This window comes from Anas acuta, chromosome 5, assembly GCF_963932015.1.
Source record: "Anas acuta chromosome 5, bAnaAcu1.1, whole genome shotgun sequence".
Lineage (NCBI taxonomy): Eukaryota > Metazoa > Chordata > Aves > Anseriformes > Anatidae > Anas > Anas acuta.
Window position 1 is genome coordinate 36848049 of NC_088983.1, and position 247153 is coordinate 37095201.

Consider the following 247153-nt stretch of genomic DNA (forward strand, 5'->3'; position numbering starts at 1 on the left):
TGCCACCAGCCTTCATCCCGTGTGCCATGCGCAGTCACGCACAGCACACCATTCATCCTTTGTTACTGACTTCTGACCCCAAGGGCACTTTCCATTTCTTGTCCACTTTCTCTGCTTTAGAAGCAGCAAACACAGGCAGCAGTGGGGCCGGCGCTGCCTTTCTTTCTGTCATGTACTACTGAGTAACAGCAAAGGGCTGGGGGAGCGAGTGCCAGGGGATCTGCCAAGCCCCTGCCCGTGAAGCAGGAACCTCTTCTGCACCAGAGAGAAACAGCCTGGAGGTATTCTGCAGCTCCTGGACAAAATTAACTCTTACCTTGGCCTTAGCAGGAGGTGCTGTGAAAAAAAAAAAAAAGTAGGTAAGAGAACCAGCAGGCTTCATGTTTGGTGTACATTAAACCATCTTTTTAATGCGTCTCCAAAGGGGTGAACTGCGAAAGTCACCAGAGGGAGGAGAAGTTCCCAGATGGGATGACTGCTAGGGAGCTCACAGGGTCGGGGCTGGCAGGCTCCTCTGCAGGGCCACTGGCTTCAGTGAGGTGGCAAGCACATCGCCACAGGGGGCTGAGGGCACGCCTTGGTGCTAATGGGCATCCACCGGCTTTGGGTAAGCAACCAGATTTCTGCTCTAGATTTCACATATCCTGCCTCTAATGCTATACACATTTTAAAGTGCAGAGGCTCAACATAGTAAATAAGGTGGAAGCAGGTAGCAAGGGTGAAAGCGTTTTATGTACAGTCCTTTTGGAGGTGATGCTCAGCATGTACAGCAACGCAGTGAAGCGCAGCAAGTACCCTGGCAGTAAATGTGTGTCACGGCGATTTGTCTCAACTCCTGCAGAGGCAATTTAACGTCATTTCAGTAATGGGGTGTCAAGAACACGCAGGAATTCATTCTAGCATCCGCATAACTTTTATTTATTTATTTATTGCTGTCAATATGCAGGGTAAAGGAAGACCCGCTGTGGCCGCCTCCTGAGTACAATAATTGTGTAAATTCTGATGTTGTGGCATTTGATGGTAATAGACCAAAGGGGCTGCATTCACAAGCCACTGGGTGATTTTCCTAACTGCCTGGGCTGCAGATGCATTCTTTGGCTGTACTCGTCTGTACTTTCCAGCACCACACAACAAAGACCTTGTAACTGGAAAATAGCCAGATATGATGTTAGGGCAGTGCAAAGGGAAAAAACAGCTCTGGACTGGTAATGAATGAATTTGGTGGCCAGAAGCACAGCCTGGGGCTGGCCTGTGTCACAGCCCACACAGTGCAGGCTATCAGCCCCTTGGTGTCACTTGGCACAGAGGGCATGTGTGATAACCAGGGGAACTGGTGAACATCACAGCCCTGAGAAGCCCAGTAAACCTGCACTTCAGATTCCCAAGCCCCTCTACTGCTAGATTCATCACCTTTGTATCTTTTATGGCTTTGTTTCCTGATTTTTATCACAGGGATAAGTGCTTGTCACAGGCTTTGTAAGCACTAAGCAGTGCACAGATAATTACTAGCCAGCTACTTGCAAAAAGGAGTACTGGGAGAGGCTGTAAGGTTTGCACAGCAAAGCCATCCCTCTTTTGTAACACACAAGATAACCACCTGCAGGCCAAATCCTCTGCTGTAATAACCTTGTGGTGAGCACTTGGGAACACACAGAGGCCAACCAGAAGCCCACCTCTGAACAAGCTGCCCCCAGCGCCTCTCCCATTCCAACCTTGACTTGCTGGAGGCCCAGGCTGAACCAAGATAGCCCAGGCTGCAACTAAGAGAACTGGTAGAGAGCAGTGCAAAGTCCTGGGTACAGACCATTCACTGCAGCCCACACACAGGTGGATTTTCCCACAGCTGCACTGCCCTGACATCCTGCTGCTGACAGCGTTTAAGTTGCAAAGTGGTGGCAGGTTTCGTTGCTGGACAGTCCTCATCCACCTGTCCTGAAGCTCGTTTTCCAGAGGTGATGAGGAAACCACCAGAGCTGGGTCAGAGACTCCTACACATCGAACTTGCCTGTAGATAGCACCTTCTGTATATAGCTGTGCTCCTCCTCCCAGCAGTGACACTGCCAGCTGTTCCAGTGCAAAAAAGTGCAAAGGTGGCCCCAGGATGTTGTAACCACAGCCAGCACAGCATTACCCTCCCTCCAGCTTGCAGCAATGCTGCCGAGTTACCTATAGGATCTACTTTGCACGTGATTCTTCTTGGAGCCAAATCCACAGCATCCCCAGGTTGCCTTCACCTTGCACTGCTACCGCTTGCTTGAGATGTTGCTGCATCAGGAGCTTGCCCCGTGGCTGATATTACAGCCTGTGCCTGGGAGGCTGGGGCTGCTGCAGTCTTCAAGAAGTGTGCCATGAAGCATGCCCCATGGAAGTGCTGATGAGCAGGGTGCTCAGCGAACCAGTTCCTAGCAGAGATCAGGCAAAACAGGGCAAGCTCTGCCGGCTTGGGTGGCTGCTCCAGCTGGACCACGGGCTAACGACGGGTTTCTCAGAAGCACTCGTGTCGGGCAGGCAGACTAGGCAGGAAAGAAAAGAGGCACTTCCTAAGCTAAGGTCGGTGGTCACTGTCACATGGTATCTTGGCAAAACGTAAGCAGCTGAAGCTAAGAGATGTGATCTGCAGTGGTCAGCAGGGAAGGTCTGCCAGGCTACGGGGAGCATCCAAAGTAAAGCAAAGCCACTAACTGAGGGAATTGCCTACACACAACTTCGCCTCACCTTCCTCACCAAAGGACATATCTCCCTTCTGACCCTAGTGCCTGATGGCTTAGCTTTTGCAGAGCTGAATGGCAAGTTGAGATCAGAAGTCCCCTCCCAGCAAGAGTCACTTTTCATTCCCTGAAGCTGAATCTTTTTGTGACCTCATGATTTGGTAGAGAGTCTCGCGGAAGTGGTGGTGCTGGCTCAGTCTTTTGGCTGCCTCCTTCAGCTCCTCAATGTTTTCAGCTTCTGCATGCGAGAACATGAAGGACTGGGACTGCTTCACTGAAACAAGAGCAGCACAGAAAGGTCAGCACGCTCAGCCAGGGACACAAACCCAAGTTTCAACAGAGCACACAAGCTTCTACTATCTGAAGCAGATAGTAGAAGCTATCTACTTCTGCAGGACATGGAGGAAAAAGTTGCCCGATACCTACAGTCATTCCATGAAGTGCTGGTTCTCCGGCGGTGAAGGCGGCAGCTCTTTATGCGGCGAGTGGCAGCCTTGTGGATGTACACTGAGTTCTTCATGATCACAGGCATCTTGGCCTCCAGCTCAGCGTTGCGGATGCACTCTTCAAAGAACCCTGAGGAGAGGACACTTCTGTGAGCAATGAATGACACTGCAAGCAAAGAACCAGTCAAGAGGAACTGCACCTGCTGACAGACTGAGCCAAGTGATGATGTTCAACACTTCCCCAGATCTTCACAGACAAAAATCTATGAAGCTCCAGAACATCATCAAGTTCGGAACAACAGAAATCTCCAGTGCCATAACTCAAATTAGAGAAAGAACGGCAGCCATCCATTCCCCCTTAATCCTTTCCACAGCTTTCTAATCCTTTCCATTTAACTGCTGGAAGGCAGTTTACTCTCCATGATATTAAGATTAAATTTATCAGCTGTCTCAAAACAGAGAGCTCTGAAGCCTGGCTGGTTGCATTTTCCTTGAAGAAATTCTAAAGCCAGAGAAGCCTATCTGGGGAAACAGAGGAGTAAGAAACACTGTCATGCACACCCAGGTGTGCCGTGCGTGGCCAGGGATTTCTTAATAGCACATGCACACATTACGGGCTCTGTGCAAAGCCCCACATCCACTAAACTCAGACAATGCTTTCCTGTCCGTAGCAGTTGCTTTTCCTGCCCAGGTTCATTTCCTTTTTCATTTCCTTTTTCCTGCCCAGGTTCATTTCCTATGGCCTTCTCATGGTCTAATCATTCTCTGCAATTCCTCTCTTGCTGCCCTCATAGATTCCTGCCTGTATAAAAAAGCTAGTCATCTTGCTGTTCGCAGGGCTCAAATGCTAATGCTCCCCAGCTCTGCTGTCAAAGGGCAGCAGAGAGCTGCAGCAATCACCTGCAAGGACTGAGCAATCTGCGCTGGGACTGGTACTAGAGAAAACATTGCTCTTTTGAAGAAAAGAGCTTCCAAACTTCAGAAATGTGTGCCAGGAGACATTCAGTGCCAGAGGTTACTCGCGGTTGCCCTGTGCAGGTAGCTCAGCTCTGATTGAAAGCTGAGCTCAACACAGCTATTTTAGCTCTGTATTCTTGCCATGGCTCCTCACTGCTGGCATGAAGTTCAAAATCAAGTCCTTTGCCTCAGTTTAGGAATCTGATGGAGAAACTACTGAATAATGTTTTATATATACATATAGTGCTCAGAATGCCACAAGACTTTTTGATTTTTTCCCTCCTGGCCCAATACATCCACATTTCACTACAATGAAGCCTTAACTGTACAGACACAGCATCTCTATAATGGCTTCCCCCTGCACTACACTTGAGGATGGAAAACAAGGAAGACTTCTCCCAGATTAAGCTGTTGATATCAATTCCCAAACATGGCTCAAGCCAGATTCCAGGCCAGCACCCCATCTTAAAAAAGCAAACAGACAGGGATAGGCTGCAGGGAACCTGAGGCTTACACCTCACCCGTGGGTTGCAGTTGTCTCAGCACAGCAACGCTGGGCTGATACAGTGATTCAGCTCTGACTCAGGATCCAAAGTTTGCCTGCTTGCTGACCTACCAGCACATTGCTACAGCAGCCGTGGTGCTCCTTACACTACTGATGTTCCAGGAAAGAGGGCCGAGAAAAGAGACTGGGGAACCAGTCTCCCATAAACTCCCAACTCCCATAAACTCAGGCCAAGTCAGTCTTTCCAGCTCTGCCACAACTTCCCTGTTTGACCTTTTGGAAAGCATTTACTCCTCTCTCTGCCACTAGGTTTCTCTTCTACCACACAGGGAAGGCTGGAATAATTTTTCACTGCTTTGAGGATGAAGCACCAAGTGTCTGCATAGCACATTTTGACTCCTCCAAAGGGAGGGGGAGTTGAGGTACAAAGAGCCAGGAGAGAGCACCAGGTGCAGCCTTGCTAATTTGGGAACCTCTTTTTGAGTCTGGAAAGATGGGTACAAATATTTCCTCTCTGGGAGCTTGCTCATCGGTACAGAAGATGCATGATTGACTTACTTCTCAAATGGCTGACATCTGCTTTCATCTTCTCCTCTTTCTCCTTGTTGCGATCCAGAGAATTTAAACCTTGCTCCAAGCGCTGCAATGCTTCCTCAGCTTCCCTCAGTCTCTTCTCCAGATCCATGCGCATCTTCACCTCAGCCTGAGGAAGATGAAGAGAACAAGAACTCCTGAAAACAGCTTGTGTATCTCTCCCTGAAACTCACAAGGCTTGCAAGGGACATGAAGCAGATGAAAATTTAAAAAAAAAAAAAAAAAAAAGTAAATGAAACAAATAGAAATAACATAAGACAAAATAATTGTTCCTCGTGTCTTCAGATAATCTGAATTTGAAGTCCAGATTATTTTAGGAATTCTCCCTTACTCTGAATTTTCTTTTCACATCTGCATTCTCATTGTATGAACCATGTGGAATCAGAGATGGCATTTCAGCACATGAATTCATACCTATGCAAGTAGCTGAAGCTGAGCAAGAACAGGAGGCCACCTTTTCATCTGAGATGAACTTGAGATAAAGGCAGTCAATTCCCAAAATGGGGTGGGTAGTTCTTAGTTTCAGAAAGAAAATACAATAAAAATTAGAAATAAAGGATAATATGAGTAGTAGTTTAGCAACTGAGAATAACTCACACAGCTTAGGTCAACTCAGCTTTAGTTTGGCCAAGTGGGATGCTAAAGGATAAGAAAATCTTAGAGGTGCAGGGAAAAGATGAGATGGGGGATGATCTGAAAAGAAGGTGCGAGACCTGGATACGTGACAGACACGGGTGGTACCTTGAGGTCCCTCTCTGTCTGCTGCTTTTCCGCGGTCAGCTCTGAGAGTGAGTTCTGCAGCGCCTGTGACTGGGAAGAGTAAAACTCCCTCTCCTCCTCCAGGGCTCGGGACCTCTCCTCGTTCTCCTTCATCCTGGTGTATGGCAAAAAGAAGATCACCATCCCCACCCCTGCACAACTCACAGAGAGGAAGGGGCTCAATGCCATGGTGAGGCACATTTAACTACCTGGCTACCCTGAGCAAAGAGGCACTAAAGGGAGCATTATCTGCCTTTCTCTTCAATGACACAGGCCTGGCTGGAGAAGTAGTCAGTTCTTGAACTGTGGGATCCATCCTCAAACTGCCCTCAAAGAGGTCCACGAGCACGAAATACTTCTAATGGACAACTGCATGAACACTGAACAGATTCATAAGTCTCAGTCCTGATGTGAAAGGTGCAGTCCCAATGGCAGCAAGGAGTTCAGTGGCCCTTCCTCACTCTGCCCATCCTCTCTGAAGCATTCACAACCTGAACTCCTGACGTGGGAACTAGACGGGCTTCCAGCCTTGTTCTGTGCTGGCAGCTACAAAGTAAGTCAGCAGATAGCCACGTCATTTGGCACCACAAATCCTGACCAAGGCAGAAATGTCCTCTTCCCTTTACTGCTGCCAGAAGTTGAAATTATGAAGTCTCTCACCTGTCTGCTGGTCTCAGGGTCAATATGGGAAGAGTTTTGAAGTGATCCTAGTTTAAAGCCTGGAAATATTAACCATACTCTTTATGATCGCCTCCCATGTGCCATGAAGAAAAACTACTTCTTTTCCCACAACACCTTTCCCACTGGAAGGCTTCTTGTTCCACCTCCCTGTCTCCATGCTCTGACCCCACTTCACCTCTTCTCTGCCAGGAGTTTCTCCTCCAGAAGCTGTTGCATCTTCTCTTCGATCTGTCGCAGGCTGCAGTGCAGTCCCCAGCTGGGGCTTTGCTCCTTGTTAGGGCTGGTTGGAGGTGGGAACTGGTTTTCGTTTTCTTCCATCATCTCCAGCATTTGCTGCTTTTCCAGGGAGAGCTCCTTGAAGAAGGACAGAAACTATGAGCATCAGTCAACTCTAATATTTCTGCCCCTTTTCCTGCCTGGCACCTTACTGAGTTCCTCCACACTTACATTCACATCCCTCATTCAAATTAAAACCAGAGCAAAAAATCTGTTGTTTTTTTTTCCCCCTTAAATCTGTTTTCACCATAGCCTTTGCTATGCAAGTGGGAGAGAACCTGGAGGCACCTGGAGTAGAAATGCTCCTTCCCTAACTTTCCAGATCTTTTTTCCTACCCTTATGGAGCTGCTGTTCAAAAATCAGAAAGCTCCCACAGAAGATTATAGCCTTGTTGGCCAGAAGGGCTCTGGGAGTCTCTAGTCCAGCCTCCTGATCAGAGCAGGCCTGTTAACACAGCAAGATTTGGTCAGCTGTGGCTTTGTATGGATGAATCTCAAAAAAATTCCAGAACAGAGATCCCTCAACTTCTCCCATTGCCTGTTTGGTAGAAAATCTCTCCCAGTGTTCAACTCGAGCTTCCCAAGCTACATGTTATGGTTATTGCCCTGCATCACTTCATCTGGCACTGCTGAGAAAGGTTTGTCTCTGCAGGGCTCCTCATCACTTCCAGTCATTTCTGAAGAGGATTTTGTCCCTCATATCATCTACTGAATGAATTGGTTCATCTGCACGGGGCTTAACTCTGACACTAGCAGATGTTGGATTCATTCCACGGACAGCACTGCTGTCAGTCCTGGTCAGTTCTCGAGGGCTGTTCCCATAACGCTGCCATTCAGCGCGGAGAAGCGGTCACTCACCTCTAGGGTTTTCTGTAAGGACTCTGTCAGGCTTCGCAACTCTTTCTTTTCTTCCTCCACTCCTTTAAGGGAGCGGGCTGTGAGCTCTAGCTCCCTAAAGAAGCAGAAATGGTGACAGCTATTGCAGGGGAACACCAGCCCTGCACACTCGGACTGTGCAGGCTGTGGACTTCTAACACAGGACCTGCTACTGGTGGCTGGTATGGGCACTGTGAGTCAGGAATTTCAGACAGGAGTGTGCCTGACCTGAAAGCATCACACCTTGAACACACCAGAGGCATCCAGGGACCTGGCTGTGCCTCCTGATGGTTAAAAGAGAGCAGTGGCAAAAAATGCGCTTTTCAACACTCAGAGAAAACCACTTGGATCTTCCCTTTTCTAAACACATTTGTTACTACTACTTTGTGTAGTGTAACTCTCAGAAAGACAAAATTATTCTTGAATAATTTATTATTCAAAAATTATTCTTAGTGAGACAACTTCAACCTCCACCCAGTGTCATCCAGCTGAGCATGAAAAACCAGACTGAGATGTCTGCAGCCTGCATGGCTGGCGAGAATACGAGTTGTATCAGGTGCTGAAATCCTCCAGCACCTGTCACTTGCCATACTGCCCCAGCTAACCTGAGGACTGCTGATGTCCCAGCTTCTTGGAAATGATGTTGCTGGAGGCCTGAGCAACAAACAAAATTAAGCTGTAAACTACTGGTCACATAGCTGATAGCAAATGCAAGTACTCAGATCTCAGCCATCCCTGTTGTGGTCAATAGTGCATTTACCTCTTTTGTACACAGACAAAATCAGTGGCTTTTATTTATGTGTGGCCTCATTCACAGTCACACTAGTGCTTCTACTGAGGGAGTCGGTGTCCTTTCCCTGCCCTTTCCAGTTTGCTCCCTTACCGCTTGATCTGCTCCTGCTCCAGCCGCAGCTCCCGTACCACCTCTTCAAACTGCTGCTTCTCCGCTTCCAGAACCTGGTTCAGGCGTTCCAGTTCCTAGACCAAAAGAGGAGACAGGAGTGTACTCTGCCAGCACTCTTAAAAGTCAGGAGCTGGTTCCCTGTTAACAAAGCCTGTCACTTTTCACGTGCACTATGCAGAGCCATCAGGTGTCTGATTTCAGCACACTTTTGTCCAGGGGCATTTAGAAGGAACTAGAGGTTGGTTGACCTGAGCATGCTGCCTGCGAAGATCGGCTCTGCTCCATGCATACAAAAGGTCCAAAGCCTCCTAGGAAAGGTGGGCTCTACAAACACATAGCCTTTCTTTCCAGGCACCCACATGTGCAGGCACAAAGCCTGGAGAGGAATACGTCAGGATGGTACTTGTACCAGCTCAAACATGGCACTTGTACCAGCTCAACCTCGTTTTCCATTCCCATTGGGACAGGAAAAACACAGACTGCACAGTTACAGCTTTGCAGTTTGGTCAGCCTGTCACTTTGGACTAATAGAGCACTGCTTAAAGATTTCTAATTACCTCAAACTAGCCACATAGGGTGAAACAGTTTCTTCTAGGAGAAGCTGTCATACCAAGACCTACCAGGGGCATTTACCAGCCTTCTCTCCATCTGCAGAAGAGGAGATGGGGACAAAGCACAGCAAGGATCCATCTCCTGCCTTAGCTGCTAGGCAGATCTCCTGCCGCAGGCCCACACAGGTCACAAAACAACACTGGTGCCAGATAAAACTCATAAGACTCTTGATCCGTGACACGCACGTGACTCTTGCACCACATGCAGAGACATGGTTCAAACTGCTTTCCCAACATATTGCTCTGAAGCCTCCAGGCTCACAGCAGGTCAGACCACTGCAGTCCTGTGAGCTACGTAGTCCTCCATCACAACAAAGTCCTTCACGCTAACCTGGCCCCATCTGCTCCTTGTGGGCCATGAAGATACCAAGAATGGCTTTGTAAGGACAGGGATTTGTTCCAGAGTCCTTGGACAAGAACATTTCCCTCCCTGTGGCTGCAGGTAGTGCAGCAGGTTACCTCGCCAGATAGGGATGTCTCCTTGTAAAGGCAGAAATAGCTTAGCACTGGAGAAATGTCCAAGCCAAGTGTCCTTTAGCTCTACAGAAATGTAGGCAGGAAAAACATAGGCCTGAGAAGTCTAGGTCAGCATTGCTGTCTTTTGCCAAAGAGGGGCCACAGTTGTTCTGGATTAATTGGAGAAGAGAACACATGGCAGTTTGTAAGACTGCAATATGGTGATCTATGTCCTTGAGAGCCATATAAGAGGAAAATATATTTGCAAATCAACTTCACAATAACTTTATGATGGTGGTATAAAAACTAGTATAGATTTGGTGTAAATACATGAATGAACTGTGTTTATTAGATTAAACAAAAAGGTTAGGAATAGCTTGAAAAACAATAATAAGCTTGATCAATTAAGGTATAAAAGACTGGTGCCCTGGTCTTTCTCTAGAGCAATGTTTGTTATTCTCCCCATCTCTTTTGAGTCCAAAGAACAAACCTGATTGCTTTTTGTTGCTCCTTCTTTCTCACAATGGCATCCCTACACTAGAACAATGTCAGGTCTGTTTTCTGACTCTGTAGACAGACAAGTCGATTGCCACAGTCTTCTTGAATCCAGCAAAGAGCAAGCATTCAATTTGCCTGGAGACACCAGCAGGTGAGGCGTGCAGCAAACATGCTGTGTGGAAACAGCGTGGGACTGGGGATCAGGGACACTGCTCCAGGGCTGATCCCGTGGCACAGCCCTTATTTCTCTTTTCACACACAGTGCCCAGGGAATGGCAGGAAAATTTTGGCCCTACTGCCTCCCTGTCTGGACTCTGGTGTGCCCTCAAACCAGCAGCAAACCTCCCAGCCCTGCCCCATGGAAGCAGAAGGGAATTGGTTTGACACTCACCTCTTTCTGCTCCCTCTGCAGACACAGCTCCTCTGTTTCTTCCATCAGCTTATCTGCAAAAACACACACACACAAAGGCCAAACACAGAGAAAAGCAATTTATATCCCGGGGATGTTTATAAGCATGAAGCACTGACGGGAGCTTGTAAGCGCAGCGCTCCCTATTGCTCCATGCATATCTGTCTGAGAGGCTCCAAAGGCTGAGATGACACTAATGGGATGCTCGGTAATTTCCCTCCTGCCAAATAACTTAAACTAAGCAATCATATTAATGTGTGATCCATCTAAGGGTTCCTCCCAAGTGCATTAACAAACTAACCTTCACCACCCTCTAGCTGAGCTAGGAAAACATCCTCAGCTCTGCTTCACACATAAGGGAGCGGAGGCACAGAAGGGATAAGTGGGCACGCAGGGTCACTCACAGCACGGCAGCAGGCTGTTCTCCCCATATGTCTCAGTGCCCTGCCCTTGCCCTCCCAGCACGTTGCCCTCTCCTTTAACCCCTCTAGGTTAAACTGGGAGAAGAGGTCTCACAGCCTCCCCCAAGTCTAGAGGGGCCTCCAAGGCATCCTGCAAATAAATTCTGCTGAATGCACGGCAGGCTGCTGCCCATACAAACCAACCTCTCATCATACTAAACCTCACTAGATTTACTAGATCTTACTTTACTAAATTCAGTGAGAGAAAAACTTTGCCCTGAAGTCAAAGGCCTATGGGGTACACGATGAAATGTGTGAAGTAGACAGGCACATGGGTGGTTTACCTTGGATAAGGAAGGTATTTGGGTTTGTTATTAAGTTGTGAGGTAAAAAGCACTGTGGTCTGTTAGAGTTACAGTATGCTTTGAACCAATAGGAAAAAAAAAATATTCTGGTGAAGTTTAAGCTGTCCTAACCATGTTTATGTGCAATGTTAAATAGAGACAAAAGTATAATCAATTGTTCTGTGATATGAGTGTAAGGGGAGTTAAGTCAACAGAAAACAGCACTGATGTTTTATTCTGGTGATCCTAACTCATGTGAATCAATCTACGTAGATGTTAGATGGCTTGAGACTAAAAAGATGTGTTAAATAACAATCCTTTAGAGCTATTCCCCGCAGTGACGTCTTAAAGCCTCTTGTTCATCATGTTCCCATTACACAGGCTTTGAGTAGAGGCTTGCTTGTTTTTAGAACTGACTTTGGGTTTAGTCATAAAGATTGATAGCTGGGTTTTGTTGTTAGGTTTCTTTGTTTTGTTTTACCATACGGACATAAATATCTAGGATAGCTTTGTGTGCGATTGTGAAGAAGGATTATCTTAATATATTTAAACAAAACTAACTGCAAATAGATTATAGTTGCAGAGCCTGGAGAAATCAGTCCTCTGGGAAACCTGGATCCCAGCTGGGCGAGGAGGGGAGATGGAAGGTAACCCCATGGGGACGCAGGAAATTCCCCAGAGCAGGGATGAAGGGCAGTGTTTCTGTTCTCCAAAGATCCTTGAGCTGGTGCCAGTAGCAGCACCTGACCTCAAAACTTAACTACAGGATGGACACAGATCACTGACGATGAGGTTAATGAGGCAGAAACGTCATCAGTTAAATAGGAATAAATATAGAATTGCTGTCAAAAGAAAGTAACCAACTGTGAAAATTCACCAGCTGAGGATAATCTTGTCAAGGACCAAAAAAACACAGTGAAATATGTATCTTACATTCCAAGTAACTCTGGTTTGCCACAGAGTGCTTTTTCCTCTGTTCCTCCATCACCTCCTCTTTTATCATACTGTGATCCTCTTCAGCCTTAAGCAATTTTTTCTGCTCTAGTGTTTGCAAAACAACATTTTAACAAAAGTTTCTAACTTTCCACCTGTCTCTCCAGGTCCTCCTCTCAGCACTCCCTATTATCTCTGTGATCAATGTGTAAGGTGTGGAGCCACAGGGCAGAAAGGCTATTGCACCTCTCTTGAGGAACGCTCCACTTAACTTAGGAGGCATCTGGGGTAAAGAGGCTGCTGCCCCTTGGCTCTTGCTCTAAGCAATATGGGGAGTGACGGCTGCACCTCTCAGGGCAGTCAGAGCACCCAAGGTATTGCTATCCAGAGGTTGGTTTCTGAGTAGGGAATTGGACTACGTAACTTCCAGAGGTTTCTTCTAGCCAATTGGCTATTTTGGGTTTTACAGCATTTAGAGGCAAGAGTTTCCTACCTAAATATTCCTGTTTCTCCTTGGCCAGCTGCAGTCCCTGGGCCTCCAGGCTCTCGATCATGGCTTCTCCCAGCTGGGCATTCTTCCAGGTACTAGAGAGAGCAGACAAAGCAGACAGTAAAAGAGAGCTAAGGGTCCCACAGAGAGAGGCAAAGGGCTCAGCCTAGCAATCTACCAAGGAATTTAAGCACAATCTCTCAGTGGGGATCGTGATTCTCTAAACTTTTCTCTGCAAGTGACTTGGAGAACTTTTCCTGATGTTCAGTAAAAGGAAGTTTACAGGAGCTGTATATCAATACCACACAGCTACTCAATTGTTTCTCCAGTGCTTTGGAGATTTCTATATTAAACCTAGTCCTGAGCACCCTCCAGACCAACCCAGCACATGCACAGCCTCCAGCTGCAATAGGATGTACCTGGAACGCACTAAATGAATCCTAACTTCTCATAGACCAGTGGCATTGTCTTCTGCTTTTCCAATATTTTGCTGGTTTAGCTACTTTTCCACTTCAAACATCAACTACTTATTGTCCCCTTCCCACAGCCTTGTATCCTCAGCCTTTCTGGTATCCATCCTGGAACCAATCAATCCCTCCTCCACTCAGTTTGTACACCACTAGAATTCGGTGCCTGGCCCTACACTGAGGTAAGTGCCTCTCCCCATGAAAGCACTGAGGAACCAGAGATAAAAAAGGCAGATGAGAAACTGGCAAGTACAGAGAGTTCAAGGCAGCAGGCATGTTCGAAGAGTACCTTGCATTATTGCAGCACTACTGGCCAGAGGATCTCAAGGTCTCTTGAAAACGTTATGAAACTAAGCTGCATAAAAGGCCTGTGGAGCAGATGCCCATTAGGGACTGATTTGATGGACAGAGTGGGCTTCAATACCTAGACTAAGTAACGAAGGACACTGACGTACAAATCAAAACAGAACCAGGGTTTGCTGTTCACTTCTATCCACGTTCCATTAGCAAACAGCACCTACGTACATAAAATACATGAAATGCATACGTAAAATCAATTCCAATCTATTTATATAGGTGCACATACAGGAACAGCAACTGCTGCCCAGAAGTTTTGTCATCTTTGTTAAATCATAAGGGAGCCTATGAATATTAAATACCTGTAAGCTTTCCTGCATCAGGCCTCTTTGTGAGCCATTGGAGACTGTAGCCTTTTGGAAACTGTAAGTTGGCAACTTCTTACAAAACAATTTCAAGGCAGCCTGTACTTCGTCTCTTGCAAAAGCCAAATACATTAAACACACATTACCCCAGGGACCAGGCAACTCACACTACGAGCAACCCAGACACTACCTTGTGCTCTTTGCAGGCAGCTGGGTTTCTTTTCAGCTAACGAGCATCTAGGATATTTCCAAAGTGCAGAGGAAATTAGAATGCTAATTAAAAAGGTGATGTTTTGCCCACAGGTAGACATCTTCAACCTGAGTGAGAATATGTGGGTGTGAATGTGTGTTTTTCTACTAATGTGCTCTGATGTAGGAAGAATCTGATCCCAGAGAAGCCAACAGCAAACAACTCAAGCAGGGGAGGTAGAGTTTATCATATAATTACATGGAGGGTTTTAAAATGGCTGCAGCTTTTAAGGGGTCTATTCATTAGATTCGTTTTTTCAGCGTTCCCTCCCCAGCCTGACACATTTCCCTGTCTGTAGCTCAAAGGTAGCAACACCCACTGCAGTGTAACTTGCCAGATGTAGCCATAGCACTGCAGTATTTAGGCTTTTATTCCTTTTATCTGCTGGAACCAGTGCCTGAGTGCAACCACACCTGTAGTGCTACACAGATGCTCACTATGGCTGAGGGAGGAACAAACTAGTGCTTTGTTATTTTGTTCTTCTTACCACATGAGCTGTTGTTAGTAAAAGCCACGTTGCTTGAAGTGCTGGAAAGCACAGCATCAGAAAGGCTGATGCTCATTTTGCAGATGGGTGTCCATATTCCAGTCCTTTTGAGGTGGGGACACCTCTGCACCTTTGCCGGCATTTTACCTTTCCTGGGAGCATCCACAACCTGCTTCTGGAGGCACTTAGTACTTTGTGGTCCACAGGGTACATGGACCATGCTCCCTCTACACAACACCCCTGGCTGGTTCATCATCTGTATATGGGGGTGAGGAAACAGGGGACACAAAGTATGGCCCCACAGGGAGACAGACTATCTGAAGGCAGAGCTGCCTCAGTAGATGGTGTGAGGGTCAAGAGCGTAGTTTGGCTTAGAGCAACAGAGATAGGGAAGGGACCTTTGCTTAGGAGACAATAGGTAACAAGTAGGAAATGGCATCATGAGGGATTTCACACACATCTAGTCAGCAGTAGAGGTACCTGAGTCTGAGTTGGCTCCTACCCTGAAGTAGCCGCAAATATCTTCCAGAAAATGAGGGAGAAACAGGACAATCCCATTTTTATCTCCTCTTTTTTTTTTTTTTTTTTTTTTGTCAATCACAAAGCAAAATGATTTCAGCAGCACATCACGTGCTCACATGTGGTACGGCAACGGTTAGCACATTGCTCAGAATAAGCTCTTGATCTTATCCTCAGCTGGCCACATCCCAGCTCACGCCTTTCTCCACACAAAAGAGCTGGTGATTTCTTTCCCATTGCCCACCAAGTCTCCTGGTAGGCTGTGCAGGGACTGCCACCATGGGCTTTTGTACTCCCACATTGGTGCTTTTTACACACTAACATAAATTGTGCAATCACTGTTTGCTGCCACAAAAAAGGCCATCATTGGCACTAACCAAGCAGCACAGGGGCTGCATCACCATCTTTCTCCACTGCAGGTTGCAGAAGCAGAGAGGGGAAGCCACCACCCTGTTGCCTGTATTAAACTCCAGTGCTGGAATATTGGGGCAAGGTCCACAGAGGAGGGTGGCTCTAAAACGAGCAGCTGGGCAGGGCTTGTTTGTGAGAGCCCAGATACATCCCTTCCCTCCCTCATGCACTTTGGAGGTGAATTTGGCCCCCAAATTACTGCCTATCTGAATGGTAGGCTCTGCCCTACAAGTTTCTTGCTCTGCAAGTTTCTACCCACCCGGGGAAATTCACATCCCTTTTTAAGCACTGCCTCTTCCTGCACCTGCTGAGACTCAGAGCTTCTGCTAAGCCCCAGGTCCCACATCTCTGAGACCAGGGAGAGGGACAGCAGGTGCCAGGTGACAGCCCAGGTTTGTTAGCCAAGCATCACCACACTGCACGCCAACACAGGAAGCTTTCTGTCAGTTTTACGGTGTTGGTATGTTAGGAAAGGATGGAGCCAGGAGGCAAGTGAGGGTCTTGCTGGTCTTGGGGAGCTTCTCTGCCTCCCCACAGTCCTTCTTGTCAAGCTTTTTCCTCTTTATCCCTTATATGTCTACAGAGCAGATCAAAGAGAAGAAGGAACAGAAAGCAGCTTACACTTTTCCAGACTCCTGCAGCATCTCCAGCCACTGAGCCTGCTCAAACTCTGACTCGGCTGCTAGAATAATGTTACCCTGGAAGAGGGAAGGGGAGGGGAAAGAAACCCAGATTAGAGAGGCTGGTGCCTTACACCCAGGGCACGAGCTGCACACAGCTATGGCAGGAGGAGGCTCACACCTCTGCGGGAGGCATCACACCGGAGCAAACATGGCCCAGGCCTACCACACATCCGTGCTTGGAAAGAGATGCACACAGCAAGAGTTCGTAGAAAGAATAAAGGGATGGGGGGGGGGATAAGGGGAAATGAGCTCTTGGGCTCCCAGATTTCCATATACTTGTTGTCTAGTATACTATAATACCTGCTGTCAAAAGGAGGAAATTTCCTTGTTGGTTGTCAAAGCAGGGGCAGTAGCAAAGCCTCAAGGGGACTTTATATGCTAAGCCACCCTCTCTCCCAGGATAGTTTGGCCAGAGAGGGTACACAGACATTGGCAGAGTAGGAAATCCAGCTCTGCTTATGAGCAATAAGTGTTTTGGGGTTTTGTTTTCCTTGAGAAAGAAAAAAAAAATCTACTTACGTGGAAGTCTTCATGAGAGATCTTTATGGCGTAAGGCATGCTGGGCTCTTCTTTGGGTTCCACGATGCAGCCCCCTAGGGGTATGACACCCTGGGGATGAACCAGAGCACTCCAGTCAGTCAGTAAAGTCAAGTATCACCATTAATAATGAATTAGGAACTGAACCACCACCCATGGTCACTTGCGGGCCCCTGCCCTGCCTTGGACATCCTGGCAGGGTGATACACACAGCTCTTGAAAAGCAGAGGGACTCCCACCACCACCACCAGGAGACCTCCAAGTGGTATCTGAAAGGACATAAACATGCATTCAGCTTGGAGGGGAGGTTGCTGGCTAAAGCACAGAGGTGGGGAGATGTTTTATCAAGGAGAAGGTGATCTCTTGACAGGGGCAGATGCTGTGGAGTGGTAAGGTAGCACAGAAAGGTTGTGCATCCATTACCCTCATCCATAGGTCAATGCCCCAGACTGACACAACTCTCACTTCTTTTTGGAGGCTTCCCCAGATCTGTAAGCTTGTGCCTTACCTGTACTTAACTTGATAGGCTAATGAAAAAGAGAAGCTAGGAACAGAGTAAACCTCTTTCCCTTGCAACCACCGCTCACCTTGGGGTGGATATTGAAGTATTTATTGCTTTCAAAGTTCTTCTTCTCACTCTCAGCATAGTAGAGCAGGAAACTCTCCTTAATGATGAAGAACCTGTAAGAGGGAAAAGAAACAAAACTCTGCTAGAACAGAGCTTTTGGTTCACAGCACAAGGAAATGACCACCTATAGCTGCTTTCTGAGCAGAGAAGTTGACCAGTCCCACCCAACCTTCATGCGGGGTGCCTCAATTTCCATCCAAAGGCAAGTGCCAGTGCTTTACAGTAAGCGCTAAGTTCCAGTGCCTTGTGCTTCCACACCGCGCACGCTGGTGTTGAAAACAAACTATGGCATCATTTACTGGCAGGGGAATGGGACAGCAGTCTGCATCCAAGACAGGATCCCAGCCAAAGTGTTTTGATGTCTTGACCTGTGTGTATTCTGTCTAGCCTACATGGTGGCTTCAACCTCTTGGAAGAGAGCTGCTCCTTTCTTTTAAAGGCTCTCACGTGGGCTAAAAGCAACTAAAAGCTTGTTTTTGCAATCAGCTCCCTGCTGCCCTTTGTCCTCTTATTGTCCCTTGCCAGCATAAGCCAAGAGGGAAGTGTTCCCACTGTAACACTGAGTCATATGGCAGGGAGAGCCACAGGGGAGCATCCTCAAGCGACTCTCAAGGCAATGCGTTCGTCATGAGAGCACTCAGAAGCAGAAATAAATTTTAGAGATATTTTTAAGCAGAGCTGTTGGCAAAGTCTCCTGACACTGGCCTTTGTAAATAGAAAGGAAATTGAATTTTCTTCTCATATGCACCACATTAAGATGTGCCTTGTTGTGCCTTAGGTATGTTCTGACAAGCACTGCACGGTAGCCACAAAACATCACAGCACCTGTAAACCAAGCCTCTAATTTACTGGAGCATGTCCTAAAATTGTAATTAAAGGAGTTCTGCTTTTAGCCTAGTTGGATGTTCAAAATGCCCCTAGGAGAGTGCCTCTTAGAAAACTGATGTTGCGTTTACCCTGCAGGCAGTGGCACAGGGAAGAGAGATCTGACTTCAGTTCAGCCTAAATACCTGCAGCACTCAAACATGCTGAAGAGCAGCTGGAAGGATGGAGACTGGTTTAGTAGGGAGCTTTCAAACGAGTAAATGACGAAGAAAATGTTTTGCACTGTTCTGTAGAAGGACCTGCAGCAAGCTCCGGCTGTGGGCCTGCTTCAAAATGTTTAAGCGTGGCCGTCATTGAACACACTGAGCACATTTACACCCAGGTATGTTCACAATGCACAAAAAACAGCAGAAATTCAGATGCCCTGAGTTTTTTTTCCTTCTCCTTGCCCACTCATTTGTATCCATTTGTGTTGACAGGGGAGGTGGGAAGGAGCAGCCAGCTTGCTGCCTCAGCAGGACACTCTCTTCTCGCCTGATGCTCCAGGAACATCACGGTTGACTGCCTGAACTCACTTCTTGTTCCCAACCACAGCCTTGCAAAACCTCTCTGGACAGCACAGCGTGACAGTGCAAAAAAAAAAACACTCTTCTGTGCTGAGCTTAGTTAGTTAGTAGAGGACCAAAAGGGTGCCCGTGCCCCGTGCAGCCAGCCCAGCAAGGTCCCTGAGGAGGAACCAGTACCACTCACCCTAGTACTGCATCTCTAGCCAGCACCACAGAACAGTTCTCTTGTGACAGCAGGCAGGGACATCATCAGAGAAGCATCCCAGAGGAGGGGGGCAAGCAGCTCGCACAGCTCTGAGACCCAGGCAAACACAGGCCATTTGGCAGATCTGGCACTAGGAGACATGCCTGATGGAGTGGATTCACCCAGGCTCCACCTCTGTGTGAAACAAGGATTGGTATTTTCTGGTATTTTTGCATTAACAGAAAAAGAAGCCGTGACTCCTGCATCAGGATCAGAGATGGATCATACTTTTTTGGATTCTCAGTGTTCCCGATAATCCCCGTATTACAGGTTATGCTCCAGTGGAAAAACAAACCAAAACAAAAACAAGAGCAAAGCCCAGCACTGATCTCCCAGAATTGATGTGCCTCTGGCGGATTGATGAACTTTCAGATCCCTGACCTCATGGATGCAGAGAATCCATGGGGATTTGGAATGAAAACAGACTAAATAAGAGTTTTAAAAATACATTAAATAACAGGGGGAAAAAGGCAAATAAGGAAGAACACTGTAAATCTGGTTAGCTGGTGGGCTGCTGTGTTTGCTTATATTCTCTTTTCTATCCTTACCAAAAAGGCAACACCTAAAAACTCGAGACCACCGCTTCAGCTTTGACTTTCAGGACAAGCTCTCTGTACAAAGATGCAGGGGTAATTGCTAACTGGGAGAAGGGAAGTTGCAGGACTCCAGAGGCAGATGGCTGCAGCAGCACCCAGGTGAGCAGGAAGACCAAAGATGACCGAGGGGGAATGGGAGAGACACCCCAAGGAGTGTGCCTGCGGGGCTGGGGATGCTGGGCACATGTCTGAATTGGGCACAGGTGTGACAAGGAAAGAAGGGGGAGTGGAAAGAAGAGGGAAAACACCGAAATGGCTGTGTAATTAAACCAGGATGGGGGAGAGACAGCAACAAGCAGTGACTTGGTGTGAAGGCAGAGATGAGGTCTGCCAGGATTAGGCCTGCCAGACCCATATGGCAGGCAGAGATACTGATCTCTGGAGATAGAGCACTGTCTTTGTATCGCAGAGGGCTAACGAGATTAATTAGCTAATCTTTGAGAAAGTTTTTGAAGTGACAGTGGCCCAAGCTAAGTACTTACATTACCACACTGCAGCAAGCTGGCCACGGGTCTCTGGGCACCAGCCCAGGAGCACACGCAGCAGATCCCAGCCCCATTCCCTCTCCCTCGGGACAGATTGAGAAAACTACAGGAAAAGGACACAAGTGCTGTGTTTCCCTCCTTCCAGCAGCAGCCTGGCACCTCCAGTGGGTATCAGCACATCTCAGAGGAATCAGCACACTTTGCCTTTTGTTCTGTACTCTTTTCAGTTCCTTGTGTTCCTCCTTGCTGTGGACGGCCACTCGGCAGGGACACACCTCGGGCTTTCATTCTGGACTCCACTGATGCTGCTGCCCATACAACGTGTGTACCAGGGAACAGCCTGAACTGTGTGCTCTTGGTTGGAAGGAAAAGTGAGTGCAGCTTTATGGGAAGAGGAGGAAAGAGAATACAGCTTTCTGAAGCCAGAGAGCACTACTCTGAGAGATAGGATGCTGCTAATGAAATCTCCGAATCAGGGATTTCAATCACTAAGTCACCACGCTCTGGACACTGTGCCTGTTTTTTTCCTTCTGATTTTTTTTTATCCATTCAGTCTCCACCCTTCCTTTAAACAATTTGTTTTCTTCTCAGCATCTCCTGCAGCACTGTTGCTACAGCCAAATGAATGGGATCGAGCCAGTAAACATAGTGCAGCTCTTAAAAGCCACACGGAGTGAGTTGCATGACTGATGGCCTGACGTGATCGATCCTCCTGCTTTATCTCCCTTCACTTGGAAAGGCTTTCCTCAGGACAGGGACTACTACCTCTTTCTAGTGCAAAATTATTTCACAGCAATGGTACAACCTGTAAATACTAAATAGATAAAGTGAGACAAAATAGATAAAATCCAATATTTCAGGACAAAATCTGCATTCCTCAGAGATCAGATCCCCATCTGTATCTAGCAGTAGTTTGTTTTCTTCTTAATTTAACCAGAAAGGGAAACATCTCTTCTTCTTCTCATAGAATAAAGCACTTAAGCAGCTGTGCCTTGCTGGGTGCATGGGGTGCGAAATGGATGAATTGCTCCTCATCCCCACCCCATATTGGCTGATGGACAATGACACACAAGACTTTTGAGTTTAGAGCGAACCAGTTCTGTGCCAAGAACTCTCTCTGCTTTCAGAGGAATTTCAGCAAACACTCAGAGCTTGTGGCACGGCACACCCCCAGACACGCTGTGCCAGAAGCTCTGGGTTCCTCATGCAGGACCAGCACCCTGCAGCCCGCACCCAGCTGCATCCATCCACGGTCTGCCAGGGCCCAGGAGCCACCCCGCTGGGTCTGATGGGGCAAAAGCCAGGCTGCAGAAGAGCCCGATGTGCTGGGGCTCCCCCAGGCAAACCTGTGCCTTCTCTGGCCCCTCCGACCCCGAGGCAGGAGGGCACCATCACACTGCTCCATGTGCTCCCCCTGCCCTGTGCCCATGTCTCCACGCTCTCTGCTGCCAGGATCAGCCCATCCTTGGACCAGCTCTCCCTGCCCTCATCACTCCTCCAGTCCCTCAGGCTTTTTGCTGTGAAAGCCACTCCTTACCTTGAGTCATCTCCCATTTACCAAACACCTTCCTGTCCCTGCTCCCCCAGGACCCCCAGTGGCCATGCTTGCAGCCAGCCTTCCACACTGCCCCACGCCTGCCTCCCCACATCCTCCCTCCCGCCATCACTAAAATATTTACAACTTGCTGAAGATGGGGATGACTTCTAGGAATAGAACAGCACTAAATAAATAATGACAGAGAGAGAGCAGAGCTGGGCCATTTGCCTGTAAGAAATTTTGATTAGGAAGAAAACCTTTTAAGAATGTGTCCTCCATAGCAAATTACCTTTCCCCTATGTTATTTTGCCCGTTTCTCAGCAGCACAGTCATGTCAGCTTCCAGACACCATTCATTTAAATAGCAGTGCTTGTGAGCTGAGCAGGGAACACCGACACAAATTCTGTCCTTGGTGAAAACAGGCCATGCTTTCAGGAGAAAGAGCACAGCATAAAACCTGCACGAGTCCCAGATAGCCACAAGCACAAAAGCACTACTAAAGTACGCTTTGATTCCTTGTGTCGACACTTCAGCAAAAGGCTGTGCTGCTTTTCAGCCCCAGGGGTAGCTCGGGCTTCCTGGGCCGCCTTTTGTTAGCAACTCATTTCTGCCTTTTCCCAGGGGAAAAGGGGGAAAAAAGGAAAACAGCATTACTTTGTGTTTCTGGCACAGTTTCCTCTGCTGATATCTACCAGAGGAGGTAGTACTACCAAGCTACCGAAGGAGGGCTGGTACTATTATCCTCCTTCTAAAGTTCATGACAACAGCTCCTGGGTCACAAAATCTCTCTCTGACAGCAGCAGGGTGAAAACACAAGTTTCTCAGCTGCTGGCCATGAAACTGAGTGGCTTGCCAGTGACACCTAACAGCAGTGACATGAGTCTGCCTCCCAACAATGCCAGAGGGCTTAATCCCTTGGGTCATGTACCCCCAGTGAGCAACGAGAGCGAGCCATGCCATGTTCCTGTGCTCATACCTGTACGTGACCAGCCCTACCTCATCATTTGACAGCTGCTCTCCCGAGAGGCCCAGTGCTTCACGTACAGAAGTTGTGCCAGCTTTGCACCTCAGGCTGACCCACCACTTCGGCGCAATAGGTTGTACTTCTGCCCTTGGCAGTGTGCTAGCAAACCTTTCAGACCCCTTTCAGGATGCCCCGTGGGCAGACAGAGGAGAGCACACTGGGGTCTGTGAGGCAGGCACAAGACAGCAGGGAAGCTCTGCCAAAGCTTCACCCCTCGTCCCTGCCTGGCTGGCTGCACTTGAAGAGTCTGAGCACAGAGCCAACTCAGCCCAGCACCCCTTGGCTCTGTATTTCACCCCAGTACCCCACAGCTTACCTCCTGGACCACTTGGCTGACTGCCTCCCGAAGGGTCTCTTCCAGAGCACGCCGTATAGCTGCACTTTGGTGCTGATGTCCAGGGCATCCGAATCTGCCTGGTCCATGGACGGAGAAGGGGACACGGAGCTGGATTTTGAAGCAAACATCGCAGATGGGTTTGGTTCCAACTCCCCCCTCTGCTTGGCAGCTCCGGGAAGCCGATTAAATGCGGCGAACCAGAAGGATGCAGCCAGCCACGCCGGGCGGCAGGCGGAGAGACTGGGCTACGGTCTGAATCAATACCGTGGCTGCTCAGCACTCAGTCAGTAATTCGCCCTGATGCACAGATGATGAGAGTCTCCTCATTGCGTATGGCTTCCCGATGCATTAAAGGCAGAGCACAACCCAGCCCAAAGAGAAAAAAAAAAAAGGAGCAAAGAAAGCCTGAGATCAGGAATACAGGAGGCAGACAGCTCACCAGACAGAAAGCAATACCATAAGCCAAAGGACCTCTGCACCAAAGGCAGCCTGGAAGGTTATTTCACTTGACATTGCAGCTCCCCAGGCAGGAACCAGGGCAAGGCGTTTTGCTGTCAGGCATCCCTTACTCTGACGCACACCCCAAAATCTCACGCTTGGAGGCAGCTGCTTCTCATTTGTCCTGCAAAAAAGGGGAGCAGAGCAGGAGCCAGCGAGCTCAATCAGCTTCTCTCTGCCCTGGGGAGGATTTTTCTGTGCCAGGCTGGCACAGCCCACCCTGGGACATTGACGTGGCTGCTGGGTCTGTGCTGGGCAGCATCCAGGCTGCGTGCCTGCCTCATCCTTAAAGGGCTGCTCCTGCTGGGAGGCTGGGGATCAGAGAGCTGCCTCCCCCTGCATTTTGGGGTCTGCATATGGCAGGCACAGCTCCTGCCCTGCCTCTTGGGTTCCAGCTGCTCCTTGGCCACAGCAAAGGTGCAGGAATACGGCACAGGACTCAGGTGAGCCTCCACTCATCTCTCAGTCAGCACTCACACAACGAGATTTTGGTTCTGCTTCCTAGACACCTCGCTTTGGGGTCTCATGTAATCAGTACAGATGCATACATGCTGTGAGACAACCCCTCCCATTTGGCCTGTACCATCCCATTGGTACTGACGTTGATTGCCAATACACCAGCAGTGCTGTTGTTCAGAAGCAGCACCCCGCAGCCCTACTGTTTAGGACCAGGGGACGTGCCACATCACAGCAGTGGACAGGGGCCTGCTCAGCTTTGCCTGGAGAGCGTGTGAAGCCTCTGAAGCTGAGGAAACAGCCTGCCTGCTGGTCACAGGCTGCAGCTGGTGTGGGAGAAGTTACAGAAGCAGGTCCCTGATAAATGTCACTATCAACAGCCTGATGAGAGTCAGCAACCCCAGTGCTTTGTTACTTACCCTGGCTTTTTGGACCATACAGCATGTGTCGGGTAGCATCACAGCTCAAAGTGGCATTGAGGGGCAGGGTGGAGAGCAGGGGGCAGCAGCATTTACTGCCTCATCTCACCTGAGCACCTCGCTGTGTCACAGGGAAGCAGCATTAGTGCTGTAGTGACCATCCCACCCACTGCACTAAAAAGAAAATACTCCTTGTAACCAGAGCTTCAGGAGAGAGGAAAGTTTCCCTGGAATTATATCGCACAAATTTAATAATAATAATAATAATAATAATAATAATAATAATAATAATAATAATAATAATAATAATAATAACAACAATAAAGTATCCTGGGCCCAGCAGCACTGCCTTAACTTATAAGCGCACAGGGAAAAGCCAGAGAGCCCCTGCATAAAGATGTCTCTGCCCCTGGACACCAGCACCGACACAATGATTTATAGCAGTGACCTGGAGCGAGGAAAAGCAGGCCTTCCTTCCTTTTATTTTAGAGATTAAGAGAGAAAGGATGGCTGTGGCTCACAGTGCTGGAAACGCAGGTATTGTCTGCTCTGAGGCCTCCAGGCCAAGCGAGGCACAGGGCAGTCACAGCATGCTCATCACAGGAGGCAGCTCCAGGGGAGGGGAAAAGCAACTTGCTTACATCAAGTCTCCAAAAGAGCTAAAACCAGGCAGGAACTAGCAATGCTAGGGCAGGAATTAGCAGCAGGGTGAATTCTGTAACCACTGATGCCCGGGACAAAGCAATTTGTAAAAACAGTGGCACACAACATCTCCAGGGTGCGTGTGCTAATCCAGTTACATCAGGGGCCTGCTTGAGGGAAAACGCAGGAAAGCAACCCAACAGGTTGCAAGTAAGGCAAGCAACTTCTCTCTCACAAACAGAAGGTAAGGGCCCAAGGGCCAGCCTACAGGTTCCTTGGCATTGCTTCTGCCAGGTGCCAAACTTACTTCCACCAGCCAGGAATTAGAGATCAAAAGAACAGCCTCATAAAACCTGGTAGGGGAAAAAAAGGACCCACCACAGGGCAAGCAGGGGGAGCCAGGTCCTGCAGAAGTGTCCTCTCCAAATCGCAGGAGACAAAGGTCCTTCAGGAAGCACAACCGAACAACCTTGTTTCTGATATAAGATCTTGGTGAAAAATAACAGCCCCAAAACACACAGACAATTATATGATTAGTTTGGGTTTAACCTGGGGGCTCATTTATAAGGGCAGAGGAGGGAAACCCAAGCATACTGGGCCTCAGCAGGATAATCATTGAACAAGTGCAAAAATCAAAGCATGGTCACGGCCTGCACTGGAGGTAAGGGAAGACCCCAGGCCCACAGGTCCCTTCAGCACTGTTGTCGCCACAGATTCCCTGGCCCGAAGCGATGCAGAAGAGGACTTGAGGGACGATCGCAGGTAGAGCTAACCCACAGCCTGACAGGAGACTGGAAGCACTTCACTTGTTTAAGTGAGAGCTGAGGGGAAAAATTGACTGCTCTCAAGTTTCAAGAGCTCTTTCCCCTCTTAACATATTAGCGGAGGTCGATGCTTGCAATAAAGCAAGTGAGCGAGCTGGAGTTGGCCCTGAACAAGCGAGTGGATGTGTACCCACCACGGGCGGGGGGCTGAGGTGCTCGAGCACACGACGAGAGTGGCAGAGGTGGAAAGCCATCACTGGGCTGGATGCTACAAGCACAGCAGCCTGAGGCGGCCGTGCCTTCCTGGGGTACGGATTAGGCCTACTCTCTTTCTCCAAAACATTTGTTGCACAGTAATAACTTAAAGACTTTCGATGGATGTTATACTCTCGATGGCTCCGAGGGAAAACACAGCTGCATGGCCTGTGGAGAAAGCACTGGAGCTTTGCTCAGAAAGCCTTCCTGTGAAGAGACAGGTTGTACTGACAAGCAAATTATTTCCCTGCTGCTGTCCCTGGGTTTCCTACACATCAAGCCAATACAATTTTGCTTAAACTACTCAGAGGCAAGCAGCAGTGTGAGCTCACAGGGAAGCAATGCTCCATAGCCACAGGCCACCCTCTGGCTAGCGGTGCCCCTCTCAGTTTAAGGAAGAACATGCTGGATAACCCAAGCCGGGGCAGAGCCTTGCAGTTTTTGAAAGTAAGAAGTTATTTCTTTATGTCCCGGGCAGCCTTGCATCAGCGCTTTACAAAGAACAGAGCACACCAGTTCTCAGGTTGAGGCTAGGAAAATGAGATTTGGGTGAAGCTGCTGCAGTCAGAAGGGTTCGGCTCTGGCTCTCCGGTTTGGATTCGTTTTCCCTCTCACAGCTTTTTTTTTGGCTGTTTCCACCCAGAGGCCCATTAGCAGTTATGAGAGGTATTAGCAGGCATCTGGAGCAATGAGGAGACAAAATAAATAAATAAATAAATAATAAGTCCAGCTCAAGTTTCATTTCTGATGTAACATTCCTGCAAAGGTAAAATGCCACATTTACCTACCAACATGATGCTCCAGCTCCCCAGATACACAGCTGTGCGCAGGGGCAGCTTTAAACACAGCAGAAGCAACCAGCACCAATCCATCTCTTTCACATGATCCACTGATAGATTTTCTTTTGCACATGATTAAATTTTTAACGTCAGATGGGAACTCGGAGCTGTCCTGCAGAGCTCAAAGCAAATGGACATTAAGGCAAAGAGCCTTTGTAGATTTATAACCCCATCTGACGTGGTCCCACAGTCTCAGTAGAGTGGTCCAGACAAAGCCCTCCATGAGCCCCTGCCATTCAAACCCTCCCAGATCCATTTTCAGTGACCCCTGAGTCATATTAATCAAATCATTAGCTGGGGAGGTAAGCACCACTTGAGGAGGCTTACAGGAAGACAGAAAATAAGATGTCAATTTACTGTTTATTGAAGAGCGAAGGGGGTTGATAGCCAGCAGCTCGTCCAACAGCTTTGTGAATGGCAAGCATGCACAGCCTGGCTTTTTTGGGGGTTATTTGCTCAGGGACTGACACCAAAGTTCATGACCCTTTCTCTCACCATCTAAAAGGAGACTGCTTTGTTGTTGTTCATTTGTTTTTGTTTTAATCCTACTGAAAGATCTCTCCTGGGAGAAAACTCATTTGCTCTGGTGTTTAGTAAATGAAATGTTTCTGCTAAGCGGACGTTCCCAGGGCCCTTGGAATAACGCATCGGAGCAGTAAGGTGCCTCCGAAAAAGCTCCTTCTAGAGGACAGCCCAGAGTCTTCTTGAAACATTCACGTGGCCTGTATGAACAGAAAATGCTTAGCACTGAACCAGTTAAGAGAGCTTCCAACCCACACCTGGTTCAACATCAGTCGAAAAAAAAAAAAACAAAAACACACACACACACAAAAAGCTCCTGATTAAGAGCATTGAACCCAGTAGCAGGGGTAGGAAGTTAGAGAGAAAATGTCTGAGGAGGTTACACAGCTCAGCAGCAATTGCTTGGTGGGCTCTCCAGGCAACTTTCTGCATAGGAAACATACAAGTCATGCTAAGGACTGCACACAGCATTCATACACATGCCACAGCAGTAGCACAGGCTACTGAAACACACAAATTTTAAGATTTCCATGCCCCTTGCTGCCCGTGGTACCCAGACACTCAGAGACAAGGCAGGTATGTGGGGCAGCTGTCCTGGGGACAGCATTTCGAAGGGGCAATTGCTTATTCGGTCCTGTTAATCTTGAGCACAGAAAAGCACTGTGTTTGTGATGTGAGCACTGAGGCAGGGCTCTGCACACCTGGGCTCAGTTCCCAGCCCTGGCAGGATCTCCCTGCCTCAAGCACATAACCTCATTTCTCTCACAGCCCCTCACCTGCGACACTGGTACCAACTCCCAGACCATCACAAGCACACACACACGCAGTAGCTTGGATCCAGTGGTGCAGGGCTACTTTCTACGAGGTGTTTTTCAACTGCAAGAAAATTAGAAATTGATTGCAGTCCCTTTACTTCCACCCACGTTGTAGTGTCTGGTCCAGAAGACCATTAACATCCACAGACTCCAACACAAACTGTGATCATGTATCATAAGCAATCACTGCAGACACAGGACGGGCACACAGATACAGAAGCAATTTTCCCCTAATAATTTCACCCTGGATTTCAGATTACCTAAATGCTGTATATGGTTTGGTGTCAGTCATAATGCAGCTTACTTTTCATTAGCTCTACATGTTTTCTGATTGAGGCATTTTTCTTGATCGAAAATCCACTGTAATGGCTTGTTAATCTCCAGACATTTTAGACAAGAGAAAAATTGCCATGGTAAGAAGGGTGAACGCTCCGCAATGCTGCCTGGAGGGACATTTGGATGAGGTTTGCACATATCAGTAGAAAAATGGTTTAATTTGTAAGCTGGAACAATAGATGACAGCTCATCTTCTTGCTGCAGTGCTCATCCCTAATGAGTCTGATAAAAATGCTTATGAAAAAACATTTTTTTCCCCTCAATGATGGAGCACTCTACAGTCATCATCGGGATGCCTGCAACACCACTGTTCCTCCATATTTAAGCGTTCGGGGTCTCTTGTAACATAAACACCCCTAAAACACTTCCTCCTTCCCCACAGCTCCACAAGGAGGGACACCAGACCGCTGCAGTTAAGTCTCCAAATAGCCAGAAAACATTTTTATTAAAATACGTTAAAAGTATGCTAATATACTGAGTAATGTTTCAGCATTAAAACTGAGCTTTATTTGCAGAAAAAAAAAAAAAAAAAAAAAAAAGCCTATTTGATTAAGTGCTGGCTTCTCATCTGCCTGTACCAGGTACAACAGCAAAACTGCCATTTGTTTCAGTTCTCTCACTGACTCCACGTTAATCATGTTCTCCTGTAATTACGGCAGCACAAAGAGATGACACCTTCCTAACCACAAGTCCTATGAGCTATCAGAAAAAAAAACAACTCAGAAGACTGCTTGTTGCTCCAGTAAAAGAGCTAAACCATTCTAACCCTTAAGGTTACAGGATCTTAGATAACCTTATAGATAGCAACCACAGAAGAAAATTTTTTTTTTTTTTTTTTTTTTTTGTCTGTTGAATTACTTCTAAATTACCTCCATCGAGGCTATTGTTTAAATGGATGCCTGAAGGTTCTTTGCTCTGGGAAAGAATACCTTCCTCATTCCCTAATAACATAATTCCCCTTCCTCTGAAAGGCTATGCCTGATAGCCAACCCTGCTTACAGGGCAGCTGGAGGGCAAGAATATCAATAAAACGAGTCAAGCCAGCATCTTACCTTTATTTCTAAAGGCTGACTATCACAAGAGAGCTATCCCTAGATGGACAAACTTGAGAGCATCCAACAAAGAACCACCAAGAAGGAGAAGGAAGCGAAGCACCTCTCCTTGTGAGGAGAAGGCTGGGACTGTTCAGGCTGGAGCAGAGGGAGCTCAGGGGGATCTCATCCATGTACATAAATACCTGAGAGTCCTTCATTACCTCTCCACGAGCTTCTTAAGGGGTTGCCTCGCTCCCGCTCCCTGCATTGCTCTAAACCATTAACATTTCCTGAATTGCCCCAGCTGATGGCTTCTGGTGTTTTATCACCCGAGGTCAAATGACATTTTCAGACCACTTACTTGCTAAACCGCTCCTCCCGGGACCTATACACAGCTGTGAAACGCCTGTGCAGGTGTTTCCTTATGAACTGTCTCATGACCTGCAGCCAAATTCCTATTTGTTTCCTACTTAATTCAAAGATCCCAACTCTGCTTCTCAGCCTTGCACTAAATCCTGGCAGTAGCTGTAGCACTCATCTTCCAGAAAGCCACAGCACACAACACACAGCTGCCTGGATTTCTGCAAATCTTCTAAGAAAACCTGCAAACCCTAAAAATATGCCCTAAAGTGTCCCGTAGCAAGAAAAAAAAATCCTGCATGTTTTTGCTCGATCCATTTTCAAAGCTCTCCTCATATCCCCTGCCTACCCACCTCTTCAAAAAAATTAATTTTCAACAATTCTTTGAAACTCAAAATTATGTCAGAAGCAAATAAAACCCTTCCAGAGAAATTCAGGAGCCTGAGAAGACAATTTTTTCTTCACAGCAGGAACAAAATCTGCTCTCAGTTAAAATGACTACAACTACCGGGACTAACGAGGAAGCTCACATAGCTGTGGTTTAACACTGCCTTTCGTTTCACTGCCTGTGGCAGGAAGCAGGTAGGCTGCCTTCGAGAAAAAATGTGACAATAGTGAAGACTGACAACAATACGGAAGAGCTGTGAGCAGGTGAGCGGCAGGATCCCGTGGCAGACACATGGAAAGCTGAGCTGTGAGAAGGAGCCCAAGAGCAGCAAGGGGAGAGGAAAGACACAACAGGGGCAAGACTTCAGAGCAGTTTTCCCCCATAACACAAAAAGGAGGCTAGGGTTTTCTGCAAAGTAGGGGAACTCATTTTTGCCTACGTATCTAAGGTTGACTTGTCACTCACATCAATACCAGAGGCTGCTCCGTTACGAAGTACCTCGTGCTGCATTCTTCTGGTGAGTGTTGGCATTTTGGGTTGGGGGCTGAGATGACTTCATTCCAACCTGTGCTCTCAGTTTTCTTTAGACCTAGCACGTCCTCGTCAGCAATCTTGAGCCAGTCGTCTCTTCACGACCCTCCAAAGACACCTCTGCCTTGTAAGCATCCGAGATTTTCCAGAGGGTGGCAGAGAGCTTCAGAGCAACGCCAGCTCCTCAGCACTCGGTGGGAGACAGAAGTTGTCAAACGCCCCTCTTAGGCAGAGCTGTCAAATCCCGTCTGTATTTATACCTCTAAAATCATTCATGCCACGTCCAAATCAACATGCTAGACTGCCTCCCAACGTGCAGTCAGCTTCATGCTTCGGGTTTCCAAGTGGTGCTCAGACATTACGAGGGGAAGCTGCAAGCACAATCCTACAAAACTCAGACGTACTGTCTGCAGTGCTTGCATCCCGTTTAAGATTGTCATTCCTCTGTTCGAGCTGTCACAAAACCCCATGCAGTAAATGAAAAGCCAACTCTGAAGCTCTGCACCTAGTAAAAATTTAATATAATAAAACAAATTGAAAACTGCAACATTATTTTAACCATTCACAATTAAAGTGGAAAAATTATAAGGCAGCCATTCATGGAATGATTTTGTGTACAAATGGTTTGAAAAAAGAGACATTAAAATTACAGTTCCATACAAGGAGTCCGGTAAACAGCAATGACCACGCAGTGTTCTTCCCTGGAAAGCCAAGGCTGCTAAGAGATTTAATAAAAAGAAAATCAGAAATAAAAGTTTTGTTTTGTTGTTGTTTTTTTTTTGTTGTTGTTTTGTTTTTTAAATTTGAGGTGAACAGGAATCTGAAACTCAAACTTTCCCACCACACCACAACTCCTCCTCCTCCCACCCCAACAGAACACACTTCCTCCTCTTCCTCCCAAGTCCCACGCAAAGCAGCACAGAACAGGACGAGAGCAGCAGCAGCATTTATTCCACAGCATCTCTGTTATTCTGCCAAGAGCTGGTACCGCACAGACACATCTGCTACTCTCAAAAGCTCCTTGAAGGCTCTGAATTTTTCGTGAATAAACAGACTTCCTGGGTCTCCTGGATGTCATTCTTTTACACAATCCACCTAGCGATGGTTCTCTGAAACCAGAAGTCAGCAGTGGGTTTTTGTGTTTAACATCTGAAATGACAGGGAATAATTATCAAAGCCTTCTGTCTCGGCATGGCAGATCTACCTTCCTCACACAAGTTAAAGCCAGAGCAGCCTCTGCATCTGCCACCAGGTGCTGAAAACAAAAGATTTCCTTTTTTTTTTTTTTTTTTTTAAACACAAGGAACAATAGAAGAATTAGAGCAGTAGGGAAAGTACCTGAACACACTGGGATGAAGAGAATCACAGCTTTAGTCCAATCAATTAAGAAATCATTAACGGGGGGAAAAAAAAGGAAAAAAAAAAGAAAAAGAAAAAAAAAGAGTGATGAGAAGATTATAGGTTTCCTAGAGGGATTGACAGAAGAAAAAGGGGAAATGCCTGGCACTTGGTTAAAGTGCTGCCTGCTATTCCTACTGCCACCTACCTCACGGCAGAAACACAGGCAGAGATGGCTACTACAGGGAGAATAAAGAGGAACTTGCTTGCAGCACGGTCCCCTGAGGAACAGCAAATTGTACCAGATGGCCTTGACTACACGCAGTGCTTGGATTTATTGTGACAGATGGGGAGATAGGTAAGAACAGGGATATGATAAAATGCAGAGTAATTTAATGAAGTAAATAAAGTATCGCTTCTATAAAATAATCCTCCACGTGGACCTAATGATTTGAAAAGGTTTGGTCATTTAAGATTTACATCCTTCCTATGACATACCCAGAATCTTCCTTAGTCATTGCAGTTTCAGCTACGTAATTGATAATAACTGTTCAACACAGAGATAACAGAGGCAGCAAAAAGAAAACACTACTTCCAAATAGGTAAGAAAAAACTTTCACAGAAGTCTTATACCACGTAATTGAGTGCCAAAATGAAAGCTGTGTTATCAGACTTTTTTTCACCAATTTCAAACTGTCGATTTTTAACTTTATATATCCCTTGCCTGCTGCTCTAACTCGGCCTCCATAGCTCATGAATTATTAAATTGAGTATTACCATTCCTGGTAGCTGCCCCATCAACAGGAAACATGACCTAAGGGATGGGGAAAAACCAAAGACAACAAGGCTTCTCACCAGCGGCACCTGTTATGATTAACATGCCAGAGGTTACACCAGCAGTGAAGCAAACTCTCATTCATACGAAAAGGTACTACCCGCACCCCCTAAACTGCCGCAACTGTTGTGTACAAAACAAGGCTGAAGAGGAACAGCGTCAGGATAGCAGTGTAACTAGTGGAGTCAGGGATGATGTGCAAATGGCAGATGATAAAATGTGGCTTTACATAAAGAAAACAAAAGAAGAGCATAGTACTTTCCTGCTGCCATTTGCCACTGGGACTCCAGTTCAAACGTTTTCCACATAAGGGCGGCTGGATCAGTATTTGAGAAACTCAAGTTTCTCCCAGAACACTGCAAGTTAGAACAGGTTCCCTACATCCTGCAGCATGCCAGCATCACCCATCATGAATAAGCACTCACATACATTCATCAGGCTTATTAAGTTTGCTCTTTGGATCAGTTTTCAAGAAACAGAACTCATCCCTCCATATGAAAACTGTTTCAGGTCTAGTGGGAGAAGGACTTAGCTTGCATACTCAGGCAGATAGCCTCCACTTTAAAAACTGCTGTTCTACAGAATTCAAGCACCTGTTGCTGCTCTAACTTATTTCCTGCTTTTGCTTTTTTACAGATCTTGCAAACTCTTCAGTTCCTGGAAACAAAAGGAAGGGTTAAGCAAGGTAAAATAGTGACATCACGAAGGAAGAAGATAAAGAGAAATCAGGGAGAACACCGGGAGCTCTGGTATAAATACCCCTGTACATGTATGTCATTCGCATGTGTCAGTAACCTGTTCACTGAACCTTTTAACAGATAACAACTAGTAAGTTACTTGTTGCATACATATGTTGTAAAAACAGTTTAAGGACATGCAGCAGAGGATCTCATCTGCATCACTAATTTTGCGGTGGCTGTTCAAAACAGGATTAACTTTTGAAGCTCTAATGCCAAAGATGCTTGTTTAGGCCTGAAATTCTATCTGAAAATGGTATCTTGTGCGAGATCATTTCTAGTCATTTTTCAATGACATTTAAGTTCACCTAACATATTGTAAAATACACAAATGAACAAGCACTCCTGGGGATCAATACTGGGTGCACTCCTGGGATACGCCTGCATTGTTACAAAGCCAACAGATGGAGCATCACTAGGCCAAGAGCCAGGCCGTGCCCATTGCTGGGCTATTAGACAAACAGGACGGTGACAAAAATGTATGGAAGTTAAAAGGCACAATGGCCTGCGTAGTACAAGCAATAAATGGCATGAAAAAATACACGCTCATTCAAACTGAAACAATAAGCACTTCAGGAAAGATCTCAGGCTTTGAAAATCCATTTAAAAAAAAATATTTGGCAATGTTAGCTTTAAAAACTGCAGAAAAAGTATAGCTCAAAAAGGGTACAGCATTAAAAAATTTCCCCTAAAGAAATAATTTTATGTTGAGTCTGTGCACATCAAGCATTCCTGACTTTTCAATGCACTACAGTTATTAAAGTGTAATATAATTTGCATAAGAGAAAAGGTGCCTGACAAGAAAATGCTGTGGCTTGGAAAGGGATGGATCTTGTATCACCCATCTGCAGTGAGAGGCGTCAGCAGTTGGCAATAAGTCTTCAAGTAGATTCACCGAATCTAATGATTATCAGTAAAAGGTGAAAGCAGGGTTCCCAAAGGAAAAGCGAAATGCTAACAGGTCCACTGGAAACCCACCAGGTTCTGCTGTTCTTTTTGTTCTGCTTGTTGCCTGTTCTTTTTTGTTTGTTTGTTTAGAACTGCGTTAGAAACACTTTGTATTCTACCTGTAACATAAATATTTATCTATAGATCTTGTTACGTTAGCCTTAATACATTTTATTTAATGAGAAACACACACACCACTGATCTCAGTGGTTCAGACTCTTGAAAATGAGCTAGTAAAGTTCTCTGGTCCCTCTACAGCTGCTTCCATCAGAGTTTTACTCCTCAGAGCCCAGAACAGCTTGATTTCAAAGGACAACACGGATCTCTCTCAAGAGTAGCAGTAGTGTAATCACAGTTACAAATACCTAATTCCCGCTAACATTTTCGGTGCCTATGCTTTACTTGGCAGAAGACCATCTCCCAGTAAATACTGCCTGTTTAAAACTCATTAACAATTGCATAAATAATCAGAACGATACTCTCCTTGCTTCTATCCCTTAAATAATGGAATACACTGCAAAATTCATTTCTGCACTTTTAACCAGCTGATTTCCTACTCTAATCCTACGCTCTCTCTACAGCATTTCATTCCTATCAAGGACACCTGTCACAATAGCACTGTTGTCCAGAATTCTGAGTGCAGCCCGCTTTCACAATACAATTAATGACAAACATTACAAGAACCGTTCACGTTGCCAAGACAACATGGAACCGATGGGGGAGAGCCCCCTTCTTCATTAGTAAGAAGACTTCAACCTCTCAAAAGGCAGCCATCCTTTGTTTGCTCTCAGCTTTGAAAGCTGAACTGCAGGATACTTTGGTGATTGCAATTTCATGATGAGTCGCCATGTTCTTCCCCGCTCACCTTCCTCAAACTCCAAATTCCGTCTTCCCTGAGAATAGGGCCAGAAGTAACAATTAAAATAGCAAATGTCTTCAGAAGAGTTACATAGAATTTATGTCCGGCTGCCAAAGTACATTTTGCTACACTAAAAATTTTCCCAGTATTCCTCATTTTGCAATCAAGGTTCCCTCTGAACTCCATAAAGTAGATGGGATGGATGATGGATAAGACAGACAGTGATAAAGGGAGCAGCCGACATTTACTGCTCATGTCAGATCAAGGAGGAGAACGGTGAAATTCGCGCTCTTAGTGATGGTGTCCAATGGACAGAACTAGAGGAATAAGGCATCCTAAGACTAGGGCTGCCACCTCCAGACGGCTGAGTCCTTTTCCTCCAGTTGATTCAGGTTTGTGGCTATGAGCAATTCCTCCTACTTCTGGGAGGACGTGAACTGTGGCAACGTAAAGAAAAGTCCCAGCAGAAAAAAGCATAGCAACTCCGGTGGCGTTGACTTCTGAAAGGGCTTCTTTGCTACTCTGTGAAATGGGAAAAAAAACAAAAAGAGCGAAAAATTAAAATGAGCAGAATTTCTTCAATCAATGATGAAACAATTCTATAAAGGTCCAGACACAGTAGGACTTTTATCAACTCTCCTTCTCTCACAGTGACAGTAGTTTAGTATGTTGCTTAACGTCTTCCACGCCACATGGGGATACTGACATTATAAAGCTGATAGGAGACAGAATTGTGAATCGTGTATGATACTTATTTCCCTGAGCTCCACCACTAACCTATGTTTTGGGCAGGACAAACATCGCAGACCTACCTTGCTTAGCCCCAGGTATGTCACCATGGACATAACAGGTGCTGCCAATGCGAAGACCAGCAAGTGTTTTCTAATTCGATTCCGTTCCAGCCCAGCATGCATCAGGAAGGAAACCAGGCCAAAGGCAGCCGGTGCCTGCAAAAAAATACTATTTACTGGTAATACAATTCATTCTAAAATTACCTAAAACACATGATAAAGATTAAGTTGAAATATGACTTACTTCACTGAAATGCACAGATTTCGAAGAAATTTGGGGAAGGCACTTACATGTTTCAGTTAACCCAGATAAACAGAACCTTATACAATGCTCTGCCTTAAGAACACTACCTAATGGAAAGCCATGTTCTGCCTATCATTCAAGTAAATGATATTTTGGATTTTCATCAGCCTACAAACTATTTATTTTATTTATTTGAGTTGCAGTAAGACAGAAAAATATTTAAAGGTCTCCAGAGAAAAAGAAATGTGAACTGTGAATTAAGACAATCCTGCCCATCTCAGCAAACTGCAGTCCTAGCCCTGTTTTATGACCCATCTTTTTGGGGGGTAGCAGCACATTTTAAAAGTTTATAAAGAAGAAATTCAGGGAATAAACTCCAACTGCAGACTCTCAGATATTGATTGCTCTACTCATACTACCAATAAATTCTTTGCAAAAAGAAGGGATAGAAGCAAGAGCTGATACTGTTCTCATGCTGATTCTAGAACAAGGACTGCAGTTATAGATGCACAATGTTATCCTATCAGTGCAACACTGGGAAAGGTACCACAAGTAAAGATATTTGTGTAGTCATAAATGCTCAGATGTTCATTCTGACTTGAGTGGTTGCTATAATCCCTAAATTTCCATTAACTTCTGTAATTTCCTTTTTTTCCATCCTGAAGTTATGCATTCCTATTCCTTTTTTTTTTTTTTTTTTTTAAATAAAGCCGAAACAGAAAAATTCTACAATTAACATGGAAGGGAAAAGATTCCCAAAGAGATATAGCAAATGAACAACGACTGAAGAGCTTCTTTGGTTTGTTCATCATTCAGTTATACTTCTATTCCCACTGTGAAGCAAATACTTTTGTATTCCCCCCACTAACACCCAGTTTCTTATTCACAAGGCGTGGCTGTCCTGCTCATACAGTTTACTGTATTTCTACTCACAGACAGTAGAACTCCACCCTGACAATACTATTCAAGACAAACTAAAAGGTATTAGAGCTGGTTTTATGTGCAGTCTTTTCTTAAAAAAAAATAAAAGAAAGAAAATGAGTGAGGGGGGAAAGTGAGGAAGATGAGCATCAATCTGGATCAGAAGAAAATAATAAAAAATGACCACAAAAGATAAACTCTTTCAATATCACGTATTTCTTGATAATCTTTCGGGGAAGAGTTCTCTTTTAAAATTGTGCAACTGCAAAACTTAAGAAGCCAGTTAATTTGAACATTACAAACAAAAGAGGAAAAATTGTCTGGCATTAGCTGTGAAATAAGCTTCACAGCAACATGTGACATTGTTATCACCACCTTTGAAGAAGTTTACGTAAAGAATGGTTTATTGCGTGAACATTGAACAGAAGATGTACTAAACCTGAATTTCCAAACATTTGGGGCATATAATAATCCAAAATTGTGCTTGAATATACGCATGACTAACTATTGTAATATATGTACATACTGCCATAAGTCATGTGGATCAGCACACCTATATAGCCAATCTTTGCGTAAACATTAAGGAAAAAAGATCTTCCCATCTTCACTGCTTGCTTGTTATCGTTAAAAAAAATGTTTCACAGTTTTTTCTTGCAGAAGTGTCATGATTGATGTTGAAGCTACTACAATAACACAGGTAATCAGAAGTTATTTTCTAGTACTCCATTATTATGTAGTTTCAAAAGACTAACCCCACACACTGTGAAACCCTTCATAACATGAATATCCTTCTCACTTTTTTGAGAACAGAGGCAAAAAAATATAAACAGTGTAAAAAAAAAAAAACAAAAAACTGTGTAACAGCATAAAAATATTTTGTGTCCTTGAAAATACTAGCATATAATCCTGTGGTCCACCATCCACATCTTGCTTGAAAACATCTTTTATAACAACAAGAATCCTTAAAGAAAAAGACAGAAGAAAAAAAATAAAAAAGAAAGAAAAAGAAAAACCCATCCCTCCACACCAAAAGTACTATCTAAAAGAACACCAAAATACACCTTGTTTCAAAAAGTAACGTGAAGCTGCCATATTTCTTAATGAGCTGTTCTTCTATCACTGCATTTGGGAGACTCCTCCCAACAACTGCAGACAAATTAGGCAGTAAGAAGACTGAATTTCTTCTCATTTGCACCTCATTCAGACTTAGATCTATCATTTACTATTCTGTCATACACATACCAGTGCTTTTTGGTCCTTGAAGTTGTACTGCCAACCTGTTCATTTCAATGGGATGACACACTTCCAGATTACACCATCAATCAAATTTAAGATCTTCAGTAATGCCTGTATGCTTTAACAGTTTTTAATGACTAAAGAACAGATTTTTGGTTGTTGACTTACCTTGTGCAACATAATTGCAACAAACACTATTAACTGGACACTAGTCTGAGAAGTAGAAGCTGCTGCACCCAACGCAACACCATCGGCTGAAAGAGAAATGAAAGTTCCTGGATTATTCCTCCATGTAAATTTCAGCTGCCCCCCCATAATGGCTGGGATCACAAAACATTTGAGAGGTCCCGTTACTCAAAATACTATTAAATAAACCAGCTCAGCATGTCATTCATTCCCCTTTGTTTCTTCAGGTAAAACAACTTGAGGATTTCAGACAACCCACAACAGAAGCTGTATCACATTCCCCAAGACCATAAAAATTATAAGGAGAACGTACACAGCATTGACAAAGTCTGACAATTTAGAATCAAATAACAACTTTACTAATTTTCGTTTTCTGTGGTAGAAGTGCTGTCTGTATACATTTTTTAAAGCTGCTTTAGATTCTTAACATTAAAAGAACTTTATTTACTATTCTTCAAATGAATGTTTAAATACATTATTTTAGTACCATTTAACATTTTTATTGTCTAAATGAAATAGGAAATAGATACTGTATTAATCCGTACTATGTAGACACTTCGTTTAGTGAAATACCTTTTGATCAAAATTAAGACATTTACACGGTAACTGCCAGCAGATTAAAAGGTATCATATTTACACTACAGATATATAATGAAGGATTACAACATGAACATGGGCTAACTGCAATACAAGTTTAATTTTTTCAATCCCTGTAAATCAACATAAATGTTTCAGTCAAACCTTTAAGCTCCACCCTATCATTTCCTTTTTCCACACGATATTATTTTTTATTTTTAAAAACACATCTTTACTGACAAGAAACTCAAAGGTGTTTCATACTACATATTAAATGAGTATGCACGTACTGAAATCCTGCAGCTACAGCAGCCAGCAAAGGACAGGCAGAAAGTGTCACACAATATTTTAGACAGGAAAAATAAAGAAGGGAAAACACAGCACTCAAAATTCTCTGAAACATTCTGAGTACTGGAGTATGTTTTCTTAGCCACTTTTGGTAAAAAGCCTTAGTTCTTTCCCCTCTTTTTTGCTTATAAAAAAAACACCTTCTAAACTAAAATGCAAGTGTTTCTATCGCACCTAGGGACACGCCACAGAGCAACAGAAGCCCTCCTCAAGTTCTAACAAGAAGTCCCTCATTACCTGCAGCATGGACCACTAATCCCAGTGTTGTGGTGATCTTGGAGTTGCCCGATCTAGCAGCTTCTGGATCTGAAATGGTCATGAGGAAAGCAAACATAATGAGAACAAATAAACAAATTATGCTGGAAGAAAAATTATAAGTATCATTGCACATCACTTACCTGTGACAAGCAGTTTAGGCAGCTGTATTTGAAACTATCAGCTCTTGAATTTCTGCATTAAATTTATTCTAAAACAGTTTGATACTTAACACCTTCAAATAACCCAAAATTCCATCAACAAATAACAGAATCATAGATTATTTTTTTGCAACTTACAGGATCACTGATACAGGCAATACTAGCTGTTTTTCTTAAGCTCCTGAAACTGAACCTTGAAGTTCTTTGCTATCAAGGGGAAGAAAATCTAGCTTTCAGATCCCAAACTCAAGTTACTCCAACGGTCAGGATGCTTCCCCCCACCCAGCCCAGTTTTCCTTCAGGTGACAATCTGTGACAGTCCCTGCTGCACTGATTCTCTGGGAATTCCCAGTAAGCAATAAATGCTACTTCTTGTGGGGGCAGCTGCAAAGATTTCAGTACTTTTCCTGACCCAGTGCTTTGACTGCAGCTGTTTGACAACTACTCTGAGGACGTTTTCATGTGAGCTAATTATACAGCCCAGCACATACATCCACTGTGACTGCAACCAGCAGTGAAAGTGATACGAGGAAGCTCCATTGTTTATCACAGTGATAAGTCCTATGCAAATATAGAAGCATATTATTCAACTGTTTAATTCTAGAATAGTTCAACAGGAATTACTTAATTAGACCGCAAGCATGCTTACACAGCTATTTTAACAAGTCTGCACTTCTGCCAAAAGAGAAAAATACTGTTTCTTTCCTCCTGCAGTCTCATATCAAGGAAGTGAGCTGGCTAAAAAAAATTAACATACTCTCTTCCATTAGATTGGTCTTCCTTATCAGGGAGAGCCTACGTGAGCAATTGCACCAGATGACTGGGATGGTATACTCGTGTCAAAACCGGAGATTGGTCACATAACACGATTTCTCAAGTTCTTCAACTGCATTGATTGATCAGAAGTAAAACTCAAGGGGACAGTCACATTTAAGTTCGTACCTCCATTCCAGCCTCTAGAATTTCTCTATGTTTAGAGAAAGACACTCATAATTGTCCCATCACACTGACCCCATACAAGCATTTGTGCAGCTGCACCATGAACTGCTAAGGATCCAAACAAAACATTTCCCCCCCCCCCAGCTCCTTTTTTCTTGTGGTACATGTTCCTTAATTTTGGAGGGGCAAATTCTACTAACAGAAGAGACTACGTAGGGAAAAGTGAGCAGCCAGAGGCAATAAATACCTTTCTCGATGACAAAATACCTTTGGAGCATTTTAAGCTACAGTCTGGACCTGAAGCTGCAGCAAGAAACAAGGGCAACTGGAGGCATTTTGAGAATCTTGCAATAAGTTGAGAAATCTTTGGACTTCGCAGGAAGCATTTTGAAGTGAGGCTGTAGACTAATACAGGAGCCCAGCCGTGCAGTTACAGCAAAGGACCAGAGCTGAAATGTAGTTCTTTCTGCAGTCTTGTGATAATTTTTTTTTTACTTTTTTTATTTTTGCAAATTTTGCCTACACGTATGACAATTAAGTAGGAAAAATAACGATGGTAAGACTAACCTGAAGTTTTTGGGAAAGCCAAAGAAAAACCCTATGGGTGATACTGTAAAACAGACAATAACTCCAGTGTCAAGTCACCCTCCACGCACACAATACACATGCCTGCAGTTATTTTACATTAATGAAGCAAGCTCTCAAATTATGCTGGATTCCACGACAGATTTCCAGCACAAACGTTTCACACAGACCCTGCTTTATGTTTGAGCAGCACCTACTGAAATTCTGGATGTGACTGGTCAAATTAAATCCCAGCAGCATAGAAAAAAGTCGCACCTTGCTAATTAGAACTAATTAGCAAGAATAACCAAATGTTTCTCTACTTACCATCTGTAGAGTGCACATGAGAGCTGCCTATCTGGTCAACCAGAAGCATGAAGACAAAGCCAAGGACAAGGGAAACACCAATGTAGGCGTGCAACCTGGAATGGTCGTGGCCATACTCGTGTACAACCGGGATTTCCGCGACCTTCTCAGACTCCACCACGTGCTGCATCTCACTCACTGGGCGATGCTTCCCTGCGGCAGCCAAACAAACAGATTAGGAGACAGTGGGCTAAATAAAGCACGGTCACTTTTTCCTTCCTTTTCTCAATCCAACACCCTGCCATGGGGAGGACACCTCCCACCAGACCAGGTTGCTCCAAGCCCCATCCAACCTGGTCTTGAACACTGCCAGGGATGGGGCATCCACAGATTCTCTGAGCAGCCTGTGCCAGTGCCTCATTGCCCTCCTAGTAAAGAATCTCTTTCAAATACCTAATCTGAATCTACCCTCTTTTAGTTTAAAATCATTATTCCTTGTCCTACCACTACACCCCTGATAAACAGTCCCTCTCCTGCTTTCTTGTAGGCCCCAGACATTTGTCTGGTTTAACAAAGTTAAACCAGTTTCTAGCTAATAAGTGAAGAATCTTATCAGAAGAATCTTAAGTGAAGAATTTGCTGTTTGCAGAAAGAAGGCCTAGGCATAAAGAAATACACTGCTTGAAAGGCACAAGCAAAGATCAGGAATAAGAAATTTTGAATTAAGTCCCCAGGTACTGCATAGTACCCAGAGAGAGGACAAGAGTCAATAGGGACAAACCGAAACACAGGAGGGTCCCTCTGAACACTAGGAAAAAAAAAAAGACTTTGTTCATTGGAACTGTGAGTGAGCACCAACACAGGTTGCCCAGAGTTTGTAAGCCTTGCAGTTGCAACAGGAGATCTTCAAAAGCTGCCTGGACATGGTCCTGGGCACGCTGCTCCGGGTGGCCCCACTAGAGCAGGGAGTTGGAGCAGATGTCCTCTAGAGTCCCTTCCAACCTCAGCCATTCTGTGATTAGCAGCAATTAGCAGCTACTCTAAGAGACATCTGGGCATCGCTGGCAAGATACAAACATGTCTCAACATTTCTCCTACTTGAGCAAATCTTTCAGCAAATAACTTGAGGAAGCAAGGACAGGATCATGCTGCCCACAAGTATTCAATCATGCCTTATGCATGTACAGCAATACTTATTTTGTTTATTTTTAACTAAGGGGAAGATTTGGAGTTTATTGGTATTTCCAATCTCTTCCTCGAGTTCCTCTCTGCTGCATTTGCTCAATCCATACGATCCAGTTGTCACTCCTTATGTATTCATCACTTTTCCTACCCCTTTTAAATACTATATCAAGCTTAAAATGATCTCCTTGACCTTATCCACCAGTTGTACTCCCCATCTTTAAAAATCTTTTTTGAAAAAATAGCTTGAAACAGTAACACAAACACCTAGGTTTCACTTCGTACTCCTTGCTATTACACAGGGCAGCAATGCTTTGATTACAATATCAAAGAGCACTGATTAAGCAAGTTTCCATCAGCAATTCTCACTTCCATCAGAAATTTCCATCAGAAATTCTGAAGTCTTCACTGTAAATAATGTTACTGATTTTTGTTTAACTTTAATCTCATTTAAGGGTAAAAGGACTAACAGGATTAGCATACAGCACTTAAGAAAGTAGAATATTAACTAGATTGTTTCACTGGTCTAACAGCAACCAATGTTTTCTCAGTATGAGAACAAGCATGGGCTTGGAAGGAATTATCGTTCAGCTCTGGAAAGCTTTCTGACTTCTGAAGAGCCAATTTGTTGTGCCTGAATCAAGGTAAGGATGTAATGAATTGAGACGTGAATAATCACTACACTTCAACACAAAATCTGTCTGCACTTTTAAGGTTTATTCTAGATATGCTGCTACCTAAAAAAAGTAGAATAATCTCTCTCACCTTTTTGAAAAAAGAACAGCAACAAACAAAACGGAGCACAGCACATCATGCCTTTTCTAGCATCTGTGGTCTAAGTGACAAAAGCAAAACTGTCATTTTGGGCAGGTTTTTTGGTTGGCAACTTCTGAAGTTTTAGACACTAACAGTAAAAACGTGACTGATTCAAGGCATCTTTATGCTGGAGTATTCACACGTTCTTGGATTTGCCTCAGTTGTACCACCCTCCTGCACAAGATGTTGGCACCATGCCATTACTACAGACAAAGAGCAGCAGAATAGGCTGGTTCTCTGAAAGATTTCACAAGCCTCTCTTTGCCGCACAAGATCAACCAATAAATCAATTTAGACCAAACAATATTGTTGCCACCTCTATAAAAAAAAAGATAACATTGCTTCAGATTATTCCAAGATTTAAGATGTTGTGGGTAATTCACAGCAACCAGAGTCATGCAGTTTCACCAGTTAAAACAAAGGACCACAGTCACCAAGGGATTTTATGTATTGGTAATACTTGGTTTCACTATGTACATATGTGCATAAACAGGTTTACGAGCAAATACTAATCTGATTCATGGCATGCTGTTTGCTCTCCTTGAAGCCTAAGAGGTCAAAAAATGAGCAGTTACTTATTCTGCAGCCTGAGGGAAGATACAGAAGGGTAAGTGACTTTTGTAACAATGGCAAACTCTTGTTCTGATAACAGGAAACCAGAGCTAAATTACACTTGGAACTGGGCAAACACAGCCCACATACATACATGTGTGTGTGTACACCATATACAGCCTTAAGCCTCAGTGTTCCCTTCAGCACCTTTCCAGACTTAGTGACGTAAATGGGTACGTTGCAAGAGCTGTACTGAAAGCTGATACGTTCTAAGAATCTTAAGCTTAACTTTGAATGTCCTACTTCTCTAAGAAAGGTATCACAAGTGTTTTTGTAGTTAAATCCATAATATCTGTGCATTTTGCCTCTCTGCAATAAAAAAAAAATAAAATCTCATTCTCTCTTGCATCTACAAGAAATGAAAACAATGACTTAGGTTTTGATTAGCAAGTGTAATGTGTTGGACAAAATTAAACTACAAAGACAACCACAGAAGGGAGAATTGTCTGGAAAAGATCATTCTCTTAATGTCACTTACACACTTCTTTACAGACAGAATCACTTCACTCGTAATACTGTGAGCTCAGAATTGAGCCTGAAGTCATTCACAGGAAAAAAAAAACTTTTTTACTAGGTAAATACCTCTGACATTTCCCCTGATAATGTATTATAAAAATATACATTAACAGCTCTAAACATCTGAATGTAGATATTAAATGTGAACTGTACACCACATTTAGTGAAAAATATGCAAATATTCACAGTAATTGTATTTACTGCTATCCGTATCATTAGAAGAAAATTTATTCTACTTTGAATTAAAATGGAATGAAGAGCAAGCCCACAGCTACAGCTCATTAGAGACATCCTACACTGGAGTGCACAAATTGCAGTACAGTATAAAGGCATAATCAGAGGTTCTTTTACTTCTTGATAATGGATGATTTTATAGATTTGAAGTAAACAGAAGATAAGTGAAACACCATATAAATTGTGTGGAAACTGAAGCACAATAGATGAAAGCATACTCCTAAAAATAAATGTAAAAGGTTGTTGAAATAAGAAAGATGCAGTAGTGCACAAAACCCAGAGTATTGCAATTATCTCTCAATTACAGATTAGGACCATGTACATCAGACAATTGCTGATTTCTCTAGTCTCAACTTCATAGGCCTTACTCCTGTGACCGTTAAGTTGTTGCTGTTTACTACTGCATGTATAATACCTCCCAGCGTGCTCAGAATCAGAAAGTTGTCAGAAGGTATGTGATAGCACATCACGCCAAGCTAAAGCAAGATTCAAAGGGCACTGCAAACAAAGGTAACGGGCCCCAACTATTCAAAATAAAATCATAACCTCAATCTGAGGATTTTCCAAGACTTCTGGGTACAAGATGTATTTATACCACCCAAGATAGAAACACCTCCTACTCTGTGAATTAGCCCCACGTAACCACAATTTTCAGTCAGGTGCCTTAAGTTATCTTGGTTCCTACTTCAGACCATTTTAACTGGCTCAGAACAGCCCCCCAGCTTGCTGGGGGCAGGAACAGCAGCTGCCATCCAGTGTTCTATCTGTACTTCAGTAAGTTCTTCAGTTTCAAAAGAGAAAACAATTACATGGCAAGTACACGTAGATCCATAAAGCACTTCCAGCAATTGCTGAAATGACAAGTGATCTATGTTACGAAATGCAACAGCAAATAGTCGATGAGTCCATTCTCACCCAAAGACATCCTTACACCTCATCAGAGGTTCCGGTGAAAGTTAAAGTTTAACTCTCCCCACAATAAGAAACATTACACATGGCCCAGAGTAATGGGCTATGGCTCCACGAGCAGACTGTTACGCTGGACCTGCAAGTGATAGGATCACTCGGCAAGAATCACTCGATCCCCAGCCTGATCGCACTCCTCTCCCAAACCACCAGAAACGTACAGTATCTTATCTACAGCAGTTCTGTATTTGTGTGCTGGCTTTGTGTCGTACTGTGAAAGCCCCTGACAATCTTATGTTAAAAGCCCTACAAACAGGCCGCAGTGAATAATAAAGCCGTGACCTAAGTTACCTTGAACAAGGCTATCTAGAGCCATAGTTTTGGTTCTTACCCTCCAAGATGTCTTCATAAAGTGCATGTACTCCTTCGGGCACAATGACGGCCAAGGCAGTTCCGCACAGCAGCCCGGCGCCCAGAACGGTCACCAACTTTAATCTCTCCTGCAAGCAAGCACAAAACAAGCATCACCTTTAAGAATGAAAACACTTAACCTCTGTTAAGAAGGGAGTAAGGGAAATGGGGTAGGGAAAAAGTGGAGTGGAGGAGAGAGAACGATCCACAAAACCTCTTGCTGATTCGTATTCAAGAGACCCAGCTGCACAGTCCTATATTTCTAACGATTAACTGGCTGAAATGTGAACGTACCCAGTGTCCACTACAAACAGCTGAAATAGGAAATGAAAGTTGGAGATAGCCCATTAGACTAGCAACATCAGAGAAGTGAAGTGGTGCATATTTGACAACAGCCAGAATTGTTATAATTGACACTAATAGTTATTTGGGGCTAATTCACGCCCAAGACCTCAAATTGCAAAGCCTGCAGAGACAAAGGATCATGGAGAACACATCTGAAGTGCAGCATGTTCACAATTCTACACTTTATCTCTGCTCTGGGTTTGTTATCAAATACCCATTAAATACCCTTCCCACTAGAAACCTACTTTAACTTGTAAGTTCCCTAAAACCTCTCGTAGGTATAGCACAACACAGGATAAGTCACCCGTTCCTGAAAATGTCAGACTAAGTAACAAAGGAAAATATATAAACAAAGTAAATTGCCAAAGAAAAGACAGAAAAATGAGAGATACAAAAATATAAACGCCTCTACAGATGCAAATACGTTGGTCAAATAAGAGTACAAACCACAAAGTCAGCTATATTTAGATAACAGAAAAAGGCTAAGAAAAGCTTTAGGACTGCAGGAAGAATAAAAGGAAGATTTTAGAGCACAAAAGTCACCTACAAGTTTCGAGAGACACAACAAAGTTAAGCTGTTATAAGACTGTTACATGAGATGAACTACATTTCAGTCTCTAAAACAATCCTTGCATAAAAGTCTATCCTAAAACTGCCATATTTTAATGGCATTGTGTTTAATACAGTATCACTGAAGAAGAGCTTATTTTAAAAACAGTTGTGAATAAAAGGTAATTAAAGAGAAATGTACTTTTGTGTATTTGAAAGACCTGATGATGTGTTCCATGTCTTCAAAAAGGCATCAAATTAAGTTTTATTCAGTAAGTATAAACTTACTGAATTACAAACCACAGCCATCCCTCTTCCCCCCTGCAAAGAGAGCTTTTAAAATACATTCCAGTTGGTTGGTTTTGCAAATTTGTAATTAAATCTTAACAAAAATTACATAAACTTAATGCTTTTAAAGTACAGTAAACAAAAAAAAAGTTTAGTTTATACTCCAGGAAAAGTTTCTACATGCTTAAAAAATACCACAAAGGGTAGGTAGGCATTTGATACCATAAGTAACGACTGTTCTCCTAGTTATATCCTAATTTTGGACCAAACAAAGCATAAAAGCCAGAGATGCTCAACTCAACTGCAGTACTGTTTGAGCAAATTCTGTCTGACCAACACAAGAACAGTTCCTAATATTTTTTGCTTCCCTGTGACCACAACATTGACAGGCTAGAGTCAAAGCCATGTGCTGAAAATGCAATTATATAGGCATCATCTGCTAGACTGCAAAATGTGACAACTTGCAGAGGTCACTCCTGAACTAGGCTGCAACACAGTGCGTACAGTAACCATGCAAAATTAGGTCCTCCCAACAATTGGATATCACCTATTTTGTGGCAGAACTATCACCTTCCACACACAAGAGGACTGCATGCCACCAAATAGCTACCAGAGCCCTGGAGACAAAGGTCTGTGCTTAAATATTGTGAAACCACTGTAGCACAGACACGTCGTACTACCTGCCCTCTTTATCTCGCCTACACGGGTGACGTTGGCATAGAAAAACAGCACAACCTCTCGACAACACAACCAGCTTTCTGAAAGGAAGCCAAGTGGGACCATCGGGAAACAATCACAGCATCACTGGGGAAAACATGAGTACTAATATGCAAAAGATGCCAAGTTTCCATCAACATGCATGGTACAGTTGCATGTATGACAATTACACTTGATAAATCATTAAGCAGTGGCAATCTAGATGAAAAGATAATCTTCCACACCCACTGTTCCCATTGTACTTTTGCCAAAATATGGTGTTTCAGAATGAAAACAAGATGATTTTATACTGCAGCACTATAATCTCTTTTACACTGTGTGCATGCATTTGTGTGTGTGCATTTGCCAAAAAAATACCTCAAGTACTAATGCTTTATTACTAGTGCAAATATGGAGCACGGCTTCAATTTGGACACCTGTGAATTCTAAAAATGCATTAAAATACTAAACACTGAGAAATTACTATTTCAAGAAAAGTCTGCATTTCTTTTTCAATATGAAATACTTCAAAACAGTGAATACAGCAACTTAATAACTGCAACTTATCCTGACAGGGAAGTCATCTAGTTTAATTCAGGAAGCCAAACTATTTCAGTTCCAAAAAGTTCCCGGAAATCAACTATTGCAGTTCCACACCAGTTGTGCGTCTCTTCTTAAGAGCAGCAGAGAAAATGCTGTTAAAAAATACATAAGGAAAACCTAAATTCCTCAAATGAGCAAGCTGTTCCACACCTCAGTTATTTCTTGGTTTAAATCTTCATGACACTGAAACTCTTACTTGGACCTAGCAAAAAGTAAACAGTCCCATTCCAGTCAACACTGTGAGTCTTTGTTACCCAAGGAAAAGATTCAAACTACCTGAACAACTTGTTTTTATTTTGACTATTTAGGCTGCAGCTTCAGAGAGCCTCAAGTACTGCTAGAGTGTGGTTTCTGGCCCAAGGTTAGCCTCCTAGAGTACTTCATGTAAATCGGGATTAAACTGAAAATGTACATCTGCCTGTAGAAATAAAGCAGAGAGCTGTTCGTCTGAACCTTTTCATCACTGATGTTTAGTTACACCTGGCTTTACTGGAGCTTCATACTCTCAAGAATATTCAAGTGTAATTAAAAGAATAGAAATATGAAATCAAAACACAATTAGGTCCACAGTTAAACTCATCTGAAGAAGCGTATTAATGAATAATTCTATTGTACTCTATCATCTGGGTTTATTACGTACAGCATTAATTTGTTTTCTGCTTAACCATGATAAGTACCCAGGGGGAGGAGGCGTTTTTCTCTAGCATCACCTAGAAAGCTTTTTGCAGACCACATAACGCACAGCCCAAAAAGTCATTTCAGTTTAAAATTACTCACGTAGTGGTGGCCTAAGCGACCATTTTAAACAAGACGATTGTAACTGCTAATCTGACACTTCCAGGACTGGTGTCTGCACATAAAACGAGCGCAGAGAGACAGCTCCGTTGCTAAACCAGCCAAGCAGACAGCTCCTTACAGCAACAAGCTTATGGCAAGCCTAAAACCGAACCGAGGCATTAAACTCGTCCGTACACGTGTGTGCGGCGGGCAAAGCGCTGCCTCCCCACAGGGCTGGCGAGCCGGCGGCCGCTGGCGGTGCGGAGTGCCACGTTCACGCCGAGCTGTGCTCCTGCTGCCAGCGCTCCCAACACAGACAAGGGCTCCCAACACAGCCAGGGGCTCCCTGCTCCAGCCGTACAGACAGACACGGGGCAGGGCAGCACCGCCACACGGCGCGGAGCACAGGCGGGGGCAGCGGGCTCGGGGCGCTGCTGACAGGAGCCGGCAGGACGCACCGAGCCCAGCCCAGCTCCAGCTCCCCGCTGCGCGCCTCAGCCCGGCCCCAGGGCCCGGCCCGGCCCCCCCCTCACCTCGGAGAAGTTGACGGCCAGCGGGATGATGCCCGCCACATAGCAGGCCAGCAGCATGGCGAGGGACAGCAGGCAGATGGCAGGGAAGTCATCCATGGCGCCCGGCGGCGAGCTGCCCGCCTCAGCCCGGCTCCCCTCAGCCCAGCCCGGCTCCCCTCCGCCTCCCCTCGCCCCCCTCAGCCCCCGCGGCCGCCCCGGGCCCCGCAGCGGCCCCGTGCCATGGCCGCCCCCTCAGCCTCAGCGGCTCCGCGCCGCTTCCCCTTCCGGGCCTTCCCGGCTCCAAGATGGCGGCCGCCCGCCGCTGGGAGGCGGGAAAGCGCGGCTCCCTCATCAAAGATGGCGGCGCAACCCGCTTCGCCCCCCTTTCCCTCCAACGCGTCCCGCGCGGCGCCCTCCGCGCTTCGGCTTCAGAGGGCGCGCGTGCGCGGGGGGGCGCTCTAGCTCCCTCTCGCTGGTGCGGCCGCGGGGGGTTGTGGGGGATCGGCGGGCGCCTGGCGGTGGCGGAGCTGAGGAGCGGGAGCCGCGATGGTGAGCGGGGGGCTCCGGGGGGGGCGAGGGGGGCTCGGTGAGGCCGCACCGGCACCGGGAGGGACCGGGGGGAGGCGGGGGGACGCGGTAAGGCCCGGGGGGGCCCGTCCCGGCAGCACGTGGCGGGGGGAGGCCGCGAGCGGGGGCCGGGGCCTGGCCCGGGGGTCGCCTCCCTGAGGGGTGCCGCGGGGCTGGCGGCCGCGGGCGGGGCCGGGCGGGGGCTTCGCGCCCCTAAATGGGGAAAAAGTCGCCGAAATCGCCCCTCCTGCCCTGCACGGGGGGCTGGAGGGCCCCGAGTGTGCGGTGCGCTGCCTCGCCTGGCCAGGCGCCGTGCCCTCACAATGCCTCCGCCTCTCTCCCCTTTTTCCTTGCCCACGCTTGGGTCTCGGCTCGGCCCCGCAGCTGGCAGGAGGCTCCTCGGGCAGGGGCTGCCCGCGTCCTGCTCCTGGGGCTGCCAGCGCTGCCTCGACTGTTTCTGCGGGGCTACGTCTGCAGTCGTGGACTTGGGGAGGTTTCTCAAGGGCGCTCTGGGAGTTGGAAATTGGAGGGATAGAAACCGGTGTGGGGCCTTACCGACAGCCAGCGCAACTGCCCTCCGAAAGGAGACACAAAAACACAACAGTGCAACACGAGAAAGAGTCTGTACAGGGCTCTTCCACATTACCTGCTCCCAAGGCGTGACATCTTCACTGTCTTCCCCTGTTTTGGTTTTCTTTTTCCTAACAATGAGATTTATACTCAGAAAAAACATTTTATTTACACTGATTTTTGTCCCATGTCACCTAGGCACATATTCAGCGGGGCAGGTAAAACTTCGAAGAAACCTCTCAGGCTTAGGAACTTGTCGCATCTCTGGTGGGAGAGGAGGAACAATTTTAGAAAATCAAGCTAAATTGGGATTGTTATTATTATTTTTTTGCCTTAAGGTAAAATAATGGGAAGTTCCTAAAGAAACTCTTCAGATGTAATGCATTAATCCTGCAATACAGGTGATCCCAGTGGCAGTAATTTTGGTAGACCAGTTAAGGTGGACAAAGATCTTAAAAGCCAATTTGTACAATATAAACATGAAAGAATTGATTCTTTTATTCTTTGCTTTACTTCAGAGCTTATAGTAGAAGCTGAGACATTAATACTTGTTAAAAGGAGAAATTTAGTTGGCAGTAACAGGATCAAAAGAAATACTAGCAGTAATTTAGACTTTTTTGATGTTATTGTAGTAGTTATTCTTGGAGGCTCACGATCTATTGGTGTTGCTTTTAGAAAAGCTGAATTATGCCCTTTTTTTTTTTTTGTACAAAGCAATTAATAATCTCCAGGCTGATAAGGATATTGAAAAGTTTCTGAAGAGAAAAACGGTTTCAAGTCAGAAGTTCAAATAAATTCTAACTTGAAGTTCTGAAAGAACTGGCTTATGTGTCTGGCTCACTGATACTTTTTTCTGTAGTCTGAGTATTGGGATATCTATACTTTCTTAGGTTTTGTCAAATAAACCCTCTTTTTCTTCTAATATTACAGTTGAGTTTGAAAGTACAACGACCACAATTGCAGTTCGCAGGGCATTCTGCTGCTAGAACACACAAGATTTTATCAAACACACTGAACTGGCCGACAGACCCCATTTTTTTTTTTATTAATAAGGGGTTCTTGCTCAGATGCTCCTGGGAGATCAGAGTTCCAAGTCTTGGAAGTGAGCCTGGTGGTAAGCAAATAAAAAGGACACTGCTGGAAGTAGTTGTAAATGGATTTGGCAGTCCTTTGACTCCCTGGTAAGGCGTGCCTGGGGCAGTGCAGCACCCTTCAGCAGCACCCTTAGAAGCAGCTGGGTACCAGCAGCCCTGGAGGCATCCCGTTGGCATCTAGTGTCCTCTGGTGTACAGGGAAGCAGTCTTAGCAGGCTGGTCTCCTTCATATGATTTTCATAATAGCATGATAATACACTTCGGTATTTGTTTCCAGTGTGTCTTACTCTGCAGTTCCCTGCATGAATTTAAAAGTCGAGTACTCACGTCATGTATTAGCATTGAAAGTGCTGGATTAAATTAGCAGCACGGGCAATGCTGTTTTCTAGTGTGCTTGCAAACTTCCTATGATGTGTAACCTGTTAATTAGGTCACAGGCTGTGTACACTTAAAATCTTGTTTGTTTAAATTATTTGCTGCATCCAAGTGAAAAATATTACAGAAATAATGCAAGCCACAGACTGTACAATCATCAAAGCCTTCCCTGCAGAAGAGCGAGTTTACAGGCAGACATTTGGAACAGTTATCTGTGCCATAATTACCCTTTCAGTAGACTTGCTGAAGTGTTAAAAAAAAAAAAAAAAAAAACACAACACATCTGATTTGCAGGAAATAATCTTGAGTACCAAGTGCGAATTTGTTAAAGAATTTGTGTTATCTTGAAGCTGAATAACTCTAAATAGCTGTTTGTGTTTGGATCTTCAAGGTGAGACTGACAGTGATGCTAACTTGGACCCCATTTTTGTTTTCTAGCTGGGGTACTTAATTCATACTAACAGCTTGCCCTTGGAATAAAATAAGTAAATGCACAATGGGATAGCTTCTAGACGTTGACTGCATCACCTTGCTTTTCTGTTTAAGTAGAAACCACAGTTTCCATGTTTGATTTCTTCAACACAATAGCTGCTTTACTGATGATTTTACATTACATATTTTTAAAAGTTTATGAGAATTGATAGAACTGATTGAAAACAAAAAGTAACACAGCTTATATGAAAAGTATTATTTGGAAAACGTCTGTGAACTTGAATGGTTGTTCCATGTTTAAAGCTGTACTAATTTTGCAAGTTACTTAGCCTGGTTAGTTTTGAGAAGACCATGCTATTTTACTCCTCTTAATTAACTTTTACATGCCAAAGATGTGTGGAAGCATCACAAAGTAACACTGGGAACAGCTGTGGTATGCTTCCCAGCTTGTGTAATGATTGGGTGGCCAAAAATATAATTACAGCTTATTTTTCATTCAGATCAGTAACTTTAATTAAAAAAAAAAAGTTTTGAAAAAATTTTGTTTTGTTTTTCAGTCTCACACAATTCTACTTGTTCAGCCTACCAAGAGGCCAGAAGGCAGAACATATGCTGATTATGAATCGGTGAATGAGTGCATGGAAGGTGGGTGCAATCATTGTAGTTTAAAACTACTGTTAAAATCCTGGTTTTGACATATTCTCATACATCGTTGGTAAGAGTAAGCTGCTGTTCATGTTTTCCCAAGATAATTTGCAAAAAAAAAAAAAGTTAAAAAGGGTCTTATGTTTTTAATTTACTAGTGCTTTAGCAAACTATTTAATTATCCTTGTTTCTAAAACTTCCTTGTGACATTAAGTGTCTCCTTCTGGCTTAACTAGTTTGAACCATGTTCAATTCATGGAAGTAGGCAATATTCGTGGTGGGGCTGTGCAACAGACCAGGCTGAATGTATTTCACTGCACAATCAGATTCCAACCTTCTCACAAATTTTGGTGCTAACCATGTAAAGGAAAGATTGCTACTGGAAATAATATATAAAATAAAAGCATTTTTGTAGTTGAAATGTAGTTTGCAACCTGGTGGCTTCTGTGCCAGAAAAAAAAAAAGTTCTGTGTGACTTTAAGAGATGCAGTGAGTTGGAGAACAGATTGAAATACTACAGCTGTATAATTTAAATGTAGAAATTCTCTTAGCATTAAAATCTAATTCCAGGAAGCTTTGCAAGACGAACAAAAGTACAGGAGAGATAATGTAAAACCCCCATGCTCGCTTTAAAATTACATTCTTTTCAAATGTATCTGACTTATTTATGGGCTAGCTTAAGTAAAACTTACGTAAATGTACAGACTTGCTCTGTCACTCTTACCTCAGTCACTGTGTTTGACTATTTCATCAAGAATGACCTCTTCTGAGACTTGACTAGCTGTATTTAACAGGACTCCTTCTTTCTCAGGTGCTTGTATAGTAGAAATACATGTTGCAATTGCTGTTTAAAAGTTATTAGAGTTCCATATTTCATTTTGAACTTACTCCATAGAACATTATATCCACGACAGAACTAATTTTTTTTCCTTTAGATGATGATGCTTGTCATGCATCTTACCTAGTTCTATAGCATTGTGTTCAATGCAAATAGCTAAAACAAAAGCATTTCAACAACAGAGAATCTGAGTAAGTTCATATCTGTTTTCATGGTACTCACATCTAAACTTCCTTGGCATCTGGTTCAATATCTGCAAAAAGTGCAGCAAATACAGATATTTTTCTTCTTTTCTCCAGTGCTGACATTATTGCATTATTCCTCTGTTTTTCCCCCCCCTCTGTAGGAGTCTGTAAAATGTATGAAGAGCATCTGAAGAGAATGAATCCCAACAGTCCATCCATTACATATGATATCAGCCAGTTGTTTGACTTCATTGATGACTTGGCAGACCTCAGCTGTCTTGTGTAAGTTCAGTTGTACAAGTCTCTTTCAGTGACTCACAAAACTCTTCTGTATAAACTTTTACATGTTTTAGTCTGGCTAGTCTGTTTAATTTGCCTTTATGCAGTTGGTCTGATTCTTAAGGAGGCAGAATGATTAATGAATTTTATTCGGCTGTAGGATTTAACATCAGTATAGTGGTAGTCTATAGAAGTCACTTGCAATGGTTTACTTTGATTAAGACACAGCAAGATGGAATCTTCTGTAAATCCTAATGAAGTGACTGAGGAACCTATTAATCCTGTTGAGCCCCCTAGCTAGTGGTTTGAGTGCCCTTGTGAATATATCATCTCTGGTTCTCATCTGTGTGTTATAGTCATGGGCAAGCAAAGGTGGTCTTGTGTGCTTTCCACTCTGACTGGACTGTGAAATCAAATTGTTAAATTTCAGTATTTAGAGTGTAGCTAACATTGTGACCCAACCAGTTAGATCCTGGCTGATTTCCATACCACACGTTTCAGAGTAATGGTTTGAGGTGATGGTGGCATTGAATTTCACAGAAATTATGTAGGAATATGGATACAAATCGCACATTCAGATAATCAAAACCACTTCAGTTTGCTCAACTCAAAATTCTCGGATCTCTTTTTAAGCCAGTGAGCATCTAGCGTGGACACTCCTGCAGCTGTACCGCTCAGTCTTAAATCCCAATGCAAGTACTATGCAGCTGTACGGTAAGCAATCCATGCCAGTTAATAAAGTTTAAAAAAACAAAACACGTTGGATTGCTTTCCTTTGCATCTAGATGTATATACAGAAACAGATTACGTTACTGATAGTGACTTAAACAAATGCCATTCACCAAAGATTTCAGTGGAATAAATAAAGTACTATTACAATTTCTACAGTTACCTTGTTCTGCCATGTTAGGTCTCCTGGTGGCATCATACTAAGCTGATGTGGTTTGAAAGCCAAGCTTTGTTTTAGCGTATTTAACACACTGAAGACTATTTGCTTTAAGAAGTAGCGACTGATTTCTAGTACAGACTTTCATATTCTTTAATAAGGCTTGTAAACTTAGCGGCATGCTACTTCAGCTTAGAGTTTTCCACCAGATGGCACACGTAGCACATAACATACCCAACATGGCTTGTGCTCGTGGAGATCTGTAAAGTACTTGCTATCTAGTCTTGCATTGTAGCGTTATGAATGGATAGGGTAGAAGGGAGGGGAATAAATCAAACAATTCCCAAAACTAATTTCTTATACTGTAATGAAATCGTTAATATGTTAGTATAGAATAAAACTCTTTCTATGGCTTTGAATTACTCATGCTAGGTTTTAAATAAGGTTTCCTTAAAAACAGTATGTTCAGGGTTTTGTTTTTTAGAGAAAGAATTGCAAATTGTTCTGGATTGAGTTAAACAACTGGATTTAAACTCAGCTGCTTATCAGTGACCTCCTTACTGTTCTTACCTGATACAAAATCGAGGAACTGGCTGGGACATTCACTGAAAATACCATCTTTATCCAAAAAAAAAAAAAAGTCACCTTTAAGGACTAAAAGGGGAAGGGACAGCATGAATATTCAGTTAGCTTTATATGCTTTGCTTCTATTTTTCAGTCTAATTCTGTTGCAGTTCAGCAGTGTCTTGAGTAACCAAGTTCTTTAGCCCTGACAAGAAATCTTGCTAATGGTCTACTTCTATCACCTGTCCCTGAGTAGTAAAGAAAATTAACCTGTAGGTTCTTGTTTTCAGTTTGCTTATTATGAAGTGTCCTTGGTTAATAGATGCAAGCTTGCCCTTTCTGCTAGCTGGCAAGAATCATTTGTCATCCATCTATTAGCCTGCCTTTACTCCTGGAAAATTGTGCTTTTATTCATTCTATTAAAAAAAAAAAAATCCAGGCTGAAGTGGAACACTTGAAAAATTACATGAACACTTGCTTGAAGTTAAACTGAGTGTTTGGCTCATTAAGACAAATTAAGTATGGTTTCCTGGTGGAACTATTCTTCTTAATTCTGAACTCCAGAATACTGAGGTGCTCTGTTTTCTTTCTCCCATAAGTAATTACATTCATGAATTTAAATGCAAAGTGCAGTCTCTTAGTCTTTAGAGTTCCTAGTTGTTCCAGCTTCTTACTGATCTGCTGGGTAACTTGTGAGGGTTTTTTTTAGGAAACAGAACAAATCTTTTAAATGGCAATTTCCATTCACTTTTGATATTACTCATGTTCTGTATACAACTTTCTGCCTTGTACGCTAGAGGACACTTAATTATTTGTGAAGTCTTTGTAGTAAGCGTTCCGTGGGACAGACCAATACTACATGAGTCCTTTTCTTTTTTCTAGTTACCGTGCTGACACTCAGACATACCAGCCGTACAATAAAGACTGGATAAAGGAGAAGATCTACGTCCTCCTCCGCAGGCAGGCCCAGCAAGCAAGCAAATAATGGGGACACCATCCTTACGTGGGGCTGGGGGAGGGCTTGGACAACAGGTGTGTACAGAGTGTAGTAGTGAAAGTTTTGTATTATAGTCATCCTGTTGCCATCTTGTTAAACTCTTTAGTCGGGACTGAATGTATTGTTAGAGATGCAAGGATTTTGTTGGGTTGACTTTTTTTTTCAGTGTAAATGGGGAAGAAACTGCAACATCTTCAGCAGAGTTTTAATTTTTTTTTTCCCGCTGGTTATCTAATGGTTTTACCTTATTTGAACCCCTGGGGCTGTTCACATTGTACTTCACCACATCCACTGTATGTGCCCTTCCGTGGGGTTTCCAACATTTAGTTTTGTCCTTGAGGCGGTCTTAATGGGGAATAAAAAAACCTACCCTTTAGTTAAATTTGAGTGCTGAATTTTGTGTTTTTTCATGCTAAACAATGAACTAAATCTTTCTTGTCCATTTGCTGAAGAATGGGGTTCGAAAGCATGTATGGATTGAACACCATGGTTACTTGCTGTATTACAAGGTGGGTCACATTCTGGCCTTCGAAATTAACTTCTCTCTGGGTCTATATTTGGCTGTCTTTCCTGGGCATCTTTGGGAAGCATAGCAACCCTCTTGTTCTTGCACTCTAAACTTGATCTTTCTTCGAAGGCATTTATATTCAGGTAAGTGTGTCTGCTTGCTAGGACAGATGATGGCTAAGAGCAGGCTGATGTATCGCATCACAGACCCCATAAATAATTCTACTTCCAAGCTTCCCCTGAGAAAGGAATGGGCAAAGTGAATTATTCTGACGTGAATCTTGCCCAAACCGTGTTCCCTCTTTACAAAGGATAAGGACCTATCTGCTTGCATGTTTTGTAGAACAATACCCTCCCCCCTGCCTAAAACAGATGCTGCAGTGTTCATAATCTTGCTGTACTGGAAAAAAAGTAGTGCTGGAGGATATATTAGACCAAATAACAGCAGGTAGAAGAGCAAGGCTAGACTGGTACTTTGTGCCTTTGTGTTAGCCCAGAGTCCATCCACTGTGGGTAGGTTGGAATCAGACTCTCCAGGTATGCCCAGCCAGGAGCAGTGCTAGGGTTAATGGAAGAACGTCTCCAGTGTGCTTAACTTCCTGAAACACATTAATATTTTCCAATAGACTACAGCAAATGCATTGGCTTAAAAGAACATGAGTTTAAATGGACTGTGTATAGTAAAGCTTTAATGAAAATAGCTTCACTTAAGTGATAAGTAAGTGCTGCTGAAGACTTGGAATCAAATTACAGGAGAGAGAAAAATTCTTAGACATATCCAAGGGGAATGTTAAAACTTTTTCCAACATGAGTACAAATTGGAGAGTAAAGCTACTAGTTCTATGATTGTAGCAATAAGGAATCAGTTCAGTCTGCTAACCTCAAAACAGATTTTTCAAAGCAGGGCAGGTTGAAGTGTATCAACACATGATTACTTATATCTGGAAGTATTTCTGCGTGGAAGCTTGCTTTTATATCCAAATGCAGCTTAAAACAAAAATAATTCACTAACTGTTGCCCCATATAGTGACATTCAAATTAATATAAGCAGTGTTATTCAAGCATCTTGTATAGTTTATCCTCCTATTTAGGAAGTACTAAAATAGCACGTTCTTTCCTAAAATATTTGGGTTTTATTACTGGTAAATACTTCATTAAAACTCCACTATTCTCACAGTGAACCAGTCTACTGCATATTCCTTTAAGGTGCTAAGCAGGATGCAATTCTGCTGTCTTTAAGTGAAGTCAAAAATCCCTTCTCGCTTTCTGCACACTAAAAGTGAGTGATCAAGTATTTTTTTTTTTTTATCATTTTGTGAGCATGTTTTTACTTTAAGGAAAAGAAATAAAACGGCATGTGGGCACTTTCCTGATTTTGAAAAGTACAAGGATTGTGCAGAATCTATAGCAATCTGGGGCTTGGAACATAACATCTCTCTTCCTTAAAAGATAACCTGAAGTTTAGTCTGATTTAAAAAAAAAAAAAGTTTTTGACTGTGATGTAACTGCACAAACTAAGGCTGGTTAACAAGTACAGAGGTTCTCATGTCAGAGCAGAAACTGGGAAGATGGTACTCTAAAGCAGGTAGCACTAAGTTTCTCCTTTATGAAGGGGACTTTATGAAGGTATGGGGTTTTTTAGAACGTAGAAGGCAAACAAACTTTTAACTTCTTGAGGTTAATTCACAAGAACGTTTTTGCACTTAAACTTCTGGTTATCTCCGTAATTGAAGTTTAGCAGAACTGGAAAATGTAAGTAAAGTTCCTTTTATACCTGTGGAGCCAGACTCAGCCTTCTGCTGATAGAAAAGATAGGGTCGGTAGACCGCTTTAAGAGAAGGGACTTAAACATCTATTTTCCCCTCAGCACATAACTATAACTGTCTTTTTGTTTTGCTTTTTTGGGGGAGGCTGCTTTTTCTTTCCTCCTGAAATACAGTACTGGTTAAAATTCCCAAGTGCATAGTTTCTGAGTTGCCATTCTCCACATTGCCTTGGGTTCGCCTTTTACTTGATTAACTATTCATGAGACAACAGAGCAATTGCTTAACTGGGCAGCTGAGTGCAAAAACACTTGAAGGAAGGAAGAGATGCTGCAGCATCTGCCTGACGTGTAACTGATGAGAAAGGCGAATATGGAACTAATCTGAAATCCATCTAACTTGCTTTCAGAAATATAGTAAAGAAGAGGGTTGTGAGCATTTGGAAACATAGAATATGCCAGTAGACATTCTGTTGGCACTCTAGTAATGTAGTCTGCTGTAGGAGGCCAGGTGAAAAATTACTTTTCAATTTGCTGCTTGGCAGGAAAAAGTCTGAGTAGTGTATTTTGTTAAAGCTTTGCGCCCCTTCAAGCTCTCATTTTTATCATCTAACTGCCCAAACCTTACAGCATGTGTCTAAAACAGGTGAAAGAAACACTAGACTGTACCCAGAAGATGCGTCACTGACGGTGCTCTAACACTGCCTTAGCCAAGCTTGGAGTATCGGAGTGGTCCCTATGGTCAAACCCACAACTACAGGAGGATTAGGCCTAGAGCAAGTGACTGCTCCCAGATCCAGAGACACGAGGAGTCTCGTGGTGTTTCTTTACTAGCTCCTTTCCATTAAGGGGCGATAGCAGTATTCTTAGGACCTTCTCCAGTTGCACCTGTCCCTAAAGGCATAGGGCAGCAGTTCCACTAACCAATATCAAACGTTTATTTGCCTGAGTTCAACTACTTTACAATTAAGGTTTGTTAGCAGTGTTTGGCTAGTAACCCGTAACTAAGCTACATGATTACAGAAGGTATTTCTGAACAGAACCCATCATCCTATGCATGTTTTGCCCTGTGGCAGCCTGATACTTCCTGCATGAAGGACATGCAGTGTTGATCATAGCAGCTACAGCGTGGGAGTAAATGATAAAGGTAAATCATACTGACTTGTTTCTGCAGGGGAACAGTACAGTCTTCTAAAAAGTGGCAAAAGAATGGAGTTCAGAGAGGTAGTATTTCCAAATACTTGATTTTTTTATTAAAAAAAGAGTCCATCAAGCAAGCCTAGCCTCGCTTCAGTGAAATAGATGAGCCCTCATCCCTTGCCAGGAGCATGAAACATCTGAGTTGCATGCCTGATTTCAGCTTGGCATATGGAGCCATGAAGCATGCTACATCTCATCTAATCGTTAGTCCTCATGCAGACTGTGAACTGCCTGCTACTGATCCCAAGTGTGGCAAAACCAGAGCGGTACAGCTCATTTCATGGCATGCCTGTTCACCAAGCAAATAAGGTGAAGTTTCATGAGATGACTGAGTTGATCTAATAGTTCACTGCTATTGTAAAGGCATTATGCTGCTTCACACTGTAGTTTCTACACTTCTAGGTAATCTAGCTGATGGTGGAGAGACACTGGGAGTCATGGGAGAAAGGCAGAACAGGGCCTGCCACTCAGCAGCCATAAGCAGAGCAGTTGGTTACTTAATCTCATTTGTGCTTTGACAGCAAGACCAAGCAAGTAAATGCTGTTTCAGATAATGGTAGCTAAACTGCTGTATCCATAAAGGACCAGTTTATCTTCCATTGCACATTGCTGACAGTTTGTGATGGACTGGGATGGAGGGAGAGGATGCCTGACACGATTATATTGTGTGTTTTGGACCAAAACTTCACAGCCAGTTCAAGGACCTAGGTCTGATGTAACCCCACTTGGATTAAAATTCTGATTACATTTCACATCAGAACATTAACAGGATCGCTCTCTTACAAGAATCCCACTCTGCAGACACCTTTCAGAATTCTGAAGACTCAATGCATCACTAGTTCGTGCTGCATTGAAAACAAGGAAACTTCTTAAGAAGAGTTACCTTCAGAGGAAGGGAATGCTCCAGTTACTCTGCTTTAGAGTACATAACAGAAACATTTGCCATTCCCACTGAATTGCAAAGTGTATTGATTTTGTGATTGTATTTAAAGAGAGCTTTGTTGGAAGAAATTCACTTAAACAGTCCATCAAGAAAGATAATAAACAGTGAAAGTCAACAGTCACTGGATTACAAGTATAAAGTAATTTCAAGCTCTTGCTTTTCAACCCCTGTGAAAAAGAATGGTCTGCTAGAACCAAGTATTGTCTCTTTGTTGACTCTGGAGAGTATTAAATACATTCAGTGTCTTACCATTAATGTAAGTTTGTTGTGGGAGGAGGGAAGGAAAGTATTTGAGGGGTCAGGGAGCTTCATTTAGCAGCCCCACCACGAGGCAGGTTGTGGCTGAGGCTAGTAACTGAGCCCGAGTGTCAGCATCACCGAGTATCTGACTGCTTGTGCCTGACACTTGGAACCATTTGCTTCAGATTTGTCTCAGTTTTACCATGAGCTAGCAGAAGTTACATATCAAAACTGTAAATCTATTTAAAATAGAGAACTATTTTGAAGTTCTGCTATATTAGCCAGTCCTCTGAGTTTTTCCTACACCAAGTGTTGTCTGTTATAACGTTACTGAGTGCTGGCTGAATATAATGTGCCATTCACTGAAGTAGCAGGGGGATGAATTGCCACTGAAATGCACTGAATGGAGAGGTTTGATTTTGCACAGAACAAGACAGTTCTCTGTTCTGACCCGTGAATAAAGGTTTCGTCTTCACTTCATCTGAAAATTGTCCAAGTTAAAGCAAGCCCTGATTGGATTCGTCACAAAGAAACACTGGATCCTAGCAATGTTTTCTCATTACTGCAATCTGAGCTATGGATCTGTACAAACAGTTTATCTGCATGAGTTTCAGGCTCAGCTCCAATCTATAGCTTTTCTTTCTACTCTTTGTGCTTAGCTTGCAAATGACACATAAGCAAAACTTGCGTGCCACAAATCCCCACTCAATGCCACTGCTTGTGAAGCATTGGCAAGAATTTTGCTAATATTTTTGTACACAGAACAGTCAATTGTCTCCTACAACCCCTGCAGTATAAAACTTCGTAGTCTTTCCAAATAAACCGTTACTTTGCACTGCTGTCTTAGCATCAGCAGTCAGTGACACGCACACAGCTCCTGTCACTGCACGTAGCTGCTGCATGCCTTCTGTTTGTGCCATGTAAGTCAATGAGACCAGGAGGAAAATGAGCCCATGTGCTTAAGGTCTGTGTTTCTGGGCTTAGCTACTGGCTAAAGAAATACTTGCATGGCCCAGATCTTTAATGCATCAGTGCTTCAACCTAGCGTCTAACTCCTGTGCGGTGTCTCCATCACTCCACTGACTGTGGGAAGCAGGCTCCTGAGTTTAAGCTGCTGCCTTGCTGGTTGCCTGGAGGATGGGATTTTGCACACTCCAACACACACCTGGTGCCCAGGGAGCCTGGGGAGCAGCTGTCCTTGGAGATGTTCAATACCCAACTGGACACAGCCCTGGGCAACCTGGTCTGGTTGGACCTGCTCTAAGCAGGACGTGAATAGAGGACTTGGGGAGCCTCCTTCCATCCTAAGCTATCTGTCGTTCTATGGGACTCATTACTGGGACATCCCATCTCTTGAGAAGTGGGAAATGTGAGTTTTGAATCCCTACTGTGGCTGATTTCACAGAAGCATCTGAACTCAGTGTTCCCCAGCCTTCCTAGGATATTGCTGCAAATGGCAGCGTATCGAGTGCTCCTAAATGGGTTTGTATGACACATTCACTGGGCTACAGCAGGTACTGTATGTACTTGCTGGGTAGTAGTTATCTTAACTACTAAGACAGGGTATGGACGGGTCAGATTTGATCTTGTTTCAATATTTTCTGTGCAGGAATGAAGGTTCACACGTGACACTGAGTAAAATCCCTTATTACATGGGTGTCCTGGGAGGCCATCAGACCTTCCACCCAGACACACCTCTGCCCCCCAAACACCCACCCACACACCTTCCCAGCTGCCAACAAACACAAATACTTCCATATAAAAGGCCTAAAAAATCTGTAATGTTTTGATAGGAAAATCTTAACACTCCCAGCCAACCTCAAAGGGAGGCAAAGGCATCCTAACGCAGTACCCGGTGAGGTATGTGCTGGGGAAGAAGTTAACCCCACTAGGACTAGAAACAAGCCTTGTGGCGTGTTTTGCTTTTCACTATGGCTACTTCCAGGTTCTGAGCAGAAGAAACAATTATTTTAAAATAAAATGAAAAAAGTATTAACATGATTTCTGAGGGGGTTCTTATCTCCTGCACCTATTCCCCCATAACAATGGAATGCAGCAAAACCACCAAGACATCAGCAACCTGCAGCAAGCAGAGTCGATCATCCAATCCTTCTCTTTGAAGGACTGCATTTCCGAAACCAGAATTGTTTCCATTCCATCCCAAACATCTCCAGAAGTTTAGCCCATGCTGAATTAATGCAGCTTTCCCTGCCAACTTGTGAGGCTTGCAGAACACCCGCTGCAGCTCATTCCAACTCTAGAACAGGAATCTTTGCAGCTCCAGAACCTTCTAGATTCTGGCCTAGGTGAGTTTATGGTCAATTTCTATTGACTGTGTGCCAGTAACAATGTTTTATATTCTTTCTCTAAAACAACACATGTGTTGTTTTAATGTTTGCAACACTTTTATTGTTCTGGATAACTCAGTACACCCCCTATCTCTTCACCCTGTGATCTCCAAACACTTGTTATTTATACAAAATGAAACTTCAGCTAGAAAGAGCCATGCAAGGGTAACCAAGTAATTAGCCTTAATTAGGACACTCACCAGAATGTTCCAGAGGACTCGAGGCCTCTCTGAAATGAGTAGAACAGGGACTGTGTTAATCCCAAAATTGTGTTGCTGTGCCTTGGGAGAAAGGCACCCAAATCAGGTCAGCCACAGCTCCCATTTGCAAGTCCCCAGGAAAAGAAGTACCTCCCTCCATCTTTTAATTAATGAGCCAATCATCTCGTTAGCACATTGCATAACCTGGGCACCTGCTCAGCGTGGTGGCTTCTGTCTATCTTATTCTTCAGACCCCATTCCCCCCAAGCCCAGGCTACTCATTTGGTGCCCTACATTTCCCCTGTGGTGGAACAACAGCCAGCAGAAGTTTTATTTTAAGACCCCCCCCCACACACACACACAATAGACCTCAAGTAAAACATGTTAAGCTCCACAACTCCGAGTTCTCCATTTAAACTGTACAAAATTCATGACTACCTCTAGGCGTGCTGTCACTGGAAGTTAGATGTTACTTAAATCTAGTTGCAGAGAGAACGAAGGTCCAGCCTCAAAGGTACCTGACATATAATTCAGACTGAAAATAATCTGCCTTTGTGACTTGTCTAAGCTCTCTTCCAGCTACTGAGGTAATGTAAAAATAAAACCCAGGTCCCAGCCCAACAACAGCTTCGCCAGCTTTGCACAGTTTCCCCCATTTCCCTCACATGTGTATTGACTGATCTGATATCTCCTGCCCTAGTTTCCACCAAACACTGACTCACCATAACTAGGAATAACTATTGCTAATTAAAGCAGAAGATCCCATGAGGATTGAAATACACCCTTCTTCCTGTTTACTTAGACGAGCCCAGTAAAGAGAAATCCATTAGTGGTTGTTAAATTCAAGGATGCTCTCCCTGGCTCAGGCTGTCAATAACGCAGGAGTTATTAAGGGCCCTGAGAGTGTTTTGGCAGACTAGTGCCATTCAATTGCCCTATTCCTATTTTTTCCCCTAGACACTTGGTTTTGGTCACTGACAGAAATAGGCTAAGGGACTAGGTGGACACAAAACCCACAAAACCTTTTTTTTTTTTTTTTTTTTAACTACTCTTTTTCACAGATGTTTTACAGGGAAGATTAAAACGTGTATGCAGACCTAAGGTAGATGAGGAGTTGCCATAGACAGTGTCTTCCTCCTTGCCTCCACCTCTTAGTGGTTCGTACAGGCTATCCTGAGACTGAGACTCTGCAGGAGACGACATAGCTCTGGCTGACGGAGTGACTGGTTAAGAGCTTTTTGCTCGGGGGCTTCATGAAGACCTGGGAAACACTTCCACCAGAATGCAGATGGTACTACAGATGAGTTGAACTATCCACTTCATGGCACTGAGTGGTTTTTAAAGTGACTGTTAACATGGCAGATAACTTTTTTGTAAACTAAAATGCAATTAATAACAGTGATTTAGCCACATCCATGTCTCATTGAAGCCTAATACTTCAGCACTCTGGCAATTACTTCTCTAGATGAGTTCTGGGGGCCTTGGCAATTGCTCGCTGCTGCTATTTTACTTCTATGCCCTAGGAGTATAAACTCAGTTGTAGAAACTCCATCTGAGGCCATTTAATGAACTACATGAATCAGAGCCCTGCAATAAAGCCCAATTAGAAATGAGAGCACAGAGAATATTGATCCACTTAAAACCTTTTAGAGATTTGCCAGCTTTCAGAATCTGCTTGGTCACTCATTGCTACGGCAGGCACCAAGCCTTTCATGCTATTTCCCTTTCATTATCTTGCTGGGATTATGGTTAAATTAAGATGTGATTGAACAGATCAGCTGGTGTGGGCTCCAGGCTATGAGGGAGCACCCCCAAATAACCCTTCTCACACATGCTCACCACCCTCTGGGACGGGTTTTATTACTGCCTAATTCAGAGGAAATTTCTACAGCAGCTCTAGCTTCTCCTCTGAGCAATCTCAAAAACCTTTGAGAGTGTCTAATCCATTTTATTAATGGGACAATGTTGTCTGGAGGTTCTGGGCTTCCCAGAAGTCGCAGATGATAGCATTACCATGCACAGCACACCCACGAAAGGGTCTCACTAACTCAACACCTTCAGCGTTATGTGGAGTATATTACAGGCTAAAGAGCCCCTGTGGTAATGAAGCACACATTATTCAAATGAGACATTTGATCAAGATTTTCGAGAAGTGTGCATTAAGATATATGAGGAGGGTATGGCATCCCATCCTAAAAACGGGGCTTAAAGGTGGATGACTTCAGACTGTTCCAGGTGGGATGATGTGTGGATGATGCAGGGTGTTCAGAAGCCCAGATCCAAAGGATGTGGGTGACATCTGAACGCTTACAGCTCACACGGGAATCTGCAAAGCCTCCACTCAGCTGTTGTCCAAAGGTAAATTCACCTTCACTGCACACCTCTCAGTTCTTTCTCACAGCTCAGCGCATGTTAAAGCATTGCCTCTGCTGACAGCTGGTCCCCTCCGACCTTACCACGTGCTGCAGCATCACAGTAAATGTGGTGAAGCAGGCTCAGTTCTGCCGTAACAAAGAGACCTCCCCTCCCCAGGCACTGCCTCATTTCACCAAGTTACACAGGCTCTTCTAGGGCTGGCGGGAGGCATTAGAGGGCAAAACACTGAACGGCTTCTTGTGAGGCTCTTTTGAAATACCTTGCATGAACTATCTGAGGATGACCTGCACCAGAGGGAAAGTCATTACAGGTTTCTAGCAGCAGCTGGGGCATTAGCATGGCAGAAAGGTCCTGGATTCCAGGCATGGCTCCAAAAGGCTGTGAACTTGAAATTAAACCGGTACAGATCAAAAATGCTAAGTAATTCCTGAAGCAACCTTGGGCTCCAGGCCCTGCTCCAGAGACTGAAAGCTCTTGAGCCACTAGGCCAGAAATACACATCCCATGTCCGAATCAAGGTTTATTGTCACGTCAGGCATAAAGAACAGCTTCAGCAGGCAGACAGACCTTTAGCAAGTCCAGTTTCCCACAGGGCCTCTTCTTTATTATTAATACATTGCCTTGGTATGGGGGTGGGACTGGCTCCCAAGAGCCACACAAGGGGCAGGGAGCAGACTCCTGGGGAGGCCATGGCAAGGCCCTGCAGCAGGCCCATGGTGCTCACGTTTCCAAGTGTGCGTTTCTGGGCAAAGGGCTGGCTACAAACCAGCTCTCAAGGGCTCTCTGATGTTGTAAGCAGCCACCAGTGACCCAGCTGGGTCCTGCTCTGTCCTGGCTGCATGGATGTGACAAAGCCAGCTTTTCTGTCCCTCACGTGCTCAGTGCCACGTTCATCTCTGGTCTGGGGGCCCATTTCAGGCTGGCGCCACGCACTGAGACTAGGTGTTGTAACTAACACCAGAACAAAGCTGGGCAGGGGAACATAGGCAGTGTTCCTCAGAAATTCTGTCCCCTTCTCTCCTCGGGCAAAGGATTTGTGCTCAAGAGGCTTTCCAAAACTCTTCAGCAGAGGCTCAGCATTTGCAGACACCTGACAAACTCCTGTCAGGAAAGTTTAGAGCAAACTGAGGTGATGTGTGACAGGTTAAATATTGCTAATGAGCATCAGGTGTTTGCAGGGGAAAATGGCTCCTCATCTTAGCTATGGTAATTATTTTAAAGATCTATTTAGCATTTAGATTGCTTAGGGGGAAAAGAGCTTGGAGCAGCTGATTGCCTTGAAAAATGCTCCAGTATTAAGTGGGACTCCTTGAATATTGCTTTCATCCACAGAGGCAGAAAGCAGAGGTGACACTTCAGCTCGGGATAATTAGAAGGACTTTGACATCATTTGGTTGTCCTTGTCAACAGCATTATAATGTGTATGCACACAACAAATCTCACACAACAAAATTTACGAGTTAAAAATACAAAAGCTTAGCCACGCTGCACTGACGCCTTGAGAGGAGCCATGAAATGCTCCTCTCAAATTGCACTCTGTAATGTCACCCCAAGAATGAAATCCTGCAGTATGCTTTTACACTTAGCTATGTCTGTCACGTTCGAATGCCCATTTTCATCAGCAGATACCTATGGCTGCTGTATCATCACACCTCGCAGGCGATTTAGACTAAATGAAAATCTTGGATGTGAAGTCTCCCGTGGAAATCCCAGCTCTGGCAGGAGGTAGGACCAATTGCTGAGCGAGGGACTGGGCTCTCCCATGCCAGAGGAGTTTCTCAGCCTACAGGTGGCAAGTCTGGTCCAAGGGATGGTTTAAAATTATTCAGGGCTTGAGAAAAAGACAAAGCCACCAGTGAGCTTAATGCACCAACTGCAGCAAATCCAGCAGTTTGGAATGAAGACTCTGCTACAATTTGATACATTTCCTCCAAAATCCAAGAAATTGCCTAGAGAAAAGGACTTCTGCTTCAGAGAGGTTTCTCCATGCTGCTGAAACACCGTTTGCGTGTTTCCTGCCTTGCAGTATGTTCAGCAGCAGAGAGATGACAATATAAAGCCCACATAGTCAAGCCGTCATCTACACAGCAGTTGGCAGTTCCCAGAGAAGGGAAGGGAGCACCGGGAGGAAAGGGGACTTGTCTGTGGTCCCTGAGGGTCACGGCTGGCAGCAGAACACATTTCTTGTGCTCTGTCCCACAGCAAGAGGAGGCAAAACTCTGAACTAATTGTCACACAAATTCTGGTGAACCATGAAAAGGTGTCAGCTTTTTCAATAATTGCTTTTCTCTGCTTTGCACGCAGCTGTCCCATGTCTTTGAAACCTTTGTGGTCCCTTCCAAAATACATCTGTCTGCAGGGCCATTTCGGGTAACCCAGCTGCTGAAGGGAAGCCCGTAGGAGATGGCAGCAGGCCCACAGGTTAAAGCTGAGTAACTGTCAGGAGAGGCCCTGGGGCTGTGAAATGACAGACCACAGTGCGAGGCAAGGTGGGATCACAGGCACTGGCACTAAGCCTGGGGAGCCAGCGGTCACCACGCTCACATGAAGCCCCAGGCTGCTGCAGAGAAGGTGACACTGGGATCCTGCCAACAAACTGAGGCAGAGACAGGGAGGAGGCAAGGCAGGCCTGGGCTCTGACCACAGAAATCAGAGAGAAGAGGCCTTGGGAACAGAAAGCTGAGGCAGAGCCGTGGGTGTGGAGGGGCCCACGGGCGGTGTTTGGGGTCAGTGCCCCCACTTTGTTCAGCTCATGTTCCTGAGCACCCCCGGGCAGCGGGCAGCTCATCACCAGCACACCATGAGGGCTCCTGCTGCCAGGCACAGCCCTGCCACAGGCAGCGAGGCGGCCTCGCCGTGCTGGTTTCCATGGAAATGGAGCCAGAGCAGCTGGTTCCCACCAAAATCATATTAAAGCACAATTTTGTCCCAAGTGGATTATTTTGTTATCTTTCCTCTCGTTTTTCTTCTTGCACCACGCAGTACACGGATGAAGCTGGATTTGTTTTACTGGCAGGGATTTGGTAAGCAGGAGTGTCACCGGGATGTCACGCAGGAGCTGCTATTCCCATTCCGATGGGATGTCCCTGACTCAAAGACAGGCAGGGCCGAACACTTCCCAGAGCCATTCCCAGCCCTGCACTGTTCTGCCCTGGCTTTAATCACTGCTCAGTCGCGGGTGAGACATAAGCAGCTGTGCTCCAACAGATGCAGATCAGTCAGGAAAGCAAACGCCCGTTCACTTCCCTGCTGTTCCAGCCTCCCGTTGCCCGGTGGCACCTCTGCAACACACTGCAGGGGCACACTGCTCGTGCAGCTCCTGCCCCTGCCGCAGATGTTTGCACAACGCCTCACGGAAATGAAGCACAAGGAACGTGGATGACAGCCCCGTCAGCTGGCACTGAAGCGGGGAGGCTGGTGAAGGGAGATCACTCCTGTCCATGCACAGGCACAATTCTCTGCTGGGAAAGCCCTGCCAAACCCCCAGCACCCTGCAAACACCCCTTTTGTTGCGACAGGAAGGGGCAGCACTGGTTTCTTCCTGCCATGGCAGCAGAACAGACACATAGAAAACAAGTTTTGTTTCAGGTAGATCAGAGGAGTGAAGCCCCAGGCCTTAGGGAAAGGGATACTGGAACTCCTGGGCTGCATTGGCCGGGAAGCACAAGACCAAAAGAGACAGGATGGAAGAAGTGTGTCAGGCCTGAGGGAGGAGCAGCCGGCAGGTTTCCAGGCACTTCTGTAATCAGTGAGCACCTCTACAGTGCAGGAGAGGTCCAGGGAGAGGGGCTGGGAGACAGCCATCCACCTCAGCTCGTCCTGCAGCTCGTCAGCAGGGGGGTTGGAAATGAAGAGACACTCCTGTAAGGTCTCTGTATCAAGAACGTCCCTTTTAACAGGCTGCTGAAACAGGAGAGCTAGCCCTTCGTGTTCCTACTGAAGCCAGCTTGGAGAACATCTCTGTTTCTAGGACTATATTCTGCCTTGTGTGTGCTAAAATGGTTTCTAGGGCACGACAGCAGTCATTGCTTGGGGCATACCTGGGCAGGAGTCCTGGGTCACAGCTCTGCTGACATCCTGCTCCAGAAGCAGCGCTAAGAAAGAAAAACCCAACACTCAAACACAGACATTACCAGACAGGATGGGGAGGTGTTGTTTTCCCCTCCACCGACCTCCAGCACAGGCTCCCCCTCCTTCCCTAGGCAGAGGCTCCAGCAGGCTGATGGCTGTAGGGGCAGCCCCAGCTGATCCTGGTTTGCAAAAGCCTCTGTGGGTGAATTAGCAGGGACTTAAGCCCTGGTTTTAAACCCAAAGCCTCCAAGAACACACTGCTGGCCAGGCTTATTGTTGATGCTGTGTGGATGATTTTTTGTGTGTGTGTGAGATTAGGAAAGCTTACCAGCCTTCTTGGAGTCACAATACTTGAGGCTCTGCAACACACCTGCTAGCACACAGCGCTGGGTGGTGATGCTGCCCTGCCCTCAAGCTAGAGGCAGCAGAAAGGCCTTTGGGAAGTCTAGTAGGGAACAGGCAGGCCGATAGCCTGAAGGGCAGATTAAGGATGGAGTTAAGGGAAGAACCACCATCCCCCACCCAACCAAGCTGTTTCTTTCAGCGTGTAAAAGCCAGCCCATAACTGCTTTTAGCTTTTGCCAGGAAGGATACTCTCCTGCTCAGCCAGCTGAGGAGGGCTTCTTCAGTCATTTTCAACTGAGACACCACTTAACTTGGAGATCTCTGAGCCAGCTCCTGCAGAGCCCCTCTACAAACAACCCAGGAACCCACGCAATGAACTGGGGGGACACAAACCTAGGGAGAAACAGAGGCAGGGACCAGGCAGAAGAGGAGGGAGGCTCTTTTCCAATGGGAAGCAAAGGGGAATAAGAACAGGCTGGAGCACTTGTTTCAAAGTGGATTTTATTCCAGGCATTAGAGAGATTCTGGCACATGCTTTCTTCAAGAAAAGGGAAAACAAATCTGGATTCCACATAAATTACATCTGGCAAAGTGCAACTTACAACTGAGTGGGGAAAATAAACCTTTTGAAATTGATTTCTGTACAACAGTAGTTTCAGTTCCTCTTAAATAAACCCCCATTGGTTCATAGCACATGAAATTACATTGCATGATCTGACACAAAAACAGCTTTCTTAAAGGGTATTACCAATGCAAATGCTCCGTCTTCACAGTCTAGAGGTCTGTTTAAAGTAAACAGGAAAACAAAGGTGAGCGGCTGCTTATTCTGACTGCTGAAGAAACAAATCAACCAAATCTGAGGGCTCAGTCAGTTTTCTTTCAAAAACCCCACTGGAGTCCTGTTCCAAAGCATGGCACCACTGGACCTTGCCGAAAGAAAACAGAGATGACATCCCTCCTCCTCCCTTTGGTGCAAGGGAAGTAGAAAGCACGCCAGTAAGGAGTTTGGCCAAGCCTTCGTTTATTCTGAGATTAGTTTGCCAACACATAAAAGCAGCTTTTTGTAACGCATCGGCTTTTCAGCAATTGCTGAAGTCCATTAACTTCCAGAAGGTGATGTGGGGGAGGCCCTGTGAGCTGTGCTTTGGCTGACAGGGGAGTACAGCAGCTGGCAGGGGACCTCAGGATAACACGTCCAAAGCCAGGTATATTTAGGGTTCTGGCAGCCCCTAACTCCAGGGGCAATTTAAGTTATTGACATCTAGCATCTGCCCACCCACTCCCTTTTCTCCCCCAGGCCAGAGCACTTGAAGAAGAGCGCTCAGGCTGCTCCAGCTCACAGCCCCGGATGGCTGCGAGCTCACACTCTGCCAGGCGGTGACCAGTGGTAAGAGAGGCACAAATCAGCACAGCGAGTCCAGGTACTGCTGCTCTGGGACCCATCAGGAACCTCTAACATTGGAGCCAAGCACAAAGTCCAGGGCAGTAGCCAGCATGCTAACGAGAACCCTTTGAACCAGGGCTGGCCCAGCGCTTGGAGGCTATATAAGCAGAGTTCCTGTGGCCTGCAGCAGTCAGGAGGATTGTTTGTAGAGGAGCGGGGTCCTAGTCCCAGTGGGGTTATGAAGAAGGAACTGCAAGAAAGCTGCACACACACAGTGGGAGCAAGAAGGAAGGAAGCAGCACCTGGTGGAGGAGCGAACATGCTGTTAGCTGCAACCCGTGAGATGCCGGAAAGTGAAATGGGGGAAGCTCGGATGGGTCACTTAGGATACATTTTGATGAAAATAAATAATCCTTTAACACTTCATTGTATGCAGAGCTTACATACAGTACCTGCTCAGTGGCCTTTCATTGTCTTTGCATTAACTTTTTTCAAGCCAGCTGTCTGAGAAGTTGACCATTCATGTCTCCTACTGCCTAATAATGCTTTTCTGTAAGTAGCATCTCCTGCATATGCTTGTTTAAAAATGCAGTTGTCAGTGGGATGGCATCTTTCCCTGAGATGGGTCCATTTGCCCTGTCGTCTTTCCTTTCCTAGGCTATTTTCTTCCAATTTCAGCTCTTTCAGCCTCAGTGGTCCAGGCTCAAAGCATTTCTACAGGGAAAGAGAAGTCTCTGCAGGGTCAGTACCTCTGTTCCCACAGAGAAGTGCAGCTGTACCATGCTGCACACCTGGGGCCAGAGGCAACTGCCTCCTGAGTCTTCACTGTGCAGGCAAGGTCATTCATCACCATCTGTCAAGATGGTGAGCTGACGTCAAATACAGGGGGAAACGAGAAAAGAGCTCCTGCCACCTCACTGATATTTAATTTTTTAAATAAAAGAAAAACTGAGAAGAGGAAAAAAAATCTTCCAGTTCTCACACAAGCACTTCCAAGCACATGCAAACGTACATATGAAGAACAGTATCTGTTCTTTTGTCAACAAATTTGAGTAATAACAAGGTAGAAGAAAGAATTAAAAAGGGTTACAAACATGATCAAAAGCTGCCGTTGTTCAGAACCCAAATGATCCCCCTGTGTTGCTTTTATACCAAATTAGAAAGGACCCAGATGAGCAAATGTCTTCTGAAGGTAGCCCCACCATATGGTTCCCCTGCCAGGCTGTTGGAGAGGAGGGTTGGTTTACAAAACCGTGCTCCAAGGTGATGTTGTGGAGACTTCTGTTTGCTTGTTTAAATTGGTAGGCTTCCCCTGGCAAGTCTGAAAACACAAACTCAGCTACAGCTGACTGGTAACTGGGAGCAAGAAGGGGACGTCAGCTAGAAACACCATCTGTCCTCAGTATTTCCAGCATACAGAGGAAAGCTCCCAGGCAGACCTGTTCTGTGGCAGTGTCAGTTCAGAGCAGTTTCGGCTCCACCAGCCAACCCCCACCAGGTGACCCTGGGAGGAGAGCTGGGCCTCGCAAGTAGAGCAGCGCCAGGCCTTTCCACCTTCTCTTTTAGAGAGAGGGGAAAGATCAGCTGGACAGAGGGGTTGGGTGGCTTGTCACGCTGGGACATGCTCACAAGGGCTACACGTTGCCTTCAATACAGGGTGCAGTGGGCAGCATCTGACAGCACCAGAAAGAGCAGCCGGGGAACGGCCCCCGCTTGTCTGGAATCCCCAAGCACCAGCCCCATTTGCTGAGCATCAAGGGCAGCTCCAGAGGAGCACCGTACCCTGAACCCAGGTCCAGCTGGGCTGCCTGCAGACTGCGTTACTCGTGGAGACAGGGCTGGCCTTCCACCTGTAGAAAGCTGGAAGCAGGAATTCAGCAGGGAATAGTTCCTGAAAAAATCCCAGGTTACGCTGCTAAAACAGACAGGGCCCTTTTCCAAATCTCATCAGCATTGTGCCCTACTTCCCAGCCTCAGCCCATTTGGCTGTGAGGCAGAGGAAGATGTGGGCCTACCACAGCAAGGTTACAAAACTGCCCCCAGGACCTGCTCATCCCCCCCCAGCCCCTCCACTCATCGCGATGGCTCCTCTTTTGGCCAGTCCTCACTGTGACACACCAGCACACACATGCATGATGATGCACGATGTTAAAGTGAAAAGCCAGGGAAGACAAAGAGCTACCGATGTTTGTATGAGCGTTGTCCAAAGTGTTGGACTGAAGGTCACAGACTCTGGATGCAGAGAAAGGAATGGATAGGGGGAGAGCTGCAAGGCAGTTCTGACCATTTTGAGTATCAGGCTAGGTGCTCTCCCCTCCCTGTGTGCTGCTGTGCAGACATCAGCTACAGAGGAGAATTAAGACAACAGACAGGCTGATTTCAACAACTCCTCATCCTTCTCTCACCCACAGCTTCTTCTCTGGAAAGCTCAAAAACACCAAGTGTTCAGCTGAAATGGTGGCTTGCTGATGGACACAATGAAAACATTTAGGGTCAGACATACAAAGCCATTCCTCCCATCCCGATCCCTCTCTGTTCCCAAAGTCTCATGCACAAAGAAACAAGGAGATCTCTGTGCTACCATCATGTTGCTTGTAGCAGCTCCCACTGTTGGCCAGGTACATCTGCTTGGCACGGGTTGGTCACCACTCTCCCAGCCTGGTTTTCCAGACAGAGACCGCTGACGAAGTGTTGAATGAAACTGCCTTTCATCTTCCACTTCTGTGAGGAGAGAAGAAACACGCTGTTACTGCCATTTCACCAGGTAACCATGCCTTCAAGCAGGAGGAGAAAGGCTGAGCATAAACCTGTTGTAAACCTCAACAACTGGGGAAACTGGGAAATCTGGATATTGGCAGCTTCTCCAAAGCACTGCTTTCCTGTGTTAATGATATCTGGAGCTTGAGCTTAGCTGGTTTATAGGGTTAGATATTCAGAAGTATCCAGAAGGCAAGCAACACAAAATCATCAACCACCAGCATTTTCAAAAGCATATTATATCCAGAATTTCCCTACCATTCTGTAGGAATGTAGGAAATTACATTTGCTCTGTATCTCTGCACACCCAGATACCTTTCAAAACCTGAAACCCTTCTATGGTTTCTTTCCAATCCTCAAAAAGCTCTCCCAGCACAGAAAGCAAACCATCCACAGAACACAAAAACCACACTTCTTGCTCTTTGCCTAGATTGTATCTCTCTCTTTCGTGTCCTCATCTCTCCTCTCATCAAGTCAAGACTTTTATCAGCACTACACTGAAAGCTCTTCATATCTCTGCATCTTCCTAAACTGGTTCTTCATAATCTCATCTGCCCTACCAACATTTCAGTCTGTAAGTGTACATCTCACAGCTGCTGAGCACACATCACTCTGCTTTCTGCAGTGCTGTCCTCTGGGTCTGCTCCCACCAAGGCATATGCACAAGGCCCCACATGCAACCCCGTTTTCCTGAAGGCCCTATTTGTTTGTGCTGCTTTTCAGGTATGAAAACATATCTGCTAACCTTGAATTGCAAATCCTGCTGGGAAAAGGCAGTACCTTCCATCCCGGCTAATAGCCCCGAGAAAATAAAACAGAAATGAGTCTATCAATTTGGGATCTCCCAGGTGGGGCTGTGCCATTTCCCTCCAGCGGGGCACAGCTGGGACCAGCAGGTGATTGGACTGAGTGCGCCAGGCTCCTGGGTTTTTTCCCCACTCAGTCGCAGATGACTCAGTCGGTCAGCAGCGTAGGGATATGAGGAGGATGTTTTGGCCAACCCATGTGACTGATGAGGAAGAAGCAGCAGCTTGGCAGCACTGATGGACCTCAAGTCTGTTGCAGAAATGCATGCAAACTGGAGTAAAAAATTCCTGTGATATCCAGGCAATGTCAAAACCTACCAATATTTTAATTCTTGGTTAAGTAACGCAGCAAACAGCTTAGACTGCCACATGCTGTGTGTTTTAAGGCAATCAGTTATGTTCACATACTGCTGGCAGCTCTCCTCCAAACCCGTGTGCTGGTTATGCTTCTTGGAGGGCTGGGCAGTCGCAAAGCCTGGAGTATTGTCACTCCTACATCACATAGTCCTTCAAGACGTTACTCCAGGGGGAGAATCACCGTGCTATGGCTGCTAACCCTGACTGATGGGACACTGCTAGAGGCAAACTGTTTGTAACAGCAGGAAGAAGCTGGTTTTAACAGGCAAGCAGAAAGAGGAATGTAGCGATGATGCAGTGGAAGATCCAACACAGTCTGTGCACACAGAGGAGCCTGCAATACCCTCACCAGCTGCTGCATCCCAGTGTCTACATGGGTCCTGGAGCCATCTGGCTCTCATCTGGCAGAAGTTTCCCTGCAAAGAGCTGAGGAAGAAGTTAATACCAGAAAGCAGCACACTGTGCCTATCTGGTGTGATCTCTGAGCAATGACCCCCCTCCCTCACTGTTTCCCAAGGTCACAGATAGCTTTGTGAAGAGCTTCTTGCCCTACTCTGACTTCCAGCTTCCACGTAGGAAACTCTTCCTTGCCCTCCACCCTTGTCCCTGCCTCTGTCATTTTACCAAGAGACACTTTTTTCTTCTTTCTTCCAGCTGCTCAGGAGAAACCTGGCACTACCGGGAGGCTCTCTCATGTTATTCCTCCAGATCAGAGACCTGCTGCTGTGATCATTCCATGCTAAGCAGGCACCCACTGTGCTGTCTGCAGGAAGAGTCTGCAGCAACAGACACAGCAAGACACCAGCAAACACTCACCAGAACACATTCTCTGCTGCTAATGAACTACACCAAATCAATCTCAGTGAATGGCACCACTGGAAGGCCCAGACCCAGAGTCACTCTGTGTCCCTCCATTCAACAGACTGGATAGGAAGGATGGGGAAACTGGGAGGAACACTGAGAAGGTGACAGAGTTAGCTGGTTGGTTGGTTATGCATGCATGGAGCTGTTATAAAGCACACTGACAGCCCAAGCTAAAGTAGGGCTCCCTCATTTCACGTAGGTGGTATTTTCAAAGTGATGGATTCTACTCATTCTGTCCAGAAAGTGTGTTCTGCTGTCCTCCACGACACACCTGATGAGCTCCTCTGACTTCACCTGAATCTTTCACAAGAGCCCGCTGCCTGGCTGCCAGACCACAGAATAGCCAGGGACAGCCCAATAGCTAACCCTGCAAGGATAAATCATATCTCAGACCTTTCAGGAGGAAGGGCAGTAGGAATGGGTGGAAATAGAAGATAAGATGCTCCCACCTTCAGCCATCCCAGGGCTGGGCACCTTAGCCTAAACTAGTCCCCTAGTGAAACGTTAACGGAGGGGTCTGAAGTACAAACACCTTTTGGGAGGGCCCAGCTTCCTCCAAAGACCACAAGGGGAACCTGGACAGCTAAGTTGTAATTTGCAGCAGTGATTGCCATCTTTAGAAGAATGTTTTTTTAAAAAAAAAAGTACTAACAGATCAGATAATTCCTGCATAGAGCCAAACTTTACAGGGAGCCTTCTTTCTTACTCACAGACAGTTTTGATCAGCCTGTACTTGGGCCAAGGGCAGCTTTTTGAAGATTTAAGCATTGCCACAGTGTGAAAAATTTTGACTTGAAATTTTTCCTTAGTGCAAATGTAGCTAATACAGTTTACCGGTCGCAGCAGGTATGAAGTGGAGATGGAAACAAGAAGCAATATTTTCTTTGAAATACTATCCCACTCTCTGCTTGAACCTCTTCCCCAAATGTCAATCAAAAATTTCCCCACTTTTTAGTAGAGCTCTCTCTCTATTAACTATCATTGTAAAGTACCTTGAGGTGGTTGGGTAGAAGCACTCCATGTGAAATTACTAAGAGGAAAGTCTGAAACAGCTAGTTCTCATCTAACCAGTCAGTGAGAAACAGCACAATATATACAAGAGCTGGAAAGTGTTTACAGTACTGCAATTTCTCAGGATAATCAAAAGTCTTCTTTTAACCCACAGCAATCCGATCAGTCCAGGGTTTATTTCAAATTCCAGACAATAGCCTTGTAACCCTGGAAATGTGGTAGAGCTGGCCAGGATTAGGAAACGCAGCTGGGAAGAGCAGATGTTGCTGATTAGGGCTGAGATGCCTCAGACAGAGATGTATGGAGAACTGATAACTGGAATAGACAAGGATGCTGCAAGTTGTAATTGAATGTATTTGCAGAGCCATGGGCAACCCAAAGCTGGTGCTGAAGATGACAAACCCTCATTTTTAAACATATGAGCAGAGAGAGTGTGATAGAAAAGCTAACGTCAGCATCCAGCAAATACTGTCTCCCTTTGAACTCTTAAATTTTAAATTTTAGTTTTAAATTTGTAAAATGAAGAATCAGAACTGAGAGCGACTCTTGTCTCCTGAAAATTGCTTTCAACCTCTAGCATATTGCAAGGAGCATTTTACCCACTTACTATCAGGAAGATGCTGAGTCAGGTGCTTCCAGAACACACAGGTCTTCACTCCTCTTTTCTGAAAGTCTGTGCAAAGTTGCATTCGTCTGCATTTCATGTAATACAAGACACTGAGAAGTAAGGTGGGAAAAATTCCCAATCATGTCCAAAGCACATAGGACTTCAAATACTGTTTGTCTCCCAAGAAAGCTTGATGTCCTCATTTTCAGGCTGGGGTCACGTTCCTTGAGCACATTTTAATGAAATATGGCCATTTAATAAGGTTTCTCAGTATGCTTCTTGTTCTTTTGGGAGATACTGTGCCAATGTTTCTCATTTTCATTCGCTTGTTTTAGTGTCTGACTCTCACTTTGCCTCCTATTTGTCCTCACTATAATACAAATTAAAATGCCACTCCCACCATCAGTCAGAGCCAAAACAAAAGCTAAAGGCAAGAATTTATTGTGCATTCAAGTAAAATGCTATTCTCCAAATAACATTATGGATGACATCCATCTGCTTTGAAATCTAGTTCTGATTATGCACAATAGCTCTTGGCTGGTCTTGTGCTAGCAGTGCTGGCTGTTGCTGTTGAATGATCAACAAGGATCGTGGTGCCAAATAGGTTTTGTTCCTGGTTTCTTTCAGCCCAAGGGAGAAGTCTGACAGAGTCAAAAGTCATCTACATTCGGAGTATTGTCTAGTATCCTGCTTGCAAGGTTCCAGAGTTATTTTGAGGTAATACCCTACATATACTGCTCGTAAGACTTTAAAGCCTCTGCTAGAGTATTACAAACACGTCAGATGGACATGAGACTGTTGTTAGCAGTCAAAAACAACAACAAAATTCTCTTCCGTGTGGACAAGCTTAACACACAACAGCTGTGTAGCGCAAGCACAGATTCAGCATGTTTGAAAGCAGAAAGCAGCTTTAGCAGCTATATGGTGCTGTTGTGAACTAATCTGCTCTGCTGACACCAAACAATGAACCCATCACTTTTTTGTGCTTCTGAAATCACTCAGCCATAGACACAAAGTCTAGATCCAGGGAAGTCCAAATGCCTTCCACCACAGACCTCTGATGACAATGACACTAGAGATGGTCAGATCTGGACTTTCATGCCACCGTCTCCTCACGGGATAACGTGTTGCACATTGCCAGGCTTGCCCTCTTCCTCTCAAGACTCTTGCTTGACACTTCCACTTCTCTGAGGTAGTTCAATTCCCTTCCTCCATTCCCACTCAGCCTCATTGGCTTTCTGAGAAGCCTGCTGGAACTGAGGAGTGGCTACACCCATGTGTAATTTGAAAAGGCAGCAATCCCTCCCAACACCTCACGCACACGGGGAGAGAGGCATCCTGTAGGGCAAACTGAGGGAATATGTTAAAGTTTCCACAGCAGTGGTTGTCACCTTGAAATTCACCTTTGTAAGTATTGGGAGCTGGGCTGGGGTAATATCCGAGGCAGGGGGTTTGCAAGCTGCCTGCTTATGAAGAACAAGACTCCTTCTCTTTCTTGTCTCTTTGTAGCCAGAATCCTGCCTTGCTAACCCAGATGACCCCATATAAGCTGTTAGGTTCGCTTCTCACTTCAGATAGGATTTGGCAAAGAAAGAGTCAGTTCCCAAAGTGAACAGACAACACATTGCGTTAGATGCATGTGGTCCTTCTAGAAGTGAGGCAGAGGAAAGAGAATGGGCCAGTTCGCAAGGACAACTGACTTCCAACTAATTGAAACACAATGTGTTTACGGAAGGAAGATACCCTAACAACATTCCCCAAGAAACTTGAGCACCGCATGTGGAACTGGCTTTCTAAGCAGAAATCTGAAAAGGGAATTTGGGGCTTCCAAAGCAACCCCAAAATTTCAAAGCATTTCAACCCAATTAGATTAAAAATTCAAATGCAGTTCTGCTACTTCATCTCCACCACCACAAGAGGGTTTGGAATGGCAGCTGAGATTCAGATCAGTCTCTAGTTTTTTGAAATGCTTAAACAAAATCCCTGCTCACGGTCAGTTGGCCAAATCATCTGTTAGCTCAAGTCCTTGATCTAAGTGCAGTTTGTTCACATAAGGTAATGGAAAACAACAGCTCGCATCCTTAAGTGTACATGCATGTCTTTATACTGAGCCTGTATATAATCAGCACATCAAGGCTCAATAAATCCTACTCCAGCAGCAGAATGAACCTGCATGTGTTAGTGTGGATTAATCTCTCTTCTGGCTAATAGAGCCTGTACTCCACCCCCCTCCAGGGGACCCTTGTCCTTCCATGACACAGGAGGTGGGGAAAGAGCTGATTTTGGCAGCTGCTAGAGTCCTCTCTGCTGCCAGGGAGGAAAATGCTGCAAGGCACCTAAGGGGAAGCTAAGTGACCTAATTACACAGCAAGAGGCTGAGTGATTACCAACAAGAAAAAGGAGCAGGCGAGCACAGCCCACCTGGGATATCTTTGCAATGCTAAGCTGAACTAAGAGTTTTCCCAACGTATTCATGGTGACAACTCTTCAAGACGTTTCTGCATTAACCAAACCTCCAGAGGAAAGTCTACACAGGCATTCAACACATGGGCAAGACTGGAATTCAGTGCTTTCTTTCAGGAAGAACCTAATTCAGAAATTCGTATGGCATTAAAAAGTACTGACAAAAAAGGATGATGCTGAGGACTGGTAGCAAGCTGAGCCATCTCCTGTCTTTGGGCTACCAAAACAATAGATGAAAGGAAAACACAACAGAGCCAGTATAGCTCTAGATGACAGGAAAATTGTTCTCTCTTGGTGTAGAGGGAAGCACGGAACTAGGGATGAAGTAAGTCCTGTGCATTCACTGTCTGCCACTGCTGTGTTGTCAAATGTTATGTTTTGACCAGTTCTGATAAAAAACAAAACAAAACAAACAAACAAAAAAAACCACGTAATGTATCTGCAGGAGCACTGTGGCCATCTCAGACACTATCTCTCACCTTGTATTGTAAGGCAAAATGACTTCGGTGTCCTGACAGATCAGGGACACGCGTCTTGGAAACTGCATGACAGTCACAGAGCTGCATTTTGTCAGGAGCATTGCAAAGCCAATACTGCTGCTGTGTATTTCTCCTCAGGGAGTAGTTTGGACAGAACATATGGTGCTTTATGCCAGTCAGTATTTCTCAAATGAGTTGCGCACACTCAGTTTTAAAGGCCTGTTAACATGTCCAAAGACAGCACAAAGAACACAGTTCTCACTTCTAAATTAGGAAAAATGCTTTTACTGTGAGGGTGGTCAATCACTGGAATAGGCTTCCTAGCAAGCTGGTTGGTGCCCATGCCTATCAGTGTTCAAGAGGCATTTGGATAAGGCCCTCAGTAACTTACTGTGTTTTAACTTTTAGCTTCTCAACAATACGTTTTAACTTTTAGTTAGCCCTTAAGTGGTCAGACAGTTGGACTTGATCTTTGATGGTCCCTTCCAACTGAATTGTTCTATTAAATAAGCAAACAAATGATAGCATGCATTGCCCTTCTCTCAGGTATCTCAAAGTATTTGCTGCTTACCTACTCCTCACTGATGCTGTTCTTCATCCGTGAACCAACCTTGCTGAACATCAGTGTTTCCATGGAGTGACATGGTGGTGTGACTGGGCTGGAGCTAACTACAGTGCCAAGGGCCCAGGCAGAGCATATACCCTCACCCTCTCTCTCTGGTCATAGGCAATCTCATACATCTGTGCTTATGAAATGCACCAGAGAGGGAGATGTGGACGTGGAAGGGACTTTTACACACTTTGATAGTACTGTGTTCATTCCCATAAGCTGCACTGATGTACGAATACTTGTATGTGACAACAAAGGGATTAATAAAGGTGCAGTTACCTGTCTGCCATCTTTTTGATTGCAGGCTTCCAGTGCGATTTGAGAGCCAGTAGAGAAGGAGGTAATGGAAAGACACTTGTCTTGTTGTCTAATTAGAGGGTCACTGAATACCCACTCCTTTGGCATAAGAAAGAAAAAGAAAGGTTCTGTTACGATCACAATGCTGACAAGATGAGGGAGAAAGTTTTTGCCAGCGTACATTTCAAAAACCTGGATATTTTCTTCAATGACTCCCTGGGAAAACTATGCAAGCAGTCTTCACTTGATCAGAAGTTTATGCTCAGGCTTGGTGCATCATGATTATTGCAAAAGCTGCAGCTGACTCCCCTGACCTTCTGAGCTGCCTGATTAACCTTGGATCCCTTGCAACTTCATACTCTGCAGATTTACAGTCTGGCCTACAAAGCAGGGAGGCCACCAACCCCGATTTACAAGATGTGCAACTGCCTCTGCATATTTTACATAACCAACATGTTCTGTCACAGGTAACCAGGAGTACAGGCTGTCAAATGAAGCAAAACACATGCAAACATATCCATGGGTTAATAAATTTCACCAGTACACATAAAGCACAAACTACTTCATTTTTCCTTCCTCTCACTAGATGGATGCCTATTAACCCAATCAACTATTATTATTACTTTCCCCAAGGAAGAAACACAAAACGGTAAGTTTCAGACACTTTGAATGGTAATGACAAGAAGCAATGAGTCAGATTTAATGGCATGTCGAAAGCTGTCTGAAAACTGGTTTCCAAGAGTTAACAGATGTGATTGTGTATTTTCTGGCATAAAATATCCTGCAGCAACCCTTAACTTTCTCAAGCTGCTTCTCTGCTGCTTTGACTACTAAAGAAGAGATGGAGTGCACATCCTCAGCTGGTACAAACCAGCACAGCTCCACTGCAGTCAGAGAAGCTGCACCCAATTACTGCAGCTGAGGTCTTGGCTACTTAAACTGTACTTGGGCATTATACTGAAACACATCTGTAACACAGCACAATTCAAGCCATCCGCAGCTACAGCTGAAGTGGTGGAGCAAGGAACATTTCTGACCCTGAGGAACTCTCTTACCCCACATGCCTGGGTACTAGCCAGGTACACCCCTGGACTGGTTCTCATGGAAAAGTCATAGCCACATGGGCTGGAGCACACCCAAGTGATGGCCCAAGTGGTGATAGCCACAGGATTCAAACCCTGGTCAAGAGTTTACTGCACAGATAATCACACCTCTGAGCATTCAGGTGTTACCTGTTGCTTCCAAGTGACGAAATTCTTCCTACCCTGTTCCTGACTGTTGGGTCTGTAAAGCCAACGGAGCTCTGAGATGGGCACAGCTTCTTTTCCAGCTTACTGCTAATACCATTAACAGGGACAAATTTTTCCTTCATTCACCTCCGTACAAACCCACCAGGGCCACTGGTAATCAAAAGGGCAGAGGCAGGAGCAAAGCATCAAGCTGAAGCCCACCTTACCTGAGTGACAGGTGGATTGTTCACTGTCCCTTTACAGTTTCCCATGCCAGCCAACATACTTCCAGTGGTATCCTGTGCCCAAGACTCCAGGCAATTTCCTCCTTGTCTAATTATCCCTGGAATTAACTCCTTTTCAGGAACCCTTGAAACAAAACAACAATTGTAAGGGACTTCATACACAGAAAAGTCCAAAGCACTTTTACAGATTTATAAGAGCATAACGGGCCCTGTATGAAACACAGCACCCTGTATTTGACAGAAAATGCAAGATATCACACTATATGCTGAAAATGCCTGGAGCAGGCAAAAGTCAAGGGAAAACCTGATCAGAGGACCAGTATCCTTGTTTCAGAAGGCTCTTCAGAAAGTAGTTCAGTGTGATGCCTCCTCTGAAAGAGATCATTGCCAGTAAAAAGCTGTATCCACACCTATCTTGCATCTGCCTCCACCTTTTTCACACTCTTCCGCCCAGTGGCAGTATTCACTGCCTCTTTGCAACACAGGAAAGTTCTGTCAAAGCCAGACTACAACTAGATGTTTTAGCCTCAATGCATGTTAATTACAGCCTTTGCTGACTAGGATGTGAAGGTGTGTTGACTAGCAAGTGCTAACAACACAGCTCTGGAGTGGTCCATGCTACCTCCCAGCAGAGCAGTGCCACAACACTACCACAGCCTGACCCAGGGCAGTGGAAGACACAGACACAGCTGGGTTTGGCATTCACCAGGATTTTCTCTGAAACACCTGCACCTCTGCACTGAGGCAGCCCAGCTCTACTTGGCCCAGCTACCTCCCGGAATAACATCCAACAGGCAGAGACCAAGCCTGAAACAGCTGTACGGGGCAGAACAGAGGGCTCCCAGAGGCAGAAGCAACAAACCTTTCTCAGAGTTGTAATGGTACAAGCCAGGAAATCACTGAAGCTTTCTCACCAGAGGACCAGAGGAAAACCTTTTCCAAGCATAAGCCTGTTTGTTTTTTTGTTTTTTTTTTGCTTGCTGCTGCCACAGCTGAGCTTCTCATTGGGACCCACCTCCCTGATCAGAGATTTTTACAAGCTGAGAACTGACTCACTTGAGCTCGGGATAGACGTTCTCCAGATACCACTGGAAGGATTTACAGTTCAGCTTGCGGCGCTGCTCCACTCGTTCTGCAACACTGGAAACACAGGCAGGTTGTTGTAGATAAGATAGTGAACAGGAGGAAGGGGAGCAATGGAGAGCAACCAGGAGGTTTGAGGGAGACTATATGAATTTTCCCCCCACTCGTTCTCCCACCTAATTGTTGCTGGGTTCAGAGCACTACCAGAGGTGAAGAAGAATGGAGAGGCAAGAGGGGGGAAATAGAAAAGGAAGAAACAAACGCCTTTGGAGAGCAATTCTTGCACTTTCTTCAGTTCAGAAAGATGCCAGAGCCCAGATTCTACAGTGCTAAATGATACAGCACAGTAAGGCTACTGTAGGACCAAGAAAGCTTTTCAGCCTAGCTTTTTTACCCTTGTAGCAGCATACCACAAAACTTGCACAACTATCAGCTCCTGAAAAGGCCTAGAAAATGTTTATGCTCAGATATGTGTGTGCTAGAGGTAAGGGGACATGACAGCAGATGTAGGCTGAAGTTGGATTGCAGACCTTAAAAAACATAATGATTTGTTCTTTTGGGAAAGAAGAGGAGTATAACGTCTCACTATTGGCCGTGCCCTTTCCTGACCTATAAACCAGGCAAAACACTCATCAGCAAAGAGGAGTGCACCAGGTAGCAACCTACCCCTTGTATCAGCTAGCTGTGCTTGGCCCTCAGTTCTGCATCTGCACAGGAGCTCTGGATCAAGCTCCAGTAACTGCATAGCTCCCATTTCCAAAGCAGCTGCATACTGTATTAGAAAATATTCTTATCCACTTAAAAAGTCTGGCATTTTAATTTCATTATAGATCCCTTTGGCCTTCCATTAACAAATGATTTATGCAGGGTTACTGAGGGAAAAATAAAGTGAATTAGAAGGAAACCTCGTTAGCCAGATACTTGAGTTCCAACCCTCCCGGCAAGCCAGCCATTCAGAACACCTCTGTTTCTCTTTCCCACACTAAGTCCCGGAGAAGATCCCATAACTATTTCTTGCTAGCAAGCAGCTTACCAGAGCTCTCCTCCTGTGCTCGTGGAGCAGCTTACCTCCCAAATGACTTGCCAATGGCTGACGGCCGGGCTTCGTAGTAGTACTGCTTGTATTCGTCCATCCACACCTCTGCCGTGCGCTTGGTGTTCCTGCATGGGGACAAGGAAATGCTTTGCTGAGTGCTGCTGGAGAACCTGCTCTCCAGGTGAACAAGCACAGGGTTGCCAGCCTGCCCGAAGGGAGTGGGGAACAGTACCAAACATGAAACAAAGTGAGCAGTATGGTCAGATTTAGACTGAATGTATTAACTCTACAAAGTCTTGCATGGATGCTACAGTTCAGGAGTTAAAAAGAAAAAAAATCAGCCAATTCAGCATGATTTCTTTCAAATATGCTCCATCTGCAGAGGTAACTGGACCAACTGTTGATATCACCCTGCTCCCTTTCCCCACGTTAGAATAATACTATGGAATAAATCAGCTCAGAAAGCATCCCTGGGTACCACCTAGTCCAACCCTCCCACAGAAAGCAGGACTAGCTTTGTGCCTAGCACATGTCTTAGGGCAGCATCCACAAATGGTCACGGTCTCTCCCTGGGGCACTGCTCCCCACCTCCACTGCAAAGCGAGGAAAAACAAGCTGCAGGAACACAAACAGAGAAGGGAACAGGTTTTGTGCATAGACAACAGCAACCCATCCTACCCTTGAGAACAGATGCTCAACCGCAAGCTGTTCTCTGTCACCAGGCAGAAAAACAACAAAGAATTCAGGCTTATTTAAACATGCTCGACATCAAGGTGATCTGTCTGTTACCAGGAACTCCTGAGCACCTACTTGATGTACGTCAGCGCGTTGCCTTCGGGGAAGTCATAGGGATGGCGCTTCCTGAACACGTGTCCCACTCGACTGCAGGGCACAATCTCCAAGCTGCCACCACACATCCACACTCGGAAAGAGAGCTCTGGAAGAAAACCCCAAGAGTTACACAGATGCAGCCAGGCCATCAGCATTTCCAAGAAGAGCAACCTCAGCAATGTGCCTGAAATCCTTGCCCCTCTGCTCTAGGTGTATTTCCAGCAACAGCAAAAACAGGAAAAGTGATGCCAGGGCGAGAATGAAAAACAAATTCATTCCTTCATTAAAATGGAGGCAACCCCCATGGCTCAGAGACTCCCTTAACCTTCTCCAGTCCTGTTCCTCTCTGGAATATCCTGAGATAACTTCCCATTTAAGCAGATCCTAGTGGCTGAGATCACCCCCACACTCATCTTGTTTTGGACTTCTCTAACTCTCCCACCCAGCACATGGATGGAAGGAAAAAAAGAATTCACTGTGTAAAGCAAATCACGTGAGGAAGAGAAGCGATCTGGGAGACAAAGGAGAAAGAAGAGAACAATATGAGAGCATAGGAATTGAGGCAATGCTTAGGGCTAAGTCCTCTCCCCCATACCTCCAGCTACATCACCTGAGGTACCACCTGAAAGCAGAACACCTCCAACACTGCTTGGACATGATCTGCAGTTGTCCCCTCTACATCATGCAGTGTGATAATAGCACAGCTGAGGGGATTGGTATATTTACAGGCAAACACATTTCCCTAACCTGGGGCCCAGAACACTCACTCCCTGCAGAGCAAGCGCCACAAGCCAAGGAGCCCCTCTTCTTTTGCCGCTGGCCTCTCTCAAGCCTCCAGGAATGGCAGTATATCCTGCATCAACCTGTTATACACCTTAAGGTGCTTCACCGCTCTTGTTCTGCTTTGCTATGTCAAAAAAATAAAATAGAAAGAGGATGACTGGTTTGCAGTTTGTCACCTGTTGCCCCTGCTGGGGGAGCTACAGGGAGCAGAAATGAGCCTAATAGCGTGATTATAAATATATGGAGAGAGCCCTGTTTCCTGAAGAAATTCAGCTGGTCCTGAAGCTAAATTCAACATTTTCTTAAAGGATTAGAAGACCATGGGGCTTTGATGTGCAGGCACTTATTTGCATCACAGAAGAGATATGACCTCGCTCAGGCTTATGGGTCTGTCCTCACAGGTTTAATCACTGCCACACCGGAGGGGTTTTCTGCTTGTGTTTCATGTGGCGGTGAGAAGAGAAGAAGTAAGAGGGAAAAGGAAAATTAGCTGGGTAGTTGGTTGGGATTTCTGATCAAGTCCTTACAAAAGGACTTCAGATTGTGTAGACTGATTACTTCAAAAAAATTACTCACTTGGGATCTCCCTCCAGTAATGCCCGAATTATGGAGCTCTGATGTTTAGAAATTAAAAAAGAAATGATGCATCCAGCTCTAATGGCTGTTTCAAAGCTTGCACACACACTAACATCCTTTTGCTCTTTATCTTTCTCCATAGCTTTCCTCTCCAGCTCCTGGGAAAGGTTGTTTAAATTGTGTAGTGTGTTTCTCACTCGGTTGGGTGGGTGAATAGTGGGGAGAGGTATTTAATCTAGCTACTAAATAAGTGGACTGCATTTTGTGGCGTTTCTTACTAACTCTAGTCTCTCCCTGACCCTTTCCTACAGCTTATTGTTTTTAGTCTCTTTTCAACAGGGAGTTTCAGCTTCAAATAAAAGAAGGGCTCCAATAAAAAAATAAAAAAATAAAAATAAAAGGGTCAAGACATGAGTTTCTGTCTGGTGTTGTGTCCAGCTGGCATTTGCTCTCCTGAAATGAGGTTCTGATTTGCTCTGGCCTATAACAGAAACAAAATTCTCAATCTAGTAGGTTTAACTTAAAGCAATGTCCATTTCTCAAGAGAGGAATCCTCATGCCATATTCGTATCTTAGGCACACAGACAGACTTTGCATGACCAGGTCTGCAGATGACAGAATTCTTTAGAAAAGGGATGAAAGGATGCAGGTTTTGGCACAGAAAGGAAAATGGAGATCAAGCATAACTTATTAAGGTCTTCCACGCATCCTTTGATGAAAAGCATATGAGATTTTTTTGCTATATGCTTTCCAGAACGTGGCCTAGTCCATACACATTTTAAATGATATAATCACTGTGGCTTTTCCCCATGCAGTGGAAAAAAAAAAAAAGTTTTTACCAGCTCACATCCAGCTGGAAGAATACTCTGGCAGCTGGTAATCACTACCAGAACACTCCTGTTTACCTGCTGTGTGCACAGGGCTTGTCCAGCTCTTAAAATACACTCTCTTACTCTGTTTTCTTGTGGAAAAGAAGTTTCAAAAAAAAACAAAAACAAAACAAAAAAAAAAAACACCTAAAAATGGCCTTTGTGGCCATTCTCACCCACACAGATTAGTCAGAGCTACTCTCTCAGCTCACCCACAAATGGTGACCTTATCCAACCAGTTCCTTTCCCTTCAAAATTGTGACTTGCAGTAAAAAGTGTTTCGGAATATTATCAACATTTTTCCTTGATCAGAGAATTTAATTTTCAATTAAGTATGGAAAACATTTTTTTCAGAGTATAAATTCACCACTCTAAATACTTTTTCAAGGAAAATGAATACTTTTTGTTGTCAAATACAGGTTGGTTTCTACCCTTCTGCTATGCAACAGCAACAGGCTGAATGTAGAAGCCACCGATTGAATCATTGCCTCATATTATGCCAACGAGCTGAACAAATGTTAGCTTTAGAGAAGAAAAGTTGTCTTGTTTTTAAAATATTTTCCCATTGCTATCATCACACTGGTGCTGTGGCAATGCATCTCAGGGACAGGCCCCGTTATACAGAGCATTGTGCATTTAGCCTTGACTTCTGAAGAGAAGAGTCAAGGTGCAGAGTAAGAGACAAGTGATGGGAGACAAATGTAGAAGGAACTGCACAAGGCAGAAGTGGCAAGCCCTGCACACCTGGCCCAATCCCACACAGCCTGGCCCAGGCACTGTCAGGCTGTACAAGAGCAGTTTGAAGGAGGAGAATGAAGCAGTTCTGTGGAGGTTTTATCACCTGTATAGGCACGAAGGGCTGTGGCTGTGCAGGTAATTTACTGCCACTTGTGGCAGAGAGCTCTGCTTAGCATCAGCTACCGACATACGCACCAAACAACCATGCTAGGGTCCCAGGCGGGCAGCAGCAGACAATGAAAAGCCTAAATAAATATTCTTTCACTATCTTTGGGGTTTACACAGCTGCAGCTGAGAGGCTGGCATGATGGCTAAATGGCTGACTGCAGCTGGAGCAGGGCTAGTGACAGCAAGGAGCTGAGTTTGGCTGTGCAGAGGAGTCTGAGGGACACAGGAAAAGGCATCCTCATGCCTAGGTAAATGCTCCCTGTTATTTAGATCTGCCTACAACACTTAGCAGACATTACTGGCACTGCTAGTTGAACAACTCTTTTTAATATCATGAATATCACAGAATTGAAGCAAGACCTCAGCAAACTGAGAGCATAAGCATTCATTATTAGTATTTTGTTTTTAAAAATTGGTACTTGATATTCTGTTACCAGACAAAAAATATCATTTATTGGTTTCAGACAGCATTTCAGAAAATGGCACCTCTCCCAGCTGTGTTCAGAGAAACAAAAGTTTCTTCTATTTCATTCTTCCTAATTGGCCCTTCAGGTGCTAGGAAACACCATATAAATTCTTCTTTAAAGAGATTTATTTACAAATCTGTGATATTTATGGAAGCTGTAGAAACAGAATATGTTTTTTGCCAGTGTAAGCAAGAGAAAAATCAATTTGACTGAAGAACAGAGGAAAACTTTTGTCACGTCTGCTCCACCTACGTCATTTCTAAATGAATGCCCCAAATACTTGAGGTCTCCCTGAATGTCTTTTCAATGTCGTTCTTCCTTTTGTCACTAATCCCCAGTGACAGTGCAGCATCCTTTCACAGGGGCAGAGAAGAGAGATCCCTGAAATAGCTGTGCCACCATTAGGTACAAAAAGATGGGTTTCAGCACCACATTCTGAGGTAACTGCACTTAAATGGACAGTCTATTCTGGCCATGTGAATAGCTCAGATGTTTACAGTGCTCTACTTTGCTTCAAAATGTTTTCATTCTGAGTGTATTTATACACAAATTCCACTTACAAAGAGGCTTATTTTATTAGGAAAATCATCCTTCAGAGTTATGAAGCTGGGAGAGTAATTCAGACTTCTCTAGAAAGGAAGAACAGTTATAGGAAGAGAATGTCAGAGTGACTGTCCCTTGCAGAGTTGGGCTGACACAGACTGTCATGTGAAGAAGGACCGGAGGAGTATTCCCCAAAAACAAGCAACAATTTAAATATCAGGACTTTTTTTTTTTTTTTTTTTTTACTTACTTGTACCAGAGTATACAATAATAAGTATACAATAGTGCATATGCATGTAAGACAGTGATAGCCTTGACCTCAGAGAGCCTCCATTTACTCTGCACAAAGGTAACAGGTACAATTTTGACCAGCATGGGGTTTGCATCACCATGTCCATAGCCTTACATCAACATGCAGATCAGTCCCTTGCAAGAAGAGTTCAGGTAGGTGAACAAATACCGGGAAGTGGTTCTTTAGTGTCATTCACCCGAAACACCCTAAGCTTACCAAAATTCTCTCCTCCCCATATGTCCATTTGAGTGTCGTATTTCCCCAGGTGGTTAAACCAGGACTTGTCAATCACAAAGATGCCTCCTGCTATGACAGGGGTTCTGGAAAAGAAAACACAAGCCCATACTAAATTATCACAAGTACAAGTGCATGCAACCACCATCTACATCATCACCATCTACATTTCAGAGAAGAGACAATTTGTTCAGACCCAACAAATCCTATCTCTTCAAAACAAGAAAATAGCAGAGCTGGGGCATGAACAGGAGTCTTCTGAGATGCCCCTCACTAGATCATCCTCCTTTTTCAGATGGTGCTGCAAGCACTACTTGAAAAATGCTGTCTTTTGTACTTACACAAATACGTGCAGTGTGAAGGAATGACAAGGGTGTTGTCTGATAACTGTGTTCAGCAGCTAGACATGGTGTGAGGGGCTTTGCTGCATGTACTGCTCTGCTGTCAGTAAACTGGCTGCTTCCTGAGTGCAAAACAGAGGCTCACAAATTATGCAAAGGAATTGAATGATACTTTTATGCTACAAACAGGGAGCTGTCTACCTATACAGACAAGCACTGACTTTTTATATCAGGATTTGTCACACTCTACATTCCTCAGAACCCTGTACACAGCAGAAAGGCTGGCAATAACTGCTCCAGCCAACACAATCTGTTTTGTCCATGGACACACTTATTTAGGAGAGGAGGTTAATTCTGTGCTCAAATTACTAGGTGAGATTCAATTCCCAGCTATGCTTTACACTTCCCAAGGTGACTGTTTAGCTACTTTATTCTTTAATTCCTTAATTCCACCTGGAAGACAGAAGTAATTAAAAAAAAAGGTATTCCTGAGGCATTTAGCGTGTTGAGTGAGGGAGATCACAAAAACAAACATATAGAACAAGAAGAGGTGACTTGCAAAGATGGCAAGACTATGAGCCTATGACAGTATATAATTACTATTCTTATGATATTCACAGAATAATACTCTCAGGATTAGTGTACCAATACATTGCAAGATTTCTTTAGAACTAGCATGATTTTTAGAGGGCAAGATAAGGGATCGGCATGGAGCTGCATCAAGGGAGGTTCAGACTGAATGTTAGGAAAAGGTTCTTCACCAAGAGGGTGGTCAGCCACTGGACCAGGCTCCCCAGGGAAGTGGTCATGGCAGCAAGCATGCCAGAGTGCAAGAAGCATTTAGACAATGCTCTCTGATGTATGGTCTGATTTTTGGGTGGTCCTGTGAGGAGCCAGGAGTTGGACTTGATGATCTTTGTGGGTCTCTTCAACCTACGATATTCTATGATTCTGGGATTTTGTCATTATTGAGTGAACACCGTGGTATCTTGCCCTCAGCAAGGCAATCCCCTTAAAGGGAAGGCTTGCCATAAAGGGAATTCCTTGCCATAAAGGTGAAGGCTTATTAAGGCATTTAGAGGATTGCACACAGACAGATACCTTATAGACTGAGTTGGGTCTGTTCGGGACATCTTCTGCTCTATAGGAATCTGTTCCCACTTAAAGTGAAGGCTCCAGTCAAACCCTGTGAAAAAAAAAGAAACACACCAGATAGGTTTTGTTCTTGATTTTCTACTAGCTTTAGCAATAGCCTCTGTCCTTACATCACAAACTACCCTACTTTCCTTCCCTGACTTCCCTTTTCTGTCTACCCAAAATAGTAAGAGTCTATCTTAATGCAGCTAAGAAGTTGACAATTTACTGTCTTGGAATCCTCATCCCTTAGCAGTACAGGTCTCTGCTCAGTTCCACTCTATGTTTTCAGGAGAGTGTTGTCAGTGTGAGATGTACTAATTAGTGCTGCTGCATTTTGGCCTGTTTGTTTTACACTTCCCTGAGTACCAGAGTTATGAGGCTTTAATCAAAGCACTTTGTGGGGTTGGATGTGACGCACTGTGGAAACAAAGGCTTGCAGATTGTTTTAACCATTTTCCCCTCTGAGCCTACCATTTGTTTACAGTTGGCCTGTGGTGGAGAGCTGAGCGCAGCAGTCAGTAGCACCATACCACTGTTAAGGTTAGCCACATAGGAACAAAGCCTGGACACTTGTGTTAATTTAGAGCTTAATTTTCCATTCCTTATTCTAGTGGCTCTCTCCCAGGGAGCAAATTGCATCATGCAGAAACAGCCCAAGATGCTAAAAGGACCACAAGTAGCACAAGAAGAGTGAAGAGTTTGTAGGGGTGGCTTTCACCGATCTTTCCTATTACCCTCCTTCCCTTAGTGGAACCTGTAAAGAGTCACCTCCATGGTTTATGAACATAAAAACAGAGCACAGAAGGAGTGTTTTTCATGGCTGGCTGCTCAGTCTGAGTGCCACAGCCTAAAAATCCTGCTGTTCACTTGCTGGTAGGAGGTAAAGTGGCCAGAGGATATGGTGATATATGTAACCAGTTAACTAAGCCCTGATACTGCAAGACACAATGACACTGATGTAAGCTCAAGAAAAGAAAAAAAGAAAAAAAGAAAAAAAGAAAAAAAAAAGAAAAAAAACAGTATTTGGGCTTTAATTCAACTCTGCAAAAGATCTGATTTAGCAAGTTGCAGGAAAAGGAGGACAGAGAACCCATCAGGAAAGAGCCTCACTATTTTCTTGTAAAGCTGAAGAGAACAACAATTATTTTTCATGCACCATCCCTCAGGCCAAGCTTACACAAGCCGTTCGTTATACCCACCTCCCCGCAGATCTGCTGATGCTGCCAGGTAGGCAAAATTATCCAGGCTGATAACATCAATGATTGGACTCACCACTCGGGTATAATCCTGAAGGAGATAGAGAAAGGGGGAAAAAACAGTCAGGCTATTCTTGAGGGTCTGGTAAAACTGCCAGAGATCATAAAAAACATAAAGCTGCACATGTAACATCCAAATTTTTGTTTGGCTTCTCCAGTATAGTTCTGACAGCTGGGCAAGTGATGGATGTCCACAACATCCAAACAAGGAGATGGTGGGTATTAGCCAAGTGTGCACCATGGAAATGGGGAATGAAGCGTGGGACCCCGATACCCAGAAGTGCTGCTAAGAAACAGCTCTTTATTTTCTGCCCAAGTCACAGGACGTGAATCACTGTCCCTAAGGTTTTGTGCTCATTTTTGCTATCTATTGACAGTATGCTTCCTGCTCAGCCATCCTTGAATTAACTCATTGCCATCAGCCCAGAAACAATCAACCCACTAAAAAAACATCTCCCTAATAAGTGTTATGAATCAAAGCTCCGTAATTAAGAATCGTAGCACAAAATGAAAAAAATATATATATCGTAATATTAAAGGGATACTTTACTGGCCTTAAGGGGTATAGATAGTTACAGTTTTACTTTGCAATCCTTTTAGTAAATGGAACTTGAGATTATAACAAGTTTTCTTCATGAGACAGGGCATTAAAGACAGCCTTGTGATAGCTGAAATCTATGATGAAACAGAGAGCTGGCAATTCCAGAAACATCATCTTGTTATCTGGCACCTACCAGCCTCCACAATGTTCATACCAAACCTCCATTTCGTGCCTTGAAATAGCTCCTCCTGCTGTGGCCTGGCTGGCCAGCATGGAAGCAAGAGCCTATTGTTCATGGATATCCCCTTAGTGCTGTGACAGCTGCACAGGGAGTACGTTGGCAGTGCCTGAGCCCGATGCTCCAGCGACTGCTCCTACCAGCCAGCACTAGGACTGGGTAGGGCAAGACTGAAATCCAACCCAGGACCCACATCGGGAACGCATGAAGTAGGTCTGCAACACGCTGACTTGAAATCTGCTCACTAAATAAGGCTGGAGTCGGCAGCCAAGCTTTTGCAACTCAGATCCTTCCCTGAGGAAACCAGTGAGGTCCTTGCTGCTTAGGAACACCATGCTGCTGTAGCTTGACTTAAACAGAATTAGTAAAGTAAATATTTATGGGCTTCCAAGATGGAGGATTTATTGAGCATGACTAAGAAGCAGAATCTTTTAAGTCATTGGCTCTGAAATTTCACCTTCTTCCACTGTAAGCCAGAGATGGATACAAGTCAGCAGTGCAATCAGGGTGACAGTTGCTAATATTCCTGTCTCGTTTTCAGTCTTCCAGACTCATGACAAACCTTTCCCAAGCGAGCCAACAAAAGGACATCCCTGCACTCACTGGCAGCTCCTCCGTGCTGGGAAGCTCCCGTCACTCAGCGCCTCCTGCCCTGCCACATCGGCAGGAGCATGTATGAAGGCCATCAGGGATCTCTTGCCCATCTAGCTCAGGCTGTACCTTCCTCTGTAACAGCCTGCCTGAAAAGAGGACTACCTGGGAAGGCTCTATGCTTGCTGACACTGTTCCTGGCACACATGGGCACAGGATTCATCAGCACAAGGCAGGCCAGCCCCAGCTAGCCCAGACTGGGAGATGGTGCTCACCTCTTTCACTCTCTGAAGCATTGGCTGCAGCCACTCGCTGTTGACTTCACAGTGACTGTCCAAGAAGGTGAGGATGTCGGCGGTGGCCACTTCAGCTCCTCGCACCCGAGAGCGAATCAGCCCTGCGATGAGGAGCCAGAAGGTTAGGAAGGGAAACAGCTGAGACCCCTTCAGAAAATAAACTAATTGTGTGGCCATAGCATGAGAAGACCAGGTGATTGTCCACTATCACACCTCTGTCAGGAGCAGAAAGCAGCAGGGCATCCCTTGAGGGCCACACCACAACGTGAGCCCCCCCAGCACACAAAGAATGACTTAATCTGCTACTTCTGTCCATGCCACTCAACTTTCATCTGGTTCCTGCCTTGATGAGGGTCCCCTTCCCACACATACCTTGCTGCTGCCTGGGCCGCACCTGCTTGGTGTCTCTCCCCTCAGAGCACCCTACTGCCTCTCTTACCACTTAAACAGGAACCAGCTCTACTCTCTTGCTGTCTTTCTTCCTTCTTACCTGCTTCCTTTTCTCCTTTATTCCAACCCATGATCAGAGGTGTCAGTCTGGCTCTCAGACATCTCCATACTTTCTCACAGACCATCCCACTACCTGGGATGACTTTCATGAAGAGAACAGTGACTCCTGTCTCTCATTTCAGACCCTTACTCCAGGCCTGCTGTGCACTGACAGCTTTAGAAATCAGCCAGAACATTTGAGTCAAACTAGAGAGCAGCCGGGTAAGTCAGTGTTACCATTTATGCACACGGGAGATATATAAGAATTTTTTCCTTAATTGTATTTATTTATGATAATATAATTGCTTTTTTTTTTTCCTTTCCCACATCTCCTGAATGGCTTATTATCTTGCACTTCGAGTTTAAAAGACAGGACTTCCATCTGCACCTATATTCACAAAGATCTTAAAATGTTGTCCTTGCTCTAGCCAGGGCCTCCAGGTACCACTTGTCATTACTTAACTATGAAATGAGAGCCTTAGAGTTGATAAGAGAGGTTATCTGTCCACAGACCTCCAACATTAGGACATCAAACCCTTATACTGAAAAAAAAAAAAGAAAAAAAAAAAAGTAATGGTAAGAAACAACTTACATGCAGCTGGCAGGCAAACAGGGCCATGTGGGAAAGCCCACTAAAACTCTGCACCTACGAAGTTTCCACACTCACCTTCTCGACGGGTGTTTCGTAGACACTTGACCTTCGGGATCTTGGTAAGGAGCTGGCAGTCCTCAGCTTAAGGAACGCAAAAAAACGTTTGGCACACATGCATGAATTACTTGGCTTCAACAGAGAGCTCCAATTAACTATTCTCCTGCATCACCATGGGAGGGGAACTTCGGCTTTCCCTTAGTATCACATTAAGCAGCCTGATGGCCTTAGTTCTCTTGTCTAAAGGGTACAGAAAAGAGAGCTGCTTGCCTGCTGTCCACCTCAGACAGCTGAGGCTTTGCTTGCTGATACTCCAGTGGGCCAGGCCATCGCCCTCCTACACTCAGCACTTCACAGCAACGACAGGGCATATGCTAGCAATGTGGCACTGAGCGATGATGAAAATGAGAGGCTGTAGGGAGCCTGGGCCGTAAATTGCAGAAGTGCCAAGTAAAAGAGAGTCCTGTCATATGAAGTGATCTCATCCATTCTCTTTGCCTTCAGCGGCTCACCTGGGCATTTCCCAACATTTATTCTCAAGGCAGTTTCTGCTTGATTTTATTTAATGTAAGTCACAGGGATCTGACCTGCTTCCTTGGAGACGTTATTAGATTAATAGATGGATGCCTAACTGAGGGCTTTGCTGGCAGCTTGCCTGAATCTTGGGCCATCCCTCATTTCCACTGCCCAGGGAACATGATGGAGAGCAGCAGCTCCCAGGCTCAGCCCATCCATAGCAAAGCACCAGGTCATGCAAGTTTCCAAGGCTGCACGGGCTTTGCAGGATGCCATGGGCTACACTGCCTGAGAACTGCCCTAGCAGAAATCACAGTAATAGCAATTTCTAAGACACTTTTCCCTTGCTTCTGCACGCCCTCATCACTTTCCATGTTTATTCCACACTCCTTTTCATGTCTTACATCCCCCCCTTACCCATTTTCATCCACCCACAGACTCAGCACTCTGGGGAGAACGCAAAAGCCATCATCCAAAGTGCATCTCTTGGCACAGTCCTGCAGGAGCATTTCCACTCTCAAGGACACATGCAATCTGAAATACTGCTCTTGTGTGGGCACTCTGGCAGCTGCTGCACCATCCAAGTAAAGTGGCAGGTGCTTTCAAAGTCTACTGAGATTTTGCTGGACAGCTGCTACAACAGAAAGCATCTCTTATCTTGGCTAAGTCACCATTTCAAATAAGTACAAGAACCTTTATCTAGTCACTCACTCTCCAGGAGTGGAGCACGTCACTCTGAGTGTAACAAGTTGCCAGCACTGGCAGACTCTTTGTTTTTTTGCAGAAACTGAGGTAGATCCTAAAGCAAAGAGTCATCAAATAGGTACTAAAGCATCCCTATGGAGGCGCTTCAGTGCAGTAGCTGTATGACCACAGATACCTGTCTGCCAGAGAGAAAAATAAGAACTGTCATAGGATAGGGTTTTTTGATATATTTTTTTCCACTTAGGAACCTAAATGGGAATTTCTGGCTGAGCCCTGTGCAGTGCTGGTGCTAGAGATCCATCGGCATTGATCTGGAACACTTTGGCAACTGACATTATATAGGAATTTTCAAGGGGCTGAACGTGAGACACTTAGGACTGTTTAGAGATGCTCAGAAACACCCAACCCCAACAGCTGGATGCAGCTCAGTCTTTATCCAAATCAGACTCTGAAAGCATCATTCTTAAATCCCCAACCTCAGCATTGCCTCAGCAACTGTGCTGAAGACCTCACAAAATGGTACACAATGAAACTAGACAGAGATCTCTGGCAATGTAGCCAAAACTGCCAAGCTGACAGAGAGGGAAGACGCACCAGACAAAAAAAAGCAGGAAACTCTGGCTTCTGCCATGCACGTGCTTAAAACAAATACAAAGACCACCTCCCTCTTGCTTTTCTCTTGTACACAGACATGATGGAATCTCTGTGAGAGAGGGGGACTAAATAGAGCAAACAAAAATATGGAAAATAGAGGGAAAAAAAAGTGCAAGGGAAATGGGTCCATACTTACGATCTGAGCTGAAGTCATCTACCAAAATGATCTCCTGGATGAGGCTGGGAGGAGTGCGGTTCAGGACGCTGCAGGGATCCAGAGAGGAAAAAGAGTCTCTGTGAGTTGCCAAAGTAATGGCAATGGTAGGACTGACACAAGCCTGCTGTGCCACGCATTACAGCAGGAATAACAAACGTCAGTGGAAGAGGTAACCCTGCGGTTGTGCCCCTTTTGGTTGTTACTTGACTTTCGTTCAAAACAGCCATGACACTTGCTGAGACACACCTTCCTTTGTGTGGCTTCAACTGTACCTTGCAGTATCACCAGAGATGTAATGAGTTTGTGTCTGCAGGACACAGAGGCTTTCGCACACAAGGAAAGGTGATAAGAGGTGATAAGAGCTTCTACCCTCTATAGAGGTTGATATACTCTAGTACCATGCAGTTACTTTTTGACTCTCTTATTTGTTTAAAATGCTTGAACTAATTTTCTATGACTTTCTTCAAATCCCTCCCTTGGCTTTACAACCACACAGCATACTCCCTCTTTGAGCCTCCTTCAGCAAATGCACAGGCAGGTCCTCACCGCCTCCAATAAGACAGCCAATGTGCTGAAAGTCACTTGCACTTAGGCACCCCACTGAAGAGGTCAGTCACGCAAACTTCAATATTAAAAATCAGAGCTAAACACTGTCCTCATGGTTCTAGCAACCCACCTCATTCCAGTGGGGGTTACTCTTCTGATTTTGAGTGATTTCGAGGAAAGTGTTGGTTAAGTTCTTTGGGTTTTCTTTTTGTTTGTTTGTTTGTTCTATATAGGAAACACAACAAGCATAATCTCATACTCCCAGGAATGACCCACTAAGTCTGCAGAAAAAGAAGTCACTGTCTTGCTAACTAGCATCAATGATGGCTTTGCATACAGAGCCAAAGCTTCCTTAGTTTTCTGTTGTCTCACACTGCAAAATCCTGACTGCTCTGCTGTTCAGTATCACATCCCACTCTATTTCAGATGTATGCTGCTTCATACGTCTCAAGAGTATTTGTATTTTGAGCTTATATGTCCCTGGATGTCTGAGCTTGCATTTTTCAAAGCTGAACCTCATTTGCTGCTCTTGGCTCATACTTCTCTGGATCCTTTAGCATTGCATAGCGGGGTGGGAGGTGGGAGATGTTCCTCTTTGCATTTATGACTGCAGCTTTTCCCAGCACAGCCATTATCTGCATATTTTACAGACAAGGTTGCCCTGTGCTGAAATACTTGTCCATGCAAACTCAATGCAAAGCATTAGCAATCCAGACTGGCTGCGTACTGCAGCGTAACAGCTGTAAAATGGGATTCTAATTCTTCTCCCACTACCTCGACTACTAGTGCTGCTCACATTTTCTCCACAAGTTTCAGGTCTTCCAAGTTAACATGACTGGCAAAAAAGCCAACACTTTGTTCTCCCTTCCTCAGTTGTCCACTGATCCCCCAGCAGAGGAAACATTCTTGAAGAGTTCACAGCTTCCTATTCAATGCCTAGTTTTGCTCTCAGCTCTGCAATAATTTGCTGTGGATCCTTGGGAAAGGTGCTTTATCTTCTTTGCACTTCATCTTGCCTGTTTTTTAACAACCAACACAGTAATCCTACTACTTCCCTTCAGTGAGGTGCCAAGACTGGCACGACAATCAATTACTCTTGGGAACAAAGTGTATTATTAGGATTCCAAAATCCAAAATCCAAAATCCAAATGACAATTGCCTTTTACAGCAGAAACACAGACTTCTTCCGTCATCTCAAAGATACCTTACAACCTTCATCTTCCCTCACAGCATTGTTGTTCTTCCAATATCAGTGTCCTGACTCAGTCCTATGACACTAAATCAGCAACTGCCAATGGCTTTTTCCTCTGCTGATCTGTCTATCCCTCATCAGTTCACAAATACTCTTGTTTATTCCATATGTTAGCAGAGAACCATCTCTATTTTTCTTGTGCTCTAAAAGTGTCTCTTCTTTCGCCATTATTTAAATTGTCATCATAATGAGTTACAATACCAAAGGTCTAGCATTGCATCAGCATCCTTTACGCATAATTTATACAGGCTGCCTGCACAGGCACTGAACCACCAACAGTTGTTCAAGACCCTTGTCTTAAAGCCTGACCATTCACCTTTGCATTTACAAAGACAAACAGTACCTGCAATACTGACTGAAATCAGAAATAAATAGAAAGAAAGGGCAGTTGATCTTCCCTTCTACAAAAATCATCATTGCAACACACCTGATGGTATCACTTAACAACTAATCAGGCAGAGACACCAATTATTCAAAATGGCTTTTGAATGACAGTTATTTCCACGAAGAACAGGACGCCAGGCAAGTAACTGGTTTGCAAGTGACAGCTACGTCCTGCCAAGGAAAAGATCAAGCAGCCATGCAGCTCTTGATGGACTCGCAGCACCAGCAGGACCAAGGCTGTCAGCAATGATCCATTTGTTATGGAACATTCACAGGTCCTGGAGGATAGCCCATTTCCCACTTCCTTCCCTACGAACCTTCTTAGTCACTTGCTGAATATTTTTAAGCAGTTTTCTTCCTTTAGGCTGAAAACTAACCAAAGTTCATCTGAAGGGCTCTCCACATGGGACCAAGTGAGATTTAGGGCAGCATGGCCTATTCATGCTTGGGCCTGGTCCCTATGGCATCCATGTTTCAAGATCTTTGCTGGGGGCTCTGGATTGCAGAAGACCACGTCTGAGAGACTGGCAAGGCCACTTCTTAAGTGCTATGTCCAATTCTGGGCTTCACAGGACAAGAAAAACAAGGACATGCTGAAGCAGGTCTAGTAAAGAACCAAGTAAGATGATTTAAGGACTGGAGCATCATATGCATGAAGCGAGGCTGAAAGAGCTGGGATTGTTTAGCCTTGAAAACAGAAGGCTCAGAGATGTTGCACTGTCTCTGTCCTTGGAGATATTCAAAACTGACTGGACACAGACATGAGCAACCTACTCAAGCTGATCCTTCTTGGAGCAAGCCTGGCCTGTTAATGCATTGGCAATGCTCATCTGCTCGTTAGTACATATCACCCCCATAGGACCTGCTTATCAGTTCCTCTCTTTATGGGTTACTGCTGTTCTGAATGTCATCTTCTCTACATTTTAATTATCATAGCATCTGGCTATTTGATTGACTGCCTTGAGATCTTTCTTGAGGATCACACTACTACAGCTTCTGAGCACCTAGCCATTTATTATCTGACCTATGATGTAATCAGCAGAAATCTCCTGCTGTTGCCCTAGCAGCACTGTAGTTCCAAACAAATCTGCTCATTTTCTGAACAGTGGCTCCGCAGAACTAATTTTATGGTTCAAGAGAAAAGGAAACGGTAAGAGGTAAAAAGACAGAATGTGTTAATGCAATATATGCAGACCTCTGGAAACACAGCAGCACCAAGCCGGGCAGACAGAAACCCAGCCTTCCAGCCATAAGGCTGACTTGAACAAGCCTGTTATTTATTCACAAAGCACATTCCTCTAAGCCCACAGGACCTGACGAGAAGTTAAGATGATGAATAATGCATTCCTGCTAGTGATATGATGAGTTCAACTTTCTACCTGGACAATTCACTCTCCTTTCAGCCTTCACAATCTGTTCCTGGACCTGCTTGCAGGCTTCAGGGACCATCTGTGCAAATGCTTGATAAGTCAGAGGGCAAAGGACATATTTTATGTAAAATTAAAAAAGGAAAAGAGCCTCCCCAGGTTCTGCAGGGGTGATGGGGAGGGGAAAGAGCAGCTGTAGCACTGCTCTGTGGTGCTGGTAATTGCATGGTCCCATCTGCTTGGGGATGCTGCCAGGCCCTATGCCACCTATGTAACTGGTCAGATTTGGCCACTGCTGATACTCAGAAACGAGGAGCCACTAGTACAAAAGAGCAAGCAAATCTTGCTTGCCTAACCACTGCAAATGTCTACACCCACCAGTGGTGGCCTTCCAGGCACGGCGGTTTGGGCCCAGCACCCTGTGCTGAACTCACCTCTTCACTGTACGGAGCAGGGTGGAGCGAGCCTCGTTGTGGAAGGTGATGATGAGGCTGGTAGCTGGCAGGTCTGGATCGTAGCGTACAGAGGTGCACCTGCAACACCAAAGAGCAGAAGTGTGAGCCCAACATTGTCTACCAGCACCTGCTGGGGCAATGCATCTAGAATATCTGTAAGAGAAGAGAATAATATGCTAAAACCAGAAACAGCACAGTGGAGATGCAGCAAGGGAGCTCAGAACACTAGTACTGCAGCTGGCAAGGGAAAATAATTCCTCTTATCTTCTTATCTGACTTTGTAATGTTAGGTATGTATATTCATTCACATGCTCAAAATCAAGAACTACCTCAGAATCAGCTTGCACCAGGGCTGCTTATACCCTGTGGACAACAAAGATTCTTGGAGGAGAGCAACTCATGAATATGAACCCTGGATCCAATTCTGGCAGGTACTAGAAATGACAGATTTGGGCTGATCTGCTCCTCCGGAATGCTGCCACCTTAACTTCCAGCCCAGATCAGGCAGCAGTCAGTCTGCACTGATTTCCTGCCTGGCAAAGAACCTGCATCTGAAACTGTGGCCTGGTGTTTTTAACTACTTAAGACCATGCTTAGACTGAATACATCACTAGAAGGAATATAATTCATTTCTTATAGCCACTACTTGTACTCCTACATTTAGTTACTATTTTTTTCATGGCTATTGCAAAATTGTTAACTATTTTTATCACCACCTTCAATCCTACTGGTTTAGAACTATTCTAAATTACTACTATTTTTCATTGCAATATTTTACTAAGACGACTACTTCTTACAGCAATTTTCAAACATACAAAAAAGCTTTGAAAAGACTGAAGTGAAAAACATGCGATCAGACAGGAGACATACCTCACCTATTACTGTTTCAAAATAAATCCATGATGTAATGAATGTAAAATGTATTAAGTCATCAGGAAGTGGAAAAACAAAAGAGAGAGGTGTATGTGTTACTTGAGAGAGACCTTCTAAGATCTCAGCATTATTACAGCATCACAGAGGACAAGGATAAAGTTTGTGCTTGAAAGTGGGGTCTCCCTTTGCTTTGGATCAGAAAACAGCTACATGCTAGCTTAGAAGCAGCTTGTAGGATGTGTTGATTTCTCAAACCACATCCAACTTGTATCAGCTGAAAAAAGTCCTCACCCTAAATTGCCATCACATCAGCCATTCCAATATTGCTACAAGGCAAGGTACTCAAAAACTCCCTAATTTCCAAACTGACCTCCCTGCAGAACAGAGGAACACGGTAATAGGTTTATCTGCCCTGATCATACACTGCTTAGGGACTCCCCATTGCTTAAGGGAACGTTTGCAAAGCTGGGGCCTGAAGCAGCCATACGTTTCCATGGAGCAGCATATATGTTTGTCTTCAGGCTGAAGTGCACAGACAGGGCTTTTCACAAAAAGCGTGCTCTGCATGATACCACAGATCATAGATCAAAATAAATAATTCCTCTTTGAAGGAAGCTGTTTTTAGGCCAGAACATGACAGCAGATTAACAGAAAACAGCAATCCTGCATGGCAGGGAGATCTGTCAGCAAGGGAGGACATGCACTGCTGCCTCTGAGTCACTAGCAAGCCAATCCCTAGCACTAGACTGGGGAACGGGACCACAAGACTTTCATCTCACAACCACGGTTCCAACCGCTTACATTCACAAAGCACCCTGATAGCTGTCAGTGCTGGCAAACTCACAAAGCTCCATTTCTCCTGACATCCCTTTCGCAGTTTCAATCAAGTTAGATGCCTGGCTTCCCTTCCCCAGAAGCTAGGAGGTGTTGCTTTGCAACACTGGGTCCAGGTTCTAGCCCAGATCATCACTTCAGGCATGGTTACTCTGCTTCTATTTTTTCCTGCTTTGAAGTAGGCTGTTTTGCACTATCCTATCCCTATCAAACCTATCATCTTCAAGGTACAACGTTATCTTTCTGTACTGAAGAAGGTACAAAATAATTACCTGGGCACTATTAGTAACTTAAGGATGAGTTTAATCAGCAGAATAAATTCACCCCCAGTGAAACAAGGACAGAACAACCAGCACTTTGCAAGCCATGAAATATTCACTGTATGAAGATGAAAATCATGTTATTTTCATCCCCACCTCAGCACTTTTCATCCAAAATGTAACACTCTGGCTGGAAAGAACACACAAAATGAGTTCAGACAGCCAAGGCACACAGCAGGTGAGAAAAAGTAAAGCAATGTTGCAACAGCTGTGTACCTTACAGCCAGGACAGAGGCTCACTGAGAAGCCAAGAGTGTAGAGGCAGTTATACAAAAAAACCAGCTGCCAGTTGAGCAATTTAAGCTGCAATGGAGGAGCTATGCTGAAACCCAAAAGCTGAAATAACAGGATAGTGCTCAGACCTAGGAGAAGATGTACTAGAAAAGCAACAAGCTGGGCTGGGACTGAATGTGCATCGAGACCTTTGCAGATTAACCATGAAACAAAGTGAAGCAACAAACAGACCCTGGTGAAGAAAAGCTAAAGGCATCCTTTGTTAACACTGCAGAACAACACAGCGTGGCACTGGACTGCCCACAGCAAGCAGCAGCCATGGTGTGGAGCAAGGGCTGCACAGTACCTGTAGTGCCTGGTGTCCCGTATGGGCCGGTCGCTGCTGAGTTTGTCGCTCTCTAGCTGATTAAAAGCATGCTGGCGGTAGGGGTCTTCTCCAGCCTTCAGCAGCTTTGAGGACAAATAAGCCTTTTCATCAAAAGCCCTCCGGCTGTTCTTCTCTCCTTGGGGAGCCCTTGTCATCTGGAGCAGAGATAAGCATCAGAACATCAGGGAGAGCAGCTGATCCACGTTTAGACACATGGAACACGTTTGGATGCAAACACTACGGGAGGCTGTTTGCCACGTATCTGCAAGTAGCTCGGTATGGCAGGAAGCAAGACAGGCAAGAGCTTGGAAAGGTAAGCAGGAAACCCTCACAGATGTAATGTTATAATTGCCTTCCCTGAGGAAAATTGCAGGCCTCGCTATCCTCACTGACTCAGCTTCAGCTGAAATCTGCTTTCCTGATAGTGCAGACAGAGCCAAATTCTCTGCAGCACTTGTTACACAGAACGTGCGAGACTGCAGGCATTTGGAAACCCTTCCAGACTGCACGGGCTTGAGAACAACCTCCAGCCAGTATGGCTGAAACACGGTACTTTGAGGAAAATTTTCAGCCTTTCATCATTCACTACTGCTTATGAACACAGATGGAGTTGATTTAACAGGTTTCCCCCTAAGCCTTGCTCGGCTTTGTCCAGTCTCACAGAAGTCCATGATAAAGCTGGAAATTGCGTATGACCATCCCCAGTCCCACACAGAAGCTAAAACAACAGGGCTATCCCTCTCCACCCCCTGAATGCTTCTTAATTTCCTTTCCCTGGTCACGGAGTCAACACAATGCCAAAACACTCGAAGACCATCTCATAGGGTCTCTGCAAAGGGCTCCTCTGCAGTGTGGACAACCCTAAGAGACCTGAACGGTTGAGCAAGATGATGGCAAATGAAATGCAGTGTACGCAAGTGCAAGGTAGCACACATTAGAAGAAACAAATTAAACTACTCACACACATCGATGGACCGCAAACTAAATGTGACCACATGCATTACGGATCTGAGCGTCCCCATGGACAGCTCAATGAAACCTCAGCACTTAGTGTGCAGAGGTGGAAAATAGGACAAAAAGTAGAATCATAGAGTATCCTGTGTTGGAAGGGATCCACAATGATCACTGAGTCCAACTCCTGGGTCCCCAAAGGACCACCCAAAAAATCAGACCATGTGTCTGAGAGCATTGTCCAAATGCTTTTGAGAGCAAACGTCTAGACTTAGAACAGGACGGAGAAAACAAACTGTCATGAATGCTGTCATACAAAATCAGGGACAGCTTGGCAGTCATGGCCAGAGCACAGTTTTTGTCAACCCAGTCTCTGGAAATACATTTTTGGAGGATGAAGAGAAACTAAAGGTTATAACTATTCAGTTTGGAGAGAAGATGAATGAAATGACGGAGAGGAAAAAGGAAGAAGACCCATCAAGTTATGCCTACCATAGCCAAGTCAGCCTGATGCTCAGATCTCCCTTTCTGACCATACAAGAAAGGATAAAACATCTTGGCATAGGAAATAAAGCTACACTATTTTCAATACCTAGAAACTTTCTCAAACACAGCATGCTCAAGCTGCTGCACATGGATTTACCCAGCTCAGGTTCAGGCACTTTGGCAGACACTCTGCCTCTCTTCCACCCTGCAGGCACCTCAGCGGGGATGCCAGCCCCTGCTTCCCCTGCTTCTTAGACTTTCCCTGAGGTTGTATTGTCAGTACAAGGAAAAAACAGCTATTTCGGTTCCTTTAAAAGCTGAAATGATTTCCTCCTCTAATTTATATCTGAAGTTATGTCAATCAGAGCTTCCTTTCTTTCTCATCCTACAAAACAACACTGTTGCATAGCAAAATCCCAGCTAATCCTGTGCCTTTAAATATTTTGCAGTCACTCACGCACCCTTTGCTACTTATCTCTGCCTCCCCAAGCCCTGGAAAAGCGACAGCTGGGTTTGGTTTATATTGCCCCGAACACTGTGCAAGGCGCTGGAAGCAGCAGCAAGCCTGAGGGAGCCATCCTGTCAGGGCACTGCAATGGCAGCGGGACAGGGCCTGACCCCATCCCTCCACCACAGCCAGGGGTCCCGGGGCAGCCTCAGCCCCAGGAACTTTCCCTGGGGACCAGACAAGGCCTGGGATGTGGGCCCAGCTCTGTGGGGTCCGTGGCCAGGCCGGGTTGTGGGGAGCTAGAGCCCCGTCCTGCTGCGGCCTCGCTGGGGCTGGTGGCCCTGGGGCTGACATGGGCCATACATAAAGAGCACTAGGAATTAATTATCAGTTAAGAACACGTCTCATTTTTAACTCAGCTGGTATCTCTTCATGCTCTCTTTAAGTGGAAGAAGGAGGATTCAGGGGATGATGGCTCGGGCAGCCTAGCTTCAGGAAAATGCTGCAAGGAGTAATCAAATGGCCGATGCGTGCGCACCGGGAAGGGAAGAGGGTAATAAATAGCAGCCAGCTGAGATGTGACAGGACCACATCATGTCAGACCAAGATAATTTGCTCCTGTGATGGAGTCATCAGTCTTAGGGGTGTGGAAAAGCAGTAGATGTGACACATCATGACTTTGGTAAGGCTTTTGATACAGGCTTATAAGATATCATTAGTAAGCTAGAGAAATAATAGCCTAGATTAAAACTAGAGGAGAATGGGCTGAAACCGACTGGAAAGCTGCTGTCAGAGCAGGATTACCAACCGTTCACTGACAGAGCTGAGGGGCTATGGAGAGGGCAGGTTTTAGGGGTGCTGGATCCAGGGCAATTAAATGGCTTGGATCTTGAGACTAACAATTTTTATCAAAGCCCAAGGAAATCCAGCAAAAGGTGTCAGAGACATTGGGGAGCCTAATTAGAATTTAAAATTATCTCAATGCATGTAGAAAAAGTATCTGAAAACAATACCTGTAATTCAATAAAGGCACTCAAACCCCTAGAGTTCAGCAGGACTGAACTAATACAAAAAAACTGAGGAAATACCATGGTAGCAGTTCCTCAGAAAAGCCACAGACATTACAACTCATTGCAAACAACACAAAAGCAAAGCCTGATAAACAGAGGAGAGCAAACACCATTCTCAGTGGTGTCCACACAGCTACATAAAAGCCCAGCAAAGGGACTATAGAGCTTATTTTTAAAGGACTGACTTGACTTGCTTTATCAGATTCCTTCCCTAGAACACAGCTGTTTGACTACAGGACATTCATCACTGTTAATTCAAAACATATTTAACAGGAACAGCACCGATTCTCCATGAAACTGTACTCAGTTCCCCCACAAACTTCTCTGAGGTGGGCAGACTGGCAGCAACCCCCTCCTTCCTCTCCCTTTGCATTAACACCTCTCACGAGAGGAGAAAGGCAATGTAAGCATGTATGGGCTTTAGGCACATTAAAGGCACAGTGTGTACAGCTGAGTTCAGAGGTAAGGTTTTTACCAAATCAACAGGATAGCTCGTTGCCATAACCTTTATGGCTACACACTTCTTGAGGCCGGAACTACAATTGGGAGTTACAGGAGCAGAAGAGCCCAGTTCCTTTTGATTGATGTGCTATGACAGACCCCAAAAAATTGCTACGTGAAAGCAGAAAAAGATTAATAGGCACTGGAAATTTGAGTGTCTAGACTAGGGATTAGCAAAGTAGTTTGCACAAACTAAGGTTTGACCCAAACATTACTGTGACTTCCAACACAATTCACACACCAAAATTTTAGGAAATACTTTTAGCCTTTTAATCTCATTTTACCATTTCTGTTTTGCACATATGTTCCTCCCTTTAGCGACAGGATGGACCGAGCTACTCTTCTGGATGTTGAAAGCACATCATTATGTGTGTTTTGATATGGTTCGAGGGACCAGCAACTGTTTAAGTAGAAAAATTAATGCCGTAAACAGGGGATTAAGGGAAAGGAATTAATGCCATGCACATCCGTGAAAATGTGAGGGCCTCATTTCTCAACTAGGACAGTGCTATAGCTCTAGGCCTGATCACTCGTAAGACAGCAAGACTGTAGTACACAGCACCATTCACCTCTGCCCATCATCTGCCACCAGACACAGACACACCAATTCCAACACTGAGAAAACAGCCACTAAAACCAGAGCAGTTTGGGAACTTAGAGTCCCAAGATGTTTTTTTTTTGGCTTGGCCAAACTCAAAAAGAAAAAGCGTATTCCAGGGGCCAGAATCACTGTTCAACGGGGGTAAGGTATGCAAAACTCTCAGATGTAAGTATAATTAATAATTTGCAGTTGAGGTTAGATTCACACCAATTTTATGACAGGATACAGACTGCATACAGACAGGGCAGGACTGGGAGCTGCAGCAGCTCCCAATAAATTCCCAGGAGATCCTACTTGCTGGGGAGCATGGTACTGTCAGTCAGTGGGCTGAATATGCGAGCTCGAATGCCTTTTGCCAATGGCAATTGTTTTAGAGGGGGTATCACGTTCCCAGAGGGGGTTTAGGAATTCCAGCGTGCACTTAGCTCTTATTCCTCATAGAATAACCCATAAACTGCTCTGTTAAATTGCACAAAATACTTTAAGAGAAGAGGCTGTGCCTGACAGCAATAGGCCCTATTTTATTCATGCTTTAACTGTGTAAAGCTTTTTAAATGTGGTTTGGGAACCGTGCTCTTACAGAACTTCTGCTATGAAATGTTAATAAAAGTTACCACAATTAAATAGAACCATCCCTTGTTCTTTGAGAAGCACAGGCGCTGACAGAGGACTCTGAAATTAATTTTGACATTTAGTTTGTATATTGCACAAACCGGAGTAACACAATGGAGGTAGTAAAGCAACTTGAATTGATCAGCTCCCACACCAGCAATCAATCACAAGATTTCTACTGGCATCAGCTCCGTGCTATCGTGAGGCCTGCTGCCAGTTCCAAACGGGGACGGAGAGACCAGTGGTGGGTCCCCAGCAGAGGCTATGAGCTGTTGACAAGGAAAGCGTCCTCAAGCATCTGGCCTGAAAAGGTAGAAACCCTGTATGATGCAAGAAAGGCGAAGCAACTATTTTCCTGTGTTTGGTTTCCACAGCAACCTTCTCCCCACACCCATCACTTTTTGGACACCACTCTCAGAGCTTCCTCCAAGAGACACAGAAGACGGCAAGGTGTTTTCCATGTTGTTGCCTACAGCCTGGAAGCAGCAAACATCACATCCTCCTGCGGTGTGTGTCACAAGCCGCTGGACCTTGGGAGTTGGTGGCGTAAAGGATTTAGAAATGGGATGATGCCAATTTACAGGTCACAACAGTGGATTGATGGACAAGGCTTGGCCACTGCCTTCCAAACAGACTTGCCATGGTTTGGCAAGCTGGTCTTTTAGACAGTTTGGGGGAAGAAAGTAGGCAACACAAGAGAGAGAAATCTGTGCAAGGGAAATTTAACAAAGGAGTGTAGGGAGATAAAAATAAAGACAATTATGTTACTACATGCATTTTCCCTGATGTATATTCACTGTTGAATGGTAACCTGAGAAGATGGAACTTATTCTACAACCTCGCACAACAAGTGCCTGATACTGTCAGTTAGTGTGCTCTACAGCTGGCCAAGACAGATTTTTCCCTACATTTAATAGGAGGTAACCTTTTAAGTATGCCCATCTTTGATCCAGCTATATAATCCCTGAACAGACCTTGAAGCAGTTAGCAAGGGCTGCACCCCACCGAGCTTTCTGGCCCAGCTAACCAGAGGCAAAAAGAAATTGCCAATAACTGGAGGGAGGGGACATGATGCCCTGGGGCATCCTTCTCGATTTTTGTTTTTAGGAGTGTTATATAAAGCAACAGTGGAAGCCAAAAGAGCTTCAAAGATAGATGCCTGAGGGCACTACCTTCTAAGCAACTTTGAGGAAATAAAGCTGCTCAGAAGCATGGAAATCCAGACCCCAGATGAGGTGATGCAGTTGCCAATGCCTATTTCTTCCCTGAGTTTGAAGTCTAACGCACACAGATGTCCATTATACAAACTTGAAAATCTGTGACCATTTTTGCTTTTATTATATTTATGATTTTTGTATACATTGAATTTATATAACCACCCGCATGTCCAGACACATCTGGCTTTGTGCTCATTTGATCTTCTTCTCACTTCCTGGGGTAGAAAGAATTTTTCCCCCATTTGGCAAATTTTGCTGCAACATGAACGACACCATTTTTGGTGACAGAAAGCCTTTATGCTTCTATATTTCTCTTTAGGAGAAAACCAATGCGAAGAAAACCCTGAAAAATGGAGTGAGGGGAAAGTCTTCAAAATTACTGAGTGCCAGCATGAAAGAGGAGAGAGGTCTGTGAGTTTTTCTTCCCTGAAACAGCACTTGTTTTCCAAACACACCTATTTCTATCCATAAATATCCATGACAACATCTAGCGTCAGGGAGAAGACATATGCCAGCACACTCTTTCAATACCTAAGGGACTAGGCAGTTGATACTGGCACCCCTACCAGAACAACAGCATAGTCAGAAAGAGATCCTGAAGGGTAGCTGGAGACACAGTGCCTCAGGGAATAAAGATTTTGAACAAAGAAGTGATGGTCACATGAGTATGAAGCTGTCTGCTTTCAGACATCTGTTTAGTATCACATAGGAAACCTCCTTAGCAAAATTCATCTTGGCTACTCACTGTATATAGGAGCACTGCTCTGCTAAACACTATACACATAGTTTGTAAAAGTGGGTTTTGAGGTCTCTCAGTCAGGCACTGTAGGCTGCTACATTTGTTCTTGCAGCAAAATATCCCTATCTTTGTAGACATTTAAATACATTAAGAATGCCCCAGGTTTCCAAGTAATCGTGAGTTATTAAAACAAAGAAGAGAAAGGAACAGTTTTATTTGTCTTCTAAGTGTTAGATATAGTCACTACCTGAGCCCAGATTTATAGCACCTCATTCAATATCAAGACACAGATAATGCCCTCTTGATTACCTGGTAGTACCCACAAGGCCAATAAGACAGTGCAAATGGCGGTGGGATAGATCTTCATTAAATGCATCCATCACTAATTATTTCCCTGTGCCCACTCCCCCACCTCTGCTGTCTGCACAGATGCAACATGTGCATGTGCCTCCTGTGCTAATGCACTCATCCATTCCCCTTGAACTCAAGTGACCTACATTCAGCCTTTTCCTCCCAGTGAATCACAACTGTCCAGAGCGACAGATGCAGCCACAGATATTTCCGCAGAGGAGAAAGCAGCTTCAGGCCTGCTAAGCTGAGGACGGCGAGGCAGCATTGTGCTATTCCCAAGCCAGCAGAAAGGAGAAGTTAAGTGACATGGAGAACAGGAGGCTGAGAATAGGAAACTGCAATTTCTAAGGAAAAATAACCTCTCCTGATAAAGTCAAGATTTCTTTTTGTTTTGTTTTGTTTTTGTTTTTCGTTTTAACCTGCTGAATGCCTCAGGTCAAGAGAGGAAATGAAGCTACACTAATCCCCAGCTTTCCGTAAAGAAAACACAGCACAGAATATGGACAAAACTCAAGAATATAGCCTACATTTCCATACTATTTGTCAAGAAAGCTGCGTGAAGAAGCTTCCCCAACAGTGAAACTAAAGATTTAGCTATTAAAAAAAATAAATAAAAGGAGAAAGGCTCCAATGGTCAAGAAAATAACAGTGCAGCTTCCCTGAAACATCTTAGTCTGAACTGCAGCTGCTGCCTGCTTCTTGCTAATGTAGGCAGTGGCAAACTAGTTACTTAAGAGATAAGCAGAGGTCAGTGAGCACCGAGGAGCTGGCACAGTTCACTGAAAGCATTAAAATATTTAATTATATTAAGCTCGAGGCTCATTTTCTTTGCCTTCAAGATCACCCTGCAAGGGCTTTTTGCTAAGACTAGAAAAGGGGAGTTGAAGTACCTCTTTAATCATTCATCCTCAAGAGTCACGGCTTTAAAATGGGAATTAGAAGATTAAGAATAAAATGGCATAGTTCTGCTATAGCCAACACTCACATTCCTCAGAAATGCACAGGAAGACCAGGGGACAGTTGGATCCTCCCACTGGGGACAAACTCATCCCGTCAGCACCCGCCAGCTCAATAAGAAACTGCATGGAACTCATCTTCCCAGGAAATACCATCTGGGTAGGACAGTGGGGATGGTGCATATGCATCCATGAATAATTACAAGCATTAGTCCTGCAGGAGGCAGTTCACTCAGATGTGTTCGCCACCATGCATTCAGCTCTGTGGCTCGCAACAGAGTCTTCTGATAAGGCAGAAACTCATTCCCTGTCAGTGAAGATTTGAGTGGATCAGGCCATTGGCATTTTGTTTAGAAGCCAAATGAAATCCAATTTAATTGATTAATTTTTCAGTTACTGCATTACTCCAATTCCAGGGCTCAGCAATCAATTTGAACTGACAAGACCCTCAGAACCATGCTCGGCTCCTGCTTGGGTCTCCATTTGCACAGACATTAAATTCACCTCCCCAATAGCAAATTTAATCAAGGATAGTGCATACCAATGAAAAATCATGCAACGGGCTCATATATGCCTGTCAAATATGAAAAAAAACTGTGTTACACTATGCAGGCCTCTGTCATTCTAGGCTTCCATCACATTATTAATAGCAACATCCTCAACAGCCCTTCTGCTCTCCTTTTTAATCACTGTCAACCAGGGAAGAGCTGGGCATATATGGAAGAGCTGAACCACTGACCCAGGCACCAACAAAAACGCACACACCTGAGCCTCAAAATCCTAAGGGCAGGTCATGAGAACAACCACTGCTCATGGAAACCCAGAGCTCCCCATGCACGGAGCCCCGCAGCCCCTCACGCAGCCACTCGTCTCATCCTGCAGATGCAAACTGCGGCAAAACAAACTCAGTGACTGCAATGTGACCAGTGAGGATCTTTAAAATCCATTACTGCACCAGTCCCCATACAATACAAACAGCACTAATCTTGTAATGTTTGAATGTTTGTGGTCAGCAAAAGCACAGCTATGCGGAAACCTTGGCCTACAGTTGGTTTTTGGCTTGGCTAAATCTTAGGCCTGATCAGACAGATTTTGAGAACTGCTATTTTTGAGTTCATTTATTAAAAGACACTTCAATATTTTACTCCAGTGGGGAGTTTTTGCCCAAATGACATTTCCAGAAAGCTTGCAGGAGCCCCACCATCACACGCCACTTCCCTCACAGTGCCACAGCTGCAGTGCCAACAGCCTCCCACAGCTTAGCCCAGTGGCAGCAGTTTCCAATCCACAAGCAAGTTTTTAAACAAAAAGCTCATATGTTTGTCGTAAGAAAAATGTACATGGTTGTTTCCCACACCTGGAGCTGAGACCATAAACTTTTGCTTCCCAGAGGAGTGTTGCGAGAATATAACCAATGTGGTCAAGAAACATGGCTTCTCTTCTCCTTAAGTTCCATCAGGTGCTTTTATTTTTATTTTTATTTTTGATTTTTAGTTCTTATTCCAAATCATGGCAGCTGTGAGTAGGATCAAGTGAGCTCATGTCTTTGGGCAGTGCGACAGTCTAGCTTCCTCCCATTGCCTTGGAGCACCAGGCAGGCACATTTTTCACCATTCATATTTATTTCACCAAATTGGTGCATAGCTCCAAAAAGCCACCAGTGCTGTGATGGTCAGAGAATCTTGCCTGGGCCTTCAGCAGCCTTCCTAAATACGAAGGGAAGAGAAAAACTATATACATATAATCCAACCATTCACTCCATCAAAATCACAGGGGTACTCATGAGGATGAGCTCTGCTTTCTCCTCTCCAAAGTTACTCAGATAGCAGCATGAAGCACAAACACTTTGTTCATATTCAGAAGAACACAATGTAAAAGCTAAGGGTGTTGTAAATTACCACTGAAATCCTGACCGGTGGCAAAATTCCCAGTCACATCAGCAGGACAGTATGTCAGCCAGAACAGGAAATATAAACAGAAACACACACACTCTACTAATCAAAGCCCCAATTTTCTGCTATGCTTACCCTAGAAATGGGTTATGTTTAGAAAACGTTCTAATTAGTATGTTGTTACATAGCCTTCATTACAGAAAAGACAAGTAATATATAAATTTCTAGCTGGAGGTTGTGGTGGTGAGCTAAAGGTTAAATGCGATACAGCTTGTTAGAGACATGGAGTCTCTAACAACTCATTTTCTCCCAAATAGAAAAAGATGTAGAGACATTTTTCACAGTTCTGGCTCACTCTTATTGGGTTTTAGCTTTTCTGGCTCCAGAAGGTAGCGTGGAGATGAACAAATATGAACAAAGGAAACTTGCTGACAGGTTTGTTCAAAGTAGATTCAAAAAAAATAAAATTATAAAGCAAACAGCAGAGCTGTGGTTGCAAGCATGGGGACACACAGCACTAAAGATACCGCATTAAAAACAAAAACAGAAAATCATCCACCAAAAACTTGAAAAAACTGTTAAAGAGGGAACAAGATTTGGAAGATCTACTCTTAAACGAGAAAAGAGAAGTGTGAAAGAAGAATTGGCTTATAACTCTCATTACAGTCTGCAAGAAGCATTTCTTACCATAACCGGTTGGGTGCAAAAGGCGTGCTGAGTAACAAGCCTGAACGTGGCAGGACGATGGACTGCACCAACCCATCTCCTGACCCACACACCCCAGCTCACACGGCCTGCCTACCACCTCTGAAGATGGCCTGAAGAGCAACACGCCAAACAGTGAGCAAAAAGCCTTAGCAGAGCAGCACCTCCTACTGAATGAAATGGGTTTAGTGATTCAAATGCGAAGTGAAATCTGATTTTTGGTTAGCACACAAGGCAGCTGCCACTGAGATCTCTGCAGACGCGGCGTGTGAGCCACACGGAGCAGCTATCATGCCACCAAGTGACACGCTTCTCAGGATTTGGCCAGCTGCTGGGACGTCATTTTTCAGTTTTTCTCCCCAATTAGCAGAGGCTTAAGCAACAGGAGCTGCTCTGTCTTTCTGAAGTCAGCGATGAGAGATGTGCTGAACTTCTACAGGAGCCCATCCTTCAGGATTTTTCTACCATACACGAAGGGCACTTCACTGTCTGTCAGTATCTACAATACTTCATAGAGATCTCTCCCCAAACCAGTATCAGAAAGGACATTTGAAGCTGTAGAGTCGAGCACTCAGCACAAAGGGCAATCCTGAGTGACAAGTCTCAGCACAACGTTAGTTCTGCCACACGTCCCGTGTAAGCATTCAGCGGTATGACTGTGCGTAATGGCGTGCCAGCGTGTGCACTGACACGTGAGAGTTCAGTAACCACAATCTCTTCCCCTGCCTCCCCGCAGTCACACACAAGGTAGGCCAGAAACGAGCAACATGCCAGAAGCATCCAGAGCACGTCCCCAGCGGTATCTCACACTTAATAGCTTCTGCTAATTTGAAGGCAGAGATGTTGTTCAGGAGGAATCAGCCTGCAGCTCGGTCCCTGAGGAGCGGGAGCTGCAACAAGCAGAGAACTCACTGCGTGACAAGAGGCCGCTTCCTTCCACACACACACTGTGCCATACTCCTTTCAGCATCGTCCCCCAGGGAGGACTGGGGGGAAATGAGACCTCTTTTCCTCGGCAGTGTTTTGAAGGTGTACCAATGCTGGGCTAGTGCCTCCTCTTCAAAGCCAGGCTGTCTCAGGGTGGATTTTCCTCTCTCCTCACATCAGCCTCCACAAACACAGTGCGGCTCCCATGTATCTCCACAATTGCCCTGGTGGAAGTTTCTTCTCTTTCTCTCCTGCCCTATTGCCCGGTCCTGCTGTACTTTTTGGAGTTCCTTGTGCAAGGGAATAGCTACCACCATACCCCATGCATTATGGTGCTTTGGAAGAACTTGCTCCATCTCAGCCGGAGAAGCAAAGCTCTCTGCTGTTGGCACCTCCTCTGCTACGTCACTGATTTTAAAGGGACAAATGTTGCCGATAACAGAGTGAAAACAGAAAGCAAAGAATGAAAACAAAGCAAAACTCAGAACCACACCATGCCAGAGGAGAAGCTGAGCTCCTGTTGCCTCCTCCCAGGCCTAGATGCCAGGCCTGCCAGTGAACTGAGTGCAAATTGGATCTATGCCTTCCTCAAAAACCTTATGAGAGGCTAAGGTGTTCTTAAACTCAAAACATGGGATATTCCAATACCCATCCCATGATCACCCGTTTCTGCTCAGCTGTACCAGTGCTGTGAGGTGCATTTGTCCCCTCATCCCCCACAGTCTGGCTGGGCAGCAGACCGGCAGTGACAGGCTGTACCAGCAGCCTGCAGCCGCCCTTAGCCTGCCTCAGGTGGGGCCCGCAGTAACTCTCACGTTTGGGAAGACCCCAAGGTATCATAAGCCTGCTGCTGTTTTCCCTCACAGCTTCATTTCTGCCTCTGATTGCATATGCACGCACCAGGGCACAGGCTATAAAGTCTGAGCCTGCAATTGATACAGAGATCTGCCTGCTTTTCAGATGTTTGTTACCATAGCAATACCACAGTAATTTTTAGTTTGTTTTGTTGCCTTTGTGTGTGTTATTTTTTTAAAGCTAGGTTATCACCCACTGCAAACAGAGGCAGTTCCCATGTGTGAGGAGGGAATTAGCACTCGGTGAGCTGCAGACCCGGCAGGGCCTGCTGCCTGGCTCAGCTCCTGCCTCAGGCCCCACTGCGGCTGCAGGGCTCTGCCTGCTTCTTTGACCCAAGCCACAGCTGATGCCTGTGCCCAGCACGGTGCCACTCATCAGACTGCTTCGGGCATCCACTTGCAGCTTCTTCCCAAACAGCTTGGCCAAAACAGCTTACAAAAACAGCACGAATAAAGTAGATTTCTCCTTCATCGCTAGCACCTACTTCAAGACTCTGGTAACGACCTACAGAAGCCTAAACAGAGAATTGCCATATCAACATACATGGGTTACCAGCGTGGTTTTCAACGTGTCATTTGTGGGCTGCTCCAAAGGACCCACAAAAATGAAACAAGCCAACTGCCAGAAATTGGCTCCCTGCCCTCCCCCAAGTATAACCAACTGCGGTCGTGTTCAGACCTAAGGTCTTAAGACTTAAGACACCCTAAGCAGAACCCCTCCAGAAGGGGAAAGAAAAGCATCCTTTTGCAAAAAGACCCAAACTCTTGGTACATTCAGGCAATTCTGGAAAGCCGATCCTTTATAACAACGTCCTAAGTTAAGCAGAGCAGAAGATCTGAGGAGCACATTCTTCATTAGAAACTAGCAGATCAATTCCTTGTAATCTGCGTTCATCACAAAAAGGCACAATTTTTCAACACCTGTCCCCCTGCTTTGCTAGAACTGCACACTACTCGCTTCTGTGCGCTGGTTTGCAGAGGATAACTGCCTGGTACTCTGCCTATAAACGAACAGTCAGCCCTTAAACACAAGCAATAAAGGTTCGTACTGTGATGCTAGAGGCTGGGGCTTGATACAGATCTGTCAGTCATACAGAGCAATAGAATGAATAAGTTCATTAAAGGAAAGTAGAAAGGCATCTTTCCCATTGATCTTTAATCACAGATTAGTGAACAAATCACATTTCTCTTTGCAGAAAAGTCAGTCGTGTTCCTTACTAAAAGCGTAATTGTAGCATGTGATGGAGTGCTCCAGAAATGGCTGCCTTGGAGAGACAGCTGACACAAACCATGTACCTTGGCGAGGGTAACGCAACAGCAATTTATCTCTCTGCATTAACCAGTGTTACACAGTTCAAATCCTACTGTGTAAGGGCTGAGACACGATAGGATTTATTTTCTCTTGACACCTATCTCAAAGAGGCTCATTAACTGGGGAACACTGAAACATCTAACAATCATGTGGCTTAAGGTACTGCCTCTTCACTTAGCCCTCACAAGCAAGCGTTCATTTATTGCGGTCTTAATCTGCAGAGCTGAAAGTGCTTCACTCGTGGAGCCTCTGCTCAGAGGTAGGCTGCTGGTGGGGGCACCCCCCTGCCCCAGTGGGGTGAGGACCAGAGGGCCGGGCAGGTTGCGAGGGGAATAGGTCCTGAGCAACTGTAAGTTGCAAAGGTCGGGAGTAAAACCCTGTAGTTCCAACTCCTGGTCCCTCCTGCTCAACCATGAGAGTGCTTTTCCATCTCAGTTTCCCCTGGCCTATGGAGATAGCATCAAGAGAGCCACTCGGTAACACTGCAGCATGCCAAATAGTTCAGGGATTTGCCAATACTGATCCAATTTCAGATTTGCCTGTAGGCTTGTATCAAGCAGTTCAAAAGCTTAAGTACACTTCATATGCATAAGATGACAGAGAGGGATGCAGGGCTGAATCCTGAAAATTTGGCCTGCCTTGTGACTTCTGGATATGGATGAGGAAAAAAGTCATGGCAGCTTGTGTTACCAAAGCAGCTCTTTAGGAAATATCCAATAGAGAAAACTGCCTCTGAGCAGCAACCCAAGTAAGGAATCCACACTTGGTTGTGCTACCACCTCAGACATCACCTCTAATTAAAGAGGGCTCTACCTGCTGCAAGTCAATGGTGCCCTGGTGAATTCATCAGCAATGCCACCCCATCCTCATACAGGAGGGGACTGTAACTTGCCTGCTTCCAGTTCTTGGACATCCCCAAGTCCCATCTGGGGATGTCTCAGACAGGAAAAACCCAAGAGAAGTGAAGGCAGCTTAGTCCTAGGAGCCACCTGGCACCAGCCCTTTCTGACAGAGGGCTCCAGGGCTTGTAAAGTAAAAGGTGCCCACGATGGACCTCTGCTCAGTGAGGACAAAAATGCCCCAGCAAACCTCCCATAGCAGCCAAACCGATCTGGTTTAGTCTGTTATTAGATAGATAAGATAGCTCCTGTGGTAGATACCAAGAGGCATCCCTCTGTCCTCCTGTGGTTCTGCTCAAGAGGTCCAACAGCTTGTCACTTCATTGGTACCACTCCACAGCGCAGCAAGGTCTCTCTGAACCACTACTGGAAATAAAACAGGAAAATACTTATTTTCAAATATAATGAAAATCCTCAGCACTGAAAAGAAGTCTCCCGAAGTTGCCACAATTAAAATATCATTACAGTATGCACTCATAGCTGGGCTGCAATATGAACCTCAAGCCTGCCAATATACACACATGTAAATTATACATCCACATCTCCCAAACGACTCATTCATAAACCGTGCACGTAGTTTCTGCATGAAAAGACACAAAAATGAGAGGAGAAACAGATGAAAAAGATGGCAGCCAGCCTACCATTTGTAGCATATGCACAGACATTTTTAACAGCTCACCTGCAATCACCCAGACTTCAAACGTGGATTATTTTAATATTTTTATTTTTACAATCTTTTTCCTTTTAAACAAATATCCTTTGACATTATGGTGCATCCCTTTTTGCTGATGCTTTTGGAAGAGGTTTTACAAGGAGGCCACCTTTTTGGCTTTTAAACTCAGCCCTTCCCTCGTGTTTTTTTTATCTCTGTTATATTCTGTCATAGTAGGTACACACAGTTGGTGTGACCTTTGTTGTGGAATCCTCAAATTTCAAACACTAAAGGGATTAAAAGATTAGTCCTGAAGAGAAAATATCCAAATACTGGGGGGAGAAAGGACATAGAAAGAAGTTCAGTTAATTTAGTCTTCGTTGACAAGGATGTTATAGTAAGTTTGATGCGATTGTGACTAATGGGCTGAGTGAACTTGGCTTATATAAATGTTAGAGCTCAAGGAAGTCACAGATTTAAATGGGTGACCAGGTTAATGTGAGGTGTGTGTAGACAGGAGAAGAGGGAAGATTCCCTGAGTAAATCATGTTTTGCTTTCCAGAGGCAGGGTAGGAGAACAGAGAAGTTTCACGTCACATTTACGTAAGCAAACAGTCATTGGAGGTTTTTATTGAAGTCCTGTGCTTTGTAACACTAGCCAGCAATCTTGCTGGATTCTTCTAGCACAGACGTAAGATTTCTGAAGAAGCAAACTTGGTTAGGAAGGTGCCCATACAGAGATGGGCTGAAAAGGTTTAGATCTCATAGGTTAACAGAGCAGTTGACTTTCAGTCCTACCAACGAAGCCTGTAATTTACAGCAAGGGCGAGCCTGTAGTACCTGCTGGCAGCAAACGGAGATGTGCTCATACGCTTCCCTGAATCACCTCCAGAAGGCAATTAATCGTCTTTGCCCCCTCTGTGCTCCGTGTTTTCCATCTGAAGATTTGGAGAAGTGCTGCTGACGTGAGGTTGCAAGGTTAAGTCTTCGGTGGCTTCAGCAGTTATTGCTGAAGCAGTCGTATGAGCAATACTCCAAGACTTTTCTAAGACACCGCCAACAAAAAGAAGGATCATGACACTGAAGTCTTGCAGAATTATTACATTTTTTGGACCAGTGGGTTCTAGGAAGCTGAGGATGAGTCACAGGTTACTCTGTCCAAAATAAACTCATCTCCTGCTACTCTTTTTACATCCAGCCTCCAAAGATCCCACAACGAGGTGACCTGCTGTCAGTGGCAGCAGTGGCACAAGCTGGCATTGGTGCCCTCGGTATTGGTGCCTCCATAACACGACCCTTCCCACGGCATTCAGACCCAACACACGCTCTCCCCTCTCTGCAGCAGGGACAGGACAGACATGCCAGGAGCTCATACCACCCACTCCAGCCTGGTTAGTGGCACATGCAGTCAGGCCAGTGAGCACAGCAGGGCTTCTGGCTGCTGCAAGGTCATGAACAGCCTTTGGCGGCAATGTTGTCCTGATTTAAATCCACTCCCTCAAAAAACAAGGCATCTCATCTAGGGTCAGGTAGCATCGCTTAGGCTGCAGATGCCAAGTTTGCCATGCACACAAGCTGGCCCCTTGGATCTACTGGGGATTGAATCCTCCTCTGTCTGTCACCTTCCTTCTCATGAAGAAGACTGGTCCCACTTTTGGTCATCACCCCAGTGCTCACATCAGCTGGGGAAGCTGAAAATACCTGATGATTCAAGCAGGAGCACCATGAAAGGTCAGTGAACTACCAGCTCAACTCCTCCTCCTGGTGTACCATGATCTCCAGAGCTATCTGCAACTAGGAATCTCCTCAGGTCACCAGGACTAACCTAGTCACAGACTAACTAATACTTTGGGAGAGCCTCTGCCTCCGTCATAGCCCAAAAGGGAGGCAGTACCCTGCCTGGGTCAAGGAAGCACAAGCAACATGTGCAGACAGCTGAAGGGCGTACCCCAAGAGTGTAAAGCTAATTTTTCCTGTCCCATGCTCAGCCTCTACTGGCAGCTACCAAAATCTGCAGGAATGGCATAAATTATGCTAATCTGAAGAGCAAAATATAAGAATCTCACCTTCACAGAGCAAGAGGAAAAGTAAGAAGCATCCCCAGGCTTTTAAATCACAAATTTTGCTTCTCTCAGCAAGCTACCAGAGCTGTCCACCCCTTCTTCCAGCTGAATGGCCCCAGCAAGATCTTTTGGAGGACACGATCAGTGACGTTCACAGTGCTGCATCAATGTCTCGCAGAGCCCCTGAGGAATGATTAACACCTCCTTTCCACCTCAGCTCCACAGGAGAGCTGCAACACCAGCAGCAGCTTCAGGCACACCTGGAAGCAGGTGTTTTGTACGTCCTCATCCGAGAGACCTTGCAAATCTCAAACCCAAAAACTGTTTAGTTTTATTAACTGCTTCCATTCACTGTACGGATAAAAATGACTTGGATTCACTTTTTAATGAAAATATTGTCCTGTAATTAAAAGCAGATAACAGCGTTCTCTGCCTGGCAACAGTCATTTTAAACTAATATTTATGCTTTTTGGAGCCAGTAAGGCAATTTTACATTACTCACATCTCACAAGAAACTTTTCCAGACAAGAGTTCAGTCAATTAGTCATCAGTGCTGTATATGAGATTTTACGCAGAGGAACCCAATAAGCCAAGGACTGTCAGTAACTTCTTGACCATTCTGAAGTGCTGGGCTGTAACTCTTGTCCTCAGACACGTGGCAGATTGGAAAATCTGATGTCTGGGGCCTCAAACTACGAGCTAGCCATGTAGAAAACTGCACAGAAACTCTTCTGGGGGCTTTTCTAGGCAGAGAAGGCTCCACAGCCCACAGGTCAGCAAACCAGCAAATCTTCAATCACCTTAAAAACTCCATAGTCTTTCCTCTTCTGATTTCTTGGCACTACACGCTTGAGAACAAGGAGAGGCAGAAATGCTTGTTCTACCTTCCCTCATTTTGAGATATTTCTTTAACTTAGTGTCCACTAAACTTGAAAAACCTCCTACTCGAAGAAATCTTCCAGGCACAACCTTCCACCAGATCTTGTTTGGCTGAGGAGGCAATTTCATCCTGACTCGTGGTGAGACAGCACAGAGCACAAAGGGAAGGAGAAAATTTCTTAACACTTTAATCCCAAAAGGAAAGTGCGAGAAGTGTTCAGCAAGCACCTGCAATAAAGCACTGAAGAGCAGGTATTAACTAAGTGCATGGGCAAATACTCATCCCCTCTCTCAAAATGCCACAGATCTCCTAGTTTTTGTACTTAGGGGATAGAAGCTGAAGACCACAGTTTTTACATACAGAGAGAGCCCCAGCGGGACCTGGAGTAGCTGTATGGGCACCCACGGCTCCTGGGGTGAGAGCAACATCTCAGACAGGTTAGAAGCGGGCTTAAGACTTGTCTCCATGAGCCAGCTCGCATGCCTTCACTCTGCGTGAGGACACAGTTCTCCTCAGCAATATGTTTACACCATGACAGGTATCGGGGGAGGAAGGAAGGAGTTGAGGCAGCTAAAAGAAATTTTCCACTGAAAAGATGAATGAGATTATTAGCAAAAAAAAAAAGGGGGGGGGGAGCCAACACTCCTCTCCAGTGATTTAATTGCTGCCACTAGCTTCAGAGGAGAGCCCTGCTGCACCCCACTGGCAAGCATTTCAAATCGTGCTTACATGTTTCAGAGCCGGTGAGCTGTTCCTGCATTATTCTCTGTGAACGACACAGCCCCTTCGAAACCTGAACGTCAGCAATTAATTCTAGAAGCCAGGTTTCACACAGAAGGATCCAACGAGCAATTCTAATCTCCGATTCTTCAGCTCTGCACAGTACTTTCTAAGCTCTCTCTTCTCCAGACACTTGAAAGGGCAACCCTTGGCCAGCTGAACCAGAGGGGACAGGGGGGCAGAGGGGAAAGAAGCAGGATATAAGACCTACTTGTGCTGCAAACTAAGCTGTTAATTCTGAAATTATCATAGCAAACCTCTCTGCACCCTGTCCCTTCCTTCACTCGTGGCAGTACAGGAGAGGAGAACAAAGATGTTTTAGGAGAGGGCTATTAAAAATTTAAACATGGCACAATTTACCCCCTTTATCACTGCAGATCTAGAAGCTTTGGAATAGGCACGTTTTAAGCATCTCCTGATCAGCAGAGAGCAAGCCTTGTGGAGCTACCTCCACTCAAAGTCAGCAATTCGTTAAATAATTAAAAACACAACAGTGGCAGCACAACAATATCACCCGGAACCTCATCCCTGCCTGCAGACACCAAGGACCGCCACATTTCACATAAACAACAACAAACACGTTTCCGCTGATGCAATTAATCTCTATTCCCTGCCATATTAATGAGTGAAAGATGCCCATGTTTAGGATGAGTTCTTCTAATTAAGAACCCCATGCAAATGGCATGCCCAAAGGACTTTATCTTAGCTAGGAAGCTGGTTCAAGAATAAAAGCCAGCTGCATGGCTAGGTAAGCACAAATGAGGGTGACACTTCTTTTTCTGCGAGGCGGAAGCCAATGAGCCATCCCAGGACAGCTCGTTACTGTCTGTCTCATTTGAGCCACTCATTACTAGGGGCTTCACCTTGCAGCCCTGAAAGGTGCCACACTTTGCCAACAGACCTGAGTGCTCTCAATGCTGCATCCAAAGACACATCAGGAGGAGAAGCACCATCCTCAGGGGATGAAGCATCCTGGCACCACACACCAGTAGGGTATATTCACCTCGCTTTTCCTTAATCCACCACCTCTTCCCACAAAGGAACCATGGCTGTTCACACATACACTAGAGAAAGGGGTGTCAGCCGAGTGCCCGGTGCGAGAGACATTCAAAGAGGAAGTCAGAGCCTGAGCAACCAGTGTAAATCAAGACTTTAACCTTTCTTAGCCTCTGATTCTTGATCTGTAAAAGAAGATGCTCAAGGGCTCTTCAGAAATGTGTTAAGTGAAGTGCAGCAGACAGATGTGTCAATACAAAATATATTTAGTGCCAAAAATAACAATTGAAGTGTCTCAGTCTCACTGTCTCTGGATTGTTTCCCCCAGTAAAAAAAGAAATAAAAATTTGGGTAAAACAGATGCTACTACAAATTTGTTTAACTTACAAACACTCGTTCCTTTTCAGTCTGTGTATCCTTAGTAGGTAGATCCTTGGCTTGGTGCAATGCCTAATTCCCAACTCCTGTGACAGCAGCAGCTCAGATATGACTCTAGCAGCCAGTATCCCCGCTCCCTGTGCAGAAAGCAGCATTTTCTGTTCATTGACCAGCAGAGAGAAATGTGGCTGCACAGCAGCTGAGTCAGGTGGGCACTGCCCCCAGCCCACACAGCAAAGAAAATGTTCGAGGAAAATCATTCTCTGCCCACTGCTCTCTGCAACAACACCATTAGGCCACAACAATTAAGGACAATAATAAGGGCAGTGACAATTAAGGACAATATTAAGATTTGTGTTTAAAACATTCAAATATTTGCTATTTTAATACTTCCACACCAGCCCTACATTATAGGCATATACTGAAGAAAAAAGCCCTCGTGCTTTGTGCTTCTTCCTACTCCCTTCTCATCCACTGGGAGCACAAAGGAAGCTCCTCCAAGTTCATGCAAGCTACTCCAGCAAACCTAAAGGCTTATGGCTGTCCACCTTCAAATTCTCAGAAATCCACTCAATCCGTTTAATTAAAAACTGAGAGATTTATTTTTAGCTAACAGGTTTGAGAAATGTGCAGTGACGCGCTCTTTTAGGTCAACACTTAGTAAAGCACAGTATAAATGCCTTTTTCTTCGCCAGACCCAGTCTGTCCAGAGGACAGATAGCTGAGCTGCCCTCCAAATGACACCAAAGACATTCCTGGGCAGATGCTTTTCACGCGTGCCTTGGTAATGCTGGAGGTAGTGAGCTGGCAGAAGCACTGCGAGTAGTTCTGGAGGCACAGCCCATGGGGGCCTGAGCAGCCCTATCAAACAGCAGGGATTTTCCACTCCCTTCTTTCTCAAGGGGCAAAGGTATTTAGCTAGGGAGCTGTTCTTTAAATCAGCAGGGTTTTCACTCCATCTTGGTCATTTTCTTCCCCTCAAATAACTCTGGATAACCCATTTCTGCTTACAGTGCAGAGCCACTCCAAATTGCAGACCTCACAGAGCCATAAGGAGATTTTCAAGAAGGAACAGCAAGGATGTGTCAGACAGGGCAAGTTTCCCTCAGGGAATGGTGCTGCTGTTGGCTCTGAGGAGCCTCCTTGGGGTGGCACTTTGCTGCTGCCCCAAAACCCCTCCTCTGCACCCCTCTGATCGGGGAGGTGGTCTCTGGAGCCTCGCAGGGCAGCTCACCCAGCTCTGGCACAGACCATAGCTCACATATCCAGCTTTACCTACCAGTACAGTGAGGCTAAATGCCTGCTCACTCGTGTTTCTTATCATCCAGCAGAATTTGCCCAGACTGGCCAACATACACTAGTTAGACCCCTCTTGACCGAAGTCAGAGGTTGCAGTAGCAGAAGTGTATGTGCAATATTCAGATTTCTTTTCTGGGGGAAAGTACAACCGGCTGAGCTTATCCTTGCAAAATTCTGCTCCTGCAAAAGTCAGTGCTGCAGTTTGTGTTTGCATTTGACTATTAATGACTTGTGGCAGAAAGGCCATGTGCCCCGTCAGCCAGTATTGCCCACTCTACCTTGTGCCGTATGTTTAAGCATGCAGGCATTCACGTTACTGTTACCTAGCTGCTTAAAGAAATTGTTATCAAGGCAAAAAACAAACGCATAATACAAACGGCAGGAGCACGTTCCCAGACGAACACGCTTTTTTTCTGCAGAGGGAATGATCTTCAGACTGCCTACAGTGGATTTTTTCCCCCAAGAAGAGCAAATCACACAGGCTACCGGCCTGAGCCATGGGTTACGGCTGTCACTTTACATTAGAAGCAACATAAGCTGGGCAACCTCACATTATCAGGGTGAAGTCGAGGATTTAACTCTCCAAAGCCAGAGTGGTAAGTGAGGCAGGAGCCGGCAGGAGCCGTGCTGCACTGCCAGTGACAGAGCCTTCAGCGGTGGGGAGACCACGGCCCAGCTCCCAGCGCTCACCTACAAGCTCAGCAAACACCCCGAGGTTAATTTCTGCTCAGCCTGGAGGGGCAGCTCGCCCTGGCGAGAAGTCACGCAGTGAAGTGGTGGCTGGCTTAATGATTAACGCTGCCGTGCAGAGGAGCCATTTGTAAGCTTCTCCCGCCTGTATCCCCACTCCCGGCAGCTTACCCCCAAACGCTGCTTCTTCCCGCAAACGAACAGGTAGAAAGATAGGCACGATAAATCTGAGGCAGCACTTGGGGTAATCAAGGGGTAGGACATCCCAACACCCCCAGTCACAGCACGAGGCACCCGGCAGCAGGGGCTGTGCCTGAGGGCTGTGCCCGCGGGCCTCAGGCCGCACGGCCTTCACCTGCAGCCATTTGGAGAAGCGGCTGCTGACCGTGAGCAGCCCTGCAGCAGCCCCCCACGGTTTGATCTTCCACACGTGTCCCTGCCCTGCTCTCCCACCTGCAGGGGCTCCCCCAGACACGTCCCTCACGTGCAGAGCCTGCCCCGGAGGCACGGGCCCAGCAGCAAGGCAGGCTTACAGCCAGCACCGCTTTCGCTGCCTTCAGACCCAAAACAGCTGACAGGCAGCGACTGAAACCTACCAAAATATACCCACGTCAGGCGCTCCCAACTGACAGCGATATGGGAATTTACATTGGGAAGAAAAACATTGAGCTGATAAGGCAAATTCTGAGCTAAACAGAAGTGTTTTCCCACTCAGTCACAACTCAGCTCCGGGAAGAGAAGAACCCCCTTTGGTGATTCACGCAGCCTTCTGGCAACGTGCTTCCCGACCGTCCCTGCCACGGCGCGGTGACAACCACAATTAAAGCTTCATACAGGGCTGGCAAGTTAAATATAGCAGCAGGAGGTGTGTTTCTAGTGGAATTATAACTGCATTAGCAGAAAGCTAGACAAAAAAACTAATGATGATGTCATGCGGATCCCCAAAGCTTGCTTAGCTTTAGTGAATCTGCCACAAGACTTGGTTTAGCGAATTCCTGGACATTTAATAAATGCCGTGTGCTGCGTTATTTTCTAGTTTCTCCAATTCACTGCTGTATAAACTAGCGAGTTCAGTCACCCCGTGCTTCTGCTTGCTTACACTGGTTTCATTTGAAATTCAGATATTACGATTTGGATTTCACTGACATGCAGCTGAAGCAACCAGGTAGGTTTGCATACCTTGTTTTCTGACCATGCAACACGCAGGCAACACCAAGTGCCTTTTGCACACCCGTGAGCTAGAATAATGCCTCCTAGGGTACAGGAGGCACAGAACAGCCGCAAGGGGACATCTTCAGACACAGCTGCCCACCAGCACTCTCCCCCTGCAGCCGCCAACAGCCTGCTGCGAGCCCCTGCTCCTGCACAGGCATGATATCAGGACACCAGCACAACAGAGCATCCCCTGCAGATCCCGCAAGAACATGAGCCCAAAGGCACAGGATTTTCCTCAGCCCTTCTTCAGCACTCGCAGTGATGCTAATGCCCATTCATCCGCTCCTGCCCCTTCTTTGTGGTATCTCTCGGGAGACATTGGGGAGAAGCAGAAGAAAGACACAGAGCGTTCTGATCCCCTTTAAGCTCAATGCGACAGTCATAATCCTCTAAATAAAAAGAAAAAAGAGGAAAAATGAGATGGGCTGTGACAGGTTGGAAGGACTAAATCCCTGTTAACTAGGGCACCAAGATTTAAAGGGCTCATCTTCGCACACATCCTATGCCTCTGATGAGCTGCATGCAGGATGGTGTCCCTGCAATTTTTTCTATGGCAAGGAAGAGCTGGTGAGCCCCGCTGCTACGGTGGTGGGCGAGCGGGCTCTGCTGCCATGGCGTTGCCACGCTGAGACTGGCGTGCCCAAAACCATGAGGGCAGCAGGAGCACTCAGTAAGCTCCCTGACTCCAGCGGTGCCCATGGCAGAGCACAGCTGCACAAGCCAGCGGCTGAACAGCAGCGGAGAGGAGAATACCACACAACCTGTGTCATTCGCCCTGCCAAACACCATCATTTATATCTTCCCTCCACATTTCCCTTCAGCTCCGGCACATCTGTCCTGAAAGTAAGGCTTTGGGCCCCCCAAAATCAATGAGAAATAATTTACAATTAGCAATGATGTTCAATAACGCTGGAAGCTAAGCGATGCAAGCAGATCAGCAGATTTTCCCAGCTACTTGATGTGAGTCGCTCCGTGTCCTGCACTGCAAGCACAGCACCATTCAAACCACCTCCTCCCGGCTCACCCAGCATCGCAGCATGAGTTGTGCCTGTTCAGGAACCTGCCCTGAGCCAGCAGGTCTTTCTTTGCATCTCTTTCACGCGCTGCCAAAAGCAGCTTTTGAAGCATGCCGGGGCAACCCCTCTGAGGCTAGACCTCCCTTTGGTGCTCTTCGTCTCCTGACCTGACGGAGCCTCTGTGCCAACCACAGCTGCTCTGCAGGAGCACTGATCTCCCAGCCCTCCCCAAAATTTCTGGGTGTGCCCGGCCAGCACAGACCAGTTTCCCCAGCGCAGACTGGAAGAAGCCAGGCATCCCAGGGCATGGCACAGCATGACTCAGACCACCCAAAGACACAGCGGATGCAGACAGGCACAGGTTTGCTCCAACAGATTTTTTTTGGAAGGGGCTACCTCACCGCAGAGCATCCATCCTTCTGCTGCCAACACCACATTGAGCTCTGAGAGGTGGAAGAAACGCAACCGTGTTCCCGTCAGCCTGCCAGGATCCAGCTCTGCTATTCCTGAGCACAAAGCTAAGGGTAGAGCACCACGATTTATGCTCTGTTTGCTGCTGTTCCCATCAACCCACCCAGCAATCACACCGGGAGGAGGCTGACTGCGCCCTAGCTTCAGGTGTAACTTGAGGCATTTGCACTTCAGGCAAACAGACATCCCGGGAAGTTAGGAAACGCACAGCCGCCTCCTCCTCCAACAGCCTGGTGTAGCTGGTAATTCCTCCTACTGCACAACTGCATCCAAAATGTCTTCCAGGTACAAAGGAAAACAAAGGAATCACATATTTATTATAGCACTTGGGAAATACAGCAAGATCACATCATTGAGCACTTCCAAGACTCACATTTCCTAAACTTTAATAATTTACTATTAATCTTTACAATTAATTTACTATTTAAAAAAAACAAAAACGACAACTGCAAGTTGATTTGATGATTACCATTTGAATTGCCACTCTATCACCGTTCCCAGACTCAGAAACCAACTCACAAGTTACCCAAGGACCTGCTTTTTGCAGCTCTTAGATGCTCACTTATTAAGCTTTTTTTTTTTTTTTTTTTTTTTTTTTTTAAACTGCACACTTGATACCAAAAGGCACAAAGGCACAGCACAAAAATCCTTCATGCAGGGCATTCTGCACGTGAGCAGATGGAAAGCATCAGTGTTTTCCAGTTTGGTCCTGCAGGAAGAGTTTTTCAGAGACTTGCTAAAGACACCTTGTTGGGCAAGAGTGCTTTTCTGGCTGTGACTGTTTCAGGATTTGGCTGGTCCAGAATAAATTCTTTTTTAACATACTCCTACATACTTCATTGAACATACAGCCGCAAGCCCAATTTGGACCTGGAAAGCCTGCTGAGAACAGCCTACCTCCTGTCCTTTGTCTCTTATTAGTTGCAAGAAAATACGCTCACAAAAATGCAGTGAGGAATAGCAGCAGGTAGCAGACAGCCTCTTTTCACTCCTTACTGCTCAGCACACTGAGCAAACTCTGCTGTGCCCACAGCATCGCTCTCTTGCAGCTGATCCTCCCCGACCCGTGCATTTCTGCTAATCCAGTTTTTGGTTCAAATGTTCACAAAAGAGTGAACTCAACCAAATGCTTTGCTAAGGGTACCTCATCTGAAATGCTTTGCACGACCTGCTAGTTAAGGCTCCCAAAAGCCCTGCAAAGCAGGTAAAATCTCCATTTTAGATTTTGGGGAAACTAAAAGGCAGCACAGAACTGCTTCTGCTCCCAGCAAACGCTACTAAATTTTTAGCTTTTAGATCACGGAGGTTTGTCAGGGTGGTTTTACAAACACAAGGAGAAATCTAACTCTGGAAGCAGCAGCACACTGCGTTCTCACTAAAGCCTGCAGCTGCTTCACCCGCTTATTCAAAGCATTCAAAAATTGCTAAAAAATGCTTTTTGGGGAGCGCTGTGCTTTCAGCCCCCCACCTCCTAGCACCATCCCAGCTGCCCAGTCACCACACTCCCCTGTACCAGAACTGCCATGCCACACATTGACAATGCCAATGCTACCAACTGGATTTAATTAACATCACTGTGAACTTCTTTTTTAATTATTATTATTTATTTATTTTTAATGTCTCACACGGGCCACTGGGACAAATTAAATACAATCATTTTCTGCCAGCTAGGCAAATGGCATTCCCCCCAGCCACTACCTAATATCTGGCTAAATGAGAGGGAAGCCAGGTGACTGGCATCCTTCCTCACCAACTTGCTCAGTGCCCAGAGGCAGCAGCACCTTGTCAGCCCAGCCCAGAGCCCCACCAGCTGCCTCCCAACAGGCAGGCAGAGCTCAGCTCAGTGCCGCTCGCAGAGCGTTTAGAAATCCTTTGCTACAAGGGAAAAGGACACAGCGATCTTATCTGCCTGGTGTTCATTTTAAGTGGCTGAACACAGAGATAGCGGGCAGCCACCAGAGCCGACGCCGGGAAACGTGAGGCAGTGTGACTGTGCCGGGGCTGTCGGCTGCCAAGCAGCCTCTGGTGGGCTCACAGAGAAGCTGCACAGGCCACAGAAGCTGGCAGGACAAAGGTAGCAGACAAGGCTCTGACCAAACGCTTTGCAGGTGGGACACGGGTGCTCTGGGCGAGCTTCCCACCCAGCAGCATTCTGTGGCAGGATGGAGTCAGGCTCTGGCCATCAGCTCCACATGAAAGCAGATGAGAGACAAGTGGTGAATGATTAACAGCCTGTGGAAACGATGCCAAAGCCCCTCTGAAGACACATCGCACAGGTTCTGCCTCTGGGAAGCCTCCAAGGGTCAGGAGGCAAACAGAAAAAGTGCATTCCCTGGCCTCTGACACTTTGCCCACGGTGGATGAAATAGGGAGCGTCCAGGGGCACAGCTCACACTGATTCACGCCTCCAGTTTCCCAGTTGCTGCATTTTTATTTCAAGCATCTGCAGGACCTGTTTGGGTAGAGGCTGTTGCATAGAGGCCAAGTTTTTTAGACTTCTGGATAAGGAACAGGGATCTGTAGGATCACCATTAATGCATGAGCTATTTCTGGGACGCTGTTTGATCTCTGACAGCCCCTCTGCCCAGCTTTAGGATTCAAAGATTTCCCTTGCTGACTCCAAGAGTCAGGCATCCAGAATTTAAGTTTAAACTTGTGCTAATAAATGTGAGGTAAACAAATAAGAACCCAGGTTCAAGATGAGACTCAGAATCAACTGTTTTTTGTTTTTTTACCTGAAGTTATTTTTATTCATCAGGAGAGAATAATTAGGAAAACCACATCTCACTGCAAGCTCAGAAAACACTTCACCATAATTCACCCAGGATCTGAAATGTCACGGCATAGATACAAGAGCAGAACTCTTGGACTTGATCATTAAAGAGACACAATTTTTCCCCCAGACAGAAAAGCAGCCAATTGCAGAAAAACGCAAAAATATTTTTTCCAGAGAAGCGCAAGTCACATGAGTCACCCTTACTTGCTGATGAACCCAAACCTGAACTCCGGCATCAGTCACACAGAGCAGAGCAGACCAAAAGCCGGCTGAAAACAGGCAGCTTGCCTTGGCGGCTCTGTGGAAGGGCAGGGGACTCGAGCAGCACACAGAGGATACGCACGCCTCCTCTTGCACAACACTGCCATTATTTATTACCTCAAGGAGTTCGGCTTCTCCGGGAACGAGCTCAGGGCTGAGGGCTCTGCACAGCAGCAGGACAGCCATGTCTCTAGATAACCATTTCTCCCTCAGGGTTCTCCCTCCTGGTTCAATTTCAGGTTGAAATGGCACGTTTTCTGGGCTGGACGGGGAGCGGATGCTTTCAACACAGCCACACGTAACCAACCCCACAGACTCACACAGGGCACACGAGACCTGCAGCTCGAGGCTTCACTAGATACCACAACTGTGGGGACAATGCTGTCCCCAGCACGCACAAGGGGAAGCCCAGACACCACAAAACCCCGCTGCTGCCCTTCTCTGTGCCATGGGATCGCTGCAGGTCAGGACGTGGTATTACCACCTCACCACGATGTGGTCAGGTATGCTAGAAGGTCCTCCATCCCTGCCACTGCCCTCCCAGGGGGTGGCACACCGTGGGACTCCAGCACGGAGGGACGGGAGGGCAAGGGGTGATTATTTCTCCCCGTGGCAAGGGATTTCAGTGGTAAGGGATGCCTCGCAGTGACCTGCGAGCAGGCTGGGATGTGGAGCAGCGGCTCTGTGGCTAGCGACAAGCTCCAGCAGCAGCACAGCGGCACCGCCACAGCATCCTCCTCCCGAGGATTTCCAGGGCACGCAGATCCTGGAAACCTCGCAAAGCCTGCGAGGGGGAGCGAAGTAAACGCAGTTTAAAAAATACCAACAGAAGGGTAAGTGGGGGGAACTGAGAGAGAAGCTGCCGGAGCCGCACGCTCGGCACAGGCAGGGCACGGGGGGCTCGGGGCAGCTTTCCCCACGCTGAGGGGGGGTCCGACAGACAGCGGAGCTCCAAGCCCTCCCGCTGCCCAGCAGCACGGGCACGTTTTGCAGCACAGCCGGGCCACCTCCGCCCCGGGGCTGCCTCGTTATTAGCGTTATTTTTAATGAAGCTGCCCCCGGAGCGGGGCGAGCTGCCGCTGTACCCGGGCTGAAGGGGACCCAACCTCCCCCCGCGCAGCATCGCCCCGCGCTCCCGCTGCCATGGTGACGCGCGGGCACGCCAAACCTCCCCCAAAACCACCCAAAACGACCCAAAGAGACCCCAAACCCCCCTCTCCTCGCCCGAGCACGGCTCCCCACGGCTCCCCACTCACGGCCAGGGGCAGGCTCCCGTCCTCCCGGCGGAGCTCCGGCCGGCCGGCCGCCCTCGGGCCGCCGCCGCCCGCCGCCGTGCGGGGCTTGCTGTCCTGCCATAAGTAGTAGAAAGTGCCCAGGATCCAGGCGACCGTCAGCACGGCGATGGCATTGGCCCGCAGCCGCCTCATGCCGGCAGCCCCGGTGGAGCCTGGGAGCGCTGCCTCGCCGGGCAGCGGCGGCGGAGGGAGGCGGGGAGGCAGCGTGGGGCCCCCCCTTCCTCCTCCTCCTCCTCCTCCTCCTCCTCCTCCATGGGCTGGGGAGGGCCGGGTTAGGGCCGCCCCGCCGGGTCCTAACGCCGGCTGGAGGGGAGGGGAGGGAAGCAGCGGTGCAGCCCCGTAATGGAGACGCCCCCCCCCCCCCCGTGAACAGCCGCCCCCCGGGACCCTCAGGGTCCCAGCAGAAACCCCCCGTGCCTGCAGGTCTCATAGCCCAGGTGCTTCGCTTCCTTGCCCTCACTGCGTCCCGCTGTTCCCACAGCGTTTCCAGGGTGGTGGATTTCAGGACACAGCACAGAAAACCCCAAAAGTCGGAGTTTATTTGTAGCACCTGGGTAACTCGGCTTGCTGAGTACAGAAATGAGTAACAAGAAAGCATCCCGCACAGTATCACCGCTCCTTAACTCCCTTTGTTGATCATAAGAGAAGCCCCAAGATAGATGAGCTAATTCTTCCCTTTGAAAGCCCCAAACCCCTTTGGCTAGGTGCCCTGTAGGAAAGCGTCAAAAATGAGCGTGCAGACCCCTGCCCAGAAGCAGCGATGACAAACTGGAGCTGAAGGGGTTTCTCCTCCCTGGGGGCAGTCACTGCTAGCCACCCCAGGAGCATTATTCCCCCAGGCAAGGGGGAATAATTTCTCCAGCAAGGCCTGGAGAAATTCAGCCAGACCCGCCTGGCAGCTCCAGCCTGCAGCCCCACCAAGATCCCACCTCAGAGCCACCACATGAGCCACTCACACTGGCCCTGAGGCACCCCACCTGAAACAGATAAACCAGATCCACAGAGACCTGTTATTTAGGTCTCCAAAGCTTCAGGGTCTGAGCTGAACAGTCAAGGGAGTGCTGACATGCTGGCTGGCTGTCCTGAAGGAGGTGGCACCTGTGACAGCAGCAGTTCAGCACAGCCACTGCAGAGATACGAACTCCTACAACATTAGGTCTCTGAACGCCTTGAAGACATCTCCCCAGCCATATCTCATCTTCAAGGCCCAAATGCTCCACTGGCTCCCAGGCCCAAGCTATGAGTACCAAGGTCCTGTGCTCTGCAGCCAGAATTTGCAAGGATTTCACTTCCAACTGCAGGGCTTTGCTCCAAAAATCTCACCTCTCATTTAAAAGACAACATATTTTGAACTTTGTGATCATACAGGGACCTCTGACAATTCAAATTCTTCATGCATGGCTATAAGCTGTGAGGTTGTATATAGATATTGGAGACAGCCTTATCAGAAATAAGAGTACCAGAAGCAGCCTAGCAGAGACTTCAGTGCGGCCTCCAGAGTAGACATACAATGAATATTAAGTGACCGTGTTACATTGCTGATTTTGCAAAAGCATTAGATAATTCAATAAATACCTTCGTTGCCTAACAGAAATGACCTGAAAAACATAATAAACTAAACAAGTCAATCTTGTACAAGCATTGCAGCAGAACTGTGGGGTCTTAACACCACAACTGTTCTTTTTGTGTTCCCTCTATAGATGGGACTTACATGTTAGAGATTTTAAGTCTTTTTTTGAGAGACAGTTCAGTTTCATACAGTGGAATGATATAAGGTATCCTTTGACAATTCAAGTGGCCGATTTATTAGCCTAAGTATTTAGTGAGTAATCTTGATACGTTAATGGGAAGGAGGAATATTACCAACTATGTGGAAGAGGTTCATGTAGGGGGGCTGTTTAAGAACTTATTTTCTTTATAATCACCAAGGCCTTACCCAGCATCACCTTCAACAGGAAGGAATCTCCCAGAACCATGAATGCTGAATAGTACACTTGAGAATTCAGTTTTGTATTTTTGGGTGATGGCCTTGGTAACAGCTAGAAGAGCAAATCTGGTATCCCAAATTGCCCAGATAGAATTAAAGCGTTCTTCATTAAAGGGGGAAAAAAATAATAATAATAAAGACAAGCATCATCTGGACTTGTCATCACAAAAAGTAAAACATGGCTGTTTTATAGCTGTGGTGCAGAGAACATGTTTATCAGATTACCAATGAATATAGCTGAGCTTTCAACTATGGAACATCTGGGGAACACAAAAGGGCTTTCCTTAGCACTATTCTGATCTGATAAATCAGGTCCGCTATTTTTTGTGGCCTCCGGGCATGGAAGTGCCATCTGAAACACAAACATAAGGTCTGTCTAGACTCCAGAAACAGTTTAGACAAAGTCATCCAGAGTTTAGCTAATAACATTTAAGGAAAACCAGCATTAGAGTTCAGGGGCTGGAGCAGGTCACGCAAGGCTGGGCTGTGCAGCTGCACCCTTGCCAGACAGAGAGGTTTCACTGTTCCAGGCTGGCAGGAGGCACTTCCCCGTCTGGGTGCTTCCTTCAGCAGTCGCCAGGGTAGCAAGGAGATGAGCAAAGAGGGAGAAAGGAGTGCGTAGCGTTGTCCTGTGGGGATGTCGGCCCTTGCTCAGGGAGATGCAGCTCTGCTCCCCCATGGCCCACCAGCCAGGCATGGAGCTGCACCTCATGCAGAAGTACCTTGTGTCCAGCTGGGCTCCTGCCTGCTCACTGAAAGCAGTGCAGGCTGAGGATCCAGAAAGTCACATATCTTGAAGCCACAAGGGCTGAGGACACAGTCACAGCTCACTGGAGCTCTGGAGCTCTCCATCCACAGGGCTTCCTTCTCTTAATTCACACTTCAAAGCCCATCCATACACTCAGCTGTGACAGCTCTGGTAGCTTTCTTAGACAAGCTCATCATGGCTCCTAGCCAAACCAGGCAAGCAAAGAGCAGCCCCAGCTCAGGAACTTTTCCCACAAAACCTCTCCTCAGAGAGCTCTTTCTACATGGGCAGAGCACAGTAACTAGGAGAAGAATACAAGGCATCTCAGGGTGGTTTTCTCTGAGCTTGCTGCCACCAAGTGGCTCCTTCCTCCTCCACTCCATCCCTGGGCTGGAGGCTCACCCTTCCTGGTGAAGCTCCTGCTCTCTTTGAGCAATGGCCAGTGAGCTTCCAGGTGCTCAAGCAGGTGAACAGGCATGGGTGAAAGCAGTTTACCTGCTGAAGGACTCTGAGCTCAGCCCTGGTTTCAGTTGAGGAAGACTCTTGGAAAAAAATCAGAAAGGGAAAAGTGTTTGTCCCAATGGGCAGGAAGAGCCATGGAGCCCTTTCCCCACAACAAATGGGGAGCAATCTGATAGTCTAACCATAACACCTCACTGTGCTCATCACCTGGATCCAAACCACCCCCCTGCAAGCCTTTGAGATGGGTTTACCCATATGGCAGTGCCAACATGGTAAAGTATGTGCCACCAGCCCCCACTGCCCAGGTTTGAAAAGAAAAGTTATCTGCATTACTCATCTCAACGGGCCAAATTCCTAAACTGCCCCAAGTACTTTTCCAAAGAGCTTCCTCATGCTGGTCAGAGGTTGTGGGTGCGTGAAGGTTTGTGAAAAGCTACACTGCAGTGCCCCAGATCATCTGTCACCCTGCACACCCTTGGCCTCAGCCACTTGCCCCACAAAAACACAAGGAATGTCAGAAAGTCTAACAGACCATCTTAAGCAGTTAGATACCATTCAGGCAGCCTCCAGCTGATCACCTCCACGGGCACCATAAGAAGGCCAGACAGAAATTACTCCCCTGGGAGTGGCTCCATCCTTAATTTATTCTGATGCCCAGTCAGAAGAGGCAGAGGGTGAATGCTGATTATTTCTGTGATTAACAGAAGATGAGCTCCGTAGGATGGCATATTTGCCAGCCAGGACAGAAATACCTTCTGGTTCATGGTTGTCCAAGCAGTAAGGTGGTGGAGGGCAATGACCCAGGTCAAAGAGCATACAGTTAACCAGGAATTGGAATTTTAATTGCTTTGTATTAAATTGCACTGTTAAGCATTCTCTTAAGTGGTATTTAAGGTCACTGTAACCTTAAAGTTATCTTCATGAAGATTTTTCTTAATGAAAATGAGAACAGAAGAATTCCCAATAAACTATAATTAACAGGTCTGCAATGCACTTGTGTTTCTCAAGAGAGAAGCACCTGCTGAAAGGCTAACCATGGTCAGATGAATCTCCTTTGAGAGTCTGAAGGGACCAAAAGTCTTCAGAGATGGTTATCTGGGACACGGGACCCTTGGGAGAAGGTGCCATTAACCCTCTATGAGGAGCATCCTTCATGCAGTGAGGCTCCCTAGGATCAGTGTGGGGTGTCAAAAGGGTAAAGTGACTGATGGATTCTGGAGGGTGACCAGCAGGGCTGCAGACCTTTGAATCCAGGTTTTAGCTCAGATTAAGAGCAGCACTGTGGCAAGTAATGGTTCCCATTAGTGCCCCAAAACTGCCCAAGCAATTGTTCCCCACCCAGCTCTGTGCTGAAGCTTGCTCATCTCTTGGGACGTAGCTCAACACGAAGATCTGTTTTCTCTATGGCAGAGGCCAGTCACATCCTGGTGCAGCTGAGCCTCTGCAGTCAGAATTGCACAGCCACATCTTTCAGCTGGAGACAACTGAGCAGATCCTGGGGCAACCCCTGGGCAGCAACTCAACACATCGAAGATAAAGAGGAATGGAGTTAGGGCAGAATCCGGCAGGAGATATCAACACACACACAAAAAAAATCACTCTCGAGTAATGCATCCGTCATGAGATCTTTTGAAAGTATAGAAACAAAATAAATATTTAAGTAGAATAAGCCATGTATTAATACAAATGATTAAACTAGAAAATCCACTTATAACCAACTTGATCAGCTTTATGAGCCTGACTTACGAAAAGCAGCAGAAGGGAGGATGAGAACTTATGTCCCTTTCTTGCCCCATATCATTTGCTTCTCTTACTTGCTGTATCTTGACTTCCCTAGGACAGGGATTTATTTCCCACCTTTATGGTAAAGCACGTAACACTTTTCTTGTGCTCAGAATTAACTAACAATAAAATCTCTTTATTACAATCTGATGACTATTTGCTCTCCTTTATTGGCAGCACATCACAGTGCTGAATGTGACCTGAACTGCAATTTAATCCTCATAGAAATTCTAAGCTTTTAAAGCTCAATATAGCCACCAGGTTAGTGCTCATAATAGCCCTCTTAGCTGCAAAGCAGAAGCAGCTTGCAGTGCTCATCTGGCACAGTGATGAAGCTCCAGTCTCCCACTACAGAGGATTTCCAGACAAAAACCACTGCAGTCTGGGAAATAACCTGTGAAAAATACCCTACCCAGTTTCTCACACATCCCATAAGAGCAACTCGCATCGTGTGCAGCAAGCTGGGTTCAAATCAAGTGCACTGAAAAAATGCTTAACTTTCCTAAGAGTCGCAGCAACATACATATTTTTGAAGCTCCATCCCTCAAAATAACCCAGACAATTAACAGAACACTTCTCAAAACATTCCAGCCCTGGCACCGAGCATGAGAAACCTCAGGCTGAGGGAAACAGGAGCCGTGGATTTGACAGCCCCAAAGGCTCCACAATACCCCCGATACACAACCTCGGCCAGGTAGGGTCCAGACCCACCTCCAGGTGGGAAATGGAAAGGAAAAAGAAAAAAAAAAGAAAAAAAATGTTGGAATCTGGAGGATATCAGGGGCAAGCACCCATCACATTAAGCTAGGGAAAATAAAAAAAAAAAAAAAAGAAAAGGCAGAAATCCAGCATGCTGGTGCTTTCCAGCTTTTTGAGCTTGCAGGCAGGGGGGCCTTGCAAACCCACCCCAGCACAGAAACTCTGTTCAAGGGCAAAACACGGCCACCTCAGCAGAGCTCAAGGCTCCCTCCCAAGGTCACAGGATGCCCCTTTCTGTTCAGCTGCCTCTGGCTGGCAGTAGTGCAAGGAGGACCAGCACAGCACTTCCCATCTGCAGCACTTTCAGTGCCTGAGACTCCAGCCAGATCAACGCAGCACTGAAGCTTTACCCCTTTCTACCTTTTCCTCTTCATGTTGTATTGGAACATCGTAGCTCACGGGAAGGCAGAAGTAAGGGATTTCTGGGATATTTATTGAAATCACAGCCTCAGTGGAACCACAGCCAAGGAAAACTGCCAAGCTGAAGCTTTCACAGAAGCTGAGCTGACGTCTTCTCGTGAACTATATGAAGTCTTCCAGCACAGAGACCCCTCGTGCTGGGATCACACAGGTCCAGCTGTTGTGCAGAAGCTCTCAGCAATGACAGCTCTGCCCAGCACAAGTTGGGTGATCCAGCCCCTGCCCAGGTGCCCCTCAAGGCCCTGCCAGTGGTGGGACAGCAGAGGCTGCATGTGAAGCATCCACCAGCACCTTACCCAGCTGTGTAGAGAACTTCTCATTCGTTTTGCCAGGAGCACTGGCAGCAGCCACCTCACTGCAGGCAGCAGGGTCTCAGCACAGGTCCACAACCTCCCTGGCAGCAGCCTGAGACAGACACCGCGAGGCTCTGAGAGCACTTGGCCCTGTCCAAATCCCATGGAAGGCACATGAGGCTCTCTGATTTCCAGATAAGGTCTCACATGGAAAAAAAAAAAAAAAAAAAAAAAAGATTAGAAAGTGCAAACATGAGGGCAAATTTCCTCTGAAGCTCCCCAACACTGGTGTCTGAGGAGCCAGCCTCACCAAGACAATACCCTGATGCTAGGGGATACCTATTACAAAACATCCCAAAGGACTGGGCTAAAAGAGTAGCATTTGGTCTTGTTGTTCCCACTAGGATCTGTTCATGGACCTACAGCCTATAACCTGTTATAATATAAACCTATAATCTGTTAGTAGTGTCTGCAAGGTCCAACGCTTCACTGTGTCCTTCACTGCTGCCTTCATGGTTTTGTCCACTCAGCCAGCCTCCCCTTCCCCAAACTGAGGTATCTCAGACTTTGTTTCCCCTTTACAGGCAAGGTGCCTGACCATTAGGAAGCCATTTTTATAGCCTGTATGATACAATAAGGCTACCTAATAGAAATTTCTTTGCAACATTAACACGGAAAGTCAGATTCACATTCTTTAGAAATTCACATTTTAGGACAAATGTTTTTCCCCCTAAAGAGAAGAGTGCTTTATAAGTGCTGAACAAAATGACCTCCCCCACTCTCATGTAGAAGAGAGGAACAAGAATTACAGAGAAAGAAATTCCACTGTTTAAAAAATGACCCCTCATTTTCACTCGTAATTATCTCCAATACCTGAATGCGAGGCTTGGCAATAAAGAGCTGTCACTGCAGGAGCACAGCAGCCAGAAAAAGGAGTGAGAAATGGGAGGAACTGCTTAAGCCACTGTGAACAGAAGCAATACTATTTCATTTGAAAGCCTGCATGTCTACAGAGATGCTCAGCACATCAGTGCAGCTTTTTTAGATGCAGAGATACATCAACACACGAGCATAAGCACGTGCACACGTGTTTCACACACTCAGATTAGTTCCTAAATCTAATCTGAGCTTCCAGCAGACACCGCATCCTCTGCTGCTAGCTGAAGACAAGGAAAATCTCTCCCACAGGAGCTAAAAGCCATCACAAACCTGACCATTTCTGTTTGAAGGTCACAGCAAGATTAAAGAAATGTGCCATCTCCAGAAAATATATATGATCACTGGTGCATGCAGCTCCTCTCTAAGCGCATGCACTGCAACATACTTTGCTCCGTGGAGAGAGGATGAAAAAGGCTGTGTGCAACAATCGCAATCATACTGCTTGATGGAATACTGGAGAACACTTACGTGTTATTTTAGCACAGTGAAGCCTACAAAGACCAAAATAACCATACTGATAGCCCCCTATTCCCAGGTTTTACATCCCCATGTAGAGATGTGTGCAGCCTCAGCCTCCTGGGAGGCACACCACCACTCATCAGCATGTTACCAACATTTACGCTCCATAGCCCAGCTCTGCCCTTCTTCAAGCTCAGACCCCATTGACACAGCACCACAAACACACCCTGTGACTCTGCCTGGCTGAGCAGTAGCCCCATGCCCACTCCTTCCATGGATGGGACGCAGCTCATCCCAACAGTGTCCCCAGGGCAGCTAGGCAGGGACCAGTGAGCACAAAGACCTGAGAAACTGCACCATTAGCACAAGAGAAATACTCCAGAAGGAACACATGGAGCATAGAAAGCAGCCTCCACTTGCCTTTATCATTTGGTGCAGGGAGGAGCTCAATGAGAGGCAGCTGTGGCCAAAGAGGACAGCTGCATCTTGTAGGGCTGTTTGGTCTCTGCCAAGCTCTGAAGGACGGGTTTGCTTTGACAGATTTCCAGCCCTCAGAGATCTCTGCATCCCAAGAAACATAATCTAGGATAAAACAGATTTTATCCGCTTTATTTTTTATTTTATTTTATCTCTCCTGCTCTCCAAACATCACATCCTCATTCATCTCTGAAGGCTGTTGTGCAAATAGCCTCGTTGCACTGGGAGATTTGGGCAGTGGTTCCACTCTCCCAGCTCTGGCCCACCTGAGACCACTCTCACCACATCCCTGAAATTAAACTTTGAAGCCTGACTTTAAAATTTACTTCCCAAGCCTGGGTTTTCCAGCTGTCCCTCTCTTTGTGTCACCCCCCAGGGCATTTATTTTATTTCCAGTGTTTGGAGCGAAACCAAGATTCAGATTTAGCATGGTTGGTAGTACAAGAGCACAGATCTAATTTCATTAAACTCTGCCCTGAACAGGGGAACCAAGGAGAAGATCCACATCTCAGACATCCCGGCTGGGAGAGAACATGCTGCAGCTAACTGCATCTCAAGGAACGGCCTGAGACTAAAGCCTCTCTGATACTTGTGAGGGAAAAACTGCTTCTCATTCTTAGGGGATATAAATAACAATGTTTGTCAAAAAGGAGACATGGGAAAAGTGGGAGAAAAAATGAAACATGTACATTTCTGAAGGATGAGAAAGGAGATTTGTTTTGTTTCTCAGAAACACTGTTACTAGTTGGGTTTTAGGAGCTTTACAAAAAAAAAGTATCTGTAAATTGAAAAGTGAGCTGCTCAACCCTCCATCCGTAACTCTTCTTTTCCTTGCAGATGAGCAAATACACCAAGGCTGGGATGAGCTCCCCAGGGCACTGCAGGGGCTGGGTGTGGGAGTGAGGAGAGGCAGGGGTCAGATGTGAAGGCAGAAAGAGGATTTCAAAGAGTCAAAACTTCCTCCACAGAAGGGATGTGGGGAGATGGGTAAACCTCAGGGCTTGTCTCAGTGAGCCACTGGTGTGGGAGAGCAGCAGCCCTCCTCCCATGGATGTGCACTTGCCAACGAGCAGAAGCTCAGCCAGCTGTGTCCAGTGTGGGCTACATAATTCATCTGCAGGCAGCCCTACCCCTACTGTTCCAGTCCTGTCATCACATCCCATGCACAAGTTTAATGTGAGCCCTACTTGGCATGGCTCTTCTCCTGATCTCATCACTGCTCCTAAATCCTTACGATTCACCTGAATCTGGAGGGGGCCTTAGCAGACCTGGGACCAGCTCACACTGTGATGAAATGGAAAATGCTATGACAGCTGTGGGACAAATCCATCCCAGGCAACCTCTGCGGCCTGTGGAGCAATAGTGACACCCTACCAGAAACACAGGGCTTTCCTTCAGCATCCTGTGCGTCCACCAGACACAGGGGGGCAAAAAACACTGCGAGGAAGAGAGACCTGGATAAAAAGAAACAGATGGGAAAGGATGGAGGTTTGCTGAACAAGCCAGAAGGAAGCAACCATGCTCAGAAATGTAAAACCCCAGTCCTTAATGGACAAGGTGAAGCAAACGCTCCGCTTTGTCCCATCTCCCTCCTTCTGCTTTCTGCTACTCCAGGTCCTTCCTTGCACCTGGATTATAAAAAAGAGCAAGGAAGGGCACTGTACTCTGTTCACTAGCAGAAATTTAACGCTGTCACTAAATAAAGAAAGGCTGACAGCTTTTTATGACGCGAGAAAGTGGAAAATGAAAGGTCTGAGACAGAAAGCGGAGAATGACCAATGGGCATCGCAGTGAAACACGTCTGGCAGATCTGGAAATGAAAGCCCAGCCTCCCGGAGCCTGAGGGGGAGCTGACAGAGAGAGCACTTGGAGGAGGGATGTTGTGCCTGAGGGGCAGGGCAGGCGTCCCCCCGCTGGGTGTCCGAGGCCTGGCGAGGTAGAGGCAGGAGGCCGCTCCTCACATGGCCGCTCCACACCACAGGGGTCAGCAGGAGGAGGGAGAAAGCTCTGGGCTCTGAATTAGATCACATCTATCTAAATCTGAGTTTCTTTTAAATCATCTGCAAGAGAAATGATCTGTGATGGCATCACACTGTTAGGCCTTTGCCCATTCGTCATGAGCTGAGGCCCACCCAAATCTCCACTCAGGGTTAGGCCACAGCCCACTGCAGCATAAACGACAAAACCTGTGGTTCATTTTTGGCTCAGACATTTCTTTCACTAATAAAATATTGGAACCAGTGACCTGGCACTGCCTTCACGGGCTGGCCTGAGACTGACTCTTCACATTTGTTCAGGTGCCCAGCTTTTGTCCCTAGACTGGGCAGAAGTCAGTACGTGTGCTGCAGGCAGTGCCTCTAAGTTTGGAAGGGTGTCCTGATACTTCTGGTTTTGTGCTTCCACTGGTTTTGTCATTCCTTGTCCTCGGCCCACACATCAGGCTTTGCTTTGGGCTTACTGAAGTGAAGCATTCACAGCTTCGAGCAGGATTCAGAAGAGAGTTGATGGATGGTGAGAAACGAAGTGGGACACAGACATGCCTGAAGGGAAGCGCTTTCTCCCCCTCTCTGAAGAGCGTTCAGATGTGGTTCTGAAAGTCCTGTTCAGCACTTGTTCTCAGTAAAATACCCCAATCTCATGCTTTTTTGTGTGCTCTTTCCCCCACCCCAAGCTACGGTGCTGCAGGTGGGAACCCTTTTTTCCAAGACTTTTACTGCTGCACTTCAGGTGCAATGCCCTACCACAGCCCCACCTGCGGAGACATGAGTTCAGCTACTCTTTCGGGATTTGAGGTGTCAGAAATGAGACACCTGAGCTTTATGGCAGCTTGAAAGCACAGGATTTCCCTAGGGAGCCATCTGATGGAGCAGTGACACATTTCTGACATTCATTGTGTACGTTTCAGGTCTCCTTGGTGTGAAAGCAATGGGGAATAGGAGCAAAAGGTGAAATCGTGAGGTCAGTGGTGGGTACAGTGAGAAACAGGAGCTCAGCTCCTCAGGACTGTTCTCCTGCTCCTTCACTCCTGAGGCAGAGGGCCTCGGTTCTCAAACAGCCTTCCATAATTTTCTGGGGGCACTCCAATGCCTGGCTCATCTGCAGGCTCCTTTGTCCAAGTCTGCTGGGCTACAGCAGGTCCATGCTGCTAGCAGGGCATAAATGCACCTAGCCAGGAGCTCAGGGCAGGGACGCAGATTTATTCTCAGAAGAGAGAGAGAAAAAAAAAAGTATTTACTCACTGTATGTTTTCACTGTTAAAAGAAAGAGAAGCTTGTTGATACACAAGCACTACTGCTTTAATATACTGACAGCAATAAACCAGTACAACTCTCTCAGGATGGACACAGCTTCTGGATTTGAGGTGTTTATAGCACTGCACTGCCAGGGGAATAAGCTATAACCACATAACAGGCCTTTGTACACTCCCCCCTTGACAGCAACAAATCAAATTTCAGTTAGATAAAGAAACAAACAAACAAAAAAAAAAAAAAACAACATCAAAAAATCCACCCCCAATCAAAATAATAATTAACAGCATGTAAGCAAGGTCTAAATTTCTGGTTGTCGTCAGCAGACAAAGATGGGTCCAGAGGGTCCTCTTCAGATGGCCTGGAGCAGCGCAGCGAATGAGTCACTTCACACACCTCGGCGGGCATTAACAGCCACAGCTAGTAAGGACCATTGACATTGAAGCACTTCACTGCTAAATACACGGCCACGGTGTTCGTCAAGCCTGAACAGATGACATCCATTCGTCTGCCTCCTTGCAATTACCGTCTACCTTCCCAAAGGGCTCTCCATCGAGTTATAGAAAACAGAGCTCCTCAAAGAACAACCCATGCAAAGACCCAGAAGTTCTTCCTTGCAGAGTGCTCCATTAACTCACCGGCTGTCCCTCTCTACAGGAGGTCTTGCAGCCAAGCAAGCCCAGGCCACCCCCGAGCATGGGGCACCCTGCCAGCCCTCCTGCTGCTGCTTTAAATGAGGTGCTGGACCCAGGAGCTGTGCGGTCTGCAGACGAGCATCCCGTACTCCTGTATTATGGAGTAGAAAAGTGGGCTTCTACGTTAAATACCAGCACAGGCTGTTCTACGTTAAACACTAACATAGGTTTTTCCCCTATTTCTGAAGCTGCATTCGCATCCTTTTGCCAAGACCATTCATCTTGAATCTGCAAAGAGTTGGCTATCACATTTCTTGGTGATAGGAGACTTGCTAAAACAAAACACCTCTCCCTAGCTCCTCTCAAACTAACACAAGAAATATCACTCAATTTTTCTCAGTCGTCCCTGAAAATATCAAGTGTGAAAAACAAACTATCTAGAGAGAACCAAGTTCTCACTGCTGACTGCTATGGCCAGATAAATTATCCTGAACTAACTGGACTTTGGCTTCAGTCCTGCACAGCAACTCTGACATCCTCATCCTTGTCCTCAGGGATCATTTGGGGGTATTTTTTCCTTTGTGCCTCTTTTTATTTTAATTTTTATTTATTTAATTTTGCCTTGTACACCACACCCCACTGCTTTTGGGATCTCCCTTTGCTCCAAGCTGATTTTGTTTTTCCAGGCTTTTCCCTTTGTATCTGTTCAAGACAAAAGTATAGTCCTGTAAGGATAGCAGTGGGATTATCATCCTGGCTTTACTGTGTTCCCATCTTTATTCCAGCACAATTTGTTTCCTTGTACAGCAGTTCCATTTAATTTCCCAGTAAAAACAAACAAACACAAAACAACAGGGATTTATAGAAGAATAAGGCTAGCGAAGTTACTGACTCCATCCCCTAAATAAAGTTCTGAGATTTAAGAAAAGAGCAAATATTTAGCAAGAGAAAGTTTGTTCAGGGCTGGAAGGGTGGTTTTTGTATTTCTTCTCAAGGGAACAGGGATTTCTGGAAAGCTACTAAGTTACTTTAAAAAAAAATTGGCTCATGGGTCTTTTTTTTTTTTTAAGCATTTGTCTGGAAGAGCAAAGTGTGGTGCTAAAACACAGTGAGAAGAGCTAAGGGGAGGGAACACGTGCCAAGGTCACGTCCTCAGCGGTAGCAATGGCCAGCTGCACAGCAGCGATATTAAACCTCCCTCTGACACAAGATCCTGCTCACAGCTACTTTTTTAGAGCTATAAAAATCCAGAAGAGGCACACATTAATTAGAGCAGTTCACAGAGGAGAGCTGCGTGTCTGTCTTGGCAGCTGGTGACTGCAGGGCACGCAGCGAGCATGGGAGCAGAATGGCCGTGCACGGAGCTAGCTGGAATATTTTCATCACCTCCGGGTTTGTCAGTACAGACAGGGGCAGTACAGATGGCTTGCAGCTGGGGAGCCACTCAGAGCACTTATGAGGAAGAGATGGGACCTCTGTCAAGAAGCAATGCACGCCATAAGGAAGCTTTTCCTCCTTACCAGCCCAAATCTCCCTTTTGTTGACATTTAAGGCCATAACCTGCTGTCCTAGCTAGAGTAGACTAGAAAGCTGACCAGGAAACACCCTTCCCCTTCATCACAATCTTCTGATTTGTCTCCTTGTCCCTTAGTTCTTTATTGCCCCTGAGTTCAGTTCTTCTGGGCTGTGCTCAGAAGCCAGATTTCTGTGCTGGTGTCCCCTGCAGAGCACAAGACTCACCTTCCAGAGCTTCCAAGTGGCAGCTTCCAAGCAAAAGCACCCACCTGGGCTACCCTTGGCTCCTCTCCCTCCAAGGTACAGGCAAAGAAAAGCTGTTTGAGGTCATTACTCAAGCGCAAACCTGCTAGCTGCAGTAATTTCTCTTCCTTGTCCTCCAATGCAGTCCCCCCGAGAAGTTAGCTTTTACTATAAACCCTCTGACTAGCCACCGCTGGCACTGAAATACGTCCAACCAAAGGATGCTGGCTAGCAGAACCCTTTTTTTTTTTTGTGACTATTTCAGGTGAGCAAAATAAAGATAACACACCTTTTTGGTGGTTTTTAAAGCATGGTTGGAGACATCAGCTCTTCCATCTATCTCCCTGTACTTACCTCGGCTCCTTTGTGGTTGCAGCAGAACTTCTGCACTGCAAGAGCACCCTCCAGTATTTCAATGCAAGCTGCAAACCTAGCAACTTAACGCCTAGTGGGTATTAGGATTCTTAATCTAACTTCCAAGGCAGAGAAAAAAGATACTAGGGTATTTCTGAGGGTCTAATACTCAGCACCATCTAGTGGTTGTCACCTATGCCTATCCTGCACAGAACACGCACAAGGCATGTTTGATTTACAGCAGCTTTCTCCTCCAAAGGCAATTTGTCAAGAGACAGGCAGTCTAATCTGATATTTTCCAGGGCTCTGTAAGGATTTCTTAAGTTCTAATCTTATTTCCTGGGCTGACTCTCTTCCTAGTGAGGAGATATTTTTCCTGCGGGAAAATATCTGTAAAATGGAGCCGGTCTTTAAGACATCTGCAAAGCGCTATGAAATGTGCAGCTGAATAACATCTAGAATTGCTAGCCATATATCACAGGAGAACCAGAGGGGGGAAGAAGTGGGTGTAACGCTTGTAAAACATGTGGAAAACATTATCCAAATGGCAAAAATCTGACATAAAACTATATGCACAAACTTATAGCTCTGATTTGGGTTTTCCATAGCCATTGCTATACAAGTAAAGATAATGTGTTTTTTTGTTTGTTTTTTGTTTTTTTTTTTTAATCCACAGCGCATTTAAAGGAGGTCCCACTCTCATTTTCACAGCTTGCCACCAGCAGTCGGAGTCTCTCTGTTTTTATTTATTACTAAACATCCTGGATAGAGTTGGGGCACAAAGGAAAAGATGAAGAGCAATTGACAGATCTCAGCTGATGCAAAGTACCGTTCAACATTTTACAAAGGATGATCAATCAGAAAGCACATTGCCGTTAATCAATGTGATTAGAGATACATGTCAGATCCCTACAGAGCACACAATGCAAAACAGCTTCTTAGAGAAATGCATTTTTGTGGAGGGGGCTTGGGGATGCAGTTTTTCTCTTAAGCCTGCAAGTCAGGCAGCTGCCTACTACTACCTTTTTCCCAGACTTGTCTCATTCATGCTGAGATATATAAATGTCTTCTCTCTTGTGCTCCTCCATCACTACACAATCTTTCCATTTTTAAGCAAAGAAAGATAGAAGCCATATTTTGTACCATCTATAGCTGAAGCTAGAGTTTTTCCTGTACAAGGAAATGGTTTCTTATTATCTGAAGATGACATCTCTATTTTACAGTAAAAGCCCCAGTCCTATTTTTTGTTTTCACTCCTCTTTTCTTCCTCCATCTCCAGAACTGGACTAATCCAGTCCCTTTGCAAAAAAATAATAAAAGAAAGATGGTTTTGCTCTGTTTCCTGGCGACCAGCACTGCTGAAACACTGGGTAGTATCACACTGCCTAATTCAAGGCAGAAATGAGCACGGTGATGGTTAAGTGGGAAGTGAGGGTGCAGCACTAACCTTGGTGCAGAAAATCCTTGCCACAGCTGCTTGCAGTTCATGGTGCAATTCACAGCGAAAGAAAAGCCTGTTCTGAATACAGAGAATTACGTCCCACGTGTGCTTATTTGGCTGATTTTTTATTGTTATTTTTCCTTAGTAAACTTCACCATGTTGGCTCTACAGCATTACCCTCCCTACCTGTAAAAGCATGTAAAAAAATTATATTGATGCTGGGCTAATACAAGAGGGCAAACTGTGGCTCCCCTAAAAGCTCCCAGAGGAAGCAGGATGCTGTCTTTGCGCTCATCTTAAATTGCCTCCCCCCTTCTCCAAAACAACGTGAAAGGAGGAGGTGACCAAAGAGTAAGTGATGGAAACTGACCTACTGGTTCAGAATGGAGGTGTCTGTAAATCACACTGCACAGTGGTGAGGGCTGGTGGTGACTCCTCATTAGAGAGGCTCCCTCTGCATGTGCAAAGGTCCCAGCTCCCCAAAGGCACCTAGGCACAGGACCTGGGCACTGAGGTACTTTTCACGGGTGGTGGTGGTGGGGAATGACACAATAAAACAAAAACTGTTACAGACAGTGCAGAATTCAGATACTCCCTAGGGAGCCAGAGCAAGAGCAATGCAACAGGAAGATAGCTTCACATCCCTGGCATTAAGGAGCACCAAATGCAAGAAGCCCACAGGGGTACGTGGTCTTCAGTCCCTGTCGGTCATGGGATGTGACAGCTGAGACCTTTAAAGACTGTCAAAGGAGGGAAATCAAGGCACTCCAAATGCCACATCTGCCTACAGAATAATTAACGTGTCACGTGTGGTCTGTTCACAAGTGCAGCACTCGCTGCATCTCAACCACCAGACTATCGAAAATTCTGCTCACCCGGTACTTGGTGCACCATATAATCATGCCAAAATTGCTGCAAAGCCAAGAAAAATGCAAAGTGTAGTGTTTGGGAGGGCAGAAGTCAGTTTATATCCCATGCAGGAAGGCTAGCTAACATACTACCAGTGCTGTTGTTGCTTCAGCTCCAGAGGAGCATCTCTGGAAACACAAGCCCAGTCATATTCTTAGAAAAGTACTGAGTAAACCACAGCTGCTAGGGCAGCAAAAAATTCTTACCTCAAGGCTTCACAGCAGCATTACAAAAATTGAAGTTATTTTGTCATTATCCTCTGGAGTGGCAAAATTTCTTGTGTAAGCCTGTGCAGCTGTAAGAACAAGGGAAAGAGGACTGCAGGCTGACTGTCCTTAACTCTTTGCTTTGCCAGAATAAAACCTGACTTTCTTTCAAGCCTTCCTCAGGTCTCACATGGAACAGAGGGAATCTGAGAGCACCCCAAGCACATCCAGTTCACAAGGACAAAATGCCTGAAATTGAAAGGATTGAGGCAAAAGCTGCAGGGAATTCATAACCCAAGGCAGGTTTTGAGGACCACAGCAACTGGAGGATGCTCCCCACTAACCTGCACAAATTGCTCTGAGGCAGGTAGCAGCAAGTGCCAGGTGAAAAGGAAACATTCTCTCCCCATCTCTGGCAGTGTACCTCAGGCAAACTCACAAGCACGAAGTGACAAGTGACTGAAAGAAAAACCCCTTGTGAAAGCCAGCCCACAGAGAGGCACAGGAATTCTCTCCCTCCACTGAAAGCCTGGATGCACTGTTTATTGCAGGAGAGTCCTACCATAGGTAAGATGCTAGTGGCAACCTAGGTGAGTCCTCAGGTTGAGCCAAACCTAAGATTTATTTTAAAAGAGGCAGCCAACACGACTGACCAACATAATCAGGGCAAGGACAGTACCTGAATCCACCTCAGAACAACTCAATTCTTCCTGAGCAAACTTGCCATTACATTGCTGAGAAGTACAGTATCCTGGTACCTGGGAGGTCAGCCGGGAAAGGCACTGGCAAAGGAAATCCAGATGATGGACTCACAAGGACAGAGTGAGACACAGAGACATAAGAGAAAAAACAGGCATGCAAAAAAGGAAAAAAAGAGCTTGACTGATGGTTAAGTCTGGTAAAAGAGCAGATTTTTACTGAATGTAACAATGAAGACATATGTAGATTTTTAATCTGTAGGCTGGTTTTGCTCTTCCTCTGACCACTGTACATTCCAGAGCCCAAGCAACTCTACAAGGAGGAAGCAGTGTACTCTGAGAGTAATGCAAGTAATCAGTACATTCTGACCCTGCCCGTAGAACTGCTACTACCCTGTAAACCAGCAAGTGTTCCTGATAACCATACGCAAGACCTATTGAACAGAAAAAGCAAGCATATTCTATTAAAAGGCAAAAACATTTTAAATCACAATCATATAAAAATAATTAATTTCTACACAATAAATATAGCATTTCCCCCCCTCTTTCAGGTTGACTTAAAATCATGCAAGTTAAGGCTATCTTTCAAATAACAATGAAGAATATTAGCTAAGAAAATACTTATGAAGGAAGTTTTCCTTGCAAACTCCTATTTCTAAACAAGTGATTTGACCAAAAAAAAAAAACTTCTTTAGCGATACCACCAACTCCTTAGGACCCTTAGTCTAATTCCTTTCTCAACATCATTTTCTTTTCTCAGTAGACAGAAAAGACAACGGCCCTGTTTGTACCTATGGGTTCCTGTAAACAAGGACAGCTTTATCAGGAGTTCATGCATCAGAACAAAGGGAGAAAAACAGAGCAAAGAAGTGAGAGGGACAGTTTGTACTCCTGATGGCTGAAAAGGGTTTTCAGAACCATGCAAAGAGCTCTCACCACACTGCCCTGCTATAAAGACAGGAGATAACACCACCTGAACACATGCTCAAAATGCTTTGGCAAGAAGTAGTTACATCCAAGCTCCTGCTGTAGACAGGAGGTTCTTGCTGAGATTACAATCAGCTGTGTGAAAGAGCACAGTGACAGAACACATCGGCTTCATCAGTTTTTGTCAAGACCTGTCAATGGTGCAAGAAAGACATAAAATTGCCCTTATAATGAAAATGGTCTTGTTTGTGGCTCAGTGATAAGTACTATTTATCACAAACCTTTGATTCCTTTTGATCGGACTGCTTCTGCAGCTCCTCTGGGATGACATTAACACACAATTTCTCCATGGCTCCTACGCATCTCAAACAGGCTCTGCTACAAACGCGTTTTTCAACCCCTGGCCTGGGAAATTTCTCAAATAATCTGATAGAGGAGACTTTCCACCACAATCACAGCAAGCCCAATAGCATTCTGCCCAAAAGTTATTATGAAATATGGGTCAACTGTGCTACACACAGCAGCGTGAAGCATGGTAAGAGTCTTACCAAAACTTCTCCGCAGAGGCTTATAGAAGTTGAGCATAGTTTCATTCAGGAGAAGCACAGTCATCTCATGCAATCAAAATCATCAAAAGTGATTTCACAGAAATGGATATGTACTTTTTAAAAGTTGTATTTTAGCTAGGGTCTAACACCAGGCAAAAAACATGTCTATTTATGAAAAGTCAAGACAGCAGCACAATTTTAAAAACAACAATAATAATTAGCACACGCTGGCTCATGTTTTTAAAGCATTTTACAAAAATCTTAATTAATCAATCCTCACAACACCCTTGTGAGATAGGTAAGTATTATTAGTCCCATTTTAGAGACAGGCATGGAGAGAGTATGACCTGCTCACCACCACACAAGTCAAATCCAGGAACAGAACACCAGATTTTCCAGTTTCCTGCCACACATGATCTGACCTCTTAAAAGATGCTGGTTTTTAATAAAATTTGTTTCTTCTCATCCCTTTTAAGACACCTGGCCGCATTTCACTCTGATGTGAAAAGGTACCTGCTGAGAGCTACTCAGGATAAACAAGCAGAATTGGTAAATCTCTTTTTATTTTTTTTTGTAAACAGACTCTGAGCCGCTGGAAGCTGTTTACAAAACCTGACATTGTCACTGCCACAATGCCGATCTTATCCTCAAGCACCAGGACAGTGAGGCCTATCTGGAATGCCGATACAGCTCAGAATCCGAAAAGAAAAATAAAAATAAAGGTAAATTCTTTGCTACTTCCAAATAAGGAATCTCTCTAGTGGGTAGTCTTCTCTGAGAAGAACTCGTGTGAGTACAACTGCACTGAAAGCAAAGAAAGATTTTTATCAGGAGATTCTTGAGGTGCAGCCAAGGTGTATATATACATCTCTCAGAAAACCTGGAAACTCGAACATATTGTGCTCTGTGTTAAAAGAGATGGCCTGGAGGCACCAGACATCCCGGGGGTAGAAAATAACTCCCAACAGTCAACTAGAGAAGGATAATTCCCTTAGTATATCGCTCTTGCACTGAACTAATCAGTGAGTCTAGGATTAAAGATTCCAAACCACCTGATAAAATTCAAGTTGGATTTAACTCCTTATAAATGCCAAATCTGGCTGACCCACTGCTGCCTGTTCACAAACCCAGGCTCAGGTGTTAGTGGAGAAACAGAAATAAAAACAGTCCTTCCACCTTCAGTTACGTATGTCCATTACATCCTATCTAGAGTCCAGGAAGTGACTTTCATGACAGCTCGATCTGAAGATCCTCCCCGTACTTTCGGATCAGCTTTGTGTGGTTATGGTCCACGGACCACTGCTCTGGGAGGTATTTGGGCTGCATGCTGTCCAAGAAGTGCTGCCGCCAGCGTCTCTCCAACTGCATCAGGGAGCGCAGGCCTCCTTTGGCAAAGCACTGCACCACCTTCAGTCCGTGTGGCATGTAGCTCTCATTGCAGATCCTGCCAGGACAAAAGCAGAGTTTATTTTCACACAAGCCCACTGTCAGACTCCAGACCTGTCTGCAAGAAACAGCAAGGCACTGAAGATGATTTCAGTTGTGCAGTTTAATTACAGCCACATGGTGCAAGCTAACCAGGAGGGGAGCTGGAAGAGAAACTTCTAAGGCTTGCTTCAAGGCCAGGCTGCTTTCTGGAACACAGCTACACCGGAAAGCTGGCTTCTTTGAAATGAGTTGAGTGAATTTATTTTATAACAATACTAAATAAAGCTCTCAAGGCCCATTACAAGCTCCTCAGGAGACAGACTGCAAATTTCTCAGGGCAAGAACCACACGATATTCCAGGGCCCTGACCCTGCCATTGGATTCCCTGCCTGGATAGGCACTGAGATGTTACATAGGAACATCACAAGCAAAAACAAGCTTAACAAGGAGAAAATACTGTCTTCATGCAGACAAAGATCAGATACTAGTTAAGAACAGGTATTTGGGGAGACTTAAAGACAGGAGACTTCTGGTATGATTGTCTTTCAGTCTCTCTCCCCGATCCATCCTTCAAAAGGAAGCAGCAAATAGTAAAGGGGAAGAGGGATGAGCAAGAACAGAAGGAGATTGCTGGAAGAGAAATGAAAAGAGAGGAAAACAAGTGCTGCAACCCACAGACCACTCCCAGCACGAGGGGAAAAGAGGATAAACAAGTGCACAATAAGAAGTCCAGGGTATGACTGTCTGCTTAGAGCCTTAGGATACAGCACAATTACCTTCTTTCTCTGCTTTCTAGTTAAGTGTATGAGTACTATAAATCCAGACTCTGCAGGCTTATGCAAGCGATAAAGTTGAGGTTTTAGGGGCTCTTTTTGCCTGTGAAGACCGATGTCTACTAGTCTCAAATTCAGAAATTCCTTAACTCAACACCATGATTTTATGGAAGTTACAATCATATCCCAAGGAATCCAGCAATAGGTCTTATTTTCATTAAAAAGCTTAGTGGGAAAAAGCCAGTATGTGTGATCCTCGGCTCTGCAAATACTGCTGGTTTTTATTTTATTTTGCTCCATAAATATTTACCCAAGGTTGTGTTTGTAGACACCCTTTTGTTGAATTTACGTGCTCACATAAACAACTAAAATGTTACATCTACTGCTGGGCTTGTTATACCTGGTTTCCAGAGCAGCTGCTTCCTGGAGCATCTCCGGGGTCACCGCTTCTGTGTTGAAGAAGTCCTTGATGCCTTGCAGAAGTTCTGCCCTTCGGGGATCAGGCAGGCTGTCTGCATTCAGCAGAGCTCGGGCCCCTGAGCGCACCTGCCTGCGCAGAGGGTCCTCCAGCATGCGCACACCCTCCTCGGAGCCAATGGGGGCACCGAACTCCTCAGCCAGCTGCTGCTTGAGGTGGTTGTCGTAGTAATTGGAGACGGCGTGGCAGGATGTGCAGAGAAGTAGTACATCATGGGAGTTGTGGTCCTTCATCTGGATGGGGAAGTGTCTTCGGTATTCGTGAGGAATGATGTTCTTCCTGGGGAAGACAAATGAGACAGCTCATTACATCTGCCTGGAGCTGCTACTCCCTGATTTCTCCTCTTCCTGGCCCACAAAAGTACAACTAATAATAAAAGTGCAGGAAAACAAAGATCAGCAGTGCCAGGATTCTCAGTGCACCACAGAAGTTTCAGAAATCCCTCATCTGTACTTCTCTCTCCAGGTTTTCTACATTTCTCTTTTTAAAGAAGCACACCTGCTACTTAAACAGCAGCAAAGTCAAACAGCTCACCTTTTGTAACCTCATAAAGTTCAGGCTCACCTAAGCCTTCCAAAAATATATGGATTAAGTACTGGAAGGCATAACATATTTATTTTCAGAAGAGAATGCCATCAGAACAGTATGTGTTTGCTACTACTGCCCCCTGTAATTCAACCTGCAACACAACGTTCTACCCAAGGCAATTTCTCTACCCTCTGTAAGAGGAAAGGCTGACCTGGTCGGTGTCAAACTTACCCAGATACACGTGACCAGAGAACATTCAAACAGTGACAGACCTTCTAGGATGTGAACAAACATATTTCAGCCCACTAACCACGCTTCTGGATGCTGAACTAGATGCAGACTTCAGTCTTATTTTTTGTTTTTAAATTAGACGTAATTTTTTCTTACCCCACTAAGCAACTCACCGGATGTAGGACTCCCGTTTGCCACATACAACACACAGGTTCTCTTTGACTGTCAGATAATAATCGACTTGAGACTCGGGACGTCCTGAAGGCTCAAACCGCAGCTTCACAACAAACGGGTCTGTGCTAACTAGGTCTGAAAGAGTACAGGCAAGCAGAGAATATTCAAGACAGTGTTGTATTTAAAAGCTAGGATAATGATGCTAAAACAAGGTAGACATCCTAACAGAATTTTCAGTACGAAAGGATAGCAAAAAATCATGCCCAGTTATCTCAGAAACATGAAAAAAGGCTGTATTTTAAATATCAACAAGTTGATATTTAAACAAGTTGAAGTTAGTGTGCTCACCTCCAATCCCCTTGTCCAGATACCACTGAGCCTTCTTGCGATCGCAGGTGCACAGGGGCTGTCCATCTGGTGCGTGCAGGAAGCAGTTGTCATACAGTGGAGATTTTCTGTGAAACAAGGATAACATTGCAAAAACTATAACAACATGCCAGAAAAACAGCTCTCTACAGTGATGTGTTCCACACTGCAACTCCTGCAGCCTCATCCAAATCACAGGAGGGAGAGGAGCCCTTAAAGACATAGTTTATGCTGCTGAGCACTGCACAGGCTGCTGCTAAGGGAAGCAGAACATCTAAAAATGTATCTGAGGTTCATGAACTGACTGTAAGGTATCTTTGCTCTCCTGATGCCAACAGAAGTGCTAACTCTGAATCTCAGTTTTCAAGAGATACCACTAATGACAACGGTTTTCCCCCCAAAAAATTACATTAGACAAAAATAAATGTAAAGTCAAGAATGAAGATGAGCTCCAAGCAAGCTGAAGGATTGTTATCAGCCTGCAGACAAAGCCATTTCAAGAATGAGCTACCAGCTACCTAAGCCCACGTTGTAATGATTTATGAAGATGACTTTTCTAAAACTTAGTGTGAACAGCGATTATTTCATTCATCCAAGAGCAACATTAGGAAAAAAAAAAAACAACCCTTGGAGTACTGGAAATTCACTCAGTATTCGTTCAATTCACTGAGCATTCACTCAGCAGAGCTCTACCAGCTAAAAAGACTGATTCACAGGCCATGTAATCTAACAAAATGATCTCTCCTGATGTCAGTGGGGGGGTGTGGGAGTAAACAAGTTGTAATGATACAGGAGATCTCTTCCCACCAAACATCAGCAGTTGAGCTCAATCACCATCATAATATGAGTGCTTCCCAACTCTAAATTAATAAACATTCAAACATGCTTACAGAAAGGAAAATAGAAAAGGACTTCTGAAATCACATCCAGCCTTACCCGAACTGGACTGCTGGAGATACTGCAAGAAACCGCAGGTCTACAAATCTCTCATGAAATCAAGCATTGTTAAAAACAATAAATAAATAACCAAGCAACCCATAGGGAGATATCAGTTTAGTTTGGAATTCAATTGTGTTTAAATTTTAATCCTCCCATAAAGTATAGTCCTTCTGTTTTGTATGACACAGGCTCCAAATTAAAGTATATACATCTGAAGGGACTTACTATGTACAACACAGTATTGTTAATGACTGCTAATGCAATCTATGTTATTGACTACAACACAAAGGACTCTACTGCCAATCCTGTAAACTCCACTGCCAAAAAAGAGGAGAAAAATACCAAAATGACTTTTTTTCTTCACAAATAAAGGTGAAGGTGGGGCAGGAGGGTGTTCAAGTTCCTACATCCATGTGATTAATTTTATCAGAGTGCACCCAAACATAAACAAACATACTAGTTCTCTGTGTTTCCCACTACGCTGAGCTTAAGGAGATCACTCCTACTTGTTTTATCTAAAAACAAATGAACCCACAATAGCAAAAGGCCATAATAATTTAGCATTTGTCCCACAGAAGAGCCTGCAGGCTGGGGATCCTGAATCCAGCAACAGTTGCCTCTGCAAGGGCCAAGTAGAGCCATTCCCTGCTCCCTCCCTGGCAGAAGGAGAAACGCAGTGCTTTGATGCTGCTACAGACAGTCCTCCCTGCACTCCCTGGCACCTCACATAATCCCTCTCACCCCTGGTACTGGTAGCTTTCAGGTCTGCTGTCCCCTGACATCTCTGTGACCACAGGGACCTGGAACAGCACAGTATGAACACCAGCTCACAGGACAATCTCTGTGCAGCTGCCCCCTTTTCCCTGGAGGAGACAGGGTTCAGCTGTTTGGAAATGCCACCCAGACAGCCAGCTGGCTCCTGCTGGGCCTCTGCTCTTGAGCTAAAGCCTCCATATTGTAAGGGAAGGTAAAAACTGAAGACCTCCCCTCAATCTATTATGCAGCACAGACCCAAGTTCCCCTGCTACTTCCAATAGAGAGGAACTAGGAAAACAGAAATAGGATCTGGCTCTCATGACTGTTTGGTGCTGTGTCCCTTCCCAGCTCTTATTGTCCTCTTTGTCTAATAAGTAGAGCAGGAAGTATCAATCAAAGTTTTTTCACCTGTGGTGCAAGGAGTAAAATTTGCTCACAAACTTACCTTGCAGAATATCCCACACCCAGAGGCTTTCGCTTCTGCCTCCGAGGATCTCTCACTTGCTGACTGCCAGAGGACTGGACATTCGCAGAAGATTTCCGATTCTTTGTTTTCTGAGGGGAGCGTGCCTCTCCACTCTTCTCTCCTGCGCTGCCACTCCTCCTCCCTCTAAATGGGATATCCACCAAGCCCTGGCATTTGCTCAGTACTTTTTCCCAAGTAGCAGCAGAGTTTTCACCGTCAGATACAGCAGGGAGGCAGGCAAATCCCAGCAAATGGAGGAACAGAGCCACTGAGATCTGGGCATCCCTAGCAGCATAGAGAACCTGCAGAAAAGCACAGACACTGGGATACTGGCAAGCAGCAAACACTCCCCCAAACACCATCAGTCTTTAACACTAGATTCAGTAAAACCAGAAGCTGGATTTGTTTTCCCTTGTTCACTTTTGGCACAATGCCTACTACCGTCCAATGTGATTATTTATCCTGTCACTCCCTCTACTGGTCACTGATTTTGTAGACATCTGCAGCATGACTAAAGAACACAAGCAATTAGGGAAACCATGATAGGCTAAAGATGGTGAACAAGGTTTCCAGGGTCTTTATCTGATATTGCACTGACTGCTATAAATTGGAGGAAAGAAAACAAACGAGTGAGGCTTTGGGTGCACAAACAGCTGGTTCAAGGGATCTGGCCTTACAGATCTTCCAGGATTAAAGGAAAACAAGGGTCAAGAATCCAGAGAGAATGACAGAAAATTGTCTTCATGGAAAAGGAGGGAAACTCAGGCAGAGGCTGAAATGGACTTCAGATCATCGTCACACAGAAGCTATTGAAGCAGAACTCACAGAAGGACAAGATCTCCCTGTTACAATGCCTCTCCTCTAATAAGAAGTTTGCTTTTCTTCCCAAAACACAGAGTTGAAGTGGAAGACACACCTGATGTTGTGTCAGTTCTTCTGCCTCCCAGTTGCTGCAACGCATATGAGGAGACTTGTCAAGCGGGCAGTTCAGTACTTTTTCAGCTAAGGACTTAAGGCTAAGGCAGTTGTGAAGTAGATCCTTCCTTCAGTTTTAACAAAGAAAGCAAAAGAGGCATATTAAAAATGAAACTAAACACTCATGCAAATTTAGACAGCCTCACACAACCTGGTTCTGCCAGAACACAACACACTTGATGCACGACTCCCACTCAAGCAGCATACAGGCCCTCACCCTCCTCTCCACTAAAATGTCCGACCTAGATTTGGTAATTACCTAGTGTCTGCAATATGCAAAACAGGCAAGGCTGGGAGCTGGTAACATCTCAGGCTCTGAACTACCTGCTTCTGAAACAGAGAGGCCTGTCACAGAGTGAAGGACTGTCTGCCCCAGGGATTCATCAGCCACTTAATAAACAAGCCTGGAGACATTTTCTGAGGAGCATGAGAGCCAGGAATGACTCAAGAGGAATCCATCCTCAGTGCTAAAAAGGCACCATCAGGTCACCAAATCCATGCCCCACGTCACTAACAATGCACATATACTGAATATGAAGAACATTCCCAAGTAAAACTTTTTTTTTTTTTTTTAAGAAAGAACAGGATGGGAAAATAGCATCACAACTGTAACCTATAAAAGGAAACACTGATATTAGAACAGAAAGTTGGAGCTAGTTGGTTTTTTTTAGCCATTTTTCAAGAAATCCTGTAATTTAACAGTTCCACTTAAGTGCCACTCACACTTTTACCCCATAGTTTCAGGCAGTGTCTTCAAGCATCTGTTTACATTGTGAGCTCTCTGACCGTCTTGTATCATTGTGCCTGGACTTCTTACAAGACAAAGCAAGATACTCTGAAAAGCCCTTACAAGTATTACACGAGAAGACAAACTGACACAATTAGCATTCATGATTTCATTTCCTTTAAGGCCACAGAATACAAGCCTGCCCATGCTCTAAAGAAAGTGTCCCATCCCAAGAACACCAAACCTACCTGCCCGACATCATCCAGCACACACAAATTACTTTTTGATATTTCAAACTCAAATGGTGTACTAAAAACAGAGCTGCCTCTGTCTTCAGAGGCTTACCGCTGTCTCATGGCTAAATATCGGAGATCCACGCTCCCTTTGACTGGAAGACCATAGTCCTGAAGTAACTTGCAAGCATCTTCCCAGCATCCCACCCCTACTTTCAATACAGCACTATCTGCCATGATGTCCAACAGGGTCTTTGGGATAGTCTGTCCACTGGCAACGAGCCTGGGCAACCGGATGAGAACACAGAAGCCACTGGAAGAAGCCATTTGTAGAAGGGATACAGGATTCGCTTTTCCCTCCACAGATACCTGAAATAAAGGTAAAAATCACAGCTGGGTTACTAGCAGTACTGCAGCTGGACCAAATTGTAAAACAGCCCACCAAAGACAGGAAATACTTACCAGACTATGCAATTGAAAGCTTTTCCTGCACAAATTATGTGATTTGTTTCACAGCATTACTGTCCCACAATTACTTCTTGCTACAACCTTGCAAGAGAAATTTTCCTCCTTTCACCCTTGCCCCTCACAGCTGGGCTGGCAGAAGCAAGCAGACACATTCCTTAATCCACGTCAGCACTACAAAAGTGTTTATAGCACACTGCTTAACTGCGGCTTGTACCAATGAATGTGGGGTGAATAAACTTCCAGCCAAAATGATGGCGAAGACAAGCTTCATAAATGACTCAAAGTCTGTTCCAAGAGCTCACATAGGCAAACATACAAGCAGCAGATGAATGCTGCTTTCTGGTATGCCCACGGAGGTCTATCTTCTTATCAGCATTATCCTCCTCTTCTGGTTTATTAATTTTAAGAAACTCTTTGGTACACAGATGGACTTAAAATACTGTAAATCTGAACTATTTTAGTAAACTACATGAAAAGAGGTACTATATAAAACATATGGTGCTATTTAGCCATATAATTATCACTGCACGTTTAGAACTAGATTTATCACAGAAGTTCAGCAAACAAATGCAAGTAGCGAACTAAAAACTTACAGCCAGCAGACTTAAACGTGAGAACAATCAAAACTAGTGGATAATTCCCTGGTGTCACGATAGATAATCACGGTTTCGATAGCCAGCCGAGCCGTGCCCATTCCAGCAGAGGCACAGCTCCTCCCTCGATGATTCCCGGCTGCGATTTGCAACCTGGCGGAGAGGCCCAGCGCTCACTCACCCACTCACAGTCGATCCCAAGCACCGGCCGCTGCTCCAGCTCCTTCTTCAGCAGGGGCTCGACCCGCTCCCACTCCTCCTGCTCGGAGACGACCACGATGTCCGCACCGAGGCTCCTGTGTGCCTGGGACGAGGCGGGCGGCGTGCCGAAGGCAGCCTCATCCTCAGCCTCAGCCTCATCCTTCAGCAGCGCCTCATCTGCCGGCCCCCTGCCCGCGTCCCCTCGCGGCTGCCCGCAGCTCGCTGTCCCCCTGCGGCGCCGCGCTGCCCTCCACAGCGCCAGGCCCCCCACCGCCACACCCAGCAGGGTCGCCACAGCCACCGTCACCGCCGCCTGCCTGGGCATCCTTATCCCCTTCCCTGCACCCGCTCGGCGCTTTATCGCGGCCTGCGAGGAGAAAGCAGGGAGGTGGCGATCAGCGGCAGCTCCACGGGCCGGCCCCGGCCTCCAAGCCTCGGTCTCAGCGGTCCCCGCACCGGGCAGCCCCGCCGCTACCTGCGGGGGCTCGGCGGCGGGCGGCGGGCTCCGAGCCTGCCCCTCAGGAGCCGGCGGCCCCTGGGCGCCGCCATCTTGTAGGGCCGCTGAGGCGGGGCGGGCGGCGGGCCGGCCTCCAGCCCGGCACCGGGCGCTGCCGCCTCCAAAATGGATGTTTTTGGGGTTAACTTGGACACTCGTAGCGTAATTGTCACAGAGGGGAGGAAGGGCTCCCCAGGAGAGCTGGCATTGAGCCGGCGGATCGCCCGCAGGGTGCTCCCAGAGGAGCAGGGTTTCAGCAGGACGACCCATCCATCCCCTACAGCTCACCCTAAGGAGCGGGGCTCAGCCCAGGGCAGCGAGATGTCAGGTCTCACAGGCGATGGGATCAAGTTGGGAAAAGTTTGTTTTCCATGGAGTGGTCTGTTTTGAACACACAAATGCTTTAGTAACAGCTTCTGTATCTTTTTTTTTTTTTTTTTTTTTTTTTTTTTTCCTGCAAAGACCCTCAATCTTGCTCTGCACCAAATAAATTTATATCCACTTTGATACTAATCCTCCGGGCTCTACAGAGCAGTGCAATTTTGCACACTGTAGGAACACACCTCTTGTTCCTGTTCACTCTCCCCTACACGAAGAGGTGTTTCTTCCTCACAGCCATACCCGGACCACAGCTTCTCCTTCCATCCCAGATCCAATGCCCCAGACCCAGCTGATAGCTGAAATGCACGTCACAGGGCAGGAGGCTACGGCTCTGAGCTCATCACACAACGCAGGGTATGCACAGGAGAAAAAGCTGGGGTGGCCTGGCTCTACCTCAGAGTTCCCACAGCCAGATGGAGATCTTCCCTCCTACCCTCTCTTCATTCCCCTGCCTCCCCCAAATTGTACAATGCTTTGTGTTACATGGTCATTGTAACCAAGTACAGACCTGGAGCACTGCTTGGATTTTACCACAGTTCCCGTTAAACCCGACTGACTGCTTGCTCCCTGCTCCCTTGCTCCAGCACTAGCATTTCCTTAATGACAGGGGCACTGATTCAGGCAACTGATCCACCTGTAAACTAGTCCAAAGGAAAAAAAAAATAACATCTGGGGTCACTGCAGACTTACTTCAGAGACCACATAACCAAGTCCCGAGAAGCCTCTGTGACTGCACTTCAAGGTCCAGCCACCCTGTTGGGTGCAGGCAGTGCATCTTTAAGCACTTTGTCAGAGACTCAAGCTCAGAATAGTGACCAAATCTGAACAAATCTGCAAAGTTTATTCATAGCTGGATCCATTTGTAATAAACTAACATCCACCCAGAAAGCTGAAACAGGCCAGTCTTCCCTTTTACAAAGTGTTTATTTCGGTTTCTAAGGTAATAGGACTTTTGTGTAAAGAGAGGAAAAATAAAATATCCTAGCACTTATTACACAGTACAGAGAAAATACGATATAATGTAATGCCCAAGCCTTGCTTTTCAATAATAACAGGATTGTATCCTTGGCTGCACCTAAAGCCTTTGTTTTTCATGCTATCACTGGTCCTGTAAACCACAAGTCTCTTTAACAGCTTGTCTTACTACCTACATATCCATTTATTCAAGTGTAAAGGTTAAATTAAAAATAAATGAAAGCAACTGATGCATGAGTGCACTCTGGAAATAAAAAAAGATAAAAAAAAAGTTCCCAAAGCCTGATGGGGACATTGCCAAAGATGAGAAGGTAACCAAGTGAGCAAACACCAACTGCTGGCTTAGCCTTACTTACGAGAAATCTGTTGCAGCAGGTAACTGAAGCCCTTACATGGTAAACAGCAAAATTTACTTTTCTTTGTCTCTCTGTAACCTGATCTGAGATCTCTACAGAGATCGATGTCAAAAGACTCATTTTTAGCCTGATTTCCTAAGGAAAGAAGGCTTATGCAATTACACTGTCTGTTGGCGTTTCTGCTTGTGGGTCCCCTTTCTTCCTGCCTTTCCTTGCCAAAAAAAAAGGCACGTTTAAGCCATTGCCCAATTCCATCTAAATTTGTACAAAGAGATAGAGCTTTCAAAGGTGACTTCTGTGAAATGCAAAGCTGAGTCAATGAAACAGACCCTAATAAAACTGCCACTGATAAAATATCAAGCATGTGCAGACACTGCTTAATATACATCAGAGAATCCACACAGCGGTGCCACATCAGGACAAGTCCATAGGAAACCAGGCTTCGCTTGTTCTGCTGATCACAGAAAAAAATATTTTTATAATCCCATTAGCTCATCCTTTAACAGGGAGAAGACTAGAGTAAATGACTCAGTGTTCAAAGGAAAATCAATGATAGTGGAATATCAAAGGAGAGAGGCTCCAGTCAAGACCTAAATTGCTGCGAGCAGACAATGAGCAGGGAGCTGCGTGGAGTCCCCACTAGCTCATTAATAACCCTGCATTTGGGGCCCCATCCCAAGCTACATAAGAAAGCCAAACTCACATTTCAGCTCCTAATGTGATTTATCTTCCTTGTGTCAATGCTGGTAACCCCATGACTACATCTTCAAACCAGTCATTTTGAGCAGGTTTTTTTTTTTTTTTTAACAGGGCTGGTACAGGGAGGTAGTAGGACGACTTCTTTTGTCAAAAAGTCATAATGAGATCAATTTGAAATCAACTGTGAAGCCACATCCTAAAGGTGGAGTTTCACGCTGTAACAAGGTGGATGGAAGGTTTAGCTCCTGTTGAAAAAACAATTCTGCTTCCCCCTTCTACCTGTAGTCTTCCTCCTACTGCCTTCCTTCTGCGAACATTGGTGCCAGTCTGATTCAAGGAATTCAGTGAGCAGAAAGCTAACACAGCAAAAAATAGAGTTTTCTCCTGGTTTAACTCCTTGGAGTGGCTCACCACAGAGCCAGATCTCAGTGAAACTACATCCTAAGCCAAAAGATGAATCAGCTGCAACTCCCTCAGTGAAGGGATCTGCCAGAGTCTGCAGGTTTTGCAAAGAATCTGAAACAACAGCCCTCAGAGGTGTGAGCTGCCAGATTGATCCCATGAGGATGAGCTGTATTACCATTAATCATCACCAACATATTTCTCCATTAATTGCCAACTCTTTCATTGTGTATGTCGGAATAGAGAGGAATTTCACATTTTTGTTTCTTGAAGGGCTGCTAAACTTACCTCAGTGGTTGAGTTCCAGCAGACACAGTAAGTTGGCCCCACAGTTCATGCTTGCTTAGAAGGTGACATCCCCTATCTCCCAAAACCCTGCTCCCAGCTGCACCATCCTGACTGGCCTGTGCTAATTTGGGCATCCATTGGGACACCTCCTTGAGCCAAATGAAATCAGTAAAATGCTAGACAAACAGGCCCAATGAGCAGCAGCAGCAGCACAAAGAAAGGGACAGAACACATAGCCAAGAAGAATAAAGCCTCCTTTCAGCAGCTACAAGTCATTAGATCAGCTCAGCTGCATGTTCAAGCTACATCTTTAGCTGAACAGCCTCAAGGGGTGACATTTGAGAGAACAGCGCTTGTTCTCCCCACCTTTCTGGTCTGTGAAATGAATAAGCAAAAGGAGAAAAGCCCAGAAGCCACCTAATTTCCTCTAGAGGGAATAAACTGCACAAGAGGAGTTATTAAGGGGAAAAAAAAGATATGGCTGAAAAATGATATCATCTTCTTGGCTCACCCTCCTTTTCCTTCTATTCCTCAAAAAATCAAGCGTGTTATAAATAAATAAAAGCCTTGACCCAGACCCCCCTCCTTCTCTAACGGCTGCCCTGTCTCTGTTGCACCTGTAGACTAACCCCATAGATATCTGAGCATCGGTGTCCAAATCTTTTTTCTATTTCCACTTTGGATCAACCCAAGCCATTCAAAGGCTCAGCAGTGCTCAAAAAAATGTATTTAAACATCATTGTCTTTGACTTGACACAATCAACCATGCTTCACTTGAAGTCTTCTCCTTTACTATTTAGGCCTTTCTTCCAAGTGTTCTTTGGCAGATTCTCCTCATGCTGTGTCACAGAGCTGTATCCTTGGCCTTCAGCTTTTATCCTCCCACGTTATCTCTGAGTTATCTCATCTGAAATACAAATACAACTATCATCTCTGTGCTGATGATTTACAGATCTGCTCCTTTCCCCAGAGCTATCTCCCTCTATCCAAACTCAAATCATAGCCTTCTCTTTTCTGTGGATGATGACTAGCAGGAAGCTAAAGCTCAGCAAAGCTGGAACATGGCTCTTTCTCTTTCCTAAAAGTCCTCTCATCTTCTTTGTGCATATCTATGGATAACATCACTGGTCTACCTGCCATTCGAGCTTCCATGTCAACTATGAGTTCTGACTGAGACCTCTCTGTAGACACAAGTGCCCAGGGTATGTCTAAATTTAGACTTCTGCTATGAGGCAGCTTTTAGACAAAGTCCTTTGATCCATTCTTGGATCCCTTGCTTAGGTCTTCTGCTTCCATACCTAGACTGCCCCAACACCTTTCCCTCCAGCACTGGCCAACACGGCTCATAACCCCACAGCCTTTAACTGCTGTGAATGCCATGAACTGACAATACAGGGAAGCTGACTGTAGTCCTCCTTTTAACGATCAAACATGCCACAACCATCAAATGGAAACCACTAATGCAATTTTAACTCATTCTGCCAATTCAAATTTGGTCAGAACAAAATGTTGATGGGATAATTTTGTACAAGCAGACATTAAAAACAGATCAGGTATTGTCAGTCCTTCCAGACGGAGAACAAAAACTCTGTTGCATGGGCACAAGCTAATGTGAGAGCAATGTGACAGCATGGCCATACCTGATCCAGATTATTTCAGTAGCAGTGGGAGATCTGGTTGCATACAGGCTTAGAATTAGCGACCCTGAAACCACAACCCAAGGCTGTTTATGTAGATCATTACTCTGACCACATCACTTCTCTGTTTGAAGCATTCTGATAGTTCCCTGTTCTGTATTGCAACAAACATTATTTACTTATCTGCATTCTCCTCTACAGAAAGCCATCTCCCTGTTCATTACCTCCCATTTCCTTTTCAGTTGAATCCTTCCTTCCTATTGTCTACTTGTTAAAATTACAATCAAAACATGTTTGTGCTTTGTTTCATGCTGCTTTTGAGGCATGCAGGAGACTAACATCCTACAGAATCAAGCTGCTCAAGCAGTGGGTACAAACAGACCTTGAGGTACCCTGCCCAGCCTATGGTCTAGCCAGACTCAGGCCAGCTTGGCCCATGTTGCTCAAACAGTTCCAGCACAGCACCCTTTGCACTAACATGTCCCATAACATAGGAATTTGTAGAAGTTGAATTGGTTTGACTAGGTACTGTCCAGGCTGAATTCCATTCTAAGCTGCAGAAGTTTCCTGTGAAGCTAGAAAACGATGCTTCATTGGTGCTACTCCAGCATGACTCAGACCTATCGATGTATGTGTTCTGATGAGACTACAGCACTCAGGCATTAGCGCAGCAACATGTTATTTTCAGAGGAAAGTGTCACCAGTACAGGTCGCGATGAATTTCTTAGGTGTTAAATATTTTCAAAATTAATACAAACAAAGGAGTTGGAGAGCAAAAAATGCTTACCAGTACATTTTTAACCTACATGGATATGTGAAAGAACACTGCATTTTGCAGAAAAGCTTGGCAGTCTGCTATTATTTTTCTCTCGAATTCTGACAACATGACATCTTTTTCTGACTGCTGACAAATGTGATTTAAAAAAAAAAAAAAATCAGCTAAGCCTTTCTTGAAAATCCTAGCACTGGGGTTTTAGGGAATAATTTTGTTTATTTATATTTGTTCATGTAAGTACACAGCTTTCCTAGAGACTGGATCCAGTACATGGAGAAAGAGCTTCAGTGATTTTATTATGTCACAATTCAAAGAAAATGTTCCTACACCTATTTGTTTCAGTATAAAAACAAAAATATCCAACCTAAGCAGTACTTTAGGAAAGGAGAAAAAACGAACCACATGTGATAGAAGTGACAGTCACATTACGTAATGTATTTCTGGAAGGCTCTTGGATCTTGTAGGGATGCAAGCTGTAAGAAAACTATACAGGAGAGAGCAGAATACAAACTGATAGAGTCAGTTTGAAACCTATAGGCAGAAATATATAATATTGCTAATCTATGCTGGGAATTTAGAAGTAACCGTCAATTTCTGATGTAATTGTAATACTACAGAATCTTTTAGCATGCAAGCCAAAGAGCTATAAAATATGATTTATACCAGTACAATTTACCTGTTTCTGAAGCTAAGGTAATAAACACAAATCATAACTGACAGGGCCTTTGCCTGTCTATACCAAGGCTTGCTAGACACGTTACATTGCAAAAGCTGGCTTTCGATAGCTTTAACTAGAGCAAAATCCTTGTACAGCTCAGATGTAGGACAGACTAAGTGTTCTGGCTTTTGTTTTATTGTTAACATTAATAATTATCATTCCAACAGAAAACTGTTAGTGGACTGTGTCTGGATATTTCTCTCAAATTATTATTGTAACCTTTAATTAACTTTTAAGTTCCTATATTTACACCTATGGATGTCACATACGGAAACACGTTGTCTAAAAAGCTGAAATATGATAAATGTTCACTGATTTTTTTGAAATTCCATTCAGATAGTTCGTTATTTTATTTTATTAGAAGTAAAGCTATAGCATTGTCAACTAAAAAGTATGTTTTATAGGATTTGGTGTTCTTTCTATAAGTCTATAAGTCTTAGCCAAGAATACCAAAGCACTCAACTGACTTCCTATACTGAAATCATTTTAATTTCCACCGAAAAGCCATCCCTGAAACATGGCAGCAGTCTAGCAGTACCCGGTGATGCTGCCACACCATGGTTAATGTCAGGAAGGGTTTTGTTTGTCTGGGGACACCTAATTCTCAGCAGGTGCAGTTCTGCGTAAGGAAGGCCAGGACTACTGGACTAATTCCTCAGCTTCCCAAAACTGTAGCTCCCATGGGTACTGGCTCTGGTTCTCCTGCACCTGTGGGGAAACACAGACCTGGGAATTTCAAGCCACAGGTCTGGGAATACTCACCTCCTGTGCGTGGTTGTGCATTGCAAAGCGGGGCTGTGGGCCGCACCTCACAGCAGTTACACCCCCTGGATCACTGCTGTTGTCCTCACAGTGTCAGGTATTACACATGGCAGATGCAGTCCTGTGAAAGAGAAAAAAAAATGTTGTTTTTTCCTCTCACGAACACACAGGTGAGGGTGTCACACTGCAGTGAAGTACAACAGATTAATTTCACCTGTTTAACCGAGTGCCGTTCAGCGTTTTGTTGTTGCTGACGAGAAGGAGATTCGCCTGTGCTTCCTCTGGGGCAAAGCCCTGGGAGCCCCGCTCCCCTCAGGAGGGGCACCCATCCTCTGGCCAGCCAGGAGCAGGAGGGAGCGAGCAGCAGCACCTCGGCGAGCCCTGCAGACACCACCTCAAACCCAGCAAACCCCTCACCACACGCTTTCGGAAACGCCACAGAAACCGCTCAGCGCTCACAGACGACAAAACCCAGCACCGGGGGGGACGCTTTTCCCTCACGCCCCCTTCCAGCTACCGCTCTGGGGTGGCCCTTTTCCTTTTACTTCAGTCGGGGCGACTTTCCGGAAGGAAATTATAATAAAAAAAAATAAAAAAGGGGGGGGGGGGGGGGAAGAGAAGCGCCGCGACGGGCGAGTGTGGGGACGGTGCCCACCCGCGGCAGCACCTGCCCAACGTTGGCGGCGGGGAGTGCTGGGCTGAGCCGGGTCGGGTCGGGTCGAGCCGGGCAGGGCTGGGCTGAGCTAAAGTGAGCCGAACCGAGCCGTGCCGGGTCAGGGGACTGCGAATTTCCCCGCTCCGCTCCGCTCCGCCGTTACAGGAGCGAGTTACCAAGCGGCGGCGCGGCGTTAGAGCCGGGCCGGGAGCGGCGGGGAGGCGCGGGCTGCAGCTGAGGATCAGCTGCTGAGGGGAGCGGGGAGGAGCCAGCGGGATCAGGAAGCGGCGGAGTGTCTAACACCTCTCTGCCATGGCTGGCTAAAGAAAAATCATCATAACCATAACAAGGGGGGAAGCGGGGGAGGGGAGGCGGCGGCGGGGGAAGGGGCGGCGGGGGAAGGAGCGGCGGGGAGCGGCGCAGGCGGCAGCATGAAGAGGCGAGGCCGGGGGGGCAGCATGCGGTCCGTGGTGGGGTTCCTGTCCCAGCGGGGCTTGGAGGGGGACCCCCTGCTCACCCAGGACTTCCAGCGGCGACGCCTGCGGGGCTGCAGGAACCTCTACAAGAAGGACCTCCTGGGCCACTTCGGCTGTGTCAATGCCATTGAATTCTCCAACAATGGAGGCCAGTGGCTGGTCTCAGGTAAAGCGAGCGCTCCCCGGCCCTCACCCCCCCCCCCCTCCTCTCCCCTCCTCCGCCGCCCCCTCCCCAGAAAGCATCTTCCTCCTCCTCCTCCTCTTCCTCCTCCTCCTCCTCCTCGGCCGCCTCCCCTGCGGCCCGGGGAGGGGGGGAGCAGCGGCGGCGGCCCCCGCAGCCGTGCCTCCGAGCAGCCCCGGCCCGGGATTAATGTTCCCCCAAGTGGGGATCTAAAATGGTTGACAGGTTTTAAATTCTGCCCTGACTGCTGCTGCTGGGGAGCCCCGGACAAAGTTTCTACGCGAGTGTTTCCAGGACGCCGGGGTTGGGTTGAGAGGGGGGGAGCCGGGGGTGCCCTTTTATTTGTTAGATTGTTTGTTTTGCCTCCCCTCCTTTAATAAAAAAAAAAAAAAAAGGGTGGGGGGGTAATTTTATTAGGGGAGGGGAAACAAAACTGCGGGGCTGATCGTGGGAGCCCAGTGACATTTGTCAGTGCCCGCCCGCAGCAGGGGGGGACCGGGGGGGCTCAGCCCGGCCGGGGGCACCGTGGGGGTGGGCACCCGGCTTTGGGGGGGGGGGGGAGGAGGAGGAGAAGGGTTTGTTTTGTTCCTCCTCTTCCTCCTTCCTCCCCTAGCAGGATGCTTGGGGGGAAGAGGGGGATTATTTCCGCGGTGATGGGGTTGGGGGGGGGGGGGGGTTAAGGCTCCCCGCTGCTGCCTGCCTGGGGCAGGGGGAGGCCGGGGTGGTGGTGGTGGGGGGGAGTGATGCTGTCAGGTCTCAGGGGCTCGACCCCGAGGAGAGGGGGGGGTAAAGGGGTGCCGAGCCTCAAACCCCGGCAGGAAGGGCCGCGGGGCCCCCCGCTGCCTCCCCAGCGGCGTTGGGCGCAGGTGCCTGTGCCCGCTGCCCGCCCCCGGGCTCGCCGGGGAGAGGAGGCGACTGGAGGCCGGGGCCTGGCCGGGCGCTGCAGGCCGCGCTGCCCCCCCCTCCCCGGGCTGCTCGCAGACACGGCCCGGGGGATCCAGGGCACGGCACGGCCTCGGGGGGCTGGGGGGAGAGCCCCGCTGCTGCTCCCCGGCCCGGCACGGGGACCCCGCTGCGGAGCGGGCACAGCCCCGCGGGGCGCCGGCCGGGCCGCGGCAGGCCGCGGGGGGAGGCTGTGGGCCTCCGGGGAAGGGGGCGGGAGGAGAAGCTCCTCGGCTCCCTCCTGCCCTGCCTCCCTGCTGCCCCCGGAGAGCCCCATCCCCGCCGGGGAGGCCCCCCGGGCATCGCCCGGCCCCGGGGTGTGAGGCCGGGGCCACGGCCTCGCTCAGCGCCCGGGGCTGCAGGCACCGCTGGCAGCTCCCGAAATACCGCGGGGCTTCCGTAAAAAAAAAAAAAAAAAAAAGTTATTACGGCTGTTCGGGTATTTATTTTAAGCGATTGTGGGATAAAACCACCAAAATCGTGCGCTTATAGAGCGGAGGCTGCTACGCCGAGGCCTGCCTAATTATAACTTTCTTATCTGAAGAAAGTTTGGAGTGTAAGTCCGGTAATTTCCAGAAGTGTCCCTGGAGGATTGTAGCTTTGCTCTCAGGGATTCTTGTGTCTATGCACACACCACTTTCACAGTACACATCCATTTGTCGTGCGGGTGTACATACACGTGCACACACACATGGCTGTGTGCTGGGGCAGGGCTGGTGCCTCTGCTCTGAAGCTCTCAGGTGTTCCCCACCCGGCACCCTGCTTTGTACCAGTCCTTCTCCACAAGTAGGCAGAGCTATGCTTTCCTACTTCCAAAGTGCTGCTGAGAGCTCAAGTGCATCTCTCATTGGTTTTCTTATTTTTTTTTTCATCAGAAGTGATGGAAACACCATCAGAGTTCTCTGTTCTTGCTCAGGAAAGCCCTAGGAGATGTTTTGGCTCTTGTCACATCACTGATGCACTTGCTTATGTCAACATCCATTCTTTAGGTAGAAGTAGAAAAAAATGAGGGCTGGAAGGGACTTCAAAAATTAATTTAATCCAACTGCCTGAGTCAAGGTAGGTGCAGTGGGAGAATGGAAACAGATTTCCTATCAGGTGGCTAGGTGGGAAAGGAAGGCTTTCAAACCATGCCTGTTTCACAATTTCCTATCTTCTTTTAAAGCTACAGAGTGTTTACAGGGGCTAAGCGCTTACTCAGTACGTAGGAGATGGTGCTAGAGTTGTACCCTCCTAAACTCATAAGGTGACTAAGAAGCAAGTGAATGTTCTAGTCTAAAAAATATATAAGGCAGGGGGGTGGATGGGTGTGGAGTGGATGTTTAAGTTGCATGTGTTAGCAGTGCACAAATTTAGATAATTAAGAACAGACTGCCTTAAGTCTGACCTTGTATTGATGCCCTGAGAAAGTGGAAAGCTCTAATTACAGTAACTTTTAAATGAAGTTTTACATTATCTGTGACCACAAGATCTAGAAAGCTATATTTGATACAGCAACAGGCAGGTGCTTTGTTCTTCATTCAAGACTAAGAAGTTAAAAGGCAAAATATTTATGGATGCTCTGTTAAATTTGATGCCATTATAAGTACAGGCTTCATTAACGTTACACTCAAAACACTACTTTTTTAAGGTCATGCTTCATCTTGAAACACTGAGAAAAAGCAGTGAGAAGGGGAGCTCAGATGAAAGATAAAGGAGGGGTGTAAGCTGACAGCAATCTGAAGTTTTTGTAGAAGAGTTGCTTCAGAAGTCTTCCAAATGTAGATAGAGCCTTAGAATAGATGGCATGTGGGTCTCTCCTCCCTCAAAATAGTCAGTGTGCTGAGGTAAGGATGAGATGTTAGATACTTCCATCTGCGCTTGTAGCAGCTCAGAGAGTTAACAGGGATATCGGAGTGTGTGAAAAGGAAGAGCGCAAGCAGTTTTTCAGTTGTTCAGTTTTAAGTAATATGTATATTAACATCGAGAAGTCTGCCTCGGCTAATTGACTTGTTAAGAAGTTAGACCTTGTTAGAGCTGTTTTAAGTGCAGCTAATACAGTGCATTCGTGCTGCCTATACTGATCCCATTTAAATTCAAGCCTGCATCCGAGTTAGTGCTGTTCTCATCAGCGTTGGCCAGAATGCTTTTTTCTGGGTTTGTGTCCCACTTTTTCTGGTGTGGATTTTGTGTTGTTTTTGTTTTGTTTTGTTTTTGGTCACATCTCCGAGAAGGAAGTCTGTAAGGCTAATGATTACTGCTGTTTTAGTAAACATTTCAAAGTGCTTAAACAGGGTTTACATTACAGTTCCAGATCATTTTCCTGTTAGGATTTTGGAGAGAGCTTAGGTGTAGACAAGCCTCAGCAAGCCCTTTGAAAGCATATTTAAAACTTCCTAACCTCATTAAATCTTGTGTTAGAGATTACACCTTTAATAGTAACTAATTTTGTTCCTAACCATGATTTTACGTAGTGATGTTGTGTTTTTTTCCTGTTGTTGTTGTTTTGTTTACAATATTTCTATGTTCTGGAGCCATTTGACCATTTCAGCCACTATTAAAAAGAAAAAAGAAAGGTTTGGTCAACAAATTGCATTGGGGATCTGCCTGTCTGGGCTTTTGCTATGCCTGTGTGGACTTAACAGTGTTACTTTAGAGAGAGAGATGCTAATGTTTTGGGGCAAGACTTCTGGAAGAAGGGACAGGCATAAGGAAACGAGTTAAAGAAAGTAAAGAGAAATGAAAGGAGGAAGTGCATGCTCAAGAGACGACGGTGCAGTGGGACAAGTAGAAAAGACCTATCTGTAGAGTGACACAAGGGAAGAGGCTGAGGTGAGTTAAAACTAGCTGCTGGGTGGAGTTGAACGATTTTATTGGACAAAATGCCTCTTTGCAAGTTTTTATGTGCTAGGTGGTGGTCTTTTTCTGTTAGCAGTTTGAGAAACACAACTGTAAGTGCATGGACGTGAAATTCCATGTGCAATGATAAGAAGCTGACTCCTTCCTTCAGACATGCCAAGCATCTCCTTCTGCAGTTTAACTTCTTAAAAATCATCTGTATTTATTCTGCCTAATAGCATTCCTTGTTCCCATCCTCAGGCTTGGTGGATGAGTTTTCCTATTTGTCTATCTGTCATTTTTCATGTGTGCTATCTCTTGGAAACATGAGTATCTTTATCAGAACCTCCCACTTCCCCCTCCCCCCCAACACACACACTTTAAACTGTACTTTCAAGATAACTTCTGGGAAATAGTGTAATCTGAGGCTTGCTTAATCCATGCATATGTTCTTTTTCTCGGACTCTCTCTTTGCTCCCTTGCCAGATAATGCAGAAATAGATGGCTCTTCTACGATTGTAAATTTGTAGGGATGCAAGAAGTGCTGGTAATTCGCCTGTCATTTGGTTGTCAGGTAGATCTAAGAGGACAGCAGAATGATGTGACTAGCAAAGGTAGTGGAATATTACTTCTGAATTAAGGGAATTGTGTATCAAGTGTGGTTTAAGGAGGGACAGTCCTGATCTTAGCCTTTTTGTCTCAAGTAGAATTCTGGGTGAGGAGGGGTAAGAGGTCCACTTACTACATGATATTTTTGTTACTGTCTGAGAAATTAAAAAACTGAAGGTGATAACAGGAGAGGCAGCAATAATTTCAGAGGATAGGAGCTGAATTTAAAATTAGAGACATTACCTGGAAAAAAAAGGCACGCAGCTTAACAGGGACAAGTGCAAACTGTTTCAAAGTGGTCAACTCTACAACTACAGTATGGAGGCTAGACAGCAGTCATGCAGAAGTGAATCCAAATGTGACAGTAGATCACAACATAAATAACATCAGATTTGATAAAGCGCATGAAGTAATCCTTCTGCTCTATTTGGCGCCGTTGGGGCCTCAAAAAGAGCACTGTGCTCCATTTTGGGCACAGATTTTGGAAAAGATGTGGCCTAACTAGAGAAAATTCAGAGGAGACAGTGAAGAATGGTCAGAGGTCTAGTAAAATAAAAGCCTGGAAAGAAGGGGTCTGTTCAGGTTACAGATGGAAAAACTGAGTAGACAGGCAAGTCTTCAAAGTATCTTTAATTATTGTCATATAAAGTTGTAAACTCTTCTTTGTCCATTGGGAATAGGACAAGAAAATGGTTTTAAATTGTAGGGGTGCAGTTCGATCTTACCTAATGTGCTATAACTTGTGTCTGCCTCCAGAAAGGGCAGCCTTTTTTTCTGTCCCATTCATCCTGTAGTTCATTCACTTCTTTTCTCCATTCCCTGCTTTTTAATGTGGCACTTGGACAGCTTAAAGTCATAAACGGGTATGACTGAGGAGTCTGGGTAGGAGGAATAGGGAGAAGTTGTTTGTCTAAGGTCTGATTTTCTATGGGGTCCGCTCCTTCAACATGTTCTCCTGCTGCCTGCATCACCCCTGAATGCGATGGGAGGGAGAACAGCAAGGAGCACATGGCAAGGGGCAGTGGGATTACGTGTAACGTCAAACTGCACCCTCGGGCTAGATATTAGGATAATCTGCCTAATGGCAAGGATAACAGCACTGAAATAGGCTGCCTAAGGAGGGTGTGAAATCTACCTTAGTGGAGTTTCTTTAAGAACAAACTAAACACATAAATACTCTGGTGGGAGTAGTTCAGGTGGTCTGCCATTCTGCCCAGGGCCAGGATCAACTAAATAACTGATCAGCTTCTTGAAATGCCTTCTCCACTTTCTGTGATTCTTACAGCTTCTCGAGTAGGTGCAAACAATAAGAGTAATCTTAGGTTATGATTTAGAAGTGTTGTCTGCAGTGATGGGGCCTGAAGAGGTGTATTGGAGACAGAGGTGTCGTGGTCTTGAGCTTTATCCACAGCTAGCCCAAAAGTGGGGCAAACCTGGAATGCTTTGGTTTAGAACTGTGGAGACGGTGTTCTGCCCATATTGTTTATCCGTGCTACTTAAAACAAAAATTAAAAACTTTTTTGCGGGGGAACCCCTTCTCACTTTTTTTTCCTTTTCCCAGAACTCTTGGGGTATGCAGCAAGCACAAACCGTTCTGAAGTGGGCGAGCAGTGTTTGTTTATTTTGTTTTCTTCAGGATAACTATCTCAAGATTTGAAATTGAAGCTTTCTTTTTAGGTATGTTGTGTTGAGCATCCTCTGGGTAGGATTCCTTGATCCTTCCCATGTCTCATCAACTTTAGCCAGAAGGCCCTAATCATTAACAAAATATTCCGGTGGTTTGGGGTAGGAGAAGAAACGTGTGTGTGTTTGTTTTTCATTCATGTGTTCTTGTTATTTAATTAAAAAAAAAAACTGCTCTTTTCTACATCAAGAGTAATATGGAAAGGTGATAAAGTTTCCAGCTTCTCTGACCACAAATATTTCTTTGGCCTGAGTTCTCTTCCTTTTTGACATTCATTTGACATGTAGCAGCAGGTTTCAACACTATGAACACTGAAGTAGTTGAGTAAATCTTTTTAAATGCGATTCCTTTCTGAAAAGTAGCCATGGCATGGCACTGCTTGGTTCTAACCTGGGTCACACAAACTTTCCCTTTTCAAATTGTTGGTTATGCAGTGGTGGACCAGTAAGGTGGAAGTGAAACTTTTCCCACTTCCTAGACATCAGACTGACTGCTTCTGACACTTCTGTATTCACGTTGTCCCAGGTAGCTTTCACAGTTTAAATTATCTGGGATTTCAGTGAACCACCTTGTAGCCCAGGAAGAAAGAGGTTGTTATATGCTGTTAACTCTCTTGGTTTAGGAGTGCTAAAAGATCCTGAAATCCATAAAATGTTCCATATATATATATGCAAATACGTGCAATTTTCTTCATTAGGAAACTTCTGATATTTGTTCAAACATTATTAACGGTGTCATAAGCTGATAAAGCAGTGCTGGGATATACCTGAAAGTGACTGCAGCCACCATTCTACACTTGTAAGTAGATTGCATTAGGATTTTGTGTAGCTCAAGATTTTACAATAGTGCTGTTTTGAAAATTGATGTTAATGCTTTCCAGGTACCTCTTGCACCTCCACATGACTTTCTTTGCAGAAATCTGAAACAATTAATCTGAAACAATTAAAAACACTTAAACTCTGAAACTTTCTGAAAGGTAGTTTCAGGCTGGGAGCTCGTGAGCTCAGCAATGACAAACTGAAGCCCTGGTGGCTCAGGTGCCTTCAGCTGAGGCCATACAAGCAGGTTTCTCAGTGTAGGAAGCCTGGTGCTGGTGGTGTGTGCGCTGTACCAGGTAGCCACACGCAGGTGGTCTCTTTGGGGGAGTGTTGCAGAGGTGTCACAGTTTATGCAGCAGGTCTGGTGCTTCCTGAAAGTGCTGAGTGCTTCTGCTTCACGTGCTGCAGAGTTGGTGAACGTGCACAGTAAGTCCACCATGAACAGAAAGCATCTGAAATGTTCTGCATTCGCTGACCAGCCCTACAGGACAAACGCTGTAGGCCTCAAGTTTGCTGTACTTTCAGGCTTGTATCTTATGCTGGATAACGTGCATGCACATTGTGTCTGAGGAATCGTAGTTCCTTTCTACACAGCCATCTCCTTCCGTGTCTTCAAGTTTTCTTTGCAGTTTCCCTGTATACCTGTGTCTCCCTGTATACCCATCCCTATATCTGTGTCCCCCCTTCCTTCCCTTCTTCATATTCTGACAATTTTTTGTTTCTGGTGGAGCTGGCCTTAAATCAAAGTGTTTCTGGGATAGCTGGGTTGGAGGCAGAAGGTAACATGCTTCCAACCCAGTTAACATCTTCATTTTATTAATCTTTTTTGTCTTATTGGGGCACAAGGGGAATGAAACTGAGGCATGAAACAGAGGTGTAGACATTCTCAAAGACAAGCGAGTGCAAGACGATCTGGAGACGGAGAAGGACAGAATTGCTTGTCTGGAGAGCATGTAAGCTCCTGAGCTGTGAAACATGTGCCACTGCAAAGGCAATGCTGTTCTCAGACTGCTGGGCAATAGTGAGGCTTTTTATGTACCAAAGTGGCGTGGAGATCTCTGTCAGGGAGCTGAGATTCATTAGGAACAGTTAGGAGGCATAGAAAGCAGGCACTAAGAAATAGGAACTTTTTAAAAAGTTGTGGCAACTTTTCACAACGGTAAAGGCCTTTCTGCATGGGCTTCAATTTCTCCGTCTCCTGCTGTGCTGTGTGCTGGAAACTACAGTCAGGGCTCTCGTCTCTGATCTTCATTGTTCTTGTTTGTGCCTGGACCAGGTGGGTAGTAACAGTGAATGAGGATTTGCTGTTGAAATGAAACCCTTAGGTAGCAATGGTGTCAGGTAGGAGGATGTGTACACTTAAAGCAATGTTTTTGCAAATTGGCTTGCTATGGTAACAATTAATAACGCTGTGTTAATATGTTTTGCTCTGAAATGGCTTTTGCAGAAGTCTTGAAAGACAGTCAATGTGGTGTGGTAGGAGCAATGCTGTTGTTCACCAACCTCAAGTGTCTGTTAAATCATGTGCCAGGGAGTGATAATGTTAAGACCTGGCTGTTCACAGCTTCAGAAAGCAACCCCTTTAAGTGTGATGATCACTTCTTTATTTTAGTGTGACTAGAGTGGTCATCTATTTCACCAGTTGTCTGTTTCAGTGTCCCCTTACTACTCCTCTGTAATTGCTAGGGTGCAAATAGGAACTTTCTTTGCTTTTTCTGGACAGAAAGGAATCCAAACTCCTACCAGATCAGTTAATCATAAGTGCTGAGTTCTTCTGGAGTCATCACGTTTGACTCTTGTTCTCAGTAGTTATCAAATTCATTGCAAATCTCTTTATCCCGCCTTACTTGTTTGCTCTGTAAGGTACAAAATCAGAAGGAGGAATGCACTCTAATAATTTCACAGAGCATGGATAAGAGTGACATGGACCTGTGCTGTCTATCAAAGTGATTGGGATAAAATCTCTTAAGAGACTTAAAGGCTGAGAGACCGTTAACTTAAGGGATGTTGGACATAACTCAGTTCCATGGACAAACTTCCTGATAGCATCGTATTATGTGAAAATTGTAAAGAAATCTGATTAACAATAACAATATGTTCCACTTGTGTATTTACCTCTTCTTGAAGGAAAACACAGAGCAATTAATTTCAGTTTCCTTTTGTCTCTGTTTCATGCTTTTTCCTGCAGGGTAGGAGCTCAGAAGGCACAGGTTGTGCTTTTGATTGTGCAAAGAAGCAGTAAAATGTTTTAACTGAAATGAACAGGTTTCTAGTGGCACTTCTGACTTGCGATGCCATTCTCTTGCATTTGTTATTAAAGATGGATAACAACAATATTTAGATTCTCAGTTGAAAAAGCTTCATTTGAATTTTACAAGGAGTCCAAATTTGATGTTGAGAGCACTACTAAATACAACAGAATCTTGGAAAAAAAAATCAAAGATTTTTGGAAAAGATTGAAAGATTTTTCTCCCTTCCTGGCAAACTGTTCTTTAATGCAATTATAAAGCATAAGCATTGTCTAATATTTCTTTTATTCCTGACTCTTCACCAGATAGAGAAGGAGGCACTTAAATATATTTGTGCACAGAGTTTTGAACTGAGAACTGCAACTAGGCAAACTATTACAAAAAAAAAAATACAGAAAACTGTAAAACGAGAGACATTTGAAGTTCTTTTCTGCAGTTATCCTCTTTGTCAGGAGCTTCACCTCAGAAATATCTGCCTTAACCTTTACAGATCTAGGAGCATGACATTAACTGTCTATACTGAAGCATTCAGGAGTCTTCAGCAATGTCTTTCTGTCCCCATACATCAGTCCTGTAACTAACCAGTGCTATGAACAGGCATTGCAAAGACTGATAGTGGAGATACGGTTGTTGGTTGGGGGGGGAAGGTTCTTGTTTCACGAATAGCATAAGCAATGCTGTAAACAGGGATTCGGTTGGAAGTATTCTTGCCAACATGCATATGTTACTTTGGCATGTCATTCATTTACAGCTTGCTACGGAACTTTATGTGCCAGCAAAATTCTGAGTCTGCAGGTTGCTATAGGTTGTCAGTATGTATTGGCAGAATAGCAGGTTTTTGTTCCAAACTCTTCCTGCTGATTCCTCTGCTATCATTAATATTAATTGAATACCTGACTGCATGGCATATTTATGTAAATACTTGTCTAAGTGTCCAACCCATTGCGAGGTACAACAATCTTTATGGTATTTTTTTGTTTTGTTTTGTTTGAGTAACTGCAGAATGAAATAATTTGGCTATCATGAATTTACACGTGACTCCAGCAGTAAGTCAAGTTTCCTTTCTCTCCTCTAGGAGGCGATGACCGCCGCGTCTTACTGTGGCATATGGAAGAAGCCATCCACTCACGAGTCAAACCAGTTCAGCTGAAAGGAGAACATCACTCCAATATCTTTTGCCTGGCTTTCAACAGTGGCAATACGAAGGTGTTCTCTGGCGGTAAGGAAGAGCAGCCTGATTCACTGGAGTCTGAGCTGTGATTGCCTTAGAGTAGAAGCCATGAGTGAGATCCTACCCCATATGAAAGGTCTTTTCAATAATCCCCTGTATACCTGGAAGCTGACCTTAATCAGCACATGAAGGTTCTTTTGGAATGGGGAATTCTTTAGCAAGCACAACATATTCAATCTCATCATGCTTCTCTTTTTCCCAAATCCTGGTGTAAGGGCAGTGTGTCACAAACTATCGTGAGAATCCTCAGTGCAGTCCTGCCCTTACTTGTGCTACAGACTGTGGAACGTCATCTGTGTCGTTCCCTCCTAGCCGTGCTGCATCCTATCTGGCACTCTAGTTTGATATTTGAAAACCTCTGCTGCTACTAACCAATTTTAATGCACTCTTAGATGGCTAATGAAGGACTATTGCCATCTATTGGTGGGTCACTTTTTCCTCAGATCTCATTTCAGTCCTCAATAGGTGTCTGCCTCTTAGAACTGTTGGCACATCAGGCTCTAATTATCCTTTATATTCTTCATCTTTTTGTATATAAATCCACATTTTAACAGGAAGATTAATTTAGTCTTAAAACTAATATAAATAAACTGGACATGTACTTGTTCTGAACCTAAATCCCTAGAATTTATGTTCATTCTGCCTCTCATTGCTTGATTTTGAAGTGTTGACATAGGAAGGAGAATTGAATTGAGAGGAGAAAGGAAGAGAGGTTTTGCTTACAAGACCGTTGAAATGCAGTCGTTGTCCTTTTCTGCTATACTTTATTTCTATGTCTGATCTGATTATCAGAAGGATAGGGATTTGTATCTTTCAGCAGTATGTCAGTTAACACACAGCTAGAGTTATTGTAGAGTATTAGGAGACCACTTGGTCAGAGCCCTTCACTGCTTCTTTGTTACTGAGATTAGTGAACTGCAAATCAATGCTGTGAATTGGTTCTAAGGACATGGGAATGGTGGAAACTTTCCGCGCTTTAATGCTGGATTAAAACCATAATGTCCCTTGGGGTGGGGGGAAGACAGCAAAGCTTAAGATAGTGTCAAATTTCAAGGTTGAAATGATTCAGATATACTGAAAGATGATGTGGAGAAAAAACAAGAATGTTGAATACTGATCTCTGTCTTCTGATTCTTGAGACTGCTGTTTATTTTATGAGAGACAGCAATCCACACTGTCTACAGAATGGATGTTTCTATTTGAGGCCCGTAGTTATTCCAGTGGAATTTTGGGCTGAAGTCTGTTTTGCTTTAGCTTGAATTTAGACAAATGGAAGCTCACATGAATATTCAAGGGCTGAACTGACAGATTAATTGTGCTAAATCTCGCTGGAGCAGCTGTGATGGTACTTGCCACTTCCAACTCAACCCTCTGTCCATTGGGCCATGCTGTCAGAGGCTACAGTTATCACAGGAAGAGCAGCAGAATGTTTTTTCTGTACTTTTGCCACTGCAGTTAACACCTGCAGTTAGAGATTTGTGTCGTTGATTCTAGTGTATTTTTGCTAAGATGCCAGGTTCGATGAGCTGTGACAGCTGATGCACAAACTGGCCATGCTTATCTCTTTCTCCTCCTCTGGTCCACATACACTCTGTGCCTCTGCCAGAAATTATTTCCATTGGAGGAGTCAGGAACTTATTCATCTGCTCCACCAAGATTCACAGAGCTCATCTGCTGGGGCTGCGAGGCTGACTCTTGGATCCTATGTAAAAAGTCACTTTGCTGCATGGCCTAGATGTACCATCTGTCATCTCTCTTCCAGTAAAATGGGGCTAACTATATTTAATCACTCAACAACGTTCTTGGAGATCCTCAGAAGGTCTGAAAGAAGTGCGGATCCTAAGATCTGTTGATTTCCCCTCTGTTCAATAAATTCAGTTGGAGTTGCATTCAAAACATGGAAATTGAAATACTGTAATTTTTAAGTTTTTAGGTTTTAAGTGTGGAAGCTAGCATAAGGGGCACAGAACCTCATTTGTTCTGTAAGCAAGACTACCATCAGCTAATGACTTAGGGTTTGAGGACGTTTCTGTCAAGCAGGTCTTAATAGCAGAGAAGATTTTCCAATTCCGTATAAATTGAATTCCATCCAAGTAATTTCAAACCTCCTTGATGTCGAAGAGTGCATGTGTAACATGCACCACACAGAGCCAATCCTAAAACGGAAGGTAGGAACTGAGTGGATAGTGGTTTGTATGTGATCCTGGGAAGGGGGGAGAAATCTTGAGATACCAAGGAAGTTTCCATCCCTGAAGAATACCAGGGTGAAGGGTGAATCCTTACCAGAAGCAACTGAGCAGTTTGTGGTTAAGCTTTGTCACTACCTTCTCCTTCCACACACAAAGCACAGAGAAGCAGTGGCTATTCCATGCTCCCCTTTCTTTTCTTTCTTTTTTTTCCCATTTTGGAGCTTGTAATGGAAGGGGAGGTTGATCCTGTGATGGCTGGAGGCCTGAAGCCAGGCAGCTAGAATGATTCTCCTGTCAGTGCTGTATGGACAGTGAGGCACAGCGATTCCTGCTCCTCACCTTCCTGCCACTGAAGGGGAATTTCATCACTGGAGAGACTAGGCTACATTTTTTATGGGTGAAATACATAGGCACTAGTGTAGTTTTACTAGGTATAAACATAGCCTGTAATGTATAATGGACAGCTTCCATTGCAATTAATGATCAAAGGACACTTACACATAAGTGACTCGTTTATTGTGCCATGGAAAAGATGAGCTACTGCAGTCATCTAAGGCTGGCACAATTTAACTGAGAGCCGATGCGAAGAGCAAGTGGATGTAGAAAATCTCACACTTCATTAGTCAAAGAGAAACTTTCTTATATTTCTTCTGTTGGGACAAACAAATCGAAATGCACACAGGATAAATGGAAACTGAGTCATATGAACAGTTAAAACTCATAGCAGAAGAAATTTTGCTCCTTATAAACATCTGGCTTTGCTGTACACTGGGAAAGCTTCACAGCTTGATACCACAACTACAAAGTTATATTGAGCATAAAAATATGACTTTGGGTTTTCTGCTTATTTTCTTCTGAATAAAATATGAATCTGTCTCCTTAAATATTTCTAACCAGGAGGTGCCAAATTAGGTAAATTTATATTTTTGGTTTCTTCACTGAATATTTATTCTGTTGCTATAACTTGAAAAACTCTGAAGACAGTGGAATTACTTGGTAGATGTGATCCTCTTTTACTGCTTACATGTGGTTAGTTGCCATTGTAGTCAATGGTTGTGATCAAAGAAAACTGACAGGATTGTCTGGGTACTTGGTTTGGGTTTTGTTAATACAGAAGAAATTGCACTTTCACTGTCACGTTTGTACCTTCTCAATAGTTGCAAAACTCTGAAGGCTGACAGCATGAACTGGCATCGTTTGGCACGTGAGCCCAATGCATTTGGCTTGCGGCACCCTTTTTTTTTAATCCTCCATTATCTTAGAAGCATTCTCTGAGCAGGAAGAAAGATGCATGCATGTGAGAGTCAGAAGTGTTCTGCTGCTTTGTAGTATATTCTTCTCTTTACTGCAAATGTCCCAAAACTCGAGCTCAAACTGACCAGGGCATGATCAATAACACAGTTCAGTAGAAGTTATCTGTCGACCAGTAGAAGGTGAAATGGATCGGTGCATTTGGAAATGTCACATGGAACATTTCACAAAGCTGAGCACAGCACTGATCGCCTGGCAACAGTGCTGGTCTTTTCTGTTTTCAATTGTGTTTTCAAAACAGAAATTTTAAATTAAAAATATACATATATATATATGTTTTTATTTTTCTACTCAAATGTGTTTTTGTTGTTTTTTTTTAACCACTGGAACACGATGTTAAATGTTTATATTTTTCTTTTTAGGCAATGATGAGCAAGTTATACTCCATGATGTTGAAAGGTAAATACGCAGTTTGTGTTTCCACTGCTTCGTGAACTCTCTTAATACCAACTCATTGGAGGCAATTTTGTTTTAACTTAATGGTCTGGGAGAAGAGAACAGTCTGATTTAATCCTGAAACATGTTTTTTATTTATCTAAACTCATATCTGGAATGAAGTATTCCCCATCACCCCATTTATTTATTTTTTAAAGTACTTGGTTTCTGCATCATTTTGATCTTGTGAACAAGAGGGATTATTAAATACATATGCTCTCCTGCAGGCAGCATATTAGGTTTTGGGAAGATTCAGAGCCAGATTATTCTGGCACTTACAGGCTCTGTTTTGTGTGGGATTTTTGTTTGTGTGGGATTATTTTTTTTTTCCCAAAACACTCACATAGGTGTATTTAAGATATTTATGTGGCCAAGCGCCAGTTACCTTTTAAAACTTTGGCTCACAGCTTCTTGATTCTCCATGCTGATGTGAAGCATATTTATTTTACAACTTTTTTTAAAAAACTAACCTGCAAAATAGTTGAGAGTTGGGCTTTGATTAACCAAGATTAGGCTGTTATTCAAAATCTAATTAATATAGTAGTGGTAATATATTTGATTGGAGCTCTCTAGATAGCATACCATGTCTTTTTTGCTTCTTACTTTTGAAGTAGAAAATTTAAATGTAAAATTTTGGTCTGTGCTTTTATAGATTTAAGCAAGGACAGTTTATTTCTGCAGGGAAATTTAAATCTTATTTAAAGGGTTTTACCAAAGGAATATAACAATATTAAAATCTCTGTCTTAGTATTTCAACTTTTGGGCTCTCCATGCCACTCTTTCTGCCTAATTAAGGTGATATAAAAGGTTGGGAAAAGTGGTGTGGGTGATTTTTTTTTTTTTTTATTATTATATTTTTTTTTATTTTTTTGTAGCTGTGCCGTGTCTGAGGCCTAGACACTTAGGGGACTTCCTTTATTTTGTTTTCTTTTGCTGCTTTTTCTACATGGGGGGAGGGGACGGGGGGGGGACGGGGGGAGTGAGAAATTGTAGTTCTGGTTTGTCCTTGAGAACCAAGAAAACCTAAAATATAGCCAGATGGAATGTTGCTCTTTGATGTGCTTCAGCTGAACTTAAAGAAGCCTGTATTAATGAATCTACATGTATCTTGTTTTCAGACTAAGTACTATAACTTGGTCTGCAGGTCCCCAGACCTCTTTTCCTTTCCAATCACCTCCTCCCAAGCGTAACTGTAGAATGGCATCTTGGTCACTATACATGTGGTTGGTGGTGGTGTGGGTTTTTTTTTGTTTTATTCCAATTAAATACAAGGGGCTTGTTAGAAAGATACGTTAACCTTGTCATTAATATTACCACATAGATAAAGCTGTAGATATTTGCTTTTTAAAACAGTAGCAAAAGAAGGAAGGATAATAGGGTGTCTTTCTTCCAGCACTGAGACGTTGGATGTGTTTGCCCATGAAGATGCAGTATATGGCCTTTCAGTGAGCCCAGTAAATGATAACATCTTTGCCAGTTCATCCGATGATGGTCGTGTTCTTATTTGGGACATCCGAGAATCTTCCCATGGAGGTAAGATCTCCAGATGGAAAGATCATTATTTTAGGAAGAATTTGGGCTATGGGCAAGCCAGGGAATGCAAAAGCTATGTTTATCTGGACAATCAAAACGGGGAATGTTGGAGAAGGGTGAAAATGATGGCTAATTCTTATGGACTGTAATAGGCAAGCCCTGGTCTTTACCGTTCTCTGTTACTGTCTTGAAAGGTTTCAAAAAGTACCTGCATATAGCCCCGGGTAGCATAGAACCTGGTATGGAATAGGTTTTAACTTGAGTTAAAGAAACAGTGGAGGACACGTTTCTTCAATAAAAACGTCTTGATAAACTTTAAACCAATTAGGAATGTGGATTAGATGTTTCTTTTAAAACACTGTTTTTGCATATAGCCTGAGATAAAAGTTTGTCTGGAAGTTTAGGAAGCTATTTTGATTGAAAAAATTTTCCAAAGCGAACTATGTATTTCCCTGTGACACTGGTAATTGTTCTTATGCATAATGTTTTCTGGTTCTCTTGTGAAGTGTGGACTCGAAATGAGAGAGCAAAATCAATTTATCTGACTGGGAAAAAAAAAGATTTCTTGCATTTATATGGAAACTTAGATCCTTTATGAGATAACAGGGAAGACGCTAAATTATTACTTCAATCTTTGTTTTCTAAATCGAAACACTTGCAATCTGGGTGGCTGTGGGTTTTTTTTTTTGTTGTTGTCATTGTTTTTCTCCTGGAGAATTTCAGTTTAGAACTGTACTTATATTTTGGAGAGGAATACTTCAGTAACTGAATTTTAATCTAGAAGTACGTCAGGAATACTTCAGTAAATTAAGTTATGCATTCACCCCATCCTAAAGAACACAAAGCTGATAACTTAAAACTGAGCAGTCTGCGTGAGTACTGAATGTGGTTCCCTTCCATCATAGCTGAAATGGAGTTGCATCTCTTTTGTAAGCTGATTAAATGCAACTGCATCAATTCATAGGTTCTGTTGGTTTTACAGTAAAGTTGTTTGTGGCAATTTGTACACATTCATTAATGGATCAAAGTTGCAGTTTAACTGAATTAGCTTTTTTCCATATCTAGTGAGCTTGATAACATTTCTAGATTGCAATTCTATCCCTTTTTGCCTAGGAAACAAATGCTGAAACAAGACATAACTTCTAGTCTTTTAGCAATCTTTTAGCCCTTATGACACTAGTGGCTCCTATTGAACGAGCATGACCAGAACTAGGTCTGTCTTGATGACCCCCACCCCAGAATACCCAGAGTGGATTGCTTATTGATACCTTCCTACATCAGGCATATTGCCTTTGTATAAATAAAAATTAAATCTAATAGCACTGCATTCAATTTTCAGTAGTCTTAAGTCTTAATGTGAATTTTGATTCTCTTGTGCAGTTGTGGTATCCTTTATCTCTGTCCCATCTGGTAATTTTATTAAAATATTAATACGTTCAAAAAAAAAAAAACAGCGAACACGTTCAGTGTAGGTGTGAAACTGACTTTAATAAAAATGTCCATAATGTCTCTTCTCTGGATCAGTCCTTGAGAAACTCATTACTGATGTTACTCTTGCTCAGAAGTCCCTTACTAGTACAGGGAACTATTGTCTTCCCGCCAGCCAGTTTCTTGCCTACCATGCAACTTCCAACTCCCTTTGCTAATCCCAGCTGCCTGTAGCTAAACTTTATACTATGCCACAAGTCAAATTAGTCCTGATTAGTTCTGCCACATTTCCCCTGAATAATAAGTTCACTACTTTTATAAAGGAAAGCGATCAAATTAATCTGATGTGATGATTCTATCTTTAGTAAATCCAAGTCTCATTTCAACCCTGTTTTTCTGTTTTCATAATATCCAAGTGATTAGACCAGACACTGAATAAATATGACTTCCAAATTAGAAATGGCAAAATGTTCACTTACGGCCTTTTCCTGAACTCTGCACCATAAAGATCTCTGTTAGGAGAGCTACCTTTGGTGACTGGATGTCAACAGTTGGTGGAAGTGGTCACTGCTTAAATGCATCTGTATGAACTTGTTCAGTATCCTAAGCTGATGTCCAATCTTATCAAAGCTTCTAAAATTATATAAAAAGATGCAATTAAACCTTGGTACTGCCTTACTAAGTCTTTGAATGAGAAGTCTGCACCAGTGAAAATAGGATGAAGAAGGTTTAGCTGTGGTATGTGTGGGGTTCTTTGGAGTAGTGTCGTAGGTTCCCTGAATTTTAAACAAAGAGCTTTTGTACAGTTATTTAGGATGGGAGCCCCAGGTCAGCAGTTAGAGGTGAGCCCTGCCAGTATTTCCTACAGGAAGATGTCTGTCACTGGGGTAATCTCCTTGTCTGCAGTGGTGTTGTCATGGGAATGCACGCTGTGCATGCCGGTGTGAGTGTAGTTAGTTACGCTGGCTAATACGTTAGGATCTTGCAAATAAGCTCCTAGTTCAAAATAGCACATTACGTCCATCCCTGTGTTCCTCTGCTGAGTGACGTAAGCAGTCGCTTTTATAAACCTGCATTTAATTTATGGAAGAGACTCTGTTGAACTTTCCTTTGAGGAGCATTTTCGTCCCCTGGTGTTTAAGAGCTACAGTTGTGAAATGAGCATAAAGAATAATAACAAAAGCAAGCCCCCTATTTTTCATTAGTGACTTTGTGCCTCATTAGTTTGGCTGCTGTAATCAGTCTTTAATTTGACAGACTGAAAGGCAACTTTCAAAATCTTAGAAGAACACTGTGATTCCGGGCTGTGTATAATACAGGTGTGAAGGAAGACACCAGTAATTAGTGACAATGACTTCACTAAGCAAGCATGCACAAATTTAAAGTTCAGTTTAAAATAACCAAACCAACTCATTTATTTGGCAATCATGTGTTGCTTCAGTCTCTACTCAGCTAATACGTGCCATTGCTTTCCAGTGGGGGCTGCCATTTTAGCAACATGTCAGCAGGGATCCAATTTGGTGATGCTAATGTAGAAGGTCGGTGTTGATATTAAACCTTATTTGGAACTGCTATAAAACCAACAGCCATCTCCTGAAGTCTTTGAGCAGGCTGGCAGAACAAAAGTTTGCTCCTGTTCTTCCCCTCACCTCTACCTCCTATAGATAATTAAGAGCACCAGGGAGCTTCAGCTGTGGTCTGAGACCATTGTTTTGATGTCTGCTAAATGAATACTGAAAAGAAATGTCCCTGCCTTAAGCTTGTAATAAAGCAAGGGGAGGAAACAGATGGGGGCAGGACAGGTACGTGTTAATTCTGTCTCAGTTGTTCGATAGGCAGTAGTTTCAGGTGTTGTGAATTTGAGAGTATTGTATGTCTTAATGAGGGATATAAGGAAAGAAAATGAAGGATGTTTGGAGGTGCGTGCAAGGTTAAAGGTGCCTGCACACAGTGTCCCAAAGAAGGGCAGCAGCTGTCTCCCAGACACGTGAGCAATGCGGTGGTTGCATCAGTGAATGGCGAAGTCTGGCATAATCTTGTTTCCTAGTTGCGTGACAGAATGGCAGTGTGCCACGAAACATACACACCAGAGACTTCGGCTGTGCCTAAAGCCATAAAGCTAGCAGAAAGAGAGAGAAGGATGACGAAGTGAAGGCTCTTTCCCATTCTTCATGGAGGCAATGTTGTGATGGAATGAATAGGGCAGGGTACCAGGCCAAGCACAGCCTTGCTTGTCTCATCCTAATCGAGATGAGAGGAAGAGAGCCTGGATGAGCATGTTTGTTTGTTTTTTAACTGTGTGTATGAATAGCAAAAGGTAACTGCTAATGTTTTTATATAAGAGAAGCCCCCTTTCTTGTATACTTATACAGTTGCTGAATAACACTTTTAAGAGGCTTTGTTTTCCCCAGGGATGGTAGATTGCTTTTAGAGCTGAGTTCCATACAAGCTTCTCTCACTCTGTGTAATAATATTCTCCAGTGTAAGCAGTCATTGCTACATTTACAGTTTGGATGATCATCAGTGGCTGTGGAGGCTTCAGACGTGGTCTTTGCTAGTAAGCCTTCAGAAGTCCTCCCTGTGGCCCTTATTAGATGACCATTTGGTTTGCAAGTGCCTAGTTTTATACTCTGATAACCTTCCATAAGCAAAATGAAGTCTTGAAATGCAGTTTCTATCCTTTTTCCATATTTAGACAAAGTTAACGTATGTGTGGGTGGGTTCTAAAACTTCAGGTTTTTATATTGCTTTGGATGTGTCAGCTCTAGAAACGGTTTGAACATGTCTCCATATCTTCAAATCTTGTTATGCTGTTTCCATATTAAGCTGCCAAACTCATTGCATCAAACAGTTGTACGCTTTGTTTGTTCTTATGTCTGAAATCACAACTTTTTCAACAGAGCCCTTCTGCTTGGCACACTACCCATCAGCCTTTCACAGTGTGATGTTTAATCCGGTAGAACCCAGATTGCTGGCTACAGCCAACTCTAAGGAAGGTGTGGGACTCTGGGATATTCGTAAACCTCAGAGGTAAGATCTGTCTCTCCTGGTCTTAGGCTGTGTGATTTCTTTCTCTTGAGAAGTGATGGCATGCCACTCCTTTTAAGTCAGAGCATGTAATGGGAAGAGAAGATGCAGAATCAAGTTAACAGCAATGTTAGTAATGCTGAATTAAATTATTTTGCATAATTACCCTTCTTTACACATACTATCTAATTTGATTCAAAGTGGGGCTAGATTTTTCCAGTGTTAAGGTAAGTGACATTGTGAAAGTCTGCTTGGCTGCACCACTGCAGGATGAAGACAGATGTCTTGATGTTGTCAAGATCTCATCATTACATGTAACATTTTTCTACTAAAACTGGAAAAAAACATGGTGGGGGCACCACCCCTTTTACAATTTTTTTTTTTAATTTTTTTTTTCTACCCAGCTTAGTTTTCAGTGGCTGGTCAAGTCTGCTTTTTACTCAGCATTTTATGACTTCCTAGATGGAGAGTCAGCTTGGCTAAATGATGTGCCCCCATGATTGCATAGGTTTTTAAACAAATTGACAAGAGATAAGTTTGCAGTACGGAGTGCTACTAACTGGACTGGGTTCTAAAATTTGCTTATGCAATACCAGATACCAGAATTTTAAATGAATGAGAGGTTAAGCTTCTGTTGGAGGTTTTTCTTTTCTTTTTTTTTTGTCTTTAAAGTTTTGAAAACAATTTCCTTTTTTCTTCATAACTATTAGTAAAAAAGTTGAACATTACAAGAAAATGTTTATCCGTTTTATCTCCAGCTTTTATTTCCACATTTCCAGTTATAAATGGAAACAGAATAATTACAAAGGAAGTGAAAAGAGGAGGAAAGAGAAGAGGAGGAAAGAGATAGTAGTTGTTTTATGATACAGTAGCCTCAGTTATTTAAAATCTTCCATAACATACACTCCCTTTATCAACAAATTTCTCGGAATATTGAGAAGATGCATATCACTAAAAATACTTCTTGGCTTTGTATTGTACATACAGAAAAAAAAACCAATATCATTTGGAGTTAATTATAACTGGCTGAAAAAAAAATCAAAATGTTTAAACATCCCCTATAATAGCAACCAAATTAGAATTTCAAGGGGGCTTATTATTCTTAAGTTGTAAACATTACTGGTTTGAATTGCCTTTTGCTTTTACATTTGAATTGGTATTTGCTTGCTGATGCTCATGGCTTTAGAACTCTCTCATGTTTGTAAATTTTGCCAGAGCCCTTGTTGGCAGCTGTTGTAAATTCTGCTATTGCATTTAGGATTGAATAAAATAAACCGGAAGGGAGTTAGAAGATAGCCTAGACACTTTCCTCTTATCCCTGTCAAACCCTTTGTGTAGGTCTTAGGAAGTAGCTTTCTGACAGCAAACTGTTCATCACTCCCCGAAGAGAAGGAGAGAAATTCAAGTTGTTAGGTTTATTTCTTTCTTAAAACAAAACAAAACCTTATTGTTTGTATCCATAAAGTTTCTATCATTTTAATTTGCATTCATGCTGTTTTTTTCCTTATGAACTAATATGCATAAACTTGGTGTCCTGTTTACAAGGTAGCTAGCTTTGTACTGTTCCTGGAACAGTACAAAGGATTTTTTTTGCTTGTGCCTCAACTTTGTGATTTAAGAACTTCCACAGGTTAAGGTTGCTCTCATTTTGAAGGGGAGTTATGCCAAAACACTTTTCACACATTTGCTCTCAGAGTACAAACATAGAATTATGTTGGAATAGTGCTATAGCTTATGTTTAATAGAAATTATCCACAGATGCAAAATTTAGGTGAGGTCTTTCGTTTGGGCAGCAAAGTGAAATGGAATGATACACGTGACTGGAAAGGTTAAAGGGAATGGAGAGAGGAAGTACCTACTACAAAGGATGCAGGTATTGCCTCTGATAAATGCAGAAGCAGATCACTAGTGAAAGGAATTCTTCTCCCACAAATTGTAATAGCTGCTGTCTGATACTTTTGTTATTCTCGTTAAGACTTTGATTATCCAAAAGTTTCTCAGCTTAAATATTAAAAAGGGTTGATAAGTTATTGTTTGGGTGTGGTAGCAGATGTCAGGTCATAGAAACCCTGAAGATCTCCTGTCTAGATGCTATCACGCCTTCTTCCTCAGTTTTAACTCCAAGGCGAAATGCTTGTTGGGGGCCATTGTGTGTGTATGGGACGGTCTGTGCGCACGCATTTAAGGACACAGATTTTACTTCTACTGTGGCATTGTTCTTTCTGATGCCGAATACAAAATAGCTATAGCATAATTTCATTGGTAATGCTTCTTAGCAAGTATTTTGTATTTCATCAGGTTTAGAACCAGTATGTGAATGACTTGATAACTTTTGATAAATCTGAATTCCAAAGTCTTTTCTTTAAATGATGAAAGGGGAAGGGAAAGGGTGCCTTATGTTATAACTTGACTGAAGGCCTTGAATGAATTAAATGGGTGGAAGCTTGTACACTTATCTGATGGACAAGAGCTACCCTCTTCTGGTTCTAATCTGATCAAAGTAAATCTTTCCAATTAAAAAGCTAAATAGCGGTGGTGAAACATCATACCTTGCAATAATAGTGCTGAAGTTCCTGGGTGGGTAGGCCACGCCACTTTTTCCATGTGTAAGGGAACGCTTACAACATCCTCACTGTACCGGTGGATGTGCACTGTGTATAACATGCAGCTGATCCTTAAGCACTGAAGTCTTACAGCATTTGCACCTACAAAGTAGATGTGCTGTATGGCGTATAACAGGTGCATGTTTTCTGCCTGAAGCCAGTTCCTCCTAGAGGGCTCAGAAACAGGAAAGAGAACAGTAAGGGACAACCCTGCCCGTCTTAGAGTAGATGATACTTAGAACCTCAGACTTGGACTGAGGAAGCTGTAAGGTTAAATGAATGCAGTGAAAGCAGTCTGCTTTCAGCTGTCACTTTCCAGGACAGCAGTCAACTTTCTTCCTTGGCATGACCAGAGGTATGCCCAAAGCATGTTAAAGAGGGTATTCTTGGTGGTAGGAAAGAAAATGGCCTAAAGCACTCTGGTGCTACTACAGTTTGTTACCAAGAAACTCTCAAGAAAGAGAAATCTTCAGAGTGAGATGTCTGTGTTGTGCTGGTGGGCTGCCAAAGCCAGAGTCAGTCAGATTTAACCAAATTAAACCAGATTTTTAGCATCTTACTTTTTTCTAAGAGTTCCAAAGCATTTGCCAAAGCTTCCACTTGTCTTGAGAGATCTAGTTTAATGATCTGGAAATACATAACTTTACTGTCAACATATTTGAGGCCAATCCACTTCGTATTATAAGGAAACAATTCTATTAATGTATAGATCAGTTAAGATATAATCCTCGTTCCAAACGCTATGAAAAATGGAAAACAAACTTCAGGTTTTTGTCAGTGGGTTTTAGTTTTTTCTAGTGTCTTCCAGAGAAAATACATTGAATTTAAATATATTTGTATTTAAAAAAAAAATCTCTTAAGAGTGAAATAATCCACATAGTGCTGTAAGTACAGTATTAGACTTTACATAGTACTGAAGTTGGTACGTGAGTGAATTTCTGTCTATTTTCCCTATTTGTATTAATACTAAAAAGATGCAAAGGATAGTTTCAGGTAAGATGTGTTCCAAAACCCTTTTGGCTGTTAAGAAATTTTATAGGGAGAAGGCGTTAAAGAGCCTTGAGGTTCTCCATAATCTCGGGATACACAGGAAGCTGCCTCTATAATTGCATGGCAGAACAGCAGCACAGCAAGGAGGGTAACCCCATCAGCTGCTTTTCTCATTGTCAAGGCTCTGCTAATGGTGGAAATTCTTGCTTCTCTGCGGGTTTCTTTCTTTGATGCTGTTATCGGGATCCAAGAAAATGTAACACTGTATGAGGTGTGAGAAGGATAAAGGGAATAGAGGCTTTGCTGGGATGCAGCGTAGAAGTATTAACTTGCTGGGATTGTTGAGTACAGCAGTATATAATGATAGTGTAAAATTGCTAGGTATATCTATCCCTTCCCATGACTATCTTCTTATTTCTATTCTGTGCATGAATCTCATTTGTGGGGGAATCTATTTTATGCTCCAAGCTGTTAAGGGAAATTCCATGTTTTTTCAGTGCCAGATTAATCCTTCACAATACTGTGACCATTGTGGGAACGTTTCAGTCCTATCCTATCCTTCTGCCTGTGGTGCTAGCAGAAATGACCTAGGTCAGGTAAACTTTGGGTGTTTTGTCCTAGTGTGTAGTAGTGGGGTTATGATCAGAGGCTAAGTGGCTAAAAAGAAGGGGAGGAAGTGTACATGCCTACAAATTTGCTGCGGATTGCCAAAATAGTAACTTCCAGTGGCTTACGTATGTCTGCAGCACTCTGCTACAAGAAAGGTGTAATGGGTATAAGTAGTTAATTTGCTGCTAGTGAAGCACTTCATTTAAACTGATGATGCAGCTCTCATTTCCCAAAACTACTGTTCCATCTGTCAGGTATCAGATGGAGCAGGGTTAAGTTGATGCAGGCACTACTTGGTTTTCCTTATAACTACAGACTGTTCAGGGGAATCCTGCTGCTGCTCCCCTGCAAAATCCAGAAAGCAAATCAAAAGCCTGGAAGTCTGAACACCAGCTGTTTGGGGCCAATAGTAGCACTGTAGCTAGCAACACCTTCACTTCGCATGTATTACAGCCAACAGCAGTGACACAAGAATACTCTTCAGATATTCTTCAAGCCAGGGGAGGTTTGTTGATCCCACAGGATTCAGCTGGCCTTCATTCATTGGAAGGGAATCAGGCTTAATGTAAAATTTCTGGTTTTAATCTGCAAAGGCTCCTCAAGTGAGATACAGTTTAATATTGGTCAGTTAGATATGATGCATTGTCAGAAAAATAATGGTTTGCCATTAGCTTCATAACTTGTATGGTAGCTGATAAAATACAGCTAACTGACTGCAGTTTTAAACTAAAAGCTCTAAATTTTCAGGGGCATTGAATTTAATTGTCTCCAAAGGTCACCATTTCTGGAAGCTCAACTTGGTCAAAACATTTAATCAACTCAAACTGTGTCTAATTGGTGCTTCTGAAAACTCAGATTTAGTGTCTTAAAGACAGAATAAAAAACGTTTTAAAAGGTTTTCTATTCAATTTAGAGGAGTAAAAGTGCTCTTAAAGACCTTGAAGCTCAAAATTCTTGTAGCTTACAAAACCTGGCATCCATACCGATCACTCCATTTATGTAACTAGTGACTGTATAATCGCATTTTAATGACTTTCTGCAACAGTTTCGCAACAGTAGGATCATGCACCTGGAAGTGGGAAGAGACCAGAGTTTCTCTTCTCCACTTACTGTAACCAAAAGTAAATTAACATCCACAAATAGCCCCTTGATGCCACGTGGATAGGATTGCAATATAGCTACTTAGCAGCATTGCTCCAAGGAATGTCACCTCAAAAATCCAAACACTAAAAACCCTCTTCCCCTCTTCTCATTTGTATTCTTCCACCACCATTCTAACTGAACACAAATGCAAGGGTAGCCACAACTTAGTGCTGAACGGATCACTGTGGTATAAGCACTGTCGCTAAGGGTCTTATTTTCAATTCCTTTTTGTAACCTTATTAGGGAAGGCGTCAGTATGTCAAAATTGTCAAGTTAATAGTATTCTGTGGTGATTCAAAATATTGAATGGAGCGATGATAAACGAGGAGATTAGTGACTTTGGATACAGATTTCACCATTTGTTAGAAACAAATGAGCTGTATCTACTTATCTATCCTCAAAAATCTGAGGATTTTTCTCCAAAATACACAGTTCTTTTCGACTTGAGTTACAGGAGCGTGGCTTCTTGCCAGCTGTTATATGCCTCCAGCCAGGAGAGTTGGTTTTATCTGCTTTTTCAGGCAGCTCTAAACACCTTCTACAAATTATAAATAAAGTATTCTTAGGGCTAGGGGAAAAAAATGTCCTGATTAAGAGTAGAGTTTAGTCATATACTAAGGAAGTGGTTAACTTTCTGATGGGAAGCTGGGAGTGCTTCAAGTTCAACCACTATTCAGCTACAACAGTGAAGAAGGTAGTTGAAAAGAGAGTTTTTCTTGGTGTGCACAGGATCATTTAGGGGCAATTACACAGCTCTGACTTGTGAAAAGTTCAGCTCACTTCAAATAATCATAATTTGATTGCTCTTGCTCTTTGAGATACAGAGACTGATTCATTTTGCTTTTTTTCAGAGTTCATTCACAGCTTGGTATCTCCTCTTCTGTCTCAGCAACTTTTTTCTCGCTGCAGCAACTGAGTCCTACCACCCCCCTTCACAAGCCTGCTAATAAGATCTAAATGCAATGGGTTGGCTCATCAAAGGTAGCATAGGAGGCACTCTTAAAACAGAACTAATAGAAATCCAGCATGATTACGAGTTGGCTGGTGATTCTGGAACTAATTTTTCATTTTTTTTAGTGTATTAATACTGTCTTTTGTTCAGATGGATGTTAAACCACAACCAGCTGTTTTGTTTCTTCTTTAAAAATAGCGTGGTGAGAAGCTTAAATATGTTCTCGATTAGTGAGGAGGCTGTTGTAAGGCACTTGCAACGCTAGATGGAGCCTAGAAGCTGTGCCTGTTTTAGGTAGGCAAAAAAGGCAGTTCTGTGCATCACAAACTGTTTGCAGAAAAAATGTATTGTGGATCTGTATTGTTACAGAACTGCTGGGGGCAACTCAGCAAGTCAGTTTACTTATGTATTTCAACCAACGACTATGTGACTCCAGATATTTTTAAGTACTCTTGTGTTCTTCCTTTTTCCACTCCATGCCTGTCTCCTTTTCTTTTTTCCCCCTGTTTTTTTTTCAGGAAGGGCCCAGTGAATAGTAGAGATGATGAGAACGAGTCTATTCGTTATGGATATAAAATTTCTGATTATATTCAGACGTTATCTCTGTGCTAATAGCTTTATTAGGTTAAAACATAACTTCTTTGTATGGAGTATGGAATATCTCTCTATCCATCAAAATCTAAGGATGCAGAAGTCCTGCAGGTGATTAATGTTGGATTGACATACTGACATGTAACTGAAAAAGTGTGATGGTCTTTGAAGTTCACAAGTCCTTTGTCAGGTGTGAAATAGAAGTGGCAGCTGTCAGGACTAGAGGCAGGGTGAGTTAAATGCACATCAGGCAGAGCATCTTTGCAGGAGAGGGCGAGGTAGTACCTCTGAATAGAGGCGTGGTTTATTCTGGTGGTGGATGAGGAGGAGGGAGGAAAGGGAGATGGATGAGTATTTTCAGCTCTGCCTGTGCCACAGGTGGTGATATTTATAGCCTGTGAAACAGAGAGGGCTATGGAGAACCTGTGTGGCAGCAGGGAAGATTTTAAAGGTCCTTAGCTAGCATCATAGCTGAGTCCATAGATACAGATCTCCAGCAGTTATCAGTTTTAGTTTCTAGGCTCATACCTGGCCCTGTTATTTGATCCTTAAAGATGATGCCAGAAGAACAAATGTAGCAGTTCTTTTCTGAGGAATGCTCATGTACACGCTGCATGCTATGCTTTCCAGGTTACCTTCCTGATTTCTCTCTAACAAGTAGCTGTCACCTAGTTTTATCTCTGTGTTACCAGGATGTCTGGTGTGTTGACTGAAATATACCGAGCTCCTGGAATTACAAGTGTGGGGTCCAGCACTGTTCATGGTTGTGTTGCATGGGATATTTGTCCACAGGGTAGCCACAGGGTTTGCTTTTGACAACAAATTTAGTGAGGCTGGGACTGTTCAGAGGCTAGAATTGGTGGACTGGAAATTTTCTTTCAAAGTAGCATCTTTGGTTGTAATTATTTCATCCCTACAGGTTTTTGATATGATGATACATGAGGTCTGCAGGAGTGAGATGCCAGGAATATGAGAAGATTTAAGGTTTTTCTATGACTGTTTTGCATTTTGACCCTGCATATAAAGCAAGGAAGCCTGTGATACTACTAATCAGTTGTAATGCACATGGTTTAGGATTATCAAAGCCCCTGCAGATGGAGAAGAAATTCCTCTGTATCACTGAATCTCCAACTACCAGTTTTAATTATTTCAGTGCAATAAAAATGTGCTGTGTGTTTCTGTTTTGAGACCTCTGCTAGTCCTCCTCTGAGCAGAGCACTGCATTAATGAGTGAAGGAAAAATGTGTGTATCATCAGGTCATTTCTTTCCCTTCTAGTAGAACTATTTGTTGTGAATTTTGACTATTTTTATGCTGTTTAAAATAACTCATTTAGCTAGGTTGCAACATAAATTTTAAATGCAGCTTAGGCACTCACCAGTATAGGTCAACCATACCACTTAAAATAATTTAAATAATTATTTATCCTCTCTCACTGCTCAGGAAATACAACTCCCCTCACCCCCCATACTGGTAGCATCCTCATCTGTTTTGCAGTATTGAGACACCTCAAATGATGTTTGTCTCAACCTAGAATTTGAGGCTCTCTCCTGACCCAGTTCTGATTTGGTATATTTGCCTCACATGGCACAGAATATAAGCTTAGATATTTTTTTCCCTATTTGTTTCCATTATTAACCATTTCTTTTTGTTATAGACAGTGATTTTTTTTTTTTGTTGATGTTTACGGATAATTATCCTTTTATGGAAATCTTTAGGCTATGTTGAAGGAACCGTCAAATGGTTATGGTGAGGGGTGGTATTTTTGTGGAATGTGCATTGGATGTGTTTTCTTCATTGCAACCATAAATAAATTCACAAACTGTTTGCCACAGGTTTTAGCCAAAATCAAATGACATCTCTGAGATGAGAGCCACTGAAGAAAAAAGGGAGTGCTTTCAAATAAACCTTTCTGACTTTGGGCACAGAGAGATGGTTACAACCATTAAGGCTTTATACAAGCTGTATTTCTGCTGGGCAGAGCACTTTGCTGCATATGGACTCTTTCTTTGTGGTTGGTGCTTCTTTATCTTTTAAGGACAGAGGTGCTACTCTAAAGTTGCAAGAGATGTAAATCAGTGAATTTAATGCTAAATATTTTTATTCTGAAGTAAGCAATCTTTGCTGGCATGAGTGCCAAATAACACCTAGTCTAGAAGCACTTTCAGTAAGTGTGCAAGTCTGCTGGATACTGCCTGGTACTCTTTCCCACCTTTATCTGACATAATCTTACTTAAGAGTTAACTAGGACAGTACGGTATGAAGAAGGCCTCCCTCACTTGGTGCCTGTTTTAAATGTACACACGCCTTGGTTCAACCCTGTTGTAAGACATGGGAATTAGTTGTTGAAACATAAATTCATAGGAAGCTGTGGTGGAACAACTTGATGGGACCAGAGCTGTGGTTAGAGTTACATTTAGGTAGGTTTATGTGCCAGTTTGCATTCTTCTTGTACGTACTGGAAGGCAAAAGCTTTGTTTCAAGACTGGATGGTGCTTCTGCAGGGAGCACCTTAGATCCTGCCACTTTTTCTCTCAGAAGAAAGGAAGGCCCCAGAGCTGAAGGCAGTGCTCCAGGTGGAACAGAGGGGGAGAGCGGCCTCCCTCACCCTGCTGGCCACGCTGCTTTTGGTGCAGCCCAGGATACGTCTGGCTTTCTGGGCTGCAAGTGCACGTCGCTGGCTTATGTTGAGCTTCTCAGCAACTAACACTCCAGGTCCTTCTCCTCAGGGCTGCTCTCAAGCTGTTCTCTGCCCAGACTGTATTTGTGCTTGGGATTGCCCCAGGTCAGGTGAAGACTTTGCACTTGGAGCAGCTTCGCTGCAGAAAACTGAGTGGCTATAAACATGTTTTTATTGGATGAGGAAGCAAATCTGTAGCTGATGTTGTTCAGCTTTAATGCAATACATGAAACACAGTACAGGAAAACGCACAGGGGAAAAAATCAATAACGCAGTCCTATAAAGGATGAGGGACTGGTCTTGTGTAGGCCCTAAGGTATAAATATGGAGTAACTCTTAATGAGGAATTACTCTCTTTTGCACTCAGATTATCTTCCTGAGGTAACTTTCTCTGGCAGCTGTGTACTTTGTGTTACACTGACTTTGATGTGTGCTTTGTTTTGGAAACAACTATTGTTCCTTCGTTTGGCCTCGAGGTCATCTTCCCTTGCCACGTCTGGCCGTACTTGCATCTTCTCTGTCTGGTTATCTGATGGAACCCACTCCTTTTTGGTTTACTGCCTTCATCTGAGCAGTGTTCTCTCCCGCAGTCTGTACTCCATCCTTCAAGGTGCTATTTCTGAACACGATGAGTAATAGACTGACTTTAGAATTTAGAGATTAGAGAAGGAGAAAAATGATGAGCTCGTTTAGCTAGTTTGCTTGTGGTTAGTGGACAGTTACTCTTTACTTTGCATTCTCTACTTTTATTTTGCTTTTTAAAATCCGACTAAATGTTTTTTTTCCCTCTTCTTGCAAAACCATTTCACTATCTAGTAGATCTCGTTTATTACTTACTTGATAGTAACACCTAGATAATTCAGGCAGAGTGAGAACAGGGCACTTGTGCCTGCTGACTCAGAGCTGTAGTGAGGGCAAGGCTGGGCTGGTGAGAATGTTTGGGAACAGGTCTGTAATAAGACTAAAACAAACATTGAGTAGAGCTGAAGGAGGATGTGAAACATTCAAATAAATAGGGTTGTTTTTTCATTGTTGTCATTTCCTAACGCTTAATTGCCATAATAGCCTTAAACCCTAGAAGGATGTAAGTGATGCAGAGGAGGGAAGGAGTTTGGTACACTTCGGGCCTCTGCTCTGTCAAATAATGACATTTTATAGGTGGGTGTTTTCTTGTTTGTTTTTTGTTTTTCCTGTGAGCAAAGGTAAAGGAAAACATAACAGTGCTTTCTGGAGAACTGCCCACGATCACTGGTGAAGCAATATTAGCATTCAGCACCTCAATTAGATCATAAGGGCTAAGCCATGTGAGCCTTTGCTGTTACAAGGTCTGGTTGTCCTGGGTACTGAAATCTGGTGATGTCAGATGATATTAAGGCTCCAGATTCTGAAGTCAATTATCAGATAAGAATCTGTCATTTTAAAAAATAAATTATATATATGTATAATGTGTAAAATATATATATATATATATGTGTGTGTGTATATATATATATATATAATATAGCCTTCCTGGCTTGGAGGGAAAGATCAAGCTTCTGTTCACTTCAGAGTTTGTCAAGCACAAAAGATTATTAATGTTGGGAATTGATCTTTCTTCTAACGTGCATGTTCCTGAGCCTAACAGTAAAGGTGAGAAAGAATGACGTGTTCTTTGAACATACAGAATTTTCACCCTGAACTACTACAAACAACTACTACAGGATTTTCACCCTGAACTCCCTACTTTTCCAGTCTTGTTGTATGCAGGTGATTTTACTTGTTTGTCCTCTGCAAAGGAAAGCAAAGGTACTTAGTTTTACTAACAATACACAGCCTTCATTTGGTTGTTCTTTGAAGTTCAAACAAATACCCTTTATTTTCCATCTCATGTTCTGAGGGATGTCGTTCATCTACAGAAGATTTTTTGTACAAGTAGTGAGATAATCAAATAGTGATGACAATTTAGAAAGAGGAGCATATTACTATGAAATAATAAAATGTTGGCTATGTCTTGTGTATTCTTTTTTGTAAGACACTGATGGACTTAATTTAGATTTTTTAACACTTCTCAATACTTAAAGAGAAATTCCAGGCACTTTTTTACACAACTTTGCTGCTTTTTAAAGAAGATACCTTGAGATTTCTGTAAGAATTTTAATCTCCTTTAAAACAGAAAAAAAAAAAAAAAAGCATGCATATTAATTGATACCTTGCTTGCGTTTCTATCATTGGTAAATTTGGCTCTTCTGAAGTGTTTGCTCCAGACTGAATAAGAGCTGTGTGTTTTTACATGCACAGGATTACTTTCTTAAAAAAATAAATAAATAAATGAACTTTTCTGTGGTTTTCCAGGCCAAGATTTCTGTTTGCCAAGTTTTATGCCAGTTCTTTCTGCACAGTTAGAAGTTCCTCAATTTAGTGGTTACAGAACTGCTGACAAACAGGGCTGTATGCAATCGCATGTATTAGTTACAAGCAGTCAATTCATTTTTCCCTTTTAAGGTCATTCTTTCCTTATGTTGGTTTCACACACTGCTGTTTATGATACCAGTACTTTCTCACTTCCTTCCTTCCTTATCCCTCTTAGATGACTCTCATTTCCCAAGGACAGTATCTGTACTGCAGTTCACTGTCAGATTTACAGCTTATCGAGAGAAACTATTCAAATGTTCCTATTTAATGCTGTCACACACGCCTCTTTTATTTTACTTCTGCCAGGACACGGATCTTCTCTCAGTTCTAGTGCTCACTGTCTGCTGTCAAGCAAACTGGGGAGTAGTCTGGGTTAAGCGTATGTTACCAGTCAGGCAGCTTACTTTTCTAAAAAGGATGAAACAACCTTTTTTTCTTCAGATAGCAGGGAACAGGAGGGAAACATTTGTTGCAGGTATGGTCTTTTCCTGCAGAGGAAGCGATTCAGTGGTGCAAATTCTCACTGCAGTGAGACGACTCCTTCCCTCACCCCGCTAGCTGCCAGCAGAAGCGGATTTATTTACTTTAGTGGTGCTGCTCTTGGATTGAAAGCCTTCCATTGTTTGCCTGAGCTGGTATTTAGCTACCACTCAAGCGCTGCCTGAATGCAGCATATCCAACTACGGAAATGACCATATTGCACATAACTGTCCATTTACTCCCTCCAGCGCCAGCATGTGTGTTTGGATGTAATGTTCCATCTGTGGACTAAATATTTCTCTTAATCATACAAGATGACTTTTTTTTTTTTTTAACTCAGGAGTGGGTATGGCTCTGTTGCTCCCAGAGCTGGTAGGCAGCCCCAGCATTCCCCGGCTGCCTGGGCAAGCCAAGTTTGGAAGCAGTCTGACTCCTGGCGTAGTCTGGGTCTGGGTGCACGACGATAATGCCTGTGGCAAAAAGCGGGTGCTGCCCATCTTGCTCAGGCATGTCCTTTTGGGTTCCCCCTTGGATTTCTCCTTAGCTGTCGTGGTCTGGGTGCTTGAGATGGGAGTATTAGTCTTAGTCTGCCGCGTCAGTAAAGCTGTAGGAACTGCAAGGTGGTGATCCTGAAATTTGTTTGCTGGAGCATGAAGTAAGGAGCTGGCAGAAGTGACAGCTGTAACATGGGCAACACATCCAAGCATGTCTGCAGTGCCCCACATAATCCTGTCTGAAAAAAATCCTAAAGTAGCAATGACTGAAGGTACAGAGCAGCATCATGATGCAGTCTGAAAAGTGGGGGCAGTCATTTTAACGCTGAGCAGGCGTAAGCACAATTTTCCTCTCCTCACACTACTGTTGTCTTCGTCTTCCCTGTTGTCCTTGTCCTTTCCATCAGGAAATAGATGCTTGGGGAGCTTTGTCAGTTTTTCTCTCATCCTCACCTAACTACCCAATGTCTCTTTTCATAGTTTGTAAAAGGTAAATGCTTTATAGAATAGGTCACTAGTCCATATGAACGGTAAATGTCTATTGTAGCCTTTCTTCCTCCTTCAGCCAAATTTAGCCCACTTTTTTTTGCTGGTATTTTTATTTATTATTTTTTCTTTGAGCTAAATGTCATGGTCAAGAACAGCACAAACTGTATTTCCATTTCAAGTGTGGCTGAACGGTACGGAGTAGAGATATGAAGCAGGCAAATCTGTGAGGCTTTTGAGAGATGCTCAACTATGCAGCTTCTTAATATTAGACTTCTAATCTGTGTACATGGTCATAATTTCTGAAGTTCTACTTTTTCTTCATTTAATAAGTAGAATACTCTTTCAGAGCTTTGTTTCACTAAAGTTACTGAAACAGGATACAGAATTCAACTCTAATAAGTGTTTTATTTGATAGCTTTGACTGCCATAGGAGCCCAGTGAAAACATCTGTAAGCAGAATGGAAGCTAGTTTAATGTTATACTACTATTACTATAAAACATAATCTCAAAATATTTCAGGCAGGGCATAATAATAGTAACCATGGAAACTTTGCTTGGAGATTTGAAAGGATGGGGTGTCTGGTATGCTCGCTTGCAGGCACGAGAGGATCTGGGCTGCAGTTCAGGCCCAGGAAGAGAACTGGTAATGGGGAAGGGGGCTTAGTCTTGGTGCAGCACTGGCCTGCATCTTACCATCAAATCTGGTTGGTCAATGTGCATCACAGTGTTCTCATGTGGTGGAAAACTCATATTTTTATAGAAAAACTGACCTTTCTCAACCAAAAAAAATGTGGGTTTATTTCTTCTGCTGTATTTTAGTTTATATTTTTGTGGTGGTGGGGTGGAGTGGAGGGGGCAGGTTGGTTTTTGTTTGTTTATAAGCAAGATAAGCAATGGACACAAGTGACTAATTAAGGGACAAGAGGAAGGAGGTGCAAGAAGCTGGCAGGCTGGCACAGCTGTCTTGTGTAATGCTCTTTTACATCTTACTTGAAATTGGTTTCCACAAAGCCAAAATCTAGATTGATCAAGAAGCTACATACCTAAGTGCTCAAAAACAACATAGTAAAAGGTGCTAAGAATTCTTGGTGCCCAGCCTGAAGCTCTTTGGAGCTCGTTTTGAAAATGTGGCTTCTGGTTCTTTCGTGGCACCTTGGCTTTGACTCTTCAGCTCACAAAGTTTGTGCGCGTGGGAGCAGCGTATTTCTAGGGCGTTCGTTATGTGGAGTCTAGTCTCCTGTTTTGTTTTTGGTTTTGTTTAACTCTGGCTTAGGAACAATAGATTTTTAACTTTACAGTATCTCCTGTAGTGATGCATGCTTCAACCTGTGTGGAATGTGGCTTCCCATACACACGGAGTGACTCATTTTTCACAAATGTTGAGGCAGAGGGCTACATCAGAAAGTCCGAAGCATTAAAACCAGTGAATGAACTTCCTTCTAGAATCTACAAATTATGTGCTGGCGTGCCTTGTCTGGTCCAGAAGGTGCATAAAAGTCACAGCTCTTTACACAAGATTTGATGGAGGCTGCTCAAAACCTGTTTATAAAAGGTCTGGTTCCAGTACGGTTTAAGGAAGCTTCAGTGGTCTGTGTGTGGGGAAAAATAAAAAAAATAATAATAAAAGAAAAAAAAAACACAGATAAAATATCCTCCTTGTTTGTCTCCCTCTCCATACACATGATGATTTCAAATACAAGGATTAAGTCTTTGAAAAGACAAGAAAGCCTCTAGAATGCATGTTAAATATCAGGTGTGCTTTGATCATCATGAAGCTCACAGATGGGTCAAATTCCATATTCTGTTACTGTTCTAAAAAGAGTATGGAAAACTATGACCCTTTATTTTTATGCTGTGTATGTCAGTAAGAACTGATACAGATACTCCAGCTCTGGTCATACAACCTTATATGGGATAAGGAAACCAGCTATTTCAACCATGTGAGATTTTTAGGTGATAGTGTCATCTGTTAGCATAATTGTCCTGCCTATTTGGCAATATTTGTACATGGAGCAAGTCTGAGATTAGCTAAGTGTCTTATTTTAGCATTTCTTGCAATAACTTGTTAGTAAGGTGGCCTTTTATTTAAGACAGCTGGAAGTGATTTTAGAGTTCAAACATTCTTTGATGTTTTGTAGAGCTGTAAATAGAAGTGGAAGTAAGATAATGGTCGGAGTATCTATGCTTGGAGAAAATGCCATCCATTGCCAGAGCAGAGAGACAAAGTTTGGCTTGGCTGGTTTAGGGTACCAGCTGAACAAAAAGAGCTGAGTAGAGTTGGTTTTAGATGCCAACGTCCCAGAAGTACAAGAATAGCCTTTTAAAGGCTTACAATTACTCTGTGGAACTTCGCTCCCAGGCAGGAAATGTATTTGTTATTAACAAAACTCTTCACAATCTTAGCTTCACTATTCTGAGACTTTATAGTCTTATCATTTTGATAGTTTGTCATCTAGGCTTTGAATGAAGTTTGTTCAGGGATTGATGCTTCGAAGCAGAAACTATACAAGAATAGAATTTATGGGCTTGTCAGCTTGAAATGACTTGGTAACATTAGAATTCTGTTTTTTAGCAGTTCAGTTAATCCGTGTAGCCCGTCTGACATATTTCCTCTGTCTTTTCCCAGTTCGTTGCTGCGCTATGGTGGAAACCTCTCCCTTCAGAGTGCCATGAGTGTCCGCTTCAACAGCAATGGAACCCAGCTGCTGGCCCTGCGTCGGCGCCTTCCCCCCGTCCTCTACGATATCCACTGCCGACTGCCTGTCTTCCAGTTCGACAACCAAGGGTACTTTAACTCGTGTACCATGAAGAGTTGCTGTTTTGCGGGCGATCGTGATCAGGTAATAAGCGGGTGATGCTGTCCTGAGTCTACAAAGCTTCCATCAGTATTTGAAAACACCTTCGTAGGGTTGTGGTTTTATTTTTCTGTTTGTTTGTTTTCCCCTGATTCAGTTGATAAAACAGGACATGGAGCATGTATAGGCTTACTTCAGAACTGTTCTGCAACATAGGCTCTGGATGAAGCAAAATGTATACCAAAGCACACGATAAGTTCTACCTGTTGACTGATGTGATCTAGTACTTATTTAGGTGATATTCACAAGAAAAAAAATACTTGAAGAGGCTTTTTAGGTCCATTTAATATGATTTTAGAACCACGACTAAACAATATTATCCCCATGTGATAAGGAAATATTTTCCTTTCATTTCAATACTGCTTTTGAGAATAGTAGAAACAATCCCAACACTTACATTTTGTCGTGGATTCATAAAGTCCTTAATTCTTATTTCAAATCATGTTTCTCCTTTACTTACTTTACTTCTGGATCCGATTATAGGTCTTCATTGTTCAGTGTTCTGTTAGTGGTGATGGCAGGGGGTTAGGGAGGAGTAGTTTGTTCCTGTACTGGGGCAGGACTCAGTCCCTACTAGTAATCACAAAAAATAGGTCACACACAAAGTGGCTGTATATTTCTAGAGCTGAACATTGTCTTTGGACAGCTGTATTTAATAACCGCTAATGATGTTTAGGGACAAAAGATGCATTGTCAAAACACAATAGTGCAGGACTAACTAAGATCTGAAATTTTTTTTGCTGTCATCCATAGAAGTCCTGCAGTCAGAATTCGGTCGCTAATTCTATTGCTGCTGCAGGAGGCAGAGTTGAGCTTCTTTCAGATAACGAGTGGGAAATACATTTGCATCACTGAACTTGAGCAGTGTGATGAATGGGCATGGGAAGTCAGTGTGTTGCACGTTCCTTCTGAGTTTTACATAGTTTTTGGCGGAAGGAGAATGAAAATGCAATACTGAAACCATCTTATAAAATTAGAGGTATTTATTGTAAAGAATGGCAAACACGTATATAACAACAACAGAAAAAAAAAAGTAGATGAATTGGGGTCCATTTGCTTAGTCAGCCTAAAGATGACACTGTTTTCTCCTTTGGAAGTCAGAGTAGAACTGTGTACACTTTGACAAGTAGTTTAGCTTCTTGTCTGTTACTGAAGATGTAGAAAAAAGCCTTAGCATCTCTTCCGCTTTTTAAGCTATTTTCTGTTGGGTATAGTGTTATTTGAGTTACCTGAATGGGTAGAATATGCTTGTTTTGTATCAGGTTGGTGCTGTGTTTCAGAAGCCTGTCTTTTTAAAAACCTTGATATTCTTTCTGCTTGATGGACCTTCTGTTTGAATAAGTACTAGCACATAATACTATTAACAAGTTGGAAATCAGACCAAAAGAAGCTCTATTCCCTTATTAATGCCCTAAGAAGTTAATAGGAGAGGTAAGGTTTAGTATGGAATATTAGAAATGTGGAATCTGACATCTAGATGCAGATTTGTACCCACCTCCAACTGGAGTAAAAGAAAGATACTAAAGTTGCAGGAAATGCCAACGTGTGGTCCAACTGCATGTCTGAAACTGTCCAATAATGCTCAGCTTCAGGTGACTAAAGGTTGTCAGCATTACTGACAGTCCTTAGACCATCTTTACAGAGAACCCAATTCTGTCTCCAGGTGTGTCTAGCAAAGGTTAGAGCTCAAACCTCCTGAAGATAGACAAGCTGAGTAATAATAATAATATATTTTTTAAAGGTTAGTCCTTCTATACAACTAGTATGCAGCTGCTTTTTGGTCAGTTTTATGAGTATGAAAGGATGCATATAAGATAGTAACAACAAAAAATCTGTTTTTAATTTAAACTGGTTCCAGTGCTGCTGCCCCCCCTCCCCCCCCCTTTAATATTGCTGTATTTTGCCTTAATAAAGAATGTCTTTCATTTGAGATCTATGGGAAGTCCCTACTGAGCTTCATAGAATTCCTTGCTTGTACTTCCTTGTAGGATCAAAACTTTGTGAGCTGAAGTTTTTTGTGCCGGGGTCATTTGAAGGGATCTGGGGATAAGAAAGTTGTGCTCAAATTATGAGTGTCGTTTGTGGTAGGAAGGATTCTTCAGAATTTTTCTCTTGTTGCACCTCAGATTTTCTGTCTTCAACTTTTCTTTTCATCTTTATTAAACTGATAATTCAATCTTTTTTTCTCCTTTTGAGCTGTCTTAAATAGTTAGGTTTAAATACTTCATCCAGAGTCTCTAGTAATTTAAAAATTTGACTCTCCTGTGTTTAAAAAGCATTATGTGCTGTCTGCACAGTTAGTTCATCTGATAAAGTTGCATTTCAATTCCCTATTTTAACCCTAACACCAAAAAGCCCATCGTTAACTCATGAGTGCTTAGGTTGCTGTTGGATTGAAAAAATAAGCGAATGGCTGAAGGGGGGAAGCCCTTCTTTTCAGCAAGATGCAAGACTTTTAACTGATTCAACTTCCTAACCTGGCAGAAGTATTTACTTTTTCTTGATTAATGACTTATATTGATACTCAGAGGGCTCTGCCAAGCGTTTGAATGTGATACAAGAGACTGGAAGGTAGATGAGAGGTGGCCTTTTATCTCTGTGAGGCTCAGCTCCTCACAGAACTGCAACCTTTGCTAATCCTTCCATGAAGTTTGTACATGGAGAATGGTTTACTCATGGGAAGTTTCCCTGTGAATCATGACCATCAGGGCTTAAAACCACCCCCTGCAGCTCTTAGTATCTCAGTACTTGCCTTTGGAATCTTGCTGTCTCATGGATATCTACAGAGAGGTAAATAAACCCATGTTCCATATGGAGATTTTGGATTCTAGTAAGGCAAAAATGAACAGGTTCTTAGCTGCAAGCACACAATCTACAAGTTTTCTTCAATGTCACAGCTAAGTATTGAATTTCTTTAAGTATAAGTTCCCATAGTAATCAGATGTGTTATTCTTACTTTGACAAGTTGTGTGCGCATGTGATCACATTAAATACATAGTTAAATAAATACAATTTCTTTACACAAATAAAACACAGACTACTAGCTGGGGAACAGTTTGATTGGTTTGTCTCTTTGGTGACAGTTGGACTCTGTGTGCCAAACTGAGCTCAGCATTCCCATTAGTCCCCACAGATTGTTGGGACTCAACAGGATTCAGCTCTGCTGGTTTGTCATGCAGGAGGGGAGCCTGCAACCAGAAGGTGTGCAGTGATCTGCATAGCACCTCCTTGGACTGAAGCAGCTGTGATACAAGTAGATTGAAACCTCTTCACAGTGAATGAAATGCCATTAATGCTTTAGGGAACAAAAACTATAAAGATTCACCTGTTAATCCCAGTGATTTTTTTTAAAAAAATATTTTTAATTTAAAATAACACAGTCCAAAGCGCTTTAAATGGCTTTGAGTTCTTGTAGGTATTTTGTGGGGAGAACATTGCAGCTCAAGCAGGGTGACAGAGGTCTTGGAGGATGAACAGCTTTGCTTCTTTTTGTGTCCTTGCAAACTGCTTTCCTCCAAAAGTGTTATTGCTGTTGTCCTTGTGAGCTCGATTTGAAAATCAGCAAACAGTATATGCAAACATTTTTCCTAGAAATGCTCCAGTCTTGTTTATTTCAACTACCAAAGCCTGAGAGGCAATGTGTAGCTGGTGCTTTGTTTGCACCCATTTTTAATTGCCTTCATTTGCTTCTCAGAACTGTCTTTTGTCCATGTCATGAGTGTAATGACCTCATTCACATGCCACCAATCTTGCCTTTCTTTGTAGGAGAGCTCTGATGCTCACAGTTGAATGAGTTCAAAATTGTATGCTGTGGGCTTTATCTAGGAGCTCACTCGAGCCATACAGCTGTGGGAGGAAGGAAGAATAAGATAGGCGAGATGGATCAGGTAGGACCCCCAGCTGACCTCTCTGTTTGCTACAGAGACTTACGCAGAGGCAGAATCTGTCCATCCTTCTGGTACAGGCATCCAGGCCCAAATTCTTAAAGCTAGTTTATTTCTGCACCTATCTCCCATGGATTTTCCCCTAGTGTTCATTTATGCACAAAGTGTGTGAGAATCTCAGGTTGCATCAGGAGGACTGAGGGGAGTTTCCTTTCTTCTGGTCAGCTTTAGGATTTGAGAAATGTTTAGACGCTAAGGATTTTTAGTTGATGTATGAGTATGGCAAATACCTTCTTGGATTTGAGGATACAGGAAGAATTAGAGTGCTTCAGGTACCCAAATGTGTTTTTAAGCGTAGGTTATGGTGATGGACAGGAGAAAGAGAAGAGGAGGGGGGGGAAAAAAAACACCAAACTCAAAAACACTTCCAAACTAAAAAGTAGAACAAAAATTATTCTTGCTCAAGTACTGTTGCCTGTGTCACAGTGCTGAGCGGTATCATTTCGCTGATTTATTTATTTTTTTCCCCACTGTGTAGGTAATGTGGGGTTCTACAGCACTTGTAGCTGTGAAAACTGCTGCTTGGTGCCTGCTTTAAAAAAGGGGGGGTGGGGAGAAATAACTTGTACCCTGTGAATCAAACAAAAAGTGTCTTGACTCTGGCATGCCCTCAGACATTACATCACCACTCAGCCTTTTCTGTTGACATTACGCTGGTATAGGAGAGTTTCAGGAATGCACCACTCACGGTACTTCAGACTGCTCCAACTCCCTATAAAGTTACAGCCTTCATTATGTTGAAGGCTCTGTACTAAATAGCCCTGGGTAGGGACAGCCCCGTTTCTAACAGCACAGAATTACTGCGTGAACGTAACCCTTCTGCAGGAACAGGGCTAGTTGTGCAGGTGCCAGAGGTCTCACATGGCTGTGCGTTGCCCTCCTAAAGAAATACAACTTTTCTTCTGTGTTCTTCTTTGTCATCTAATATACGGACCATTTATCTCAGGAAATAGTACTTACCAGCGTCTAGCTTTAAAACGGAGAAAGCAAAACGAGAAGCCTTTTTCTAAAGAGCACGTTTTGTTTCCTATGCATAGAAGACTTCTTAATGACTGGTAGCTTACTGCAGTCATTCCTACTTAATACATGAAAAGCAGTCAGTCTGCAAATATTCTGTAGCGCTTGCATAAAAGAAAACGAGTCTTACTGTGTCTTAAGTTGGCACCCTTCAAGAATTATTGATTGAGGCTGTATTTTGTTTTTACTTTCTGTAAATGGCAGATTCAGTCCCAGATACATGCGAACATTACATACATAAAAAATAACACATGAGCAGTGCATCTGGCTATGGACTGCTTTGTTTATTTATTCCCCATTGCTTTTGGTAATTGACATATGGGAGGCTTGTACTAAAAATGGCTCTTCAGAGCCTGGGTCTTGGCAGAAGGGGCTGGGAGTTTCCTCTAACCCTTATGGTTCAAATCACCCCTTCCCCTGTTCCCTGGGGCATCCTGCCAGCCCTGTTTCCTCTCTCCCTTCTCTACTGAATTCCTGTAAGCCACTAGTGGAGGTTTTTAGGCCTCTGGATAGTCATGGATAAGCCCAAAGGGACCCATACTGAAGCTGAATTTTGGAGCCCTGACTCAGAAGACTTTGAAGCCTGCAGGTCTGGTGTTCCTTGTAGGTGCATCACAGGAGACCTGCAGTTCAGTAGTATCACTTGCAGGACAGGGGAGAGGGAAGGGAGAGTGAGCACTACAGTGCTAAACAAGCCAAGGGGGCTGTACTGACAGCTGTACTACGAATTCTGGATAATCCTGACTAATACAATATTTGATTTTAGCATATCTTTGACAAAGTAACAGCCGAAGAAATCAAAACAGAGCAGTTGGGCTATATGCAGTTTCAGCCATGTGCAGAAGAGTTCCCTTAGTATGTTCAGATAACGTTATTGCTTTCTTTGGAACATATTTCCCTGCCATAGAAATCCACAGTAAGAGTTTCTAAGTTGCTTTTTTGTTCGTGAATAAAATTACTGTTATGGCCCCTGTGCATAGCAAAAAGGCAGCTGTAAAACAGTGATGGATTGCTCCTGATGATGCTTCTGTAAGCGTTTAGGACTGCCCCACACAGAGTTGGCTGCTTGTAAGATTAAGGATTTAGGGAGTGGGAATACAAAGTTTTGGCTTTGAACTTTATGTACTAGCAGCGAGTTGTGTTTCTCCAGTCTGCTGTGTCATGGCTTTTCTTTTTCCAGTTCATGAGATAGGCATGCTTCGTGCTGAGGAACGAAGTTACTGCTGAAAAAAGCCTTCGGAGGTACTTTCCTGGTTCCTAGGCCAAGATGGAAATCTCAGGCTCTTGTTTGTGCCAGTTTGAACCCTCCTGAAAAACAGTCTCAAATGCTGCAGGTTGCAAGCTGCTCTCCTTGCTTATATGAAAAAGGTGGCTGTTTAAAAGCAAAGGTTTCGTAATGCCGTGGTGCTATGAGAACTAGTTGTAGGTTAGTCTTGCATTATGTCAGACTGCACAACAGATATGATTCAAGCCATAGGATTTATTACGGAGTAGAAGATAAAAGAACGTATAGGTATCCTTTTTAGTAGATAAATGATTTTAAGAACCATAAACTTCCCAAAACATGTTTCAGTAATAATTTTCCTAGTTATTTCTCTTCCTGCTTTAGGTCTAGTTATTGAAAGACACGAACAAGAGAAGAATAGCCTGCACAGGTGACTGTTCTTCGTTACCCCACCCTACCCCCGGGATACCTAGCTTGAAGGGAGGAATTTCTTAGTTGACAACAGTGACAGCTTCTAAAATAAGAAAAGGCAGCCACTCTGACTGGGGTTGCACTCTGAGGGGACAAACAAGGCAGTATGGCATCGAGAGGGGAGGTCCTGTATGTTACTTAGGCCCTTTTGGCACTCACCTGAACCTGGCTGAAATAGCTGAAGCAGAGGAAATGAATTGGATGACTGATTGTGATTTACTATGGGATTTTAGTGTTCTAGGTACTGAACCAGCCTCTACTGTGCCATGAGCTCTGATGGTGGCACAAGGAGTGTAAGTGGAAGCATACCCGGCAAAGAGGCCAGCAGATGATCATTAGAGCAGGTTTTTCAAGTTGTACTTGGTAGGAATTCTATCCTGAAAGCCTGGATTCATCAGCATACAGAAACAGCCTGACACAAAGATCAGGGCTTGCAAAGAGATGCAATATTTAGCCCAACTGATGGCTTGCTTCTTGACTGCTAAAGGAAAAAGCTATATATCTGCTTTGTGGGAGTTCTTTTTTTTTCTTTATTCCTCTGGAAATGCCCTTCTCAAACTATGTTATCTTGCTGCTTTGTGTGCGTGCTCCTTGTTGCTTCTTGAATAGGAAGACATGTCTTCCTCCTCCATAGAAAATTAGACCTTCGAGATGATCAAGTCCAACCATTAACCGTATGCGTCCTTAACTCATCTTCCTCCTGGTTAGTGGGTATTCTAAACAAAGATGACTTGAAAATAAATGTGGGCTTTCTGCTTGCAGAGAAGTGCAGACTTGGCACTAAATTCTGTTCAAATTGTAAATTAAATATCAGTCATTTAAAACAAAAATTCTGGGTTTTTTGAGATGCCAATACTGCATTACACACCTTTCTCATAAATGAGACTGCTGTGCTAAGATGCAGCTGTAAGAAAAGGAATTGGTTGTCATGTCAAATATGGTTCTCACTATACATTACATATTTAGCATGAAAAATATTTATGGTTGAGATATTTTATATATACACATATATGTATGTATGAGGTGACCTTCTGAACGTTTTGGTTTTACGTGCTTGTACTTTGCTTTCTCATCCCCTTTGAAATAGTTTCATGAGAGGTAGATCATGGTGATTTCATTGGCATTTTGTTTGGTTCAAGGATGACTTCCCATTTGGGCCTCCTTTTTTCATTAGGGAGGCATGATTTTGGTTTTCTCTCAAAGATGACACTCTGTAAGTAGCCACTGTTGTTTTTTTGTTTTTGTTTTTGTTTTTTTAAGAAAAAACGTAAATCTGGCCAGTTCATAATTATTGAGCCCTCAGGTCTTCTGTCAAATTTGAAATTGTCTGCAAAGCTTAAAAGTTCTTGAAGTTGGGTTAGTGCCACAAAGAACAAAATAGCATACACCTGGTTTCCTTAGGAGACCTTTCTCCCTTGGGAAAAATACTCAGTTCTTATATTCTTCATGTAAGTGGTTTCCTTCCCCAAAGTGCTGATTGCTATGAATTTTAATCTCTTGCACAAGTAGTGTTTTTCCAATTCACATCAAACTGTGGTTTGTTCAGTGCATACCTCACCACAGAGATGTCCAAGGTATCTTCTCTTACGCCCAAGAGCAGTTGGGACTTCAGCCTAGCTGACTACCATCAGTCCAGAATTTTCATGAGTTGTCACTGGGAGAAAAACAAAAGCCTACACCCCAACCATGAATTATATTACAGGCAACATACGGAGGACGTTTTGTTGGTCCCTTTGAGGAAGGGACAGGCATACTCAAATGAGTGGGAATTGAGATTTAAGAAGTTGAATCTCTTTCAGAGCTGACTTGGTAAGGCTGTAAGCAGCAGCATGGAATTTGAGTCTGTCCAACTCCTTGCTATCTGTAGGGTGAGTGGCAGTAATTTGGGTGTCAGTGGGCATGTTCAGGGCTTCTTCAGGTTGGCACTTTTCAAATGGTCACCATGGTGCTTTTAAGACAAGTTTTGTTATTTATGTTCTTCTTACTTTTCCTTACATTAGTAGGGCCATTCAAAAGATCTGCTCATATTTTGGGAAAAAAATATCTGTGTCTGCTGGTCCCTTGTCTAGGTCTAAAAGCTTGAAAATGCCTCTGATCTATGTCATTAAGTAAAGGGATTTTATGGAAACAGAAAACGTGGATGTTAACAAAAAACAGTGTAAGGTTTGATTTAGGTATAGTTTTATTAAGTAGTCCATATTCAGTAGTACCTGAGGAAATACAGCCTGTGGGATTTTGAAAGCTTTGAAACCAGCAGTGGTAAGTATAAAAATAAATTCTCCAGAGTGGTATTGCAAAATGCAGTGCTAATGCTACTGTTACAAGGCTATAGCAGTGGCTGATTAGATCTCCATTTATTTATATCAACTGTTCTAATCTCCTTGGGGAGAGAGAAGACAAGAAGAGTTGCAGGGAGCGAGTGGAGATGGCTAGTCCGAAGTAGCGCTGCCAGATTCCTGATGATAGTTCATGTTAATCATTTCATGCGTACTTGAGGCTCAGACTTTCTCCAGCAGCAGACTCTAACCACGCCTGAGAGTTTTCTTCCTTCTAAGGCAAACTACTGAATCAGCAGCTGGTAGTCATCTGGAAGCCTTTTCCTGTCATTGTTACTAACAGCTAGACGTAGCAGCTGATTCTTCCCTTCTTAAAAAATAAATATTAATTATTAGCAACTGCTTTTCTCTACAACCTCATGTTCATGTGAATATGCTGAATGTTGATTTCTGAAGCCCTAGTCAGATACAGCAGCAAAAATGCAGACAATCAAACAGGTGGTTTTAATATTGGTCTCTGCCCCCAGACATCTGAGCATCTGTACTCTCTGCTCAGCGTCTGCTCTCATGCAGAACTCAGTGCTACAGCAGTTCTCTGTGTTATGCTCTGCTTACAGCCTCTCTTCGGAGGGGAGGGTAAAAAGGAGGGAGAGTGCATCCTGTCTTAGCATTTACTTGTTTTTGTAAGCACACATGGTTTTGCCTCTTACTACCTTGCCTGTGTGATTTGATTATCCAGGCTTTTGTTCTTGAAGCAGAAGGTGCTCTGCTAGGAATTACTCTTTGCGCATCCCCTCAGGACCAGAATCCCTTGGACATAATTAAAGTGGAGTCTAAGCATATGCAGCATGATGTTCTTTCATCTACTGTACTCCAAATCCCTTTTCTTTCCTTTCCTTTCTCTTCTTCCTTTTAAGAAGTCTACTCTATCCCCTCAGGATTTTAGCCTTATTAACAAGGGCTTGGTGCACTTCATAGCAATTATTTCTTTGAATTCTCTAGTAGCATGGACTGACTTTTGCAATTCCTCAGTCGTCATCCTGCAGCTTTCAACCAGTGGGGAAAAGTATTGGCTTATTTGTTATGCTAACAACAAGTACATGGGGGGGAAAAAACAAAATCAAGGAAATGTCCCAGTACCATCAGTCCAGCTGTGATCTCCAGAGGCCCTGGGTTCCCATTGCCTTGTGCAGACACTACTGATTGGCATTGCCGCATGGCACAGTGCAGTTCTGGCTTCAGCAGCTTGGGTGCCTGCTCTGGAAGCTTCAGCTGGCACGTTGTTCTTCAAGTAGCAGAGTCATGAAGTTGTGCTTCTGGCTGCCTCTTGGTCTGAAGCTGCAAAGCCATGTTGTACTTCTCAGCTCCCTACTATCACCTGATCTCACAGCAAAAAGGCAAAAGGAATGAGAAAAAGGCAAAAGGCCTTGGGAATTTAGTTCTATGTTATGAGAACAGCAGGAAGAAGCATGTACCCTAGAGGTACGTACCTCTTAACGTGGTAGAAGAATGGAAAACCATGGCAGCTGCTACTGTGGTGGCAGTAGAATGGTGAAGATTCCAAATTGTTGGGTATTTTGCAGAATATGGTATGTTTCTAAGGGTTACTAGTGAGAGCTAATTATTGGAATAAAACTTGAATATATATAAAAACTTCAGCCTGTAGTTTAAAACATCGAATTTGTATCTATCAGTTTCTGGCCGTTATTGATGGCTGCCTGGGTTTCAAGGTTAGACACACAGCTACTTCTTCACAACATCAGCTCGAATCCTCAGCTTTGTTCTGTGATTAGACATAAATTGCAATGTGGGTGCTGCATTTGTACTTACTGCCTCCAGAATGATTTGGCCATATTTATTTGGTTGTTGCAAATGTCACCGTCTTCAGTTAGTTATTAAGCCAGAAGGACATTGTCATGCTTTTAAGTAGATAGTGGAGTTGAGTTTCTCTGTCCTTGGAGAGAGAGGGAAAAAAAACACTCTACTAAGCCAATTCTTTCCTTTTTATTTCTTTGGTACTCGCAGAATCAGAAAAGAGCTCTGGAAGTCACCTGTGCAAAGCTGTTTTTCAGAGCAGGCGTTGTCAAAGTCAGCTCAGGTTGATCAGGGAGCCTAGTTAAATTTTGGTTTTGCAAGGGTGGAGGTTCCCCTGTCTTTCTGGGGCTGAGTTGCAGTGTTTGTCATGCTCCTGAACACGTTGTTCCCTTGTGCTCAGCTGGAATTTCCCTTGCTGTGACTTGTGACCATTGCTTCCTGAGCATTCACCGCATGCCTCTGAGAAGTGTCTGTCCCTGCCTGCTTTGGGTTCCTTTGGGCAGCGGAAGACTATTGGGGTCCGCTCTGACCCTTCACTTTCTTTTCTTCTGGCTAAGTAAGGCCAGTTCCCTTAGCTTGTCCTTGCAGGTCATGTGCCTTCATAGCTTCAGTGGCCCTCCTCCACTTTCTGCCCAGTTTATTAGGGTTGCTCTTGTACTGGGGAATCCAACCGGACACAGTACTCCAGGTGTAGCCTCACAAGGGCCAGGTAAGGTGAGTAATCACTTGTCTTGACGCTCTGGTTGCATTCAAGAGGATGCAGTCAAATTGCCCTTAGTCTGCATTGCTGCAAGGACACACCAATTTTCCCTTTCTCCAAAGTTAGACTCTATCAGGAGCATTTGAAGGTAGTGTGTTCCTCTTCAGTGGACAATGATACACCAGATCTCCTAGACAGTTGACCATTGAGTCTTACAGGACATACAGCATTTTCATCCACAGATCAGTTTTGAAGCTGATTTGAAGAGCCTCAGAGATGCTTAGTTCCCTGCACATATATAATGTGATTTTTCTGTGTTTTGTGTCTGGTACGGGATATCTGAAACCTGTCACTTCTGGGCCTGACATTGATAGGCTTGTTTGATTTCATACATGAAGTGGTAAATTGCTCTCATATTAAAGGAGTTGTTGGAACTTCTGAATTTATGACCACAATACATTAAAAAAAGACACCGAGCTTTTTAGATGTTTTAGAAGTCTTTTTTTTTTTTTTCTCCACATCATAGACAAACCAGTTCTTGCTTCAGCTGCACACTTCGGTAATAAATGTCAACAACAGGCAACGTTTTCATAACATTAAGCATAAGCTTTTTTTTTTTTTGCTTTTTTTTTTTTTCTTCCTATGGGGCATTTTCTGTGTAACAAAACACATGAGAGCTGCTTTCTTTCTGGTTGCTGGGAGGTTGCCTATGAGAGCCCTGATTTGTGCGGATCTGGCACCGCAGCTCAGCCTGCTGTGGGCTAACGTTTATAAGCAGTGAGATGAAAGGGAGGCACGTATTCCTGGCACCAATAGGTCAGTTTGGCAGAGGTAAGCTGCCTAAGTGCTTGAACACGTTGACTTGTAGAAATTGCTTTCTGGCTTGGAAAGGAAGGGTCTATGAGTGATGCAGAACTAGCGCACACACGTTTGTAATGGAACTGGTGTTTGATCAATGCTTCTTACCTGTCAGAAAATGTGCAGAGTTGCATTCATAAATGCTTACTCACATCCTACATCCTTAAAAATAAGAGAAAGAAGAATGGCTGGATTGTGATAGTTGGACGCCAGACAAGGGACTTCAGTGGTTGGTAATTGCAATTTTTGTGGCTGGAAACATCCAAACTCTGCAAGAATGTAATTAGCATTGCAAACAGAGTATGTGTAAATTTATAGCAGCTTCTCCATGTTGGTATATATATTTCTTGTTTATTTGATTCTCAGTCCTGTGTTATTCCAGGATTTATCTCCTCACTGCTTGATGGTACTTTGCCTGATGAGATTAGATATCCCTGGAGAGTGAAAGACAAACCAAATTATATTTGAGCCAAACAAAACAGAATTTTCTCGTATCAATGGATAAAGAAAGAGACAGACTTGCTCTGTTTATTTCTTTTACTTCCCTCCCTCCCTCCAAATAATTATAATAATAAAATAATTAAAAACCAGCTTATTGATTGCATTGATTAAGCAGAACCCATAAGTGTGCTGAGGATGGTAGATTTAAACTGTCTGCACCAATGTAACTGGAATTGGTATCTGCCAGTGTTTCCATTATGTGTCTTCTCATCTCTTAATTAGGGATTTACAGTTTATTGGATAAGAGATATTTGAAGACAAGGCACAATTTATAGCCTCTCTTAACTGAGGGGCATAAGCTTTTTACCATGTCAGATGTCACTTGTCATTCCAGTAAATGTTTGTAGTTTATTAAGTAGGGCTACTTCAGATTGCATTACTTCCGAAACTTATACACCATAAAGCTTGCTTTTTGTTCGTGTACTGTTGAAAAAGGGCAGCTGTCCATCTCTTCAGAGTAGCTGTAACCAAGAGAAAAATAAACTATATGATTCACATGTGGTTTTTGAACAGTTTGAGACTTGGTGACAGTGTTTAGCTTTGGTTTTGTTCAGTGCTCAAGACTATCATCATCACTGACTGACCTTTGATGGTCTTCAGCAGACTGCTGTGAGCCACACGTGTTGTGCTTATGTGCAATGAAAGTGCTAGCTCTCTTCTTCAGGTATGTGTTTGAAGAAGATTTCCTCAGTAGTTCAGAAGGAGAGAAAAAAGGGTGAGTGGCAGACATTAAAAAACTGGCAAGAGTTGCAGGCTGCAAGATCCATGTTTGCTCTAGTCCTGTAGGTGTTAAAGCCTGTAGCCTTATTTGACATAGAAAACTTGCACTTTGGGCAGTAGGCATTAGATACACGAAGCATGCTTTTAACTTTGGTCCGTTTATAAGCATGTAGCATTTTTCTGTGGGTACCTCATCCTTGTTTAAGGATAAGTTGATCAGTGAGGTGCAAAGAATGAGGAAAACTGTCTCATTTTCTTTTTATTTTTGGAGAAACTAGATCAACAATCAAATAAAGTAATTCAGGTGATACCTTGTGGTAAACTGCTTTTATTTTTATTCTTAACAGTACATTCTTTCGGGCTCTGATGACTTCAATTTGTATATGTGGAGGATTCCTCCGGATCCAGAAGCAGGTAAGTTCTGTTGTTTTGGAATTTGGGGGTTTAGGGTGGAGAACGCCTGACAAATACTAATCTGTTTTTGAAAAATTGCTGTTTTCACTCTGAATCCAGAATTGTTCTGGTGAAAGCTGGATGGGGAGAGTTTACGGACACATAATGCAGTCTCTGGGTAGCAATGGACAATGCTATTTGAATCTGTGATCATAGTGGGTTTCTTTGTATTTCTTTTCTCTTATAATGATCATTTAAATCATCCGGATGAACTGACAGAGAGAGCTGTGGCTGGAGGCAGGGTCTGCCTTTCCTCCTTCGCTTGGTAGACAAGAGTCTACTAATTCTGCTGCTTCTAAGCTGATCTGAGCTCACTGAAGTACTCAGATCTGTTACTAAGAAACTTCATCCCATAATGAAGCTTGCAGCGTAAAATGATTCTGGCCAGTTTTATACAATGCCACCCTCCTCTTCCTTTCCTCCTACCCCAAAACCCTCCTGCTGAATTCTGACACAGAGCAGGTATGTTCTTGGACGTTCTGGTGGAGGAGCACTGTAGCTGGTAGCAACGATGACCACTTACGACTGTTTTGACCTTTCTCCAAGCTGGGGCAGACACAGTAAGCAAGTAGCAGCAGTAATCCAAATCTGCATAGAACAGGAGTTGGGGGTGTTAAAGAAAAGCAGCAGAGTGGGATATAACAATGGTGTTGCAAATGCTATACAGTTGGTCGGTGCCTGATTTGGTACTGTCTGGTATTGTGTAGGATCTGACAATGCGATGCCATCCATTACTATCTCTAGGCCTTATAACATCAGTACCTCTCTTCTGTGGAAACAATTCAAAATGCCCTTTCAGAATGGTGCTGAATCTTTGTTGAAAGACTTAAGACTCCAGGAAAATCCACTACAGTTTTGGTTTTTAATAGCTCTCACAGTTTAAACTCCACATTGTAGTGGTATTAAGCACAACCAAGAGTTCTTTCATGGTCTCAGGTGCTCTAGCAATAGTGAGACAAAATTACAGTCTGCTTTGGAGGTGAAGTGGAAAGATTTTGTTTTGCTTTGAAAGGCCATTAATCACCACGGTGTAATCCACAGCTAAGAGGATGACTAACCTCTAAAAGGTTTGTTTAATGCCAGAGTTTTGAGGAAAATGTCCTTCTAATCTTGGATTGGTTATTTAATGAACATTTAGTGTTGCAGTCCAGAAGTCCTAAAGATGGCCCTATTAAAAATATCAGTACCTCAACCTTCTGCCCTTTTCTTGAAGGGTTTATAGAGACTTCCCTCTGCTCGGCTTTCCCTTTGTATGATTTCCTTCTTCATTTGTTATTATTTTATTACTAAATATGGAATTTCTTCCTATCTAAAGCAAAAGTTACATACATTTACATTAGTTACTTATCTGTATATTTTCTTGTGCACTGTAGTAACATATACAAAATGTAATTCTATACTTATCCTCACTGCATTTATAAATTCTGGGTTTGGGTTCTTGTACTTGGCTGTGATGCTTTTGAAAACTTTTTTTTTCCAGACAGCTACAGCTGACAAACCTTGTATCTGGAACCTGTGCACAAGGACTGATAGCTGGAATTGTCATAAAAACCTGTCTTATGTGTTTGGGTCAGCTTTTTTGTTTCTGCTTCTTGTAACTTGAGGAAGGGTGTCAGTAAACTTGCAACATTTCAGTTACAAAATGAATTACTTAATGTCAATTGCCTTCAGTAATTGCTTAATAGCATCTGAAGATCCTGTAGCAGGAACCTGTATGTCTTAGAGAACTGCTCATGAGACTTACTGAAGGAGTTTTAAAAAGCTCATGAGTATTGCTTTGATAAACCTAGAAATTTGGTTTCTGTGGCAAATCTCATCAGCCATCCAAGTCACTTGTGATAGTCTTATGGAAGTTCTTCTTTTCTTCATTCAGCCCTTGAAGGGTTGGGCCTTTTTTGAATGTGATGAAACATCCTTTTTTTAAATCTGGTCCTGTGGCCCATGATAATTCAACTGGAGAGTTTGCTCTGCCGCCTCCTTGGAGAAGTCTTGCTATAGGGTATGGAGGCATTAGAAACCTTCTGCTTCAGAGGAAAACTCCTTATTCTCACGTCTGAGCTTAAAATAGAAATGTCTTTGGGTCTGTAATCTGAGGGGGTGGGATGTGGTTTTTTCATTTAAATATTGTACAAACTAGACAGGATGATGTAATGTCCTGTACTGTCAGTTGATATTTTAAATAAAAATATCACCCTGACCGATTTCTATCTTTCCAGTTGAATTCAGACATTGTGTTGCTATAAATATTTACGGTACAACTCCCTTAAATTATATCAGCTATTAATATAAATAACATAAATAGCAACTTATTTGCAAAAATAAACCTTTTTATAGAGCTGTGTGCTTAGGGACAGCTCTGAAACAGATTGTTTTGGTTTCATCCAGGTATAGCAAGCATGAGCTAATTCATGGTTAGCAATATTACTACACAAAAGATGAAGAAGACTAGAATAGAATACATCAGTCAGACAACTGCAAACTTATTTCATTGTGGAGGAATGCAGTTACCTGTGTTGGTATTTTGCCAGGAAGATGGAACAGATTCTGCTGGTTTTATGGCAAATAATTATAGTTTAGAGGTGTCTTCCCAGTCGGTTGCATTGCGTCATTCCCCCTCAGCTGGAGATTCCTCCAGTGGTTTTGTTCAGATGAATTTTTAAGACAAGATCCATTTGGGAGCTGGGGAAGAGCAAAAGATACTCCCCAAGCTGCTTAGGGAGCTATTCTGCTGAAGAGCCTTACTGTCTTCCTCCACAACTTTAGATTGTTCTAAATAAGCCAGGACTTCCAATGCCAAAAAGGAGTTTCTTTTTTACCACCTTTTTGTCCTTTCTTGAAGATAGAATAGCTTGTTGATAATTCCGCTTCCTCTTCCATCTGAGTGCTACCTAGCTTTCCCCTCTTGCCAATCGTGTGGTAAATTTGTTAGCCAACTTCCTCTTTAAAGCACATATTCCAGTTTTCTTCAGAGGCAGAGGTTCTAGCACAACAAATACATTGATCTGGTAGAAGAAAAGCAGTCCTGAGTTTCCATGGCATTTATTTGACTTGAAGGCAAGCTAGAAGTGAGAACAGACATCGGCCCTAAGTGACCTGCCCAGCAAGCCTGTTAAACAGCATATGCACTTCAGGCAGTATTTAAACCTAACTTCCATAAATACAGCCTCTTAGTAAAGAATCCCCGTTCAAGACAGAACCTGACACGTCTTGCGGAGTAATAGAGGGCTTAGTAGGAATTTACATTCCTCACCCACTACTCTGAATCATCTCTGCAACTCAGAGCTTGTCTCTCTTGCTTTTGAAATACTGCTCGAAGATGCTTGTGAGGGACATGGTATTTGTGATAGAGAAGGCAGTTGGCGATCCTTCAGTTTGCATTGTCGGGCTCTTACCAGAGAAACAAAAACTTGACTGAAGTCTGAAAAACTTGACTAAATCAGAACAGCAAACTGTTTCAAAACCTCTTCTTAATTCTGTCTTTAGCTGCTAGCAAGAAAGGGCCCATCATTGTGGTCCAGTTACTAAACTAATTGCATCAATTTTGAGCAGAACTGATGCAATTTTTTCTTCCTTTTTTTCTTTGGTCACTGTAAATGCAGACGGCTCCTTAGACTTGAAGAATTCTTCAACAGATCTTTTCATAACACTTGAATGGGGTTATCTCATTGGAGACAGCTTTCCCCAGAAGCATTTAGCAGTCCAGGAATGCTACACGAGACTCCCTGTCTTACCAAACCCTCTCTTACCTGGCAGGGAAGGGAGATGTTCTTGACCAGCCCTTGCTGTTCTCACTAAGATGCTGTTCTTTGACATGACCAAAGTCAGCCTTGCCTGTGCTGCAAGGAAACCTTGAGTTTGCTCTGGCTGCTGCCACAGCTGGACTCAGATTCCTGATCCCACTAGAAGGGATGGTGCAGGGACCTGTGCTCTCTGGGCAAGAGTGTTTGTGTTTAATCTAGCTTCTCTACAGACACTTCTCCGAGGAGCAAAGCCGTCTGCTGGCATGCATTGTACAAAGCAAATGCAGGTGAGTAAGTGACCAAATGGACGTTGAAAGGGGTCTGAACATAATTTGCTGCCCTGACAGCAGAAGCCCTGTACGCTGTGAATGTTTATTTGCCCGACTGGTGGAAGAACATGAAGCAACATTAGAGTTCTACAACATTAAGCAGTGTTGGTGCTTGCATAGCCTCTCTTCCGTGAGCATTTCATGACCTCATAGGATTCAAATTCAGGGCTGTGGCCTATGGACTAAATGTGTCCTGCATTATTACTATTATTATTAATGAAAACTAAATTATTTTTAAGTTAGCTTTCTTTGTAGTGCCAAGTACTAGAGTGAAACGCTGTGCTGTGGCACACTGGCAGCAGCTGCAGATATCTGGTTCTTCTCAGGAGCTTTCAACACTTTGAGTAATTTGCAAGGCTTGTATGAAGTTATGCATTAGTTTATGGAGCGTCTTTCTACCTTATATGAACAACCAGTGGGACTTCTTTCCAGTGTCCTAGATAGAAAGGACTTCTTTTTAATGAGGTCATTTAATTCCTTTGTTACAGAGACCGTGGAGATTGTTTCTTATCCCAGGAAGTTCTCCAGTACTTTGACTTCTTTTTAAATATTTGGAGCAATACAGCTTCTATTACTTCAGAGACTCTTCCATGTTCTTACAGGATTTCTGCACTAGGGCACTCTTTTGAATAAGCACTTCCCTTTTTTCCTTATTTTCCAAATAATTTGTTCAATTGTTTGTTTTAAATACTGCAAAGTGTTACAGAACTTCTCCATGGGAAGATTGCTGTCCAAGTGGCTTGCTCTCCCTTATTATGTTTTCCAGTGTTTATTTGCTTTTTAATTTGGTGGTGTGTACCATCGAACATGTTCTCTGTATATGAAACGCTATATTATTTGCATAAATATGAAAATATGCATAATTAATACTTCATTACATAATATTCAAACGCATAATAAAGCAAGCAAAAATATATTCCCTTTGACAACTCAGTAGACATCTACTGCTTCCAAGGCATTGTAGTGTTGTTTCCTTCAGTCTGTATTAAAGCCTATAGGTACGCCATGTTGCCATGGCATTCTTGTCAAGTTTGCGTAGAGGAAATCACTTTTAAAAGTGTATATTTAAAATGTGCACTTTAGATTTAAGCTCTAACAAGTTGTTTGTGGCAGCTGGACAAATATCATAGTAGAGATATTTAGAGAATTTTTTGAGACTTTGAATTGCTCCTCTTTGGTACACCTATTTGCAGGGTATAGAAAAAGAAGGATTTTCTTGACATTTCCCTTTGTGTATCAAATAAAAGCAGACCAGCACAGCTAGAACACTAAATCACTAGTCAGAACTGTCTGTAAGCATAGCAATTTTTGGAAGGCTTTGCAAAACCAGCTAGTATATCTCCATCCCCTCCTCCAGTGGGTTAGAAAGTTAAAAACCTTCTAAAATCTAAATAATCAGCCTGTGAAGACTTTTAAAAGTTTTTTTTTTTCTTTAATAGTACCAACATGTATGCAAGCTAAATCCATGGCATTTGTATAAATACTGTGTGTAAAAGTGTGGTAACTATCCAAGAATATGAAAGCTGTCGTGCCAAACCAGTTGCAAGACCTGTGCATGCCACTAAATTCGAAAGCAACACCGCCTTCCCCCCAAAAAAGAGCTAACTTCAAAAGCAAAATTTTAAGTTTTGTTGTGATAACAGAAGCAAAACAATGGAAATAGAAACACCAGTTTAAGTGAAGACAGCAAAAAGAAAAATAAATAGAAATCATTACGTATAAAAATGGAAGATGGCACCAGGAATTTGAGCGCTTGGTGGCCAACCTCAACTTAATGCCGAGATTATTTTTATTTTTTTGGCAGCAGACGTGAGCAAACTCGGCTCACACTGTGCGATGGCTAGAAGCTGTACAGCTGCAGCTGAGCCTCTGCTGAGCCTGGACTGTTGAGGCCTGCTGAGAGACCAGGGGGATTCCAGACAAGTCTGGACACAAGCATGTCTGCCACGTAGATACTCATGTAATATGATAGCAGCTTTGCTGGACGACTGTGAAGTGGAGAGGATAAGGATGGAGAAGAAGGCTCTGCATTAAGCGTTGGTTTAGAGACATCACCAAAGCGTATAGGAGTTGATAGACTAAAACTGCATCAGGCGAGGGAGTTCTCCAAAACCAAGGGCCTGGGGCAATCTCTTACATTTGACACAAAGATTATCAGGACGCTGCTGGAGTCAGTACTTTTCATTTTAAATTATTAAAACCTTTCATACTACTGGAAAAAGCTGTCTGCTAAACTGTGGTTCCACTAATCACAAAGCTCTTGGGGACTTTTCCTGTAATTGGCAGTTAGTTGTTTTAAGGGGCTTTGTAGGGAAGTTCACTCCAGTGCATGTTTGAGTGTTGTGCTTCCTCTTTACTATTAACAGTGTGAAAGGACCTATTAGAGCAAGTCCAGAGGAAGGCCACGAGGATGATCAGAAGGCTGGAACAACATCTCTCCCATGAAAACAGGCCAAGGGAGTGGGGGTTGTTCAGCCTGGAGAAGAGAAGGCTCAGGGGAGACCTAATAGCGGCCTGCCAGTACCTAAGGGCGGCCTACAGGAAAGCTTGAGAGGGATTCCTTGTCAGGGACTGTCATGACAGGATGAAGAGTAATAGCTTTAAACTAAAAGAAAATAGATTTAGATTAGGTTTTAGGAAATTCCTTACTCAGAGGGTGGTGAGGCGCTGGAACAGGTTGTGCAGAGAAGCTGTGGATGCCCCATCCTTGGAAGTGTTCAAGGCCAGGCTGGATGGGGTTTTGGGCAGCCTGGTCTAGTGGGAAGTTTCCCTGTTCATGGCAAGGGGGGTGCAATTAGATGATCATTAATGTCTCTTCCAACCCAAAGCCCCTATGATTCTGTGATTTTTAATTCAGAAAACTTCACTGTTAAAGCAGAAGGCTTTGGAGTTTCTTCACACTTTCTGAATTTGAGTATGGCCTAGGGAGAGCTGTGTTCTAGACATGGCATGCCGTGTACTTTTCATCCAGTGCTCTTAGTAAATTTATAAACATTGGAAGTTTCAGAAGACAGTTGTGACATTAAATAACTGTTATCACTGTTCTACTAGGAAAGTAATAGTGGGTAAATTCATACCGCTTATGGTCCCAGAAGAGGCCAGTGACTAGCTTCGAAATGCAACCCATTATAATTCCCTATTTGCTTATTGTTTCTCTAACTTCAAATTATTTTGTAAGTGTTTCATTAGGTATATTTCTTGCTTTCTATGGAATTCAGGCAGCTAGAGTCCACTGATAGTTAAAACTTGTTTTCGCCATTACTTGCAGACTTGGAAACATTTCCTAAGCAAATTGTCTCTTCACTACTGAGGCCCTCTTTCCTGGAACGTTTGTCTGCTAGGTCAAGATAAATGCGTTGAGAACTGGACTTGATGTAACCATCTACAGTTTGCTTGATAGATGCAAGTGGATTGACAAGTGTGATTTGGCTGGAAGGAATGCTGTGGGAGTAGGGCAACTTGCCATCAGCCACAAATGTGGTCGTGAATGTCTAACCAGGGCGAGCAGAATGAAAGGGTGTGAGGAACCTCAAAAGGAAACGAAAATCAAAAGAGCCCAATCTGACATTTAATGAACTTGCTATCGAATCAGTTATTTATTAGTCAATTTTGCTTACCCTGGTGAAATCTTGCTGGAATGGCTGAAGGCCAAACTTGTCTTTATAGAACCTCTTATCCAAGCACACCAGAAAATACAGGTGTGCTTGGATAAGAGTACTCAGGTAAGAGAACTATTCCAGGTAGCTCAGTCTCAGAGTAGTTCTAGTGAATATAGAACTACTTTTTCCTTATAGAACTACTGCACTTTCAAGTTCATTGAATTTTAAATGTCTTATAGACAGTCTTTAATATTTTTTTTCTTTCTTTTGTTCACAATCTCTCTTCCCTTCTCAGGCATGTTATCTTTCTATTCCAAAGTGCCTGCAAAAATTGATCTGTGCAAATAGAACACTTCCCAGAAGCTTCGAAGGTCTGTTTGCAGATAGGTTTGAGATTTTTAGGGGGTTGTATAACTCTTCATTTCTGAATCATCATCATTGTGTGTACACATCAGCCTGGTCTTTAGACTGTAGTTGAGTGGAATGGATGGAGTACTTCTAAGAGGAGAAGGGCTAAACAGAAGCTCACAAGCTGCAGTTCTTTATCATTTATGTGACCTAACAAATGGAAGGTGATAGAGGAATGCCTTTTTTTCCCTCTTTTTATTTTTTGACTATTTTATCTTTCTACTCTTTGGTGTTAATGCAAGCTTTTCTTCTGGAAGTGTGTATTGTGGAGAACTCTGACTTCCTGCTTCAGAAGACGGGTGGTTTAACATTGGGTTTAGAGCTCAGACCAGCAGCTATTTCAGAAGAGAGCTCCTCTTGAGGACAAAGAATGATAGCAAACACTTGCAGGAAGAAGAAGCAATTATGTTAAAACTTTACATATGCATATCAGTTTACATATACATAAAGTTTACTTGTTCAGTGTTAAGATGACTATAAGTAGCACATAAGCTATTAAAGTGATTGTAACGTTCTATAAGGTGTGCTTATGACCTTTCAAGTTGTAAGTAGCAAGATTGTTTTCCTCTGAAGTGGTTTTCAGTTTTTACCTCCCATCTTGGTTTCTTTCACTTTCTTTCACTGTTAATCATAGCATGTTGATTGACTCTTGTTTATTCAGATACGAAGGTATGCTTTCTAACAAAGTAATCATTTTATTTACTTTAATAATGCATAATTTGTGGATATATATTAAAAAAATACTGCATGACAGTTTCTTGCTTTGGTGTATAGACTTAGTAAGAGTCAATAACTCAGCTTCTGTTTTGAGTTTTACAATTACTACAGAAGTATTCTGCTTTAATTCTCTCCCTTGTAGAAGAGAATGCTATAACTTACTGGTCAGATTTGTTATTTCAGGGTCCTGTTTAAGCTTGATTCACAGAAATATGAGTTGTTCTAGATCCTGGTCTAGAGAAGACTGTACTAAGTCTAGCTGTATTATAGTGATGCAGGTTAGTAGCCCTGAAGGTTTCCTATCCGTCTGACTAGAGTTAATTGTGACAACGATGAATTGCTGATTTTTTTAAAAAATACAGCTAATAGAAAGTCAACTTCTTTATTTGTCTCTGCTTCGCATTCACAGACTGAGTAGTGTCATGCCTTAGGCACTATGGTTTCACTGGTGATTTCATAAAATATGTATGTTGCTCTTATTCACATACTTGTCCTATTGGGTCAAAAACGTTCTTTGTTTGTTTAGATAGTTGAACTAAAGCTAGCTTCCAAGTCATAATTTGCAGGAAGGATGCTTTTCATCAAACTTGCAGCTTTTCATAGGGGCATTACTCATAAATTTGGAATTCTGCAGCCAACACAGGCCTTAAGTATTGCAGAATAAAGCTGAAGCACATTGTCAAATATAATATGACTTTAAATTATTATGAATGAAAGCAATATGGAAACTTAATTATTCATTTCAGTTGTCCTTGTTTTTCCCCTAGGTGGCATTGGCAGGGTTGTCAATGGTGCTTTTATGGTATTGAAAGGTCATCGGTCAATTGTAAACCAAGTCCGGTTTAATCCTCACACTTACATGATCTGTTCATCTGGAGTCGAAAAGATTATAAAGGTAAGATTAATTATCAGAAAGTGTGTTCTTTCAGTAATTCAGAAAGGAGTGCTTTGTTTTGCTCAAATTCTTCGCATCGTTCATACCCCACGCCCATCCAGTCTTCCCATTATCTTCTTTTCTAAGGTGGTATGTCTTGTTAACTGGCTAAACTGATGCAATTGGCATTTTAACTTAAAACTCCATTTCAGTTTTAAAGGCTTTAGAGATAAGCAATAAGATTGTGATTTCATGTTGTTGTTTTTGTTTTACCTTGAGAAAGGATATATTTTTTTCCCACTTTAATTCTGTATGTTGCTGAAGTACCATACAAACTTAGGAGTTTGGTAACAGCCATAATATGCGATCTCCTAAGACTTCAGTGAAAAATTTAGCAAATTCTCTCTGAATGGTACAGTTGAGCCATAGCATAGCCTGACCTAGCTGAACTAGGCCCAAATACTGCTTCAGGGTCCCTTTTATAATTTCTGTACACACCTCTGGATTAGATCAATTCACCATCCCTTTCTGTGGCTTGCTTCTGAATCATGTAACAATTTATTACATTTTTTAGAAAGTTTGTGTCTTGTTATGTGGAATGTAAAGAGATGGCGAACTCTGTTATGCTCTGGTATTTTTTTTTTGCTTAAAGAAAGCTGATATTGTGGGAGCAAGGCAGAAACTTTTTTTTGCCATTTTTAATAACAGAGGTTGAGAGTGGAGAGATGGGATTATGCTATTTTAATGCACTTTGCATTCTGCTGCTATAGAAATTTTGCTATTATTTATGTCTGCCAAGAGGAAAAAAAAACAGATTTTATTTTTATTAATTTTTAAGTAGGATAATAAGAACTAATGCTGCTTCTACACTTCTGTTGAATGACTTCGTAAAGGTCTTAGCTGCATATGGCTATAAATCGGGTCATTTATTTCCGTGAAGAGTAAATAAATTCTTTAGTAAACTACAAGTTGACTGAAAGAACTTGCCCTGCCAGGGGTCTTCAAATTATGGACTAGAACTGGACAACATAGTGGGACCATGGCCCAGCATCCAGCTGCATCACTTGCTTTACAGCTATCAACCTTTGGTACCTGGTCCTAGTTCAATTTCTCTTCTGTCTTCTAATGGTACTTTTAGTTTGTTTTTCTACGTTTTACATATATTTCACCTGTGTCCCTTGGACAGGTTTGTATGCAAATATCTTGATCACAAATCTGTCAGTTCACAGGCTTTGAACAAAAGAGCATTGAACAGTCTTAGCACCTCGCTGATTTTTTCAATTTCCACGCAGCCAGTCTGCTGCTGTTTAAAAGCAGTTTAGCGAGAGCAATCCATTTGCTTTGGGAATTTGATTCACACAGTCTCAAGCCTCCCTTTTGGACTTCAGATCTGCTGACCCTTCACCCTATGAATCCTTCCTGCGTGAGTGTGCTTGGACTATTGGATTAGCATTGGTATAAACATCCCCTGTGTTGCTTTTGTGTACTTCTGCTAGGGTTTTTCTGTTTTGTTTTGTTGTGTGTTTTTTTTTTTTTTTGCCTAGTGATTAAAAGGTTAGTTTGATTAAGGGTCCAGTCACAGGTTGTGTAATTCTTTGAAAGACATCTCTGCTTGAATGCTTCCTTAAAAGAGAACCACCCGTGGTGTCACAGAATGTGCCGTGCATCTTGTGTAGCTGCTTTGAGCAGCTCAAGTCCCCAAACACTGCAAGCCAGAGAAAAATCCAGGGAAAGGTATAGGAAGTTTTAGAGAGCCTGAAGTTCTTATGCTTTTGTTGTATGCTGTTTTGGCTCAGCTTGTAAAGCACATTGTTTGGTGCTCGAGTTGTTTTAAGGTTCATGTCTTGTTCGTTCTGCGTGGCTTTACTGTTTGAAGGCACGGTCTGAGTAAGCAACAGTTTTGCAGGTGACCATATGGTGGTTTTCTTCTTCATTGCAGCTACTTCTGAGGGCAGGCTGGACACTAGTACCAGCCACTAGCAGTAGGGCAAAACAGGAGAAACAACACCAGCAGTTCTGAGACTCTTGGGTCCGCCTGGTGCAAAGATGCAAGAGCAGCCTGAGGAGAGAGACCTTGCAGGGGCCAGGGGCAGGGAAAAACGTGGCTGGATTGAGGAGTGAGGGAGCAAGGAAGAGAACATCCACATGGGGAAACAGGAGTAAAGGTGGTGGTGGCTGGCAGGAAGGTGAGGGAAGTGGCAGATTGAACACCTGAGAGAGAGCGACAACTTGCAAACCAGTGGAAGAGGGCTGTTTACTGCATTAAAAGCAGTCGAGTCCTTCCCTTGTATGGCTGTCTTTCTCCCACGCAAATGCTTGAAGCGCTTGCCTGGAGATGTTGAGATGACAAGAGGAAGAGCCATAAATAAAAACTGTTGCGAGTATTTTATTTTTTCAATCATCTGCTTAAGAAGTATCTGTCCTTCCACAGTCCTTCAGGTATCTTTTAAAAATCTCTCTGGAATTAAGTCATAGGAGATAACTTCATGAAGGTCGTCTGCTGTTCCATTCCCTCAATTGTAGAAACTGTGATGAATTAAAATGTGGATGCAAGTAGTCAGTTTGTCTGAGCCCTTATTTTTCAGACTAGCTGGCCTAATTTTAGTTCTTGTAGAAGTGAGGAACTGATAGCACCAGCATCAAGGCGTGATACAGACAAGCCATTCAATAATGCCATGTGCTCCTGCCAACACACTTGCTATTTTAATGCTGATTGCAAATGAGATACAAATTCATCTCAGGCCTAGCCCTGCTGCAACGAATAACATTCGCGAGAATGATTTTGACCTTTTCGGTTATCATATTTTGCTGTATTTAATTTTGTAGTAAGGCGGCACCTGCAGGAATTTAATTCAGTAATTCAGTATTTTAGGGTTTGCCCCCTACTAGGAATGGGGATACAGTGGTTAAGCTGAAGTGTGTATATGTATGTGTTAACATTCAAGTGAGGAGGCTTTAGAAACCTAAAATGGTAGTCAGCAAGCTGATTAATAAAGGATGCTTGAAGCCTTGACTCCAAGTATGTATGCTGGATCCAAATAAATTGTTCATTGCCCTGCATTTTGAAAACCTGAACCTCAGAAACATAGCATGGGAAAGCACAGCTGCCAAATAAGTGTCATTTTGCTTGAAAGCATTTGCCACTATGGCTAAGCAACATAAAATAGAAAAAAAATACTACTTTTTCCTCAGTTAAGTATAAGAGGTTGGGATGTGCTGGCAGGAAGATGAGTTGCACTACAGGAGAAATAAACGAGGCTTTCCCTCCCTCTAACGTGTGGGGCTTAGAGGAGGGCCACAGAGAATCAGGCAGTTAGAAGACAGCTCCAGAAAAGCTAAAATGGATAAAGTGTGTAAGGATTTTTAGAAAAAAATACTATTTTGTATTGGAAATGGAAAACTGCCTGATTTTGAGGGCAACTGTCTATCGGGACAGCAGAGCCTACTGGCCTTGTTGCTATGGTGACAGATGAATGTCATTGTGGCGAGCTGCCTTTGCCTAATGAGATAATCTGATGTAGCTGGCTTTAATTATTCTCATGCTAACGGCATAACCATTTCTCTTTAAAAATTTTGGTGGTTTGCCACCATGGAATACAAGAAATTCAAAGATGCTCGCAGCGGCGTCTCTGCTGAAGTAGCGAAGCCGTTTTGTACTCCCTTTTTCTGTTATTGTTCCTATTTTTATATCTGTACTTGGGGCATCAGTGACTAATATTCAGCTCCTTAATCCTCTGACAAGGAAAGAACTTCTTGATAGATTGTTGCTTCAGTGGGATGAGCTGCCAACTTATTTTCTCCAACTTGCTCACATTCTTCCCTGACGTGGCATCAGTCAGAGGATGAGAGAAAGGCAAATGCAGGCCATTTGCAAGGAAGCCCATTTCAGATGCCACAGAGAGAGCGCTGGACAAATTGCTGTCAATTTAAAAACTTCCCAGTTTTGCTGAGGAAAGAGTCTTTGATTTCTTTCTGGGACTCTGGCAGGCCCTTCTACTCCCTCATTGCAAAATGCCTAAAAAGTAGGGACATCAGTCTCCCGTGGCATCTGATCCTGTGCAAACTGTACCAGCAGGCATTCGTGGGGATAAATGCTGAATTCCCCTTGACTTCCCTTTTTTATGTACTCCCTATTGAGAGTACACAAACCCATCTCAGAAGGGAAAATGCCTCACTATGGACTTTAGTTATCTTTTTGGTATTTAACACTGATTTATTTTTTCTGATGCTTGCCTAGTGAGCAGAAAGATCGTGTAGCAATATAAGGATGTGGAATCTCAGTGCTCACTTCTTATACCTTTTTAGATGACTCTTCATCATAAAAAGGACCTCTCCCAGACTGACTTCAGAGCAGACAATCGCTCCTCCACTTATATTGGTTCATGCACAATCTAAAAATTTTTTAATTCTTTTGCTTAAAAAAACAAAAAAAGTCATGACAAAATCCAGGAGCTAACTTGCAATGGTCTTACATGTCCAGGAATATTTAAAACTTGTTCTCTTCATAAAAGTAAATATTGTCCAGGCAAAACTGCACCTGAAGGAGATTCAGAAATCCATCTTTGGAACAGAAACAAGAGAAACAGAGGAAATTTGTCATCCCAAGCAGGGGGCAGAAACAGGAAGCCACTGTGATGAGGAGACCTTCCCTTCGCAAGCTGGAGGTTTAGAACAATTCTGCATTCAAGATGCAAAAACATGTATGAGATGTTGAACTGGATGGCAAAACATGTTCAGAACAAAAGTTTCATAAAACACAGTGATCAGTCGAATTCCACTAGGTCTGTCTGTTTTGAGGAAGGGGAATGCCAGCCTGCTTGTCCAGGCACACAGCATGAAGCATTTACAGGAAGGTGTGTGCTCCCTGACCACAAAAAGGTGTGATCTACCTGCTGAAATGCTCAAGTCTGGGAGAACCCTAGAATTAAGGTTACCTTTACATCTTAAATTTGGCTGCACTGAACAAGTAGCTGCAAGATAACTTATTTTGGTTTTCTTCAGATATTAAAGGTGTAAGATAGATAGTACAGTAGTGAAAACCTCTGTAAATACAGAATTACTGGAATCCTCATGGGCTTTTTTAATTGTGCTTGTCATGGTGGTATGAGATTGAATGTGTTAACTTTGCATCCATGAGATGAGTGCTGATTATCCCATTTACGGAAGCAAAACACTCTATTTGTGAGTGATTTTGGCTACTTGGAGCAAAACTTGTCTAATTTCTATTGGGAAAGGAGTTGGGTGTTTTTGCCGAGGTCTATCCCAAAAGACCAACCTAGAGTAGGTAGCTGGCATAGAAACATATCCTGTGAGTTTATTAGTGTGGTTAATCCAACGCATGACTGAAATCAGATATTGTATCTGAGGCAGTCTCATGGATAAGGTAGCTACTAGCTCTGCACCTGGTAAGTGCTGTGCATGAGATCAGCAGTTACCTAGAGAAAGGTGGTGGTAGTTGTCCAAATACGTGTTTCAGTTGTGTTGTCCCTGAATCTGAGTAAAACTGAGAAAGGTGAGGAGATCCTTTTGTTATGTTTGCTATGGATTAGCAGTTTCTTAAGAATAGAGGTGGATCTTCTTTGGGGCACTTTTTTTTTTTTTTTTTTTTTTTTTTTTTTTTTAGTTTTCCCCTTCATAGTAGGAAAACTGAGGGGATAATAGACTGAGAGCACAGTCAAGGCTGCTGATATTGGTGAAATCACTTCATTTTGCAATATTACTACCTCTTCCCACTTCAAAAATAGCTTTCAGTAAAGCTCTTCTCCTTCACCTTTCTCCACTAACTGAACCTGCTGCTGCATCTTGAGAGGATGTTGGATGCTTTCTTTCCTCCTCAACGGTTCTCTAAAGGGAGTAGTACAACACAGCTTCTCACCTCCATGCATTCAGCTCCCTGCCTGCTGATCAGGTGTGACTGACTGTGCAGCTGGATGAAATGTTGCTCTACATCACTGGCACAAGCAACTCTAGTTTCCTGGGAAACAAGTACCTTCATCCCTCATTAGTGCTAAGACTATACTGTAGGCAACAAACTATTCTTACAGTTAGTGAGTAAGCATCACCTATTACATAAAAATAGAGCCCTGCAATTTGGGAAGAATTATTACACGCTGAAATATTGAAATGGCGGATGATCTGCAGTGTGAGAGCTCTTAGGTTTCTGGATGGGTGAAGAAGATGCAGGAAGAACACGTTTGTGAAGGGGGAAAGAAATCTCTGGAATAATTTTGAGTGTGGGTGTAGGGGGTAAACATGAATAAAAAAAATCTGCAACTTGCAGCTGTTATTAGCATGTGCTCTACTGTTCTATTGCAAATGCTTTAGTAGTTTATGAAGTCAAAGCTGTGTGTACTTTATTTTGTTATTTTATGTTACAGATCTGGAGTCCTTACAAACAGCCTGACTGCACAGGGGATCTAGATGGTCGGATTGAGGATGACTCGCGTTGCCTCTACACTCATGAAGAGTACATCAGCCTCGTGTTGAACAGTGGCAGTGGTTTGTCTCACGATTACGCCAACCAGTCGGTCCAGGAGGACCCGCGGATGATGGCCTTCTTCGACTCCCTGGTGCGCCGGGAGATCGAGGGCTGGAGTTCTGACTCGGACAGCGACCTCAGTGAGAGCACCATCCTGCAGCTCCACGCGGGAGTGAGCGAACGCTCCGCTTACAGCGAGTCGGAGTCCTCGGCCTCTTTGCATCACTCCCCACCGCACGCGGCCGAAGAGTCTGATGAAACTGCCTATAACTTAAGGGCCTTAAGATCAGCGGAATCCCCCTCGGCCAGAGAAGACGTGGCTTCCCGTCAGCAGAGGCTCTCTGCACTGCGAAAGTATCAGGATAAACGTCTCCTGGCCCTCTCCAATGAGTCTGATTCTGATGACAACACCTGCGAGGCAGAGCTGGATACAGACCTGTTCCCACGGCCACGATCCCCAAGTCCCGAGGAGCATGAGTCCAGCAGTTCCAGCAGCAGCAGCAGCACGGAAGACGAAGAGGAACTGAACGAACGGCGCACGTCTATGAGGCAACGCAACGCGCTGAGGCGCCGACAGAAGGTGCAAAAGGAGGAAAGGACTAACACTAACACAGAGAACGTGGCCCCTTACATAGGTGAGGATATCTACGATTACCCCCAGATCAAAGTAGATGATCTTTCTTCTTCGCCAGCCTCTTCACCGGAAAGGAGTTCAGCCAACAAAGAAGTTCTCAAAGAAAGGACCTCTCCTTGTTCAGACAGTGAATCAGTGGAGAGAAAGATTTACAAAGCCTACAAATGGCTTCATTATTCGTACATATCGTATTCGGCTAATAAAGATGGTGAATCCTCCAGAGGAGATGGGGAGAATGATGAAGGGAAACCAGGAACTAGTGGAAGGCACAGTACAGCACACGCGCTAAATAAGGAGGATGCCAGGAACTTGAGCTCAGTGGTTCCTCAAGGTTCCCCAGCTCTTTCTGCTGAAAGCCACAACAAAGAAACTTTAAAGGAGTGTGGTTTGGTAGAAAATTCTAGTAATGGTCAAGCTCATGAATGTGACAATCATCGGCGGGTGGAGAGTCAAGAAAACACATCTGAAGACACTACCAGCGGGGGTATAGAGCATTCCTTTGAGACTAAGAAGCTCAATGGAAAAGCTAACTGCAAAGGGCTAAATAGTTGTACCGAAGAGCCTTGCCTTCAGCCCGCCGGCCTGGTGGAACAGAAAAACAGTCAGAACTGTCAGCCAGCACCAAGCCACCACTCGCTGGTCCCTCCTTTCTCCGCCGTTGCCATCTGTAGCATGTCAGGTCACTGCTCCAGGAACCAGGCTGATGACAGCGAGGAGAGGAGCCTCGACACCTCCTGTGTTAACCACAACAACGGCCACTTGCATCTTCGCCCTTCGTGCTTCAACAACGGACAGAGTTTTGGAGAGCAGGAGGCTGTGATTCAAGGACTACAGGTGCGCTCAAACGCTGACAATGGCAACCTTGCGCAGGTGGGTGCGACCTTGCACAAAGACTGCTGCCTGTCTGAAATGGACTCCAACAGCTACAACGTGAGCACAAGAGAGGATCCTGCTGACTTGCATCCCACAGGCAGTGAGAGCACTCCGTCTCTCGGAGGACTGAAAAGACACAGAGCGGAGCTGGAAGATGCAGATTCAGAGAATTCATCCTTAGAAAAGAAGTTAAAAACATGATAAATGCAAATGTCTGTCGTAGTGTGCACTCAAAAAAAAGGAAAGGAAAAAAAAAGAAAGTATTAAAGGCACATAGAGCTTGGGTCTGAAATGTTGCGTTTGATTCTCCATTCCATTCTTCAGTGGGTCTGTTTTAGATTGCCAATGGTTCATGCTGTATAAAAATCCAACTTACTCCTTAATGAGACTGAGTCTAGTGTACCCATACAAGGTTCTGTTTAAAGTAAATCCTTATTAAGACGGTTGACTGAATTATTCTTGTGTGAACATGTGTCGTTTGTTCAGCCAGCCAACCAGGATGGCTGCTTTAAATTTTAATTGTTCTTCTTAGAAGGAATTTTTCCGTTCTGACACTTATTACGCATTACAGGCTGAAGAATGATTGAATTAGATCACCCTGGTGGTAGCTTGGGGTGTGTTTCTTGTTGAGGAAAATGGGGAATAAACCTTTCTGGCCCCTGTATTCTACTTCGGAGCTAAAGAAATGCAGCCCTTAGGGGAGGATGTTTTCAGAGCTTACTGATACCTTTACAGATGATAGTTCATAAAGCACTCGCTTCTGATACAGTTCAGTGACATTATTTTTATGCCAACAGAAAAGCTATAGGAAATAAGCCTCTTTCCAAAATCAACTTTAGACTGTTCCCATGGTGACATTCAATTTTGTGGGTTTTGTGAAAGAAAGGAACTGAGTAACACGGTGTCATCATTACAGTGCAATGCGATTGTTTGGCAAGAGGCGGCTGTTATGCTGCAGGCCTCGCTCTAACCAAGGGTATCGGAAGTCAGGCATTGAAGCATGCAAGCCTAACGCACAAAGATTCGGTGGTGGTGTTATTATTATTACTCAGAATATGGCTCTGAGGGCTGGGATGTATCCTGACTGTGCCTTCCCCTCCCCTGTGTGCTTGCTTCTGGGAGGCAGTGGGCCAAAGAGGAAGCAGTGGAAGGACGGGTGTTGTAAGCAGTGCCTGTTAACAGCAGCACTCGGAGAGGTCTGGAAAGTGAGTCAGTGAGCAAAGGGAAAAGGAACCTCGTATAAAGGACCTGATGGCGTGTTTGTGCCCTGCAGTGCTGACAAGGGAAAGGTGCTGCTTTGACCCTTGCGGTTGTTACAGGCTTTCAAACTCAGTACTGATAAAGGACTAGCTGAGGTTAAGGAGTAGGGAACTTGCTGCTTTGGGCAGGACGCTAGCAGTACAAGGAGTGTCTCGGAATAATTATCTCACACAGACAGCTACCTGGTACATGGGGAAAGAAGCAAGACGCCCTGTTAAAACGTGATGAAAGTAAAGGAGAACTTTGGAAGGGATGCTGGGAGGGAAAGGGAAAGGGATGGGAGGAAGGGTAGTCATGAGCTGAAAAACTTTGTGCTACAATTGCTGTGTGCATTATGCTGCTTTCCCACACTTGATCAGCTTTGCTAGGTGAGAACTTGGAGTAAGCATGTGATGCAGTACTGGAGAAGTATGGTAAGGAGGCTGAAAGGGAGAGGGATGTTCTCCAACACCAGTGCAGGTGGCGGTGAGAACGAGCTGATGTATTGCTCCCTTACTGAAAAAATCGTTCTGTACTGGTCATGTTTTGGACCACTCCAATCACCGTAGGAGTGTTCTACTTGGTTATATAAACACCTTGTTGTAAATGCTGGTTTTTAGCTAAAATCTTTATTTTGCCGTGTCAAATCTTTCAAAAAAAAAAAAAAAAATAGAAACATTTTCTCAGCTGTTACACTTACTTCTGCCTTCCTCTGAAGACTCTGAAGAAAGCCCAGATTGCTGGTGAAAGCATCTCCACTCTCATGATATGATAATTTTTCTCATCATTTCTCTAGTGCCTCATGGTCTCGCTCTGGTTCTTCTGTTTGTTTTCATAAGTGGAACAAAAGCTCCCCAGTTTGGTGTTAATGCTCCTCCCCAAGCCTGGGACATAAAGATTTGCTGTGTTTTCCCAAAGGTAGCCTCCCATGTTGTCTGCGTGCTTGTTATTTCTAGTTTCTGTGGTGTTGTCTGTGTGCTTGTTTTTTCTGGTTTCTGTGCAGCAGGAGCAGGAAGGTAGGTTGCAATCTTAACCTTTTGTTCACAGGAAACTTCACTGCACACAAGACCTGCAGTTTCCAACTCCATGGGTTCACCTCACACAAATAAATCATGTCCTCAGCACTGGGCAGCTGCCTTACCTGTAAAAGACAAAGGGGAAAAAAAAAAACAATGTCTGCTACAGGTAGACAACAGTGAAAAGAGCTGCTCTTCCAGAGGGTAGTTTGCTCCGTCGTTGATCCATACACAGACCTCTGCTCCTTCCCTCCACCACGCTGTGAGCTGCTACATGCTGGTAGTTTGCTGGCTCCCTAGGTCAGTGTTGCTCTGTGTCTGGCGTCGTCACTCCCCGTTTGGGCAGAGTGGGCTTTTCAATGGAAAACCTTACACGTCAGTATCTGAAGAGATTTTACCTTTTCTAATAATGTGTTCCGTGTACTTAGAAAGGTTGTGTAAATATTGGGTTACCTTGCTAGTTAGCTACTGTTGACTCTTCATGCAGCTTGTTATGACAGGAAAATTGCTAGGTTGGACTGCACGGTTCATCTCCGAAAAAACTTATCAGTGGGAAAAAATAACCCTCCTTTATGTCTCTTCATAGTGTTGAAGGGAGAAAGATTGATCTTTAAATGCTTTTTGACATTCGTATAAATTCACAAGCTACACGTTTGCCTATTTCTGTTTAAAGCATTAATGTCAAACCAACCTGTTTGGCATCTGAACTACCGAGACAAAGTTGGCTTTTCCTCTGAAGCAGGCAAGAATGAGGCTTTTTCAGAGATATGAGAGATACGAGATTAATCACCCCAAAGCCCTAGCGTGTTGTTTTTTTTCCAGCTCTCTTGTGATTCTCTTGCCATCGCTGGTGAATCTTCTCCAAGGTGAGTGGCTCGATGGAGGCCACCCTTAGCTGTCAAGGGGTGGCTGTGTCTCATGGGCAGGGTTCATGCCAAAAGGTGCAGGTGCTTTGAGAAAGGAAGAGCACAGGGTTTGAACCGTGGGTGTGCTGAGTGATTGCATTGAAGTCCAGCCCATCTCAGCTGGCACAGTAATTGGGGAGGACAACTTATTTCAGAATCTAATTTTCTCTAGAGATTGCAGTGGACTTTTTTTTTCTAAGTTTCATAATAGAACCGCTCTCAAGTAATTGAAACCTGATTCTAATCCCTCCTTAAATGTTCTGTCACTTGAAGGCTGGAAAATCACCTTTCATGTAATGTGTCAGGGGAGTTAGGTCTGCTTCTGTGGTGTTGTGCTCCTCTGCGTTGTCACATCCCCATGAACAGAGAGATGTCTCGTGTGGCCATCAGAAGCTGATGTGGCTTCGTATTGCTGTGGTCTAGGGATGCTTTCATTTGGACTTCTAATTTATTTTGCTGTTTGTGAACAAGAGCAAGACAGAATTGTTGCTTCTTCATTGAGTTACAACGTTCCACGTTAGTGAGTTCTCACCTCTTACAGGCAGTGCTGCTGAGAGGTACCCTGTACTTGTGATGCTTTCTCTCGGTTTTACCCGCTGATCTCAGAACGTTTCTGCCCCTGGGAGCTGTGTGCGCTGCTGCAGAGTCTGCAGAGTCCCAGAGCGATGCAGATAGCTGTAACAGCCAAATTGCTGTGTAACAACCTCATTATTATATGGGGTTCTTGAGGAATTCTTTAATAAACCAATTCTAGTGTATACATAATTTATAAAACACATCAGTGTACTCCTGCTTCAGGGGGTGCTAATAATCCCAGTTAACGCTACATTAATACAAACAAGAACGTTTTCAAACACCTGTTAAGAAATTGGCAGTTCTTTAAAGAACAAAACAAAACGAAACTCCCACTGGTTCTGGCAGGTGCTAGGGGTTGCAGAGTTGTCTTCAGTGGCTGTGCGGGTCAAAAGCAGTGAGAGTCTCAGAAGAGCTCCCGGTGTCCGTGTCATCAGTGCTCTCACATCTACACGGTGCAGCAAACAAGCAGTCGGAACTGGTGGCTGCATTCTGCATCGTTCGAGTCAGGGACTTGAACTTGGGTCTCCTGTCTTGCATCCTACCCATCAGCCTACTGCATCGTGCAGGAGCGGGCTTCTTCCTTCTTTTGTCTGAAACGCACACGGAGAAGTGCCGGAGGTTTCCCCAGGCTTTGACCAGCTGATGGGGTCTTTTTCCTACAGCCATCTGGTTCAGCTTCGTATCACCTGGGACTTGCTGCAGAAAGCTTTGTAGAGAAAAACACTTCATTTTTAGTCTGTGCTTGCCTTGGGCCTTAGAAGGAAGTTTATGGGCTTCATTTCTGGGTAATCTTTATGCAGCCAGTTAAAACGAAGGAAAATAAAGCAACCTTGCAGGAGGAACAGAGAACTCTAAAGCAGGAGCCACATCTCACTCTCTCTTCCCCTTCCCAAGGTTCCCACACCTCGCTGAGGAACCCGCTGCCTTCTTCCCCCTTCTAGGTGAGAACCTAAAGGGACTCACAGTGCTGGGGTGACTAGAAGGCAAAAACAAAACTGTCCCCAGTTGCAGTACTCTTCTTCAGTGACATTTCCCGTGTATAATGGCCAGATGTGGAATTTCTCGCTTGGATCATATCCTTGAATATAATTTTCTCCAAAGCTCGAGGAACATCTGTTTCCTACCTATCTAACCTTTGGGGAGGGAGAAATGTAAGGTGATCCAGCCTGAAACAAAAGGATGTACATGCTCCAAGTCGTACGTGAGCCCTCTTGAAGCTCTCAATGTTATCAAGGTTTGCTTTTCATACAAGCTGACTGCTGTGCTATTTACTTCCATGCCTGCAGTGACACAGAACAGTAGCAGTCCTGTGTTTCCTTTGAATTCAGTGAGAGGACTGAGAATTGATTTGGTGTGTCCTACAGGGCATATCCCTAGGCTTTCCATGAAGAAGCTTTTTTTAAATTATTTTTTTAAAACTTTTGAATATTTCTGATGATGTGGAAGACTTATTTTTAAGCTGGGAAAGTCTGTAGCAATGTTTTGAATTCCTAAATCGCAGTCTGGCTAGGGTAATCTATCTGAGGAACAGTGGAAGCAGTTAAAGCCTTAGATGGAGATTTTTGTTTACTTCCACATACTTTTAAAGTCAAAACCATTGCAGTTTGTCACCCAGCGCAGGGGCACTTCAGCTTTCCTCTACCATATGTTTTGCCAGGAAGGGCACGGTTTTTCCTTCATCTCCCTAATGATACGGATGCAAAAGATACAGACTTTCTGTGGCCCAACTTCCCAGCAGCTAATGA

At 44.2% G+C, this 247153-nt stretch overlaps 6 protein-coding genes and 1 long non-coding RNA gene across 12 annotated transcripts; 2 read left to right on the top strand and 5 right to left on the bottom strand.

Moving 5' to 3' along the window:
• Nucleotides 1-965: 965 nt before the first annotated feature.
• On the bottom strand, nucleotides 966-24270 carry PLEKHD1 (pleckstrin homology and coiled-coil domain containing D1). 3 transcript variants are annotated; one of them, XR_011097121.1, is made up of 14 exons: nucleotides 23086-24270; nucleotides 17452-17545; nucleotides 16847-16936; nucleotides 16266-16342; nucleotides 12852-12943; nucleotides 10663-10715; nucleotides 8686-8780; nucleotides 7785-7878; nucleotides 6826-7004; nucleotides 5952-6084; nucleotides 5175-5319; nucleotides 3135-3284; nucleotides 2716-2982; nucleotides 966-2513 (listed from the first exon to the last, which is right to left on the bottom strand). XR_011097121.1 is itself a non-coding variant. In XM_068684164.1 (13 exons), exons 1-13 carry the CDS (start codon nucleotides 23232-23234, stop codon nucleotides 2822-2824), a joined length of 1512 nt encoding a protein of 503 aa, XP_068540265.1. In that variant the 5' UTR covers nucleotides 23235-24270; the 3' UTR covers nucleotides 966-2821. The 3 variants fall into 3 exon arrangements, 1 of the variants encoding a protein (XP_068540265.1); XR_011097120.1 differs by having other exon boundaries at nucleotides 966-2064; nucleotides 2167-2982; XM_068684164.1 differs by having other exon boundaries at nucleotides 966-2982.
• Nucleotides 24271-35603: 11333 nt separating this feature from the next.
• Nucleotides 35604-50930, bottom strand: SLC39A9 (solute carrier family 39 member 9). The gene is made up of 7 exons (XM_068684165.1): nucleotides 50678-50930; nucleotides 46867-46975; nucleotides 42231-42422; nucleotides 40222-40290; nucleotides 39043-39128; nucleotides 36495-36629; nucleotides 35604-36204 (listed from the first exon to the last, which is right to left on the bottom strand). The coding sequence occupies exons 1-7, from the start codon at nucleotides 50771-50773 to the stop codon at nucleotides 35974-35976; spliced, it is 918 nt and encodes a 305-aa protein (XP_068540266.1). The 5' UTR covers nucleotides 50774-50930; the 3' UTR covers nucleotides 35604-35973.
• Nucleotides 50931-51056: 126 nt separating this feature from the next.
• Nucleotides 51057-58470, top strand: ERH (ERH mRNA splicing and mitosis factor). Its single transcript, XM_068684166.1, has 4 exons — nucleotides 51057-51205; nucleotides 54252-54339; nucleotides 55524-55644; nucleotides 57974-58470. The coding sequence occupies exons 1-4, from the start codon at nucleotides 51203-51205 to the stop codon at nucleotides 58074-58076; spliced, it is 315 nt and encodes a 104-aa protein (XP_068540267.1). The 5' UTR covers nucleotides 51057-51202; the 3' UTR covers nucleotides 58077-58470.
• On the bottom strand, nucleotides 51918-65428 carry LOC137857524 (uncharacterized). The gene is made up of 4 exons (XR_011097122.1): nucleotides 65289-65428; nucleotides 55400-55430; nucleotides 55064-55183; nucleotides 51918-52057 (listed from the first exon to the last, which is right to left on the bottom strand). It is a non-coding gene; the product is annotated as an uncharacterized lncRNA (long non-coding RNA).
• Nucleotides 65429-72564: 7136 nt separating this feature from the next.
• GALNT16 (polypeptide N-acetylgalactosaminyltransferase 16) lies at nucleotides 72565-136542 on the bottom strand. 3 transcript variants are annotated; one of them, XR_011097123.1, is made up of 16 exons: nucleotides 136266-136541; nucleotides 106991-107166; nucleotides 104363-104461; nucleotides 100359-100426; nucleotides 98366-98431; nucleotides 97189-97310; nucleotides 95487-95574; nucleotides 94252-94336; nucleotides 92792-92895; nucleotides 88119-88245; nucleotides 87341-87433; nucleotides 86246-86329; nucleotides 85172-85313; nucleotides 83698-83814; nucleotides 73128-76185; nucleotides 72565-73095 (listed from the first exon to the last, which is right to left on the bottom strand). XR_011097123.1 is itself a non-coding variant. In XM_068684172.1 (16 exons), the coding sequence occupies exons 1-15, from the start codon at nucleotides 136434-136436 to the stop codon at nucleotides 76048-76050; spliced, it is 1680 nt and encodes a 559-aa protein (XP_068540273.1). In that variant the 5' UTR covers nucleotides 136437-136542; the 3' UTR covers nucleotides 72565-73766; nucleotides 76046-76047. The 3 variants fall into 3 exon arrangements, 2 of the variants coding, with proteins under 2 accessions (XP_068540273.1, XP_068540272.1); XM_068684172.1 differs by having other exon boundaries at nucleotides 72565-73766; nucleotides 76046-76185; nucleotides 136266-136542; XM_068684171.1 differs by having other exon boundaries at nucleotides 72565-76185.
• Nucleotides 136543-155465: 18923 nt separating this feature from the next.
• EXD2 (exonuclease 3'-5' domain containing 2) lies at nucleotides 155466-165311 on the bottom strand. The gene is made up of 9 exons (XM_068684169.1): nucleotides 165166-165311; nucleotides 164671-165057; nucleotides 163541-163797; nucleotides 162410-162536; nucleotides 161473-161795; nucleotides 159315-159421; nucleotides 158966-159101; nucleotides 157956-158312; nucleotides 155466-156798 (listed from the first exon to the last, which is right to left on the bottom strand). Exons 2-9 carry the CDS (start codon nucleotides 165013-165015, stop codon nucleotides 156582-156584), a joined length of 1869 nt encoding a protein of 622 aa, XP_068540270.1. The 5' UTR covers nucleotides 165016-165057; nucleotides 165166-165311; the 3' UTR covers nucleotides 155466-156581.
• Nucleotides 165312-172579: 7268 nt separating this feature from the next.
• Nucleotides 172580-242125, top strand: DCAF5 (DDB1 and CUL4 associated factor 5). 2 transcript variants are annotated; one of them, XM_068684167.1, is made up of 9 exons: nucleotides 172580-173476; nucleotides 183686-183829; nucleotides 187704-187740; nucleotides 189170-189309; nucleotides 193638-193767; nucleotides 209812-210025; nucleotides 223915-223981; nucleotides 233581-233708; nucleotides 240065-242125. In XM_068684167.1, exons 1-9 carry the CDS (start codon nucleotides 173266-173268, stop codon nucleotides 241871-241873), a joined length of 2880 nt encoding a protein of 959 aa, XP_068540268.1. In that variant the 5' UTR covers nucleotides 172580-173265; the 3' UTR covers nucleotides 241874-242125. The 2 variants fall into 2 exon arrangements, with proteins under 2 accessions (XP_068540268.1, XP_068540269.1); XM_068684168.1 differs by lacking the exon at nucleotides 172580-173476 and adding an exon at nucleotides 174861-177244.
• The last annotated feature ends 5028 nt before the right edge of the window (nucleotides 242126-247153 follow it).

Bases quoted from the DNA above. Each gene is read 5' to 3' on its own strand.
- PLEKHD1 (XM_068684164.1), bottom strand. From the start codon at position 23,234: ATGTTTGCTTCAAAATCCAGCTCCGTGTCCCCTTCTCCGTCCATGGAC. The intron at 16,343-16,846 runs GTAAGTAGATTT...TCCCTCTTCCAG, and splicing joins TCTCTCATGAAGACTTCCAC to GGTAACATTATTCTAGCAGC. The intron at 2,983-3,134 runs GTAGGTATCGGG...CTCTTGTTTCAG, and splicing joins CAGCACTTCATGGAATGACT to TGAAGCAGTCCCAGTCCTTC.
- SLC39A9 (XM_068684165.1), bottom strand. From the start codon at position 50,773: ATGGATGACTTCCCTGCCATCTGCCTGCTGTCCCTCGCCATGCTGCTG. The intron at 42,423-46,866 runs GTAAGAACCAAA...TGGCTGCCGCAG, and splicing joins TTATGAAGACATCTTGGAGG to GGAAGCATCGCCCAGTGAGT. The intron at 36,205-36,494 runs GTAGGTCTGCGA...CCCATTTCACAG, and splicing joins CATACCTGGGGCTAAGCAAG to AGTAGCAAAGAAGCCCTTTC.
- ERH (XM_068684166.1), top strand. The intron at 54,340-55,523 runs GTGGGTGCAATC...CCCCCTCTGTAG, and splicing joins GGTGAATGAGTGCATGGAAG to GAGTCTGTAAAATGTATGAA. The intron at 55,645-57,973 runs GTAAGTTCAGTT...TCTTTTTTCTAG, and splicing joins GCAGACCTCAGCTGTCTTGT to TTACCGTGCTGACACTCAGA.
- GALNT16 (XM_068684172.1), bottom strand. From the start codon at position 136,436: ATGAGGCGGCTGCGGGCCAATGCCATCGCCGTGCTGACGGTCGCCTGG. The intron at 97,311-98,365 runs GTGAGTGTGGAA...TCCTCATCGCAG, and splicing joins ACGAAACACCCGTCGAGAAG to GGCTGATTCGCTCTCGGGTG. The intron at 88,246-92,791 runs GTAAGCTTAGGG...GTTTTCTTCCAG, and splicing joins ATGGGGAGGAGAGAATTTTG to AGCTCTCTTTCCGAGTGTGG.
- EXD2 (XM_068684169.1), bottom strand. From the start codon at position 165,015: ATGCCCAGGCAGGCGGCGGTGACGGTGGCTGTGGCGACCCTGCTGGGT. The intron at 158,313-158,965 runs GTGAGTTGCTTA...TGTCTTCCCCAG, and splicing joins AAACGGGAGTCCTACATCCG to GAAGAACATCATTCCTCACG. The intron at 156,799-157,955 runs GTATAACAAGCC...TTGTCCTGGCAG, and splicing joins GCAGCTGCTCTGGAAACCAG to GATCTGCAATGAGAGCTACA.
- DCAF5 (XM_068684167.1), top strand. From the start codon at position 173,266: ATGAAGAGGCGAGGCCGGGGGGGCAGCATGCGGTCCGTGGTGGGGTTC. The intron at 193,768-209,811 runs GTAAGATCTGTC...GTCTTTTCCCAG, and splicing joins GATATTCGTAAACCTCAGAG to TTCGTTGCTGCGCTATGGTG. The intron at 233,709-240,064 runs GTAAGATTAATT...TTTATGTTACAG, and splicing joins GAGTCGAAAAGATTATAAAG to ATCTGGAGTCCTTACAAACA.